The sequence below is a fragment of the Sebastes fasciatus genome, chromosome 13 (assembly GCF_043250625.1).
Source record: "Sebastes fasciatus isolate fSebFas1 chromosome 13, fSebFas1.pri, whole genome shotgun sequence".
NCBI lineage: Eukaryota > Metazoa > Chordata > Actinopteri > Perciformes > Sebastidae > Sebastes > Sebastes fasciatus.
Genome location: NC_133807.1, coordinates 7,548,453 through 7,823,809, shown reverse-complemented (window position 1 = coordinate 7,823,809; position 275,357 = coordinate 7,548,453). Strand labels below are relative to the sequence as shown.

The window sequence follows — 275,357 nt, the reverse complement described above, 5'->3', positions numbered from 1 at the left end:
AATAAATAAATAATAATCAGTCTGGAGCCACAAAAAAATGTGAGCATTGTGATGAAGGTAACACAGTTTATAGTCTAAGTATATAGTATATAAGTCTAATGCAGTGAGGGCCAAAGAGCAAATGTATGACGGAGTATTAGGGCCACATTGAGGGAAAAAAAATCTGAGATTTACATAATAAAGTCGTAATATTACAAGAAAAAATGGCTTAATATTACGAGAATAAAGTCATAACTGTAGGGGGAAAAAAAATAACACGTAAAATTATTACTTTATAATATTAGGACTTTATTCTCGTAATATTACGACTTTATTCTCAAAATCTCAGATTTATTTTTTTCCCCTCAATGTGGCCCTAATACTCCGTTGTACCGTCGTACCATAGACAAACAATGATAAATAAAAAAAAAAATGCATTATTTGATCCAAGTTTTCATAGGAATTATACATGCAACAGGGTGGGCCTTATTTCTGGGAGAGTATAGGCCATGGGTCAGCAACCTTTACTATCAAAAGAGACATTTTAGGCCAAATCAAATAATGATAAAAAAAATCTGTCTTGAGCCACAAAACATTTGAGCATTGTAATGAAGGTATCACAGCCTATTAAGTCTAATGCAGTGAGGGCCCAAGTGCCAACGAGTGGCAGGACATTGAAGAAACATCTCAGGACATTTGGCTGGAAGCTGCTGCTGCTGGCTTTTCAGCAAATCCAGTGTGCTTGTTCTGGAAATGTCTTTTAATGCCTTTTTTGTTGTTGTTGAATCTGTCCACGCACTATTAAATTCTTTATTTTCCTCAGAGACTTTTCTTTTTTGAGATTTAGAATCCATAGCTAGCCTATTGAGCTACTGAGGTTGGGCAAAATTAGGGGATAAGGCACCAGGTCGTAGATGACGCACATTTGGGTTGACTGAAATGATTTTAAAAAATATATATTTTGGTGTATTGGCTACAGATTTTTGCAACTGGAGAATGTAGGAATCACCGTAGACCTACAAGAATGATAAATAAAAATGTTAAAAAAAATAAACGTTATTCATTTCCATTAGTTTTTTTAAAAAATCCAGTGGGAGCCACTGGAGAGGGGCTAAAGCGCCGCAGGTTGCAGACCCCTGGTATAGGCTAAAACATAGGAGTGCTGGTTAACAATGTCTCCTTTAGGATTGCAAATCACAATGACAATCCTCTTTTAAAGATTGTTCCTGTCTTTTTTGTTTTAGTTGTTTGGTGTCTGTCTGAACAGACCTCTCAGGTAAATCAGGATCTGCTCAAGAAACTACTTGTGTCATTTACTTCCTTTTTGATAGATAGGCTCAGTACACAAGCAAGACATTAGTGTGTGTGTGTTTGTGTTACAGGTGTGTCCCTACAAGCCCCAAACATTGCAGGACAGCATTCCATCACTCAGCCTTTTCTTTCCACTGCCTCAATGCAACCGTCTAGTCATTTGAATAGAGGGAGGGACACAGTCCCACATGTTTCAGACACGTATGCACCACACGTTGTCGTTTATTAAAATGAGGTTCTAAGAATAGACATGAAAGCTTCCCTGGAAAGTATAAATTGAGCTATGAATAGACATCTACGTGTGTGTGACGCTTAAAAATAGAGGTCAAAACGTCACAGTTTTACAGCACAGAAAAGTTGCCAACGCCTGAATGACAGTATGTAGATGGCCAACGGGATGTCTGTAAACTTTTATTTTTTGGCTTCCTATTAATATGCTGTATACCTCCTGGCTGGCAGCGCCATTTTATTTTGGTATTTTTTCTTCTTTCATCCTGTCTGTCTTTAAACAGAGTGTTTCACTGGAGCTTCTGCTATGTTCAGTGGATAAGCCAAAGAAAGCCTAAGCCAATTGTGTTTGTCGGTCTCTGCGTGAGAGAGTGAAAGAGAAAGGTAGACTCAGACGTCATGGAGCGAACAGGCCGTTTAAACAATACCTTTCTGTTATCAGCCAAACTAGTTTTATAGCGTGAAACAGAATAGAGCTGACATTTGCAAGCCAGGATGCCAGAAAAACACTGATTACTGATATTAACCAACTCAAGACCTTTACCAAAACAATATTTTCTGGCAGGGATTTTTTAAATATTGATATAACTCAAACCTTTTCACCAATGGATCATCTTTTTTTTTTTTTAAGTGAATTCAGTTGACTTTATTTCTGGGAATCTGAGCTCATGACTCATCACCGTAGATTTAAAAGCATCCACATTAAAGGTGCAATGTGTAGGATTTGCCGGCATCTAATGATGTGGTTGCAGATTGCAACCAACTGATTACCCCTCCACTCACTCCTCCCTAACGTGGGCTACCAAGTGCAAAACCGTGGTAACGCCGTTCATGTCGCTTCAGAGGCATCTTTACCATAATAACACTACTTAAGGAGTGAGGGGTGAATTATTCCGTTTTCTTTCCTGAGAATTAAAGTTAAAATTAGAAGTTAAACTTAAAAATGATGTTGTAGTGTACTTATTATTTTGGTATTTTCATTGTTTTAAAGTCATCAGAATGCAGGAAACAAAGTCTCTGAAACTCAAATTTTCAAGTATGTGGCAGAGCAACATGGCAGACTCCGTGAAGAGGACCTGTTTCCTATAATGAAGGATCATTATAAGCTGACAAAAACACAACAATTATTAGTTTCAGGTGATTATACACTAATGGAAACATATTATATTCCATTTCTGCTAATAGATCCCCCGAAATGCTACACACTGTTCCTTTAAAAGCATAACTCCTGAAACACACTGGAACAGTCAATATTTAGCTCAGATATGATCCTATTATGAAGAGGATTATGTATCAAAGCTGGTTTGTTCGACAACACCAGAGGTGACAGGAGGAGGGCATTATGTCTTTGTGTTATTAAATATAAAATATTTCTTTATAGAATACAGCTGAAAAATACAAAACTAAAACAGCTGGAATTGCTCAAACAAGTGTGTTAAGAGCTTTCCTCCTTCGCAATATGGGATCAAAGATGACCCGAAGTTAAGGAATGGGTAAGATATATATATTTTTTTAAACAAAATCAGCATTCATAAGTTCACCTTGACATATTTAATAAGAGCATTTACCAATTCCTGACATCTCCTTGGTTCATACTGTAGTTAGTGTTCCTAATCATGCATGCCTGAGTGTTATCATATTTTTCTCGTTGCTTTATCGAGCCCGTTCCAGCTTGTGCAAACCTGGACTGTGCTACTCCAATGAAGGCAACATATTTGAAATAGTCAGTGAGTGGAGTGAAGGTCAGGCGTGGGTGCCTCCTGCAGACCAGATCACATCACTCCCCGTGCCTGCAGGTCCAATTTCAGCCACTAGAGGTCAGGAGCGTTCTACTTTTTATTATAAGAGTTGGGATTATTGTGAAGGCAATCTGGGAGGTCCTGCTAACTGTGAACCCCTGCAGCCATGTATGTCCTTTAATATGTGATGATCCTTAATTTAAACATTCATTAAAGCTAATTAACATTAAACTCCTCAGCCTGCCTGCTTTCATGTAATTACCCCCATTCACAACACTCATTAGAGATTCATTGGGCTCTTATAGCTCTCCTATCTGCACCCTTAGGTCTAATGCACTGACTGAGGTCACATGAAATGCAGCCACCAGTACAGGTTTGGTTGAGTAGCATAAAGTATTATTATATATCATTATTATTATTATTTATTACAACTGTTATCTACTGGTAAAACCCTGTCTAGAGATTTGCCATTTTGCATCCACATTGTAAAATTGAGCATTCAAGGCACAGACTGCAGTAAATCACAGTTACAAAGGCAGCGACACATGTGAGTCACTTTCATTTGAATATCGTACAGCAGCATGTGTGAACCACGGTGTGAATGTAGCGGTTCACATACAGTAAGGGAAACAAACGGGCCTGATAGTCGCTACATGAATTACTGGTGCACCACTTTCAAAAACGTAGTTTAAAAATGTGAGAAAAAGACTGTCAGGATTCAGTTTGTGGCCCGCAGTGGGACACGTGGTTCCAGACGGAGCCGAAATCAGCAGAAAAAGACAGAAAGCATGAAACAGGATCACGCATAATACCTGCCACTTCTGCCGGCTTATTAGCTAAATCTTCTCATACGTGCAAAATGGTATTATGCTTGCTGGGGGGCTGGTGTACCTGAAGTAGGTGAGCAAGAAGACAAAGTGCTTTAACAGTTTTAGTTTAACTTGAACCTTTATCAGCATCCGGTTTATAACTCTTCTTATACGTGATGGTGGAAAACAAGACCAAATGACATCTTGAAATCTATAATTGAGTGACTCTCGGGGAATCTGTCCGCCTTTTTGTTTGCACACCACGCTTGTCGTTTTCAGCCCATCACTGCTGTTAACAGACTCTCTAGTGGGCATCCCACTCGCCACAAAACTAATCTGAGCCAACAGTTACAGAGGAAACATTAATAATACACCGTGTTAATCTTACTCAGCTGCAAAGAGCTGCATAAACTTTAGAGGCAAAATGTGATTTTTCTTTTATGTTTAATTCACTATAAATCATTATAGCGTTGCAGGTTTGAACATCACTGCAGACACTTCTATCCTTGTGAAACTGCTGATGCAGATAGAGGTCAATTATGTTTTCCACAAAAAAACACAATAATTACAGACAGGCTGTTAATGTTTTATTTGACACATAAGTTTTCAAGGGTGAGCCTTCTTTACACATTTAAAGCTGCAGTAGGTAGAAATGGAGCAAATATGATTATCACTATATCCTGACAGTAGTGCATGAGACAGGTCATCTGAAAAAAATCATGTGTCTCTGTGTCCTCCGGTGCTCCTAATGGCATCTGCAAGGTTTCACAGACCGGAGGAAAACAACCAATCAGAGCAGAGCTGGAGCCTTGCCGTTTCTGAGCAGCTGTCAATCACTCGCAAACTAGGCAGCGCTGATCAAATATGAATCAATATTCTGTTACTGTAATGCCTATTTCTCGCCACAAATGTTGTCAGAATTATCTTGTAGTGTACTGTTTAGATGTAAAATTAGAAAGTTTGTGACCCGGCAGTCATGTAGAGATCTGTTGAGGAAATACCAAGCACCGCCCACCAGCTGGAGCACAGCCAATAGGAACGCTCTCTCTCTGAAATGACATGTAATTGGCCAAAGTCTCCCGTCACAGGCTAGATTTTTTTAAAGCCTAAAAACAGAGCCATGAGGAGGTGCAGAAGTCTAGTTTTCTCTCAGAACACTTATATAACATTCTGAAAGGTTATTATGGAATTTTTGCCCAATGATGCCAAAACCTTTGTGCCTATACTGAAGCTTTATCATATATTCCGTACATCATTTTTTTTTCAATTTTTAAAATGAACAAACCCTTCTGTTTTACTGCTTATTATGTTGACTCAATGATGAAATATGTCAGTCAGACGTTAACAGAAGAGTGAACATCTGCTCCATCTGCTCAGTGTTACAGGAAATCCATTGAGTTCACGAAAGTCTTTCGAGCCAATTTACAATATGGATGGGGAAATCATTTAAATCCAAATTTCTTGCAAAATCAGTGAAAGAACAGAGATAAAAAAAAAAAGTGTCATGGGGACAATATAAATTGAGGATAAAAGAGAGGGGAAAATATATTTTTCAGAGCGTGGTAACAGAGAAGAAGAAAAGAGGGAACTAATGAGAAACATGGGCCTTCAGACTAAACAGATGGAGGAAGGCAGTGCTGCCGTTGTCTTTGAAGGGAAGTTGAGAGACTTTGTGCCCACCTGCTTTTCCGCCGTTGCCCACTTGCTTCCGCTGACACACACACACACACACACACACACACACACTGTACCCTCTGCATCAGTGCCCATAGCTTGCAAACTAGGTGAGCCTGTGTGTTGCGGGTGACGCATAAGCACCACAGCTGTAGGCTATTTTCACACTGACAATGTAAAACATTTCACTCAATAGTTGTAGTTGAAGATTATGAGGTCAAAATTCCTCAGTATTTTCACAAAATGTGCACTTGATGCGATGCAATGATAAGAAAGCCACTTAATGACAGAGTTAACACTCGCTGTTCAAAACATCCGTCGCGGTCTTCACTGGAAATGGACACAGGAAGTGATGTAAGTGCGTCAGCTGAGTGAGCCGAGCAGAAGAAAAAAGGGTATGAAGAGTGAACGCCACCGTGGCTGAATAGACAAAGAACACAACCACCTACAGAAAACTTGACAAACAAAGAATGAAATCCAAAGCCAAAAAAACAAAAACAAAAGTAGCGCCCACGCTGTTTTGTTTGAGAAGTGAGGCTGGGAAGTGGCACACAGGAATACAACAGCATTGGCCAGTTAGCACACATTTACATTTAGAAATGAAACAAAGTAGCGTCACAAGCTTACAGGTGGAGGTCGTATTGATTTCTAAATAGTGATCTTTCACTTACACATGAAAAACACACAGAAAGAAATGACGCTGTAATCAAATGTTTATTCTCCTTTCAGCATTTATACTGTATATATTATCTGTGGTGGGTTGATTTCTTGTTGTAGGAACTCATGGGAAATCATCACAAACAAGAAGGTAAAGATTGTGCTTTGGACCTTGAGCTGAGAGGCAGTTCCACTTCCTCTTCCTCTTCTATTCTTCCACTAGCACACAGCTCTTCCTCCTGCAGTCCCTCTCCTCATGGCTGAGTCAAGTAACCAGCTGACTGGGGATTTCCTGAACACCTCATGCTATTGAAACCACAGTTCGTGCATGCTTTTTCTGCTGTTTTGCTTTGTCCAGTTCTATTTAGTTCTGTTCACCTTTCTCATCTTGTCTCTTCTAAACATTCATCTCGCAATCTCATCACTTTCTCACACCTTTCTTTGTGTTTTCTCACCGACAGGTTTTAGCTAGTTTTAAATAAATTGAAATGAAAGGGAATTAGTTCTTCAGAGTCTCAAGAATGTTCACGGCTTTTGGTTTTACAAAAGTATTTCATGACACAGAAACACATAACTCAGGATTGTGAACAGCTAGAGAGAGCTGCAACATATTCTGACGAGGCAAAAGGGCAAACGCTCCCTCATTCTGTGACAGCTCGTGGCCTCAATGTGCAGTTTGGAAAAGTCAGACCTCATAAATAAGAGCTGAAGTTTGCATGTTGTATCTTACACCAAAAAGAGAATAACTACCATTGTAAAGTATCATATTTTATGCGATGCACCCATTTGTGCAACATTGTGCAGTTTTCAGAGCAAGCATCAGTGGGTTTTTAGGCTAACATCTGAGTCCGCTGGGTTTCATTACTGAATATGAGACTGTTGTGTGCCGTGGCTGTACATGCATTTATGTTCTTTGGTTCACTGTTTGCCGTGGAAATGGCTAGATGTGAAAAGAGGAAGACGACTGGGCCTTTTTTCAACTGGTTTCATTTAGTTTTGACTCACAACAGTCTCTACTGGCATCAGAGACTTGTAGGAGAAAACACAAGCAAGCCATCCTGACCAATCACGGTGTGTGCAGTCTCCACATGGTGTTAGTGACGCAAGTGTAGACTTTTTAGAGACACACAGAGGACCTCTTAATTAGTAGTATCGTTATCTATCTTTAATGTAGTTTGACAAGGAATACATCAACATGTTTTCTTGACATTAATGGTCAGCATTTGTCCCTCAAATAATGAAGAAAAAAAGAAAAGAAAAAAGTAATTACCATTATTCTCCTCACTGTCTCTCAAACATGCAGACTATCTGTTGAGGTTAAAGCCAGGGTTGGTAATCTTGAGAAACTAGCAAGAGTTACGCTAGATTTTAAAACTAAATCTAAAACACTAAACTGCCAACTCTTTTCCAATGAAAGTAGCTAGTAAGTACTAGCTCCAAAAGTCCCTCAATCTTGTGAGAAAGTCGCCATGTCGCCAACACTGACAGCCCATCGCTTCAGGCCTCCCTCCAAAGTCACTCCCCCAAGATTATCATAATGAACGTTAACAACAAACATGGCTTTTGCTGCTAGCAGAGTCTGCGCAGGCAGGTATGGAGGTAGCCTGTCCAATCATTTCATTCGGGTTGAATAAAATGATTGGACGGGCTTATTAGAGTCCTGCGAAGGCCATAGATGTGTGATTTTTTACTCTTTTTTTGTCAAAGCATTTGATGTAGTCATTGCTGTCGTGGAAGTCGTGAGAATTTCAACTAAAATAACTAAACAGTTTTTGAAGAAGATTACCAAATGTAGCTTTAAATCTTGCAGGTGAAGTGAGGAAAAATGAAGTTGCATTCAGGTTTCGGTTACACCCATAGTGTGTCAGTGTGATTTTCTCTGATCCCGAGTGTGTCCCTCCAGTATTGACATGAAAAGCTCTTCCCTGGCAAACCTTTTTTTTTTTTTACTGCCCACTATTTCCAACTTTACTCCAGGGCACTTTTTGCAACAGTGAATGCAACTCAGTGAATGAATAAAGTTGGGACATATGATCTGCCCACTGTTGGCTATACCTACTCACATCTGTGAGTGAGAGAACCAACAGTATAATGTACAAACTCTCTCAAACCTGGCTATATCCTCCATCCTTTAGTCTTTTCTTAAACTTGCAAAGGTCCATCTAGCTGCCCAGTTCTAACCTCCTTGCCACGTTGGGTGTGTGTGAAAATGAAAGTCTGTGATTGTTAGACGCCTCTTCTCTTTCACTGTTCCACATGAAACCCTGTACGCCTTGCAAATCTTGAATGCAACCAAACCTACTACAAAATCGTGATGCAACATGCACATATGCATAGGAGGATGCGGAAAGAGGAGATGGCAGTTTAACAAAGGAGAAATCAAGCTTTTGTTGTGGCTGCTGGCCAGACAACTACACATTGAAACAGAAATTGAAATCTGTGATCTTGTTGCCTGCGATATGAACTTCACTGGTGTTTTTTTTATGAATGTCAGTGAATGATTCAAATGTTTACATTTTGGGGGGAAATATTCACTTTACTTCTCACCTTCTCCTGACCTTTAATGTAAGTGAGCAACCGTGAGCTGACTTTTCAACTCTAAGGTGGGAAACTAAAGCTGGTTCACACATCGACAGAAGTGTTAACAGCAAACCACACACGCATACAGGAGACTGATTGAAGAAACACACACACACACACACAGAGAATCCACAGAAGCCACACCAACAATGTGAGACAAATATATACACAGGAAGTGCCTCCCACTCCCTTGCCCCTACTAGCTGTCTCTCTCTCTCTCTCTCTCTCTCTCTCTAAACGTTACTCATGGTGGTGCGTTGCCGAGCAGCAGCCAGTCGTGTTTTTCCCCTCGCCGAGCTCACTCTCTCTCATCCTCTGCTCCGACTCTCTCGCGCGCTCTCTGGCTCAGCGGACAGACGAGACCTCTCCTCTCCTGCTCCTCTTCATCTCTCCCTCCTCTTCTTGTCTGTTATTATTTCATTGCCTCCTTTTCCTTTATCTGTTTTTTTTTTTTTTTTTTTTTTTTTACATTTCTCTTTGTCTTTCTGCCCCCCCCGTGCCAGGGGCATCAGTGGGGGTCCCAGAAAGAGAGTGTGTGTGTGAGTGTGTGAGAGTGAGTGTGTGTTGGGAGGTCTCGGCATGGAAGCAGTGGCACTGTATACGTTTCGTGCCACAGAGGCTGATGAACTCAGTTTCAACAAGGGGGACTTGCTCAAGGTAAGGGAAAGATCTATCTATCTATATCTATCTATCTATCTATCTATACACAAACATACAGCACATGTCTCACACACAGTAGCTATACTTGTAGATGAGAACAGAGTCGTGGACCAACAGATTAACCACCTCTCTCTTTCTCTCTCTCTGCCTCCGCTGTGATAATTACAACGATTATAACTTTAGCGTCTACAGCTCTTGACTCTGTATCCAGGTGCTGCTGTTACTGACTAAAGAAAAAGCAGTATAGAGGAACCAGCTTTTTGATTGGCATGAAAAACACTGTACAGGAATATGGTATTTACTGTAAACTTCCACAGTAAAGGAATAGTTTGACATTTTGTGAAATGCACTTATTCTCTTTTTTGCTGATGAGTAGATTGATACCACTAATGTCTGTACGCTGAATATGTAGCCAGCTATCATAGCTTAGCTTACCAATTAACACATTATATCGCATTTGTTTCAAGGGGAATTATTACGCTTTTGTGCTTTTTCCCTTTCCTTTAGTGTGTTATATCGTTTTTTTGTGCATGTAAAAGGTCTGCAAAGTTACAAAGCCCAAAGTCCACGCCAAAGGGAGTTACTCTCCCCCACCAAAACACTGCTCCTGAAATGCCCGAAACGCCTTGAAGTCCCGCCTTTTCCTCCGTAACGTGGTGATGTCATCAAGTAAAACATGTGCATAACGGCTAGTTTGGCACGACCTCAAACAAAACTAGTTAGAGCGGAGAGTCCAAAGAGTTTGGTTGGGGTGAAAAGAGGTGCTGCAGCACAGCCGGTATAAGAAAAGCAAAGCGTTTTTTTTAAACATTAAAGCATGTAAACATGTTGTAGTAGAAACACAAAAAATAAGTATGCACCTGAAAATAAGCATAATAGGTCCTCTTTAATTTGCACAGAATTGTAAGTGTAAACTAGAATTACCGCCTCGCAGTCAAGTTGCATGGCTGTTGCTGGCACGGCGGCATAAAAATGACTTGGTGAGGTATGAAGCGTGCAAGACTGATTCTTGGCTGTGACCAGTGACTTCCTGGAGTTTCCAGTGTGGTGTTTCCAGTCTTTATGGTAAGCTAAGCTGAGCTTAGTGGCTGCTGGCTGTAGCTTCATATTTAGCCAACAGACATGACAGTGGTATCAAACATCTCATATAACTCTCGGAATAAAAAGAAGAAGAAGAAAAAAAGTGCACTTCGCCAAAATGACAAAATGACTTAATTAAAGATTAATAAAAGATCTTTGCTATAGGATGCAAAACAAACATTTAGTTAAAGCTACAGCTGTTGTATTTTTCTGATGGATAACAGGCTGAATGCAGTGCTGAGATAGTTCCTGCACAGCTGGAAATTACTGTGGTAGAAAATTGTCCCTCTAAGACATCAGCAGTAAACCTCAGAATTAAAGAGCAAGAGCTTCTCTCTAGACTTACACTAATATGGCACCAGCTGTTCCACAGTCATATAGTAGCCTATATAGTAGCAAATTCTCCACAGGACTTAGCCTCAGTAGACCAGAGAGCAATGTTGCTGCAGAACAAGTTTCAGGGGCAGCTCTAACTTTTTCATGACTGGGAAAACCCTTACAGTATGTTCTTCTAGCTCTCATTAAGATATTGCTATGGAGCATATCATATATTACTAGATTGTGAAAGGTATTCTGGGAAATGGTTGGAAATTATTCAAGGTAGAAATAGATGAAGCCTCATCACGAAATAACCCATGACATGTATTTGAATACGTCAAACAGGATAATAATGCCTGAGGGAATTTACCGTTACAGTAATTGTATGCAGTAGACTGGTATATTATTCATCCCAGACGATGTTCCAATGATGTTCCAATATTAGACGACACGTGAACAAAGCAGCTTCTCATTCCTGCTGTCTGCAAAGTCATTGTTTTGGAGCTGATGTATGACGCAGACAAGATGAGATGGCATTTCATTTTGCTGCTTTGTGAGTTCATTCTTGCTGTAAATAAATGGGATTCTTTATTTCCTGCAGTATTTATGTGCAGATATTATTTTCTTTTAGACTTATTAACTTACCTGTAAATCATGATGTAATTAGTTGTTGGCTTTGGTCAGCAAACTGTGATTCAATACTGTACTTATCTTGAGGTCAACAGCATCGACGTGAACTCGCGCTTTATGGCAACAGAGATACATTTGCTGCGATTATACAGGGCACCATGTTTCCTTTCTTCCCGCTGGGATAAACTGCTGTCTAGTCTCAGCCAAACAGCTCCGGTTCAGACTTGGGTCACACAGTACTTTTAAATAATTCTTCACATTTGTTCATTCCTGCTCGCGGCACCAGATGGCCGGCGCTTTACACTATCACAACAACTCATATAGCGACATGCAAAATGCCCATCATTTAAAGAGGACCTGTTGTGCTTTTTTTCAGGTTCATTCACTTTTATTTTGGGTTTCTATTAGAACATGTTCACATGCTTTAATGTTAAAAAAAAAGCTTTATTTGTCTCATACTGGCTGCCAGTCTGCTCTGATTGGTCAACCGAACCAAACTCTTCGGACTTTGCTCCAGCTCCGCTCTAACTGGCTTTGTTTGAGGGCCAAACTAGCTCCTAGGCAGGTATTATGCAAATGTGTTACTTGGTGACATCACCAGATTATGGTAGAAAAAGTGGGATTTCAAGCGAGGTGTTTGAGGCAGTTCAGGAGCAGTGTTTCTGCTGGGTAGAGTAACTTCCTTTGGCGTTGACTATGGGCTTTGTAACTTTGCAGACCTTTAACATGCACATACAACTATATAACACCTTAAAGGGAAGGGAAAAAGCAGAAAAGTATAATAGGTCCCCTTTAAAACAATTCTAAATGACTATCAGATACCTTCCTGTCACTACTTATTGGCATTTTTTGTGTATCAACCAATTGGGGTACATTGTTTTCTTCATGTCCTGCTGTGCAGTGGCCATGTGGAAACAGATCAATCAGGCTGATTAGAGTGTAGACTCGAAATGAAATGATAAAAATAGCCTAAAGTAGCGGCTATGACATTCTGTTTAAAGCTGGAAGACAATGCGGCCAAATCTAACACAAGGGACACAAAAGTAGAGTGCAAAAACACACATTTCTTTTGTTCTCCAAACCCCAACACATGAATGTGACAATTTAGGGTTTAAATTAGATTTGGATGGTAGAACAGACTCCTCTGTTACTGGCAGTGGCTAAAATCACAGGGAGCAGCCAGGTGGTACGCTCAAGAAAAGTGCTACTTTTTAATTTGCTCACTACCTAGTGTGACAAAGAAAACCCAAGCTCAGAAACAGGCTGTCTTTCTGAGTGCCTGACTAGGGCCTCCAGGTTCAGTGAATCACCTGACCTGTCTGAAAAGTGAAGCCAATGCGGAAGTGCCTTAAACTTGCATTCTTTCTAATAGCCAGCAGGGGGCGACTCCTCTGGTTGCAAAAAGAAGTCTGATTGTATAGAAGTCTATGAGAAAATGAACCTACTTCTCACTTGATTTATTACCTCAGTAAACATTGTAAACATGAGTTTATGGTCTCAATCGCTAGTTTCAAGTCTTCTTTAATACAGCATGATGTTCATTTAGTAAATTATGGTCCCATTTAGAGTCAAGTAGACCATAAAGCAGGGTATGCTTTAGGGCGTAGCTACCTTGTGATTGACAGGTCGTTACTACGGCGTTGTCCGGTCTGGGAGTTGTCCGTGTTTTCGTCTTACAACTTTAACCCCTTTCAGTTTTCAGTTCATGAAAGTCAATTGTAACATTTTGGTTTCCTAAAAATATCTTATTCAGCGTTCGGTTGTACTTGTTCAGATATTTACAGTCTAGTTCAGATGTTCATGTTGGAAATGTCATTTTTCCTTGATGCATTTGTGGCTTATAGTATGATTGTTATTTTAAGGCTTCATTATGTAATTGTTAAATCCATTGCAATGGAAGGAGCCGAGTCAGTCACAGCTGAAGCAGTGGGGGTGGTCTTGGATAAATATCCTATATATATATATAGGCCTACATATCCTAAACACACATGGAGAGGACAGAAAAAAATGAATAATGGATTAAACTGAGCTCAGAATAACTTACGCTGTGTTCTTTCCCAGAAGCTAAAACATAAAAAGGGTGGTTTGGGATTTTTTTTTTGGCATGATGCAGGACTAAGATTTAGAACTGCTTATTGTTAAACTAATAAACAATGGGGCAGTGATGATGCAGTGTCTGCAGGGGGAAAAAAAGAAGAGAAGATGATTATATTGTGAATTCTAGAGCTGTTGATGTATCTATAATGTAACCTTGGCAAAGCGTAATTACAGCGAGAGGCAGAATCAAAGACGGAGTTGTCACGAGAGGTGGGAAAAGGAGATGAGAGGGAGACGGTACATTTCAATTCAAATTTTGGTTAGAAAAGTTAACGTCTGTGAGTCAGATTGAGGAATTAACGTCGGCTTAAATTGGGAGATGTGAATATGGCAGACTTGAGACAGTCCCAACATGTAGTTTTAAACTGCCTAAAATTGGTATTGTTTAAGAGGCATTTTTTCTTATTTAAATGAAACGTTGTCTGGCCCGACATTGAAACCACCAGCTGAGTAAAAGGCCAATCATTCAGTTCTGTGGTTGAACAATGATTGATGTTATGAGCAGTAAATCACACCACAGACTGTAACACATTTTAAAATGCTCGTACGATTGCACAGTGCAACCATTAAAGTAGGTGGTGCATGAAATGAAGTTCCTAAAGGCAGAGAGGGCACAGGACAACTTTTTTGGCAGATAGGCAACGTTGCCAAAGGAGTTTTACCATCATAGCTGTATTAAAGCTGCAGTGAGTAGAAATGGAGCAAATATGAAAGAAGTTATTTTTTATAAAACGGTCACTATATCCTGACAGTAGTGCATGAGAAAGGTAATCTGTAAAAATGTCATGTGCCTCTGGTGTCCTCCGGTGCTCCTAATGGCATCTGCAGGATTTCACAGACCGGAGGAAAACAACCAATCACTCGCGAACTCCGACGAAACGGTCAAACTAGGCAGCGCTGATCAAATATGAATCAATATTCTGTTACTGTAATACCTATTTCTCACCTCAAATGTTTTCAGAAACATCTTGTAGTGTACTGTTTAGCTGTAAAATAAGAAAGTTAGTGACCCAGCAGCAATGTTGACATCACTTGAAGAAATACCAAACACCGCCCACCGGCCGGTTAAAACATTTGAACAGCCAATAGGAATGCTCTCTCTCTCTGAAATGACCTGTGATTGGCCAAAGTCTCCCATCACGGGCTAGAATTTTTAAAGCCTGAAAACAGAGCCATGAGGAGGTGCAGAAGTCTAGTTTTCTTACAATATGCTGAAAGGTTATTATGGATTTTTTGCCCAGTGATGCCAAAAACATTCTACCTACTGCAGGTTTAAAGGCAGGATACATTTCAGTCGCACATGTTTTAACTGTATGTCACACTCTGCTTGCTATCAGTTTTAATGTCTGACTGATAAGACATAGCAGCACTGTGATAAAAAAGAGCTAAAAAAAAAAAGTGATGAACCTCAGTTCTGTAGGGGAGATAAATAAAATAAGGGGTTTATAAATCACTGCAGAACCAAGCAGAGCAAACAAAACAACAGCTTAAAATATCAAAATGACAAGGAATGTCACAGCAGGATCAGAATACTGAACAACAAAAATGACAACAGAACAGAAAAGAGCAGCGACACGACAAATGAAAAGAGACAGAATAAAACAGGTAAACATTAAAGCAGGTAAACCGGAGCGGATCGGATGACAGCGTGTCTCTCACAATCAAAGGCTGGTCTCGTCACTCCAGTCTAAAAACTGTCCGTCAGAAAAAGTCATTTAACATCACCTGTCCCAGTTTGATTGAACATGAACCCGCTTCTGCTCTGTTATGTGCAGCAACACGGGTTAATGCAGCTCAGATTTGTTTGCTGCCCCTCATGTGTGCAGTCATGGAGGGCCTTATGTGGCATTTTGAACTTGCCAATAAGCATGCGCTTCTGAATTTGAGTGAGTCGGCGGCCTCGCTTCACACGGCGATGGATGAAAAGCCACTGTGCCGGATAATAGAAGGAGAAGAGAGAGGCCTGGTGAGGAGATTGATATACAAGGGGAGAGAGAGAAATGATAGTGGCCTTTCACCCGATAGTAATAGGCTGCGTCATGTCGTTATGGGCAATATTTCATCTGTGTGTGTGTGTGTGTGTTTGCTCCTAGATCACCAACATGGAGGATGATCCTAACTGGTACACAGCTGAGCTCCATAACAGAAAAGGCTTCGTGCCAAAAAACTACATCAACCTGCGGCCACACGCGTAAGTACACACACACACACACACACACACACACACACACACACACACACACACACATACACACACACACACACGTCTTCAACTCATCTGTAAAGCAGATGAATACATTTTTTTACACGTCCAGCGCTGGTCTATCTAAACAGCTCATCAGTGTGGCGCTCGGGGCGTTTTCTGCTCTGCTTTGGACATCTGCACTCCGGCATAAGGCAGCCTACCCAAAGGGACACACTCACTCGCTGCCTTACGTAACCACACATGATACAGCCGTGTGTGTGTGTGTGTTTACAGTGAAGCTGCTGGTACACGCTGTATCTCCATCTCCATCAGATGGTCATACACCAGCTGGCCTCTACTTTTTTCGCTGTGACAAACACACTAAACTGGCAACGCAGCCACTGCAGCGGCTTTAATGAACACTGATGCACGGTCCAGTTTGTGCACAGCGTTAAGGAGATGTGCCCGTCTGCGAGTGCTTTTTCCTCCTCCACATTTCTTCACAGAGCCAGAATTCTGACCTTGCGACTTTAAACCAAGAGACTCCCATAATGCGGCCTCCATATTGGATGTGCTCTCCCCTCATTTTGAGCCATCAATCTCACTGCAGAGCACAGGTTCACGAAGGCAGAACGTCATTTATGCAAACCTTGCATCCAAACAAACTGCTCTGCTAAGCAAGACTAATGAGCAACAAAAAAAATAAATGAAAAATGGCACTATTACTTACGCTCCATGGCTGACAACTGAAATGCAGCATTTTGGGAGTTGTTTGGCGTGCATATTTAGCAGCGTGTTTAAAAATAACTTCACAAATGTGCTAATTTTACTTTCTTTCCCCGTCAACCTCTCTTTTATTTCTATGACAGCATTGATCTGTAGTGATATGAGCTGCTTATCTTTTAAAGTCTCATCATTTCCAGTGAAAATGCAAACATCAAAACTTATGAGATGCCCAAATAAATAATTTAATGTGTGCAAAATTGTATTGTAGCCACACAGACCCCACAACAACACGGGTCATATGCATAAAACAGTGAAATTAATGACTTCTTTCTTGCTGGCTTCCTGTTTTCTTTCTTGCTTCCAGCTGGTTTGCCGGTCGTATATCTCGCGGTGTGGCAGAAAGTCGACTCAGACACAGGGAGTGCGGGGCGTTTCTGGTCCGAGAGAGTGAGAGCGCCCCTGGAGAGTTCTCCATGTCTGTCAGGTAAGAGATAAAGGGTTGTTCAACGGTCCACTTGTGAACCTTTTTCATGTTCATACATTGTATTCTTAATATGTCTGAGAGTTGACATTCTTAGGTTAATTGTACACCACTTTTGTATTCTTTTTAGGGCTGTCAAACGATTAATTGCATGATGCTCCGTGATTAATCTCAAATTAATCTCACATTTTTTATCTGTTCAAAAGTACCTAAAAGGAAGATTTGTCAAGTATTTAATACTTTTATCAGCATTGGAGGTGGGCAAATATGCTGCTTTATGAAAATGTATGTATATATTTATTATTGGAAATCAATTAACAACACAAAACAATGACAAATATTGTCCAGAAACCCTCACAGGTACTGCATTTAGCATAAAAAATATGCTCAAATCATAACATGACAAACTCAAGTCCAACAGGCAATAACAGCCGTCAGTGTGCTGACTTGACTATGACTTGAGAGGGAGACTCGTGGGTACCCATAGAACCCATATTCATTCACATATCTTGAGGTCAGAGGGCAAGGCACCCCTTTGAAAATGGCGATGCCAGTTTCAAAGGGGTGCCTTGACCTCTGACCTCACCAAAATTTAGCGCACGTTTGGAGCGTTATTTAACCTCCTTCATGACAAGCTAGTATGACATGGTTGGTACCAATGGATTCCTTAGGTTTTGTAGTTTCATACGATTGCAATATCTTTATGCTTTAAAGCTGAGCCCGCTACAACCTCAGAAAGATTGATTGCGTTAAAGAAATCAGTGGCGTTAAAACTAATTTGCATTAACGCGTTATCGCGTTAACTTTGACAGTCTAATTCTTCTACATGTTATTCCTATTCTCCATGCTTCCTCTTATTACTGCAACCGCCCTGTTTTTTCCACAGGGAACATTAAAGTTTCAATCCATCTCTCCTAAAGCCATCTAATTCAATTAGCAGATTTATGCACACATATACTGTATGCCCATATCCCTGCTCATGCAGCGTAGTTGTCTCTTGTTTGATCACTAATCACATTTTTCAGTCTGTGCATGTAGCCTTTTTGTCGGTGGCCGGGGATCAGAGGAGCAGGCAGAGGAGGGGGGTTTTAGAGGATAAGGTGTGGGGAGGAGAGTAAGAGGATCTGCAACCCCTCTGGCCTGATGTGAGCTAATCCTGTCTGGCACACCGCGGCATCTGGAGCTGCTGATGGGGCCGATTGGTTGTCGTGTCGGGGGGATGGCGGTCAGGGATGCAGCTGAGGCTTGGTGCTGTGCTCCAGAGGGCTATGAGGATATTGGATGTGTGTGTGTGGGGGGGGATCTGTAGTCTGAATTTTGGCACTTGAGGTCAGACCTGGAGGTAAGGGTTGGCTGTTCTCTGGGCTTTAAGATGAACTGGCTCAAGTCAGAGTCAAGAGTCGGATTTGTGGGTTGTTTTGGGTATGATGTCTCTCTTCCAGTGGATTTAGAACAGGCCTCTGGAAGCATTAAGGAAGACGCCTGCATTAAGGGAATCGAAAGGGAAAAAGAAAGAAGGGAGGTGCTGTGTGTAAAACAGGTTTGCCGAGGGGGGACAGAGAGGATTTTGATGCTACTTGTTTTGGTTTTTTTGGGCTGTTTGTTGATGCCTCTCTGGCTGTTGTTGTTGGATGGTGTAGCAGCTCGAAAAATGGGTCAGGTGTGAGTGTGTTAGAGTGTGTATGTGTGTGTGTGTGTGTGTGTGTGTGTGTGTGTGGTCGTTGTGTGCTGACAGCTCCCCTGTCAGAGGAGACGTCCTGACAGCAGTAACTGTGGATACTTCGGCCCCGGCTCAGCTCAGTCCGGCTTTGACGTCAGTCCGTGAAAATCAGATCCACTTTCACAGCCACAAATGAACGAAGCCAAAAAGGGACTTTGATCCTTTAATTTACTGAAAACCTGCTGGTGAAGTTAGAGATCATTTATGCAACACTGTGAATGTGGTATAACGTTAAAATATAAATATGTGGTGTTTTCATTGAAATGAACATCTTAGGGTCAGTTTCCCCTCCAGTTATTATTACTTATTCCACGGCTTTGTCGAATACTCCCTTCTGATTGGTCAATCACGGTGTCTGTTAGTTCTTTATAGCAGACCGTTGCTATGTATAACAGGCCGTTGCTATAGGCACAGTTCTGGCGGACCGTTTTAGTGTCAAATTAGGAATTTCTTTAGTAAGTAGCTTTGTAATAAACGGGATAATGTACAACTAGGGAGTCATTGTTGTAAAGTAAACCCCTTCAGACCCCTCCATGCGTCGCCCTGTCGGGGTTTGACTGAACAATGACCGGCATCGCTGTATAATATCCCTTACTTGGATAATTTGGTTGTGATGAAAAGTTTTAATTGTCACTTTAAAGTCAAGGAGAGGCCCCGTGATTCATTCTCATCGGCATTAATGCACCTTTAAGTCCATTATGGAAGTATTCCATGGTGTAAGGATGTTTGGATTCGGTGTCACTATGCAGGTTGTTCTCATACAGTGTTCGAAGCAAAACCTACGAAAAGTAATGCACTGTAATTTGTTTGTATCCCACGAAATCAATGAGTATGTAATCCACGTAATGAACTAGGTTGTATAAACACCATGTAGGGAGGAGGTGAAGTCACAGTGTATTATTTGTGATTTAACTTCCATACTTAAGTTACGCCACTTCCGTAGTTATTTTAACCAAAACCGTGATCTTTTTCTAAACCTAACTAAGCAGTTTTGTTGCCTAAACCTAACCAAGTCGATATTTTCCTAAACCTTACTAAGTAGTTTTGTTAGGAAGTTGTTTCCTGTGCAGACAGAAGTTTATTTTGAAAAGACTGCATGCATGTAACAAGCAGAAATTGACACGTGTTGCTGGACATTCGTATGAAAACGCATGAAAAATGAGAAATAACTTTTCGTAAGATATACAAACCACACCATGACATGTCGTTTTGTGGTAATTAGTTCAGGAGTTGCATTTCTCAGGCTTCATTTCCAACTAGAAAAAAAAAGTAATGAAGCATCAGAAAGCTGTTAATGGGTTATGGAACATAGCAGCCTGGTTTATCAATCCAATCCAATCCTATTATGAGAAATGCACACTGGGGATCAGGCCATAGCCAGGGTTTTACAAATACTGAGGTCTGGGTGATGATGCAATTTTCAGATAATCAGGTAATTAACAGGTTTCAAAAGCTTTCTTCAGCCAAAGAGGTAGGATCAGTTTCTCAAGCCATAAAGGAATACTTAATCCTCAACTTTAATCACCAAATTTGAAGATACATGGTTTTCATTGGGCAGTGATTGAATTAAATCAATCTTTTAATTATCTATGTATTTATTTGTAGGCTTACTGATTGTATAAGAATATACTGGAGGGCTGTGTATTGGCAAGAATCTGGCGATACAATACATATCATGAAACAGGGGTTACAATTCAATATATTGCAATATATTGCGATACTCTAAGCAAGGAGATATATTGCAATTTTTTAAATGTAATTTTAGGAAAACTGGTAGTATAAAGAACACGCTGCCATATGCATAAAATCTGAATAAAAAAAAGTTTACTTTAACATCAAAACACAACACAAAATGAACCACTGTCTGATACGAATCTTTGCATGTAAACTATTAATTAAAATCAACACAACATAATAATATCAACATACTATCGCGATACTCAAGTGTATCCATATTTTCTTACATCCCTAGGAAGTAGCCAATAAAATAGCTGACGATGTAGAATGCAAACGTCCCGCAAGTTTCTAAAACCTTTCAAAAAATATAACAAGGACGAATCTTCAACAGCGATTCTGACTGGGGATCTTTAATGTGATCAATCTTCATTGTCATAAAAGCTTTTTGAGAGATTTATCGTCCAAAAACGGACTGGAGGGGATTTTCTTTAAGTACAGTTTCTGTTCACAATACTTTCAGATAAGGTGCTTACGAAAGAATACGTGGCTGGGGACTATAGCTTCAGACTATGCCAGTGAAACTGTCCCAATGGGTTATTTAGTAGCTTATTTTTGGAAAGTGGAGCAAAGTGATGCCAACCTAGACTTTTATAGAGAGAGATGAGGAATCCATTTTGCTTAGCTGGGCTTTCACAGATCTCTTTGACTCAGCAGCAGCAGATTCACCCAAAGGATGTGTTTTTGTCTTTTCTGAGTCTTCCACAGTGCTGTAATATAGATGTAGTTTGAAGAAACGTCTGAAGAAACAGAGCCGAGGTACATCAGCATAGTTAAAAGGCAGCATGTTGCATTTGTGTTTTTTTGTTGGTTGGGTATTTTTCAGACTCTCGCTGACAAGGGACATAACTTTCACTTTTTCTCAAATGGAAAATCTCACTTCCTTGTTCACACTCTGCCACAATCACTATCAATATCAGTCCTTCCACCTACACATAAAACTCACAGCTGAACGCAACAGCCGTCTCTGTGAGTCATCAAAAGACACTCTAGGAAATCTGTAAGCAGACGGTGCACATTGGGGGGGAAAACGGATACAACCGAGAATAATCTAAACAACACAATATTATATAACAATATAGCTGCAACACAATTATTTCAGTTGTGTGGTCATTTTGTTTATCAAGGGCTTGGGCTTCATTTTCTCCTTCAAACAGTACTAAATGTTTATTTTTTTTGTATTTTCTTTCAGTCGAACTGTAAGAGCAGACACCACTTTCTTTTTGATGGCTGGATGTCTCGTCGGGTGATAGAGTTCAAGGCTGCTTCACCCCAGCACAGTCCTACATGTGCTTTTGACACATTGTTATTTGAACTGTATGGTGGTCAGCCCACGCATACACACAAACACACACACACATACACACACAACACTTGATTTTCCTGTGGCCTTTGTTTTATACAAATGTCTGTTAACAACTTAGATAGATACTAGGGCTGTCAATCGATTCATATTTAATTGCAGTTAATAGCATGATTGTCCATAGTTAATCGCGATTAATCGCAAATTAATCACACATTTTTTTTATCTGTTCAAAATGTACCTTAGAGGGAGATTTGTCAAGTATTTAATACTTTTATCAACATGGGAGTGGGCAAATATGCTGCTTTATGAAAATGTATGTATATATTTATTACTGGAAATCAATTAACAACACAAAACAATGACAAATATTGTCCAGAAACCCTCACAGGTACTGCATTTAGCATAAGAAATATGCTCAACTCATAACATGGCAAACTGCAGCCCAACAGGCAACAACAGCTGTCAGTGTGTCAGTGTACTGACTTGACTATGACTTGCCCCAAACTGCATGTGATTATCATAAAGTGGGCATGTATGTAAAGGGGAGACTCGTGGGTACCCATAGAACCCATTTTCATTCACATATCTTGAGGTCAGAGGTCAAGGGACCCCTTTGAAAATGGACATGCCAGTTTTTCTCTGCCAAAATTAAGTGCAAGTTTCCAGCGTTATTTAGCCTCCTTTGCGATGCCAGTATCTTCACTCTAGCTTTAAAACTGAGCCCGCTACAACCTAAAGATCGCAAGTTCCGTTAAAGAAATGAGTGGCATTAAAACAAATTTGCGTTAACCCGTTATTATCGCGTTAACTTTGACAGCCCTAATAGATATATTTGAAACGTCTGTTTTCTTAACCTTATGTCCACTTTACGGCAACATTTTCAGCCACAGTAAAAATCCTCCCGGCCACCCAGCAGCATCTCCTACTGTGAAAAAAAGGGAAAACTGTTGCTTTCATTGCCGTGTGTCTCTATGGTTGTTGTTGCACTTCAGTGTGGAACGGATGCCACCATTTTTGACAGGGCCTCAGATATCACCGACTCATGCTGCCAGTGGCTGATGATGGCTCATACAGCCAAACTGCTGAATCGGGCCATTCATTCAGCTGCTTCCTTGTCATCATTACTCTCTTATCAGGGCCATTACTCCGAAGAGGAAGCATAAAGGGAACTGACCCTTTATAGGCTGTGCTTATTTTACAGCTATACATAATCTTCTTTGAGCATTAAGTAACACGCTGCAGGTTCAGCGTCCCATGAATGTCATCACTTTCTGATGACCCTCAGATAAAAGTGAAATAGTTTAGTTTAGTAATAAATGTATGTGGGGGGGGGGGGAATGTGGAAAAGAATTGCATGACAGAGTGGAGAATTGAGTCAGTAAAGTTATGTAACACCATTTGGGAATAAATATACGATGCAGACAGCAATTAGCTTCAATTTCTTCTTCAGGTGAAATTCGCCTTTCAATTCAAAGTTGATCTATGCACCTCCAAGCCACTGAAGCAATAGTTGACATTTTTGAGAAATACTCTTATTTCTGATGGAGTCAGATGGGAAGATCAACACCTAATTTATTAGCTTAATTTAGCACAAACATTGGAAACAGGTAGAAACAGCTAGCCTGGCTCTGTCAAGAATGGTATCGATCTTCTCATCTTACACTCAGAAAGGGTGCTGGAGGGTTTGGAAATATCCCCAATGACGACATCTGTGCCAACATTTGTAGAAACCATAGAAAAAGTATTATTTCTATTCTATTTTGTTATATTTTAATCACTGCTACTAGTTTTGGAACCAAAAGAAAAGTGCACTGATCTCCTTTTTTTTTATCAATTGTCCTGTTAGGCTCTCACTGCTTTACACCACACCTGAGTGGCACCAATTGAATACCACAGTTCAGTGACCAAAACACAATTGAGAGAGACTTGAGCGAGACAGAGACATAAATACAGAGAGATATAGAGAGAAGAAGGGGGAATATAACGAGAGATGAAGAGAGACAGGGGGCAAGAGCGAGCAGCAGCTGCAGATAAAACAGACAGGAGGAGGAAGAGCTTATGGCGGGTGCATGATTTAACTTTTTCTGTTTTCTCATATTGGCAGTGGAGCTGAAATAAAACCAGCCAGTCCTTTGGGAAATAAACCCTCCAGAGGGCCTCTTCCTTTCTTTTCCTCCGTTTGTTTTTTATTCCATTTTTTCCTCATTTTATTCTATCCTTACTCTGTCCTCTGACTTTTCTCTGTGTCCTTTTCTCTTCTGGATCTAGTGACATAGTGGTTCATAAAAAGTTTTGTAAAAGCACCCAGTAGGCCTATTTTAAAAAAGCAATCACAACATAAAATCATCAGTGCATGATTTTGTTTAGCCTTAAAGGTCTTCATATAACAGACTTTAGTTTGAGTCTAGTTCTTATCGCAGTACATGATACCAACTTAAAGGAAGAGTTTGACATTTTGGGAAAAGACAGACGTAGCTTTAAGAAAATGTTTGATTTGCATCCCCATAGCAAAACATTTGACTAGTTTAAAGGAATAGTTTGCCATTTAAAATAATCTTACTCGCTTTTTGTTGCGGAGTTAGATAAGCCGACTGATAGCCTATCACTCTCGTGTCTGTACGCTAAATACAAAGCTAGCAGCAGGTTAGCTTAGCTTAGCGCAAAGACTGGAAACAGGGACAATTCACAAAGTGTCAAACTATTTCTTTAAGAATTTACCATATACAGCAGCCTAAAAAAATGTGTAAGCTGTTTTCACAGGGTTTGCATGTTGACAAATATAAAATATTAGAATGTCGCATTGCTAACTAGCGTATCCAAATCGCTATAGGCTGGTTTGGCAAGTCTGAACTTGGAAAGTCAGCTTGGCAGGATAAGTAAAGTAGAAAATGTCATTTTGTAATGTTGAACGAGACTGCAAAAGTGCTTCAAGTCAGTAGTACATTTTTGCCTCGCTTAAGTCATTTACCTCTGTAGCTTAAGCCTAGCCTGAGGGTTTGTTAGCCTAATGTTACTAAGCTAGAAAAGCTGTGGCACTGTTGAGATTTAACTAAACCGATTACATTATTTCTTTCCTTGAAGCATCTCTGGCTCTGAGATTATATAACTATAAATCTATATTTATTACAGGAATTCATTTATAGCCAGTTACTGCTATGGGCTCCGCCTGCTGAAATGTATCTCAACCAATGACAACAGCTCTCGTCTGAACCAATCATTTCACCTTATATGAATTTTCAGGCCAAAACAAATGACTACATGGTTTAAATTCATGGTATTAAGCGTGAAAATGATTCAAGTTATATTTTCACAAGCAAAAAACGAATTTGTGCTTTTCTAAGTATAATCCATAGAGATATAAAGATGGATGACATGACAGCTCCCCAAAAGTGAAGCCAAAACAACTCGATTGCCCCCTGGTGGCTGGCTGCAGCATAGCTTATAAGTCCCGCCCCCTCCATGTTAGCTGACGGGACATGGGCCAAACTAAAAATTCAAAGTACACGTCAAATACAGTTTTCAAAAAGATGGTTTCTGTCATTTTAGGTAGTTCCTATCACGCCGATGTATGTACAAGTGTTCATTTTTCGGACAAGTTTGGCTTTAATTAGTTATTTGATGCCATAACAAGGGGGTGAGACGTCATGATCGGCAGCTGTGAGTCTCTCTCGCTGACAAGCTGCGGTTGGTTCGGGCAGGTGACCCTCGATACCGTGGCTCCATCGCCCGATCACCACTGCGCAGACTCTGGCTCCAAATGACGTCAAAATCTAAAAATTTCAGCTCCTGTATCCACGATATTTTGGCTTCACTTCTGCTCAGTGGGAGGAAGTGGAGACGCGTCGTCCATCTTTATATACAGTCTATGGTATAATCAGTGTTTGGTGGTTGTTTTATTTATGAAGATAACTGACTCAGGCCCATATCATCTCCATCTGAAAGGCTCCTTACTGAAACGTCAACACACTTTGGACTAAATTGCCTCCCTCTCCACCAAACGTCTTTTATCATTCTTCCCTTCCATCTTTGCACCTTCACACACACACTACCTCCCTCTATCCTCAACCATCGATCAAAACAGGTGATGGCGAATATTTACTGACGCTGCAGGACGAGCTGAAACCTCTCACTCACTTACACACACTTTTACAAAATCACACCCATGCACACTATATACGCTCAGTTTATGATACATGAGATAACGATATACTCGCACCGACAGACACAGCTGATGTAATCGGTGATTTTGCAGAAAGCACATGGGCTGACACACACTCTGATAACTCCTTGACACGACCATCAGTTACTGACACACACACACACACACACACACACACACAGTCACACAGAGTTAAATTGACAGCTGGAGGTGTCAGAGCGGCTGTGTGAAGTATTCCAGACATCTGCAGCGGTTTAGAAACCGAACAGCAGATTAGAGAAGGGGGGTTGGCAGGATGAGAGAACAGGGAAGTGAGACCAGATTGATGGAGAGAAAGTCGAGCGAAAAGACGGACGGATGACCTTCACGCATCTTAAATTGTGCTGGCAGAGAGTAAAAGTTTATAAATAACCTCTGTCCTCATCTACAGTATATATCTCTCTGTGCATTTCTATCTCTACATCTATTTCATTTTCTCTCATTCTCATTCTCATTCTCTCTTAATCTCTCTCTCACCCGCTTCCTTTTAGTTGGAAAAAGAAAATAATCTCGCTATCGCTGTGGGCCTTAATTACACTGGATCAGGGAGATGAGAGGGCACTTGGAGTGTTGGTGTGTGTGTGTGTGTGTGTGTGTGTGTGTGTGTGATCAAGTTGAGACAGATGCTGTCTGTGTTATGCACGCTGCTTCCCTGATGTCTCTGGGTAATAATTAATAAAAACGTCTACATGACATCACCTAACACTGATATAGCTGCAGCATTACATCTGTTCTCTCTCATCCTCCTTCTCCTTCCTCTTTAAAGTGTTCACTTTTACAACCCACTGCTGGTAGCTGTTCATAAAAATTGGGAGTTTGTGTTTACCACAATGTGTTCGTTGCCCTCTTAGTCATCAGTAATGATGTAAACCGCACACCAATATAAGCAAAAGTCAAATGAAGTTTGTAAAAACACTATCATTAACTTCCCATTGTTCATACGACCTCATAATAGTGTGTAGGAGTTGATAAATGATCTATAAGCTACTGGGAATTTACGTGTTATAATTTATCTCCACCTGAGAAGGTGTTCAGTTGGATGAAGCGGTGGTTTGGATTTCAATATTATGATTGTTTTCTGTAATCGTCCCAAGGTTTGCTCTTAAATTGAACGAAGTGCATTCGTTTACTCCAGCGGTATAGAGGTGGAGTGGTGTTTTGTGCAGCAGGGCAAATTGAGCGTGAAGATGTGATGTTGTAGTTTAAGTGTTGTTCAATAAATATTTGAAGCGATTCTGGTCAGCTGTACGGAGACGCTGCAGGAATATTTAGTTAGATATTTTTCTCTGCTGACACAACATGTAGATTTTGATGTGCACAATTCAAGATGAAATATGTCACATCAGTTTTTGAGAGGGATTTTTGTCTTTTTCATGTCTTGTATAATACAGTCATACATCTAGCTGCCAGTCTGAAATAATGGCAGCTCGTGCAGAGTTTCAATGTAAATCTGTCATATATTAACATTCATTGGTTTGCCAAAGATCTGTCCATTTTCTGGAAAAACTTTCCTTTTAGCACCGTGTGAAAACCAACTTGTAAAACTTGAAAACAGCTAATCCATCCTTCTAACTTTCTATTTCATCTTTATCGCATTGTGCATTGAGTGAGATTAGAGTTCTCATACCAGAGTTTGTGTGTGTGTGGCTGCATGCATTATGTTATCCTCTACTTAAGGTCAATCTGTATACACAACCACCGGAGGAAATGGAAATCTCCAGTTTCCAGCCAATATGGCTAACCCCCTGATAAACATTGCCTTCAAGTAAGGGCTGCACGATTATGGCCAAAATGATAATCACGATTACAATTATTTATCACGATTATTCATTGATTTTAGGGACAAAATATTTGTATTAAAATTTCACATTTAAATAAACAGAACCCAGCTTTCACGTCCATGTTGTGCCACATTCCTGCTAATGTACAAATCTTTGCAAACATTTTTTACCCAAAATTAAATCAACAGAGCGCCGCTTTCACTTTCATGTTGTGCTTGGCTACATTCCTGCTAATTACCAAGACTTCAAATAAGGTTATTCTTCACCTTAATTCAGTGTATTTTTTATACAATCGAGAGCAGACGGCAAAACGAGTAATATACAGTACAGCCACGACAATCAGGAAAGATTTTCATGGGCTGCCACTGCAGGGTGCGCACGGATGCGGCATGACAGCTCCCCAAAAGTGAAGCCCAAACCCCTGGTGGCTGGCTGTTAGTTTAGGAAGCACTTGATTTGATATGCAGCGGAGTTTTCTTTGAGCAGAGCACGAATTTTAAACATCGACCTCGCAAACGATCATGTTCATTTAATTGGGGGAAGCCAAAATTGTGAACTAACTAATATTCGATTAACTGTGCAGCCCTGGTGTCAAGCTGTATACTCATGTTTTTTTTATCTGGAGCAGTTTTGTAAGTCAGTACAACAGATAAATATAAACTGGGTTTGATAGGGAATTTTTTGCACTTTAAAATTGACACAAAACAAACAAAAAACGCATGTTGGACATGGCATTGTTACTATTACATAACAGCTGCAGGAAATATAAACTAGATGTGGTGAACAGGCTACAGCAGAGCTCAAAATGAAGTCTTGTTTCCCGTTTCCTTCCTTCTGTGTACTTGGTGTGTTTCATTCTACATTACATTGTTGTGAATCCCCTAAAGGGAAAGTCCTTGACCTGCCTACATCCTGTCTTTAATCTCCACCTCCACACAATCTAAACTCTCCTTATTCATTCTTTGTCATCCACTCTCCTATCCGGTGAGGGTGCTGACCCAGGTACCAATGTTTTGTCTCGCTGCAGACAAACAGCTGCACAGCTGGCGGCAGTAACAAAGCCCAACCAGTAGGGCGCAGCAGATGGCGTCAGACGACTGGGGACAGTGACGGGGCTGAAAGAGATCATTCACAGAGAAGATCACAGTTTGGTGTGTGTGAGTCAGTGGAGGGATAGAGAGGGCGACGGAGACAGACTGGAGCAGATAACAAGAGGAGCTGCGATAGGGAGGGAAAAGTTAGATAGAAGTCAGATAATAGAGAAGAGGGAGAGCAACACAGAGAGGAATACAGACCCAAAGGCAAAGGAAAAGACAGACAGAATGAGTCACTGTTCAAAGACCACAAAGGCTGGTACAGTGTCAATCCAAAAATAAGTACCAAAAAACTTTACATTTGGCTTGAATTAATGTTTTCATCTCAAAACACTACAATTTCATCATTATTTTTGGGAGACTGACGGAGGGTGAGAAGAGGGAAACGAGGGCACAGAGGGTGAAACGGAGAAGGCAGAGAAAGAAGGGCAGGGTGGAGGTGTAGCTGAATGCCATCCAGTCATCGGGGAGTCAGCCCCGCTTGTTCATGGAGCTCAGCGTCTGAATAGAGAAAGGAATTCTGCCTGAAACAAGCCGACGCTCATTTACTTTCTCCCAGCTTGGAGCGGCGCCAGTCGGACTAGATAGAGGAGGAGTTCGCTGAGTTTAAATCATATATTCTGGAGCGGGGTGTGTCATTCATAGGAAGAATATGCTTTATTTTAATAGAAACCAACGATGTCACAAAAAAAAGAACGCTGTTTCCTCTACGGCGTTATCTTTTTCCCCAAACAAAAGAGATTTAACCATCATTAACATAAGCCCCCCACACACCTACTTGTGTGATGTGTTTAGAAATATGGGGGAGTTGCATTGACTTCCGCTGCGTATTGGATGCAGTTATATAACCGTGTGATCACGGTGAGGTGTCCAGATTTCTAAAGATAAAGCTGGCAAGTTACTTAGCAACCAGCACAGAGCAGGATAGGGGAGCAGGTATGATTGCCAATAAATACTGGCCAAACTCTTTTAATCACAACAACAAGGCAAACACTACAACACTGTGGCTATTTTTGTTTGTGCCATTATGTGGCTTTATTTTGAGCTGCGCTAAATGATTTTACTCTCTTATCAACACTGTATTCATCAAAATAGGATATGATACACGTGTGATATAATACATTATGGTGTTATAAATGATTCACATCTAAATGGGTATTTGGTTTGACATCATCTGCTTTAAACAGAATCCCCCAGACCCACAGAGTAGCCCACATAAATGTCATTGTCTGCTCATTTAATTCCAAAATATTACTCACACACAATAAAAAAAGCCTCTACTAGTAATTGCCTCCATTCTCTACTAATTACATTGATTTAGAATTTGCATCAATGTGGGTTTTCTCTTCATACAGCCCGGTTGCACGAAAAGACGAATGTTGAATTTGTCCACTCTTGTTTTGTGTGTTTTATGTCGTCTCATCTCTCATGGTTAAAAAGAATTTAATTGAAATAAAATAAAATAAGAAATGAGTGGTGACTCCAGTGTGTTTTTTGAGGAGACAAAATGAAGAAGACAGCACTGAATGCACGCCAGCCCCAACAGCTGACAGCTGTGGAGTTAAAGGGGAGGCTTTGAGGACTAAAGGCCAAGACTGTTGGTATCAACCCAAAGCTGGTCCAAATTGATTGTGTGCAAAAAAACACTGATGACCCAGGAAAGATGATTATGTCCCCACTGGTGCTAATCATTGTGAGGTTGCAACAACATGCTCAAGACAGATGCTACTTCACCGCACACACCACTCATGCCATGGCACGGCTACTATATATACTGGACAGTTTCTCCTAAAGTATCCACCCATCTGCTGCTGCAGTGGCATACTTCTATTTCATTTTATATGGTCAAACAGATATTAAAAGTTTTATTATGAGGTTGAAGCAGGACCAGTGAGTTAGGAGTTTGTATTTTAACATCTGTGATTTAGTGATTGGTATTAATTGTCATTCTATAACAACTCACGACAGCTGCTCATTTAAGGTGAGAAATCATGTTAAACTTCTCCTTCTGTGTTTCTTTTGCAGTTATGGGGATCATGTTCAGCATTTCAAGGTGCTGCAGGATCGCTGCTGTCAGTACTACGTGTGGGACGAGGTCTTTTCCTCGCTCAACGAGCTGGTGGAGTTCTACCATAGCAACAGCATTGCTAAGGAGAGGACTGTCTTTCTGAGAGACCCCGAGCACTTCGCCAGGGTGAGCATGTGACTCCTATTTGTTTGTAACTATTTCTTTCTTTCTTTCTTTCATGCATTTAAACTGTCTCAAACACTTTTTTTTACTAAAGCAGACAAAGTAAAAGGTCTGAATATGTTATAAATTGACAATTTAATCAGTAATTAAATTTTCCATCATTGAAGTCTTTCCTGTCATTCACATTCACAAAGAAAAGCTGGAGCGAATGTGTGTATTATTTCAAAAAATAGCAATTTATTGCTGATTATAATTAAGAACATTTTGCTTGAGATCATAGATTTCTTTTTTTCTTGGGAAAAGAAAATAATGATTGTGCTATCTCCCACAGTTATTTTGACATCACTGATTAATTTCCTTAGACTTTCTGTATTCAGCATCAAGTGCTAAAATATTCTGTATGTCATTTTAAATTTGAGGAATCAATTATTACTGTTTTGAATTTAGGCAAATTCGTTTTTCTTACTTCATATTGTTCACACAACAGATCAGCATAAAGCGCAGCTCTGTCTGTCTCTTTTTCCCCCCAATAAATCCACCTAAATCCACAGCCGTTATGTAGCACAATCTATTTTGCAATAATTCAATCTCGTCCCTAACCCATTTAAAAGACATCTGTTCTTGTTGTCATCAGTCTCTGTCTCCTTCGTCTTCCCTTTTTGTACTTAAGCTGCCAGAGATTTATTTAAGCGTCTGACGAGACTTTGCGACACAGTGAAGCAGCACTTCTTCTATCTGTTGTCAAATCTGTGTGATTTTCACAGACGTAACAAGCTACGCAGGTGTTCATATTTCATTTTGCTGTGACTTGGAAGTATAAGCAGGTTTTTTTGACAGCTCTGGGAACACTCCATATGTTGGTGAGATTTCTGGAGCTGTGACTGTGGCTGCAGGGTTTGACGTAGTAGAGGTGCAGCTTGTAATGAAAGATCACAGGGCTGCCGTCGGTTTGGAGCGGAACCAAATCACTCATCTTGGGCACCGAGCCAGAGGGAGTGAGAGCTGCAGCGCTACAGAAAACTGATTTAAAAGGCAATTATTTACATAAGTCATGATTAAGTTGCCATATATCCAGTTTGGACAGGATATTTCTTTAGTTAGATGTGTTTAGTCCACTTTCTCTTTGTACTTCAGACACTAATGACTCTGGTTGAACTTTCTACTATCCTCTGCATCATTTAGAAGTGTTCAAGTCAAGTCAAGTCAAAGCAATCTTATATATTACAAACGTGTCTTTACAATCTGTACAGCGTACACCCTCTATCCTTTTTAATGTACTTTCTTTTTTTTGTAAGGTGAAATAGGCGTAGCCTAATTTTCTGTCAGGTTTAGTGAGAGAAAATCTAAATGGCAGGTAGTTCCCATGATGGTGTCACCATGGGAGAAGCTGTTGTTGTTGTTGCTTATTGTCAAGTCATTATGCAGACAGGATCGCGTTGCATGTTAAGTACTCCTGGGAGTGGCAAGTGAGTCGCACCTGCAGGCGAACACGCTCGCTGCGGAGAGACGTGATCCACAGCGATGCTGACATGACCGCATGTTCGTATGACTGTAACACAAGCAGCCTGCTAATTCTCATCTCATCATGTCCCCCTCTGAAGCCTGGCACCTGAGAAGAGACCGCCAGACTGACTCTTTCTGGATACAGGTTGAGCCACTTGGCAATAGAGGGCTGAATGAACATTCAATCAAGCTGAGGAGTAACTTGCACTGCTTCACTTTAATTTGTCCAGGGAAAGACCTTTAAGTAAGTTCTTTTACAGAGACACTCATTTCGTACATTGTCCCACATGACAGCTGTAACAATGTAAGAGTAACATCAACTTACTGTAAGGGCGGGTTCACACCTAAAGGTCCGGTTCCTCAATCGAACCAATGCTAGGAGAAATACATTGTTTCAATTTTGTAACTGGACCGGTTTGCGTTCACAAAGGCAAAACTCAAATGGTCCAGAAAAAACAAAACTCATGTGATAGAAATGTCATTGGATTATTGTTGGTCATACGATTTGCTCCTTGTACGACTCAACAGTTGTCTTGTCGTGTGTGACATGCTTTCCTTTGCTGTGACGAGTAAGTGGACGAAGCATTAAGTTCTTAAATTTGACTCATATAGCGTCTGGCTAGTTAGATAGCTAGGTTTTCATACTCTTTGTCACGTCCATCGCCGTGTGATACCAACTAGGAACCTTTAGCACCGGTATGAAACGCACTAGGCTTTCAATTAACAACAATGTAACCACCCACGGCAACAGTAAACGCTCAGAGAAAGTGCTGTGGTGACGTAAGGTGTGTTCCAAATCGCATACTTTTTCTTTTTACTTTTAGTACATACTACAGCTGCCCTTACAAAGTATGTACTGTTGCATGTAGTACGCCTACAATTGGGACATACTACTACTTCATCATAACATTGAACCTTGACCTTTGACCCTTTTGCTCATATATCTGCTGCACAGAGGATTGTGGGTCAGAATAGCCAGGAAAGCATGCTGGCTTGCATTATGCAAAATGCAACCAGATGCAGTAGGACATCCTGGTATTTTTGGCATACTGCATTTGACATACTATGTATTGGGACATACTAAATCTTTTTCTGGCATACTAAATAGTATGGTAGTATGGGTACTGGATCGCACAGGTAGTTTAAAGAGCAAAAGAGACACACAGGGCGGGTGGGAATTGAGGTGTATGGGTCCAACAAACGAAAGTTTATTTTCACGTTGCAATCAGCTGTTCGTTTGTGTCCTGTGTTCACAACATCAAGTCACATTTTCACTGTACAAACATAGTCATTTAAAGCCAAACCATGTTGGTTTTTTCTAAACCTAACTAATTGGTTTTGTTAACGTTGAAGTGATGCTGAGGGGTCTGACAAAGCGTCAGTATGTGACAAGTTGGGATGAGAATGTGTTGGCTACACTGGTTACAGAAAATGAGCAGCGGGTTGCCGCTGGGTCTAAACAGTCTGTCAGTCACTCCCCGTTGCTAGGAGACTACGGAGCTGCTGACCGCTCTCCTACTGGCAAACTAGTCTCCAAGCGGCGCGGAGCGAGGCAGAGGGGCTGCAGGTTGCGTTAACAAGCTAATTATTGTCTCAACAGTATATTCATCAAATTCAGTGGTAGCAAAAGTGCAAATAGGCTACTACTTCCCCAGTCACCAAAACCTTTTTTAACCAATAAAATGTCACATAAGTGGTACGCTTCCTGTGAATGGTTCGAATGGTGTTCACACCAGAAAAGAACTGCTCCAGTGTTCACTTGACAGCGGTCCATTAAGACCATCCCTTCGAGGCAGAGAGAGGTTGTTTGGTTCACACCAGAGTTCACACCAACCCAAACGCACGGTTCAACCGGACTAAACAAAGCTGGTGTGAAGGCGCCCTAATTCTCGTGAGCAATTCATTATGAAATAATGTAAGGATGGCGATACATATTATTTATGCTATTGCTCATAAGTAATGTAGTGTTTCCTAGCGTGTTCAAGTCAAAGGATTAACAGGATGTGACAGGTTACATTAAGGTCACATTACTCATTAGAGCTGCATCTCGTGTCTTGTTGCGACTAACCCGTCGCTCTCGTATATATTAGTAAACAAGATTAATAAGGAATGTCAAAATCTCTAATGAAACACGGTGACCAGCTTTTCAGCTCTCCTCCAATTGTATCTGCTTCTTAATCGTTTTGATTATATGTCATGATTTAAACTTTGTGAGCAAGAATAACAGTTTGTCCATTTTCCACATGGGAACTGATTGAAAAAAGAGTCTACTAGCAGAGCTGCATTTTCAAATGCTTGAGGCGTTTTGTCATCTGTTAATAGAAGCAGTTTAATGCCCTCATTCAGAAAGAAACAGCCCCAAGCAACTCTATAACAGATGAGCACACCTTCCAGATTTTGCTACCACCTGTTTTTATACACGATCCTGCAGATTGGGTCTGTGTGTAACCATTTCTTTGACTTCATTTTGCTGGAAAATCAAACCTTGCATTTAACTATCAGCTCGCTGCGCTGCATGCAAGTAAATAAAAAATAGTGAAGAGACATTGGCATCAAAGGTGCTGGCCTGCAGACAGACAGCCACGGCTGTTTTGTGGTATTTCTGAGGTGAGCAGATAGGAAGTTTAGAGACCAAGAGGAACTAAACTGAGGGAGGAAATAACACAGAAAACCACACATGCACATACATCCTCCTGTGTTCATGACATTATCCAGAAGCTATTATTTATTTTGTGTTTATGACATTATCCAGAAGGTATTTTTTATTTTATTGGTATTCTGGCAAGGCATCACGTTGTATTACTTTACCTGGAATACTCGTGCATTTTAAAGAACACACGAAATACAACAATGAATGCTTAGATGAATAGGTTTGTGATTTCAAAGAGAATAAAATATATAGCAAAATATCAATATAGTTCAATATTTTCATGGTCATATCATCAGCGTAAGCTTGAAGAAAATTGATTGGTTGAAATGTGTTGAGCCTGTCTGATTCGTATGTTCTTTAGAAGATGATCCACATTTATCGATCTTTGTGATGTGTGAGCTTCGCTTCAATGAGTCTGGTCCTTCTCACCCCTCTCTTCATTTATTTGCTGTCGTATAAGTGTAATGGAGTAAAGTGTGGCGTTAAAGGCAGTGGGATTTTTTACCGTTTCACCAGCTAATTTTTTCTAAAACTTAAATTTATAACTCAGATGGGGTTATTGCTATAAAACAAAGGAATGTTTTTTCTCATTTATTCAGAGACGGTCTGCTGAGCAGCCAGACTGCTGCAGTATTTCACCTGGTGGAACTTTCAGATGAGGATGGCAGGTTTTGATCCTAAAAATAGATTTTTTTTTTCACAAAGCAGCTTCTCGCAAATTTAGTTCTTTTTTTAGTAGCATCCTGCTTCACACCTAAACAGTTTCATGCATGTTCTGAATCACAGGGGATCTTGCACACTATATCAGTCCTCTGAACATCTGGAGCAGGTGTGAGTTAAGAGTTTAGCTTCAGGGCGTTATGATGGCAGTTAAACGGGAGATAACGACAGGCGTCCCCCAAGGGGGAAGGAAAAACTGTTTGACCTAAATACTGTCGCAATCTAAATCTCTTTAATGTGAGCAACTCATACATGGGAACAAAACCAGCTATTTCTGAGCATTTTGGCTTTCTGGGAATTTTTTTCTTTCTAATATTAGTAGTTTATGTAGGTCCTCTGTTGTCGACTGAGAAGCTGGTGTCATGTGAATACTGGATAAAGGATTCAGACAGATGCTGCACTCTTCTCCTGTTTTATAGGCATTTATTACTGTTATAAAGCAGATTTAAGACCACAACAGAATGTTTATGCTTGTTAATTTCACTGCTATTTTATACCTCATTTAGTCTCTCCATTACATTTTAATGCGATGCCATACCAAGTTAGTCAATTTGCTCTGTATTCTCAGGTATTAGCAGTCATTGGTGTCTCTTCATAACATATTTAAATGGCTGGTGTTCTTCTTTAACGAAGGGGAGAACGGTGTTCACTTGGCTAGCCCACCCACATCCTCACAGCTGCTCTAGAGATGCATCTATTGTGATTGTGTTTTCACAAGTCTGCATCTAATCTTTGGGCTGCTGTTGCTCATCACGGTAATAACACTCAACATTAAATATGCTGGAAAGTATGTTTTAAATGCTTTGTAATTTACCTAAAAGTTGCAAAGTGATATGAAAATGAAAAACAAAACATATACAGTGTCAGTGACAAGTCAGACGTATTAAGAAACCATATTGGACTCCCAAAAAAAATGAATTACACAAAATAATTACAGCATTGCTGTTAAGTGTAAAGGTGCATCATTATAAGGAGATCATTTTATTTGATTTTCTATTCCTATCATATTTTATGATATTTTATGTCCCAGGTCAATCCCATATACAGAACAAAATTACTCTCTTTATATCAGAGCTGCCCAAAGTGGGGCCCGTGAGCCAAAGTTGGCCCACCATCTGGTTTTATTTGGCCAGCCAGATGTTAGCGGCGATCCCAAACGACTTTACTGTCTTTCGGAGGCTGTAGCGGGCTCGGTTTTAGAGTTTGGAGTGAAACTAGAAAACCTTGGTACCAATCACATCATGTTAACTTGTCAGGAAGGAGGCTAAATAATGTTAAAGTTCAGCTAAATTTTGGCGAGGAAAAGCTGGCATGGCCATTTTCAAAGGGGTCCCTTGACCTCTGACCTCAAGATATGTGAATGAAAATGGGTTCTATGGGTACCCACGAGTCTCCCCTTAACAGACATGCCCAGTTTATGATAAACACACACAGTTTGGGGAAAAAAACATGCCGTTTTTTTATTGCAGCATAAATGTGTTATTTTCGCCTTTCGTATTTTAATGTTTCTACATGCTGGGATCCCTAAACAGTCTTGGAAATGCATAAATTGGGTATCATTGGAAATGAGCCCAATTGTATTCAACAGGTGGGTTTTAAGGGGTTACTAAAAGCTAAAATAATATTCAATTAGGGGAACTTTACATCCTAGTACCATTTTGCATCTTAACAATACAATACATAGGTGTTTACTTTTGGCCCGTGGCCCACCATCGAGGTCCAGTTTTGGCCCTCCAAGGGAAAATGTTTGGGCACCCCTGCTTTATATCATGTACTGTGATTTGCCCCAGCTCAGAACTAACGCTGTTATATCAGGAATATGTGTATTTAAGGTCCATTGAGGGCGGTGTACTGTACTTATTCTATGTTATTGTGCCTCAGGTCTGAATGATGTGGTCATCATAGGTCACCTTGCTCTTCCATATTAATATTAAAATGTAATCGTGCCAGGTGGGCCTTGTTCACACACATGACCGTACAGTACTAAAAACTATATCGTGTATCCATTATTGGGCTGCAAATATTGTAATTTGGAGTTAGCCAATCAACACACCCAGGATACTCAGTTACTATTTTTGGCCACATATACATATTTACAGTATTCTTGCATCATTCAAACATTAGCATGTTGTCTGTGACCTTTTGTGTACTGTAGGTCACCATGTTGCTCTGCCATGGCCTCGAGGTAACGTGCATCTGCATCACAACATGCCCCATAGCTGAGGGTGGCGTGCTGAAGGTGCCGTGTTTACCTACATGGCTGTGTAGCCTCAGAAACAATCTGTCATTCCACATCACATCACGGCAGCTTAGTCATACCTTTATATCTGTAGCCTTGTTTACTCTGCAACTGTTTTAACGAGTTTTAAGGGCTAAATTGCACATTTTCTATCGTCTATAGCAGCAAAGTCACATTTGATTATGTCACAACCTATTGGTTTGTAGCTCTAAATCTTCGTCTTGTGCTATTAATTTTGGACTTATCTCAGTTATGAATCATTTCAATACCTAATGTAAGACTAATGTTATTTTTTTAAATGCATCTTATATAATGCATTTTTATAAAATAATGTGTGCTTTTAATTTCACCTGAATGTGTTGCTGCAGCCTTTTTTTTATCTTTGTCTTTAGTCTGGCAGCAGAGTAAAGAGAACAAAGAGACAAGATCATACAAACTCAGATTTGTTAGCTTATCATGGTCATCGGCAATTCAAGTCCGTGGTCTCCGTTCCGCTGATGGTAGGTAGGTCTGCAGATCAAAAACATCACATTTAGCTTGGTTCCAAACAGTCTGTCATTTTATATAAAAATCATGGTCAGCTGGTCTTCATATCTGCGGGGCTTCGTCTTGGCCTTCGGTATCAACAAAGCTCCAACGCCCACTGAATGTCTCTCACTGAGCAAGCAGACCCAACAACACAGTCCTCACTCCATTAAGGTTTCAAGAGAGACAACAAAACAACTTCATTTTCCAGATGCAGACCTTTTCTCATCTCATAGGTTATATACCTAATTTCCCGCCAAGTTATTCCGTAACTCCCTCCTCTGTCTTTGCAACCTTATTGTGTATCTAAAATATTAATAGTATACCCACTTCTTCAGTTACCAGCAGACTGTTTCATCTTCACAAGTTCACACAAGTGTTAGACAGTGACACTAACAGCACAAAAACACCAGGAAAAACTAGTTCTTTCATCGTTCCCCTCAGCGCTTTAGATTATTAAATGAATGCATGAAAACGGGGTTATAGAGAAGTCATGTTCATTTACAACCCACGTGTTGTAAATGTTTTATTAAAATGTTTTAATTCCTCTTCCTCACTGTCTCTAACATGATCACAGTTTCTTTTAGTTTTTGACTATATGTGTCAGTTTCACAGACATAAATTTAGTCTGTTGAGGACCGGCTTAATCTGAGTCCATGCATCTCTTTGCTTTTTGTGTTGTTCCTCTTAATGTGCAGTTCCAACTATCACACATCAGCTCATTACTAGCCCTAGATCCCTTCTTATCTCACCACGGCAGGGTGGGAAATAATTCTCAGTCTATTTTTTTTTATACATATCCCTAATGTCCTCGTGTCCCGAAGCTTTCTCTTCAAACAGAAAGCTTGTTCATGCAAAACGTCGACCTCTTTTTGACACCTTGTCATCTTCCAGTGGAAACAGAGGAATTTTTTCTGCCTTATATACCCTGTGTGTGTGTGTGTGTGTGTGCAGACAGAGACAAATCTAGTATAAAGCTGTAGTCCATTGATGTTACAGAGTAATTTGTTTCAGTGTCAGCGCTCGCTCTGGGCCGGAGCGGCTGCTGAAGAGGACGTTGATCACAAGGCAGCCGAGCGCGGCTGATACGGACGGACCATATTTCTCCTTCCGAACCGCCGCTCTTCACAAGCCGGCGTGGAAAAATGAATGGGTTTTCCCTGTGCTGCACATGCACATACACACCCGAGCAAATAGAGGCCTGCACGCACATGCTCGCTCACACCCAAAGGTGCAAACACACACACACTAACAAGAAGTCTAGACTAGATCAGCGAAACAATAAAGGATAAATCCGTGAGGATTTTATAGATTTGTGTGGGATTGATAGATTGTGTCTGTGTCTCTTGATCCTAATCCTGCTGTCCGGTTAGTGTGTGTTTGTGTGTTGGGCCTTGGTTTAAGTCAAGGCAGTCTACAGCAATAAAGGCCAGAATTGTAACACAGATACCTACACACATAAAAAAAAAATACAATATTGGTATTCTTTCCAGCTCCCTCCCAGTTCATATCACATCCACTTTTTCTCTGTGGGAGCGCAACTGACAGCTAAGAGGTTGGTTAAGTTCAAGACGCTCTCCTCAAAATAGCCGCTTTTATTCTGCTATACTCTTAAACTGCTTTTACTTCACGAGTCAGCAGAGATCAGAGGAGGCCGGCTATCAGGGGAGAAGAAAGACTTTTGTGAACTCAAGGAAAAACATAGTGAGACAGAGAAAGCACAGCACCTGCCGGTTGAAGTGAAAGCAGTTCACCGCGACTTGGATCGCCGTAAAACATCACACGTTTAATAGAGTGCTGTTTTAAGCATAGGTGTCATTCTCGACATATTACTCTCTGTCTACCTGTCTGTCTCAGTACGCTACGTCTCAACCATAACCACAGTGTTGTCATTTATTTTGTTTAAAGCTGCTCTGCCTTGATAAAGTAGCCAAATAATGAACAAAGCTTATGAGGAGAAGAGCTATGTGATTTTTATGAAATAACACGCGCCCTCTTTTCCGACTTAAACCACAAAAAGCAGCTGCAATCTAAAAGATCTTCCTCTATCAAGATGTGGGAGTTTGTCTTCGTAATTTGATCAATCAGAATTTTAGATATTATCATATCAAATGTCCCTGAAGCTACACAACCCAAATAAATATTCTTCTCTTGATATAGAATAGTTTGACATTTTGGGAAATGCTCTTATTCGCTTTCTTGGCAAGAGTTAGATGAGAAGATCTAAAAGCAAATAACAGTATTTCTCAAGATGTCGAACTATTCCTTTAAATGAGTCTGACCTGAGTGAGGCCGGTGACGGGTAATTAAAATATACTTCTCTGCTTTTCCTGTTAAAAATGCTAAAAGAATATTAAAATATAATACATTTAAAAGGGCAATTTCTCTCATCTGCATGAAATCCATCATCTTATATCAGAACTATATATAACTTAGCTGTCAGAAATTACTATTGATCATCACTGAATGTTTATTTTCATGTCTGTATTCCTCTTCTGTCTGTGTGCTGCTGTTTTGGTGAGACATTTCCCATCACATTAATATTTAATATGAATGGACAGACCATGATGTGGCTAAATAAATGTTAAATGAAAAAGATAAATAAAATATAGTTGTACTTTAAAGGAACAAACAGTACATTGTTTATTAAATGGACACAATATCAGATGATCCCTGAACTAAATACAATGACTGCATTTGCAAACGCACTTAATCTGATTTGAACTCAAACATCTGGTACTTCTTATTCCATGTGCAAAAAAAAGGTTTTGTTTTGTTTTAATACAGCCATAGATATAACAAGTGTACTGCTTCAAAGAATCACCACTCACCTTCTGTATCGCGGCTGTTGAATTAAACAATATCTGTCAAACTTTTCAGGAGCTGAGAAAAACAACTATACTGACCACCATAAATTTTTCAGTTCATTCAATGGGGAATTTTTCAAACCAACAGAAGATCATAACATCCTTCAGTAGAGAGAGAGTTTTCAAAGGATGCTTTGAATTCTTATTTAAAATTCATGTTGAAAACCTATCTGTGAAAAATAATGATAATATAAGAAGTAAAAGTATAAAGTATCAGTTTGGTGTTTGGTTAATTATAAGAGATATCTATTTTTCTCTTTGAGAAATATTTCTATAGCCTATTCCCAGGATTTACATACTAAGGGAAGTATGTAAGAAAAATACATTCAGCAAAAAACAAAAAGTTAAGTTAGTCATTAAAAAAATAATTCTAGTCCTGTTATTTCCACTAACTCATCTAAAGAAACTAACGGGGTACTGATGAACTTTCAAAATCTATATCCTGTTGGTGTGGGCGTGACAGAGAGTGTTGAGAAAGATGCAGCAAAGACATGGGCATAATTCGCCATTGGAGAAAATGCACTTTCTTTCTTGCAGAGAGTTAGATGAGCTAAGCTAACTGGCTGCTAACTGTAGCTACATATTCAGTCGGGTTGAGAGCCACTGCCCTAATGTTTTACTTCCTTGGTGTTCTGTTGTGTAAAAAAACTGATTATTTTGAAGTGATTCTCCCCTTTACATTAAGAGTTTGGATCAGTTTTGTTTAAGGCCATTACACACCGGGGACATTTCTGCGTGTGATTAATTTGCACATCAATATATGTTTTCTGAGCTTTCGCACCGCAAATAAGGGTATCATCCAATCACGTTGTGTGCAACGAGTTGAGTTGCACCTTTATTTTTGAAACAACATCAAGTCCGAACCATGAGGGCAAACATACCGTGCGTTCCAATACCCATACTACCATACTGTTTAGTATGCCAGAAAAAGATTTAGTGTGTCCCAAAACATAGTATGTCAAAATGCAGTATGCAAAAAATGTTCTGGTTATTCTGACCCACAATCCTCTGCAGAGTGGACATATGAGCAAGAGGGTCAAAGTTCAAGGTGCAATGTTATGATGAAGTAATATGTCCTAATTGTATGCGTACTGCATGCAACAGTACGTACTTTGTAAGGGCAGCTGCAGTATGTACTAAAAGTAAAAAGAAAAAGTATGCGATTTGGAACGTACCTTACTTACCATACCTTTCATAATAAAAGCCCTATATATAATATTCGCCGGCGAGTATTTCGCATTTTTGTGTTGTTCATCCATCACGCCCCTGGTGTGTAAAGGCCTTTAGACAGGGACTGCATCAAAAGTTGTGAAGTCAATTTTTCATTAACTCTCTCTCTTCTCTTCCTCCATCCCTCTCTCTATCTTTTCTTTCCCCCACAGCGTCCCCATCACGCCCACGCGCTCTTCGACTTCACCCCGCACCACCCGTCCCAGCTACGCTTCCTGCGCGGCGATGTCATCGAACTCATCGACTGCTCCGATTCGCTGCGCTGGAAGGGCCGTTGCCATGGACACGTGGGCTTCTTTCCCCCGGAGTACGTCCAGCCCATTTACCACTGCCAATGACGTGGCGCTTCAATCGAATCCACCGCCATTCCCACAGGTTCACTAACGAGCCGCGTTGACCCCGCTCCTCACACTGCTCCCCTTGCTGTGCACTGGCCCGTTCACTTTAGGAGAACTGAGGAGCTGCAACTGAACTGCTCATTATGTAACTGACTCCTCCCATTCCCCTGTGATGTCACCTGTCAATCACAAGCCTCGCCCAATCAGCTGCTACAGGCCCATCAATCGCTTCCACCTGATCCCACAACTTACTCTTTAATCATGTAAAGAAATGAAGATATGGACCTATACACTGTGGACAAACACACACAGACTGACGAGCCGACACACACATCCCCGGGCATACTCATTAATTCGAGTTTATCAGCACCGGTGCAGGCTAAATAAAAGCAACACACACACCTGATGAAAACAGAAACGGGGCCCATGGGAGGTTGTGGAGGATGGCGAAGTTTTCTCTCCGCCGAAGATGAGTCAGGACTCCCACGTAGAGATCCGGCGAGCTGAGCAGAGAGACACAGAGAGTCATTGTGTTGTGAATATTTGGGCCAGACACTCGGAGGATACTGACACAGCAGATTCCTCCCTCGCTGTGCGGGTGTGTGTGTGCGGAGGGGTTTGTGTGTAAAATGTGGGTCTGAACACCTGTGTGAATGCATGTGTGTGTGTGAGTGGGTGTGTGTGCTCTGTGGACCAGTAAAAGGAGGTCACTGTGTTAAAGTGACCAGTGAGATGAACACTGCCCAGACGACACTTTGTTTTGAAATACACAGCTTAAAATGTAATACGCTCAACTCAATTTATGAATCATTTCTTTGTTTGTTTCCATGTATTTATTCTTATTCATGTGTAATCTTAGAATACATATATTACAAGAAGATAAAACATTGTAAAAAAAGTTTTGTTTCTGTTGCAACGAATAGTTTAAGTAAACCACATTTTATGTGATTAACGGTGAGAGCTCGGACCGGTCTTCCTTAAAGGAATACTCCACCCCCAAAATGAACATTTCTATATCAATTACTCCCCCCACGTTAACTTGAACTCTTGAAGAAAACTTTTGTTTTCTTGCATACCTCCACAGTGAACGAAAAATCTATAAATGGAGAAAAGTGTTGATGAATTGGAAGTAAATGGGAGCTGCATTAACAAAAGCAAAACTATATCAAAGCATTCGTTAACAAACTCTCACACAACTCGTGCAATATAATCCAAGTCTCGTTGATCCTGTTCTATGCTCTCTACTTCCCAAACACATGCATTTTCACCAAAATCTTACTATTAAAAACACATCCGCTATGGGCTGGGTATTGTTTGAAAAATTACGATACCAGTGCCCTTAAAGTGATACCGATACCAGTAGAGTACTTCATTCGATACCCATTACGTGAATGGAAGCTGTGTGTGTGACCCACTGGCTAACTAATCAAAGCCGCTGTGCACAGTGCTCATACAGCAGTTACCGCCGACCCACGGTGGCGGGTCTGCGTTGTCGCGGAAACCCACTATCTGGTTTCTCCTGCGGTAGTGGATCAATCACACGTTGTGGTAATTGATTGCGAGCAAAACCATACAAATAGTCTTTTTTTTCTAGATCTGTGCACAAAAAGGATCGATTGCAGGCAATGTTTGACTGGAGAAGTTTTGATACTACTTGGTACTGGGTTATTTCGTTCAATACCTTAAAATGTATCGAGCAGCAATACCGCAATACAGCCCTAACGCTTGGGCAGACGCACTACTTGTCCAGACTCGCATGAACGAGTAGCGGACTTATTTGAATTCATCAAGACTTTTCTCTGTTTATGGATTTTTCGTTCAGCATGCGAGAAAAATGTTCTTCTAGAATTCAAGGTAACACTGGGTGAGTAATTGATACACAAATGGTCATTTTGGGGGTGAAGTTTTCCTTTAACATGTAATGACAAATCATTTAAATAAAGTGATATATTCACCTCTTTGAACTTGAAGCTTGGACATTATTGTTCAATAATACTTAAATATCTATTAAGAATTTGTCTATTGAAATGTAATCCGAATATACGAGTGTACACAAAATACCAGTATGAGGTTCCACTTGATAGTATGTGTGAGCTCCTCTGTATGCCGTAGCCAACTGGACAGCGTGTCCATCCTATTTCTATAGTATCAAATTATGGCAACTGTTCCTCTTTGTTGATGCAGTTTGTCTTTGTCTGCTAAAAGTTGCTGAGTTGCACTTTGTGACACATTAGTCAATGCAGTCCATTTTGTGCTTTTCTTGCTTTTAATGTCACAGGATGAAATGTCATGCTCAAACAGCCACTTCATTCCATGTGTAAATTGCAATTTTGTGACATTAACCATGATATTTCACACGTTGTGCCACAAAATGCAGGTTAATCACATTGAATGAATTCTGTGCATTTAGGTACGGTCACATGACAGTTCCATCCTACGAAATTAGCTGGAGCTGGAAAAGGAAATGCATGCATGGATTTGTCTGTCGTGCTGGCTTCAAGAAGTGAATGAGAAATGGAAGACAGACGTGACCATACCTTCATTCACTGTATGCACCAGGTGCCCACCTACAGTCATTAAATGCAGGAATGCGGAAACGATTGTCAATTCATCTGCTTGTCAGCTGACAGAAAATGAATCGAAAACTATTTTTTGTGTGTGGTTGCAGATTGCAACCAACTAAGTACCCCTCTGCTCACTCCTCCCTTTCCAAGACTGCGGTTACGTGAGCCACCGAGTGCAAAATCGTGGTAACGCCGCTCGCCTCGCTCAGAGGCCATCCTTACCATTGTAACACTACTTTTAGGAGCAGTGGAAGTCAGACGGCGGCTGGCGGTAACACGGTTTTGCACTCTGCGGCTCACATTACCGTAGTTTCACAAGCGTGTCGGAGAACTACGGTGGCCTTCAGATGACGTAAAAACATGAAAGACTCTCTCTAGAGCCTCCTATAAATATATATATAAACTGCTCATTCTAAGCTAACGAAAACACGATTCTTAGTTTGTAGATGATAATACATTATATTCCATTTCTGCTAATAGATCCCCAAAAATCTTACACACTGGTCCTTTAAAGTCATTTATCAAGCAAAAATGTCAATTCATGCCGGTTCCAGCTTCTCTCTACTCCACATCATGAGAATTGATTAATGTCTTTGCAGTTTGTATGGTTAGTTGGATAACTAACTTGGGAATTTTTGTACTGTTTTCTAATATTTTATAGACTAAAAGAAAAAATATATACAATAGTGATGAAAACTGTTTAATTGATGATGAAAATAATCATTACTTGCAGCCCTACACACACTTCTTTAATACTGTGTTACCACATTAATATGGTAGTAATAATAATAATTAGTGTGTGACTATTTGATTATAAATATGTCATCGTATCTCAGGTACAAGCCAGGAGAGATCTCATTGGCATGCAGTTCTTGTTGACAACAAGAAGTACTACATCTTAAGTGTGTCAATGTGTGTGCAACTGAACAGCACTTGATGACAGACAGACACACACACACGCGCACACAATATAGTTATGTCAATAAGAATGTAAGCACAGTGTGCTCTGACACTTAGACTGTGTGAGGAATGCAGCGCTGCTTCTCTCACCAGGATGTTATGTTTGAAATGAGGCAGGAAAACAGAGTTACAGGTTACATCCTATAATTAGCCTGAACTGAATCACTTCTGTTCGGTTTTCTTTCACTCTTTTGACTCCTCTTGTGTTTTTTTTAACAAACCACTTCTCTCATTCCCGCTGACAGAGTAACCTCTGGCTCGCCAATGACAGTTAGTCAATAAACCACCAGCATCCAGCAGGGGATGAAGAAGAAAGGAGTTAAAAGGTGTACCAGAAATAGTACTGCCTGTTTTCTTTCCACTGCTCTTTTTTTAAAACTGCCGAGTCACTTTGAAGTGTGTGTGTGTGTGTGGTTTATAAATGTGTGTGACACAGACACACATTCATTATGACATATCTGTGTCACACACTAGAAGTGAGACAACGTAAGAATACTAAACGCCACTGACAAGCTGTCACGGAGAAAGCAGTGGAAAGTAACAGATGAGAGAGAGAAAGTGAGATAAACAGGAGGGAAACTGAAGCGGAGGTATGAGACAGCAGCGAAACGAGACAGGACGGAGATTAGAAAATGTTAAAGGGTGAAAAATATGCTACCGTGAGGGACAAAAACAGGCAGGCGGAAGCAGATGACACTAATGAAAGATGGAAGAGCAGGGTGAGGAAGCAGTGAGTCACAATACGAATGAAAGTGACTGTAAAAGAGCAGGCGGCGTCAATGATAGTCACAGACGTTAGACGCAAGTACAAGACGGTTGAACCGGTTTGACTGACTGACAGCCTCGGGTTGTTGAGGCCCTTACTGTGAGAGATGAAGTGACCACAATCAGCCTGCAAACCAGTCCGACACCAGGTGAACCAGTTTATCAGATAATAATCAGTTATATCAGCATGTCAATACATTAGAAGACGAGATGGGTACTTGATGAGTCAGCAAGACACCAGCTAGTGATTCACCCAGTGATTCACTAAACATGTGATCAGCGGTGACAGCCAGGCAGAGAGGAAGTCTGAAATATTTAAGGGTGCCTCAAGTAATGCTGCCCATCAGGAAGACCAACCACGCTCTGTCACTTCCCTCCGTCCTCTAATATGCAGACCTGGACAGGTGCGTCACCGGAGCTGACATGATGTGTGCAAGCAACACGTTCGATCGCTCTGGTGTGCAGCTACTAACTCTGTCTCTGAAAGTGGACATTCAGACCAACAACGGCACTGTGTCAAAAAAAAAATGGGGCTACGTTAGTGCGTTAATACAGGTACCAGTGAGAAGAAAAAACACTGGTAACACTTTATATTAACTATCATTAATACATGATAAATTGATAGTTAATTTAAATTATTTTACTGAAATTAAATAATAATTAATAAAATGTACTTTTTACTTTTTAAAATGTATTAGTAATGCCATAATTTATGTTACTTTAACAGTTGATAGTTGCACACATTATAAACTTTATTATATTGTATTAAGTATTTGTTAATGATTATGAAATGATTTGTAAAGCAAGTAATTGCTTGTAAAACATCTATAAACATTACATAGATATTTGTAACACTTTCTTAATGGTTAATAATTGGTTTGTAGACCATGTATAAACATTATTTGGATGACTATTATAAAGTTGCAACTGATGATTATAATACATTGTAACATTGTTAATAAATACTTTGTAAAGCACCTATAAAGATTATTTAGTTAATAATTTGTAGATGGTCCATCTATCAATGAAATGTTTATAAAGTTTTATAAATGGTTATATTTAATGGTTTATAAATAATTTGATTACCATTAACAAATACTTAATATAATATATAAAATGTTATAATGTGTGCAACAATAAACAGTTAATAAATAGTTTACTAATGTAATCAGAATTTAATTGTTAACGTCTCTTATCATCTATGATACGTATAATTTATAAACTGATTATTTCATATTACACAAAACTAATGATAAAATAATAATGAAATAATAAATTAATCAAATTAGAGAATTACTAATAAGTAGTAAACATTATTAATTATAATTTCATTGTTTGTTAACAGTAAAATAACTATTAACCAAAGGTGAATTAACTAACAATTTCTCATTTATAAATTATTATAAAGTGTCACCTGCAATTTTATGTGTCATTTTACAACTCTGGAAAGTCATCACAGTTACAGTCATTTTATGGTCTGACTCAATGATGACTCAGGTAAATTGTAGAATTACACGTTTACAGCAAACGTAACAACTAGGAGAGTTTGCATCATTCTGTTACTTTGTCAGTGCAACAAACATTTACCACAAGATCTGACCACTTCCCACAGTTTTTCCTTTTTCCTGTTAGCCCAACAACACATCATAGGTAATTACAGTACATGTGCATGCATGTAGACACACTGACTGATGAACATGTCACAGTGAGCGGCAGGTTATAAAACCTCCCTATACTCTAAAGTAATAGACAGCCTTTGTCGTAATCTCTTTATCGCTGTTTTATAGCTAATGACGTGTAATTACACAACACATCAATGCAGGCTGCATCATGTGACTGTGATTTACTGATAATCAAGTGTGGATGTAGCAATTTGAAGTAATTTAAAGTTCATAATAAAATATGGCTTATAACCTTCAGGCTGTGTGTTCTTGAGAAGACTTGTTTCGTTGTCTTTTATTGTGACGGGTTGCGTAAATTTAACTCTAATTAACTTCTTAGTATTATCAAGTCTGGGAATGTAGTTGAAGCTCTTGCATAGTATTACACACACTGAGTGCTCCTCGGTTCTTACAGAACGTCAAAGTAATACAAAAGAGTTCAAAAGTCAGTCATGATGACCCGGGTAGGTGAACGTGTTGTTTTTGGTTTTAAGAAAATTAAAAGTTTTTGCCTTTCTATAAAGTAATTATATGTATGTGCTTCATTTTGATCTCTTTTAAATACGGAAACTGACGCTAGAGGAGTAGCCTACCTAGAGCATCAGTTTAAAGCGTAGGGCCACTGACCAAGCGTTGGTATTTGACGAGAAGGGAGTGAGAATGTGTTGTCTTGGCAGAGCATTAAAGGGATGATTGGGTGTTTTTAAGCGGGGGTTGTATAACGTACTTATTACCTACAGCAGACGACGGTCGGAACGCCCCCAGTTTGCAGAAGCAGATATAGGAGTTACCGCACATACGCAAAGCAATGTACTGCTGTGGACGTATTATAAACGTATTTTAGCCACCTAAAAAGAAAAAAATCAATAACAGTTTAAGTGTACGCTATATTTAGAATATTTTCACTGCTTTACTTTGCTGCCAGACAGTCCTTTCCATCGACAAACTGAAGCCGTTGTATCCATCTCTGCTCTAGCCAAAGCCTACAGACTCCATTGAAAAACCTGTAATTTTACATTGCAGGAAATGGGAGTCGCTGGTCTACCACTGCCTTGATCTGTTTGTTTGTATTATTGTGTTAGGTAAAATTACTGCTTTTCTCAATGGAGTCTGGTTGCTTTGGCAAGAACATAGATAACAACTTCAGTTCCCTGTTGGAAACATAAGACTGTATAGCTGTCTCACTGCAAGGTAAAGCAGTGAAAATATTGTAAATATTGTGTCTGTGATATTGATTATTTTAGGTGGGCCTTTCTTTTAGGTGGCTAAAATATGTTTTTGCTGCCCCGTCCACAGCAGTACATTGCTTTGATTCCGTGCGGTAACTCTGGTTTCTCCAAACTGGGGGCGTACCGACCGTCATCTACTGTAGGGCTGTATTTGAAACCGCATACTATAATAGTAGTACGTACTGATTTGACCGAAATGTAGCATCTAGTATGCAGTATGCGAACAAAAGAAAAATCTACAATATGCCAAAAGTACCCGGATGTCGTACTGATTTGGTAAAAATCTCCAGTATGCATCGGACCAGTCTACCTCGCCTACTGTATCCCACAATGCAAAGCGCTGGAACGGTACAGGCTACGGTTACAACAACAGAGGCAGCCAGTTACATTTTTCGGAGCTATTTCATCACTAAATTTACTTCTGAAACTTTTTGAGGCAAGAAAATCAACTGTGTAGATTTCAAATGTTTACAGTTTTACAATATTAGATGGCAAATCGAACATTTGCTCTGACGTTTTCAGAGTTTAGAAGGGAAATATTGCAATAGTGGTATGAGTTGGGTTTTTTTTGTATCCATTGCTTTAAGAGCTGGTTAAAAGGCTAAAGCCTGGTCTAGCATACTGCATAATACATCGCTTTAACAGTTGCATACTGCATACTCAGGAACACAGTATGTAATACAGTAATACACTAACTAGGGAGAAGCACTTCATACAACCCCACTTCAAAAACACCTGAACTATCCCTTTAAGAAACATGTCAGAACAGGTCAAACAGCCCAGTATCTGCTGATTGTTTTCAGGCAATGGCACTCTAATGATTTAATGATGTTTTGACAGGGGATAAGTTGCCTCATTAATCACTTAATCTCTATTCATCACTCCACACACACACACACACACAGTAGAAAAGCCCTACAGTGACGTGGTAAAGGTGAGCATGTTTCTGTGAGTGGGTGGATGTTTTGCCTATCAGGGTCACACCTGTCGGGCGGAGCCGCAGCGGGTGTCTCTCTCTCTCTCTCTCTGTCTCTCTCTCTCTGTCTCTCTGGTCGGTCAGGTCCTTCATTTGGACCTGGAAGGACAATGGCGCAGTGTTAACGCACCATGGCGGGTCAAAGGAACTACATTAAGGGACTACATGAAGTGATGAGCAACAAGTCTGGAGCTGAACTGCTCACCTGGTTGAACCACAGAGGAGCAACTACAACACCTTTAAGCAGTTTTCTTTCTGCAGGAGTTTAAGAGAGGAGCTGCGTAAAGTTTTTAGTGTTTTTCATTTTGTTTCTGGAGACATCATGGCTCTGTCCCAGATCCAGTGCCTGGACAACAACCACGTGAACCCGCGGACGCACGAGTCCAAACCGGAGTTCTTGTACTGCGAGGACCAGCGGCTCGCGCTCGAGGCTTTCCTCCAGGATGGTCGCGAGGAGTTCGTTAAGTTCCTCGAGGCTCGAGGCGTGCGGGACTTCCTCTCGGACCCGGAGCTCGAGACTCTCGCGGAGCTGGTAGAGCCCTACGACCCGGGCTCCGAGCTCTACCCGGAGGGGTACGAGGCCGAGGAGGATGGAGACGAGCCGCCGCTGCCGCTGTCGCTGCAATACTGGCCCGAGCTGTCGGACACGTCCATCCCGCAGATGGACCTCGGCTGGCCGGACTCCGCTTCTTACCGGGGGGTGACTCGCACCACTGTGTACGCGCAGCCGCCGCTGGAGGGTCAGGTGCACATCAAAGAGGTGGTCCGCAAAATGATTGCGCAGGCGCAGAAGGTATGTTGGGGCCACTAATGGACCGAATAGGTGTTTTTTTTATTTAAGGTTAAAGGAATACATACACATACTTGTAAAAGGATCATACAAACAGCAGCAACAACATATATAAAACAAAAAAAGAAACATAAGAAAAAGAAAAATAATTTTTAAAAAAAGTACTACCCGTTGTAATAGTGCAGTGTCAAGAGATAAGTTCATATTCATATACATACATATTCATATTTATATACATACAACCAACCTCATATATAGATATATATACATACAGTATATACATATGTCTATATCCAAACGCGCATACAAATAGATAGCCATTTAGACACATTCGCTTACACAATTATCCATTCTATTTTACAGACAAAAAAAAGGACATATTTACATCCCTTTAGTTGACCTTTATGGACATTATTTATTTATTAATTTTGTTTAACTCCAATCCTGAATAGGTGTTAATGTAGAAAAAGAATCTGTTTAAACCCTGAATTTCACTTTCCAATTAAATTAAACTACTATACCCTCCGATAGATTAACTCATTCCACGTAAAGCCATAAAATAATCTAAAATTAAACAGTTGAAATACAATACAATCATTTGAAATACTTGTTATGACAATATTAGCCTAATCTCCGTTTTGCTCTGTCTGCTTAGTATAGATAGGTTTATATAGTAGGGCTGGGCGATATGGCCAAAATCTTATATTACAAAAAAGTAATGATATAGGTAATTTCATATCTCGATAACGATTATAGGCTATATCACGATATAGCATGTTTTCCTGTGTGAATACAGGAAATACTTGTGAAATAAATGAGTATTTTCTCATTTTAAGAACTTGAGTGCAAAATTAACAGTTTTAAAATGAAGAAATAAAAAAAAAAATAAAAAAAAAAATAAATGTATAATAATATTACTGGGCCAAGCTTGTATCACAATAACGACAATATAGAATAATATATACAGTAAACATTTTTGTATTGTTTTAATATATGTATATATATATATATATATATATATATATATATAGGGGCTGTCAATCGATTACAATATTTAATAGGGATTCATTGCAAATTAATTGCTTTATGCAAATGTATGTATATATTTATTATTGGAAATCAATTAACAACACAAAACAATGACAAATTTTGTCCAGAAACCCTCACAGGTACTGCATTTAGCATAAAACAATATGCTCAACTCATAACATGGCAAACTGCAGCCCAACAGGCAACAACAGCTGTCAGTGTGTCAGTGTGCTGACTTGACTATGACTTGCCCCAAACTGCATGTGATTATCATAAAGTGAAGTGGGCATGTCTGTAAAGGTGAGACTCGTTGGTACCCATAGAACCCATTTTCATTCACATATCTTGAGGTCAGAGGTCAAGGGACCCCTTTGAAAATGGCGATGCCAGTTTTTTCTTGCCAAAATTGGATGTAAGTTTGCAGGGTTATGTAGCCTCCTTTGCGACAAACTAGTGTGACATAGTTGGTATTAATGGATTCCTTAGGTTTTTCTAGTTTCATATGAGCCCGCTACAACCTAAAAATCACAAGTTGCGTTAATGCGTTAGAGAAATTAGTGGCGTTAAAACAAATTTGCGTTAATGCATTATTATCGCGTTAACTTTGACAGCCTTATTATATATATATATATATATATATATATATATATATATATATATCCCGTGTTGCCTATGCACCAATGAATGTGTGTGATGTTGGTTTCCAATCATGTCTCTGTCCTGTGTACCCACTCAACAGATTAACTGAAGCCTACTGTTGACATAATGTTACCATGAGCAGCCATGGCTCTCACTCAGTATGAGGTCAGAGTACAGACGTATGACCAAATGAGACAGTCAGAGTAAAGTGCAAGTTGATTAAGCTCACTTATCAGAGGCTAAAAGAAGTGCTGCACACTGTTAACACAGGCACATATCTGTTGTGTTGGATATTTGCATGATTATGTGCATAAATATGAGTGTGTGCTTCTGCCTGTTCATGCAGCTGACTCATTCAAAGGCACACGTTTATGTGTTACTTGACTGAAACATTACGGGCATTTTCTTGAAAAGCTTCTGACAGAAAAAAAAAGAAAGATGTGGTCATATAAGAGATCAGAAGTTTCTTTTACACAGGAAAACTTGTGTGATCATATTTTACTCAAACCTGTGGAACAGTTCTTATTTGTTTTGGCAGAAAAGAGCAAATACTGTTTAAACGCCTAAGGCTTGATCCTACTGTAATAAAGTGTGCGCATGTTTACTTACTTACTTGCATACATAAAGATTTTTGGCATGAGTATTTCCTGCATGTGTGTGTGTCTCCAGGTAATAGCAGTGGTGATGGATGTGTTCACCGATGTCGACATCTTCAGGGATTTGCTAGATGCTGGTGTCAAGAGGAAGGTTTCGGTCTACATCCTGTTGGAACGCACAACGCTACCTCATTTCCGGTCCATGTGTCAGAGGGCCAACATGCATGCCGGGCACCTCAAGGTGAGTCAGCGGTCTGACGTTTAGCATCAACGAGCGAGGCTTAGTTGTATTTAAAGTTAAAACAAGTAAAAAATCCACCATTATTCATCTGCTGAGTCAATATGCGCTATATGGCAATATTCTAATTTGATTTTTATGTTTCTTTTGCACAAGTGAAAATGATTAAAGATGGTTAAAAACATTAACATTCACCCTCTGGAGAGCATACCCGAATTTCATGGTAATCTGGTCATATTTTGCTCTAGACCGCACTGTTAGACAGACTGACCAAAGAACAATATGCTGACAGAAAATGAAAGTTCATTATCATGTGTAAGGATAATATGTCGTAGTTCCAGTTGCAGAGAGAGTAAATGTTTCACTAATGGAGAGTGGATCTTTGACCTTTGGATAGCGGAGGGGATATCCAGATGTTCGGAAACCTCATTTTGTCACTGAAAAACATCAGTAAGGCGCCGTAGAACACAGTACAAATTATATTTTGATAGAAAGACAAGCAATTGGAGTCAAGAGGTTTTCGTTATGCAATTAAGTGAAAGCACATGCCATCTCTCCCTTTATCTCTCTCTCTCTCACAAACACACATACCAGAGTGCCAATAACAACAAGCCAACCCTCCCAGCTGGCACTGTACCACAGAGGAATATTTTACCTCGCTGTGTCCTTAACTGTTTTAATCCATAATTGGCCGCTTACCAAGAAAAATACGAGTTAGAAAACACATTTCGGTCAAGTTGGGACACGGAGAACTAAGTTACAAGGAAAATACGACTGTATCTTCAGTGAAGCGTCTTCTTGAGACATAAATCTTTTAATCAAGCTGCCAAGTCAGCCCTATAAGAATTCCTCTGTAGATGACAAGCCCTTAATGGTTAACAGTGCAGTATTTGGTAGGTGGGAGTCAGACTTTTTACTTGCCTGCCTCAGTGCTGCTGCGTTGTTCCTGCTCTCTAAAGGGAGATCATTTAGATAATCCTTCATACAGTAGAAGCGGGGTTGGAAAATTTCCACAAAGGCTCCCAATGTGCTTAGCTAATAATGTTGAAAGTGATATGAGTCAGTTTCGATCAGTGTTTGGCAGGCAGAAGTGAGACACTGAAGATGCAGAGAGCCGTGTTTAGGCGACACACATTCACATGCATGTGTAGACAGACGTATTGACACTCACACAGACGGAACCTGTATGACAGTTTGCGGTTTTTAAACATAAACATATGACAGTTACACATGACAAATGACAAATGAGGAAGTTGTTTTAGCTGCTTTTTGAAATATCTGGCATTTATACGTTGTTTGTACGTACATTCTCAGGGATGTCTCACCCGTTTTTTGGCCCCAAAGCCAAGTTCAGTGTGCAAACCTGCCTGCAGTAACACAGCAGCTGCACAATGCACATTTAACCTCAAGTCCTACATTTTAAATTAGTCAAACGTTTGACCGCAGAATGGCTATGCACTAAGAAAAAACAACCTGTGCCACAAATTTCCTTACCTATTTTATACAATATTCTGTAGTGTAGCACAAGTATAGTACACCTGAGAAATGTTGTAGAAATACACGCAGAGAAATTGTTATTTTAACCCAAACCGACTCTGCTGGCATCACATGTCGACGCTTGTTCTCAGAGGGAATGTCATTAATTGAAACAGATGGCAGATATTTATTATTTTGAGCAACTGTGTGTTTCACTTTCTCACAACGCTGTGTGTTAACAAACAGATCAGGTGTTTAAATGGAGCTCAACGATTTTATGTATCCATATCTCTGTCATATACTGTGTCTGTGCTGGGATCTGCCCTTTAAATGGGCCTGTATCCTTCAACACAAGTCTCTGACAGAGTCTTATCACTCCGGCATCCCAGGAAAGTTGATATCCCAGGATACAGCTGTACAATTGCCATTTTATGACCAGGAACAGTGATGAGCAGCTAACACAAAGTCTCTCAGTCTGTCTGTCGGGGAGCCGAGTCTGGGCTGCTGAACGAGAGGGTGATTGGCAGACAGAGTAGAAGACACATGTGACAGCTTGAGTTTTCACTGTAAGTGACAAGAGGGAGTAGGTGGAGGAGTTGATAGACGGGATGGGAGGAGGAGCAGATGAGTGGTTAGATGAGTAAGTAGGCGAAGAGGTGCCAGATTCTTCTGACTCTTCAGTCGTCTGACGGGGATTCTAGACATGTTACAATATAACAGTGACACTTCACCCTGCCAGATGTGGACTGAGGGTATTTTTGTAAAATGAGCAAATCCACAGTGCCTCAGTTAGTTGGGATGTTGTTCTCTGTAGAGCTCTGTACGCTTTTCATTTAGATTTTTGCTGATTTTATCAGTTGGCCAAAGGAATGTACTAAGGGAAGGAAAGCAGTAAGGGTGTTTCGACTGTGTGAATAGCCACACTCAAGCCATGCCAGGAATAATCTGCTGCATCAAGACAACTGGTTATATAATTTTTTGGCTGCATCCCAGCTCAGATAGACGTGGCTCAAGTTGTGTCTTTGAGGAGCCTAAAGGCCCTCCCCAAATGAGATGGTCTAAATCTAAACTCACAACAACCAAAGTAATGGTATGTTAAGTCAAAATATTCTACTTTATCAGCTTACAAAGAGCTGGACATCTACTAAACAATGTCAGACAGACAACACAGTCACGCTGAGGCTGTGACTTTAGATGCAAATCACATTTCTTTGCATTTCTCATTGTAGCTTTTTGCTATATTTCGGAATGATGCTGCAGTTTTTGTTGGCCCTTTATGATCTCATGTGTCTCTGCTTTTAACGGACAAAATGAACCCCCATATTTATGGCCTAGTTGTTACATCATGGCCCAATCCGGTCAACCACAGACTCACAGACTTTGAGGCACGCTCCGCAAAGTCTGTTAGGCCTTTAGGGCTGTCCCACTGTCAAATCGTCAAGTGATTGAGGGCTCTCTCTCGCAGATGTTTTGAACCCTTTATGCATACTTTCCATGAGTCTGCATTTTTCTGCAGACTTCGCCTAAGGTAATTACCCACAATTTATAGCTTTGTGACATTAAATACGGGGTCACCAGGGGAGGCCAGAAGGCATTAAAAAAAAAAGGTAAATGAACAGGACGTCACATGGGTGTTAAGCCAGGTATATTTAAATTTACACAGAAACATTAACATTAAGGATTAAAGATGGTACATAAAAAACACATGAAATCAGAGCAATGCAGTCATTAGACTATATTACGCACCTGGTTTATTCATCAACCCATTTCTTTTAATTATTATTAATAAAATAAAGTTTGACAAGAATAAGTAAATTATTTTTTTTGACAGTTACCTCTAGTCTCGTACTGTAGCCTGGAAGACATTCAAATATGCAGTAAAAAACTTAAAATTAAATATATTATATATATATTAAATTAAAAATCCACAATTGGTATCATCAAGGTAACACGATATGTCACCGCAAAGTGCTGTCCCATTCGTATTTATACCATTTCAAGCCCTTGCAATCTCTCACACTCAACCATTTACCACTTAAGTCCCTGAGGGTTCAGGATTTAAGGTCTTAGGGGGCACAATGGAATTGGGCCTATAGGAACCATTCACTGATCACCAACATAAACCAAACACTTTGTAAACACATGCATCACATGATATTTCTGACTGTCTCCATGTTTAGAAGGATCAACTGAACACTCCAATAAACGACTGTGGTCAAACAGTAGATGTCCCAAATTCCATCAAAAGAGGGCTGCATATGTCTATGTCCAAAATTAGAATGCAGTTTTTTTCATTAAGTATGGATGTATACACGTCTGTCCTAAAGAAAGAAAAGAAGGGAGGACAGAGGAAACAACGTGAGTCAGAGTTAGAGAACTGAGAGACTTAGATAGGGAAAGTGTTTAGCTCGAGGTACCTTTCATGTGTAATCTCTTATCTGAAACGTTGTTACAGTCTTTTATGACTATACGGCACCATAATATACTGTACCACCCATTTATTATCATGTCAAGTGTTAGCACATTGATTATATTGTTTTACAGCTATACAGTCATACCTGTAGCCCTGTCAGAGTGTTTACATGTGCACAATGCGACAAAAAACACTAAATACACTAAATTCTTAACAAATTGACGACGAAATTGTGTTGCCATCAAGACTTATGGAAACATTTTCAAAAAGCAACCTCGTCTGGCTGGACCAAACAACAACTAAAGTCTTTGCATACATGTGCAGGAAACATCTGAAATGGACAGAAAATTGAGCCTTGCGAGACAGCAGATTTTAATCCGAGGAAAGCCTGGAACAGAAGTATTTTTACAGAATACATGCCGTGTTTTCAGACAGAGATGAGTAAAATAGGCAAGTTCCAACAAAGATAATCGACGTGAATGGTCCACAGTGTCAGATGGAGTGCTCAAATCAAGTAAAGACGAGACAGAGATCCAAGCAGAATCCATGGCAGTTAACATGATGTTGGTTGTGTAAGATTGAATCACAGTATTTATAGTGGATGTGGTATTAACTGTTCAGCAGTTTGAAAAAGTGGAGCTATTTGCTTAAATCAGTGGCGGCAAGTGGTAGATGTACTGCTCCTACTGTCTATGTATGGCTATAGGATTTTTATTTAAAGGGGACATATCATGCTCATTTTCAGGTTCCTACTTGTATTTTGGGTTTCTACTAGAACATTTTTACATGCTTTAATTTAAAAAAACAACTCATTTTTTTCTGATAATTTCTGTCTGAATATACCTGTATTCACCCTCTGTCAGAAATGCTCCATTTTAGCGCCTGTCTCCTTAAGCGCCTCCTCCTGAAAAAGCCCAGTCTGCTCTGATTGGCTTGTAAGAAAAATACTGTGCCTTGAATCACATGTTTTCTGATCACCTTGTAAAGGAAGTTCTCAAACCGTGGGCGCTATATTCTAATGAGCTGCATGTGACATAGGAACGGGAGCCAAACCTGAACGGCTTGTTGAATCACATGTTTTCTGATCCAGGCAGCCCACAAAAAACTGACTAGGTTGTCTTATTTCACAGTTTGTAGGTTGGTAGGCACCCCAGATACCCAAATATATGTGCACAAGCACTGAAAAATTGAGATTTTTTTATATGTCCCCTTTAAAAATACGTGTTTATGTTTAACAAGCAGTTGTGGGTTACACGTAAAGACAACAGTTTGCTTTAACTTGTATTTTATACGGTTAGACATGCACATGAAAAAATTCAACCATAGTTCAAGAAATGTGGCTTAAGGCCCGTGTATGTCCTAGTTGGTATCATACACAGGTCTGTTGAGTATGTCTGCCTGCGCTTTTCATTTTATTTACATATATATCCAGCCATCAATCAGCCAATAAATATTCAAAAAGGTAGATAAGGTCACCTCATAAAATCATGAAAACAACTTGTTCTTTGTATGTTTGACACTAAATGCTATGAATATTTGTTGTGATTGTAATTTTTTCATAACATGAAGTCATCACCGTCATTGTTTTACAATCTTACATCGCGCAGTTATAAAGTTAGCTCTGAATCTGGAGAAGGTATAACATCTATACTCGTTTGTGTGTGTTACAGCAACTTCGTGTACGCTGCACAGACGGAGCAGAGTTCCACACTCGGTCCTGCACCAAGGTCAGAGGGCGAATGGGACACAGATTCATGTTCGTCGATGGAGACAAAGCTGTGTCTGGGTCGTACGGGTCAGTGCACTTCATATGTGTGGGTGTGTTTGTCAGTGAGAGTGTGAGAAGGAGATAAAGAGAGAGCCGATGAAAGAAACAGGTTTGTTCTGTGTCTCTCTTTGTTTCTGTGAGCGTGGCGTCCAGAGAGATGCAAATAAAGAATGCTTGTTAACGTTCAGTAGCGTCCTCTACACATTAGACAAACAGGTTGTAAATATATCCAATGCACAAGACAAATAAATGCATATACAGTCCGGTCCCTAAGTAACTGGACAATGATGCATTGTCTTTTTGCTCTGTGCTTTATGTTACAGTAATTTGAGGCATCCGCATCAGATGAGCTGTGTAGGAATTGTAGCCATAGTTGTGTCTGGTTATTGCTGTTTATTTGCGCCTCTATACTGTATAAGAGCTGTTTGTTTTGTAATGTCTTTGTGTACTTGAACGTTGTGTTTGCTCTATGTTCTTTAGTTTCACTTGGATGTCATCGCGGCTGGACAAAAGTCTCATCACCGTGGTTACAGGCCAGGCAGTGGAGGCCTTCGACCGTCTGTTCCGCATCCTCTACGCGACCTCCAGCTTGGTCGACCTCCGGCAGGTCGCCACGGAGCCTGAACCCGCACTGGAGCCCCTCTCACAGCCGGCCTTGTTGGCCCTCCCTTCTGCTGCTATGGCTAGGAAAATGTACAGCCCCAAATACACCCTGGTTACTTTAGGCAACCCCAGCCCCACCCCTTCTGCCAACTCCAAAGAGACCCAAGAGGACTCCAAGAACCCAGAAAACAAGAAGCGGAGGAGGAAGAGCAAAGAAGCTGTACAGGAGGCTCCTCCCCTCCACCCCGGGCTCACCAATCTAGAGAAAGTTTGTATGATGTCATACCTGCCCACCTGGCCGGAGCCTGACCCCCCCAGCGACGTGATTGGGTACATTAATATTCGCGATGCCAGAAAACCGAATCAGGTCCATCTGCAGAGATCTGAGATGTTTGAAACCAGCCAGGCGATCAGGTTCAGTACTCCGTTCAGCATGCCTAAGGAAACCCTGCCAGAGGTCGCCAAGCCCAGACAGCTTTCTGCTAAAAACGAGGAGATAAATAAACTCCGACAATGGCGAGATAAAGCCAAGGCTGAGGAGTCGGCAAGAGGCAGCGCTCAGCCGACGCAACTCAATGCAGGGCCTGGGGACATCAAAAATAAAGCAGAGGCACCTGGACAGAAAGGACCAAAGTGTGAATCTGACAAAGACACTACTAAGACTCTCAACACTGAGAACAAACAGCATTCAAACACACCCACCAACCACGATGCACACACGCCTCGCCAATCCAGCAGCAAAGAGTCCACTCCTAACGCTGGGAGGCCTTTACACGCCACACCACAAACTGTCGCCACCCTCCCAGGATCAAACACTGAAAAAGAAACTAATTCAAACACACAATGTGCTGCTGGGTACAGGATGCATGCCATAGAGTCGAGCAGCACACAAGAACCGCACCTGCGTCCTCCCACTGACTGGAACTCAAACACAGAACCACACACACAAACAAAGACGGTGCCGCCACATACAGATTCACACACGCGGGCTGTTCACACGCAGCCGCACCACTCCTCTGAAATGACTCCTAACACCCAGACTCCCGCCGTCAACAGCCACACGTCCTCTTCTACTTCTGCCGAGCGCTCTCAGTCTGTCATTTCCACCTCCACCCTTTCTGAAAACAGTCACGTCTCCGTCGCAACAAGCACAACCACCAGTGCCTTTTCTCCTTTGTCCTCCATTAGCTCTTCTTCTTCCACTCCTCCTCTTACTTCTTCTTCTCCAACTCCCAATCCTCTCCTCCCTTCTTCCTCAGCATCCCCACCTTTGACCCCAACCCCTCCCGTCCCTAAACCTCGTACTGTCCAGCTGGTTTTTAAAGGCGGCGTCATCGGAGACGGCCAGAAGCTGCCGGAGGTCAGCGTTGTCAGGAAGCCTGAGACGAGCACGGTGATCCACAATGTAGCAACCGTGACGCAGAAGTTGCCAGAAAAAGTGCCTGAGACTGTCCCAACAGAAGCACAGAAAGATCCTGAGAGCACATTGAATATCGGAGAATCTCCACCGCATAAGCAGAGTGGGACTTCCCAAGAAAGAAAGAATGAGGAAGCAGATGAGAGACAACATCAGATAGCAGGAATGCAGTTGGACGCTGGAAACAAAGCCAAGTCAAATGTTTCAATTACTGATGCGCCAAAGGCAGAGAGAGTGAATATTCAGGAAACGATTCCAAAAGATGCCGAGCCCAAGCTGTTGACGTCAGCAGACTGTGAATTAACCCCACAGATAGACGGTGTAGCAACCGTACAGACGGAGTTAAAGGCCCCAGAAAGAGCCCAAGTGCCAAATGAAAAAAGTGAGAATGTGACAGAACGTAAAACATACCTTGCAAGAGCACATTTACCTCAGAGAATATCATATAGTGAGCTGACTCCACAAGATATAGACGCATTAGAGACTGTAAAAGCTCCAACACACACTCCTGTTTCTGCCACACACACATCCAAAGATACACAAGGCCAGCAAAGTAATCCAAGTTTCACACCGGCACACCGCACAGACAGCACGCCAAATACTGCAAAAAATAACATCACCTTTCAAGTACAAGTTCCTAAAGCATGGGGGAGCACGCCTGAAGGACCCCTGCGCTTACATCTCCCTGACATATACACGCCCGATTTCCTTTCGCCGACGCCTGAGATAGAATCGCGGTTGCTCGCAGCTCTCATGCGCAGTCCGACTGCGGACGGATTTCTTCCACGCACGCCCACCCCAGACTCGCAAATGCACACGCCGGATCCGCGGCCATACACTCCAGATTTTCGGACGCCTACGTCCGACGGGTACACTTCATCGAGGGCGGGCTCCGCTCTCTCCACCACCTCAGATGAATACTACGAATGTTGCGACTCTCCTCTCAACGAGCCTTATTTCGCTTTCCGCAACCACGGGATGACAGAGGATCACGTCAGCTTCACAAATACTCCTAATGCTACATCCGACATCACAAGTCCTGCATACTTAAATTCTAACACTCGTGCTGCTTCATTAGGCACAACAGACAGTAATTCCTCCAGTCTGTCTGGGTCTGCTAGTGTCTCCTCTTTGTCTTCTTTACTTGAGAGGAAAGTGAAAATGGAGGAGGAAACGGAAACCGCAAATGAAGAAAATGGGAGAGACGAGGATGAAGAGGGGAGGAAAGGAGAGAGGAGGACAGAGGGAGGTTACCAGGAGACCGAGAGGAGAGGCAGCGAGGAGGACGCTAAGAGAACAGCAGAGACAGAAGAAAAAAACAAGGAGGCCCAAACCCAAGTCCCTAAAAGAAAGAGGGTGCTAAACCAATCAGCAGCAGAGAAACGGGTCGACGGAAGAGTGACTCCACGAGAATTATCCAATGAGAGGACAGGGCCAAAGCGAAAGTCCACAGGTGACCTTCAACCAAAGAAGACTTCTTCTGAGAGAAAGAGACCAGACAAAGAGAAGGCGGTGGACAAGGCGGCACTAGGACCCAGCAGCGTGGAGAGGAGGGAGAGACCGCAGTCAACTGACATACAGAAGGTATGAGCAGTAAGGCAGCAGATGTTTTCATCTAAATCATTTTCCTCATCACACAGAAATAACTTTTAACCCCACTGTCCATGTTGATCTAACCCAAATCATTTCTACTTTTTAATTTTCTAACACTTTGCAGTTTTCTGTTCAGCGTACACCAGTGTGACATAAAGGGTAAGCACAGTTTACCCACTTTTTGAGATTGTGTCTAGAAGGTAACCCCCAAGTTGCGAAAACTCTCCAAGAGTCGCTGCTTGACGACCTATACAAACCGTAGCCATTCAAGGTCAAACCTTAACCCTTCGGGGGTCAATGTCTAACCTTAACTATTGGAGGTCAATGTCTAACCTTAACTATTGGAGGTCAATGCCTAACCTTAACCATTCAAGGTCAAACTTTAACCATTCAAGGTCAATGTCTGATCTTAACTATTAAAGGTCAATGCCTTACCTTAACCATTTGAGGTCAATGCCTAACCTTAACTATTCAAGGTCAATGCCTAACCTTAACTATTCAAGGTCATTGCCTAACCTTAACCATACGAGGTCAAGGCCTAACCTTAACTATTCAAGGTCATTTCCTAACCTTAACTATTCAAGGTCATTGCCTAACCTTAACCATACGAGGTCAAGGCCTAACCTTAACTATTCAAGGTCATTGCCTAACCTTAACCATACGAGGTCAATGCCTAACCTTAACTATCTCGTTAGAGTTTTACAGCTTGGGGGTTACCTTTTAGACACATCCACTTTTTGAAGAGGCATTCAGTACATTTTTACAACCAGATTTCATTAAAAAAAAGGATGTAGTGAAAGTAGTTTAACTGAGTTAAAGGAAGAAAAGTATTTTATCTCTCCCATTTGTGTATTGTAGATTCATCATTTATCATTTAAAAAAAAAACATAAACCAATACAACAACCAATAACATGCTGCACATTAAAACTAAAGAGAAACTAATACAGTGTAACAAGTGTATTATTTGTGCAGATATTTCAATCTTGTTGTTGGCAGTGAAAGTTAAGATGTGTGAATATTAATGTGTTATTTGATGAGGGGATAAAGTTAGTTCTGACAAACTTTTTAATATTTCTGATGAATAGCAGAAAATGTTCTCCATTCACTTGTAACTCTGATTGCATGTTATTTCTATGGTCTAAGAGAGTCCAAACATTTTTAGAAAACATGAACAACTCGCTCCCAAATCTAAAAACGAGAGTGTTAAAACTCAAACCGTGTCATAGTGTATACAGTGTGGAGCTGCTCCATAGACAATAAATTGGGAAAGATGTTTCTGTTTCAAAACTGGCAACACTACAATAGAATAAATCTCATTTGGGTATAAAAAAGAAAATCAGTCTCTCCAGACTGTATACCCTATGACATCACAAGTTTGAGACTTACTTCTCTGGTTTCTGGCTTTGAGAGAGAGAGAGTAGCTCATGTTCACAGATATTGATTGAACTTTCCTCGGCCATGGTAACAACATATTGGAAATCCAAATTTAGGTGGTGTTCCCCTTTAAATGACCTGTTGCAAAATTGCAGCTGCTGAAGTCATGCCGTTGAGGTGTTCTACAGTCATTAGCTCTGATCTGATGATGCTCACTCAGCTCCAAAGCTGGCTTGAACAGTCTGCTCTTTGAATATGTGTCAAATATTTAATAGTCAGTGTGTGTGTGTGTGTGTGTGTGTGTTTGTAAATGCAACTTAGTGCTATCATCTATCTATCTATCTATCTATCTATCTATCTATCTAACTAACTAACCACTTCTGTTCTTGTGTGTGTGTCTAGGCCTGTTGAGTATGCACCAGTAGAGTATCATTAAGTTGAAACACACGAGACTTGTTCATTATTGAACAAGGAGACCGTGTGTGTGTGCGTGTGTGTGTGTGTGTGTGTGTGTGTGTGTGTGTGTGTGTGTGTGTGTGTGTGCGTGTGTGTGGTGTGTGTGTGTGTGTGTGTGTGTGTGTGTGTGTGTGTGTGTGTGTGTGTGAAATGTGAATTAAAGTGACATACTTTTAATGAAACGCCACACGCGTTCACACTGATGCAATATTGATGAATTCGGTAAAAAATTGATAGGTTCACATTTATTGCTGTAGCTTCACTCGCTCACCGCTGACCACGAGTCTACGCCTTTTATCTAACAATAGTCAGCGAGGTGTTGCTGGCATGTTTTAACTCTGTACTGTCATGTAATATTAACAAGAGTGACAATAAAACAGATCTCGCATTTGCACCCAAGTACCTCTCTTTTCCATTTGCAACAAAGCGTTCATGTCACTCGGCGCTGCATTTGTGAGTGTAAAAATGTTACACTGCATTGTAAATGCATGTAAATGCATGCAAGTTGCCAGCATACAATATGAGAAGTTGGCGTTATAATAAACCCCAGTCACATGTATCGATACCTCACTGTACATTTCTTCTCCTCTCCAATCTCCTTTCTTTCCATAGCTTTTGCATACTCCTCCCAGAACTCCTCCCAGAACTTCACGAGGACTGCAGCAAGACAGCGCACCGGCCTCCCCTTCCCGACCATCCAGACCCCTTCGACCCGTCGCAACCAACCAGGCTTTGGGGTCCCGTCCCTCGGGAAGCCGTCAGCTGAACCACGCAGAAAGCAAAGCAATCCACGGTAGTCTCCAGGCCTTGAATAATGTCTCATCTCCTCGCAGACCGCCTTCCAGACCGCCTCCTCCAGCGACAGCGGGCGCTGTTGGGTCAGCGGCTGGGCGGAAGCAGGCCGAAGTCTCTCAGAGCCACCAGAGCCTCCTCTCTCGCCAGCCTCCTGCAGCGCAGGGCCGGACGAGAGCCGGGCAGTCGCAGAATCAACATCCCTACCCAAAACCCCAGGCCTCCTTTCTCCACACACACTCTAACAGAGAGGAGCAGCTCCAACCTCATTCCCAGAAGCAGACGGTATCACAGCGGGAAGCACATTGGCAGGAGGAAGGAAAGGCTCCATTTAGCTTCTCTTTTAGCAAGCTGTACAGCCTGAAGGGCCTGAAGGATAAGATGAGCAAGCTGCCAGCACAGAGCAAGAGAGGCGGCGCCAGCTCTCCGTGACTGGGGCGCAAGAGCACGAGCTAGTCTGGAACCATCATTCTGACATCAATTTTTATGTTACTCTAACACATCAAGCCAAAGAAAAGGCAGGTTAAAATAAAGAATTAAGATGGTTCTCCTCACCTCCAAGAGAAACGCTTGACTTGACCCAGTTTGTGTGAAAGAAATGCCAAAAATAGCATCTTATTTGGCTCTGCCCCGCCCTTTTCACCCTTGGGTTACTTCTTGCTGACGCTTTTAGTGTATATCTCAAGTTTGACCTTTGACCTATGATTCGTGGAATTGGCCTGCTCCTGTCTCGTCTGATGGAGGACACAGATTAAGTTATTTTCCACATGGCAGTGTTAAACCTCTCCTGTGCATGATGTTGCTCATATACTGGAACTAAACAAAGAGCGATTGGACAGGTGGTTTCCTTTTTCTCTTGGCTTCTCATTTCTAGAGATGATTCGTATTCATGTTGCTGCATGTCAAACTTTTGAAATTGCTTTTCATGTTGAAAATCCAGCTGCCTTTTTCTGGCTGAACACGGAGCTTTGTGCTTTAGGAGGTTGTGACCTCTGATGCTGTCGACGGCCTTGACATCTGGAGTGGAGTTTTGTTGCTTCCTCACCCACCTGGACTTGAACAACTGATCAATGGAGTTGTTTGTAAACTATTTTTATTTGAACATTTGGATATTAAATGTTCAAATTGTTTGTATGACCAAAGAAAATAAACTCCAGGGACATGTGTTAAGCGTGTTTAAACCCAGAAGTTTGCCTTTTACATGCTGCACATCAGATAGGGTGCTTTGACTTCAATCGACTGTACGTATACTAGGGATGCACCGATACCGGATCGGATATCGGGACGATACCGACTCAAATAGCTGGGTCGGGTATTGGTGATAATGGGGCCAATCTATTAAATTTAGTCCTATCTTTATATACTATATACATTATATACTGGAATTTGAATTCCTGTTTAAGTTTTGACCAATTTGTTGCTGCATTAAAAAGGTTTACACTTGAAATGTAATTCCTGTTCATTTTGAAGATTTTTTACAAAGTTGCTGATGTATGATTTTTTTTTTATGATAAATAACAATACGGTAAATGTATATTTATGTTTTTATTTGTTACATTTTGTTTTACAAAGTTAGGAAAGCAATATTTAAGTCAAGCCTGATGCTTCTTTACACAGAAAAGAGTGATCCCAGTCACTTCCACACAGCGACGCATACAGCTTATTAATCAAACATTGGTATCGGATCGGTTCTCCATATCGACCGATACCCAAAGCCCAGGTATCGCTAGGGGGACTGAAAAAATAGGATCGGTGCATCCCTAATATATACTGTGGATCGAGCAAAAACAAAATCAGCTGCTTCCTGGATTCACTGTGATACATTTTTTTGTGAAATATCTTAAAACCACTTCCTCTTTTTTCCTCGCTATTTTTGTCATTTCAAATGTGGGAGATCTTTTTTGCTTACAGCAGTATTGGTATCTCAGGATGGTGCCATGCGAATGTGAATTTGTGCTTCCAATATACAGTCTGAATGACTGGGAGTCATCACAATGCACATTAATAAAGTCTGAAATAGGTACTATGATCACATGTCTGATGAAAGCAAACATGAAAATGTGCTCACATACTGTATTTACAGATGTACTGTATTTTGTGTGATACTGGACAATGCTGAAAACCAGAGATTTACTTTTTTCTACCACCACTTTACAGTCTGTGAGCAGACAAATAAGTAAATGTTCAAATTAGGTCTGTCAACGTTAGAAAATTGTTTTAACGGCACTAATTTCTTTAACGCATTAAGGCAATCGATCTTTCAGAGGTTGCATCGGGCGCATTTTTTAAAGCTAGCGTGAAGATATTGGCATCATACAAAACTAGAAAACCTAAATCCATTGGTACCAATTATAATGGTAAATAACGCTACGACAAAGTTAAGTTAAATTATGGCGAGGAAAAACTGTCATGACCATTTTCAAAGGGGTCCCTTGACCTCTGACCTCAAGATATGTGAATGAAAATGGGTTCTATGGGTACCCACGAGTCTCCCCTTTACAGACATGCCCACTTTATGATAATCACATGCTGTTTTGGGGCAAGTCATAGTCAAGTCAGCAGAATGACACACTGACAGCTGTTGTTGCCTGTTGGGCTGCAGTTTGCCATGTTATGATTTGAGCATATTTTTTATGCTAAATGCAGTACCTGTGAGGGTTTCTGGACAATATTTGACATTGTTTTGTGTTATATACATTTATTTGTATAAAGCAGCATATTTGTCCACTCCCATGTTGATAAAAGTATTAAATACTTGACAAATCTCCCTTTAGAATCAGAATCAGAATCAGAATCAGAATCAGAATGGTGTTTATTGCCAGGTGTAAGAGGTATACACTAGGAATTTTCTTTGGCATTTTTGGTGCGAGACAAACTGTATAATAACAAAAGAATAGATAAAAACAAAAGAATAGATAAAAACGTTAGAATAAAATAATAAAAATGTACAATTTACAAATTACAAGTTTAAGGTACATTTTGAACATTTAAAAAATGTGCAATTAATTTGCGATTAATCGCGATTAAATATTTTAATCGATTGACAGCCCTAGTTCAAATGTCTAACCTCATGACAGTGGTTGTTTGTATTGTGTTAATATGAGTTTGTCATGTTTGTATTATAACAAGCCAAGTTTTTTCCACCTCTGTACATTTACATGTTGACGATTCAAAAATGAATGCTAAAAGTGTTGATGCAGAATCTTATCTTATTGTTTTTTGATGTCTCAGACCTTTAGTTTGGTTATTTTGTATTCTTCCGTTGTGTGTGTGTTGTACATCCAAAGACTAAAGAGGTCACATAATTGATCTATTCTTTGTTTACACCAAATCCCATTTACATTCAAAATGCTTTTTGCCTTGAAGACAAAGTCACAGCGACTGTGCCCAAACAAAGCATAAGTTATCTGCAGAGATGAGCACAGTAAACACCCCACAGGACACGACTTGTTACTTTGAAGACGGATACAGATGTCCTGCAGATTATAACAGCGGTGTACAAGATGGTGCCCTTGAGTTTTGTCTGAAGGAAATGTGCAGAGGTGCTGTTTGCATGACAAATAAACTCATCGACGACATCAATGAAATGGCTGATGTGCACATAATTCATGCGTAGTTAGACGGAAATAAACAACTGTCTGGTCTTGAAATAAGAAAAGCTCCAGTCTGTCATCTTGTTATGGGACACAGACAATGAGTTTGTGCACTTGCTGAGTGTTTGTTTGCGTCTTTACTTCTAAACCAGCTTTATTTGACTGGAGTGAATCCCCACATCACTGTTCGGCTCGTGTTCATTTTGTTTTTGGTTCCCAATCTGTTCCTAAGGGAGCTATTCAGATGACTTTTTTTTTTCTCCCAGTGCAAGCTAGGATTGAATTTTTGTATGAAATATAGATTATGAGTCATGGATGGCTGCCCTTTGGAGCTCAGAAAGGCTGCTCTGCACGCCGACTGTGATGTGCTGAACATCTGATTTATCTCAGTGTATTTCTTCAAGCTTCAGTCCTGTCAAAAAAAAAGTCAGAAAAGAAGCAAGCAGAGGTACTGTACCATGTCCCACGATGCCTCTGTGGCTTTGGAAGCTTCAGTCATCTTTCACAGCACGTTGCAACTCTGCAAATATCAGCTTTAATCCATGTCAGAGACGGTTGTGAGTAGAGACCAAATTTCCAATATTAGAGATGATCCCAAAGGACATTTTTATCAGGTGTTACCTAATATTCAGACATGGAGCACAGAAAGCTGGGTGAGGTTGTTGTGTGAGTTGCATGAAAATCTGCAGCTGAGGTGTGACGATTTATAATTTATTTTCACAGTAGAAGAACTTCAATGTATGAAACATGTTTAAAGTTGTCTATGTGTGCTGTAAAAGCACAATGGCACGCCAGTAGAGACAAGCGGTGCATCCCACGGCTGATTGACTCAACTGAATTTGCATGTTTAGGTAACAAGAGGAAGAGAAACTGAAAGAGAGATCTCTTTATTTCAGGGTAGGATGATATGCAAACTAGGAACAATATTCCCCCCTCCCCCCCCGTTATAGTGAGAGAGTGAAAATATTGCACTACTTGATGAATTCATTTTTTTTAAATGTATTAAATAATTCCTGCAAATGCAGGAGATAAATTCAAGTTCTGAAATTATTTTATTAACCCTCTGAGACCCACAATAGACCCATTTTTGTCTTTTTTTTAAGGGGGTCAGGGAGTCTTTAGGGAGAGATAGCAGGTCAACAGATGTTGTAAGTGGTGTACATCATCTGAAATTGATCATCTTAAGATCAATTTGAGATGTGGCTCAGCACTGTATCAAGTTGTTCTAGTCATAAATCAGAAATAAACATGAATTCATGAATTTATTTATTATTTAAAATAAATCGTGAAAGTGTATAAGGGCTTAGAACATCATGATCGGAGTATATGATTGTCCCTAACTTGCTCTATTATGTCTCATAAGTTGTTGCAGCAATTTTGGGGTTGATACCATTTGTTACACAGATTTGGTGCTAAATTTAACCATTTTTTGACTTCCGAGAATTGATAAAAATGACCAATAATCGCTAAAGAATACCACATTCAGACTCCAAAACCTTGAGGAACACCATAGAAAAAAGCCATGCTGTGATTTGGAATCAAAAACTTTTGATACATTGAGATTTTTGCAAGAATTGCAATTTTCAGGAAACTGCTCATAAACCCACTTATTGTCAATCTAGCTATAGGAAAGCCATCCATCCTCTGAATGCTCTAGGTCTATAGTTTGTGGTTGTAAAGTCTCATGAGACTGATTATCCTAGAGGTCACCACAAGTCATTTTATACCATTCTAGTTTCATATGACATCTGTGTCTTCACTCTAGCCCTAAAACTGAACCTAGAGCCTCTGAAAGACAGTAAAGTCAGTCGGGTTTAAAGTTCACAATTATTCTATAAATGTTACTTTAACAGCTGTGTGAAATAGCCCAATAGGCTTTAGTCTATATAGGCCCACTGTGTTTCGTGATTTATTTTCATGAATAAAAATGTTTTAAACCCCCATTTGTGATTTTTTCACAAAACGCCGTGGTTACAAATGCTGCTACAAAGGTTAATCATATGAGTTAAACAACATCACTCTCATGTCTGTACAGTAAATATGAAGCCACAGCCAGCTGCAGATCAGCATAGTTTAGCACAAAGACTGGAAAAAAGGCTCCATAATTAACATGTTATATCTTGTTTGTTTAATCCAGGAACAGCTGCCATGCAGGCAAACAGTCGAGACTCCCGGAAGTTACTGGTCTCAGCAACACTTCGGTGTACAAATGATTACTTACCGTTTTACGGGATGGGTTTGGGCCGTAGCCACGGATCAATCTTCTCATCTGACTCTTGGCAAGAACGCGAATAAGTGTGTTGAAAAAAATGTCAAACTCTTCCTTTAAATACCAATTAGCAGCATTTATCAGCCATAAAAGAGGTCTGACAATCAACATTTTGATATTAAAAGATTTCAAAATAATATGAATCAGTGCTCCAAAGAGAACAAAAAGCTGCAAAAGTTTTGATTATATATTATGCATATGTCAATAATTAAAATATGCTATATGAAAATTGTATCACCAAAGACGTAAAGTGTTGATGTGGTTTCATCTACCTCCCCCTGTAAGACACAAGAGTGACAGATGGTGGAACAAAACTAAATTCATATAGTCATAAGAGATGAAATATGCTTTATGAATAGTTTTCTGGGTCACACATCCAGATTTAGAATGAGTCAGACACTGTCAACCACACACACACACACACACACACACACACACACACACTCATATCAAACGAGGAGGATACGGGGGGGGAAGAGAAGAGCAGTGATTGAGATGCAGAAAGCAGAGAGATAGAGGAGAGAGAGAGAGAAACAGAAAATCCCTACTTCTTATCTGAATAGACTCAGATGCAAAAGGAATAAAAAGAAACTGCGAATAAAGCATGAGGCGGGGAAAGATGGAGAGACGGAGATATACAGCGAGAGACACAGGAACATGAAATCTGCAAAATAGACTGTTGACTTCAGCATCCACGGACAGGCGTCTTCACAAGTTTACCTTTCAGCTTTGCTATTTAACTGTGCTGAGCAACGATCTATTATTACATCTCACAATACTTACCTTCCCTGCTTGTGGCTGTCATTCCCAACAGTGGTGGACTCTGAGAGGTAGGGGCGAAAAAAATAAAAGGGGCACCAGCTGCACCCGGTGAGGCACCCCAGAGGGTACTTTATCAGGTTTTCTCCACTGAAAATGCATCCTATAGGGAACTTTATCATGTTTTCTCCACTGGAAAGGCAATCAGAGGGCACTTTATCAGGTTTTCTCCACTGGAAAGGCACCCTATAGGGAACTTTATCGTGTTTTATCAACTATAGGGACATTCAAGAGGGTACTTTATCATGTTTTCTCCACTGGAAAGGCACCCTAGAAGTCACTTTATCACATTTTCTCCACTGGAAAGGCACCCTAGAAGTCACTTTATCATATTTTCTCCACTAGAAGGGCACCCTAGAAGTCACTTTATCACATTTTCTCCACTGGAAGGGCACCCTAGAAGTCACTTTATCATATTTTCTCCACTAGAAGGGCACCCTAGAAGTCACTTTATCACATTTTCTCCACTAGAAGGGCACCCTAGAAGTCACTTTATCATATTTTCTCCACTAGGGGGGCACCCTAGAGGGCACTTCATCATGTTTTCTCCACTGGAAAGGGACCTTATAGGGAACTTTATCAGGTTTTTTATCAACCATAGGGGTATTCAAGAGGGTACTTCATCACATTTTCTCCACTAGAAGGACACCCTAGAGGGCACTTTATCATGTTTTATCAACCATAGGGGCATTCAAGAAGGCACTTCAACACATTGTCTCCACTAGAAGGACACCCTAGAGGGCACTTTATTATGTTTTCTCCACTGAAATGGCACCCTAGAGGGCCCTTTATTATGTTTTCTCTACTGGAAGGACATCCGAAAGGCTCAGTAATTTCCTAAAAGAGCTGGGCACTGTAGTTTTCAGTGAAAGTTTCTCAAATATGGAAGCAACATAACATTTTATGGGGACTATTTTCAGCCGAGGATTAATACACACTTGGTGCTGTAGTGAGTATGTGCAGCAGCAGGACTGGCTCAGAATAAACTACAGTGTAGTTCAGTGTTTATGGTAATGAAAAAACATGTTGCAATTCATTACTGGCTGGTACTGGAGGAATATGGAACATCGCCAACCTTATAATGCTCTGTACAGTTTTAAAAAGCTTGACATGGTTGTGAATACAAAACACTGACTTGAAGCATGGCTGACTTAATTAACAGTGGCAGCTACAAAGAACAATTCATAAACAACATTTTTTCCGACTGTTAAAAAGACGCACGTAACATCCGTCACATCACCTACTTGTGAAGCTATGACTTATTGCCCGTATGGAATTTGTGTGGACAGCTTGCTGCTGCCTGTTATCTTATCATATTATTATCTGGGGTGGAGCCTGGATGGTATTTAGGTGAGACAGACAGGCAGCAACCCGAAAGAAGAAGAACAAAAAAAAGAAAAGAAAGAGCCATCTGTAGTGTGAATATGTGCCAGATGCAGGTAACCTGTTCAGTCAGCAAACGGTGCCACGTTAACCGGAACTCAGCAGCAACACACCGCGTGGCTTCATTACCTCACCATCTCAAACATCATGCAAATCTCTTTACCAGTGGCACAAACACACACACACACACACACACACACACACACACACACACACACACACACACACACACATCATGGAAGTCTTGTGATAATTTATTTTTGTGGATGATTGGACTGCATGATAGTGGTGGCTCAGTCCCAGAATAGCACACCACACACATACAAACACTCACATTTAAATAGAAACCATCCCCTCTCCCTCAGGCCATTTATATGGAGATGAGCAACTTGGTTACCAGGCGGACACACACACACACACACACACACATACACACACACGCAAAAAGTGGTTCGTAGGGCTCATCGTAACATCATCCATTCAGCTGAGCCCTCCAAGCTCATCATAAATGATAATGCCAGACTTCCACTCAGCCTCAGGGGTCGCAATACAGATAAGGATGACACAATGGGCTCTCAAACACACACACACACACACACACACACACACACACACACACACACACACACACACACACACACAAAGCGGTGACTCAGCCCTCTTTTGGGTCTCTCTGTTTGGTCGATAGCCCTTTGGGTCCTTCACCTGCCAAGACACACATATGCAGACACACGCACGTAAATATAGACACTGGTTGCCTTACACAGATATGTCTGTTTGTGTGTGTGTGTGCGTGTGTGTGTGTGCGTGTGTGTAGGAAAGTGGAGGTGGACGGGGGTTTTAGTCAAGACATCCTGTGATGTCAACAATTCCCGACACAGGACCTGAGTCATTCTTTAATTAGCGCATTTTCACGCTCACTTGGTCCTCTAGGTAATGAAGTGTCCCATTAGCTTGTTTGGACTTGATTAAAGATACATGCCCGGTCACATTTTTCTATGTGACACTGGGCGTTGATGGAAAAATGAAGACGTTAAGTGTCAGTCATGTTCACTTCTTCCTTCCTGGTCTCTGTGCTTTATTACTGAAGCATCATTCGTGTGACCGGAGAGGAATAAAAAGCCGTGGTCCTTTAAACAGCTGGGGAACAGTTACTCGGATGAAGTCTGAGAATAAAGTCAAGTATAACTTTTTCTATTTTTTTCCCATGGAGTCATTACAAGTAGAGTTAGCTGCTGGGTTTGCTCTTGGTTTGGTTTGGTTCGGTTCTGTTGCCTGACAGAATTACAGGTTTCAGTGGAAGTCACATCCTTGTCTTATCATTCACCCGATTCATCCCTAATCGTCATATTTTTCCGCTTGGGCAGAAGCCCCCGGCGTTTTTGCGTGGATGGTTTGGCTTAAAATAAGTACGCTTGTAATGTAACTTAAGCTACGGATGTAATGTCTCAGTGATGTAGCAACACGTGACATAACGTTGTCAGTAAAATCCCTCAGTACCTCCAAGTCTGAGGCGGATTGCACCCTTTGGGTAGGGAGTGAGTCTTTGCCCCAAGCGAGGGAGTTCAAATATCTCGGGGTCTTGTTCACGAGGGAGGGTAAAATGGAGCGGGAGAAGGACAGGTGGTTCGTTGCGGCGTCTGCAGTTATGCGGGCGCTGTACCGTACCATTGTGGTGAAGAGGGAGCTGAGCCGGAAGGCAAAGCTCTCGATTTACCGGTCCATCTACGTTCCAACCCTCACCTATGGTCATGAGCTTTGGGTAGTGACCGAAAGAATGAGATCATGGATACAAGCGGCCGAAATGAGTTTCCTTCGTCGGGTGGCTGGGCTCAGCCTTAGCGATAGGGTGAGGAGCTCAGACATGTGGAGGGAGCCGCTGCTCCGTCGCGTTGAAAGGGGCCAGCTGAGGTGGTCCGGGCATCTGATCAGGATGACTCCTGGACGCCTCCCTTTGGAGGTTTTCCGGCCACGTCCAATTGGTAAGAGGCCCCGGGGTAGACCCAGAACACGCTGGAGAGATTAGATATCTCGTCTGGCCTGGTAACGCCTCGGGGTCCCCCAGGAAGAGCTGGAAAACGTTGCTGAGGAGAATGACTTCTGGAATTCCCTGCTAAGCCTGTTGCCCCTGCGACCCGGCCCCAGATAAGCGGAAGTAAATGGATGGATGAAATCCCTCAACTTTTGGTTTCATATGGGACACAAATGCCTGTCCCCTGAGTAAAAGTCCTGTGTTTGTTTGACCCATTCACCACTCCTCCCACCCGCCTTTAGCAGACTTTCGCACTCTTAATATTACATCTGTTGATCTGAGCATCTAATATCCACACAGATGGGTTTACATTCTGGTTTACATTCATCACTAAATGATGGCTTGTGCGTCGGTATCAAGACGCAGAGGGCCGCTGCCCAAGTGTCGGTGTTTTTGACGCCCTGGGAGTGAGACCAGGTTGAGCGGCATGGCTCACCCTGTTTCACAATTGTATTGCTGTACAATAGTTTCCTCACCTGGCTGTAGGTGCAGCCTCCTCTGGGAGCAACAAGCACAAAGCAACGTGGATTTTAGATGCTGACTGCACAGACTTTGTGCACGAGAAACAAACAACTCTCTCACGGTGTCAGGTACTCTGGAGGCCCTACAGTTTATAATACAAGCTGACAGGGTGTCCAGTAGACTTAGAGACAGAATATGTGTGGCACGGAATCAGACGTCCTATTTGGGTTAAAAAACAAAAAAACAGACCATAGTCCCTGCTGCAAAAATAAATGGATTTTTAAGCAGTGTGACCAAGCTGCACCTCACCCAGGTGAATCTTATGTCTGGATCCGCAGGGAGGAAGAGCGTGAGAGACAGGTTACATATTTCACAGGTCATACAGGTGCATGGACTTGTTGAGAGCCTTCTAAAGATCAGTTTGGTGCCAACTTTGGTTGTTTGACTTTTAAATGTCATATATAATCGTAGACTGTAGCTATAGGCAAGGCAAGGCAATGCAGCTTTATTTGTATAGCACATTTCTCAAAGTGCTTTACAGAAACATTCAAGAACATTGCGACAAAATGCAAAAGAACATTAAGAAATAATTAAAACAGTTATAAAAACATAAAAACATTAAAACATTAAAAATTAGAAAATAAAAACAAGCTAAAAATAAAAGCTAGGATAGAAACTAAAATTGCATAAAACTCAAAAGAGTAGAAGTTATAGTGCAGTGTCAGAATAAAAGGCACCCGCAAACAGGAAAGTTTTAAGCTTTGTTTTAAAAGAAGTGAGAGTTGGAGCGGTCCTGCAGGTTTCTGGGAGCTTGTTCCAGATATTTGGTGCATAAAAACTGAATGCTGCTTCTGCATGTTTAGTTCTGACTCTGGGGACACTAAGCAGACCTGATCCAGATGACCTGAGAGGTCTGGATGGTTCATAACACAGCAGAAGATCAGAAATGTATTTTGGCCCTTAACCATTTAGTGCTTTGTAAACCAGCAGCAGTATTTTGAAATCAATTCTCTGAGAGACAGGCAGCCAGTGTAGAGACTTCAGAACTGGACTGATGTGATCCACTTTCTTGGTCTTAGTGAGGACTCTAGCAGCAGCGTTCTGAATCAGCTGCAGCTGTCTGATCGATTTTTTAGGAAGACCGGTAAAGACGCCGTTACAGTAGTCAAGTCGGCTGAAGATAAATGCATGTTCATCAGTTCTCTAATTCTTCTTATATTCTTCAGGTGATAGAAGGCTGTATAGGCTATAAGAGGCGAACGTATAGTCACCGTGAAGACTCCCATTGGTTTGTGAACTGCCGTTTTGAAGGCTTGAGTTTGGCATTTGGGTCGTCGCCATCTTGGTCTTTTGGAGCCAGAAGTGACCTTATTACAGACGGTCTGTTAATACAATGAATTACAAAGCAAGCCATATTATTATTTGTCTGATATTAGCATGAAAAATTCTCCAAACGGCATCAACACCACAAACACGCCTGAGATAGCGGCTAGCCACCTGTGACGGCACCCACCTGTCCCTCAAAGCAGCCACGACCTTGTGTAAATTTAAGCCTTATAATATAATTTAAACAGGTGACTTATATAAAAATTGTCATTTCTCATGAACAGGGAAATTAGCTATAGAGACCAAAACCGTTTTTTTTGTACCATGCTGTAAACATGTCTGCTGTAAAGTCTGGCATTTTAACATGGGGGTCTATGGAGATTAACTCGTTTTTGGAGCCATCAGCCTCAAGTGGCTATTTGAGGAACTGTAGTTTTTGGCAGTTCTGCGTTGGCTTCATTTTTCAGCCCCACGAGTTGCAGCTTGTATCTGATCAGTATTGTTATTTCATGGCAGGAGGAAAATTTAATTTAACAATCGAAACCACAAGCTCTAGTCACTGAGTTCAGAGGAAATAAATCTCAACAGAAAACAGGAGGGACTCATGAGACACATTCCAGTCCAGATGGTGACATCCTGTTTTTAACTAACAATAATCTCAGTTTATTGATAACTTGAGCGATTCAGTTCATTTTTGATGAGAGAAAAAACAGATTAAATGATCGTCATGAAATGAGTCTGAAGAACTCTGTTGAAAGAATAAGATGACAATAAATAAAACTCATTGACCTGAGTCCGTCCCACCATACTTCTTCCATTCACCTGGCAAAAAAACATCAATCTTTAAAGTTAAAGCAACTGCTTCTTAGATGCCGACCTCTGAACGCACTTGATTTTGGGTGTACAATGAATGATTGCAAAAGTATTAAATGTCATGCAACAAAACGTATTATTGAAACATGATTTATTGCACCTCAAACATAATTGTTGAAGCCAATGCTTTGAGTTTTACAATGGAACCGCTGGGTGACTAACGCGCCAGCCCTCGGCCGTGTAAGACACACCTGGTTTTAGAGGATGGAGAGCGGGCCGGCTCTGACATCTGGAAACTAGCTCAGGGCTAACTGGCACATTTTGAAAGACGCCAGAGATTATCTTTATTGTTGTTTTATCAAAGGTGTGACGTTGTAAGCTGATAATTCAGACGCACAGCAGATGGGACATCCGAGCTCTACAGCAACCAATCAGGGAGACACACAGACAGACACATAGATAGATGATTTTGGATCTGTTGAGGCAAAGCAGCAGGCAGGGTCCTTGAAATGAAAAAAAAGAGCTTAAGGTCACACACACACACACACACACACACACACACACACACACACACACACACACACCATCATCCGGCCCGCTCCCTCCTCTGGCATGCAGCTGATTGTTGGAGTGGCATTTAATTAATCCTGTCAGAAAAGGTTAAGGAAAAGAAGTAAGGAAGGGAGGGAACAAAATTAAAGACATTGACAGATGGAGAGACTCTGTAAGGCGCTCCATTTCCCAACTAAAAAACACAATTTCACTAAAGCAATTTAGTTCGGCTTCACTCTGCAGACAGCTGAATTTGGCATACCTGAACAGTTAATTTGCTTCATTTAAACTGTGTTTGCGAGCCAAAGATGAAGGTCAGTGTAAGTGACAGAGGTGTCAGATATGCTACACATCTGCAGCATGTCATTAAAAAAGTCGCTCTGGATCTCTGATAACAGGTCAAATCCAAATCCAGATGGTGAACGTACGCGTGAATCCCCTCCCTTTGCAACTATGATCAAGCCCTTGAGCAAGGTATTCAACCCCTGCACAGAGGCGCAGGAGGAGACTTGTTGTAGGTGTGAACATCATGTCACAAGGTGCTCCATGGAAGAAAAAGGTTCCTGCTGCAGTGAATGAATGAGGCTCAATGAAACATCCGGACATCCAACACAGAGGGAGGTTATAAGAGAAGAGTTTTTTTTACTGCTCCGTAAAATCACAATAACACTGTATCTGCAGGGGCCGATAAGGTCGTTGATTTACTCATCAGGACCTGAGCTTTCTGTCTTTTAAAAGTCATTTTCCAGACCCATTGGAGTTTAATGATTCAGGCGATGCATCTGAGGACATTTGAGCCTGGGCGTCAATACAAAACATGAATGATAAAGCAGTATAGCTATATGGCAGACCGTAGTTTGCATTGTGATAGCCTATATTACCACTTCTGGCGGATATGTGCTCTAATTATCCAGCTGCTCTATATTGTGACAATGCAACTTCACTGTTTGAGTCAATTACAGGCCGCTGTCATCAAGTGGGAATTATAAAGGCAATAGATTACTTAGAGCCACTTAAACTTGTGCAAAATAAAGTTATACTAATTTTGTTAATGTATTTACATGGTTGAGACACAAGCAGCTTAGAGTTGACCTTCATTGTGACTCATGTTTGCGGCCGTCACAGGAGTCAGTGACAGCGAGCGGCACAAAGACAGGACACGCCACAAAGACCTGTGGCTTCCTGTGGAACAATACTTCTGCAGCCTTTCTAACAACTGCTCAGGGTCGCTAAATTAAATACACACTCACTTACAACTCCCCTGTTCTCCCCTGCCGCTCACATCCAAAACTATTACTACTTAGACTATATTGCCATCTGCAGGCCATCAAGTTTCATGGATTATTAGACCAGAAATGCATATTTGGTTGTCGGTTTATGAGAGTTAGCTACAATAATTTAGTCTAATACAACAGTCCTGATGCGATAAATCTGACATGAATATTGGAAGGTTCAGTTTTCTTTGAAACTGTTGCAGAGAGAAGTTGATTCAACTTCATGGTTCATTTGATGGCTGTAGTTTCAACAGCAACACAAAACAGCATCCAAAATTGTGAACTTTTAAGTGACAGAATTTTACATTCAGACACTTAAATATGAAGTCAGGAAGTAAACATAGCAATGAAGAACGTAGAAGAAGATCTGCACACTGTAGCTCCCTTTAAGTGCAATTTAGTGGCACATCTTAGTTAGTGACGTTTCAAGCCCATGCTCTTCTTCAGACAGTCTGAACGGAGCTACAGTGTGCCGACCTTCTTCTACGTTTTTCATTGCTGTCTTCTACTGGTCCAGCACCGGCCTACTACGGTTTCAGATGTTCGTTTCATTGTTTGAAGGAAGTACATATAGTGCACAAGATGGGAAATTAGAAGTTCAGACAGTCTCTGTCTCCCTCTGATGGAGGACCTTTGAATTAGTTGAACCAGATTCCTTCGCTCCACCTGTCAGTTATTTACCTGATCAGGATTTAAAATATTTGAAATAATATGAAATAGAATGTCTTTATTGTGATGGAATTTTCCATCGATTCCTCTCTTATTGGTAGAAAGGTCAGAGTGTTTGTCAGAGTGTCCCTCTGTTGACATTCTTGGGTTGGAGTCCTGTCTAGAGGAGCCACCGTTATCTGTACAGCTGTGCCTGTAGTGGAGACCGTAGAGCCAGTCGCTAAGGCAACCAGGGTCAGAGATGCCAGAGGAACGAAGTAAGTCATAACATGATAAGGGGTAAGACACTGAGCACCGGGGAGGAAGGGCAGAGTTGTGAGGCCTTCACGCAGAGAGCATCTATTGTGGAGACCTGTCAATTCTCCTTGGCCAAGCTTCAATAAACCTTCTTTTGTAAGACATCATCAGCTCCGGACCTCTTCCTTCCAAAGATAACTTGTATATCAATTATTCCATCACATTTATTAATAGGAGTTTTGATGCAGTCTCTTCCGGATGACCTCTGTGTTGGATATTATGTGGATTATATGGTTATAGATTTGTGCTGGAATGACTTATAGGCATTAGAAGTGTCAAAGCCTCATGTCTCTGAGCAGGTTTGTGTTTTTATGTAGCAGTTCTCAACTGGATTTATCAACTACTGTACTTATGGTGTGCTATGATACTAGATACAGTATATAATCCAAGTATACAAAGTCACCTAAATAGCCATTAGGCACTTACCCTTAAAAGGATCCTTTCAATATAATAGCACCGTCATCATTTTTGTTTCCGAAAGCTATACAGATGTTGTTCCATCACCATCAGATGTTTTATTTTCAAGAGGTTAAAGTCTGATGCCAAAGCTCAGATATATCTCCAGATATATTTGGATTATATTATATCAAAGTTTGTCTCCCTGTCCCTCCTCTCCAGAAGCATTTCTAGTTCTCCAAATAAAACCGTTGCCATTTTCCATCCGTCCACCAAATGCCCTCTGAGTTTCCCTCCTTTCCCGATGAATGAAGTGGAGCAGGATTGCTCTGATGTGATGAATCTGGAGGTGATCGGGTGGTGGAGGGACGCATCAGTTTGTGGTGATACTAACACTGAAAGCAGCATAGAGGAGAACAGTTTTAAACTTTTGACAGCAATGATGTGATTGGTTTAGGGAGATATGGCAAGAGAAAAGAGAGACGCCCATAATCAGCTGACGTATTAATAGCCCATAAGAGAGAGAGACCCAGAATAAATGAGAATGAATGAGATTGCACCCCTAGTCTTCCTGACTGAATTTACGCATAAGCTTCATTTGTGTTTAATATGTGGAGAGTGGCAGAGCTGATTAGGGAAATGGGAACCAAGGCCTGTTGAAAGATGCTGGGACACAGTTTTGAATTATGGGGTATAACACATGCGCAGTGTGACTGAAGATGCGGTCATGCGTTGCTATTGGCTCATTTTCGGCGAGTGCAGACCAGGTTTTACTGCGCATGTGTCGTACCCCAAAGATATGATGAGTTGATGACGCGTAACATCTCCTCTTTTCACCCTCCTTGGTGGGAACAGGTGTGTGGATGGGTGTGGCAGTCAGGTGACGGTGAAAGGAAGGAAAGTCTGAGGGCATCTGGTGGACGGATGGAAAATGGCAATGTTTTTTTTTTGGAGACTATAGAAATGTGTCTGGAGAGGAGGGACAGAGAGAGTTTGACATCCATCATCTGTAACCACTTATCCTATTCAGGGTCGCATGGGGAGGGAGCCGATCCCAGCTGACATTGGGCAAAGGCGGGGTACACCCTGGACAGGTCGTCATACTATCACAGGGCTGACACATAGAGACAGACAACCATTCACACTCACATTCACACCTACGGACAATTTAGAGTCAACAATTAACCTGCATGTCTTTGGACTGTGGGAGGAAGCCGGAGAACTCAAAGAAAACCCACACTAACACGGGGACAGTTTGACATATTAATAATAATCAGCACAAAAAAAATAAACCATTTTTCTATATGAATATGTTTATTGGTCTTTAAAAAAAGAGGTCTATAAACAAAGAATTACAGCCAGTTCAATGAATGTCATAACAACCTTATGTGGATGTTAAAACCCAGGCAACCCCTCTTCCAGAAAGCTTCACAGATCATACAAAATACTGCCTATAATAGAGAATCAGTGTATATACTGTCCGTCACAATGCTAAAATGTGAGAATTTCATGTGGTAAAGAATTTGTTTCTCTGTTTTCTTTTTTTTTCTGTGCACCTCCTATATCTGCTGTCTTGGGTAATGGCTAAGGCACTCTCTGGGGAAACATTATTCCCTATTTGCACTTACTTCAAAGTGAAAAGCTGCAAAATACAGTACTTGGCACACAATTTACATTTGTTTTTCTAAACTAATATGGACAGAATAACACATTCAACTATATCTCGTGGATCCCCTGATCTACCGCACTAAAAGCCAGTTTATATATCACCACATTAAACAACAAAAAAAATTAATGAAACATTCATCACCTATCTGTAAATCATTTTCAGGCTTTTGATGAGTGTGGATACAACAGCAACTCAAGAGATTTCGAGCTGAACATAGTGTACACGGTACAGAAAGCATAATATATTCAGATTCCGAGAGGATCATAAACACATCATCGGGTCTCATTTCAGTTCGGTGACACAACTTTCTTAACTCATTTATAAAATGCCATGACAGTATTGACAAAGACGAGTATTAAAGCAGCCAGTGGAATAAACAATTTAACAGTATCGTACCATAAGTTAACAGTATAGTGTAACGACGCCCTACACCAAGACATTGATTAGTATTTGCAGCTGTGTTTCTATGCTAATATCAAGTACATTTCTCTGATGATGAATTACAATAAGCTGGATGTTGACTTCCATTATTGAAGATTTGCATGAATGAAATGTCTCCTGCAGCTGAGCTTAATGCTGTAACACTAATCCGTTCATATAAGAAGCAGAAAAGAGGTGAAGAGATTGCATCCTATATGACATGAGGATATATTTCAATGAGTGTATATGAGCGGTCCAGCAGAGGGCCCCCTCACTCCAGATATCTGCAGCCATGACGAGGCATTTGCATAGCTTATCTCTACCCTTATGAGATGCACTTTATACATTTAGTAATGAACCGTGCACATGTGGGCAGCTGCTGAGCTCACGAGTGCAGCCTGCAGAACATGATAATGCATTCAAAGCACCTGGGTGACTTCGCTGAGGAGGATACAGTAATGGTAGAAGGTAGTAGAGTATGTTGTACATGAGTTATGACTATCACACAGTATATGCAAATGTCTCAGAATGTAAAAATCAAGTTATAGGCAAAAAATCGGCACTGCAGTGAAGATGGAGGATGGAAGAGGTCAACTTCAAGTATGTTATGGTTCATTAAGGGAGTGTACAAAAATGATTGTCAAATAGTTACATTAAAAGTCATAATGGTGCATTTTGCCGTATGTGGAGGAAAAAAATGATATTTTTTTATCGGGGCTTTATTTTCCTCAACATAATAAAACTACTAGCTAACAGGGTTGGTATGTAGTATTTATATATAGTTATTAGTGATGTGTTGAAGGGCTCGGCGATATATATTAATTATGGCGTAGTTATAAAAAAGTCACGAAAGAAGATGATCTATTTATAGAAGATATGCATGTTATATTGTTTTGAAAAAATTAGGTCTTCAGCTTTCAGAACCCGTAAACCAACTGTATGTTGTCCAGGATCATTTTCTCATCAGTCTACAACAACATACTTGGTATCGCTGGAAACTAGAAATTCCAAGCTTTCTAATGTACCTAAAACACACCTAGACTCAATCATTATTGATAGGATCTTTGTTATAATGTGTTATTGCCTTTCAAATTAAGATTGTATAGTTGGCGAGGATAAAAATCTACTATTTTCTGTTATTGTATCTCTATTTTCTCGGGAATGGTATTAGAGTTACAATGGATTCATATCCCTTAGCTTCTTACCTTTCAAAAGAGATCAGATATATGCATATAAGCCTTATGGTTGAGGAGCTATTCCTGATTCATTTTGGGTATGTTATTTTAGGTGTTTTTCTTGAGGGCTAGGGCTTAACAGGTTAAATTAATTCGATTAATTTGAATTTTTGGTTTTGCACGACGTGTAAAATGTATAAATTGTGAAAATTGAATTTAATAGTTTTGTAAATGTGCACAAAAAGTGTATTTTTAAAGGAGTTGAGTGATCAGTGTGAAGATTTTACTTTATTTTTAGTGTCTTTACCAGCTGGGTAGCTAACGCCAGCTTGTACCTGCCAGCAGATATCAGGCCGAAACACTTATCAGGAGATGATCTGGTGTGCAGACTTTTCTGCTCTATCTCTGCAGTAGTAGTAGTAGTAGTTGCGGTAGTGATAATTAAAGTGGATGTCTGCTTAGTCCATACTGTAGCTGTATGAGAGAACCTGTATTTTTTCAATATATTAAAATATATTTCAGTCATGTTTTAATCTTTTAGTTGCATTTTGTAAATCAAAATCGTGAATGGGCCCCCATATTTGAAAAAAGTTGAGATTTGGACGATATTTTGGTGTGTGTTGTATACATTTTGCCTTTAAAGGAAGTTCTGTCATTTTTCTTAGTGAAAGAGAGCGTCCAAATAAACTATTGTACTGGGCAGACAGTGAAACATATGGTTCAGCCCCCCCTCCACACCCCAATAATTTTCATACAGTCCCTTAAGAGACCGTCCTTCTGTTTGCATTATGTGAAGAAATTTCCACATTTACGCTTCTTCCAGCGGAAGCCAAACACTTTCCTTCTTTCACAAGCTCCAGAAGAAAAGCAGCAGGAAAGTAATGTGCGCTATCAGCTCATTACATTGACTGTATTGCTCTCAGGATGACAGCGATGTACTCATCAAAACCTGGAAAAGCTTATAATCAGCAATTTCTTTGAACCCCATTAGCCTGTCATCATTTTACTTTTCACTTTTAGCATGAGAGGTGATTTTGTTGTTAGCAGAAGCAGCTGCATTCATACAGTAATGTCTCTTTTACCCGTGTTGACATTCTGATGTTTTTTTTTTATATATCTGAAGAACATGATTTGTTGTTAAGGTCAGGAAAGACAGCTCACTCTCTAAAAGTGATGATATTCAGCTGCTGCATACCTGTGGGTGTAGAAAGTTCTGGTGCGGTCATCGTGACCTGAAATAAACTGGTGTGTGTGTGTGTGAGAGTGTGTGTGTGAGTGTGTGTAAAGGGGTGGTGGGGGCACTGATGATGATGTTAACATTTGCACTCTCCTCTGCTCCGGTGCACTAATGCTCACCGCCGCAGCGCTGGGAACCAGCGAAAAGGCCACACAGCGAGAGCAGAGCAGAGCACTTGACTCCGTCCAGCTCACATTGATCGCATGCAGCCTCTCAATATGCATCGCCGACTGACCCGGTGGTGAAACCCCGCTCTCTCTTCACTTCTTTAGTGAGCTTCAACCAGTCTAATAAGCGCTGAAACTCACTCAAAAGCTTTCGTGTTGATTCAAAAAACTCGATTTTGCACGCTCTTGCAGATGTAAAGCTTCATATTAAGGACACATTAGGTGCTGATGGCTCATTAACCAAAGGAGGGAGGCGGGAGGGTACAATCTTAAGATGAGGCAAGAGGAGAGGGGATCATATGCACAGTAGCAGACCAAACCCCTCCCCCTCACTAAGTGCTGCAGAGATGCAAGGGAATATGTGTATATGTGCATAGGAGGTGGAGGGGGGGGGGGGGATGGGGAAAAGAAAGTGTGTGAGTGGAGGCGGTTCCTACAGTTTGATGATGGTTGCAGATGAAGCAGGGTGAGAGAACGGACAGGACAGGAAGTGGAGGTGTAACCTCAGCTGGCCAGGTTTCTGTCTCTGCTTCACGCGTCGTGTCGAATTCACTGGATATTGTTCGAGTTTATATAAGCTATGCAAAGATTAAAGATTTTTCAACATCAAAATCCCCGGGGGGATTTAATATCTCCTCAGTAAGAAAGCTCCTCTTTACCAGGCCGAGTGGTGCTGTCAGAGCGGTCGCCCAGGGCGGGAGATTGTCGGCCTGGGGGGGTAGCACAGTAGGACAAGGGGGCGCGGTTTCTCCACCAGCCTCCCAGGAATGGGATAATGTGCTTCTCTTCACGTGCGTCATGCTTATGAGGTCTGACAGCAGAGTGCACAATGCACTCCTCAGCCACCGCGCCGCTGTGTGCCAAAGCTCCTCATACACACACACATGAGTGCACACAAACATACATAAAGATCTCTCTAGGTTATGCACACACACACACGATCTTGATCCATTTCTCTAAGCTGGGACCAGCCAGCAGCAAGAACAACCATCCATGGCTTTGACCCTGAATCATACATTAGGAGAAAGAGGGGACGGGGACGGGAGGGGTCCATAAAAATAGGACAAGTTGTTTCTGTAGAAAAATAGAGGAATTTCCAGAGGCTGATAAAACGTCTTTGGCACTTCTGAAAACACAGCATACAGAAAGAAGTCGACACTGAGTATAAAAGGCCAAACTAGAAAGCTCTACAGCCAGAAAAAAAGATTAAGATAATCCAAGTTTCATCCACAAATGAGTCTGGCCAGCCCCGGGTGGATTTGAGCCTGAACAGGCCCGTACTCCACCATCTCCCCATCCACCGTGATCATGCCCTCTGGGGAGACAGGCTCCAGCCGCAGGGCCTTCACCTTCTCATACACCAGGTGGGGGCAGCCGCACGCCAGGTGGCCGCCCTTCTCCATGGCGAGGAAAAGGCGCAGGAGGGCCGGACGGGAGATTCCCGCCGTCACGTAGAACAGATGAATCACCCCGTCGTCTGCCATCGCGCCGGGGACTGTCCACAGATCCTCAGCTAGATGGGACTGGTAAATAGCCAGCACCAGGACAAAGTCCTCCTCCTTGACTACCGTCCAGCTCTCTGGGACTGGCTGGTCCAAGCCAGGAAGCAGGGAGTCCTCTGGCGCTCCGATCTTGCCATCGCTCTTCTGGGTCTCTGGTCTCTTTGTGGTGATAGCGTTGTTGGAGGAGTTGGTGATGGTGTTGCGGTTGTGATTGTGGCGAGAGTTCTGTTTCGGGGAGGCATTTGGGATAAGCCGACAGGGCAGGGAGGAGCACAGCGAGGGGTGCTGAGGCGTGGAGGGAGGGGGGTTAGCCTTGATGCTCCCTTTGGGAAGTTTTGGCGCCTCCGTAACGGGCAGATACGCCAACCTCCCCTGGTAGACTCTGAGGGAGGCCAGACGCACCAGGGTGCCCATCAGGAAGCGGATTGCTCCAACGTGGCGGTACTTCTCGCTCTCGATGTCGACGTCGGCCACGAAGCCCCAAGCGAGGGAGAGGAAGGAGAAGAGGCGCTGCCGAGAGGCCAGGTGGATCGACACCAGGTCCATGGAGCCAACCAGACCTTTACACAGCATGAAGCCACAGCTCAGTAGCAGCTCTTCGTTCCACGCTGGAGGCGACCTAAGAGATGGTTATGCACATCAAGCGTTAGAAACAATCATGGCAATCCTGTCCACATCTGCAGCTAGTAGGAGAGCACAAGGTGACAAATATATTTTTTCTTTGATGCTGTGCCCACGGCCAACCAGCAGATGGAGATGACACCCCGGACACGTGTGCTACCTTGACTGGTTCCACAGCTGCATTCTGGCCCATAATCACTCATAATGTTGAAGTTTCTAAACCCATTACATCATTCCTCTGAGAGTTATCAGCAGCCTGAAATGACCTCTGGTGCACAGCGAAGCAGTTCCAGTCTGCTCCGCTGTCTCTCTCCTTCCTCCTGAGGAATGATGGTGCCCAGTCAGCCTTTGGCATAATTACACCGAAAGGAGATAAATCGTTCTTTTTTTTTTTGTTAGGCTGAGGAAGGTTCCTTTTTCTGTACTGTTGGTCCATGCATTTAAATGACTCATTAATGGACGGACTCACTGTGAGTAGTGGTGGACAGAGGCAGCCAGGGCGTTGCCTGAGCCACCTGGTAGAATACCCAGAGGGGTCTGGATGGCCTCCTGCCAGTCCTCTCGCTCCATTAGACCGTTTATCACCTGAGTGAACAAGAACAAATACAGAAACAGAATCAGATCACGGTCTTAAATAGAAAGTGGTGTCTGTGTATGAATAAAAGTTTAGATAGAATGTGTTAGCTACAGCTGTTCTGTGTCAAATACCAGGTTAGTAGAACACTGAGCAGGAAAGCACCCACACAATGGCCTACATATATATCTTTAAATATTGTCCATCATCATAATTTTGTACAACTGAAAAAACAGTGAAGCATCTACAGAACAAAAATAAGACTAATAATCAATGACTGCAGAGATTGTAGGTGCCAGAATCACAGGCACTGGGCTTTTTTTGCCATATAAGATTTAATACAAATTATTTTTTTTATTTTTCCTATTCTGAAAAATGTTAAAAATAGAAACAGGGATGAGAGAGTTTATATTATTTCCATCGGTGAAATGCTCAAATAAAAACAAATCAAACAAGGAAATAAAGTGAAAAACTATATAATCATTATATGTATTTCCTTTTAATGTATGTATTGACTGTATCAATAAAACAATAAATTAATCAAATAATAGAAACATATGTTAAAGGGACAGTGTGTAGGATTTGGCGATATCTAGTGGTGGTGTAGTTGCAGATTGCAACTAACTGAGTACCCCTCCGCTCACTCCACCCTTTCCAAGACTGTGGTAACGTGAGCCTCTGAGTGCAAAATCGTGGTAACGCCGTTTGCCTCGCTCAGAGGCCATCCTTACCTTAACAACACTACTTTCGACTTCAGATGGCAGCTGGCGGTACCACGGTTTTACACACCGCGGCTCACTTTACCGCAGTTTCACAAGCATGTCAGAGAATTACGGTGGCCTTCAGGTAACATAAAAATGCAAAAGGCTCTCTCTAGAGCCAGTGTTTGGTTTGTCCGTTCTGGGCTACTGTAGAAACATAGCGGACTCCGTGAAGAGGACACGCTCCCTATGTAGATATGAAGGGCTCATTCTAAGATAATAATAAATAAAACATAGTTATGAATATTATATTCCATTTCTGCTAAAAGATCCCCCGAAATATTACACACTGTTCCTTTAAATGACAATTATTAAGGAAATACATAAAAAATATGTTTATTGTATTTTACTATATTTTATATTTGCTTTTATCCAGGCATACTAAATCTTGATTAATATGATTGATTATTGCATTACAATAGGCTGGGTTAAAAGTCAGAGCACCTCAGACAGCAGCCCATCTCCAGACATGATAACCAGGGCGTCCCACTTCGACAGGTCCGCCTTCCTCACCAGCTCCCGTGCATGGTTCTGATGCTCTGAAGGAAACACGAGTGGTAAAGAGAGAGAAAAAGAAAAGAGACAAAAACAGAGAATTTGTAGGACAAACTGACAAAACAAAAACAAGGGCAAGGGAAGAGAAAGAGATGTGCTGCCTTCATCGCCAGCCTCTGGGGGAAAAGGATCAGGGAGATTAGGCGGAAAAGAGATTCAATTTCCCCTTATCAGGCCAAACATATCACATTAGCCCGTCAAGCGGCCACTCAACAGCTCCAAGGCAGCTTAGCCATCCTACAAACATCTGTGACTGACAAATATCTGCATCTGTGTGTGTGTGTGTGTGCATGTGAGTGTTGGTTAATGCGCCGGCGGAGGACTGAGCTATTTGTTCAGCCTAGTTTTATTGGCAGCGTCCTTGAGTGGGTCCCTCTGCAGGGGCTCTCTGTGGGCTCATCCCGCCAGCATTAGAGTCTACAGTCCTACCAGCCGAGACTCCCCTGAGTAGTGGTGTGTGTGTGTGTGTGTGTGTAGAGAGAGAGGAAGGCAGACAGCAAAGAAGTTAGCAAGTATTGATGCGCTGCCATCACGGAAGGAAATATTTTTCTGCTCCAGCTCCAGTATTGATCGAGGACAGAACAGAAATAAAAACAAACTGCCCTCTCCTTCCCGTACACTTTGCTCAACCTCTACCTGTCCCCCCCACACACACTCTCCTGGGTCTCTCTCTCTCTCCCCACGGTGCTCCCCATATAGCTGCTGTTTGTTTGCTGTGTGCTGGGGAGGCTGGAGGCTGGAGGCAGGAGGCGGTGATGCAGTGCTGTGTTGACAGGCAGTTAGAGAGTAACTGCACTGTGCACAGCTGACTCAGCACTCAGAACCTGCCGGGGCCTCGGGTTGATGCTTTACCTCCCAGCCACTTCCTTATTCAAGGGGTCACCAGCCAAATACACACATCAACACATAAACCTGATGACAGGGGACGGCTCGTGGTTATCATGCAAGCCAGTTGCCACGTCCACTGTTGATTCTACTTTGAACTGCACTTATTATGGGTTGATAATAATAATTACACTTTGTTAAAGAAGACCTATTGTGCTTTTCCCCTTTTCCTTTAGTGTGTTATATAGTTTGTTGTGCATGTAAAAGGTCTGCAAAGTTACAAGTCCACGCCAAAAGGGAGTTACTCTCCCCCACAGAAACACTGCTCCTGAACCGCCTAAAACGCCTCGCTTGAAGTCTCGCCTTTTCTTCCGTAGCGTGGTGATGTCACCAAGTGACACGTTTGCCTGGTGGCTAGTTTGGCACGCCCTCAAAAAAGTAAGGGATCATGTACAGCCAGCCGGTCATTCTTGTGAAGAGGTTTATTTCATAACTATATTATCCTGCTTATTACACAGCTACTTACTTAAGAAATCAATAATTTGACACAAAAACGGTCCTCCAGAGTCCGACATCAGAACTGCATCCATAGCAACGGTCTGTTATACATATCAACGGTCTGCTATAAAGAAATAGCAGACAGTAGAATGCCGTAATTGAACCAATCAGAATCGAGTATTCAACAAAGCCGTGTAATAGAGTGCAACAGGGATGATGTATTTTTGTGTGGGATTTTTCCATTGGCTTTTGGATTATTGCAGAAAATAAGCTCTTTGGCTACCAAACATTTATGATACTTACAGGTTTTGTTCAGCAAGATAATCTTCATGAATGAACACCACTTTATGATTTTTTAAGTGTAAATGCAATTGCTAGAAGTAAAAAGTTAACGTTAGGCTATAAACCAACTACACCACGGTCACATGAGTGCAAGTATACACAACGAGGCTGTAAAGGCGGACAAGTCAGCGTGATGACGTTTAGTAGTCTCATTTATCCTCTTGTAAGCAACCGTCTTTTTAAAGACATATAAAGGCTTCAAATTTCACGAGTGGGGAATTTATTGATGTGTTTTATGTCGTAAAACTAAATGTTAAAATCTCTAAAGCTTGTGTTAACCACAGACCTTATTTCAGAAATCTAACACCTAAACATCTAAAAACCCATTGACTTCCAGACGAGGGAACCGGAAGTGCTAAACTGCTAACTCAATAACAGGTTTAAGGACTCATTCCTGTAGCTTTCTATAAAGGTAGTTAGAGTGGAGCTGGACCAGAATTTGAAGAGTTTGGTTTGGTTGACCAATCAAAACAGAGTGGGACAGCTGACCAATCAGAGCAGAGCGTTTCAGACAGGGGGGGTGAAAAGAGATACTCAAAATACAAGTATGCCCCTGAAAATAAGCACAATAGGTCCTCCATTCCAGTTGTTTCACTTTAAATGCATCATTTCCCTCTCCGTGTCGCACTCTGCCGCCTTCCTCTGAGGTTAACCAGGGTAAAGATAAAGCTTGGGATGCTTCATACAGTATGTAAAAGGTACATGCTGACACAAGAGGCGCCTCCACTGGTACGTGTCCTTCCTCAGGCAAAGGCTGCGTGATACATTCATCAAGGAGTTGCGTGCTGGGTAAAAGGGGTTGTGCCAGTTAATCCACTCATATAGTCACTTCTGAGGGCCACCGTGTCCGACCACTGAAGGCCCTCAGCGACCCATATTCTCCCTCCCTCCTTCCTGTTCTGCCCGGCCTGGGTCAACGTCAGTAATTACTCTGTCTTTTTTCATCACCATCCAGCTGCTGACCTTCCTTTAAGTCCCAGGAGTCGGCACAAAGAGGCTGCACGCGCATCAGCGCTCGTTCTCAAATAAACAAACGCAGTTTCTTCCTCCTTTTCCTCTTGTCATATTCGATCGCACTTTTGAGCTGTATCAGGTATTCAGCTGACGCACCGCCAAGCTGACGCTGGGAGAGACTGATAATTTGTACCTGTCAACTCCTGCCAAACAGGGTTGGTGTTGGAGTGGAGGGTGGATGAGAGTGAAAGGCTAAATGATGCACTGTGTATGATTTTTTTCTTTTTCTTTTGGCATTAAAGCCTTTCCCTGTTTCCCAGAAGCTCCTTGGTATTCAGAGAGAGGTCACTTGAAGTTCAGAGTATCTGATGACAGTATAGCAACACATGGCACTGCTTTAAGGTCAGAAAAAGCCACCAGCAACTCATTCTGAATGTGGAGCAGCTGGGGTGACTGGAACGGGAATTGAATGTGTATCAGTGCCCCAGTGCCTGCAGATGTGGCTTGTGAATTTGTAACTGTACACAAATAATGCATCATCAGAGAGTGGAATGTGCTGCCGAAAATAAGTTTGTTTACACTGTGGTTATGTGCGTGAGCTCTTAGCGTAATTGTCCCATGCTGGGGTTGAAGGATTAATCCCTATTTCATGTCAGTGTAACCTTGAGAAAAGAGTGCCAGCTACGTGCACGGACAATAAAGCTCTGCATGTGTGTGTGTGTGAACGCGACTGACCTGTGATGATGAGTGTATAGGGAACGGCGGCCTCAGTGAGCATGCCCTGCACGTGGCCAGTAAAGAGCTGGAGGGCCTGGCCGCGGCCGCTGTGAGGGTTCACCAGGATCATGACTCTGCAAGGTCGATGCACCTCCGTGTACACTACACCTGAGACACAGGACAAAGAGAGAGAGAGGGGGATGTGAGCGAAGGCGAGGATGGAGATAAATCAAGAAGACAAGAGGAGGTCTTATTATGCGTGATCATCAGTGTATTTACAAGAATGTATAAGGACAGGCTCGTCCCTGAGGGGGAAAAGAAGAGCATGAAACAGTGAAGTCAGAGGCTGTGACAGCATTCAGTTAGACGATGCTTAATGTTAATGCGACGTGCTGCTTTCTTCAAGGAGAGAGGGCTTACGGGTGCTTCTCATACCGATTATTAATAGCAATTCTGTGACATTTTATCAATCCCGTGAGGAAATCCTCCTGTTGCTCATGTCAAAAGATGTAAAGATATTAAGAGAGAAAAAGGGGAGGGCGGAAGTCACTTCGCTATGTGTCTGTTAAAGGAATAGTTCCACATTTTGGGAAATATTTGCTGTTTTGTAGAGAGTTGGTATATACATACAAATATGTAGCTAAAGTGAGCAGCTGACAGGCCAACAGTGAAGACTCCAGGAAGTTACTGGTCCAGGCCACAGGAAGTAGCCCAGTACATAACCCCCATAAAACAGCAAATTGTTGTTTTTACACGTTTTTGCATGGATAAAACAAATGTCTTAAATGACCTGTGATTGGCTAAAGTCTCTTGTCACGGGCTAGATTTTCTAAAGCCTGAAAACAGAGCCATGATGAGGTGCAGAAGTCTAGTTTACTCTCAGAACACTTGAATTACAATATGCTGAAAGGTTATTATGGATATTTTTGCCCAATGATGCCAAAATATACTGACTACTGCAGCCTTAAAGCAAAAAGATTTTGTTAACTTTGGACAGAGCTAGGCTAGGAGTTAAGTTTGGTTTAATTTAGTTTGGTTTAGTTTATTTAGATCCCCATTAGCTACTGTATTGCAAAAAGCTACCCTTCCTGGGGTCCTCTTTCATATTTTTTAACAATACTTCAATAAAAAAACATATAAATACATCAATACACATCCGTAACATTCATACTCACAATAAAACTCAAAACATAACACAACCACTAAGACACACAACACCAACACCTACTCAAAGCATATATAATACATATGATAGCTCTACATCTCTTACATAACTGTTCCACTAAATCACAAATAAAGTGGGATGGATAGCTCTCTACATCCATATCACATTTTTGAGAACAGAAAATACAAAAAATAAAAACAAAAACTTGTGTAAACAAATATAATCTTAACTTTTTGTTCAAATACGTTGTATTACTTCCTGAAATCAAAAAACTTGGTAATAAATACTCTACACCTACCTCTACACAGAGGCGACAGAAAACGACCCTCTGATTACTGCCAAGTAGAATAATGATGTCTGTCTGAGAAAAATTAGAGGTTACTATAAAGTATTTCTTGGGTTTGAGTTATGATGATATTTCTCATAAAGCAGACTAGAGAATAATACAACCGTCTTTTTCTGCTCTTTATGCTAAACTAACATAACTGGCTGCTAGCTGTAGCTACATACAAACAAGAGTGGTATTGATCTTCTCATCTAGCTATCAGCAAGAAAGCAAATAAGTGTATATCCCAAAATGTCGAGCCATAGGCCTATAGCGTTAATAAAAAAATGTCTGTGAGGTTAAAATGTAGATGATGTAATATGGAGGGTGGCTGCTCAAGTGCTTGAGTAGTGGTTGGATAACATCTGCTAAATGGTTGAAATGAAATGTATTGAAGATCAAATTAACTCAATGCATTAATAGCTATTATATATTTAAGGAGTAAGGAGTTATTTGTTCCACCTCATAAAGCTCCCATTCTTTATGAATTCATATTTATATGGGAGGATCAGGTTTAACAGCTAAATTGTAACACTGACTGCCACTAAAATGGTTTGTAGCTTTAAAAAGTGAATTCAGAGAGAAGCTTAGGTGGATTTTTCGGCCGCTGCCCTTGACCTCTAAAGCAGACACAGACCTAACGGAGTCCATATCAGATGAATCAGAGAGGACAAAAAATTATATCCATTTTGGGGTTTTGAGGACAGAAACATATCAGTTTCAATTCCCTCCATAACCATTTGGCTGCAGGTGATGCTGATGTTGTGACTCACTAACATCTGTCTACCTTGTCTGAGCCTCAATTTCCAATACTGTGACCGGTGCTGCACTGATGCTGTCACAGCCACCCTCTACCTCATTTGGCCCATGATGATAGGACTCGGCGGAGGTACAAAAATATCTCATCGAGAGAGAGAGAGGTGTGAAACCGCCAGGAAGAGTGAGGAGAGAGTGTGAAAACACACAGGCACATGCCAAACTCTGCCTCCATTCACCCACACAGGGTTACCATTGTGGTTTTTATCAGAGCACAATGCGGCTGTCAGACACAAAAGGTGGTCTCTACACTTCCAGAATATAGTAGAAACTGACTGTTCACGGTGAAAGAGCTTTAGAGTCACGTTTTACACTCAAGTGTGTTGAGCTGAATAGCAAACCCTTAATAAAGGTGAACCCTAAACAAATACAGATCAGCATCTTCCTCTGGAAACTTTCACACTGGAACTCGTGACTCCCAATGATGAAGGTGGAAAAAAAAATGTTTCATGTCCTGTCCAGCATCTTCAGTAGCCTGCATGGCTCCAGGTCTCTGAATCACTGAATCACACATCTCTGACGATTTCAAACTGAATAATGAATGATGAAGGGAAGAAAATGGTAATTCAGTGTGATTATCAAGCTACACCTTCAGACCCATGCTGCTTTATTTTGAAGGGCTGCTCTACAATCACTTATCATGCAAGGGAATCTACTTATTAAATAACTTATAGAAGGTGGAATATTCTTATAGATCCTAGTTTAGTTTAGTTTAAAACTCAAATATACATAAAATTACATGAATGAGTCATTACTTTTGAAAGAGTGACAAACCAAAAGTTTAGTTTTTGTATTGTAATGAAGAAACATAATCACAATTTATGACACTGTCCGCATTTAGATATTGTAAGGTAGAGCTGAAACAACTAGTCCATTAATTTAGTAGTCAATTGACAGAAAAATAATCTGCAACTATTTTGATGATTAATTATCAGCAGTTTTCAAGCATAAAAAAAGTTGATTGTCTTATGTGGTAGCTCATTAAACAGTATATCTTTAGATTTTGGACAACAGAAGCTATTTCGAAGGTGCAACAGTAATTCCGTCACTATTTCCTGATATTTTATGGACCAAGAGATTAATTTGAGAATATAATCAGCAGATTAAGTACCCTAAGGGATCATGTGCAGCGAGCCGGTCATTGTTGTGAAATAAACCCCGACAGGGCGATGCGGCACCCCAAGCACCACCCTGTCGCGGTTTATTTCACAACAATGACCCGCTAGCTGTACACTATCTGGCTTATTACACAGCTACTTACTTAAGAAATCAATAATTTGACACAAAAAGGGTCCGCCAGAGTCCGACATCTGAACTGCGCCCATAGCAACGGTCGGTTATATATAGCAACAGTCTGCTATAAAGAACAGACCGAACACCGTGATTAACTAATCAGAATCGAGTATTCAACAAAGCCGTGTAATAACTGATGATAAAAAATAATAATTAGTTACCCTCATGTATTGTAACCTAATATAACAGCAAAAACAATCAGGATGAGGGAGTTTCGAATGCATTTATACAAGCAGTATGTCACACATACCTGAGTAGTAACAGTGTGCACAAAGGTAGCAAATTTGATTTCATGGAAAAGTTCTGACCCATTTATCTGTCAGCAGATGGATGATTGTGAAATACTGATTATGTGCAATCAGTTGTTTATTAGGTACAAAACAACCCTACAATAAATCCAGCCTTCATGAAGTGACTAAGATGTGTTTGTAATATTAAGTATACCCATTGATAAATGAGCATAAATATTACATACTAATTTCATCTCACAAAGTGTAAAGCATAAAGGCAATCAAAATCGATCTGGAGATTATTTATGATTATTTATTTTGCACAGGACTTTTATCAGGAGATGACCCGGTTTCAACCTCACCGACATGTTTGATTTACTGTCATAATACTTTACTTGCAGGTTATGAACTGAATATAGACTGTTAAACAGTACATACAGTTTATCACATGATAAATCTGAGGGATCACGAGATTATATATAACATGAAAACATGTTTCTGCAACACCAAATCATATATTTTCCTCTAATCTTTGCTCTTTTTTTCAAGTTAATTATTGAATAATTTTCATCTCCAGCCCTTTAAAAATAACATAAAGGAAAAAAAATCACTCTTTGGTTGAGCTAGTTAAAATCAGTAGACATATGCAACCAACAACAAGGGATCACAACCCTCTGGTTGAAATGATTCAAAGCCTTTTTGGCAGCTCAATATTACACTGATTACCTCATGATTCCTTGTCCATTATCTTCTAATGTGCTGCCCCCCCATTTCTGTCTCTGAAACTGTCTTTTCCCCAGACGTTCCTCCTGGGCTTTGCCTGTGTGTGTGTGTGTGTGTGTGTGACAGGAAGATAGATGCCAGGTATGAGGGTGAAAGCGAAATCTGTCTGTGATGTGAAGTGAGATACCTGCGGGCGGATCCTGCCCGTCACACTGGCAAGCAAACTTTCAGCTGCAGTGTGTGTATTTCACAGGTACAAGTGGGTAAACAACACTCACACTGCAGGCAGCCAGGAGACAGGCAGACTGGATGTGACAGCGGTGCTGATGACTGCTGAGCTGATAGAGAAGAATCATCTCGTTGCCACCATGCTGTTACAAAGTGCTAAATAAAGATGCACCTTCAGTGTATCATACTGCAGCACAGGTGGGATTTGTTAAACTGTGACGCCATTCAGGAAAACTCTTGGAGCATAAACAAATATTTGGGCTCTTCAGTGAAAGCCGTCTTGTTCGGGAGCAGCGCTATATCCAGACATGTCTGCAAACAAGCTGCATTCAAGGGTTGGCTGAGTGTTTGTCTAAAGGGTGCAAACACACACTGAGGCATCACCAGGCAGGCATGGTGGGTTGGGGAGGGGAGGAGGTGTTGACAGGCCATCACAGCTGTGCGTCACGGAGCGGGAGACGAAGGCTCCGCAGGGACCGAGATGTCGGTCGAGGTCAGAGGTTGTCCGGTGACGCATTTTTAGCTCCTTCACTGAGGAGGAGGCCGCGGCGGCTTCAGAAGAGCCCCATGGGGAGGAGAGATCACACACTGACAGACACACACCTGACCCTGCGGCTGCTGGGAAACAGACCGCAGCCCTTTCATCCCTTCCTTCTCTTTCATCCCTTCCTTCTCTTTCATCCCTTCCTTCTCTTTTGCATAACCCCAACAGATGCAAATGGTAGCATTTGCACCAGAACAGCTCATGGGAATTTTTCCAATTTTTAAGGGTGCACTCGGGTCAGACTAGGGTGACCGGGTGTCCCACTTTACGAGGGACTGCACAGCATTCTTATCCCTTGTCCCACGTTCCACATGTTGAGACGATATCCCACATTTTCACTGGCTCTAGTTTTCAAAAGTCAAACCACTGCAGGACAGACGCTTTTTTAAAATCTGGCTTTTATCCAATGGCTGTGAAGAAAGCAGGGAAGGTTGTCATCACGGGGGGGTGTGTTTGCTGTCATACTGCGCACAGGTGGGTCAAGTGCAGGTTAACATTTCATCGTCTTTGCTACGCAATGCCCAACTGGGATAATTGCGAGTCACCACAAAGTCACAAGCTATGCACATTTAGGCGGAATATGATGGAAACTACCACAAAGAAAAGGAAAAGCAGCTACAACAAAGACTGTGAAACTACTTCTAAGTATTTATAAGCTAGTGGAGGTCGATTCTCAGAGTTTTTTGAGAAATTTGCCCGTTATTTTTCAATTTCACACGGGGAGAATATGACATGAACAGTTCATGTGAGTCTCACAAGAAATTGCAGCTCAAAAAGAGATGTGCCGATCTATGGATGAGAGATGTTACAAGATAAGGGGCAGAATAGAAATGTTTATTATTTAAGTTAGATAGACATTATATAAAAATTGTAGACTACCTCTCAGCCTTGGTAACGTGTCCCACATTGTCCCACACAAACATACTCTTTTTCCCACATTTGGTTTGTTGGGATCTGGTCCCCCTAGGTCAGACACAGAAGTTTGTGATGAATAAATGTTAAATCTGTAACTGTCCTCCTACAAGCTGTTTGACAAGCAGAGAAGGATACAGCCCGTAGCAATGAAGGCAGCCACTAGTTGAAAAAAGTCAAAGCGAGTAACCATCATCTCATCCTCTTTGCATGCAATCTCACTGTGGCTCCTTGAAGCAGGACTGTAGTAGACCATTAGCGTGTGCAGAACTGTATCATACTGTACGCACTTCATTATTTACGCCTCATTCATTCCAATGAACCTGCAGAGAGAGTAAAAACCCTGAGAGAGTACTGGTGCCATCCCCCCAACTAAACTAGTAGAGTTACAACCTCATTGTAAACGTCACATGTTAAAGCTGCAGTGGTAAGAATTGGAGCAAATATGATTAAAAAAAGTTATTTTTATAAAACGGTCACTATATCCTAACAGTAGTGCATGAGACAGGTAACCTGAAAAAAATCATGTGCCTCTGTGTCCTCCGGTGCTCCTAATGGCATCTGCAAGATTTCACAGACCGGAGGAAAACAACCAATCAGAGCCGAGCAGGAGCCTTGCCTTCTCTGAGCAGCTGTCAATCACTCGCAAACTCCGATCAAACGGTCAAACTGGGCAATGCTGATCAAATATGAATCAATATTCTGTTACTGTAATGTTTTCAGAAACATCTTGTAGTGTACAGCCATGTTGAGATCAGTTGAGGAAATACCAAGCACCGCCCACCAGCCGGAGCACAGCCAATAGAAACACTCTCTCTGAATGACCTATGATTGGCCAAAGTCTCCCGGCTAGATTTTTTAAAGCCTGAAAACAGAACCATGAGGAGGTGCAGAAGTCTAGTTATCTCCCAATGATGCCAAAAACGTTCCGCCTACTGAAGCTTTAAATTTATCCACTTTATATTTCAATGGAAGTGCGTCACTCTGACTAAACACCAATCTTGCGCTGCAGTTGCACTTTTAATCCAACCTATCCATCTGCAATACCAGCATTTGCAATTAACTTTGGGGGTAAATACACTATGAGGGATTAGCGAATCACACTGACCTTCACGCACCCTCTGAAGCAGCAACTCTATTACCACAACATTACTCATTTAGATCACATATCATATTCTGTTAAATACTGTATTATTGGTTGGCCCCGGATCTGGAATGCTAAAACAAGCTTATAAATTAATGATACGATCACATCATCACTGAGGCGCTGTGTTCAAAAGAGGCAAATCTGGGATGAGAGACCATGTTGGAAAAACTGTTAGATGTGTGGTTCATTAGTATGTGTGATTTGAAAAAACCCTGCCGACCTGGAGCTCTTTGATGAGTCCGGCGAGAGGACAGTCTCAGGTTACCATCTGCCTGCCTGCCTGGCGTATACACAGGGCTGAAACCCAAACTCCTGCTGGCCGCAGACCAGAGGGAGGTGATGTTCCTCATCACACAGAAGCCCAGTCTGTCTATGTTTGCAGTGTACACCTGGAGGCTTATTCCTCAACCCGCTATATGCCAACCTCCACCTTCAGGCAACCAACATTCCAAATTAGTCACTGTCAAGTCAAATATCCTTTTCCTCTTTGAACTGCCCAGGAGAGCATGCCTGCATTATATTTTAAACTGTTAAATATGTCTATATGAGTAGAAGGATATGACCTGACTTAGCAGATTCTGACTTTGTTCCCAAATAAATTATGAAAACCATTTTGGGACCCAAACAGCTTTGTCTCATCATCAGCCTCCCAAATGTGTGATAGGGGTAATTAGCTGCATAAACACTTCTCATATAGTATTCATGTTAATGACTGCCTCCTTGTATACCACAGAGGCTTAATGAGTTTGGAAGACAGAGGAACCTGAGGACATTTGAAACAGAGCAGAGACATGACGAGACCTAATTAGACTGCAAAAGCAGGATGAAAAACAGGCTTTTGTTTTGATGTGATTTTTTTAATTTTTACACCCGTCAACAATAAACTCTCAGTGGGAATTTACTGAGCGGGAATAATGAAGCCTATAAGCAGCGGCTACACACTATCTGCTGACAGAGGATCAGTAGGAAATCTAACTACTTAAGTGATTTTGTGTGAGTGTAAGTGTGAGTGTGTTTATATCAGCCTCCACATCCAGAATCATCCCTTTCTCTCTCTCTCTCTCTCTCTATGGGCTGTTTGAATGAATGAGGCAGCTGTAATTGCTGCTGGCAGGTGGATCACCTTTCACAGCAGGTAGAACAGGTTACTGAGAGCAGAATCAAAGTGTGCATCCTCTCTGGTGAACCTGTTTTTGGCAGAAAGGTGTACTATGGTGGAGGTTTCATGTGGGGCTTTTGGGTCAGCCTGTTTAATTGGTCCCTCAAAGGCTCAATTTATTAAGATTTTTGTCATATTCATCACTTGATGGTGTTTTTGTCATCTTCACATCAAAAAATAATATTGTATAGCCTTCTTCTTTTGCTCTACTATTTGTAATATAAAGTTGATTTTTCAAACTATTGTGGAGGTTTCATGTGGGGCTTTTTTGGTGCCAGGTCAGCCTCCTTAATTGGTCCCTCAAAGGCTCAATTTATTACATTTTTTTAATACATATTCATCACTTGATGGTGTTTTTATCATCTTCACATCAAAAATAACATTGTATAGCCTTCTCCTTTTGCTCTATTATTCGTAATATAAAGTAGATTTTTCAAGCTTCAAACTATTGTGGAGGTTTCATGTGGGGCTTTTGGGTCAGCCTTCTTAATTGGTCCCTCAAAGGCTCAATTTATTAAGATTTTTTGTCATATTCATCACTTGATAGTGTTTTTATCATCTTCACATCCCAAATAATACTGTATAGCGTTCTCCTTTTGTTACATTATGTGACTAATATAAAGTTGCATGTGGATTTTTCCATCTTCAACCTGACCCAGATGTTGCCCAGATGAGGAGGCTCTACTCACCGTCCCTCCTGGGCGCCTGCAGCACCGAGGCATCCCTGATGGCTGCAGCCCACCTCTCAGCCTCCTGAAGGTTGGCCAGCGGGTCCTGGACCAGCGCGACCCTAAAGCCCTGCTCCACCCTCTGTCTGGCCAGCCCGGCGCTCATCCAGCGCCTCCTGAGCGGGTAGAACCAGGCGGTGAAGTAGGCACCGACCTGGTCCTCCGCTCCGTCCGGCCGTCGGTGCGCCCGGCAGCCCACACAGTCCGTCAGGTTAAACACCACCTTAGTCCGGCCGGGTGACGAGCAGATCCTCTGGACGCTCAGGCTGCTCTCCGTCAGGCTCACGGAGTACCGGACCCGGTCGTTGAGCGGGTCGGTGAACTCTCCGTACAGCACGCCCACCACCCCGTTCCGCTGGTCCGGTTCATCAGAGGCGTCTGTCTCCATCCCGGGAGAGGAGCCGGATCCGGAGAGAGAGACGCGTCCCGCAGGCCGGTGTGGCGGATGGTGGTGCGGTGCAGACTCTGCTCCTCTCGGGCTGCTGTGGGACCCTGTGAGTAGTGAGGAGGATGAGAGGAGAACAGAACAGCAGCTTTACTAGTTCACAGGCTCTCCCTAGTGACTGGAAGAGGAATGGCAGTGATGGAGCTGGAGAGCTGGAGGAGCGCACTGACCTGTCTCCAAGCTCCTGCATGAGGAAACTATAATAATAATAATAATAATAATAATAATAATAATAAACTTTATTGTATAGCACCTTTCCAAACATAGTTACAAAGTGCTTTACATAAGTTAAAATAGTGCAAACATTAAGATAAAAAAACAATACAGAATAAAAACATAAAAACATAGGCCAAAATAAAAAGATAAACATAAGACTTTTGTACAAAAACATTTTTTGCATTCCAGATTTTTTGAATATATTGTGATATGAAGCCATTACATTAAATCCATCCACACCCAGTACCACTCTGAAATCCCCAGGAAGTGATCTAATAAAAAAAAAGAAAATGCAGATATCACACTCATACAAGAAATGGTAGACATATCAGTACTCTAATGCTAAGTTTTTTTGTCAGACAAATCTTGATTTTCTAATGTGGGACAGTCATGTCTGAAATGTGGAACGCTGAAAAGTCTGTTAAAAGACTTAAATCCCCTTAATTAATGTAGGAAACACTCAAGGCCAAATGTGCAAACCCAAGCTGTTACAAAACCTAGGCTTATGTGTGGATGTAATAGTATTATTAAATGTCTATAATAGTTTTGAAGCATTTAGGCATATTAGAAAGACATTAAATATCAATAGTATTATTGAATTTTATTTGTTTAAGGAGTACCCACTGGAGCTTAGGTATCCCACATTAGGCAGTGTCCCACTTTACGTCAACTCACCCTAACTCCCTTCCTTCTTCTCATCTGGATAAGTGGCAGAGAATATTTAAGGTATTTAAAAATAACAATGATGAATATCTAATTTCTGATAACTAGATACAAATAGTCTTGGCCTACGTTATGGGCATGAAAGATCATCCATGACCAAAAAAACTTAAAGGGGAACTATGCCCATTTTCAAAACTCATACATGTTATTCCTATGGTCTTAGACAGTCCAAAAATATCAATAAACATGAACAACTCTCTCCTAAATCCAAAAACTAGAGTGCTAAAACTCAAATTTGTGATGTCATAGGGTATAAAGTGTGGAGCCGCTCCATGAATGAGGAGAGATATTGACACTGAGAGCACCCAGGGGGATCTTCTGAGTATATATGTTCTGTTTCACAACAGAGAACACAATAGAATAAAGCTCATTTGGATATAAAAACGAAAACAAAATCAGTCTCCCATTCATTGTCTATGGAGCAGCTCCACACTTTATACCCTATGACATCACAAGTTTGAGACTTGCTTCTCTGGTTTCTGGCTTTGAGAGAGAGCAGCTCATGTTCACAGATATTTATTGAACTTTCCTCGGCCATGGAAATAACATTCTTAATTTAGGTGTATGGTGTTCTCCTTTATCTCCATGGATTGCCTAATCTGGGTAGGAAATGAGTCCTTACCCCAAGTGAAGGAGTTCAAGTACCTCAGGGTCTTGTTCGCGAGTGAGGGGACTATGGAACGTGAGATTGGCCGGAGAATCGGAGCAGTGGGGGCGGTATTGCATTCGCTTTACCGCACCGTTGTGACGAAAAGAGAGCTGAGCCGGAAGGCAAAGCTCTCGATCTACCGGTCAGTCTTCGTTCCTACTCTCACCTATGGTCATGAGGGTTGGGTCATGACCGAAAGAACTAGATCGCGGGTACAAGCGGCCGAAATGGGTTTCCTCAGGAGGGTGGCTGGCGTCTCCCTTAGAGATAGGGTGAGAAGCTCACTCATCCGTGAGGGACTCGGAGTAGAGCTGCTGCTTCTTTGCGTCGAAAGGAGCCAGTTGAGGTGGTTTGGGCATCTAGTACGGATGCCCCCTGGACGCCTCCCTTGGGAGATGTTCCAGGCACGACCAGCTGGGAGGAGACCACGGGGAAGACCCAGGACTAGGTGGAGAGATTATATCTCCACACTGGCCTGGGAACGCCTCGGGATCCCCCAGTCAGAGCTGGTTAATGTGGCCCGGAAGTTTGGGGTCCCCTGCTGGAGCTGTTGCCCCCGCGAGCCGACCCCGGATGAGCGGTTGAAGATGGATGGATGGATGGATGGTGTTCTCCTTTAACTCAAAGTCCACTTACTAACTTTTTCAGTTGCTTTCCGCATTCGAATCGCCGATGAAGATAAAAGTTGTAATTGAAAGCTCCGGAAGTGTTTAAGTGGAAAACTATATTAGCCTTTAATTTATCTAGAGTTGCTTCCCTGTTTATGTAGCCTAATAAACAAAATAGTGCAACTGAAGAGGTATGTCCACAAATGCTTTTGACTTGGCATCTCTCAGCCTATTTGTGAATTCCACTCTACCAGCCTATTAATTGCCCATCAGGCTATGCGAATCTCTATCAATCCATCTCATTATTCGTCTATTAAATATTTAGATACACTGACAGTCTATGCCCCCTAAATGTCCTCCGGAAGAGATTGTCAAATCATTTGTTGAATGTGATCCCAATTATCAGCCACATTTTCTTGTGAACCAGTTTAGAGGCGGATGGTGGATTTGCACGTCTCTCTTTTCATTTTGACTTATAGTTTACATGTCTCATCCTGAAGCACTGAAATAAACATGCACTCCAAATTTGCCTCATCGATTTATATTAGCTATAGGAGCGATATTTTTCTTTTTGATACACACATCTGACATCATATTCATGACATATCACATTAGTTGAGATTAAGGTGGAACAATAATATAATGTTTGTGACTAAACTGTTGAAAAGTTTGAGGGGTTCATGACCTGCACAATAGGCTGTGATTTATTTCAGGTGTTTTTCATAAGGGGTTTGATTGTATGACATCTTTGAGGCAAATAGTTTGTTGAATACTGAGCCTAACACTAGCAAACGCATCATTAAAGCTTCAGTAGGCAGAACGTTTTGGCGTCATTGGGCAAAACTTTCATAATAACCTTTCAGTATATTGTAATTCAAGTGTTCTGAGAGATAACTAGACTTCTGCACCTCCTCATGGCTCTGTTTTCAGGCTTTAAAAAATCTAGCCCGTGACGAGAAACTTTGGCCAATCACAGGTCATTTCAGAGAGAGAGAGCGTTCCTATTGGCTGTGCTCCGGCTGGTGTGCGGTGCCTTTTATTCCCTCAACTGATCTCAACATGGCTGCCGGTCGGATCACAAACTTTTTCATTTTACAGCTAAACAGTACACTACAAGATGTTTCTGAAAACATTTGAGGCGAGAAATAGGCATTACAGTAACAGAATATTGATTCATATTTCATCAGCGCTGCCTAGTTTGACCGTTTGATCGGAGTTTGCGATTGATTGACAGCTGCTCAGAGACGGCAAGGCTCCAGCTCGGCTCTGATTGGTTGTTTTCCTCCGGTCTGTGAAATCTCTTAGATGCCATTAGGAGGACACTGGAGGATACCAGAGGACACAGAGGCACATGATGTTTTTTCAGATTACCTGTCTCATGCTCTACTGTCAGGATATAGTGACCGTTTTATAATAATAATTTTCTTTCATCATATTTGCTCCAATTCTACGTATACTGCGCTTTAACACCATAAATGTTATATCAATGATTAACACACTGTTCAGCGTTCTGCCATCTTTCTAACGAAATAATACAAAAGCTTGATGGTTGAAGGCCACATAGTGACTTTACTGTACTTTATTGTATTTCTTCTCACATTATTAGTCCAATTTATGTTGTATTTTTGCTGCATCTGCATATGAGTCGTATTCTTATGATAAGTACACTTTATACCATCCTTTCATATCATATATATATATACTGGAAAAACAAAGTTTTGAAACTTGTGTTTGGTGGATTATTTCTCTGTTGTTACAATGCTAATTGGCATTGTATTTTACATCGTTGGAAAGCCTGTTTATTTACCTTTGCAATGATGTCCCACTTGTAAGGATCATGCATTTGTGGGATGAGCAGCACAGCTGATTATGTGGGTAGCGCCCAAGAAAAATTTGCCAAAATGCTCCGTCAATGGTAAACAGTGTATTCTCCTGTTGGTACTGACTCTTGTTTTGAGTTGTTTGGTGGATTGGATGATTTAACTCTCTATCAGTAACAAGGAACAGACAAGACATATTGGCTATTTTACACTTTAATCATTTAATACACCGTCAGGAGCCTCAGTAGTGGTGGAAGATCCATACGCAGCCACAACAGCCTGGCACCTCCTCCTCATGCTGGTCACCAACCTGGTCACACGTTGCTGTGGGATGGCGTTCCATTCCTCAACCAGGATTCGTTGCAGGTCAGCCAACGAGGTTGTGTTGGTCACTCTAACACGTAGAGGGTTAGAGTGACCCAAGCTGATCCCACAAGTGTTGAATTGGGTTGAGGTGTGGACTCTTGGCAGGCCGTTCCATTCTCTCTACTCCCACAATGTGGAGGTAGTCTGTGATAACCCTGGCTCTGTGGGGGTGAGCGTTGTTTCTTGGAGGATGAAGTTAGGTGCCAGATTGTGGAGATATGGGATCGCCACTCGCTGCAGAATCTCATCCCGATATCTCCCTGCATTGAGATGGCTTTCAATGATGACAAGCCTTGTTTTGCCAGTGAGGAAGATGCCGCCCCACACCATGACACAGCCCCCACCAAAAGCTGTTACTCCATCGGTGCAACAATCAGCATAGCGTTCTCCGCGTCGTCTCCATACTTTGACCCTGCCGTCCGACTTTCGCAGACAGAACCTGGACTCATCACTGAACATGACATTCCCCCACATGTTCAGGTTCCATTGTCTGTGTTGTCGACACCAGCGCAAACGGGCCTGACGGTGAAGGGCAGTCATTGCAGGCTTCCTGGTAGCCTTATGAGAATACACTGTTTAGAGCATTTTGGCAAATTTTTCTTGGGCGCTACCCACATAATCAGCTGTGCTGCTCATCCCACAAATGCATGATCCGTACAAGTTGGACATCATTGCGAAGGTAAATAAACAGGCTTTCCAACGATGTAAAATACAATGACCATTAGCATTGTAACAACAGAGAAATAATCCACCAAACACAGGTTTCCGAACTTTGTTTTTCCAGTTTATATATATATATATATAGATAGATAGATAGATAGATAGATAGATAGATAGATAGATAGATAGATAGATAGATAGATAGATAGATAGATAGAAAGCTTTATTGTCATTGTATTAAATACAATGAGATTCACAGTTGCCACTTCTGGTCAGTGCTTTAAAACAGTAACTTGACAAGACTAAACGAGGCAGATAAAACATATAACAGGTAAAACACACACAGTTATAAAGCAAATAAAACAGGTAAAGTAGATGTAATAAATAAATATAAACAAGTGTTACACTAGAGGTATAAAATATAAAAATAGATGTAATGTAAACAGAGGTAATTGCACTTGTAAAATAGGTAGGGTAGATGTAATAAATAAAATGTAAACAAAGGTAGTTGCACTTGAGGTGTATATTGCATCACTGATATATTGCATGATATATATATATATATATATATATATATATATATCATTCAAGATTCATATTCAAGAGTTTTATTTGCCATTTGCACCTAAGTGCATTGGAATTCTGAGCAGTTTACACCAAGTCAGCTTTAAGAAAAGAAACAAGGTAGAAAAGGCACAAGGTAATTACAGTACAAAATAAGTAGCACATTCAACTCAACACAATAAATAAATAAATTATTAAAATATAAAACGCCCTCAGTGTAGTCAATAAATAAACTAAACTACCCTCTGCATAGGAACAATACCCCAAAAATACAAATATACAGTATATATGCTCCATGACCATGTCAAAAAGAACTTGTAACAACTCAAAAATATTTAAAAAAAGAAATAATTAATATATTTCAGACAATTACACAGTGGAAGGCAGCATATTACACATATATATATATATATGTATAGTTAAATACAGCTCAATTATTATTGAGTCCATATATGGATAAATTATCTTTTACCACGCCCAGTCAGTAATCACGTGGGATGTGACGTGGACAACGTATAAAACCGTCACCACGCGAGACTTCCGTCCTTGTTCTCTCTCTCTGGTGGTGTGGTCGGTGTTGGTAGCAGGAAGACTCCAGCTCTCCAGCATGCCTTTCTCACATGTTACGATGCATTTATGTCTAAATATGGACTTTACTGCATTTGAGCCGCCGTGAACAGGTAATATTTGATGAGTAGTTAGTGAGACTTGATTGTGTGGAAGTCTGGAGGCGGTTTTAACTGAGCTGTGCTAGCTGTTAGCTGCTAGCTATCCTTGAGTTAGGCTAACACGTGCCAGAAGACCATGTGGGGCAAAAGTTTAAAACAGGGTTTTAATGTAGAACAGAATATGCATTAAATCCACTGGCACGTAGAGTAACGTGGATATAGATCCACATGTTAATTAGCATTGTTTAACTTAAGTTAAGAGCGGATCAGACAGGAACGTGGCCTTCCTCTGGTCACCAGCTCATGTCTGGATGTCTTTGCTCATCTAATGTCTGATTTTGTATATTTCTACTTTACAGGAAGCTTTGGCTGATGTGGAATGAGGATCATCTTCCTGCCAACAAAGGCGAAGTCTTTCATCGTAATGAAAGAAGGTAAAAACTAACTATAAGTGGTTTGATTTTTAATCCTGTCTCTCTGCAGTACATGTGATGAGTTTGTTATCCCTGTCTGAAAAAGTGTTGAAACTAATGGTATCTGATTAGCTGCAGACTGATGTGTGGGAGTCACATGCTGCTGATGAACGATCACTAATGAAATGTCTCTTTACAGGTTTTATCAGTCCTGCTTGACATTAACTGCAAATGAGGAGGCCCGATGGAAAAGGTGTGTACCACCACCACCCTGCTGCGGCCTGATGAAAAGGTGTGTACTACCACCCTGCTGCATGTGATCCACGCTGCCACAGATTCAGTGATGATAACTGCTGCATAGGAAGTGCCGTCTGATGCGATAACTGACGTTGAAATAGCTGTTCTGACAAAATCTGTCAAAGCTTTTGCTTTAGGTTTGCATAATCTGAACACTTGATGATTGTAAAATTTCTCCCTACAGGTCTTGACGATCTGCAACGCATGGCTATAAGACGACACATGGGTGTTGAGAAAAAATTAACAGGTAAATGCTCATAAGACTGACACCTGATGGATTAAAGTCAAGCCAGTGATGAAACAAGTTATCCCTGTCTGAACTAAGTGTTGATTCAATGGTAACCTGAGGCTTGACTGCAGATCCAGGACCTGAAATTTTGTCTGACTGTAGTAGGTTGTATTACATTTGTGTAAAATGTTAATCTCCTTTTTATTTTCTAACTTGCAGAAATCAATGTGGAAGCAGATGGGGATTGATGGAGAAGTCAGATGCCACAGTATTATAAATGCAGTAGATGTGTTGGTATGCAAATTAAAAACCATGTGTGAGCTAAAATTTCTTTTAATGAAAAGAGATGTATAAAAATTCAAGCATAATGGCACATTTTAAATACATGAAAAGTAACAAATCTTACTGGGAGCACCCAGCATGTGTTGGTCAATCTTTGTTGAATGAAAATCTATAAGATTTTTTCTTCAAGTTCTCCAAGTAGATCTGCTCCTCTTGGAGGTATTCACTGTCCTGTGGGGAGGAGAAAGTAATTAGGAGCTGAGACAAACTTTGAAATGTTTCTAAAATGTTTGGCATCTTCTGATGGAAGCGGTCATTGTAGTTAACTAAATGTGTGATTGTGGGAGAGCTACACATGTTGTAACTGGCCTGTTACTGTTTCATATTGACATTAAAAAAAAAACACAGTAACAACCTACTTGTGTTTATTTGAATTATGTACGTGTTAAGGAAACTGAAGTTATAAATGGTGAAGAACAAGAACCATCTCTTGTGGACATAACTCTAGAGCTACACAGCTGCAAGAGAATTAAAAAAATTCTGACTAGTGACTATTTCAGTTTCTTTATTCTGACCGTAAACTGAATATATATATATATATTCTGAGTTGTGGATGTGACATTTGAGGATGTTATCTTAGACTTTGAGAAATACTGATCCACATTTTATTTACCAAATATTTGTTAGTTGCAGCCCTAGTTGACTCTCTTCCCTGTGAAGTAGTTGCAGTGGTCTCATTTGGTTTTTAAAAGGTGTGTTTAGGACTCAAGCAAACGTCTCAATCTGGTCTCGCAAAAGAGATTTTGATCTTAATGGGACTTTGTGGTAAAATAAAGGTAAATGCAAATTATTGCTAAACATAACTCTTGCACTACTCTGTATTACTTGCAATCTTTCGGCAAACTGCTTTTTGAAGGTTTGCCGCCTTCAGTGTGAGGTCATACGCCACTCAAAATCATCGTGATTATTTTCTACACCAAAAGGGAAAACTGAAGTTATGAGTTACAATGTGACCTTAAAGCCTCTGAACACCCACAGAAGTGTTTTCAGTTAATCTGTCTGATTAGACCTCTGCACAGGATTGTGTGGGTGTGTATAGATTGTAATCAATTGACATCTTCCTGAGTCTCCTGTAAGGGCGGGAGATATTACACCTTTATCAGTCCTGTTGGTAGATGAAGATTTGTGACCTAATAAATTCCATCAAAGCTCCAGCCCACCTTCAACCTGAGCAGAGGTCTAATTCACTCGGAATAATTGAACACACAGAAGACACTGTGTGGGGGTTCAGAGGCGTTAAGCTTTCCTATACCGTCATCTCTCCACTGGTTACCTTTTCTGCAGTGTACTTCCACAGAGCCAGACTAGCCTGAAGAGCCATGGACTGAGAGTTGGCAAATGAAGTAGGAGGAGGAATATTTAGGGTTGATGTCAGCTCAGGGTTTGGCAGCATTGAACCTGCATCTACAGGTTAAGAGAACCATGTTATACACTTGGATTTATTTTCGGCTTGTATGAGTAAGTACTTTACGACGGAGTATTAGGGCCACCATTGAGGGAAACAAAATCTGAGATTTTGAGAATAAAGTCATAAGTTTACGAGAAAAAAAGTTAGTATTATGAGAATAAAGTAATAAAAATATAAAGTAGTAATTTTACATGTTATTTTAGAGGGGAAATAGAGCAGCGTGCCGTCTGTGTGAAAATGAGGAACGTGGAGCATCTTGTGAAGTTATACTTTAGTATAGGTTTCACAAATAAGGAAATCATCAGTATCAGGACCTTGAAAAGATTGTGCATGAAACTGCATTTATTCCATAGAAAGAACCACACGAACCTGGGGGAAATTGCCTCTTTTGTGGAGGAGGAAATTATTTTGTTTTCTCGTAAAGTTATGACTTTATTCTCGTAATATTACGACTTTTTTTCTTGAAATAGTATGAATTTATTCTAATTAAATTATGACTTTTCTTTCTCGTAATATGACTATTCTCAAAATTTCCGATTCCCCCCCCCCCTAAATGTGGCCCTAATACTCCTTTGTACTACTTTTTGTTTAATGATGTTAAATAACCAGAATTGACCTCACCTGGTAAAATGGGTGGAATCATTTGTGGTAAAGAGGTAATTGGAGCGTTAACTCTCAGCCTGTCTGTGTCCTTCTGCAGATGATTTATCCGCATTTGCTCCTGTAACAAGAAGTGTTTCAGTACCGTTTATGTGCGGTTCATATTTGCTTGTAAAACAGAAGCCCAATCTGAAGAATATCACATAGAGAGCGGTCTAAGTGACACAAATATACCTGAACAATTCGTCGTTCTTGCTGCCTCAGCCGCTCTGTCTGGGTGTGGATATTTCTGAGCCTTGCCTCGTGCTCAACCTCCACACGTTTCGCCTCCTGCAACTCTCGCTCTCCTTCCTCGTACTTATCTGCAGCGAGCTGCAGAGAGCATAGCGTGGTCAAAACTCAAATATTAACACAATATACTGCGCTTACATGTAGGGGTCTGCCTGAGTGGTGTGCATTTACCTTGCTGAAGGCCTCCACCTCCTGGGCTCGTGTCTTGAGTCTCAAGGCTGTGCTGCTTATTCTCTCTTTCTCTCTGTCCAGTTCTTCTCTTAGTCTTTCCAGAGTCTCTCTCTCCTGTGCCACAGCCATCTCCTTCTGTTTGAGCTCTGCAGTGTGAAGCTTTAAGTCCGCTTGTTCCTACAACAGAAACAGAGAGATCATTACATTTATTTTGTCCTTTGGGGTCCCATGTGTCCTGGAGAGCGAAATAAATTTACTTTTTTGAATATATCCCATTATATTTAGTGATGTAAACATAGTCGCAACATAACTTTTACTTTTTCTTTTCTCCGTCGTGAAGCTCACCTGTGCCAGACTGATGATAGAGCCCTCTCTCTTATCCAAGAGACTGCTGACCTCCCGTTCAGCCCTCTCACGCCTCTGCTTCTCCATGTTGTGGAAGTGGGCCCAGTCAGCTGCCAGCTTCCTCCTCTCCTCTGCACACTGCTGCATCACTGACTTCTGCTCCTCCAGTAGTGCACTCTTGATGGAAACAGAGAGACAGGAGTGAGAGGTAAGGAGGGGAGGACACGCATGGAATCGAGATAAGACGTGGATGTTCACCAGGCTCACCTTCGCTCTCTCCAGCTCCTCTCTCTCCATGTTGATCTGCATACTAAGGGCATGTCGCTCTCCCTCCAGGCCTCTCTGGGTAGACTCTGCCTTGACCTGCTCCGCTGACATCTTCCAGCGCTCCTGAGGCATATACGAAAAAAAGGTATCTTCAGTCTTTGTATGTACAAAGCAAATGCAGGAATCCTAAAAAATAGTCTGATTTATCCCCTGACCTTCTCCAGCTGTCTCTGCTGCTCATTGAGCTGAGTGTCCATCCTGGAAATGATTTCCTTGAGGTACACTCTCTCCTCCGCCATGGCTTTCTGCTGCTGCGCCAGACGATCCTGCATCACTGAAACGTGCATTTAGAAGAATGACCTTAACCCACTTGCAACGTAATACCAACTACAGTATGCTATTAGACAGATTGTATCTCGACCTATTTGTACAAAGTGCGCTCATTTATGTGTGTGTGTGTGTGTGTGTGTGTGTTTGAAGTACTTCGAAGCTGCTCGTCTCTGTGCCGTGCCCCCTGCTCCAGGCCGTGAGCCGTGTGTTCATGTGTGCTCTCCACCCGAGAAGAAAGATCCCCCAGCCGAGAGGAGACCTGCTCCATCTGCTCGATCACCACCGTAAGAGACCTGGGTGAAAAAGAATATGAAATAAAATATGTTTGGGTACAGAAAATTCATTAAAAAGGGATAATTCCAGACTTACTGTTAACGTAAAATAAATTCTGCAGTTGTTTGCTCTTATTACATACTGTATATCATAGAAGTATCAGCACTGAAACTGGTATTTCACACAAAATCCCAGACAGAACATACAACCAAACTCCTATTTACAGGAGTGTTATTGCAAATGGGGGACTGGTATCCTTCGATAACATCTCACCTGGTCTGAGATGTTGCGCTGGTAACCGCATCGATCTCCTCCTCCTTTAGTTTCTTCAGTCTCCGGACCTGGTCCTCGTGGTCTTTCTTCATCTCCGAGATAGATTTCCTTGATGGCGAAGGTGAGGACAAATGCAACAAATATGTGATCAACTTTAAGATCGTTTATTCATCATAAAATATAATATGTTCATTCTGGACTTACAGAGTTATTTTACTGAGTTATATGAACAATTTAGTTGAGTAAAAACCCAGAGCAGGCCTTTTGACATCAGTCCAGATGTGAGGGGACTCTGGGTATTACTCAGCTAGTTATATCCAGATAACTCAGTAAACGGGCCTCTTGAATCAGACCCCGGATGTTTGGAAAAGATTAAACGGCATTATATAGTCCAAAAAAACGAACTAATTTCTTCTCTCTCTTAATTTTGATATACTGATTGCTGTTTTCTGTGTCTTGTGGTTCCAATTGAACTGTTATTTTATCCAGTTTTTTACTCTTTTGTATGTATATTTCTGTAATGATGACTTTTCAGTCAGCATGTGTTGATAAATGCCACAACACAGTACTTGCTATTGTTATAGAATCAACCCGTTACTATAGAAAAGGCTTCCCTAGTGTTGTACCTCTGCAGCTCTCTGAGTCTCTCCACCTCGCGGTCTCTGTCTTGCTGGGCCTGGCCCAGTTTGCGCTGGTACTGAGCCTGCAGCTCTGAGCGTTCTTGCTCGGCCGATCGCGTCACCGCCGCCAGGCGTTCCATCAGGTCTTCGGACTCCTGCCGCGCTTGCGCCTCCCTCTGGGCTGCCGATTCCTCGAGCAGCTTTACACGAGTCCTGGACGTGCACGGAAATACACATAGAGACGCACATAAGCTGCTTGAAGTGCAGGGAATTATGAATAATGTATGTTAAACATGCGCCTTGCACATTTGCGCTGTGTGGTCGAGGGATAATTTACTTGTGTGTGCTCTCCATGAGTTCCATGTCCTGTTTATGCCGCTGCTGGACGCTCTCTAGCAACATCTGGCTTTGCTCTCGCTCCAGCTGCAGAGTCTTCACCTGCACAATAACACACGGGCGTTTCAGGTAGGTACATGGAGGTAACATAGGAACTACAACATCCCTTACATCACTACAACAGCATTAACATACCTGTCCCTCCAGTTGGATGATGCGAGCCTGTAAAGCCTGATAATCTCCAGGTTGCTGCTCTCTCTCTTTGAGTCTGTGCAGGACCCCCGCATCCACAACACCCCCGAGACCCAGCAACTGAGACTGCATCATCTTTCAGGAGGAGAGGAAGCGAGTCAACAACAAACCAGGTGATACATGTGTTTTTGAATAACCTATAATACAGACTTTTATGTTCCTAACCTGCTGTTGTAGAAGCAGCTGCTGCAAACTGTCTGCTGAAAGTGTCACCTTTACAAAAAGATATGGAAAGGATTAAAAAAAAAAACATATTATATGATCCCCTAAATCATGACAACCTTATTACAGAAAAGCATGAATACCTGTTGTTGGACAGCAGCCGATGTATTTTGCATTTGCTGTGGAACAGCTGGAAAGAAAACAACCATAAGTAATGTTCATATTGACTTGCTCACATTAGACATTAAAAAAATGGTGAATGCTGTATCTAAAACTACTTCCCTAAGAGTACCTACACCACAGAAAGCCAGGCGGTATGGTAGAGATAGGGTTGAGTAACGGCAGCTGTTGCGGTGTTCCATCCGAAGCCTGAGCGGGCACCCTGGATCCCTGTTGGGATGGTAGGTGGTGGGGTTGGGACTGAGGCTGGGGTTGGGTGTGGCTAATGCTAGCAGCAGAGACTGGCAAAGGACCAGGAGGGCAATCTGAGGGATGAGACAAATTCAGAGTTTGTCCGAGGTCTACTTCAGCATGGAGAGCAGTTGCTGAGGAGGATGTTATGGTGGAGGGGAGGTGAGGCCGGCTAGCGGGTGTATGCTCTGTAACGAAAGAAGGGGATTGTGGTGGAGGTGACGGGCGAGCGAGAATGGTATCTGTGCGAGAGGAGGAGCATAGCGTGAGTTTGTGATTCACTAAGATTATAAGCATGACATGATTCAAGGTAGAATGAGGTATGATGTGTTTAGTTTGTCAGAATCTGTGAGAATGACTCTATGACTGACGGGGTAAAAGAGAGGAAGGCTTCTACTGTAAGTGTGCAGAGTTGCCAGGGAGGGACTATTTTATTATGACATGTAACTGAAGAGCAGTTATTTGGATAAATACCTTGCTTTGTCCTCGTCTCTCTGACAGGAGTGGAGTGAGCGGTGGGGCTCGGCTCTCCAAGAAAAGTGCTGCTGCACGAAACAAAAGGAGAATGACAAAAATAGCAACAACAAAAAAAGTCACTTACAGTTCATGGGTAACAAATATAACAAATATCTTACCTGGTTTCCTTGAAGGATGTGAGAGTGTCCTCTCTGCCCCTGGGAGCTTGTGAAGTGACTTGTTTACTGAAAACAAGAGCAGGTTATAACATTCAGCACTGAGAACTTTTTCTGTCATTGTTTGTGTCATTGTATTTCCTTTGTTGTGTACCTAATAGTCGACTCCAGATCTTCTCCCAGGCTGAAAGATTCTCCCTGCTTGGATGTTTTTGACACTGACAGAGCCTTCTTCCTGCTCAGTGCTCCTGCTAACCAGTCATCCTCCTCCTCCTCCTCCTCCTCTTCTCTCTGCTGGCTTTTAGAGACCTCTGGTTTGGTTTGTTTGGGGATATTAGCAGTTGAGGCAGCGGTGTCTCCTGCTGCCTTTGCTGCAGATGTGCCATGACTACTAGTCAAGGAGGGTCTTCTCTCTAATGAAGGAGAGGAAGGAGCTTTTGGAGACTCTGTTGAAGTCTTGGTCTCTTTGGCATCGCCCTCTAAGACGGTGTGGTCGTCGTTCACCTTGAGGCCTAGCCAGTCAGCTGAAGCGCGTTGTCGTGTGGGGGTGGTGGGTTTTGGTTTCTTTTCCGGTGTGGAAGGACTGACATCCTCGGTAGAAAATCTGATGAACACAAAAAAAGTGTTCAGTTTACCATGACAGGCAAAAAGCCTACCATAAAAAGATTGGACTTGACACACACCTGACAGACTGTCTGCGGGACTGGCGCCCTTCAGGCGTGGATCCCAGAGTGGGCTGATAGGCGCCAAACGTGAGGTGATCTTCTAGAAGTGGTTCTGATAAATGGGAGCAAAATGTATTTATTTTTTTAAATATCTTGTTCTTTTAAAACCGTACTTGCATGAGAGCAGAAGACCGTGGGGCTCTATTACCTTTCACACTGGAGGTCTTCTCGTGTTGCGGCTTCTCTTGAGACTGAGGCTGGTCCTTCCTCTCGCCCGTCGGAGGTCGCTCCAGAAGACGAGGTGAACTCAAATTCTCCAGAATCTCATGTAGTTTGGTACGAGGTCTCTGAGGGGTCTCACTCCTGAGGAATGGAACAGAGGAAAAGGCAAAAGAGACCATGTTAAGAGGCAGGGAAAGTTTGCACCACATTATTGCACAACACAGTAAAGGCAAAACAAAGTAGAAAACGCCTGATGCTGAAAGATGCTGCTTTGTAAATCACTGTCAATGTTTGACTTCGTTTTTTTTCTGCACCCCAAAGCACTAAAGCAAGTAATTATTTATCGTTTGAGCACTATAAATAAGGACAACAATAAGAGTGAGAACAGAGCGCTTACCTTTCCTTGTTGGACCAAAGCAAAGTGTCTTTTTTCTTGCCATTGTTTTTATCGCTGTCAAATCCGAGCGCATCCATTAGGTCATCCTTATCATCATCAAACGTGAGATCACTTTGCTTTTTTACTGCTTTAGCTGATGAACAAAGAAAATACAAACACATACAGTACTTTAGTATTTGTCTGTTTGAAAATTAAAAGAATTGTGGATCATTTAAGACTCACGAGTTTCAGTCTTCAGGATAGGAGATGCTGAGGGAGCCGGAGTAGATTTTTCAGGTTTGGCCGGCTGTGTGCTGGATTTAGGTTCAGGCTCGGTTTCATCAGGAAGCAAGTCATCGAGATCAGCCAGGGGGTCGTCTAGATCTGCAGTGGAAATAAGATTCTTTACCTTTTATACTTTTTTTTTGGACCCCAGCCTGTAAAGCAGTAAATGATAAAGAGGCATCATATATGTATAGACTTACTTATGATACTTTTTTTTTTTAAACATCACATATAACAATGTACAATATATTTAAATTATGAGTTTTAACTGAGCATATACTGTGTATAGACTGAGTTATTAGTTTATTAGGTACACCTGTTTGCACCAATGTAACAATATTTTTTAATATACTGTAGCCCTCATGTATGTAAACAGGGGTGGATAAAATATTAGAAACTCCTTTTAACATAAGGGAGGTGAGCTCAACAAATATATGATTTATTGGAGGGCTGTTGCATTCAATTGTACAGGTGTACCAAAGAAACTGTAACTCATGTGAGTAACTCACTATATGGTAATACATTGACTGGACAGTTATCTGCTTCCAGATTTGTACATCTGTGTGGAATATCCAACTATCGTCACTTTTTATTGTGTGTACCTAGGGCTGGGCGATATGGAGAAAATCAAATAACACACTATTTTTGACCAAATCCCTTGATATCGATATTGTAGGGTGGACTATTGGTGCTTTTACAAACATATTTACACAATGAGATTTTTGATAAATCATCAGTAATGTGGATATAATGACTAAGTGGATAAAGGCAAAAATAATAGAACCCCTAGAAGGGTCTGGTAAGTTCAGAAAATGTCATCACATTACCGTAACGCAGCCATTAAAACCAGATCTATCCAAACTCTAAGACGATATCTTGTCACATATCATGATATCGATTCAATATTGATATATTGCCCAGCCCTGTGTGTACCTCTCCTGTTCAAACTGCCCACAAACTACCCACTGATATTATTCAACTACAAGTAAAAGACCAAACACATGTGTACTAATCAACCTTTAGTGTAAGGTGTCTGACCAACACCTTCATCATCATCACCACCACCACTGTCTAAATGAATGCAGCAGTTTGAGAAAAACAAAGCCACACTAAACAACCGCTGAGTGATGTAAAGCTCAGTGTCCGATGAACAGAGAGGCTCACCCACCAGAGAAGGTGAACTTCTTCTTGTAGTTCTGTGCCGTAGACGAAGGTGCAGAGTTTGGCTTCCTCCCTCCTCCTGCGGTGGTGGGTTCATCTGAGAGGAGAGATGGAGACACACACAGCTCTCTCTCTGATTTGCTGCTATTAATGCAAACTTCAAAGCCGGTAATAATGTGAAGCTAATAATGAGAAAATAATTTATGCGAGAACACTCTGCACTGAATTTACCTGCTCCCTCTGGTTTCACTTTACTTTCTAAAGTGGAAGAGTCTTTCTTTGTTGGTGCAGGAGCTGAACTGGGCTTTTTCTTTGATGCAAAAAGGTCAGCATCCATATCATCCATGTCCTGTAAAGCATACAACAGCAAAAAACAAAAATGAGACCATGTACAGGCAACTACAGAACTTTGTCTCTGCATTTCCACAGTTTCTAATGACCTACCTTCATGTTCTTCAGTATGTCATTGGGATCTGCTGCTGAGACATCAGAATCCTTGGACAGAAAATAAGATGTTATCAAAAAGACACTAAAATAATGCGTAAAAATATAACGTCTCTGTCTACATACCTCAGCGTCCACACCGTCCCTCTTTACCTCCTCTGCTAGCATACTGAAGATGTTATCAGTGGCAGAAGTGCTGGAAAAGAAAACAAATCAACTCACAAACAGTTGTGATTTATAATTGGTTGGTATGTAACTCTTGAATTCCTACAACTTACCGATTCAGTTGTCCAATGCGAGTTGCTTTCCCTCTTACTGGGAGCTCTGGTGAGGAAAATATTATAACACAGTGATAATACGATAATAATAATAATAATAATGATAATACTGTTTGATTTAAAACAGCTCACTTACTTTTATCATCAAATAAGCTGTCAAGCAAATCATCATCTCCAAATAAACCTTGGGAAAAGGGTGGGGGGGGGGGGGGGGGAAACACTTTTACTTTGTATTTCTGTTATTCTGTATGTATTTTGTAGCATTACTACTTTGAAGTTCTAGGTTGTAAAAGTATTACTGTTTCTCTGCTACCACAATGACACATTAAACTAGAGGGGCAAGTTACAGCATTCCTGAGCAGTTCCTAGACCAGACCTATTTTAAAACAAATTCTCAGGTCCATTCTTACTCAATCCGTCAATCTCTAGATCTTCATCCTCCTAAATTCCTCACTAGTAGAGGTCAATTTTCAATAAGATTTAGGGGAACCAAATTATGGAGTAGCTTTTCACCTATCTATCAATAAACTGTTCATCTGTCAAATGTTTTAAAAGTCACTTAAAGCCTTTAATTGCTTTTTTGTAACTGCTTTTCCCCATGTTGTCCATGTATCTGTTTTTATGTTTTTTATTTTTTTCCCACTCACAATGTTGTTTGGTTCCGATTACCCAGAAGTCTTTATAGATATTTAAATCAATATCCTCCTCACAAACACTAACCATACACTTCCACGCAACCCACACACACTTATCTTTTTTGATATATTTACTGTATTGTTATTGTTGTTATTACATATATCTTGTCCTAATTGTTTGTTATCACTATTATGTAGTCATATTATTTCTTTATATTAATCTTGTCTCTAGGTGGAGGCTTCAGATAAGCCCAGTGGGTTTTTTTGCCTCTTCCTGCACTTTTTTGTTATGTTATGTTGTATAGTCTTAAATTGTGCAAAACAAATAAACAATTAACAAAAAATCCTTGGCTGCGTGTAGGGACTTCTGAAGCAGCATTCATTTTGAGAAATAAAAATGTAAAAACATTTTAAAAAGAACGATTAACTGAGTAAATAAAACGTTTAAAAATCTAAAATAGATGTTTAGGGCTTTATTTTAGATGTCTGCTAACATGTTTCTGTGGTAGAGGGGACTTACATGACCTCTCTACTTTTTTATATATTTACTGTATTGTTATTGTTATTATATATATATATATATATATATATATATATATCTTGTCCTAATTGTTTGTTATCACTATTATGTAGTCATATTATTTCTTTATATTAAACTTGTCTCTAGGTGGAGGCTTCAGATAAACACAGTGGGTTTTTTGCCTCTTCCTGCCCTGTATGTTATTCATTTAGTTTTTTTTGTTATGTTGTATAGTCTTAAATTGTGCAAAACAAATAAACAAATTCAGATAACACTTACCTTTGGATGGTTTGCCCTTCAGCTTTGCAGCCTGTAAATAACAGTATAATAATAATAATGAGTGATTTTACAGCTGGGGTAGATTTACCTAGTGGAACTACCTGAAAATATGCGTTTAACTTTTTCCAGGAATCCAGTGAACACAGATAAGTCATGAACATGTTGATACAGCTTGACTCACCATGCTGAATCTCTAGTCAGAGTCCCGTTAGCTGGCTAATCTCAGTCTGATGAGGCGTCTCTTGTCTCCATGGGTAACCACTCTGTTACATCGATGGTCGTTCATGTTAAGGACACAATACGCGACTGTAGTTAGTTATGGTTACATATCGCATTGTTTCAAGCTTTAATATAGTCGCGTTTAGTCGTTTAGCATTTAAAAACAGCCCAGTTTAACGTTAACGTTGATTTAACACTGAAACGAATCACACCGCCGCTTCACACTGCAGCAGGCAGAGACAGACACTTCCTGTTTACAGTTCGCAGTGCACTGTGGGTAGCGTAGTTTTTAAGCATACACTTTAAACCTCCAGTAGGCAGGATATTTTTTGGCATCATTGGGGAACAAAAATGACATAATACCTTTCAGCATATTGTAATTCAAGTGTTCTGAGAGATAACTAGACTTCTGTACCTCCTCATGGCTCTGTTTTCAGGATTTAGAAAATCTAGCCCGTGACGGGAGACTTTGACCAATCACAGGTCATTTCAGAGAGAGAGCGTTCCTATTGGCTGTTCATTCAACGGAAGCAGCTCTCAATCCCTCACAAACTTAGATCAAACGGTCAAACTAGGCTCATCAAATATGAATCAATATTCTGTTACTGTAATGCCTATTTCTCTCCTCAAATGTTTTCAGAAACATCTTGTAGTGTACTGTTTAGCTGTAAAATGAGAAAGTTTGCTGCGACTGGTGGGCGGTGCTTGATATTTCCTCAACTGATCTCAACATGGCTGCAGGGTCACAAACTTTCTCATTTTACAGTTAAACAGTACACTACAAGATGTTTCTGAAAACATTTGAGGCAAGAAATAGGCATTACAGTAACAGAATATTGATTCATATTTGATCAGCGCTGCCTCGTTTGGCTGTTTGATCAGAGTTCGTGAGTGATTGACAGCTGCTCAGAGACGGCAGACTCCAGATCAGCTCTGATTGGTTGTTTTCCTGCGGTCTGTGTAATCTTGCAGATGCCTTCAGGAGCACCGGAGGACACAGAGGCACATGTTTTTTTTCCGATTACCCGTCCCATGCACTACTGTCAGGATATAGTGACCGTTTTATAATAACATCTTTTGAAAATCATATTTTCTCCATTTCTACCTACTGCAGCTTTAAGGAAACACTTTTCAGAAAGGGTGTTTGTTTGGGCTGCGTTTAAATTATGAAGTTGTTTTGGACTTTTCTTTGACATCTTTACCTGCTTGCTTATTTGGTGAAATCTACCACCAAACGGTTTGACCACCAGGTGGCGTCAGAGCTTAGAAAATTAGTCAAAGCAAATCAGGTACAACAAAACTAAAGAGCTGAATAATTTATATCTTCTGAAGCCTATGTTTAATTCAGTGAGGTCTAGGCCTGATGTTACACTCTCAATCAGCACAGTGATAACCAGTAGGCTACGCACGTTGCTCAAAGTTTATAACACTAATCCTCATGAGACCTTTTGCAGGTGTCCAGAGTTTGGGATTAGACATGCACGCCAACATAACATGATTAACCTTTCATCATTCTTTCAAAAGACTTTGTTCCAAGAACAAATCAGTTTCAAATCAAGCAGATGACATCTGTTTAAAATGTATGGCCCATGCCTGCAGGAATATTATTGATGATTTGTATGTAAATGTGATGACGGAGTTGTTTCATCCTCCATCCATCTATCAATATTTAGGGCTTTTTTTCCAGAGTGCACTGAAGACCTTAGAGCAGGAAATTCATCCTTTCACTCGATCAAGGCAGAAATAGCTGAATAATATAACTTTTTTATGTTTTTACTGATCATAATTGATTGTGAAGCAACAGTGCAGGCAGAATTGATGCATACTTTGAAGGACAACATCATTTACTGAAATGTCAGCCTACGTTTCATATGCAATTTGAAAGATTAATTTTACTTTTTGGAGGCAAAAAGACATTGCTAACTGTATGCAACCAAATGGGAATTGTCAAGAAACAAAACCGACCAGTTTAAACGGCGGAAGCCTGCATTGAAGAGGAAAATAAATGCTGCAATGATGTTATTATAAAAAAAATGCACACCTTTTTAATAAATCATCAGCAAATCAAACACAGGTATTTTCAGTGAATGTGAGAGACAATCTTTGTTGATATTCAGAAGCACACAAATGCATTTCATTGTTTTATTTAATCAGTGAGAACAAAATAAACCTTTTAAAGGATTCACAGAATGGACACAGCCTAAATTGAATTAGGTCACTTGATGAGATATGAGAGAAACTACTCTTTAAGATACTTCCAGTCAAAGCTCATCCTGTCCTCATACATACATTTAACACAACATTACAGTTTTAAAATCAAGAAAAACAGAAGAATCAACAAAATAATTTCTGCTTGTTTTTATGCAGAGGCACATACCATGTTTTATCCATTTATACCCTGATCAAATAACCAACTTTGAAGTGACAATATTGTAAATTCACTTTTCATGACGAATACGAAGCATTTGTCAGGCTTCATCTTCCAAGCTGGAATTCACACATCTGCAGGACACATAGGGGAAGCCAGGATCAAAACAGGCCTCATTGTTTTTTTAGCCCAGTCTTAGAGTCTTAGCGTGAGCTGTCAAGTGCACACAAATCAGAACCTGATCAACGAGAGAGAGCAGTTGAGGTCACTGAGAAAAGAAAAGAAAACAAGTCAGGGTTTGTAGCTTCCAACGTTGTGACGTAAATACACATCTTCTATTTGTTTTCCGGTCTATTCTAGGTAAAATATAGGAATTCGACTCACCTGATATTCACCCGACTTGACTCTGGTCATGCCTGCAGGGAAGGGAGAGCACTTGGAAAGTAAAAACCGACATGCAAAGTCATGAATGATGTAGGGAAGTAATCATTCATAAAAGAATAAATCACCCTGACTCAGCTGAATACACTTGTCACCGTAAAAAAAAGACTCAGATAGCAAATGAGAGATAACACATCAAAGTCCTGTGACCTGCAGGAAACCCCCATACAGTGAACAATTGTCAGTTAGTTTATTACTTTAAGATCTTTCAGTTGCATTAAGTGGCGGTGTGGTTGTAGGGATGTAATGCACTTATAATAATAACTCATCCAAACAGATGATGGATAGTTGTTCTGCCTCTGAATCATTTAGTATTAGCAGTGTAGCAGCGAATACTTAAAAGCTTAATGTGGGGCAGGCATCTTAGCTCTTTATGCATCTGTGCCTCTGTAACATGCTCCACTGCTCCACTTTCTACCCCCCCGTCTGGAGCCCCTTCTGTAAACCTCCCCTAACACACACACACACACACACACACACACACACACACACACACACACACACACACACACACACACACACACACGCACACTATTTAAAAACTGGTTTAGCATTATCCCGGATGCTAAAATACTGCCAAAGATACAAACACTGCTAGCCTCAAATATGTTTTGTTCAAGGTGCAAAGAGTGCAAAGTTTAAATTCTCAAAGGGGTTCGCCACTGATTTTACACATCAATATCAGTTTCATCAGGAGGATCACTCGCTGAAAACATCTGTATGATCTGAGTCTGAGATAACGACACTGATGATGTCATCAGGGCGTAGGAATTACTTACATTTTGGACACCTCACAATTTAAATCCAAAGCCAATGTTCAGTGCTCATGCAAGAAGTAGCATGCTACAGCTTCATAACATAGACCAGTAACACTTTATTTTACAGATCCACCATTTCCTATTAATACCAGAGGAAAAGAACTCGATAAATTGGTAGTAAATAGTCACAAAGTTCTGAAATTTGCTGTTTGAGTTGAATTTGTTTTCTTGAGTTAAAAAGCAGTCAATTTCCAGAGGACTTTCTTTAAAGAAAGTGCTCCATTCAAAACCAAATCGATAAAAACAGATTATTAATTTCAACTTTATTCTTCATATTATTTAATTGTGCATGCTCAGCTTGACCATCTTTGCACTGATTAAATATCCTATAGGTTTCTAGCAATTAATTGGAGTTAACTGAAAGTTGAACACTGTGTCAGTTCTTTTTAAGAAATGATGGGAAACTATTGGACCCTCTTAAACAAAAAGCATCACTAAAAAGCCTCTTTTACAAACTGTGAGTTTGGTTGTTTTCCAGACAGGGAACTCTAATGAAACATGCAGAGGTGGGACCAAGTCATTGTTTTGTAAGTCCCAGGTAAGTCTCAAGTCTTAACATTGAAGTCCAGAGTCAAGTCTCAAGTCCTAAACTTTTAATTTTGTGTCCTAAATAAGTAATAATGCTCTTCATCAAATGTAATGCCATTTGCGTCTCCGTCTATAATATTTGACGCGCACATTTTTGCATACTGCAATTTGTTTTTTGTTCACCACCGCATAGTTTATGTACGTGAAAAAAACAATATTTTGGTCTAATTTTTTCCAACTGCCGTTCAGTAATGTAATCTTCATGCTTGTCTCCTGCAACTTGAATGGATGCTGTTGGGTCAAACAAAGTGCATCAGAGGAATTAGGTGCCGACTTGCTGGGAATGAATACCGTTAACGTTAGTTAATTCAGGAAATGAAGGGAAATTAATTGATTCATAGTACACTTTTTAAATAACGTTCTTTTTAATCATTGGGCTTGGGGGAAGGTATCAAGTATTTTCAAGTCAAAAGGCTCAAGTCCAAGTCATGTCACCTCTGGAAACATGCTATCCAGTTACATCAATGGAACTGTGAGTGCCACAGTTTTGGAACCAACACAATGCACTTAAAGTCAGGATATCTTGGCCTTTTTGCTGCTTGGAAGTGCAATACTAAAATCCCGGGAGTGCCCCTTTAAGGCGCCTGTGGCTGTATCGTACATTTCCTCAGTCTGTTTTCATTGACTTGATTGTTAGTGTGTCCTCACCCTGTGATGCTCACTGTTGTCATTTTTGGGTTTCTGCTGCTCCATTGCTCTTCATGTATGGCACGTCTCTCTCAATGGCCTCTTGCTGCCTGTGATACAGAACATAGTATACTCAATATCAAATGCTCCGTATTAAAAACCACAATGCCTTCTTGAACACACATCTGGAAACAGTTTGGTAAAGGAGCTCATGAGAAAAGGGAGGTTTTGCTGTTTATTAGCTCATCATAATTGTGTAAGATGTAGCTGTTGCCATGCTCCGTGGTGCTGCTGGAGCCTCCTGGTATTTGTTTGCCATTGCTGTGTGAGTGGCTGAGCAGGGCCGGAGGGCCGACGAGAAGATTGCACTTTGAGTCAATTAGCAGCCATGAGCTCGAGAGCTCTGATGCTTTCCCCTCCATTCATCGCTCCATTAAAAGAAAACTGGAATACACTGTTGTTATGTATCGAGCCACTTAATCTGCACACTGTTGCTCAAGGCGAGCCCTAAAATAATCACTGGAGTGATTTCAAATCAATGATGCAGATAACTCTCCCTCACTCCCCCACACATGAAACATACATGCACTTTCTCTGTGTTCATATTTGTTGTATGGGTGGAAGCATTTTATGTGTATTTAGTTAATGCTTTTCTCACAAACCTCAAGCTGTTGAATTTGAATTTTTTTTGTCAAGCACTGGAAAGCATAGCCTGCATCTAAAGTAGTCTCTTATTTCTGCTTCATAATTGAAAACACAGACAGATTTTCGAAAGACCTGCTAAAAGTCAGTACTCACGGTTTGATTTTGCTTTTCTTGAATCTCTGGTGCAGGAGGAGAGCGATGGCGGTGAGGACCGTCAGGGTGGTACACATGGTTCTACCCCTCCAAGGGTCTCGGGCCTTGGGACCGAGTGGTGATTCAGAGCACCGGGGCTTCTCCTCCCATCAAAAGGTTTGAATGGCAAAAGGCAAGAGAGTTTGTCGTGTAACAATCTGACTATTCCCGTCTTTCCTCTTGGCCCTCACTCATGATTGGGGAGATTAGCTCAAGGGATTAGCTCGGATCAAGGCAGGACTAAGAGGTAAACAGAGCATGCTGTGTGTTTCTATTCTGAAAACAACCCACCGCGTCACCCTGTCGTCAGCACAATCAACCTCAATATTGTCTTTTTATTTGTTAAGAAAGGGCAGCATTTTGTAAGAGGGCCTGTTGAAATTGGCTTTGAGTGGCACTTCACAACATGAGTTTACAGTGAGGATTAAAGGGGACCTATTATGCTTTTGTGCTTTTTCCCTTTCCTTTAGTGTGTTATATAGTTTTTGTGCATGTAAAAGTTCTGCAAAGTTACAAAGCCCAAAGTCCACGCCAAAGGGAGTTTAGCCTGGTTTATGGTCGCCGTAGTGAAGCTGGCGCGAGGTGCGTGCGCCAGAAAATTATGTCATCACGGCTTTCACGTGTTGCGCAAAGGCTCTGCAAGTTGTCGCGGCGCTTGGTCATGCACCTCTGAATTTTTTGTTACTGCGAACCCACTGTGCACGCTGCGCCTGGAGACGATCCCAGCTGACATTGGGCAAAGGCGGGGTACACCCTGGACAGTTTGTCAGACTATCACAGGGCTGACACATAGAGACAGACAACCATTCACACTCACAATCACCCCTACGGGCGAGATCGTTTTGTAAAAGATAAAAAAAGGTCCCGTGAAAAGAGTGGCGACCCGAGGGAAAGCACAAAGGGACGGAAAAGAAATTTGACTTTGAGGTAAGCGACAGTAATTATTACAGTACACAAATGCAAAGTTTGGCAGTACGTACGTCGGTGTTCAGTCTTTACTACTGTTGCCAGGCAGCCTACTTTCCTTTCCCGGTAACACCCGTTGACTTCTTGCTTATCAACAGAATATTTTGTTAGTACGTCTCCTGGCGTTTTGGAGCATATTGCAACAAACAATGCGTTGAGCATAAACGCCTCTGTACATGCTCATGCATCTACGGAGGCTCACACCACAGTGTCTCGCGTGAGTTTAAACAAAGTTTAACTCTCCCCCACAGAAACACTGCTCCTGAACTGCCTGAAAGTCCTTGATTTAATTCCCGACTATCCTTGCGTAACGTGGTGATATCACCAAGTAACACTTTTGCACAATACCTGCAACCACAAAGCTAGTTAGAGCGGCGCTGGAGCGAAGTCCGAAGAGCTTGGTTCGGTTGACCAATCACAACAGTGGGCCAGCTGAAGCTGACCAATCAGAGCAGACTGGGCTTTTTGGGGATGGGGGCAGAGCGTTTCAGTCAGAGGTTGAAAAGAGGTGCTGCAGCATATCCGGTATGAGAAAAATAAAACATTTTTTTCAACATTAAAACATGTAAAACATATTCTAGTCGAAATCCAAATTACAAGTATGCACCTTAAAATTAGCATAATAGTTCCTCTTTAACTGATACCAATCAAATTACCGTATATCTGGATAAAACTAATTCACCGTTGGCCAAGTTCCTACAATAATGAAGAGAGAGAGAGAGTGTTGTGGGATAAACAGGGGTATAAATAGGCTCTTCCAGCAGCTTATACTTAGCACTACTGACTCAAGCAGAGAATAAGGGAGCAGTAGGCCAAGCGAGAGAAAGCAAAGGTCTAATTATGTCAACACGTTTGTGAGTAGAAATGCAGGGGAATCAGATTAGAGCAGATATAAGTTGAAAAGGATTCGACATCGTGGCAGCAAGGTCAAAGGGTTTTGTTTGTATTTTTATTTGAAAATTGTGTTAAATACAGATACAAAGGTGAGTCATAATGAAAAAAATTTACAATCATCACAATTCACTGCTATAAATGTAAAAATGTCTTCTTAATATCTGATAAAGTGAGCACAAGTGGACATGGGCTGATAAAAGGAAACATCACATGATATTTAGAAGTATTTACATGGCAGTTTGTTTTAGATATACACATTCGGTAGAAGGCACATCCAAGTCAAATGTGACCTCTTGTCCACTGTTAACGGTTGCATTTTCATTCTCTTCTTCTTTGCTCTCTCCTTAAAATAGTTTGGTCCTTTACAAGAGTATAAAAAAACAAGGAGATTTTTTTTACTTTCTCTCTCTCTCACACACACACGCACACGCACACACACACACACACACACACACACACACACACACACACACACACACACACACACACAGTCAGCCATGAAAAGGGCACAATACCTGTTCTTATTTAGAGCGTATATGTCCCATCAGCCCACGACTATCTTAGATTACATTAAACTGTATTCCCCAGTTTTGTCCCCAGATACATTGCTTCCCGTCAAAGGTCAGTACAGTCAACTCATCCCTCTCTTATGAGGCCGTGGCCCAAACAGTAGAAGTCTCTGGGAGTTCATGGTCCAAAAAACCCAGACTAAAAGCTTCACTCGGTTGAGGTTGGCTTAGTCCAGCCCACTTCCTCATAGACGGCTATGAGGCTGCAGCAGACTGTAGCCAAGAGTTTGGTCCATGCCGCCGCCACCTCGGATGTCACGACCTCTGAAAACTCTTCTCCCAGGACCTCCAGTATCACACCACTCAGGATCTGGCCAAGACACAACAAAACACAGTAGGCTACTTGAGACACATTGAGGTTCCATTAAAGGAATAGTTTGACATTTTTGGAAATATGCTGCAGAGAGTTAGATGACTCATGTCTGTACAATAATTATGAAGTTACAGCCAGCAGAGGGAAACTGTTAGCCTGTCTCTGTCGAAACATAACAACAAATCTGCCTACCAGCAACTCTAAAGCTCACTAATTAACACGTAATATCTCATTGGTCAACCTGGTCTCACGGGAAGGCGTATAAATAGCACGACATTACAAGTACATTCTGCGTGTCATGAGAATGCACTTTTGGTGTGTTATTTGTACGCCACGCAACAAAACTACGGTAACATCCGCAGTGAGGTTTAGGCAATAAAACCAGTTAGGTTTAGAAAAAACATAATGGTTAGGCTTGAAATAAGTATGTAAATTAAGTTAAATATGTACGGAAACAACATAACATAAGTGCAGAAAACACGTCACAAATGTCACTAAAAAACATATGACAAACGTCACTAACGGAACTTACAAAACCGGTCTCGAACACCGGTCTCGAACACCGGTCTCCTGGTTTGAAAGTCCTGTTTGTTGGACTCATCCACCTCCTCTCCAGCACACCATAATCGGTCTTTCTCACTTTTTATTCTACGTTATGTAATGGCAATTTTCATATCTGCAGTTTAACACTGTACCTTTAGATAATCTCAGGGCCTCACATGTTCAACTTCGTCACCATAGGACAGTGACCTGACATTTTAGTTCTCTGTAACTGCAAACAACAGATTGCTGAAATACTTGTTATGTCTTGTGATGCTCTGTTGTCTGCTGTGTGCTGACGCATTGATACACTTTCTATCCTTCTCTTCCTTTCTTCTTTGCACTTATCTTCATGTTATGCTTTAAATGCATAAATACTGACTACTCTTTGTATTCGGGGCTCACTTGCCACAGTCCACAACAGGTGGCTGTGCTCGTGAGTCCATCTGCAGTCCATCTGCAGATGTTTTAGTTATTAATGTATCCCTTTTTATTAAATTCACTGAAAGACAAGTTGTTACGTTGGTTTGTGTCTTGTTTTAACAGAAACTGCCACCACAGTTACTAGCGCTGAGCGAAGTATATTTACGCAGATGTGTTTACATTGCTGTCAGTACTGACTACTAGCATACAAATGACAAGCCAAAAGCAAGAAAGGCGTTCTTATTGCACACTAAATGCCTTTCGCATTATCGCGTCATTCATATGCATTTTTGTGCAAACAGGCTGCATTGCTTGGCAGTTTTGAGAGTCATTATGTTTAGTGACATAGCCAGTTTGTTTTCTGATGTGTTTCCCTCTTTCTCTCTCACCTCAAATCCAAATTCTTTTTGCATTTACCTTAAAGTACACAGGCTCCACTTTGTGTCGCAGTGCGTGGGCCTTGCCCAGCACCTTCAGCACTGATGCCACCTTGTCTGAGTTGTCAAGACTCTCCACCAGTGTATTGAGGGCAGTCATGACTCTGCGAGCATGCTTCCTAAGCTGGGCGCTCCTCTCCAGCTCCTCCGACTCCTCGATGTGCTTGAACTGGCTGAAGTACTGCTTGGACGATGGGAAGTTCACAAACAGCCTGCGAAGGAAGGAGAGCCAGAGTAAATGAGAGATATGAGTGTGAGCAGCTGCTGTGAAGCTCCGCTAATCTCATCGCCCTTCAACCTGAACCAGCTCCATCCTGCAAACCCACGTTCATTTTTTTCCCAGCTGGCAAGATACCATGAGTAAATATCAGCACTGACATGAGAGCGCTGCATATTTTCCCTTTAAATATTTGCTTTAAACTATTATTTAGGAGGTACTTGCGTGGTATGTATTCCACATATTTGAAAAAGTGAAATAAAAACATCCAGCTGCGGGGAAACCATGACCCTGAATACCAATGCCTGGAAGACATAAAAGTCATTAACCACAATAGCTGTTAAACTCATGAATGTATAGCTGTCTAAACATGTACATCACTTTGATTGTCTATTCTTCTGCATACTACACGGCTCGTAAAGTGATCATTAAATAGCAAGAGCAAGCATGTTAACTACTCTGCTGATATGCCGATCTCTTAGATTTACATTCATCATTACTTTTAAGTGCATAGGGCAAACATAAAGTGACATTTGTTCCTTTAATTACTCCTATAAATCATTTAAAAGTTCAAATTGTAGAAATAAATCTTGCAGCATCAGATAAAATGTGCAGATGTTCATCCTTAGGGTGGATCTAACTGATAGTATCTGGGAGGAATTCTGTTTCGAAATTGTTTCAGTTTTCGCTTTTTCAATGTAATCTCAGTGTTTGTATGTTGGTAGAAGGTGGTTGAATCCTTTAGCAAAATAAAGCATATTCTGTATTATCAGTGGTGTAGTGGAGGGTATACGCAGGTATAGGGGGTATACCCACCCCTTTTTATGCCGGTTTACAGTACACCCATAGCCCAGTCGCACAGCAGTTTTTAAAATAGTAACGAAATTTAAAAATAAATGTTTTTTTCGTGATGGTCAGCACAAAATTAATTCGTATGTAATACACGTAATTTTGAACCAGGAAGTATAAAGAGCGAAAGCAAACGAAGCAACAAAGTCAAAGTTGATTTATTTGTCGTAACGTATCGTATCGCAACTTCCGTACTTAAGTTACGGCACTTCCGATGATATTTTATCCCAAACCACGATCTTTTCCTAAACCCAACAAAGTAATTTTATGTTGAAAAGACTGGAGCGGAAATTGGCACATGCGTCATGTGTTGCTGGACATTTGTAGGAATAAACACAAAAAATATGATAAAAGTTCGTGACTATTTCACAAACTGCTGTGAGACTGTGTTGACACCCACCTTTCAGCCAAAAAGCCATTGGAATTTCAGGAAGTTTCAGTTTCAGTTGGTTGCAATCTGCAACCTCACAGCTAGATGGCGGCAAATCCTACACACTGCACCTTTAATTGTTAATAACGTATCCAGTTATCTATGCCTGTTTGTTATGTTAATTATCCCCCCCCCCCCGAGTTGAAAACTCATGGCATAAAGCATATCTTGTACTAGGAATTTGGCCTCTGGATCCACATGTAGCCCCCCTTGTTAACCCAGTGGTTCCCAAACTGGAGGGCGAGACCCTTAGGGGGGGGCCCAGAGTTATAATATGGGGGGCGCGGTGAGGCTAAATATTAGTGATGTATAGTTATGTACTGGCCTCAGGGGGGGGCTTGAAAATATTTTTTCTCTGCAAAAGGGGGGCCCTACAGAAAAGGCTTGGGAACCACTGTGTTAACCTGTTAGGTGTCTGACTGGTTCTGTACTGTGGTTCCTGTCATGCCTCCCTGCATGATTTCACAATTTCTACCGAAGGGTGAAATGTAATTAGAGACGACTGAAGAGATGAAGATGACTACTCAGGCTACCTGATGCTGCCTTCCTGTATGGTTGAGAATTATTATCACTGCAAAGACAGCTGACATTTCATATTTCATTTGGCATAATGTTTATTTTTGTTCAAGTCTACATTTTGACATTTCTTCGCACATCCTGCCCTTTCTGAGAACAAGTAGTCAGTTGAAAGACATTATCGTTGGTTTATATCCGTGTTTGACCCTCAGAGGTATCACAGAGAATTAGAAAAGAGGAGCCTAAAAACTCCCCCCTCCCACAGTCTGGGAAGAGGGCCAATGCATCTGGTTGCTGACCTGATGTCCCATCTCCCACCGTCTCTGCACCAACCAACACAAAAAGGAACCATGCATTTCTCTGTTAGCTTTGAAGCATATGGCTGGATATTTGTCTCACATGTGAATTTAAATGTTTGAGGAGGGAAGAAACAGAATCCCTCAGTTCTGTGTGGAGGGCCTTGGCAAAGTATTCCTAGTTTCACAGCAAACTAATGAGGAACCGTGGTGTTTAATCTTTCTCCCTTGTAATTGCATGACCTGTGGTTGCATATAAATAGCCTCATTAGTATTTTATAATGGTCATTGGACTTTTAATCCTTTCTTATCTATTCCTCAAGAATAACTGAGGAGCTGAATCCAGAGAAAGTTTCTAATTTCAGAGACATAATTTGGATCTTTTACCCTAAAGACATTTCGTTTAAAGGATTCAAGTTGACGCTGAGGTTCAGGAGAGTGACAGTGATCCGCTCTTACTGCTAAAAGGGAAATTTACCACGGTCATGCTTATCGATCAAATCTTCATTCCTCAAATTCCTGCAGGTCGTAGGATGTTTGTGAAGGAATGTGGCGGTAGAAAATGAGGGGCTTAAATTAATGTAGTTTCAAAATGTTTATCATAGAGAGAAGAGGAGCGGGATGCTGATTTGAGTGCTGCAGCTACATCCTAATCAAAGAAATTAAAAAAAATAATACATTATCTTACTGATGGTTACTATACAAGTATATTTCATCCTGCAGTTTTTGCTAACCTCCTGCTCAACTTTCACCTCCTGCAATCATAAAGGATAACAAAGGCACGGTGTGTCACTGCATGTGGCAGTGAAGCTCGTCACACGTGAAAGACCGTCAATGCTCTCACGCCAACATTTGCCGATTCCCGGCAGATTGCTGCTTGTTTGGAGCAGTTTCAGTGTAAACATTAAAGAGTGATAACAGGAACAGGATTGCATCATGAAGTGTTCACTGATGACTGATGAAACATATTTAGCAACACCTATAGTGATAGATGTTGTGATGAAAACTCTCTCCTCCCTTGTCTGCAGATAAAACAGGGCTGTTTTGAAGGTCGGACTGCCTAGTGATGGAGCCATGCTGCTGCAGGTTGCCCGGCCCTCTTTACAGGCATTCAAAATATGACCCGCTCTGAGGGAGGGAGCCCTTTGAGTGCCACAGATGTCTGACTGATGGATTACAATGTTTATCCTTTGCCTCTACTAGATAAACAGGATTAAGAAAAAGGAGGAGAGGTGAGAATATCACATGGAAAAAATATGATTGAGTTCCTTTGGACTGACTGGAAACTTGTAAAGTCAATGAGATGAGCGCAACTGCATTCTGAGGGAGGATAATCGGGACTGAAGTTGATTTAGATAGATATCTTTGCAGTTTTCTGTGGCAGAAAAGCATCACCTTGTGTCTCTAGCAGGTGCATTTATATCAGTGAGGGGGAAAAAGACAAAATGCAAATTTGACCTTCTCAGTGGTGAACTAATTAAAGTTGAAGGAATGAGAAGAAAATTGATGAAAATAGGAATTAGATGTACTTTAAAGTAAACTTGGAAATTTTATCGTTGACATCACCTTTATGAGAATGTTATATTTTTGCTTTATTGAATCTGTTTTAACCATATACACTGTATAGATGGACGACGCGTCTCTACTTCCTCTCACTGTACAGAAGTTAAGCCAAAATATCCCGGATACGAGAGCTGCCATCTTGAGATTTTGCCGTAATTTGGAGCCAGAGTCTGCGCAGTAGTGATCGGACGATGGAGCCGCGTTATCGAGGTCACCCGCCAGAACCAATCGCGAGCCGAGCACGGCCGCAGCTTGTCAGCGAGAGAGACTCACAGCTGCCAATCATCGCGTCTCATCCCCTTTTTATAACATCAAATAACAAATTAAAACCAAACTTATCAGAAAAAGTAACACTTGAACATAATTCAGCATGATAAGAACTACGTAAAATAACAGAACCATCTTTGGGAAAAAAAATTATTTGACATGTACTTTGACTTTTTAGTTTGGCCCATGTCCCATCTGCTAACATGGAGGGGACGGGATTTATGTCCTATACTGCAGCCGGCCACCAGGGGGCGATCAAGATGTTTTGGCTTCACTTTTGGGGAGCTGTTATGTCGTCCATCTTTAAATATATGGTTTTAACCTTCTCTTTTATCTGTTGGTTTGGGTCACTTACCTTGAAAAACAGGACCAAGATGTAGGACCAATAAGAATTCATTGGTCCCTGTTGAATAACTGTTATGTAAATTCTGTGAATTTGTATGTGCTGATTAGTTTGTTGACTGCATTACTGCTGTTCAACAAATTGCCCTCAGGGATGATACATATTACCTTCTATGACATGCACCTGCTGATTAGCCTTCTAATTATACTCAGCATTTATTATAACCTTTGCTACCATTATTTTCTTCCTGTCAGAATAATATAAATATCTTCCTAACTCTGTTAAAGATTTCAAACATAAAACAGTAAAAAACTAAGAAAAAAGAAAAATACCTGACTAGGATGGCCACCCCGACGTCGTCACAGTTCTGGTAGACTTTTGCCCAGGAGTCCTGGATCATCAGCCTCTCCTTGTCAGTCAGCGGGCCCGGTCGCTCCAGGTGGTCCCCCTCTCCCTCTCCCTCTCCCTGCATCCTCTCCATCTGGGAACACAGTTGTGCAGCAGAGCTGAGCATGTGCAGAAGGCAGGGTTGATGAGAGTAACCACCCCTCCCTCAAAATTAACACTCTACCTTTTTTCTTCTTTATATCTCTTTCTTGGTGACAGAGGAGGAAAATCTGGTACCCTTCCCCCCTTTTTTTCTCCCAGAGAGAATCTTTGCTCTCCACCTCTGAATCTCAGCTGAGCGAGAGTGTGAGTGAAGAACAGGCTGCAAAAATACAAGAAACACACGCAGCGGACGAGGAGGAGCTTCTGTACTCTCTCTTCTTCACTCTCACTCTCTCTCTCTCTCCCTTTCTCCCTCTACCCACCTCACCTTTGTAGGTGGTGTTTGATGAAAACATGATGAGATAGGAGACAAATCCTTAATAAGAGAGTCAGATATGTAATACATGACATTATGAAATAAGATAAAAGGAGCACACCGTGACCTCTTACCTCCGTCGTCATCATTCCAGACTATCCAGGAGATTAACCTGTGATATTGAATTTCTCGCAAAGCCCTGCCGACGTAAATGTAGAAACAGATAATTAAACAGTGTGACGTCCATCAGAAATAGGGCATGCGTCTATTCATTTTAATTTGTTCTGTGCTTCTGACAAGATACAGATTATACGAGCGTGTTTTCAGTCCATTTTTCATTACTTTACCCCTTTTTCATTTTGTGCACACACACACACACACACCCTCGAGAGAGAGAGCCACACAGCTCTCACTGCACTTTTTCAATACATTTTCCAGCTTTGTTGTGGCAGGGGTTATCAGTGGGAATTCATATCTCGCTTGTCACGGCTGAAAACTTGAGAATGTTCAAGTTTCACGCTCCATGGGCCGGGGCAAACGGGGGCCAATTAGCCAGGAATCTGTGGCAAAGGAGAGCAAACACAGGAGCAGTGAAAAGACATCAGATATTGTAACAAAAGATCAGATTGAGGTGATATTTACAGCCTGACGGTGGAGGTCCAAGGTGCCAACAACGTTCGCACCCATGTTAAACATTCACAGAGTCCCTGAAAGCATACCATTAACAATCAAGTTAGTGGAAAAAAATGTGCTTAAGGTAGACACATCTCATATTTCCGGCTGTGCCCCAAATACCTCAGGCACTCCCAATTTTAACAATAAGATCAGTGTTCGTTCATATTAGTTTCTCACTGCTCAAGTTTATGACTACCAAACTGGCTGGTCTACGATCAGATAGTTAAGGTCAGATTAGGGTTGACTTGGTCAATGATTGTAGATCAACATGCTCCTGCTCGTACTGGTTTATGTTTCTACAGAGGAACTCAGATACATTTTTTTTGTAATGCTTTATAATTATTTCCACTGTCTGCACCCACACTAAACTAGTTCTTCATATGAATGTGACACCTTTAACCCACTCTCCACAGAAAAACAAAGATCTCATCTTTATCTCATTATGTTACATCCAAAGACATAACTCTACTCAGTAGATTTAGGGCTGATGAGTGATGACATCTAGTGGATAGTTGGAGTAATACTGCTTTTTCATGTGCTGTCAGAAATGCAATATTTGAGATGAGTTTATGTCAATTATTTATAGAAAAGGGCAATAATTAATGCTGCAGTAGGTAGAAATGGAGCAATTGTGATTAAAAAAAGTAACTTTTATAAAATGGTCACTATATCCTGACAGTAGTGCATGAGATAGGTAATCTGAAAAAAATCATGTGCCTCTGTGTCCTCCGGTGTTCCTAATGGCATCTGCAAGATTTCACAGACCGGAGGAAAACAACCAATCAGAGCCGAGCTGGAGCCTGCCGTCTCTGAGCAGCTGTCAATCATTTGCAAACTCTGATCAAACAGTCAAACTAGTCAGCGCTGATCAAATATGAATCAATATTCTGTTACTGTAATGACTATTTCTCTCCTCAAATGTTTTCAGAAACATCTTGTAGTGTACTGTTTACCTGTAAAATGAGAAAGTTTGTGACCCTGCAGCCGTGTTGAGATCTATTGAGGAAATACCAAGCACAGCCAATAGGAACGCTCTCTCGCTGAAATGACTTGTGATTGGCCAAAGTCTTCCGTCACGGGCTAGATGTTTTAAAGCCTGAAAACAGAGCCATGAGGAGGTGCAGAAGTCTAGTTTTCTCTCAGAACACTTGAATTACAATATGCTGAAAGGTTTTTATGGACTTTTTGCCCAATGATGCCAAAAATAATGTAAACAACAGGTTTTGATTTGATCACATCTATTCACTGACACATTTATCTGCCTAATTACAGTTTTTCTCATTCGCTTTGGATCAATTCTTGAATGAGAATTTTTTATTTTTTTCCAAAACATTAAGTTCAGATCTCTTACCAAGTAGTTTGTTGTTCACAACAGATTAGAATTTCTCATTTATTCAAGCACATTGTATGTATTTTGGTGCATGTGCAAAAGAGTAAGTACAATAATGATCAAAACTGATGAGTTGATTCTCAGTGAAATTGTCATCCTCTTCACAACTTCTACACATTCTTTCATCGTTTGAGCCATCACATGCAAAATGATCCGTTCAATTATCAAAATCTGTCAGACATACATGTATATTCCATAAATATCTATGCTGAGGTGGTACAATTTATTGTTTTTGAACTAATGCAGGTTTTTTCATTGTTGCAGGGTTGTTGTTGTTTTTTGGCATACTGTAGATGTAATTTTGTGGCAAAATTTCTGTTCACTGTATATGACTTTACATGAAAGATCAAAACTGACATTTCCTTTGACTACACATTGCTACAAAAATACATTTACTGTATACATGTAAATGTGCATATCCTTTTTCTGTGTAGCTACAACAGTATTGAACTTTGACCTACTGTTGAAATGGGAATCTTACTGTAAAAGCTCAGTGTGATACACAACAGCAATTCAGCTTGACTAAACTGACATTCTGGTATAGTATAGTAAGCAGTCAACAAAAAGTAGAACAAAACAGAGATTTGTTTATAAGAAACATTTCCAGGGTTGACTGCCATGGTGGAAAAACAGGTTTTGAAGCATGAAAGACATTTTTACTACCTTTTGCAAACATGCAATAGAGTTGTGACAATTACACTTGCAGTTTAGAGAATGTTAAGACTGTTTCGAAAAATGAGCCAAAGCGATTGAGATAAACGGTAAGATCAGCCTAATTATAGGGTGTAAAAAAAATATTATATTATATCACATAAACACCATTTATCGAGTCAATGCACGTTTTATTAAAATAATAATAATAATAATACATTTTAAAATACATTTTACCCCTCTGTGTCTCCAATTTGTGATGAATGTAGATCAAATGATGGTACATTGCTGCATTTAATTTGGGACTGTCCATTCATTTATCAGTTCTAGTCACATTTTTTTTTTTTTCTGGGGTTTATCAAAGGACTCTCTCCTGACAGAGACCTGGCTCTTTTTGGATCCTCAGAGGACTCCTCAATTCTCCCTTCACACATTCAAACAGCTCTATTGATGGGCATGGTATTAGCAAATATAAACTTATTCTCAAAGACTGGAAGACACAAACTCCACCGTGCTTAAAAAACTGGTTGCATGAACTGGTTTCAGTTATCCACATGGAGAAATTGTGAACTAATAATTTAAAATGTCAACATACATGGGAAGAATCTTGGGGTCCCTTTCTGCAACATTTAGATTCAGTTTGACATCATTTGTATTCATATATTTATTGTTATTTTCCTTTTCTCTGTGAATACTCCTATTATGGACGGCTTGCATTTAACAATCACATGTGGATGATACTGTATGTAATGATATGCTTTTTTTGTCCTTGACACGCGGTTTAGATTAGAATTTTTGCTTAGTTATTTGTACCACTCCTCTCTGGGTGTAAGTGTGTGTGGGTGTGTGTGTGAGTGTCTTTTGATTGTTTTTATTATCCTTTTAATTTTTTTCTTTTAACTTATACTTTTATATTCTTTTATTCCTTTTTATCTTATGCACTTTATGCTCTTTAATATTGCTTTTATATATGTAAAGCACTTTGAATTGCCTTTGTGTATGAAATGTGCTATATAAATAAACTTGCCTTGCCTTGCCTTGTGCCAGTGCAGTTGTGTGAATTTTTAGAGTGGGTAATGGGTTTTAATTTTTGTTTGGTTTATATGTTATCATCAAAATTTTACAATAAAAATAATATACTAAAAAAGTGTGCTCCTCAAATGTAAGTCTTTTAAGGACTAGTTACACTCACATCTTTCAGTCACACTGGCACAACTTTTTGAATTAACCAGTTATCAGTTTGGATTTAAAAAGATATCAAGCACAGGATGTGTAATCAAGATAACTTTTGTTAATTTAGTATAATATCTTAAGCCTAACTTTTCTAAAATGCCAAGAAATCATTAAACCTTACTGCAAAAGGACAGGGAAATCATATAGGTCTAGGGCAGGTGGCAGCAACCTGCGGCTCCGGAGCCACATGCAGCTCTTTAGCTCCTCTCCAGTGGCTTTTTTGTTTATATTTTAATTTGTATGTATCATTGTTGTAGATCTATGGTACAACGGTACGACGGAATATTAGGGCCACATTGAGGAAAAATGAATAAATCTGAGATTTCGAGAATAAAGTCATAATATCACGAAAATAAAGTAATAGGTTTACAAGAAAAAAGTCGTAATATTATAAGAATAAAGTCAGAAGTTTAAGAGAAAAAAAGTCGTAGTATTATGAAAATAAAGTCATAATATTATAAAGTAGTAATTTTACGTGTTATTTTCTTTTTTCTCGTGAAGTTCTGACTTTATTCTCAAAATGTTGCTACTTTTTCTTGTAATATTATGACTTTAATCTGGAAATCTCAGATTTTTTCTTTCCCTCAACGTGGCCCTAATACTCCATAGTACATTTACACTTTGGCCCTCACTGCATTCGATTTACAGTATTTACTATATACGTAGACTATAAACTGTGTGTAAGCTGTATAAACTGTATAATGTTTGCGGCTCCAGTCAGACTTATTATTTTTTTTGTTGCGAAAAATGGCTCTTTTGATAGTAAAGGTTGTTGACCCCTGACCCCTGACCTAGGAGACTGCCACTCTCAACCCACACGTGTATTGCGCAAAGCGAAGCTGCTGCTATTTGTCCCTCAGGGCGTTCCGTAGTCCCAGACAGAAGACAGTTGTTAGCCTCCAGTGCTACCACAGTGACAGCTATCAGCCGCGTTTAGTCTGCAGACAGTCGGACAAATTAGTAGAATAAAGACAGTAATTCATATTTATTTTGTAGCTGTGCTGTAGCTGCGTTTAATGTAGCACACTGAAGGTCATCTCGTGTAATTAGCTTCACTTAGCAGGCTAGTGTTCGGTAGCTAGTTAGCCAGTTAGCTAACGTCGACGTCACAAGAAGAGAATCGGAAACGAAACGTGCTGGTCGGTTGATAAACGGAGCTGCTGCTGTCTGTCTGTCTGTGTCTGTCCGTGTCTGTGATATAAACCACCAGCAGTGACAATGAATGTCGCTAAAAGTGGTTATCGCGTCTTCTCCGCTAACTCCTCCGTAGCATGCACAGAGTTGGCCAAGAAGATAACAGAGTGAGTTATAAACACAAAGGAGCGTTCATCACATCTCTCCTCTGACGTTAAGCTAACGTGATAGAACGGCTGTTGTCATGGCATCAGTCTGTCTGGGCATGAATGAATGAATGATGTGCTTACTGTGTCATGTTAACGTTACATGCAAGCTGTTGTTGAATGAGTTGCTCTTGTTGTTTCACAGGCGGCTGGGAGTTGAACTGGGGAAGTCTGTGGTCTTCCAGGAGTCTAACAGAGGTGAGGACAATATGATGGCTTTAAAGGAACACATATTAATGTTAGACTGATAATTACTGCTTTGCTTTACTTTATTGTCCACCTTAGTGGAAATCTGTCTTTGGCTTCTCTAGTACATAAAAGATAAATTCAAACATGACATAATATTCAAACATTAAAAACACACAGTCAGCAAAACACTCTGCCCTGTTACTAAACATACAACTACAAACGTACAATTGTGCAAATGGGCAGGAAACAGCAGCAACAGATGGGGATAAGTTACACCTTTCAAAATACGTAAGGTCTTCCCTAGTGCAGTCGTTTTGCATTCAGTACCTGTATGGCCTGGGGAATAAAAGACCTCTTATATATGATCCGGCTCGCCCTCGGGACCTTAAATCGACGGCCAGACGGGAGCAGCTCAAACTCAGAGTTTAGAGGGTGTGAAGCGTCTACAGATATCTGTCTGGCCCTCCTGAGTACCGCTCTATCAAATATGTCACAGAGCTGTCTTTGTGGCTTGCCAACCACCTTCCCTGCAATCTTAACAATTTTGGAAAGCTTGCTTTTGTTCTTCCCACTCAAGTTGCCAAACCAAGCAGTTATATTAAACTGGAAAGTCAGGAGTTATATTCTCAATGAACATGTCAGGTAGTTATCTGGCTACCCTTGAAAACAATACACTTAACTTTGAGTTAACTGTGTGCCTTAGTTGCATCTCTATTTACAAGAGCGTAGTATAACCAGAGGTGGGTTTGGGAAGCATCACTTATCATCATCGTTTACAGCAAAATGAAATGTAAAGATACGATACGATACAACTTTATTGTCAGTTTGCACTGAAATTCATTTTGCATCCATAGGCAGCTCAGTTTGAGAAAAAAGTACACATACACATACAATAGACATACTGTTACCATAGACAGACAGACAAGTAAGACCCATCAGACAAAAAACAGACCACATCACAATTATTCATACATAACCCATTACAAAATTACCATCTGTCCTCTGGATGTGCATTTCTTTAACAGCTCATTAGTTATTATTTAGAAACAAGATGGACTGATGGATAAAAGCGTTCTTTAGCCTGATGCGGTTAAATGTAAATGTAAATCGCCTCTTGGAGGGCAGAAGTTGATATTCCCCATTTAAAACATGTACGGGATCAGAAGAGATGTTGTTGGCCAGTCTGAACATACTCTTGTTGTGAGCTGCTTGAAAGGAGGCTGTCACAGGTTGGCCAATGATCTTCGCGCAGATTTTGATTTGGCTATGAAGTTTAGTTTTAAGTTTTACAGATATGCTACTGAGCCAGGCTGTACTGCAGTACAACGGGACACTCTGAATCATTAAACTGAAAAATAAAGAGCTTTGATAAAGCACTGAACTAAACAGTTGAACACCCAGCTGCCACCAAGCTCAACATAAAATGCAAATCCCCCCAAGCATCCCTTCTACAGACAAACACACACCTGCACTAGTCACTTCGTAGCCTACCTCACTTTACTGGTTACCATAACCTGTCTGACTGCCCGCATCTAACTACATACATATCTTGTTTGCATAAATATCCTCAGCAACCCACAAAATGCTACTGCTGCTACTTTTGCACAAATTTACACTTATTTATAGTTATTCCTTTCTGTTTTTATAACTCTTGTATAGTTGTCGTGAGCATTGTACGACATGTTTGCACATTATTTTGTATCTTGTTTTGTTTGCACCTTATGTGTAGTCTGGTTGTTGCATCATTCCTTCTTTTTCTTTGGCACCCTTTTCAGAGCAGCCATTTAGATATGTAATTGCAGGGTAAACACAGGTGTAAATGATGAAATTAATTATGGCCCCATTCTATTTAGTGTGTCACAGCCATTACAGTGAGCCAGCATGCACTATACCAGGGCCCCGGCCCACCTAAATGGAACCGGACCATAATTAATGTTATTAATTACACCTGTGTTTACCCTGCAATGACATGTCAAAATGTCTGCTGTGAAAAGGGCCTATTTCATTCTTCTATGACTTTATTGTCATCCATCTGTATACAGTGCAGTACAGTAGAGTCTATGATGCAGCTTTGATAGATTGACTGATGGCATCTTCATTTTTTCCCTCACGATAGAAACTAGAGTGGATGTGAAAGAATCAGTTCGTGGACAAACTATCTTCATCATCCAGACTATACCGCGGTGAGTTTAATGTCTGCACAAATCACAGTTTTTATGATTATCACTAGCTAAAGTTTACATGTCCTTTTTTTGTTCTTTTTGTTTATGAAACCAGAGATGTCAACACGGCCATCATGGAGCTGCTGGTTATGGCCTACGCCCTCAAGACGTCTTGCGCAAAGAACATCATCGGAGTCATCCCTTACTTTCCCTACAGCAAACAGTGCAAGATGAGGAAGAGGGGTTCGATAGTGAGCAAGTTGTTAGCTTCGATGTTAGCGAAAGCAGGTAAAGAGAACAAAATCAATATCAACCTGTGATTTGTGTGTCTAGTCTCTTTGTCCCTCGCCATCAGTGGTGTTGTGTTTGCAGGGATTTCATTTCATGTTCACACAGAAAAATCTAATTGTTGATGGGGAAGAAGACCATGTCATTAATCTGTCTTTTACCCCAAAGGAATAACACACATCATCACCATGGACTTGCATCAGAAGGAGATCCAGGGCTTCTTCAGCTTCCCAGTGGACAACTTGCGTGCCTCCCCTTTCTTGATTCAGTACATCCAGGAAGAGGTGATGATCCCATTCAATTGTCTACTGTGTGTGTTTAAGTATAGGCGTTGGTAATCTCTAACCTATTAACCAAATCAATGTGCTATAAACATTAACATCTGTTTACCTTCCGCCTGTCAGATTCCTGATTACAGAAATGCCATCATTGTGGCAAAGTCCCCATCAGCAGCTAAGAGGTAACTGATGGACAAAAACACATTTCATCTCCGCTACACATTATTGTTGCCAGAATTATTCAATCATTCTAATGTTTTTTCATATAAGTAATTTGCAATGTATGTCACTAAATATGTGTACATGAACATGTCATCTCTATTTTCTCTAGGGCTCAGTCCTATGCAGAACGCCTGCGTTTGGGACTGGCTGTGATTCACGGCGAGGCTCAGTGTTCAGAGTCCGACATGGCTGACGGAAGGCACTCCCCACCGTCTGTACGCAACACCACAGGACACACAGGACTGGAGCTTCCTTGTAAGAACACCCATTTTTGTAGACCGCTGTTGATATTTCTTTGCAGGTTTTCTTTGCAGATTAGTAGGGTCCAACCCTGGATAGATTTAACATATCCCTGTTTATTGTTTCTCACAGTTAAAATCCTTTTTATTTTGTCACACCATGGTCAAATTCACAAGGAATCTCTTACAAGTTTAACTCCTCAGTGCTACAACACTTCACTGCATTCATATTATACATCCTGCCGACAACCCGACACAGCTCCTATTTGTGCTAACCTGTTTTGATGATTCTGCTGTTTCTCACTCATGCCATCAACCATACTCCAAGAAATTGATTTTCTGTGTCACTGCATGTTTAATTCCACAGATACACTACATCTACTCATGCTGCATCCTCCGCAAGCTGCAACTCCTAACTTACAAAGAGTGACATGCTTAATAATCATAGAACCATAGTCGCTGCCTATTTCTTGGCGCATACTTTGATTTTAAAATACTTCTATTTGGTGACTCTGGCATATAGTTTTCAACATATTTGCAGTGTTAATTCCTGGTAAGGCCATCTTAGTGGTTCAGTCTGAGAAAATATCAAATGATTGTGTCATTGGCAAATGACTCCGACGTATTTGCGTCAACTTTATTATTTAGTAAAAATATTTCTATTCTTACTTGTGTTTCTATTCTCACCCTTGACTTAAAAAATCCTCCTTTGGAACAATACGTTGCTTAGAAATTGCTTCAACCATAAGAAGACTTTTTCACTTTTAACAGTCTGATTGTTGCTGTGAAATACTAAAATTTCTGTCCAGCTACCGAGAGGATTTTCCAAGTCTTGGCATCATGTGTTTGTCATGTCAAATATTTGTGCATTTGTGTTAACGTGGTGTTTATTTGTTGGTAATAGCAGGCAAACAACAAGCTCCGTTCCCTGGCATAGAGCTCCCAAGTACGACCGTAAACATATAACTTACATCTGACTATGAAATGATTCCTCTTCAAATGGTTCCTCAATTGGTGCATGTGTAGACAAAAGGGTTTGCGTTGCATCTTGTGAAAATACAGTCTGGATTCTGGAGGGGGAGTTTGTGAAAAAAAAATGCAACTGATTGATAATGCACAGTTGACAAAACCTTTTCAATCAGCTACTGTACAGTGCGCTCTGTACTATATGCTATTTGCATGGCATGTTTGACTTGAGACTGCACCTTTTCTAAGATTCCAGACCGTTGTTCTACAAGATGGCCAAACTCCTCTTTGTTTTGTTGTGTTCTGATTTTATTTTGAAATCCATAAATCAAACCAGAACCATGCTAAACATTTGTTTTAGTTTTATTTGAATATCAGGACTCATCTTGCCAATCAACACATGGTGCACCCATATTAAACCCGCTCTTAAAAACCTGATTAACATTTGGTCATAACTGCATGTGATGATAACAACAAAGCATGCTGTTTTGAAACCTAACATCTAATGGTGGGAAGAAGAAACATTACGAATGAGATTGTTGGAATATTTAAGCATTAAATTAAAGCCGAATTTAAGTTTTAGTTAGCTACCTCAGTCATAATACCAGAACGTATTTTATCTAGTTGTAGTGTAGTCTTTCACTTTTATCTCTGTGGTAGACGTTTCTGGAATGCAATGTCAACCTGATGAAATAATTTAAGCTTTTCAGATTCGTATCTATCAGGATAATGTTGATGAATATTATTTTCCCTTAAATTAATTTCAAGATTTTTGACCAAACATTTCTCAGGTAGCTTGTTGCAGTATCTCAGCAAGCTGTAAAAACATATTTTTGAGAAGTGTGTGTACTGCTAACAACATGGCTTTTTTGCTGTTTTTTGGTTAATGGTGATAAAAGTCTGAATGTGACACTGCCAGGTTTTCTGATGCTGTGGGACTCACGGTATTCAGCAAAAGTGTTCTGCAAGGCATGCTCCTTCTGTCTCTGCTTCTTTATACTTTTTCCTTCACAATCTGCTTGGCTGGCTGATTGTTCACCGGTTGATTGTTTCCTGATACCCTGTGAAGAACTACATTTACATGCACAACAATACTTGAAAGGAAGCTGCTTTAAAAAAAAATTATAATATGCATCCAAAATTATGTTTAAGGGGTAGTCATCTAAATGTGCTACATTGAATCTAATCCCAGTCTAATTTCAATTCAAAACATGGTGTGTAGATCAATTTATTTTAGTTGTAGGTTACACACATATAGGATATTATTGAAAGGGTAGTTTGGGTGTTTTGAAGTGGGGTCGTATGAGGTACTTATCCACAGTCTGTATTACCTACAGTAGGTGATGGTCGGCACGCCCTCAGCTTTGAGAAGCAGACAGGAGTTACCGCACGGAACCAAATCAATGTACTGCTGTGGACGGGGCCGGCAGTTAAATGTATTTTAGACACCTAAAAGAAAGGCCAACCTAAAAAATCCATATCAGTTTAAGTGTATGCTATATTTAGAATATATTATATATTATTTTAATATATACTATATAATAATATTGTATTACTATTTGTTTTTTTAAATATATATGTTATATTTATATTTTCAATTCTTTACCTTGCCGTCAGACAGCCCTTTGTGACAGGGAACTAAAGCCGTTGTATCCATCAATGCTCTCGCCAAAGCCACCAGACTCTATTGAAAAACCCCTCAATTATACCTCACAGAACAACGGAGTTGCTGGTATACTGCTGCCTTGATTAGTTAGTTAGTTTGTGCTATTGTGTGACTTTGGTGAATCCGAACTAACATAAGTTAAACAATAACACAAACTGATCGAGGCAGCGGTAGACCAGCAACTCTTGTGTTCTGCAAGGTAAAATTACTGTTTTTTAATGGAGTGTGGTTGCTTTGGCGAGAGCATAGACGGCTTCAGTTTCCCGTCGGAAAACATAGACTGTAAAGCTGTCTGCCGGCAAGGTTAACCAACAAAAATATTCTAAATAGAACGTACACATAAACTGATATTGATTTTTTTAGTTGACCCCTTCTTTTAGGTGGCTAAAATACGTTTTGCTGCCGGCCCTGTCCACAGCAGTACATTGCTTTTCTTCTGTGCATTAACTCTTGTCTGCTTCTCCAAAACTGTGGGCGTGCCGACCGTCATCTACTGTAGGTAATACACTGACTATGGAAAAGTACCTCATGCAATCCCACTTCAAAACACCTGAACTATCCCTTTAAATCTGTCACAAGGGAGAGCATATTCATGTTGTCTCCAACATGTTATGTTGTAATGCTTCTATTTAACTTTGTTGTGACAGTGTATATACCTCTAGCAAATTAAAAAGTTGCATGGTATTATTTTAGCAACTGAAATTACATGACACTAGAATGTTTACAGCTTGTCAAAAGCAAAGTCATCTTGGGGGTGCATACTTAGAGTAGGATTGCATTAATCGATGTATCAACCCCGTATTGTGATGGTGGACAGCAACCTGGCTCAGAAGTACTCGTAATGACAAATGAAGCTGTGCAGATATGAACAATTAAGTAATACTGTATATTGTTTGTCGCGTGATATTGGTTCAGCAGCTGCTTCATCTCCTGTGATTGGCATGTGAGATGCAGTCAGATTATTGTGTGCATGTAAAAGTAGTCGCTGGCAGCTGTGATGTTCGACTGAGGACTGACCCCCTGAACATTGGCACAAGTGTGTATGAAGAAACCCTCATCAGTGCTTGTCAGCCACTGTTGTCCTGTGTGAAATAAGACTGTCTGGTTGCATATTGGTTCATATGCAGACTGCTGCCATATGCCTGCCACAGCCTAGGCCTGAGGTTGTGTGTGTCCAGGCAGTCGTATGTTGCCTTCTGATTGGGTATCCTGGGCAGAAAACCCTGTCATTTGATTTTGCATGGCATGTGCTGTACTAAGTTTGGCATTTCAGTTTTAATCTCTTAGGTGGGGTACAATGGGGGGAAACATTTAAACTTTTGATTGCCATTTTAAATTTATTACAGCATTGGATTACTCAACAAATCATTCCCATCATCCAATAACGACCCCATAATTCGGGGTGCAGATTTGCCGAAATTGCAAAACATTTTCTCAACCCATTTTACCCAATCTACTGAGATTTATTTTCCATTTGATGAAATACAGTACACATAACCTCTCATAACCTCTAAGTGCTCTCGCAGGTAACAAGTTCTGCTTTCCTTTTCAGTGATGATGGCCAAGGAGAAACCCCCCATAACTGTAGTCGGAGATGTGGGAGGGAGAATTGCCATCATTGTGGTAAGATGCTGTGTGAATTCACTTTCTGTCATTGTCAGTTTCTCTGTCTTTTGAAGCATCTCTAGTGGTTTGCACCACTAGTAGTAAATTAATTAATTTACTGCCACTATAAATGCCTGTTATCACCTTCGGTATGGTTTTACAAATACATTTATAACTCGGGACAAATGTGAAATTAAAGGGATAGTTTGGGTGTTTTGAAGTGAGGTTGTATGAGGTACTTATTCATAGTCAATGTATTACCTACAGTAGATGACGGTCGGCACGCCCCCAGTTTGGAGAAGCAGACAGGAGCTACTGCACGGAAGCAAAGCAATGTACTGCTGTGTTGACGGGGCCGGCAGCAAAACTTATTTTAGCCACCTAAAAGAAAGGCTCAACTAAAAAAATCAATATCCGTTTGTTTAAGCGACATTTAGAATATTTTCACCGCTTTATCTTGCTGTCAGACAGCCCTTTCCGACAGACGAAGCTGTGCTCTCTCTGCTCTCGCTAAAGCCACCAGACTCCATTGGAAAAAACCTGTAATTTTACCTTGCAGAACACTGGTTGCTGGCTGGTAAAATTACAGGCTTTTTCAATGGAGTCTGGTTGCTTTGGCAAGAGCATAGATAACGGCTTCAGTTCCTCGTTACAAACAGACTGTATAGCTGTCTCACAGCAAGGTTAAACCAGCGTAAATATTCTAAATACACACTACACTTAAACTGATATTGATTTTATTAGGTAGCTAAAAATATGTTTTGCTGCCAAACCCCCCGTCCACAGCAGTACATTGCTTTGGTTTTGTGCAGAAAGGGTGTGCCGCCGGTCATCTACTGTAGGTAAACACTGACTATGGATGAGTACCTCATACTCATCTCAAAACACCCAAACTATCCCTTTAACTATTCATGCCTTTTGAGTTACATTTACACACCTGAAAGTGAGAATTTGTAATTGTTTAAAGAAGTAATAACACTTTCTTCTTCTTACATATAAAACTTTAATTCATAAGCAATAAAACATACAGATGCTCAATTCAGTGAACACAGGGGTTATGCTGCTATAGCCTAATGTGGTCTGGTATGACCAGTAGATTAAGGTGGCTAATGTTAGCCTGTATAACGGACACTATTGAGTCAATTCACTGACTTGATGTTTTGGCATTTCTTGTTATCCCACAATAGCATTGTTCATATGTTCCTGCCATTATGCTAAGCTGCTCTATGATACTGTAAGAGCAACCAACCGATCAGAGACACCATGACAAAGAAATTACCAAAGAGAAAGAGACGGGGATGTAATTGTTGAGTCTTGGTTACAGGTAGTATTTTTCTTTTCTCTTTCTTCTTCCAGGATGACATTATAGATGATGTCGGAGACTTTGTTGCAGCTGCTGAGATCCTGAAAGAGAGAGGAGCCTATAAGATTTATATCATGGCCACACACGGCTTACTGTCTGCTGATGCTCCACGCCTCATCGAGGAATCCGCCATCGATGAGGTGAGGACACCTAAAAGTGTTGTTTTCAGTAATATGCATTTAAGTTTTAAAAGTAGGTATACCTGTTGCATCTGTAGAATATCAACAAGGACGGAAGCTAAAGACTTACCAAGGGGAGAAGAAAATGCCAAATGGAAGGAGTTATTTGAAATCAGCAGAAAATGTGCTCCTGTAGCTCATCTATTCTTTATAAACACAATGTAAAAGACGATACTTCCTCCTAATGGGAGGAATTTCAGCTGAATTGTTGTGGCATGAGATGAGCTCTAACTAGAACAAGGAAATGAGCATTATATTGCAGTTGTATTTCTATTTCTGTAGACGATCATGTTTCAATTTTCAGTTCCTCCTAACTATCCAGGGTTCAGAAAACAATAGATGCACTCAACTTTTTGAGTCAGATGGGTACATTGGAACTCGCTGGATTGAAAAGGTGTAAAATTTCACCTCCCATCAGTTTTTAAGCCGTCTCAGATTTCAATTTTGAAAGCCATGAGCAGCAGTAGCCACTTGGAGCTCACAGGTGAGCCAAAACAAATGAGTACACAGGTGTAGTTTAAAGTGTGACTGTCATCAGTGACACGTAAGCTTTTTATTATCAGCCTGACAAGAAACTGCATTGGTAAACTGCTTTTTAATTTAAATTGAAACTGTCTCATCTTTTCCAGTCCTTGAGGGTACCGGCGCCCTCGGCCGACATTTTTTTTTTTTACTGAGGCTGTAGCAGGCTCAGTTTTAGAGCTTGTCGGGAAGAATGCTAAATAATGCTACGAAGTTCGGCTAAATTTTGGCAAAGAATTTTAAAGGGGTCCCTTGACCTCAAGATATGTGAATGAAAATGGGTTCTATTGGTACCCACAAGTCTCCCCTTTACAGACATGCCCACTTTATGATAATCACATGCAGTTTGGGGCAAAAAACATGTTGTTTTTTGAATGCAGTATAAATGTTATTTTCGCCAATACTAAAATGGTGTGTTTGAATATTTCTGCATACTGGGGTCCCTAAACAGTCTTGGAATTACATAAATCGGGTATCACTGTAAAGCTGAGACTCTTGTGGATCCAATGAGCATAATTGTATTCATGTGTGAAGATGTTAGTCCCCAAAGTATCCATTTCTTTGTAGTGAGACCATTTTTTATATTTGACCCCACTGTATAAAACGACCTGTGGTGACCTCTAGGATAATCACAGCCTCATGAAACTTTACAGTCACAAACTAGAGACATTCAGAGGATGGCTGGCTTTCCTAGTTAGATTGACAATAAGGGGGTTTCTGAGCAGTTTCTAGAACAGAAGTGATCGCCATTCAATCGTCAAAAAAATGCAATTCTTGCAGAAATCTCCAAATGTCAAAGTTTTTGATCCCAAATCACAACATGGCTATTTCTATGGTGTTCCTAAGGGACTTGGTGTCTTAATGTGGTATTTTGGAGGGATTATTTATAATCTTTATCAATTCAGGAGCGGTAAAAATGGTTAAATTTAGCACCAAATCTCTGTAACAAATGGTATCAACTCAAAAAATTGCTGCAACAATTTATGAGACACAATAGAACATGGGAATGGCCATCATATATTTCTATCATAATGTTGGAAACCCTTATACACTTTTACAATTATTTTAATTAATTAATTATTCTTTTTTTAATTTGTGATTTATGACTAGTAGAGCTTGACACACAGTGCTGAGCTGCAACTCAAATTAATCTTCAGGTTCCCAGATTTCAGATGATGTACACCACTTCTATGTGACATCTACTGTCTCCCCCTAAAAACCCTCTGCACCTCTCTAAAAAAGACAAAAAACAGGTCTACGAAAAAGAGGGGGGGAAGTGGAAAAGTCTAAGCACCATCTGTGTGATTATTTGACCCTCAGGTGGTGGTGACCAACACAGTCCCCCATGAAGTGCAGAAGCTACAGTGTCCCAAAATCAAGACTGTGGATGTCAGCATGATCTTGGCCGAGGCCATTCGCCGCATCCACAACGGAGAGTCCATGGCCTACTTGTTCCGCAACATCACCACGGACGACTAAAGAGTGTCAGAGAGGGTGAGGTGGGTGTGATAGTGACTTGAAGGCAGGTGCACTTCTTCCCAGTGCTTTAAAAAAAAGACATGCTAATGCCATGTTCCATGTGTTGTTTATGTCAGGATTACATGTGTCCTAATTCATTGAAAGAAGTTTAGATGATAAGAATTACCCAATGTTATTTAACTTTTTATCAAAAGGTGTAAAAAATATTTCTTTTGTTAAGTTGAGAAATGTTGTTGAGAAAAGATAGTAAACAAGTGACTTTCACCTCATTCAGTCATATTTTCAAGCCACTCCTCGTCTTGCTGCTGTTTCCAACTTGAAAAAAAAGATGCTTTGTATTTAAAAAAAAGTTATTTTGTCATACACTGTGGTACCTCATATCTAATGACTGAGCGTCAACTGCAAAAAGAGAAGAGAAAAACGTCTCCAGTAACAGTACTTTATGCTTTACCAACTGTTTTCCAGTCGCTCTTGCTGGCCCTCATGATCAGGGCTGCTCAGCACTTAATGGGGTGTGTTGTTTCCAACCACATAGACAACAACACAAACTCCTGCTTATTGGTGCCCAAACGATATTTTTATGCAGCTTTTTTTGCACCATTACGGGAATGTTTGATAAAATGTCCTATGTGATACGCGATGTTTCTGTAGAATGAATGGATCTTCATTTTTATATAGTATATATTAGGGGCTCAGTTCAACTAAATTATAACAAAATACATTTTCCTATTTACTTTTAGTTGTATGTAAGAGGATAGTGCTGCTGTTTTGAGAAATCTGCTTCTGTGGTTCCTGCTGTTACCCCGGTAGAATGGAGGTTAATGTAATTAAATTTATGGTGCTCAAAGTACCAATATACTATGAAACAGTGAAATGTTAGGCTCAAAGAATTGAAAATTAATATTCAAAAAAACTGTACAATGTTCACAACAAGGTCTGCAGATTCTCCTGAGTAACTTAACTTTCATTATTTCTGGAAAGGCGCGTATTTAAAAGATTTGAATTCCATTCACTTCCATTGTATCACACCTGTAGTGCATGGTTAACGTATATTGTAGTAATTGGGATTTTTTTCTGTCATTATTACTATTATTATTTTGTTGTTATTTGGATGGACTGACCCTTTAATATACTCTATCTCTCTAGCAGTAGACTGAACATACCTACTCTAATATGATGCTTATTTTGAATGGTGATGAAGGAAAGATGTAAACTGACATCACATTGCAAATAAAAAAGACCGCCATTGTTGTAGCCAATTAACTACGAACCATGGATATTAAACATTACTGCCGACTGTTTTTCAAAGCAGAGTAAAGATTTACTTCATGTGTTTTGTTTTCTAAGCAGTTGGTGGTTTTCCTTAGTTTTACTTTTCTATGAAAATCAACTTCATCAAATGTTCCTCACTTTCTGACTGTAACAAATTAAATATGCAACATGACAATACAACTATATACAACTGACATTTTAAATTCAACTTTGCGTTTTCCCTATACAAACAGAACATAGTTTGCAGTAGGGATGTTAATGATTAACCATTTAAATATTAAAAATTAAAAAAACTCAGAGGAGTGGCTTGTCATTTAAAGGAGAATAACTGGTCCACCTTAAAGGTCAGCCCACCTTAAGTGTGCCTGAGCCAGAGTTGTTGGTAGTTTCGGGGCTAACATTACAGCAGGCTTGCAATACTGGCGGAAATCCTGACTGATTCTGTTTCAACTTTTGCGCTACATCTTTTTTTTTGGCACCCCTTGCGACCCCCACCGCCGTAGCCCAAACGCACCACCCACATTCAAAATGAATGGGATGATTGCTGTTTTCGCCGCACCATCAGATCTGGTGTGAATGCAGACTTAGGCACTTCAACTCCTGCATGCAAGTCACTAATCTTGTCGGTTAACATCACGTTGCCGCAAAGTTGTATCAGGTGCCGTTGTATTGGAGTAGTTTTACGAGTACTATCGGACCTGAGTCTAGTATCGGTGCATCCCTAGCTTAGAAGATAGGACATGGGCACTAAAAAAAAGAAAAATTGCCAGCAGTAATGTAAAATATGTGCATATTTAGTAAATTGGCAAAAACACCAGTATGGTCTTGATGTTTGTTTATAAATTACGGTGGTATTTCCACGTAAAAACTTGTGATTTGAACACACGCACCTTTTTGTGCTCTCTGAGTAAATTTCAAAGTGATGCTTAAGAGAAAATGAGTGTATTTCTATACCGATTGAGCCTTTTGCTCAGGTGAAATATACTTAATAAGCCAATGCACAATTGTTTGTTTCTATGTTTTTGATGGTTTGTTCCGATTTCACGTCTTGAAGAAAGTATTGTCTTCCATACAACGCTACTGTACACCTTTGCTTTTTACCATTTTTGTTTGTTATAGAGAATGGCTTTCTCCATATGTGCTCATGGATGGCTATTTGAGAGCTAGATGCTCACGCTGGTGTTGTGTTGGCACAGAGTTGGAGGTTGTCGGTATCAAATGCTGTTGCTCCTAATGTCTCCTCTGTATTCACTGTTCTCCTGACTTGTCTGTGATGTTGAGGACGTATGATTTAGACCATAGATATAAAACAGCTTTATAAAACTGTTATATCCATGATTTAGACACTAACACCCTCCTGTACGACGTCTGTCAATGTGTATGAAAATAAAACCGTTGCCTCTTGCTGTGCCTTCTCTCTACAAATAGGGAACCATATTACAAATACTAGTATATACAAGACTTAAAGGAACAGTGTGTAGCATTTAAGGGGATCTATTGGCAGAAATGGAATATTATATTAATAAGTATGTTTTCTTCAGTGTATAATCACCTGAAAATAAGAATCGTGTTTTCGTTACCTTAGAATGAGCCGTTTATATCTACATAGGGAGCAGGTCCTCTTTCTACAGTAGCCCAGAACGGACAAACCAAACACTGGCTCTAGAGAGAGCCATTCGAGTTTTCACGTCACTGTAGTTCTCCTACACCCTGGGCACACAGGAGAAGTTTCAGTTGGTTGCAATCTACAACCTCACCACTAGATGCCACCAGATCCAACACACTGCACCTTTAAGACAGTTTATGTTCCTTTATCATAATAAAGACAAATTGTAATAGGCATTAGTTGGAATAGGGATCTTCTCTTCTCTCTGTGAAGACTATATTAAATTGTAGATATTTTGTAAATGTAAATCTGTACACATGCTGCACTGAACTATATGATCATATTTCTTTCAAAGAATTAATATTGATTTTGATCAGAAGTTAAGATTTCGGAAAGATTCATTGTCAAAATGTTCCATTTCAGTGCAGAAAAGTTAGCTTCTTCTTTCTTACAATACCGGTGTCTGTTAAGAAACTGTAATGCAGCTTGGAGTCCAGTCATTTTTGGATCTCTTCCTCCATGTTGGCTGCTCTGAATCAAATTTCCATTGGCTAACCTTGCTGTTTTAAGCAAACTTTATGTAGACTGATATCTGCAGGTATTTGATGAACATGGCTGAAATGGTAATTAGCAGAGTAAAAGGTAACACAAATATGTAAATACTGTATTGGTGTATGAGAAGGCCTACCTTTAACGTTGCCGTGCAGTACTACAGTAGAGTACAGTCTTAAGCCAGTCTTTTACACCTGATGTAGTGACCGTCAGAGATCCTATACTTGTTCAAAACTTCTCAGGTACAGTATCTATACACCACTGAGGAGCTTTGACCAAGTCTAGGAGCAGAGACAAACCCAGAAAGACTTCAGTGTTCAGTGAAACCTATCTACAACAGAGCCTCATACCTGTGTTCACCACAACCTGAGTGGAAAGTTTAGTTCGCACCTGAGCTTTAAACAGGACGATCTGCCTCTCCGCGTCCGTCCGTGTGCCGAAAAGACGAGTTTGCGTGCCGTTGTGGACCGGCTGATGACAGCAGTGAGTTTAAACGGGACACAAAGAGGAACCAGAGATCTGATAATCACAGGTCACTTCCTTGTCTGATTCTGGGGAAACAATGCACCTTGTCTCTGAATGTTTTGTGAAAGAGGAAGCATACCTTTTTCTCTCCCTCTCTGGGCCTGTGGCCTTTTTAACAGGAAATCTGTTAACATCAAAATGTCAACTGATTAACTGATCCATTTAACCAGACATCATGTTTCATAGCAGGTTAAAAGTATGTTTTTTTCATAAACTCAGAGTACTAAATACTGTTTTAATTGTGTATCTGCAGTACCCACTGCTGTATAGAGTTACATAGACTGTGTTGACTTAATCTCATGTATTGTATCAGTCGCTTGATACAGAAGTTGATAAGGCATGTACAGGGTTTATGGTTCCCTTATAATCTTATTTAACATTGTTTGAAATGCTTCCTCATATCCACCTACAGAGAGTAACTCGCTGTATTTTTTTTTTGTAAATAATGACCACCAGGGGGTGGTACAACACAGAACAGAGGGATCATGGGGTGATTTTGTGTGCGTATGTCAGACCAATGCAATAAATCCATAATTAATTTTATTTCACCTTCATTATGAATACCACTTTCCAGGGATTTTTACATTTTAAACAACAGTCACTTTAGATAAAGACAGGTTGGTGAAGTGATGAAGCAATTCTTGTTTATCTTTCTTTTTTTTTTTTTTTTTTACTTACATTTCTGGTCAGACCAGCACTGTTCTCGAGAAAAAGAAGTTGAGTCAACACAATGCAATTGTGTCCACCAATTTAATACACCATTTAACAAACAAATATCTCCATATGCTATGACAGAATTACTACATTTATACAATTGACCGTACAAAACAATTTTAAGTCCTTAGATTCAAACTTAGCTGTATTTTATTTTCATTGTATTTCAGTTTGGACTGTAATAACTAACTAATATGTACCTTAATAATTTTCAAATGTGAATATGACCCCTCCCCTACACACATATTTAATTTCTGTCTGCTCTGTCACGTCAAGAAAAGTCCTATATCAGAAAAAATGACAAAATAACCTGCACAAATGTGACTGGAGGTAAAGTAAATATGCTTTATTTATCATGAAGTAATCACTGATAAGATCATCAAATATCGCCTTGTTCTTCGTGCTGTTATGGTGAAAAGAAAAACCCTTTAAATTCTCAAAAACAAGTCAAACTCCCATTTAAAAAAAATAAGTATTTATTAGTCAAACAAAAAGAGAGAAAAAAACACCAGAAGTATGTATTTCAAAACGTCAGAGTTACAGGACAGGCTTCACAATAATTCACAACATAATGTGTTGATGTGCTGCTATTAAAAATATAAACCGTTGTCCTTCTGTTGTTCTCTGTCTTCTTATGTAAACACATTTTTGCATAAACACCCATCACTTCACATTTATTGCACAAAAGCCTAAAAAATGAAACATCACATGTACACTTGATTGAAAACTGAGCTTATGATACATAATGCTGCTTTTACACTGTCACGTTTTATTACGCCATCATTGTTGACATTCACAGTAAGCAGTGTCCATGCACATTGTTTTCAGCAAGCAGTTGTTAAACCACATTCTTTCACGTCTTAAAAAGTGGTGTCTGTTTTCATGGTTATGTGTCCGTCCTCGCTGCAGCATCTCTGTGCCTGATGAGGACACATAATTTACTGTCTCATTAGAGTCTGTTAACATTTAACACTGTCTCTTGGTGTGCAGCTCCCCACCAACAAAGCCCTTTCACTCTCTTGGGCAGTTTTCTCTCTGCCTCTTTAGGCTGAACATCATTATGAGATGAGGCAGCTGTTGGTCTTGTTCATCGGGGGTCGTTTGCTGCTCTTCTTGGGGAAGGTTTCCCGTCTCCGGCACAGCGCCGGGCTGAACCGACTGGGCAGGTTGGCCTGCTGGAGCAGCTCCCTGAAAGCCTCCAGCACGTTGACATTGTCTTTGGCGGAGGACTCCACGAAGCTGTGGTTCCAGTCCAGCTCCACCGTGGACAGCACGTCCTTGCTGGACACCTGGCGCTCGTTGTGACGGTCTATCTTGTTGCCTATCACCACGATGGGCGTGTACTTGTCCTTCTTGACCTCCAGGATCTCGTCTCGCAGGCTCTTGACCGCGACCAGGGATTCGGGGTCGTCCACGGCGTAGACCAGGGCGAAGGCGTCGCTGTTCTGGATGGAGAGCTTGCGCATGGCGGGAAAGGAGTAGCTGCCACTGGTGTCCATGATGTTGATGGTGACTTTAACGCCCGCCACCTCGTACTCCTTCCTGTGGAGCTCCTCCACCGTGCGCCGGTGCTTGGGCTCAAAGGTGTCTTTGAGGAAGCGTTGGATGAGGGCCGTCTTTCCCACTCCAGCTGCTCCCAGAAACACCAGACGTACCTCTGTCTTCTCCTTTACTTCAAAAGACATGATGACTTCCTGTTGCTCTTTTTCTCCTGCTTGAGAGAATCTTTTCTCCTTGACCTGTGGATCCTCGCCTGAAGACTGAGTTGATGTCAGTGATGGAGCTGGATGTAGTTCTGTTGAAGAGGATGATGATAGCAGATGCATGCAAGTGTGCCTGTCAAGGCTGTATTTATGTTCACACACAGCACCTGCCCCCTTCTGCTCCCTGCCAATCAGGAGAGGGCAGTATCTCCTTCTCTGTGAGCTTGCAACAGCCAATCACAGACACTCATGCAAATCAAGAAGAGTAAGAGAAAAAAATGTGTGACAGTTATTTCCTTTGTGTGTATGTAATGCTGCAGAAAACATTTCCAGCAGAGTGTCGCGGTTCGTTTCTGACTGCTGCTGCAAACAGGATCAGAGATGGTGTTTAACACTGACTGTCATAAATCAATCATCCATGAATCAATCATGTCACTCTTTTTTATCAATGATGCACGCTGCTTGTAAATCACAGCCGAGAGTTACAGTAGTTAATTAAATACGCAGATGTTTTAACACATGCTTGAATATTGATTTTCAGAACATTAAAGGAACCTCCGTGAAGCTTTAATCGTTAAAAAAAGCAACAAACATCATAACGCCAGGCTTTTTTTTAAAGGTGCTCTATACCATATCCAGAGCATTAATATAGCAGCAAGCAGCTATTGTCTATGTAAAGATATAGAGGAGTAATGTCTACCTGAGCAGAGAATGAAGTCACTCTCCCTCTGTGTGTGTTGTAATCAGAGCTTTTCTGTGCTTTGTTGACATAGCCGGGCTTGAAGTGCATGCTCTGTCAGCCGTGTTGCCTTGCTTGCACTGTTAGCGCTTAGCCGTCGCCATGTTGAGAGCCAAACAGAGGCAATAGATATACTTAGAATTTTTCGTATTGAGCACCTTTAACGCTAAGTCTGCATTTCAGCTCTGACTGCGACCAGAAATGTCTTTGTGTACTGAAGAAAAATAAATTGATCTGAATTGAACCACAAAAACAGCAAGACGATGGTGTTTACCGCGTTATGTTGATTTATAATCTTTTTATAAAGTATTTGTTTGGCTTAATTCAGTGATTGTTTAAATTTAAAATTCAGTTGTTGCTGTAGCACCATGATCAGGAACATTTATGTCAAAAGTTTATGTCAAAAGAAAACAAAAATAATTCATTATTTATATTAAAAAAAGAGGATTAGAGACACAAAAATCACACTTATAATTAAAAGTGTTGAAAATATTTCATTATAATGCATAATGCATCACTCATAAATCATCATAAAATACAAAATTCCACATTTTGCCAAAATTCCACATTGATGAGGTAAATATTACCTTTACATGGAGACAGCAGTAGCTGTTCTGATGATGATCTTCATCCACCTGCTGATGCACATCTGGTGGTTTGATTGAAAGCTCCAGAAGAATGACTTGCATTTTTTTTAGCTCAAATTTAGGGAAAGTATACAAACTAAATAGAACAATTACTTGACCGTGTCTAAAGCTTAGCTTCGATAATCGTTGCTTTTTAAAGCACTGACAAAGGAGTTCAGTCATTTAGCTTAAAGGACAAAAATGCTCTTGCAGTCATTATGGTAGTCATCATTGAAAGGTCACATATGTAGAGCCGTTCTCAGCAGACTGCCCAGGCTATAAAAATATGCATATCATTTACTGTTGATGTCCAAAATTAAATGTCAATTTCTGTGAGACTGTTTTGTTGAATATAAATGATCTCAATTTCCACAAGGGCAGTGTAGTCACTTTAAAGCATGTTTAGTACTGGACTCTGCATGAGGGAAAATGCTCATAAAAAAAACGTTTTGATATATTTGTCATTTTATTTCATATACAAACATGTTACTTGCAGCCTGATCTCAGCTCTTTTCTTTATTTCAGATTAGATGTAGTGTCAGTGGACATTTCTGTAACACTCGCTGGTTTTATTTGCATTCATGATAAATGGACACAAAGGGAGGCGTTTCATTGTCATCGTCTGACACTCCGCTCACATGTCAAGAGACTGAGGAGGCTGCAGGGAAACATGTTCTGCTCCTCTGTATATCTCTAAAAAAGGAGTGCGTTCAACAATATCATTGTCTCCATGGCTTGCTTTCAATTCAGACAAAGTAGAAAAGTCATATAATATTGCGGTTATCATTATCATACTGATATCTCTCACATGCTCTCCGTTCCCAGACTCTGTCACTTGTTGCTATGATACCACTGAAGCCATTACCCGAGCTGAAAGGGATTTATGGGTAGAAATGTGCACCGTATTAGTGCTGTCATTCATTACTGAGTCCAACTGTTCTCCCTGGCACATGCTAATGGCCAGTAATGGGGTACATTGGCTAATTAGGCTAATTAAAAGCACATTTCATGTCACCATATTTTAACACAGTATGTGATTTATTTTCTTAATTTTATTGCCACATTTTAATGTAGCTATCTCAAAAGTTGTTCTTGTACTTTGGGTAAATTATTTGAAGATTGAACTGCAGATCGGGTTGATTTCTACAATATAAGTGGGCTTGTTCAGGTTAGATTGGACCATGTCTGCGCCAAGATTGTATATTTAAACTGGTTACATACCTGTGTTTGTGTGTGTGTACTTGTTCGTTATTCTATTACAGATGTGTGTAAATCTAATTTTCTGCTGAGAAAACAAATATTTTGCAGTAAGAAACAGTTGCTCTTTGAAAATAAATGTCAGCTTAAATCACAATTCAAGCACATCTCCTGATGTTACTGTTGCGTGCTGCATTTCATAAACTCCCAGCAAGGGACTGTGGGATGTTAACTCTGACCTTCCTGACCTCTGCTTTCTCTCCTCCCTGGAGACTACACTGGTCTGAAACTAAAGCTCAAGGCCCCCGAGCAATTTGGCTCCATCTCTCAGGTTCTTCAGTTCATTAAACACAGCAGGACATGGCCCGCATAGGAGCCTATATATTTCAGCCTATATTTCATCACCCTCAAAACTTTGAAGGTCGGACTTGGTGTAAAAGAAAGTGAATTTAACTTAACACCTCGGGTTAGCAGAAAAATCTGTGATCATAACACTGGCTGTGTGCCATTTGGTGCTGGGCAGCTATAGAATACAGTCGTTTTTTTAGAGCTTTCCTTTCAGAAAACATCTGCCTGCTGTGGCTGAAACAAGGTTGATGAGAGCTGTGAGACTCAACCAAAACATTAAAGTTCCAGGGTCGTAAAACCAAAACACTGGGCTGAAAGACACTGAAATATGGAAGGAAACTACAGTCGGATGATAATTATCTATGGATTCTTCACTACAGGTAACCCCTTTAATATTACACATAGTCATTTCATCCATTATTAATGTAAAAATATTGATTAGTGCAGCTTTAAATTCAACTAAATGTGACAAATTAATCATCCACTTTTGCTCAGTTACGCCCGGGCCACACTACCTGTGTGAGCAGCAAGTGACGGCTACCTCGTGGAACTGCTGCGGCTCGCACGCGTGTTGCGGCGCCGGTACCGTCAGTCCCGCCAGTCCCGCCAGTCCCCCTTTCCGTATTTCCACAATTAAAAGCCGGTACTCTATTAATTTATAGAGCCGCGCAAGTCACTGCATTTTCTACAACACTGTCCTACTATCATTTCAGAATAAAAGCCTTGTGTTAATAAATGAAGGGATTCTGTCCACAGAAAAAATGCTAGAGGGCTTTTATTTTGAAACGTATTGAGTTAAAAATAAATATTTATTTTTTTCATGTCCGTGACATATTGCACAGCTGTAGTAATGTTGCTGGTGTGATGTCAATGGGCGCCGGAATAAAAAAGCAACAGGTTCCGCGACACACACGCGTTGCTCATACAGGCAGTGTGGCCTGGGCATTACATTTATTTAAGCCACATTAAGCATGCTCCCGTTCATTTTCAATAATTTTTATCAGACAACATTAACCCATTGTTTATATATTTATTTGTTGAGTAAAAATGTTAGTTGTGGTGTGACTCTAAAGATGGCAACGTTATTGGTCAGTCCACCACTCTGGTCCACATCTATTGGATGGACTGTCATTACATTTGGTGCAGACATTCATATTCTCTTTCTTACTATAATGAAGTCTCGTTGAGAGATTTTCATGAACGTTAAGCTAACCTTTTCCCCACTTTATTTATAGAAATGCGTGTATAATTCTAGCCGTTGAGAGTCTTTCCAGCAGCAGGTGTTATCCTGGGCTGTGCTGAAGTATTAAGCTGCTGCTCACCCTCACTGGCTCAGAGGTGTTAGTCTGCTATGATGACTGGGAGGAACAAGCTGTTCTCAGAGCACAAGGCTTTTCATTTGGGCACAGAGGAGGAAAACACTCTCTCAGGACCTGGCGCTCTGTTGATCAAGTATCAATTCACCAGTTAAAGACGGATTTCGACAGAAGAGAGGGATGTTTATTCTGTAGATAGTTTGTTCAGGAAACAGCGTCCTAAGAAAAGTTCCTAAGAAAAAGGAAGAAGGTCCCTGATGACATTTACTTAAGTTCCAGGGTTTGATAAGCCAATAGAGCTGATAATACAATATAATAGTGTATGGTTTATCTGAGTGTGCTTTGTTTGTGTGTGTGTTCAGCAGGGTGTGTTGGTGCGAGCGGCAACCCAGCCCGTCAGTCAAACAGTCGTGTTTCATAATGTGTGACGAGGTGGGGAGGCGAACGTTTAGCCTTGTCACACTTTATTGGTCCAGTGCCACCGATATGTAGGCCTCCTCCGGCTCCTAATAATTGCTAATGTGGGCGTGCATGTCCCACATACAGTATAATTCACTACTTCATGTATGGCATAAATAAATACAGATGTCCTATAAACTGTTATGGAGGCTGACCCAGAAACCTGGCACCATGCTGTAAAGTCATTTGGTCTTTACAGCTGAGCTAAGTGGGCAATTTAAGGACTCCGCACTCTAGTGGAGGATGTGATGAAGTGTGAACAGGCACCGGATATGCACACTTTGTTTGCCAATGGAGTAAAGGTGAGGTCGATAACTTCAGTTGGCTATTAATGCCATTAAATTGGTTTGTATAGAGCAGAATGGGAGTGAACGGTTTGTTCTTGTTTTAATTTACAGAATTGTATTGGCCGATCAGCACGCCATATGTCCTGTTGGCTTCTAAACTACAGGAGGGTTTCAGGCTTGACTTTGATATACTATCTCATTATTTTGGGGGGATGTCACCTGACATAGATGTAACACCGAGGTCTGATTCTGCAGACTGCTCCATCATCCGTCTCGCACGAGAAACAGCGTGACGCATACATAATATAATGGCCGTGGGCAAGGGAGCGATCTGACAGCACATTTTTGGATGGATTCCTCCCCCGTGGAGGCTGAAGCCATTTGAACTGCTTTTTAAATGAAAGGCCACAACTTACAACTGCTGCTTTACCAGTGATTGACTTTTGTAGGTTTAAGCCAAGCATGGTTACAAATTGGGTTTGTGTTGGATCAGGATTTTGGCCTAAAGCACAAAAAGAGGAACAGCTTGATATGGCTTTGTCTGCTTTTGTCAGTGTCCTTCCAAAAAGAGGTATATGATATTAAATCAAGAACTTTTCTGTTTATGTCTTGTTCTCAGACACCTCTTTATATGCAACACAGTCTCACAGCAGTTTGTGAAATAGTCACGAAATGTAATCTTTTCCTTTATTTTCGTGATGCTCAGCATGACTTTCAACAACACGTGACGCACATGTCAATTTCCACTCCAGTCTTTTCAAAATAAAACTACTTAGTTAGGTTTAGGAAAGTAACAACTTGGTTAGGCTTAGGCAACAAAACGACTTAGTTAGATTTAGGAAAATATCAACTTGGTTAGGTTTAGGCAACAAAAGTACTTTGTTAGGTTTAGGAAAATATCAACTTGGTTAGGATTAGGCAACAAAACTACTTAGGTTTAGGAAAATATCCACTGGGTTAGGTTTAGGCAACAAAACTACTTAGTTAGGTTTAGTAACATATTGACTTGGTTAGGTTTAGGCAACAAAACTACTTAGTTAGATTTAGGAAAAGATCGACTTGGTTAGGATTAGGCAACAAAACTACTTAGTTAGATTTAGGAAAAGATCGACTTGGTTAGGATTAGGCAACAAAACTACTTAGTTAGGTTTAGTAATATATCGACTTGGTTAGGATTAGGCAACAAAACTACTTAGTTAGGTTTAGGAAAAGTTTGTGGTTTGGCTTAAAATAACTCTGGAAGTTCTGTAACTTAAGTACGGAAGTTACGTGGCAAATAAATCAACTTTGACTTGTGGTTTCACACGGGACACAAACAGCAGTCTCCTGGGTGAAAGTCCTGTGATTTTTTACCCACCAATACGCCCTGACCTCCTCCCTACAAGGCGTTCGCCGCTCTTTATACTCACATCACAATAACGTGGATTACAAACAAATTGATTTCGTGCTGACCATCACGAATTTTTTTTTTAAATTTGTGTATGTACACGAATCAATACATTCAATTTCGTCAGTATGTCGCAAACTTCTGTGCGACTTGGCTGTTATATGTATGTCAACAACAAGTACAGACCACAAAAGACCACTCACAGCATCCCACTAATTTCTCTTAATCCGTCCTTTTCATCCTGTGGTTTTTGAGAGCACAGAGGTGCTGCTCTAACGAGCGTGTGTTCAAACCTCCTCCCTCCTAAGTTTGGCAGACAAGTCCTTTGACATTGTCCTTTGGCTCTGGAACATCATGTCCTGGATAAGAGAGAGGTGTGGTGGGTTGTGGTGGTGGGGGCAGGAACAACAGCAGCTAACTGTTGTCATTACACCTCGCTGCAGGAGAAGGTGTTCTCTCCGTTTGACGAAGCATTAGGTGTTTGGAGTTAAAAGGCTGTGTGGGTGTGAAGTTCATTATTCTAAATGGAGATATTAACCTGCCATTTAACACATTTATCTAATGTGTTTGGCATGAATCATCATATACATCATACATTGAATCAGCAACAATCAAAAGAGCCCTATTTCTTTTTCAGGGTCGACAAATATGTGACAAGACATCTGTGTTTAATGATGATTGGAGAGTGTGCATCAGAGGTCTGCAGCGCTGATCGACCATTAGAGAAGCCCAGGGAGGTGGGAGAGACACACGTACAAACACATATCTAATCAGAGCATCCCATGGTGACGCTAAAAATCATTTTGGACTGGATGTTCGAGGACTTTGTTATTCAACCGTAAAGGAGGGGAGGGCAGCTGGGGTGAGAGAGGCGTCATAAAGCAGCAGGTATTTATTTTAGGGTTTGAGTGAAATGTCAGGTAGGTATGATGTACAGCATCCTTTTTCAGCTGTACTCTGTTTTTTTCCAATCACTGTACCTGTGATACCTCTAATTAAAGCTTCATTTGGAGCTGAATGTTTGGTTTTTGATACATTTACACGCTTAAAATTACCAAAAGTGTGTTTGGCACGCCACCAACACACTTGACTGCAATCTGCGCCACGGGGGCCAGATTCACAAAAATAGAGCCCTCGGAGAATCTCCCCACATCCTCAAACACCAGTGCAGACGTTACATGCCCCGTTGTGCTCATTACTTCGAGGTTAAGAGTTCCCAAACCTGCTCTCAGTTGTCGTCCAAAGCATCAGGGAGCAGTCTGCAGCAAACATCTTTTTAATTTGAACAGTGGTTTGCTGGTTTCTATCCGCAGGCTCTGTGCTTGGTTTTTAGTTTCCTTGGTGAAAGGTGTATTAAACTTATAAAACAAGACAAGGTCGGCCTCTCTTCACCTCGCTGAACACCTCCGGCGTCATTATCTTTATAAATAAATGTTAAGCGGAGCACTGCTATCTCTCCCCCAATGATTGGACATTATTATGTTTGCTATTAAGTGTTAGAGATGCAGACCCACAGGCAGCAAATATAACTGAATATCATATCAGAGTGACTCCAAGGTGAAAATGTGCAATTATATTCATAGAGTTTTTTTTTCCTCTGGATAAATTCCTTGGAGCGTGAAATCAGAGTTGCTGCTACTTATATGTATTACTTGACCCAGTTTAATATTTCAAACTGTTACACAACATAGAAGTTTACACAGAAACTTTTTGCCCTCTGGTTTTTCATATTGCTTACCAGTATGTACAGTATACAGTATGTGCTCACTGCAGAGACTGATCGTGGGGTTGTGTCAGGTGAAGTGTGCTACTGGTGGAGCTGTCACTGCCTTCTTGTTTCTAAGTAACACTTTTACAGATGACAAAACGTCAAACTACACCTGTCCAGCATTCTCACACCGCACATGATCATGATGACAGATTTACCTCTCTAAATTTGCAGTAGTTTTTGTAACAACGGGTCAAACGGGCTTCTCATTTCTAGCCGACAGCCGTGGATTTTGTTGGCTGAAATTACGACTGTCGCTGGCAGATTTTGCTGTACTGTCGCTAAGTTAATGCGGATGCTAAAAGTCCATAAATTGGTTGAAAACTGTCACCAGCTGACTTTTGAATGCTTCCAGGATGATTTGTTTTAAAACAAGAACCCTGTTAAAGGAACTTGAAATATGCACATGATGGCTACATACAAACAAGATGAAGGTCGGCGGTTCGACCCGCCGTTTCTCCAGTCCACATGTCGAAAGTGTCCTGATAACCTCAAATTGCTCCTGAAGGCTGTGCCATCGGTGTGTGAATGACTATTTGGATTAGATTAGATTAGTTTTACCATTTAATGTTCGTACTTTTAAACAAAACGTTTCACTTTTACAACAGAAAAGGATTAGAGGATGAAGACTAATCAATGGCTATGGCGAACTTAATATGATTTAAGAAAAAGTTGCTAGTATGTAAACTTTCGCCAACCAAATAGAAAGCAGAACAAACTGGAATATATTAGTCTAGCCACGTGGCTCATTAACAGAGGATGCGATAACTAAGGGAGCCCTAAGCTGCGTGGCATACCAAGCAGTTCTTTCTCTGCCTTTTCATTTGCCCCACCATTCAAACAATAATGTCAAATTTAATTAGTATGATAAAGTTTAATAGAATTAAAAACCTAATTTTCATTGTACACCAGACTGAAATTAAATTACGTCCAGAGGTCCAGAAGCTAGTTAAATTGCATTTAGTCTTGCATGTAGTTTATAATGAGAGTAATTCTGTTGAATCCATATATTTAACCTTTCCTTTTCCCTTTCATCCCCGTTAGAGGACACGCATGAAACAGCGTGAACAGCAAATGAAATCAGCATTGAATTAGCATAAAATAAGCTGCTGGGAAGAAAGCTGGAGGAGATAAACGTCTGCTGCTGTGACATATAGATGACCTACTCCTGCCTGTTTGTGCTCAGAGCTTATCAGTTCCCTCACAAATGCTTCACATCCACACAGAGAGAGAGAGTTTTGTAAGTATTGCGCTAAATTTTGGCGAAGAAAAACTGTCATGGCCATTTTCAAAGGGGTCCCTTGACCTCTGACCTCCAGATATGTGAATGAAAATGGGTTCTATGAGTACCCACGAGGTTCCCCTTTACAGACATGCCCACTTTATGATAATCACATGCAGTTTGGGGCAAGTCATAGTCATTTGGCTGCAGTTTGTTATGATTTGAGCATATTTTTAATGCTAAATGCAGTACCTGTGAGGGTTTCTGGACAATATGTGTCATTGTTTTGTGTTGTTAATTGATTTACAATAATAAATATATACATACAATTGTATAAATCAAGCATATTTGTCCACTCCAATGTTGATAAGAGTATTAAATACTTGACAAATCTCCCTTTAAGGTACATTTTAAACAGATAGTAATTAATTAAGTAGCGATTAGTTCCGATTAAATATTTGAATCAATTGACAGCCCTAATTTAAATTCAAAAGGTTGTCTGGACACTAGCACTACTTTGTATATGTTTTAGGGGGATATGTGCAGGTATGTGTGTCCCAGCGCATCCATAGGTTTGTTGAAAATGAAAAAAAAGGACAGATGTGCATTGTGTAGGCAAACTTTATATTTGTGATTGTCATAGTTCTGTAGTGTCTGTACTGAGAGATGCACCTGTCCTCCTCTCTGAGCTTCTTTATCTAAAACACTGAACAGGAAAAACGTGGTGATGAACACAGCCAATCTATTATTTCAAGCATAAAGGTATGCTTGAAAATACAGGTTTGTCTACCAAAAATGTTGGACAGTGAGAAGGAAAAGATTTCTACTTTCTTACACGTTATAATGTATAAAGTCCCTGTACCAGTCAAAAGATCCTTCAGTCTGTGGTGATTCCCTTTCAGAAAGGGAGCTCAAACATTATTGTGCACCTGCTCTCCGATATTCATGAATTATTTTTAGAGGTGATGTCAAAACATCAGTCATACATTCAGATGCTCACTGTGTATAGTAGCCTATGGGTATAGGTAGGCTATTTGATATGCGTGGTCTGAAGCATGCATCGAATATAGTCTCATAGGGAAGAACATCCCTGTAGGGCTGGTTTAATGCACATTCTTCTTGTCACGAATCCAGCTTCAGCCGTATGGATTCGTGAAGATTCTGACGGCGTTCCACAAGAAGACACACAAAGAACCACCTGCTCTGTTAGGAAAATCATTATAAGGGAAGATAATTGGGTTGGTAGTGTATTTAGGTCACCCTTTGTTAAAGACTGCATTGATCAGTTGGCTGCAACTCTTGAGGATGTAAAAAGCTGTATTAATGAGGCAAGGCCAGCTCTCTCAAAGTGACTCTCGCTATTTGTGTCATTTTCTCATAAATGGGTTGTTTACGTTGAGCGTACGCAAATAGATTTTCGAGTGAGAGGTGAACAAGTAACCTTTCTTTTCTTGTGAGCGCAGACTAATACAAAGACTGTATTGTATGACCGACATGTTTTTTTCTTTACACCGGGGTCTAAACAGGCTTGGTTTGGTGCATCATGCTGCAGACCAACCAATGTCATTCAATCACCACAAACATTTTGTTGGACAAATTTACTGTGGTCACACAGAAGTTGTCGTGCTGACAGCTTGACAGTCCAAGGAGACGGTTGAGAATATGCACTTTTTGTAGCAATGTTTCAAATGGTATCACCAAACTGACTGAAATCTTGAAATATTGCAATTTGTTTTTTATTTCATTTTTTTTTATTTCTGTTTGGCTAAGGTGGAAAATGGAAAAATGTGACGAAGTGCAATGCAAACAGATTTAGCAAATAAATGATGACGTACAGGATGACCACATTTCTGGCACATGGACAAGATAGACAACAATCGAGTGTGAGTGCTGAATGTGAATCAAGTTTTATTTGTTTAACGTTTAAAAATGTGAGGGTTGGAAGTAACAAAAATGAATTGATAAAAATGGAGGTGATGAAAATGCATGTGAATTGAAACCATAAAAATGGATGAATGTACGATGGGGAAAATGATGAATCATGGCTCTGTCTCACAACACAACACTATCAAAAACCGAGTCTAAATAAAGTAAACATCTACAATAATAAATCAAACAATACCTCTTATTATTAGAAAAACAACAACTAAACACTAACAACAAATAAATAGCTCACACACAGCTCATTCTAAGGTAACGAAAACACAACGATTCTTATTTTCAGGTGATGATCACTAAAGAAAACATGCTTAGACATGTGTCATCTTTAATAGTCACTTATTATGTAACATTGCAGTAAAATACAACATACACGTTACTGCAGCAGTAACATTAATCCAAAAACATCACAGGCTTATGTAATAGTAAAACAATGCACAATGAGTACTTTTAGTTTTCATACTTTAAGTAAATATTGCTGATAAATTAAAAAAGAGAGAGAGACTCACACTCTGCCTTTTATTTACTCCTCTACTTCATGTTTTCATTTTTTATATATATATATATATCTATATATATATATATAGATATATATATATATATATTAGACATTTGATATTGCAATATATTGTTGTTAATTGTATTTTATTTGTTTGTTTGCTTTATTGACACAACAAACATAAATGATTTCTCTATTGTTTTCTACCATTTCCGTTTTCTTTTTAAATATCTATATATTGTAATTTGCTTAATTAATTGTATATATGTGTATATACATGTTTTTGTTTTTATTTTGTTCTTTTTTATTATTATTATTATTATTATTATTATTATTGAATTGACGCTTTGGTAATATTGTTCACCTAACAGTCATGCCAATAAAGCATATTGAATTGAATTGAATTGAATTGAGAGAGAGAGAGAGAGAGAGAGAGAGAGAGAGAGAGAGAGAGAGAGAGAGAGAGAGAGAGAGAGAGAGAGAGAGAGAGAGAGAGAGAGAGACAGAGAGCGAGCAGGTTAAAAACAGCAGTGACGTGTTTCCGCCTGTGGGAGGCAGCAGTGAACTAAACTGTATCGAGTCTACCGGAAACAGGAAGAAGAAGAAGAAGAAGAAGTCGAAGTCCAAGAGGAATCACAACCAGACAGTGGTTATACACAGTCTGAGCTCACATTCAAACAAACCTGCTGGATAACGTGGTATTTTCAGGTAAGACGAGTTAATATGAGAGCATTTAAACTGTGATTATTTAGCCAATAAGCGGAAACAATACAGGAAGTAGTTTAAAGGTGAGCTGATGTATCCTCTGTCTGCTGAGACGAGTGTTGACATCATGGTTGACATGAGATGAACCGGTTTACAACTGCACAATGTGATGCTGTTATTGACCTGTTTGTTGTGAGGTTTTCAGTGTTGTTAGGTTAATGTTATAGCAAACATACTAGCTAATTGGTAAACTAGTAATAACTACTAGTTAAGTAATATAACCATTAATTGCACCCTGAGTTTCCCTTTAAATTTCCCCATTAGCTTCAAAGTTAGCCTGTAAACATTAGCCTGCTTCTTCCACACTGACTGTAAGACAATAATATATTGTGTATCTGCTCTGTGGAGCTGTGTGAAGTCCCCTCCTGCTTCAAAAGCTCCACTATCATCCAGGTCCCCAAGAAACCCTCAGAAACCCTCAGAGAGACTGGTGTTGACCCACCTGGAGGACATCACTGGACCCCTTGTAGTAAACAGGTTGTTTAATACATCTCAGTCTAATGAGGAACCATATAATAGGGTAGAAGAAGTTTAATCTGGCTGCTCCTCTACTAGCACACCTGTCACACCTGTGAGTGTAAGCTAGACCTATACAATGACATTTACAGTAATGCAAAACACTGCCAAAGGTAAAGAAATTCCTTAGCTTGTTTAAGAAGAAGAAGAAGAAATTACATTTTTTTCACTCTGTTATTTACACAGTACACACAGGCCCGAAATACACACACATGCAGCAACAGGACCTATATACATGCATTAATGGAGAGATGTCAGAGGGAGGGGTCTGCCTCTGACAGGCGCCCCGAGCAGTTGGGGGTTTGGTGCCTTGCTCAAGGGCACCTCGGCAGTGCCCAAGAGGCAAACTGGCATCTCTCCAGCTACCAGTTCACACTCAGTACTTGGTCCATGCGGGGACTTGAGCTGGCGACCCTCCGGTTCCCAAGTCAAGTCCCTATGGACTGAGCTACTGCCGTCCATCTTCCATCATCCAATCTTACCTATATGATATCAGGACTGTGGTGGCTCTAAGTATTTAATACTCTTATCAACATTGGAGTGGACAAATATGCTTGATTTATGCAATTGTATGTATATATTTATTATTAGAAATCAATTAACAACGCAAAACAATGATACATTTTGTGCAGAAACCCTCACAGGTACAGCATTTAGTATAAAAAATATGCTCAACTCATAACATGGCAAACTGCAGCCCAACAGGCATCAACAGCTGTCAGTGTGTCAGTGTGCTGACTTGACTATGACTTGCCCCAAACTGCATGTGATCATCATAAAGTGGGCATGTCTGTAAAGGGGAGACTCGTGGGTACCCATAGAACACATTTTCATTTATATATCTTGAGGTCAGAAGTCAAGGGACCCTTTGAAAATGGCCATGCCAGACAATCTAGTATGACATGGTTGGTACCAATGGATTCCTTAGGTTTAACATTTTTATATGATGTCATGTTTATGATGTCAAGTTTTATATGATGTCATTATCTTGACTCTAGCTACTCTAGCTAGAACTTCACTCTACATCTCAACCTCTGAAAGATTGATTGCGTTAAATAAATTAGTGGAGTTAAAACAAATTTGCATTAACACGTCATTATCGCGTTAACTTTGACAGCCCTGATAGAAATACCTTAGCTTGTTTACCTATATGATATCAGGGCTGTGGTGGCTCTGTTGTATTTTTGTAAGTGAGCAATGACGTAGGCTAACATACATATTCATTGTGGTCCTCAACCTTGAACTTGAGGTCTGTCTATCTTCGTTTTATCTCTTTACCTGACTTTTTTTTTTCTCTCTTTACAGCTCCACTCCTCGGTTGTGTCCCAGTCAGTCCCAGGACTTCTGTGGTAAGTTTGTTTTTATTACTTACCATGCTCTATGTCTATGTTGAACAATTCAAAATTAGGTTTTAGACCAAGAGCGAGTGGGCCCTTTCTCATACATGTCTTGTTCAAGTTTCTCTCTGTTTATGTTTCAGGTTGAAGATGGCACAGAAAGGTAAGCCTTACTGTTGTCAATCTAGAAGCATTAGGCCAGTGTGTATGAGAAAGATGGCACTGTTTTTGTTTATCACAGATTTATTCCTAACTAGCGTTTTCTTTGTCTGTTGTAGAGAGAAGAACAGAGATTGGTGAGGAGCAGCGGGAAATTTTGAAATCCTTTTTTAGGGAGGGAATGATGCGTGTTGGTTCACCTTTAATACCAAGTGCTGCATCAGCTACTGGTTTGGAAACATGCGTCATAGAGGTGAGGTTTACTTTAGTGCTGCACTATGAATGTGAAATAAAGACATCCTGCTGTACTGCTGGTACAAATTGGTGAAAAACCGTATCATTATTTTCTCTCTTTCAGAACTGGATTGGAAACTACAAAAGGTCCTTTAAAGCTTCTTGTGAGCCTCGGCGCTCAAAACTGAAACTTCACACACGAGAGCTGACGCCATACAATCTTTTTTGTAGAGACCTGCTCAGAAACAAAGGTGAGAGACAATATTTAATGGAAGCTTTTAATTGTTATACTTGTTGTTGTATAGTGACCCTGTTTACATTAGGAGTTCACAGGGGTCGTGGAACTGATTTTCAGGATAGTATTTGACATGTACTCCACACACTGAAGTTGCATTTATCAATGTAAAGTGTTAAGTTTTCTGTGCATCTATGTGTTTTTTTCTCAGGCACAATGAACGATATTAAGGGCAGGTGGTCCACTTTAGGGGACGACGAGAAGCAGGAATACTATGAAGAGGCAGCAGCACTGAGGGCACAAGGGCAGGCAGAGGACCTTAGCCCTGAGATGAGGGAGCTCAAAATTAAAAGGCATCTGAAGCAGCTGAAGTTAGAGGTTTGGAAAGAAGCTTAATTTGCTAGTCATGTGTGGTGTTATCATTATTAGGGATGTCACGAGTACTGATACTTGGCTGCCAAGTCAATGCCAAAATTCGGAAAATGTGACAGTACTTGTTTTTTTCTGCAGTAACGCCGGTACCGTAGGTATTCTGTCAGGGCTCCAGACTTAACAGCGTCCCGTCGTCTCGGGAACCATAGACAACTTCTCTGATAATGCTACATTGTGAACAACAAATCCGTGTTGAAATCAACAGCAGGAGAGCTAGTTAACGTTAGCTGTTGCAAAGTCACGCTTGGCTAAATCACGGAGCTAACGGCTGAGGTGCAGTGGTTGCATTGAGTGACAGTATGATGCATTCAAGCTCTATTTCGTAAAAAAAAAAAAAAGTATTTGGCGAAGGTAAATTCTAATAAATTCTATACATGTAATCCTGTAAAATGTATAGGGATTGATAAAAAATTTAAAAAAGTAAAAAAGGAGTGTATGTTGCAGTGAATGTGATTTATTGTTGTGTTTTTGTTTTTTACCGTGATACCAAATTGGGTATCAAGAATCGTGGAATCTCACTGCTATTGGTATCGACTACTACATTTCTGGTATCGTGACATCCCTAATCATTATAGTATCAGATGTAAGCATGATTGACAGCAATTATGACGTTGGCCGAACATCGTGATAGACAGTCGGAGAGTTTATATTTAGATTCTTTCAGAATTTGAAATGAATTCATCCCAAGATAAATATTCCAGCTGTTTTGTTAACACGTAGGGTATACTAAATTAAGCACGTAATCCAAATGTCTGTAATGAGCAGTTATTAAGCTTGTGAAGGCAAGCACAAGAGGTGTTTAATCACAACAATATCTACTCTACATGAAAGAATGTGCACAGTAAGACCACGTGTAGTCTGTAGTAGATGGGTCCAGTGTTTACAAGGCTATCAGCATTAAATATTCTCCCATTGAAGAGATCGTCAAAGACTTAGAGCACCCCTCTCAAACTAAATTCCTACTGATTGGGCCAGTCTGTTCAGATCAAATGATGCATTAGTAGTCAGATTTGGCTATGAGTCCAATTATTAGTGGAGTATTAGACCCCACAGCTAACTATTTGCTATTTTTGTGCTCCTCTAAATATTGTGCAGGTGTCCAAGCTTGAGGCTTTGGGTGTGGAAACGGCCATTTTCTCGTTCGACCGCCAAAAGCACTGCTCGAAGGCGTACAAACTGAGCAGCAAAGGAGCCGCCGACTTCCTTGACACATCGGACGCAGCGAACAACTTTGCACTACATTTCAGAGGTGATTACTGGTGTTATGAAAAAATCCACACAAATGGACCATAATATTACAAGCATATATATATATATATATATATATATATATATATATATATATATATATAAATAATACAGTTTTATGAAGTGAATTGTTGTTTTCTGTTTGTTACATTTGCAGCAGGCTCCTCAGCCTCAACAGCCAGTCCCAAAGATCAAGTCGATGTACTGGTTAAAAAAGTGCAGGAACTATTCAACCAAAAATATAGTAAGCATATTTTCTAACTTTTTTTTTAGGACGATGTTAAAAAATGACATATCTTGATAACTTAATATGCCTCCATGGATCAGTGGCATTATTTTTTTAATTAATAAATGATTTATCTAATGTCCCCATCAACCATAACATGATGTCATGTTTACAGACTGAACACTGGCTGTTGACAGGAGGGGGAAGAATTGTTAAACAGTGTCAAATGGTGTAACGTGTGCATGCATGTGTGTACCTCTGTGTTTCAGGGGAGGCTGGAGGTACTGGAAGGCTCCCCTACCAGTCCCTGTTGAATCAAAGCATGATCATAAACGCTGCTGGACTGCCCAATGGCCTTACCCTCAGGAAACCATCCTTTTATGGAAGGAAACAATTAGAAGCCATTTTAGAAGACGCAGAGCACATTTCATTTGAAATAAGTAAGTGACATCCATGGACGTGGGAAGCATCGCAAATGTGGGTGGGACAGTCTAACGGGGGTCTAGGGGTCGTCCTCCGAAGTATATTTAACAGAGTAGATGTCATTTCCTGTACTCTGGTGCCTTTTAACAGGTGGTTTGATTTCTTTATCTGGCTATACTAGCATGAGAAAAATGATGGGTACATTTTGTCATTTCCTCCAGAGGAAGTGGTTGGCCCCAGATCACATATTTGAAGGTATTAAAAAAAGCTAAAAGTAGCCTACAGAAATTGATTTAATAACTAATTCAGAGCCAACTCATTGTTTATTTAAACTTGAGGATGTCAATTGCAATTTCTGAATTTCTTTAATGGTGTCAAATCAATGAGTAAAGTAAAGAGGACAACGGTAGTCAAAGTATCCCTATGTAACACTATACAGAGCCGAATGAGGTATAAACAAACTTTATTTATTTAATAGAATATTTTCTATAAAATCCCAATCTAAGTGAATATTAACAATAACATAAATAGGAAATTGTAGAAAATATAAAATGAAGAAAATAATAAAATATAACCCTGAGCCTTAACTCTGCTGCCAGTCTAGTCCTCACAATATTATACAATTAGCTTTGGCTATACAATATGAATATAGGCCTATTAGGGCTGTCAAAGTTAACACGATAATAACGCAAATTCGTCTTAACGCTGCTAATTCCTGTAACGATTTTTAAGGTTGTAGCAGGTAGCTCAGTTTATAGTTTATAGTAGATAGATAGAAAGATACTGGTATCATATGGAACTAGAAAAACCTAAGGAACACATTGGTACCAACCACACACCCAAACTTGCGCTAAATTTTGGTGAAGAAAAACTGTCATGGCCATTTTCAAACGGGTCGCTTGACCTCTGACCTCAAGATATGTGAATGCAAATGGGTTCTATGGATACCCACGAGTCTCCCCTTTACAGACATGCCCACTTTATGATAATCACATGTAGTTTGGGGCAAGTCATAGTCAAGTCAGCACACTGACACACTGACAGCTGTTGTTGCCTGTTGGGCTGCAGTTTGCCATGTTATGATTTGAACATATTTTATATGCTAAATGCAGTACCTGTGAGGGTTTCTGGACAATATATGTCATTGTTTTGTGTTCTTAATTGATTTCCTATAATAAATATATATATACATTTGCATTAAGCAAGCATATTTGCCCACTCCCATTTTGATAAGAGTATTAAATACATGACAAATCGATCGACAGCCCTAAAGCCTGTAGGCTATGGCTGCAGCTTTATGTCTCAAAATAGTCAAATAAAACCTATACACGGTACACATTATCGTATGATGCAAATGATATGACCAAATCTTCACGTTTGTGTCATAATGTCCTCAAATCAACAGACACAGCAGTTGGCATCCAGACGGAGTCGGAGGAAGAGATGTTTGAGGCCATGTGCGGAGATGGTACAGTATTTCTTCTTGTCATTGTAATACATTTTGAACGCCAATCGCTACAACTCAGTTTTTGGTATTGCTTAAGTAAAACTTCTGTTCTGCCATTGACATTTAACACCAAGAGAAAAGCTCATGTGTTTGAAAATTACAAATGATATTAAAGTGACATTTAACAGCTTTTATAAGCTTGGTATTCTGATCATTTTACACTTTGAATTGTCTGTTGAGATTTTAGATGCCAATAATGTGTCTATTTCTGATCATTTACTATAACCATATACATGCTGACACATATTACACATATTATGTATTACAAATTTGTAGTTAAGAATTTAAATTTGTGTTAATAAAGGTGTTATTGTGTTTTGTTTGATGTAATTTAGATGCACAGCAAATGAAAGAAGAGTCCTCAGAAACAGACAGTGATGTAGCCGTGGTGTGGCATGTGGTCCCGTCATCTAGCTGTGAGGAAACATCTACCAATCTTCTTTATCGGAAGTGGTGACGCCTAAACTGGAATATGGATTCTCCCACCAGGGCACTGCAGAGGGTGTTAACCTACGGTATAAGCAGCTGTCACTGAAAAACATTACTGTTTCATATAGATCTGCCACTTAAAAGCCAAGATGATACTTGAAATGGTTCACTAAGACAATATTTTGCACACAACTGTCTAATCCTAGATGGTTCCATGAAGGTTTGCTTTCATCTGTGATCATGAATGATGTGGTACGATGTTTCCTCTAGGTTTGACTGCTTCGGCCTGCCGGATAGGCTGAATTACATGGAAATGTCGGTGTATAAAATCATGCTCAAGACATCTGGACTTTTCCATTCGATGTAGCCTAATGCTCCCAGTGCAGCCATAAAAACGGCATCTTGGGTTTGAACATTTCACTCAATATGAGTGTTGTTATGATATAGCTTCAATGAAGCGTTGGAGAGCAGATGCAGAATATATTCTGTAACATTGTCTTACAGTGTGAAAAAAAGAGTAATTTTTACCGGCTAATTTTGAAGCTAATGGGGAAATTTAAGGAGAAATGCGATTAATTGTTTTATTACTTAACTAGAAATGACTTAGTTAATCAATTAGCCACAACAAAAGCTAATATGACATCAATGAAAACCTCAAAGCAGACACTTAAAAACATGCTAATTAGTAATGCTAACTGCTTAGCTACAATATAAGCAAACGTTTTTGCAAGCTAGCACAAGATCAGCACAGAAAGCATGTAATAATATCTAGCAATTCTATATCTTTTTTGTTTTGTTTTCACTTCTTGACTGAATAATCACAGTTTAAATGCTCTCATTTTAAATTGTCTTCCCTGAAAATACCATAAAAATGGAGGCCACCAGCTGCAAATAAACATGGAGATGAGAGATATCACTTTTGCGATCCAAATTATTGAGTCAGTGACAGCTTATGCAACACGCTACCTTAGTGAATGTTGAGTAATATATCACATGGGGACGTATACTGAGAATTACTTGAGGTGTTTTCCATCTTGAAGCACATTCTGCCTCGTGCAAGATAAACGTATCCTCTCATGTATTGTTCTGAAGGCCGTTGGTTTGTGCCTCTCAAGACCTGCTTTCAAGGTTAACTCATTAGCCAAGCACCGTAGATATAACTTGAGGCATGCAACAACCTTGGTGAAATTTACAACACTGACATTTTTTTTTCCTATCTTATATCTTTTTTTATTGTATTTTTAAATAAAAAAAAAAGAATAATTAACTTCCATCATCACTATATTGGTGATTCATCTTTGAATACTGTCATTGTTGTTCATGTGTGAAATATATAAATGAAACAATAATTTGTTAAATTATTTAACAAATTATTTAAAACAACATGTTATGAAAGGTATGATGTGTAGGATTTGGCGGCATCTAGTGGTGTGGTTGCAGATTGCAACCAACTGAAAAAAGAGTGCCTCACTCAGAGGCCATCCTTACTATAATACTACTTCAGAAGCAATGGAAGTCAGACGGCAGCTGGCGGTACCACGGTTTTGCACTCTGCGGCTCATGTTACTGCAGTTTCATAAGCTTGTTAGAGAATTACAGTGGCCTTCAGGTAACATAAAAATGTGAAAAGCCCTCACTTGAGCCAGTGGGTCACGTCTAGAAGGTAATTCCTAAGCTGCGAAACTCTTGTGAGATGGTTAAGGTTATGCATTGACCTCGAATAGTTAAGGTTAGGGTAGGTCGTCTTGAGAGAGTTTTCGCACGTTTTCGTAACTTGGGGGGGGGGGGGGGGGTTACCTTCTAGACATGACCGAGCCAGTGTTTGGCTGTTGCTACTGTAGAAACATGGCGGATTCCACGAAGAAGATCTGCTCCCTATGTAGATATGAAGGGCTCATTCTAATAACGAAAACACAATGATTCTTATTTTCAGGTGATAACACACTGATGAAAACATTAGACCAACATTACACATTGGTCGTTTAAACCTGCAGTAGAGGTTTTTTTCAAGTTTTTTCGGACTTCCTCTTCACCAGTCAATGAGTTCAAGCTGAACTCTCGCCTGATTTCCCAGTGTAGGTCCTAATGTTAGTGGGCTGCCAGCTGTAGACTGCAAATATACACAGGGAAGCACACACACTCCATCTTAACTTTACACACACACACACACACACACACACACACACTGCACTCTGTCCCTGAGGCGGAAGTGTGAAAACTCTTGAGTGTCATGAACCTCATCAAGAAGGCGCAGTTGGCGGGTTTCTGTGTTTGGGTCAAACAAAGCGAGGCTTTGTTTGACTGTGTAATGCAGCGAGATAATGGATAGTAATGTGATCAGCCATGTCTGTCTACCAATAGGACGACTGTGGACTCCAGCGGACTCAGCACACCTGGTTTTTCTCGGATAGTGTTGCTCTGGCTGAAGCAGCAGTTTCCTCTTTATTTATAGAAATATTAAGTGCATTACGGCAGTTGCTGATATTTTAATTATATGCATCGTTTTAAGGAAAACAAAAGTGTTGTTGAAATAATCATATGCAGGTCTATTATAGTCCTACTCAACAAGAAGACAGGTGTTGTGAAATGCAATAACCTTCTTGTCAATCATTTTTTTATTGCACCAGCCATGACGTGCCCATGAAGCTGTTTTATTATTAATTAATTAATTAATTAATTAATTAATTATTATTATTATTTTATTTTATTTTTTTAAATGTATTATTATTATTAAACATTGTGAACAAACAGACAGTCATCAGGTTGTGGATATTTTAACACAGTTCCAGTGTTCATTCATTCATTCTAAGCCTATCGCTCCTTTTTGTGGAGCATAGGCCGTTTACCACAGTCCGCCAGAGTCTTTTGTCCTGGGCTTTCCTCTCCAGTTGTTTCCATGTCAGCCTGCTCTGTTTGATGTTTGTGTCAAGGTCCCTTCGCCAGGTGTTCTTTGGCCGGCCTCTCCTTCTTTTGCCTTGTGGGTTCCATCTAAGGGCCTGCCTGGTGATGCTGGTACCGGGTTTCCGGAGTGTATGGCCAATCCATCCCCTTCCCGATCTCCTTCTCCTGATCTCTTCTTCAACAGGCTTTTGACCTGTTCTCTGCCAAAGATCATTGTTGCTGATGGTATCTGGCCAGTGGATGTTTAAGATCCGCCTCAGGCAGTTGTTTATGAATGTTTATACTTTTGTTATTATGGTCTTGGTTGTCCTCCACGTCTCTGAACCATAGAGGAGTATTGGTTTGATGTTGGAGTTGAAGAGTCTTAGCTTTGTCCGCCAGCTGATTTCTTTGGAGCTCCAGATGTTCTTAAGTTGTATGAATGAAGCCCTTGCCTTGCCGATTCTGGCTCTGACATCTGCATCCGTTCCGCCCTGCTTATCGATGACACTACCGAGGTATGTAAAGGCTTCTACTTCTTCAAGTGCTGTTCCCTCCAAGGTCACTGAGTCTTCACTGGTTGTGTTGACCTTGAGGACTTTACTTTTCCCTTTATGGATGTTGAGGCCTATTTGTGATGATGTCTGCCAGTATTCTTGTCTTTTCTTTAGCATCTGTTGTTGACTGTGAGACAGCAAAGCCAGGTCATCAGCAAAGTCTAAGTCGTCTAGCTGTGTTGTAAGTGTCCACTGGATCCCGTTTCTCCTCTGTGCTGTTGCGGTCTTCATTATCCAATCGATAACCATGAGGAAGAGGAAAGGGGACAGTTCCAGTGTGTAAAACGGTAAATGTCAATCAAATGAATATGAAAAGTAAAAGTAAATTAAATTAAATATTAGAAATAAGCTACGTAAAAATGATAAACAATCAAACATGTCAATATAGCTTAATAAGGGGCTACAGAAAATAATTCTTTAATATACAAGATTTTACGTTAACTTTTTTTGTTGTCAGTAGGGTTAATGTATCTTTGTACAAATTTAATTCAACTAAAAAAATATTAAAGTTTGTGAAGGTTTTAGAAAATCTTGCCTTATGTTTGTGAAATTTGACAAGAGGATTTGTCTTGTAACTCAAAGACTTATTATTATTATTATTACATTCAAATTTAGTGATAATGTCTTTAAGCGTAATTTTGATAGAACGTCCAGTCTTGTTATAAACAAACTTCTCTATATCCCTCCAAAACACAAATGAGATTTTGCCCATAAAGCCGTTTGATCAAAGTTTACACTTACATAGTTTGATCCCTGATATGTTTAATAATTATTATTTTGTTCTTATTTGTCTTCTGTATCCTTGAATATGAAGTTTCTTCTCAGTAAACCTTGAGATGAAATAAAGATTACAATTAATTTCATGGATGTAGAATTCTCTGTTTAGGTCGTCGTCATTAGTTGTTACCATGGCAACATAGCCTATACGCCTCAGTGGGTCTGTACCACAAATATAGACAATCAACATATGTTTACACTACGCTACATTCAGTTAGAAATACTGTACTGTACAATCACCATTCCACCCAACTTAATAAAAATACATCCAAACCAAACGTGAAAGAGAACAACTGCCAGTAAAACATGAAAAAATGAACACCCAAACTGCAAAGAACACCTAAAACAGCAGTATTTAGAAAGAATATCATAATTATACAATGGAAATATATTGCTTTACACATACTTTTTCAACTCTCCAATTATGCCTTATTATGGAAATACAATGTAAATGTTGCAAAGTAATAGAGTGATGTGCTTCAAGACAAACAGACGCTTCTTAGACTTGCAAAACCGAACACAGTACTGTCAAATAAACTAACAGATTACTCTTTATTGTTCAGTATCATCACTGCATGAGATGTAGACATTTATCCTAATTTAGTGTTTAACTATTAGAAGTCGTCTTCTTTATTACGTTTGCCGGTATTGCTACATCTTCCACATTGCTGCAGACCTTGTACAGTAGGTTAAGTGTTGTGGATGTATGTACTGTACTGTATGCGGCGACGGTGCTCAGTATCCATAGATAGAATAATGCCGGGGGATCAGAGCGACGAGGAGGAGCCTGAACAACCACAGTTACATAAAATAATTGGAAGGTTGTATAACTGTTCGATGTTTGATGTTACATGTTTTTGATGGTGCTCCTGCGGCAGAGCTCCACTCTCTCTGTCAATTAAAAACATTTAGTGATTGGAGGTCACATTTCGTCTTCCCACGTACACGTCTGTCACTGTGACTCGCATAAAACAGTGCTTATAATGGTTGTTAAATTTATTCAGGTAGGAGCTGAGGTGAAATGATGGATTTCTTTTGTTGAAATGGGGATACATTAAAAGAGGCAGGTGCATTAACAAGCGCAACAGGGTTTTAAAAAAAGTTTTGCCGTGCCAAACATTGACATTATTGAAACAGGCGGTTTTCACTGCAGACATTTTGACCCCTTTAGAGTGAAGGCTAAAAGACGTACTATAGAATACAGTCGACATATCTGACCAGAAACTTATTAAAGCAGCAGTGGGTAGAAATGGAGCAAATATGATTAAAAGTTATTAGTAAAGTTATTTCACGGTCACTATATCCTGACTGTAGTACATGAGACAGGTAATCTGAAAAAAAATCATGTGCCTCTGTGTCCTCCGATGCTCCATCAGACAACGCAAAGCCAATTTTAGACATGACGCAATTACATACAAAGTCAATGGAAAGACGGGGGTGGATGCAAATTTTCCCATGTGATGTGAATTGCAAAAATAAAAAGGAAAATATTTGAACTTCAGCTAAAAAATTGTGCGTATACCAGGGCTTTATGAAGCTGTTTCATAAATAGGCTATACAGAGACAGGGGGAAATGACAGAAAGAGCTGTAATCTCACACTCCACCACACACGGACAGTGCATCCTTTGCTACCTTGCTTACCACTAATGCACAGTATTGTGTATCGGCAAGAATCTGGCGATATGATAAGTATCATGATACAGAGGTTACGATTCAAAGTATTGCGATACTGTAAGTAAACGGATATATTGCAATTTTTTAATCTAAATTTAGGAAAACTGTCATAGTATAAAGAACACACCGCCATATGCATAAAATCTGAGTAAAAAAAGTTCTTTATCCTATCCCATTAATACAGTGGGATCTGCATTTATCACAATCCCTGTAACATCCAACATCATAGCACTACTTTGAGAGTGCACATACACTGAGAGGGCACATATCTTTGCAAATGTAATAGTATAGAATGAGTTCATCTTTGCATGTAAACTACTGATAAAAAATTCATACAGTGTTTGTGAGAATCGATGCAGTATCACAATACATAATATCGCGATACTCGATATTTTCGATATTTTCTTACCCCCATAGCTGGTACATTGGCTATTTCAAATAAACACAAATGGTCCAATTAATAATAAAATTAATGTGAATAATGTGAGGCAAAAAAAAAATGCTGCTTTCTGTCTGAACAACATTTCATGAGTGGCACTTTGTGTCGAATTCAGTGCCAAGGCAATCAGAATTATTCATTATGTTCAGTATTAGCAACAAATGTATTCCACCATTATGTACTATTATTTTGGAGCCCGTGTTTCTTCACCCTGGCTAAATTTTACCGCAAATGTCAAGAGGAGGGTTTTGAAAATGTACATTTCAGAAATAGGACAGTATTACATACAGCTGATAAAGTAAAGCGGACATCTGCAGCAAAGATACAGAACAGAACAGAAGTCACGTAAACCTGTCTGCCTTTTTCTCTCCACTTCACGTTGCATGGCTTAACCGGTCTGTTAAAGGTTAGAAGAAGAAGAAGAAAAAGAAGATCCAACTTTCCTAGAACATTATATTTACACATAGGTGACAGCTCCACTTAAGGACATGGAGAAGTGTGTTATTCTGAGAATCCATTTCCACTCAAGTGACAATAAGGGTATGAGGAGGAGGAGCTGTGAACTCATGTCTTGGTCTATCTAGTCCTGTGACCATTATCATATCATCAAATCTTTCCATTAGCAACACGTGCACCACTGATCAAACCTGTATTGTACATGTAGAGAATATGTGGCCAACAGTACAAAGGATGTAATAACAGCTGAACAATTTGTTGCACATAAGTACAAATAGCAGCTTCTGAGGATCTGAGAGGTTTGTGATCATGGGTCCTCTCACCATTTGCACTGTAGAAAGACTCTCACAACTAAATATATCCTATGTACGTTTTACTGTAGAAAACTGATATTCTTTCTTATTCTTTTTTCCCCTCCTCATTAGGACATGATCTGACACGAGTCTACTTGTTATCCAGGATTTGCGTCATTGTGTTTGTCAAGCTCTGCATGGATGCCTATAAACAGGAGGAGTTTCACATGGCTGACTTGTCAGTCACATACAGAAGGAAACTGGCCAGGTGTTTGAGTGTGCGTGGGAGTGTTCTTGTATCTTTAAAAGTTTGAGTTGTTCAGCTGCACTCTGTTTCCTGAATGAAAGTTAGCAGACAGATGACACATGTCTTGTTCAACGTGTCCTCATACAATGGTTCATATGATTTCTTACGAAAAAGTTGTTCCTCATTTTTTATGCGTTTTCCTACGAATGTCCAGCAACACATGTTGTTTCCACTCATTGCATGCATTCTGTCTTTTCAAAATAAACTTCCGTGTTCACAGGAAACAACTTGGTTAGGTTTAGGTAATAAAAAACGACTTTGTTAGGTTTAGATAAAGATCAACTTGGTCAGGTTTAGGCAACAAAACTACTTGGTTAGGTTTAAAAAAAAGATCAACTTGGTTGGGTTTAGAAAAAGATTGACTTCGTTAGGTTTAGGTAACAAAACTACTTAGTTAGGTTTAGAGAAAGATCGTGGTTTGGTTTAGAATAACTCCGGAAGTGGCGTTACTTATGTACGCAAGTTACGTGACAAATAAATCAAAGTTGACTTGAGACACAAACGTCAGTCTCCTGGGCGAAAGTCCAGTGTTTTTTTAAACACCCACCCACCCTGACCTCGTCCTGATGCGATGTTTGTTGCTTTTCTGAATTGATTTTGTGGGATATATATGAATTACAGTGCATTACTTTTTGCAGGTATAACTACAAACGCTGTATGAGAACAGCCTGCGCAGTTTGTTTCTTTGTCCCTCCTCTTCTGCTACATTCTCCTATCCCCAGGCCCCTGTATTGCCGTTTTCCTTCCATCCAGCAGATGTCCTCTGACTTTCCCTCCTTTCCTTTTCATCACCTGACGGCCACACCCATCTACACACCTACACGTTCAGCCCCAACAAAACGTAGCAACACTTTTAAGGTACACTGGCTCTTCTCAATTATCGTTTATCATCTCCTCGCTCCTCGCTCCTCCGGCTTGTGACCCAGAAGTCAATCTCAGCGCTCCATCGTGAAGGATTTCCCAATCCATAAAATGCATCTTGAGGAGCGAGACACAAGTGTATCCTTTTGCAGAAGTCTTTTTGGCAGCCGTGACGTATAAGAGGCGTGACAATGGACAGATGATACAGCTGTGCCCATGGCGTCTCTGAGGCAAGGATGTCTCATTTTGTTAAATCTCTGTTGCCTCGCCTCCTCTCACCTTGTGTCTGTTCTATATGAGCTAATTATTTTATTATGAGTATTAGGCCTTTCTAATATGGTGGGGTTTATATACACGTCGCTGCTGACACACCCACTGAACGAGAGAAAACGTATACCTCAAAGCCCGTTGCACAACGTTACACATGTTGTCCAGGCCGGTGTTACACCGAAATCTGTGACCATCCAAATCTGTGACTGCAGAGAAGCCAGCGACATATGAGGTCACTGTTTCTGATGGCTGTCGTCAGGAAATGTGACCCCACTGTTACCTGTGTGTCATAAATACGTGACAAAAACCCCACAAAAATAATTAATTTCTTAAAATGATTTCAATATTTTTTACTTTAAAGATATATTCACAAATCTCTAAAAGAAAAGCGAAAGAGGAGCCCGGTGGGGTCACATTTTGTAAGAAACGGTGACCTCATGTTGCTGGCTCCTCTGCGGTCACAGATTTCGGCGTGACACCGGAAACCGTAGCGAAACGGCTGCACACTGTTTTCAGATTGAACGTATCCCTGCTTCCACCTCACTCATCTGCTCTGCCTGGCCTTCCCCGCCCTCCTCCTCCTCACCTGCATCACCCACCTGCTTCCCATTCCCTCTTGTTAGATCTTTGTTCTGTGCCAGTTTGTCATGTTTCAGCGCGGTTACCTGTCTGCCTGTTTCCTTGCCTGCCGGACCCTTATTGAACTGCACCAGTCTGCCTGTTTTCCTTCCTCTCCTAACCATGACATGTCTACTCTTAAGATCAAGGTAATGAAATAAGAATCAAATAAAAGACATTATCTTGTCATTAGTTGACAGAATTGCTATTAATAATACTTCCCTAGTTCCACAAAGTGCTCCGTATGAAACCCCAAACCCTTTATGTTTTCCAGAAACTCAGTGCAGCCTGACCACTGAACTATGAAACACACGACAAAGCAAATGCAACAGCTAAATAATACCCAGACATATACGTGTTTGACTTCCCTGTTGGGCGAGGTTAGGGATTGCTCCTCGAACCGGAGTGCCTTTCGAAGCCAAGCATATCTAATTGCTGGTCTTTCACCTCAATTTCCTGCACCGACAGAAGAAAATCAACAAATTAGAGAAAAGCCAATATATTGTCTTTACGTAAGGCAGCTTCATTTCACCATGGCAACAGTGTTTTAATCTAGACGGGAGAACATCAGCTCAATCCTGTTGTCTCTGCAGACCCAAAGGTTGAGGTGCAGCGAAGCCTGGAAACAGCTTGAGGATGTTATGGAGAGATAATATATTTAGATAATAGATGCATTGTTATGCTTCAGTTTGTGGATGAAAGTGTTTTGCAAACACACACACCTACACATGGCTCTTGTAATTAACATTATTTCTGACACACCAGGAGATGAACAAATTTCTCCACTTGAAAAAAAGACAAACTGTAATTTGCATATAAACTTCACTGATTAGATATATATATATTTTTTTATTATTTTACATAACAGTGGGTGAATGTTAACTGTTGCAATTAAGATATAGCCACAATTTTCTATACAAAAATTATGCTCACAACAACATATGACTATTGTTGCTGTTATGAAAGGCAAAGTACATACACATATATACACATATTTGGTTTCTCAACAAGAACGTGAATAAGCATATTTCCCAAAATGTCAAAGTATTCCTTTATGTGTTAATAATGGTACTCTTATATTAATTCATAAACTGTATGTGCATTTCCACATGTAGACATATATAGTATGTATTGTATGAGTCCCCTATTTACATACTAGGCCTGAATGATTTCAGGTTATGGATTTTGTGAGATTACTGGCTCAAGCACTATTGATCTGACATAAATCCAATCTTGTTGTCGCTCTACTGGAGCACATAATTCAGTCTCTCCTCTGTGTTCTGTCCTTAGTAACTAATCTGCAGTGTGTATCTGCTCTCCACAGGGTCTCCTGAGGTCAGCTTATCTTTACTCGTGCTCCGGCAGCTTGCCTTACCAAATCAAAGCCCCACATGGTGATGGATGTCTTTTGTCTTTCTGACTCTGAGGAGCAGCAGCAGCAGCAGGTTAGAGAAGAGCATTCACCTCTACTGCACTGATGCATTCGGCTTTTACTTTCTTCAGTTTGAGCCTCGAAGTTAATCTGAAGTTTCTCTTAATGGCTTTGCTCGTGTTTGTGTAAGCGTCTCTACTGCAATGAATAGCACACGTGACAGGAAGTAATTGCGCAACACAATACCTGGGCATGTCCTCGCCTGCTCTCTCGGCTCACTTACTGTGGCAATCTTATCTCTGAGGTCTCTTTCTTCCTGCTGAATAATGTTTTGACACTTATGCAATGAGTGAATTTATGGTAGGCTGATATCAGTTTTACAAAAGAAGAAATTTATACCAATACATGCACAGAAAACACAGTTTGCTTTTCACCATCCACCTGAACAAAAACCCGGGTGTAGTTTGAAACGTGCATCACTGAGCAGAGATATTATCAACAAACACTGAGGCTGAAATACAGAAGCACATTCAACGGGCTGTGAAACCTGTGTTCCCTTTTACTAGACCTTTGTTAAAAACCCAAACTACAACAAACACCAAACTTAAACAGAACCAAATTCTGTGGTGCAGAGCACATAATTTACATCGATCAGCCGTAACATTAAGACCACTGACAGGGGAAGTGAATAACATTGATTATCTTGTTACAATGGCAGCTGGCAGTGGATGGGATATATTAGGCAGTAAGTGAACATTTTGAACTTTGACCTTTGTGTTGGAAGCAGAAAAAAAATGGGCAAGCGTAAGGATGTGAGCGATTTTAACAAGGGCCAAATTGTGATGGCTAGACGACTGGGTCAGAGCATTTGCAAAACTGCAGCTCTATACGTCTAAACTCACATAACCAAACAACCTTTTCCACAGACAGTCACACCACAGATGAGCAAACACATTTGGTTGGAGCAGCAGGCGTTCACCCATTTACAACCGAAGAAATTTAGCTTTGAGGAACACCCTGTACAAATCCTACAAAGAGTGGATGTACAATTTGAATAAGATGTAAAGGAAGAAAAGTTCACTTTACATGGTATATTATCACAAAGTTGACCTAGATGAAATTCATTACATTTCACACTTTTATGTCGCATATCTACAAAGCAGTTTTTAAAAAAAGATAAAATCCTCAGTACACAATATGTTTCAGATTAGTGTCTACACATCTTAAAATCATCACAATGAAAGGCATAGTTACCAGAATAAAGCAGTTGTAAAAAAAAAAGAAGGAATTTCATAGCATATTTGGCCTTATGTGTCCCTAATCTATTCTTTGTAATTTTATTTTATTTTATTTTTATTGCCCTTCAGGTAACTGCGTCATTCACATGTATCATGTCTGCTTTACGGATCTTTTTAGACACATCGTGGACACATTTCCTCTCCTTTAGTGTTCGTCATCAGCATTTACAATATACAAGAGGTGTGTAAAAGCAGAAAATCAGCAGTCATTATTCTTACATGGAAAGACTGCCCCCTTCTGGCCATTAGGATGAAGTGAAGGTTTTAAAAAAGTAATTTCCTTACAACTACCAGTAAAACAAGACTGAGCAGGATATTTGCAAAAATGTGCACAACAGCAGTTTTCTCAAGAACTGTACATTGTTTACTCAGGCAGTCCTCCTCTCCAGTTAAAGCAACACATTCTCATCCCAACTCGTCACATACTGACGCTTTGTCAGACCCCTCGGCATCACTTTTCGGTTGCACTTAACACGTGCTTAATGTTGGGAATTAAATATAAACACTTGATTAGGTTTAGACAACAAAATCACTATAGCTAGGTTTAGGAAAAACAACATGGTTGGGCTCAAAATTACGACATTTTTACAGTGCAAATGTGACTTAAAGCTTCAGTAGGTAGAAATGGAGCAAATATGATTAAAAAAGTTATTTTTATAAAACTGTCACTATATCCCTGACAGTAATGCATGAGACAGGTCATCTGAAAAAATAATCATGATCATAAATAATCATGTTCCTCTGTGTCCTCCGGTGCTCCTAATGGCATCTGCAAGATTTCACAGGCCAGAGGAAAACAACCAATTAGAGCTGAGCTGGAGCCTTGGCGTCTCTGAGCAGCTGTCAATCACTCGCAAACTCCAATCAAACGGTCAAACTAGGCAGCGCTGATCAAATATGAATCAATATTCTGTCACTGTAATGCCTATTTCTCACCTCAAATGTTTTCAGAAACGTCTTGTAGTGTACTGTTTAGCTGTAAAATGAGAAAGTTTGTGACCCGGCAGCCATGTTGAGATCAGTTGAGGAAATACCAAGCACCGCCCACCAGCCGAAGCACAGCCAATAGGAACGCTCAATAGGAACACTCTCACTGAAATGACCTGTGATTGGCCAAAGTCTGCCGTCACAAGCTAGATTTTTTAAAGCCTGAAAACAGAGCCATGAGGAGGTGCAGAAGTCAAGATATCTCTCAGAACACCTGAATTACAATATGCTGAAAGGTTATTATGACATTTTTGCCCAATGATGCCAAAAATGTTCTGCCTACTGCAGGTTTTAACGTTGTGAACGCGGGACACGAACGAACAGCTGATTGTAACGTGAAATTGCAACTTAACGAACGAGACATGAACAGCGGTCTCCTAGAGTAAAGCCTTGTGTTGTTGGACCCATCCACCTCCCCTCCCACCTTGTGTGTCTCTTTTGCTCTTTAAACTACGTCACCACAGCACTTTCCCTGAACATTTACTGGGTTTACATTGTAGTTAATTGAAAGCCTGGTGCGTCGGTATAGAACGCCGACGGCTATGAGAAAGCGTTGGTATTTGACGCCCTGGGGATGAGAATGGTTTTGGAGCAAAAAAAACAACCAACTCTTGTCTTTCCAAAGAAGAAAGTTGCCCGTAGGCTCTCAAATGCAAGAAATTAGATGTTGAAATCATCTCCTATTCATTTCTCCTTTTTTATCAACTTTTCTTTCAACACCTGAATTCTACCTTTTTGTTTCCTTTATATCATAAGTTTCACCATCATGATTTCCACCATGATACAGATCCACTGCAGTTTGACCATGCTTCCTGATGAGTCGTTCGCAGTGAGCTTTTGCCCAATGATAGGCAGTGGCAGGCCTATACCGGTGAGCTCCTTCCCGGCAGAAGGTATCCACAATGAGCATGTGTACGGCGTGCTCAGGTTTCCTCTCTGTACATCTATTGTACTCGAGACATTGTACCGTCCATGATGGTCTTCCTCCTCCTGTGTGCTGGCAGTGTCGGTTAAGTTAACACTTCCCCGGAACCAGCGGACGGTGGCTCTGGGGTAAACTCCACTGAACCAGCACTCAGCACGAGACTCATTGATGAAGGAGTCAGAGCTTTCAAAGCAGTCTGTAAAGATCAATGAGTTTTAGACAGATAATAGAAGACAGCAAGAATTATTATTTTTTTTTTTTTAAATAAATGAATTATAACTCACCTTGTACTGTAACAACAGTTTTGTTAAACTTTGCTCCTTGGGGGGAGCGTAGTTTGCAGAGGTACTCTCCCTGGTCGACGGGCATCACGTTGGGGAGAGTCAGAGTGAGTCTGTGGTGGGGAGGCTGGGCCGTGATTTCACACAGAACCTTAGAGTCAGGTTGGCCCTCTCTATGTTGACACACATTTTTATTACTAGCCACCCAGAATAATGAATTATTGTCCAACTGGCCTGATGAGCTGGCATCACAAGTCAGCGTCACGTTGTCTCCACACCGTGCAGCCACCTGGGGATCGGTCTGGAGCTTCACACCTTGACTGACTGAATTATCAGAGAGAGGGATGACGGAGTTAAAGAACATAACACAATCTGAAGAATGATTCCTGCAAATCTCTTTTAGTCACTATTATCATTTGTCATTCCAATGTTAATTCTAACTGTTTTTTACAAGTAACTATATGGGGATCAGTAGAGAATCTAGGTTCAATTATTATAATTATTTTATTAAAGTAGGGGAGACCAGGTGCAATTGTAACAAGGGGCAACTGTAATATCTCAAATTGCACCAATCAGAAACAAGACAGAATGTGCACCATGCATAATAATGAAACTCATTATGCACATGGTCTGTGTTGATCCCTGTCTGCCCGTCAATGGACAAACATATACTTGACAAAGTTTTCTGCCAAGACTTTTTCTTGAGGTAGGAAAGAAGTCAAATGTTCAATTCAATATTAATTTGTTTTAACTATATTTATATTCTTGGTAGTTTATTTTGGGTCTATTTGTATGATGGTATTAACATGTCATCCCGGCACGTTGGGGTAAATGTAACATTTGACCTCTTCCTAACAGCGACCAACCAAACTCTGGCAAGATAGAGCGAGAAAAAGTCCAGATATACAGTATTACAAGCAATGCCACTCTCTGTTACACAGAGAGAGTGATATGATTAATTGTCGGTTATTGTCAGTGTCAATTTTGACCGATTAAAATAGGTTTGGAGGCGCACGAAAACTTGGCATAAATAGAGCCTGGGCGAGCAGTTTTCCAACAAGTGACACATCACTTAGCCTGTTCGCTGACGCACGGAGCAGGTTAGGACATCTTCATTGGGAAAAACTGAAAAAATGCGATGTCAGGAAGAGGTGTTTTAGTGTTTCAATCAATATTGTGACTCTAACATATAACACTGATGACTGTAAGCAAGTAGAACACAAATACACGTTACCTACGTAAAAAATGTTTCCAAATAGCTCAAGAGGTTTTTGAGTAATGACATCAAAACCAAGAATTAGTCTCCCCTAGTCTGTAGATATTCAGTATCGTTGATTTAGATTTGGGGCAGCTGTTAGACTACGGTCGGGTAAAATAGATTGAGGATCAGGATATCTTAAAGGAAGAAGACATTTTGGGAAACTCACTTAATCACCTTATGGCCAAAAGCTAGATAAGAAGATTGATACCACTCTCATGTATGTGTGCTAAATATGAAGCTAGAGCCAGCAGCCAATCAGCTGGCTGGAAAAGACTGGAAATTTCCAGAAACACAGTTTACCAGAAACACAAGAGAAACTGACTGAAAAATCAATGTTAGACTGTTATAACTGGATGTCTCCTGTTTGCATTTTTCTCTTACAACTTGCTACAACTTGTCTTTTTCCTTAAATCCTAAAAAACATTGCACAATGATGAGCACATATTCTGACTGTAAAACGCCCTGCATAAACTGTAAAGCTTTCAATCAGTTTACAGAAACCTGTTCAGATAATCGTGTGTTTTCATGCACAAAACAAAGCCTCACCAGCAACGCTGACAGCTGTAGCGAACCAGATGATGGAAACCCAGCCAGAAACATGCTGTGTCACCACATCAGAGGAGAAACTCATCACTCCCATCTGTATTGAAATCAATATTTAGCACATTAGATCAAGCAGATAAAAGACAAACACAGACAGCTAACTGCTCGAAACAAGTTTGTGTATACTCACCATGCGTACACATACAGCTGAGAATTGTCTTTCATCCAGTGTAAACTGATATGCTGCTAAAGTTTAGGTCCACTTTATTTCATGTGTTGGAGCTCCTGTGGAAGAACGTTCACTGACTCAACCTCAGTATTTGAAGGGAAACATCAAGTCACGGGGTGTTGGGGGTTTTTACTTGGGCAGGAGTAGGCATGCCCTGGAATGAAGAGTACTGCAGAGTAAGAGTGAAACTGTAGTTCACTGTCTGCGTCACTAGATCCCTCATTACTTATTTTGATATTCACAGGACACCATCTTGGTTCTACTTTCCATTTGGCTGAGCATTTTATTTTATTATGTATAGCCCTAAAAGCTTGTAGAACATTTATTTGCACAAATATATATGTATTATTATTAGGGCAGTCAATCGATTCAAATATTTAATCGTGATTAATCATATGATTGTCTATAATTAATCACGATTAATTGCAAATTAATCACACAGTTTTTATCTGTTCAAAATGTGCCTTAAAGGGAGATTTGTCAAGTATTTAATACTCTTATCAACATGGAAGTGGGCAAATATGCTTGCTTTATGCAAATGAATGTATATTTATTGGAAATATATTAACAACACAAAACAATGACAAATATTGTCCAGAAACCCTCACAGGTACTGCATTTAGCATAAAACATCAATCGTCAAATCACAACATGGCAAACTGCAGCCCAACAGGCAGCAACAGCTGTCAGTGTGTCAGTGTGCTGACTTGACTATGACTTGCCCCAAACTGCATGTGATTATCATAAAGTGGGCATGTCTGTAAAGGGGAGACTCGTGGGTACCCATAGAACCCATTTTCATTCACATATCTTGAGGTCAGAGGTCAAGGGACCCCTTTGAAAATGTCCATGACAGTTTTTCCTCAGCAAAATTTAGCTTTGGAGCGTTATTTATGCTCCTTCATGGTTGGTACCAAATAATTCCTTAGGTTTTCTAGTTTCATATGATACCAGTATCTTCACTCTAGCTTTAAAAACTGAGCCCGCTACAACCTCCGGAAGATCAATTGCGTTAATGAGTTAAAGAAATTAGTGCCATTAAAACAATTTAGCTTTGTTTAATTCTTAGTTAGTAACTTAGATTTAACACGTTTTATTCCCTTTTACTCTTCACACATATTTATTCACCATGTAAACAAGTCTGCGTTCTTTTATATACAAAGCCCAGAGGCTATACTGTATGTGAATATATTTCAAAGGTTTTCCAGTGTCAGTGTTGCCGTTTTCCATCATAAATTGACCTTTGCCCCTGACAATGTGCCGTGTTGCACCATGATATAGTAGGAGTTTAATTTGGCAGTTTCCACTGGTGAAAATAAGAACATGAAGGGTGATTTTTAAGGCTCTTTGAGCCATGGTCGATGATTCATATTTGTCAACAAACACCAGAAAAAAATGTATTACATTTTTGTAGATTTCTCCCTGAAGCTGTTTTTACAACTCTCCTACTTATTGACTTGACTTTGAATGTGCAGATGCTTAATTTGGGACTTTTGGACTACTATATTAGACATGCTTTTTAATCAATTAGAGCCTCTCTGACTCACACTAGAACACACGTCAAAGAAAGAGATATACTCTGGGCATCTGTTACAGACTACATGCAAAACTGAAGCAACATTTAGCGTGGCCAGCTGTATAAGACAAGTACTGTTAAAGGGACTATTTGTAAGATTCAGAAATGCTGCTTAACAGCGACACCTGTGGCCTTGAAATCAACGAAAGTCAGCGTCAAGCTCGCGCTTGCTCGCTCTACATAGACATGAACGAGCATCGCTCAAAACAGTGAGGCGACAGACGTCAGCTAAAACCACAATATCACTCTATATTTTAGCTGCTTGGCAGTAATGTTAGCTGACCAGACGAAGGTCTCTCCATGAATCAATGCTGATCCTAGTGTTGGCTTTTCCTGCTCAGCGCAGGCTTCAGCAGCGGGGCTCCTCAACGAGTTACGTTGTTGCCTCCCGACCGCAGCCGGCAGCCGAAGACACCGGCACCCGGTCGGTAACGAGATGATAACGTAACTCGTTGAGGAGCCCCGTCACTTCACCAGACACGGAAAACCTCTGTTGGTCTGGAGGAGCTGCAGCATTTATTTCTGCACAAACGTCCACTCTACATTCACTAGATATTCTCAGAGCTAAACTAACTCTTCTGCAGTGTGTAGTGAGCGTGCGTTCACGTCTAGAGGTGGAGCGAGACAGCGAGGACACGCGCGAGCGCGCATATGCGAACGCGCATGTGTGCCGACCCGCTACATTTATACACTTAAAAAGTTACAAACAGTCCCTTTAATTTAAGCATGAGATACATCTCTCTTAGTCACATTGTAAGCAGCCTTTTGCACACCTGTTTATTTGTGTATGGTGGTTTGTGTAACGCTTGTTCTCACACTGACTCACTCAAACCACTTATCTCTGGGAGGAAATGCCAAAAACGTGTGACTCACCTTGGGACTGGAAAAAGTGCTGGAAAAACCCCAGTTTGACTTTTGGTGACCTTTGAGTTTGTTATAGATAAATACTTTACAACATCAAAAGTTCACCATTATCTAGGAATCTGCTATTGTTTGTTTTGCTGGGGACTGACTTTTTCTTCAGTAGCTGCATTTTGTTGAACTGTCGCAGCTTGGCCTGGCATGTGGCTGTAATGCCAAAAGCGCAAACAGTTTAGGCTGCAATTAAATACATAAAGGACAAAAATAACGGGCTGATGTCCAAAATCCTGCTGTTACACTAGCTACCCGTTTTTGTGTGTCCTGCTGACAGCAAATCAGTATTTGTGCCGTAAATATTTGATGTGTCTCTCTATACATCACAGCAACGCTTGCACTCAAGATGTATTGGATTTCACATTACATTCACCCTCTTATAAATACATTTCTAAACAACAGAGAGCTCCCACACACATTTTCCAGTGTTACAAGAAATGGTGAAAAAGAGCTGTACTGTGTGTGGACTTGTTATAAAGATAAAAGCAAGCAATCTGCTTGTATCAGCTTGAAACCGGTGGCAAAAACAATAGAAAAGATATCTGTCCAGACATCTCCAAATACCTCAGTGATGTTGTAAAAACAAGGCAAGCATGAAATGACAAGTTACTCTTCCTCACTATGACATTTTCAACTTCTATTAGTGAGGAACCTTTTTTAAATCTAGTTTATATTAATAGAACTAATGCCCCGTTTACACCTGGTATTAAAATGTGATCTTTACCTGACATTATCTGGATGATCACAAGCTGGATAATAACATGTGATCCATGGGTCTTTGGATTCACACCTGGTATTAAAATGCATTTTCATAATCTCAATTATGCCCACATTGCAATTTAAGACCAGGTCTAATTGGGGTCTATATGCATAAGGATAAATATCAAACAGCATTGCATAAATCACATTAATATTAGAAAAAAAATTTAACCATAGATCAATAACATAACCCCAATTTCCAACATGTCTACATGTGGATGATTAATACAGTTTCACATACAGTAAATGCATTTGGCAATTCAATTGAAATTAATTTAAACTGATTTAGTTGTTCAGATGTTGCCTTTATTCTGCAGATCCCCTGTTAATGTAAATGACTACATCGATTCTGATATTGTGTGGTATGATTGCAATATCTTTTTGGCAGCTGATTACCTGAAAATACAGTATATTTCCATACACAAGTATTCAGACGTTTGCAGTTAGAGGTAAGCACATATTCTGTCACATATCTTTATTAATACCCTGAGGGGAAAACATTTTTGGTAGGAGGAAAATTTGGCAAGAATAGGCAGATGAAATGTCAACAGGTTGGCTGCAGGTGGTAACATGATATAATCTTGAACCACACTGGCAAACAACAGCGAATAAGTTTTGTCTTTACATGCAGCAGGAATTGGAGATGAGGAGCAGCAGGTGAGCACCGTGACACAGAGGACGCCTGGTGGACAGGTGAGGGATGACCGAAAAAGAACAGCTGGAGTCACAATAAAGACAGACAGAGATGAAAACAGGTAATGTGAAACACTTTTTTATTCTCAAGAAACTAAAACATATTTACCAGACTATATTTTTCAGAAATGTGTGAGTGTTGAAAGGTCAGGTTTGTTAGTGTTCAGTCAATCTGTTCCTCTCGGTGAAAGACAAGCAAAAGGAGGAGAACACAAATAGTCTGTAGTGGAGGGAGACGAGCGAGAAGACTGATCAGCTCTGAACCTCCTGGAAAAGTTTTCCTTGATGTGTCAGGATCCTGTCAGCACAAAAGAACTGATGAGCACTATTTCAGTCTGCAAAATGATCGCATTTCCTGTACAGCACAGCAGGAAGGCTGAACAAACACAGCTGCAGTCTTACAAACCTTCTATTTTTCAAAGCGCTTTTCATTTATTTGACTTCTTTTAAAAAAGCCCAGAGCTTCTGTATAGTTTTTTTACTTCACAAGATGCCTTTAAACTTGATTATGATATTGTATAAGACACCGTTTGCAGCACATTTCCTCATCTTATCTGTGAGTTTGAAGAGTTCAGGTGAGTGCAGTGACTTTGAAGGTTTATCTTCCTCACTCTTAACACTTTGGGACAGATGCTGCACACCCTAAGGCCTAATCTGATTGGATACGGCTCCAGCTTCTCTCATTACTTGCCACTTTGCTTCTGGTGACAATAACCTGCAAACAGAGATGTACTGCAGGGATGTACTGCGATGGCTGCCAATGCTGGAAAAGCATATATCCTCGATTAAGAATGTATTTACTTCTCCTCTAAATACTTTAAAGCGCTCCTTTTGATTAAAATCCTCAATTGCAATGTAGCTTACTAGTACAGCTACCAGATAAATATAGTACAAAGTGCAGTATTTCTGTCTGAATGTAAAGAGAGAAACTACAGGCTGTGAGTGTGACACCTGGCCAACAGTCAGACAAATCTCCCCTGAAACTCCAACTCGACTGGGATTTTCCAAAAGTCCCCAAAAAGAAATGTATCCAGATTTTCTGGGAAGTTTGCCTTTCACTCAACTGTCACACAACCATCTGTTTATATGCACAAAAAGTGAGCTCATACCTGTAGCCTATATCTATACGTCCCACTTTTTGACAGATGCACATCTTTTCATGCAGTGTGGTGTGAAGATGACAAAGAAAATCTCTGAAAGCTACTTGTGAGGTGCAGCGGAGCGGGTATAGTCCCTCACACAGGATACACAGACATCTATATAAGCTACACATAGATTATATTATAATCGATCTAAGTATAGCAGTATATATTTTATTGAATGGTTATGTAAGTGTGAAGGCCTCTGCAGAGGGAGAAGATATGGAGGAAGACTCCATTTAGACTTTAATGCATCTGAATCTTGATGGAGCTGTATAAATGAACATTTCAATACCAATATTAGAGCATCACAAGTGCTGTGCCATCACTCCCAGTTACATTAATGGCTGTTTCGGACATTTATGGAAGTGTAAAGCAGGTGATCTATCTATGAGCTGTCGGATATCTGCTAAGAGCTCCTATGTGAGAAATAACTCGTTATGTATAGCTGGTGAATGCATCAGGCTGGAGAGAGGGAAATTATATATTTAAATATGCTACTCCCTCACTGTAAGCGGACCAGGCTACCACTCAACAAAGTCACAGAGTTTGCAGCCCTGGTTTCACAATGGTGGAGCAAACTCCCTACCAGGGCCGGCTCTAGCCCTTTTAGTGCCCTTGGCGAAATTTGGATTCCGACCCCTAAAAAGCACAACACACATCAGACATCACAATGGCTTTAAGATTAATTAAGATTTTTATTTTCATAAATAGCTGTATGTTTTATAATATAAATAAACAATTGGTCCCTGATATTGTTGACTTAAAAGTGTTCAGTCAGTTTCACTACAATTTACGCTTTTATTAACAAATAAGTGTGGCCGGGCAGATTAAAAAGTGTGAGGGAGTTACAGGGGTGACTTTTTTTATTTGTCCACCGGCATTTAAAAAAAAATAGTATATATTATTATTATTTTGGTAACACTTCATTTTACAGGTCTGCAAATTTCACGGTAATTAGGTGATAATAAGCAAGTAACCTCTTTGGAATTACTGCCAAATTACCCCAATATTTACCTCAAAATTTATCGAAAATGGCCAATAAAATACAATAAATTCAAAATAATTTAAAATAAAAATGCACTCCCATGATTCCTGCACTTCTGTTGTAAAGGCATGGTTGAATGCACTTATCGTAAGTCACTTTGGATAAAAGGGTCAGCTAAATAAATGTAATGTAGGCTAAATAAAATCCTTTTCAAGTGTCCATGATGGTTGGAGTCAGTCAGTGTCAAAAGTCAGTGTGGCTCAGTGTGGGACTGACAGTCAGTAGCAGGTTTAAAATAATGGCACAAGCTGGTTTCTCTACCTGAAACATGTTGAATGATGTGTTTCGACAGCTGCTTAGAGGAGTGAAAGACTACTGTAAGTCCAAGCACTGTGTGCCCATATAAGCAGTCAGTTCGTTCACTTCTAGTCAGTTTAGCTTTCATTGTGTAATGTGTGGATGTATACTCATTTGCTCATCATTCAAAAATTCATCTCTGCTTAATGTAGACATTTTTGAAATGTAACATTGAACCACCTTGCTGCAGGGTTATGTTTCTAGAAATTAAACTAATACCAACCATCTGATTTTTTTGAGTGCATTTACTAAAATAAGATTAATTTCGCTCATGTTGCTGAGGGTACTAAATAAACAGGTAACCATACTGTAACATTTTATATGAACTAGCAGGTAAAGGTTAGAGTAGCCTACAAATACAATCTTTACCAAACCAATCTAATTAGCTAAAGAGTCACAGTTCAGTTGCTTTAAAAAATATCAACAACAAACATTATAACCTACAGTTTTATATAATCAACACTATCCAGTTCAATAAAATGAACACAGAACAACAGAATATCAACTCTGGCATAATATTGTTAGTAATGTTATGCCAAGGCATAACTGTTTTACTGTTTTCATTGTGGAGGTCCCCTATCCAGCCAAACAATATTGATATTTCCACCTGCTCTCTCTTTTAGTGCCATTTTCAGGTTTTTACACATATCCAGTTTTTTTCTGAAGCAAACTGAAAGTTTTTTTTTTCATTGACTCTGTCAGTCGAGTCCAGAGAAGGGCACTGGAGACAGGAAGATGTTTACTTCTTATTAAAATACTTCATATTTGTCCATCAGCTGCTTTGAGTGAAACTCAGTAAAGAAATAAATGTGGTGAACTGTCCTGCTTAGGATTCAGTCCATGATTTTCAACCCACATTCCTGGCGGACAAACAATAGTGAAAGATGCACTAAAGATACAGTATGACTGGGTTTATTACCTCCGCCAAAGAGGTTATTTTTTAGGGTTTGTTATCAGCAGGATTACAGAAAAACTACTGGCCCGATTTTTATGAAACTCGCCTCGGGTGTAGCATGGGCCAAGGAAGAAACCATTAAGTATTGGAGCAATTTGGCTTTGGTGTAGGTCTGTGCTCTCAGAGTGCCCTTCTAGTTTCTACTGTGATCAAAGCTACGATACTGCTCAGTGCACTTGATTTTCCTCCCTTTTTGTAACACATAAGCCTGGATTTTCCACTTGCATTTCCCAGATGTATATTTCCATGTTAAATGCAAATACGGTGTATAGTATAAAGGGAATGCTTTTAAAAGTTCTTTGTCCTTGGGCGTCTGCTTCTGTGAATCCTCAGTAAAGCAGAGGGAGTCCAAACCAAACAGTGGGAGGGAGAGAGAAACTGCAATGGAAGGAGATACTCGAGAGAGAAGTAGACAGACTGAGACAAAGATAGAGAGACTCAGACAGAGAGTGTCAGTAAGATAACAAATATTGTGGATAATGCAGTGGTGAAGAGGTCAACATGAAGCAGGAGAAGTAGAAGAGTAAGAATAAGAACATAATAGACAAGCAGGATTACTCAGGACTGCAGGAATTCAAGAAAGGCAGAGGAAAGGAAATGAAAAAGAAGACATTAAAGAGAAAAGATAAAGTAAGAGACATATCCAGACAGGATGCTGCTGGTGGTAGTGTCCTTGGTTCAACGCTCCCCAGGTGGCATTATGATTAATCTTTTCATCGAAAGGGTGTGAGAGCTTATCTCAGATTCAATGAACACTGGCTTATCTCTGAGTGTTTTGCTCATTTGTGAAGCCAAAGCTAAATATTAATATAAGGGGAAAAAATGAGGAAAAGGATTGTCTGTCAGTTTGTATAGCACACACACACACATACTCTTACTGACGTTTTTCTGTCACCCAGTCCAGTAATGAAACACTGCAGCCAGTCATTGTTTTGTGTCATTTTGCAGGAGGTGAATGTGATCTGACCAGTGGTGCATTTTAAATCTCAGCCCGGGCCTGTGATGTCAGAGGAGCCAGTCTCTCTCTGGGCTGCGGGCCAAGAGGCAATAGCGGCAACAGGCAGAGCCCAACATACTAAGAGTGAAAACAGTTTCCACAGCAACAGTGGATGCTGCCGCTTGCTGTCCATTAGGCCAACACTGGATGTGGCCTTGGACGACTTGTTGATGGTCACTCTTTCCTTGATGACTTTAAGATGGTACACAGGGTAGACTGAGGTCAAGTCACAATTTGTTTTTGTTATTTTTCATCCGTATTTCTGTCGCGATACCGATAGCGATACCTGGGCCGATACCGAGTACCAATCCGATACCAGTGTTTAATTAATAAGCTGTGTGCCTCGCTGTGTGGAAGTGACTGGGATCATTCTGTTATATGTAAGGCAAAATCGGGCTTGACTTAAACATTGATTTCCTTTCCTTTGTAAAACAAAATGTAACAAATAAATACATAGATATACATTTAGTGAATTGTTATTTATTATTCGAATAATAATAATATTGTACACCAACAACATCGCAAAAAAATCTTCAAAATTACAATTCAAGTGTAAACCTTTTTAATGCAGCAACCAATTGGTCAAAACTGAAACAGGAATTCAAATTCCAGTCAATAATGTACAGTATATAATATATAAACTAGGGATGCACCGATACCGAATCGGATATCGGGTCGATACTGACTCAAATAGCTGGATCGGGTATCGTGACAATGGGGCCGATCTATTACATTTATTCTATGTTTATACATTATATACTGGAATTTGAATTCCTGTTTCAGTTTTGACAAATTGGTTGCTGCATTAAAAAGGTTTACACTTTAAATATAATTCCTGTTAATTATTAAGATTTATTTTTTTTGCCATGTTGTTAGTGAACGATTTATTATTTTAATAATAAATAACAATTCACTGAATTCATTTCTATTTATTTATTTGTTACTTTTGATTTACAAAGTTAGTAAAGCAATGTTTAAGTCAAGCCTGATGTTGCCTTAACACATAAAAGAACGGTCCCAGTAAATGAAGTTGAAAAACCAACGTTTTTATATTAGGAGGAAGGTCATTTTCTCCATGGCAGAATTCTCAAATATATCATAATACCTTCCACTCTAAAGACATCTATCTTGAAATAAATCTGCCAGTATTCGTCTGTACGTTTTACAATGTCATAAAAGCCATAACTAAAGATTAAAGAGGCGTTTCTGGTACTATATTACCTTTGAGATCAGCACAGAGCTGTGGGTGTATTCTGTGTTCAGGCCGCTGGGTGTCGCTGCTGAGCTGCAGTCGGAGCTGTCCATGGTGCTGAAATGTGTCCTGAAACCTTCAATGAAAACAATTTCTTTACAATATTACGTTTAAAAAATAGTGCTAAATATACTTTAGAGACTATTGCATGTTATTGATATAGATAAGGGGCTATATAATGATGTTTTTTCCCTGATTAATCTGCCATTGGATCAAATCAGTTCATGTCATGATGAGTTCACTGCCTGTTAGTATTATGTAGCATCATACACCCCTAACATTGATATCAATCCGACTTGTTTCCAATAGAATCATATTTTTACTTCCTTATACTTGACTAAGAAGCTTTTATTACTACACCTATTCCATCCATGGTGTGTTTTCTTTAAAGGTCCCATATTATAAGAAGTGAGATTTTCATGTTTTTTTTATTATAAAGCAGGCTTAAGTCCTATATAAATACTGTGAAAGTATCGAAACACTCAATCCACAGGGAAATACACACAGCCCGTATTCAGAAACAAGCTGTCAGGATTTCTGCCCATTCGTGATGTCACGAATATACAATATTTAGACCCTTGACACAATTTTAAACATAAACATTTTAAATGTGTCCCAGTTTATTTCCTGGTTGCAGTGTTTGTGAATGTCATCAGCTGACAGGAAGTACACATGGACCCAAGCTGTTGCCTAGCAACGCAATTCTGTTGCAATTCCGTCAAAATGTGCTAAAACGGAGCGTTTCAGACAGAGGGTAAATACAAGCATACTCAGGCTGACAGTATGAGGAAAATAAAAGTTTTTTTGAACATTACAGCATGTAGACATGTTCTAGTAGAAAAACACAAAATACAGGTATGAACCTGAAAATGAGCATGATATGGGACCTTTAAATAAACAGTAAATAAATATATCGTTTTCCAGTATGAGTCGTTAGGTGGCGCAGCGGCTGAGAGCCACTCGCACAAAGAGGAGAGAGTCAGTCAGTCAGTGCTCCATCCACCAACTCAACAGTCATGTGTTGTTGCACCCGGCGCCGCTTTATCTCCAACAGTGTTATGGATACCATCATAACTGATTAAAGGACAGTTCTTATTCATAATTATTCCTCTGCAGAGCCGGAAAGGAGGACTATATATCGACCCAGCAGCTGCTGCAGGATGCACCGGCGGAATCACTGCTGCTGAAGTTGTTCACACACGCACACTGGACGGACAGGTGCTGCTTGGGAAGTTGTCTGCTTCGTCACGCACAACCCGTCAATCCTCCGGACTGTGGTTGAAAGTTATGGTTTTGACGTTGGTTGTCACGCAGGAGACTCGCACGATGCTGAGGAGAGCCGGCGCTTTCTACGTGTGTGGGAAATGATTGCAACCAGCAGCGACCTTTTCATTATGGTGAGGAGATGTCTTCTCACTTTCAAACCGTTCAGGTGAGCACATTTTCCTCTTCAATCTATTCACAGCTTGAACCCCTTTTTCTTTATTTACTGACATGTTAAATAATAACAGGCTGAGTTTATACATTGTGATGGTTGTTTTCTTTTTTATTATGCATCATAAAAAAAACGTATATGATGCAATTGAAAGGAATACCGAAAATCTGCAAAATGCATTTTATGTCTACTTGTTTTCTGCAGTATATATCAAGTTTTGCAAGTTCAGACCGTTCTCATTATTTATTTTTTGTCAACAATATTGTTATTGGAACCACTGGCATTAATTGGAACAACTTGATGCCCTGCTGTGCTGTAATTAACGTTTACTTACACAGCTAAAACTCCCACCACCAGCAGCAGCTGGAGAGGAGTGCAAGTGAAAGTGAAAGCAACTCAAGCAGATATAAACTCATTAAAACTTCCACGTTTGACCAAAGATAGTTTGTACACAAGCTCCAGGGCTCATTAGCATTAAGAAATTAGGAATCACCGTCCCATGGCAGTGTGTGAGGAGTCACACTCTCTCAGGCGTGAAGTTCCCTGATGTTTTACAGCTTTCTGAGTGAATACAGGGGTGTTACACATTATGCTGTCTGCACTGCCCGTGGCTCCAGACCTGATTTAACATGCAACTCCCATGCTGTACGGTTCAGTGGCTGGTCTTCACTGTAGAATCATACACTTGTGTTTCCCCACACAGCATGTAACGCTTCCCTGAACATCAAGTCCCAGTTTTTCATCATTACCTCCCATATTGGATAGTAATATGGCACTATCACTCACTCGGGCTCCAGCTGAGCGACTGCAGACTCTCTGTTGTCAGTTTTTCTTCCCTATAAACATTTTAAAAAAGCAAGCTGTGGTGTACAGAATGGAAGTGCGACAATCTGTCCTGCAGTTCTCCCCACTCTATAAAAAGGATTGTTTCCGAGCATTTTTCTCAGCACGACTCCTGGAGCAGTCTCGAGCTAATCGGCCCAAAAGCATTTGTTTTCAAAGCTTGAGAACTTGAGACGTGTTTGCTGTGCAGCCATTGGCCTGTAATTTAATGCTTTTATTTTGGGTGTTAGCTCACTGAGCACAGTGTGAGGCAGAAAACCCATCCGTGTAATGGTTCATTTGAGATGACACAGTCAAGCGAGTACACAATGCTTTTCTCTGGGTTGATATGAACTTTACAAAAATGTGTCCACGCTCCATGAAGCCTCAGAGTCTCAAAGAGGTCATGCTGACGTTGACCTCTTGTAGACATACATTCCTTGTTTCTAATTTTTCTTTTCATACTTGTACCTCTTTTTCTCATGAGCTCTAACCTTGTCATGCTCTCGTGTCACTTAATCACCCCCTTGACTCTGTCTATCTCCTGCAGGATCTTTGTGGTGGGGATCGGCTTCTTCAGCCTGTGCTTTCTAATGACCTCTCTCGGGGGCCAGTTCTCGGCCAAGAGGCCCGGAGATTCCCCCTTCACGGTGCGAGCCGAAGGTAAGCCCGCAGTTACATGTCAGTGCTGCTCGGTCGCCCCTGACTACAACGGCCTGCCTGCGCTGGTAATGAACAGGCTGGGAGCACGCTGAGAGTTTCGCGGGGCTTCCTTGATTGCTGCCAGGGGGGCTGACAGACCTGCTCACTTTGCTCATCATGAATGCGTCGGGGGGGTGCATGTCGCCCGGTGAGGCTCCATCTTTCTTTTTTTACACCTGCTTTCATCTCTGCTCAGTGCCCACATGACCTTGTCCTGACCCACAATAACTCATTTTTAGTAGTAGTACGAGTAGCTGGAAATTTGTAGAGGCTGAGGTGGAAGTTCTGTTGACCTTGTATGTATTCATGTAGTGCAGATACACTAAATCTTTCATGGAGAGGAAGTAGTTCACCAGTTGAATTACTCTTGTAAAGGCGCACTGAAGCAAAAATAAGATGTTGCAAACATGACTTACTCTGGCAGTGAAGATTTAAAGGTGAAATTTATAATACTAATAGTATTAACGGTATGTTTATAAGACAGTAGACAGTATTAGAGCTGTGGAATGGGATGTAATCATGGGACAGTGGTCATGTTTTGGTTATAAAAAAAAAGGTCTCCTTGACAACCAGCTGATTTACAACTTCCTTTAGACAAATATATTCCTTAAAAAGTCCAAATTGACACTCAAATGTTGCCAGCAACATTGGCCGTGCCTTTCGCAGAGATCAAACAAAACAAAGCCACGGCAGAAAAAAAAAAATCCAAACCATTTCCGAGACACCATCCCTGAGAGAAAGTTTTTATCTTTCCCAGCACGTTGCCTCTGTTTGCGCTATGTGCCTCTGCATATAAACCACTACAGCGCTAGCCATTTGGGAGAGTCAGTGTTAGCTTTTGGACTTTTGTCTCTCACCTTTTTATCGCCGCCTGGCACAATGTTGACACTGCGTGTCATCCTCTGTGGCGGCTACCAGCTGGCACTGGAAGAGGCAATGCAAATGAGGCGAGAGTAATCATTTCATCCTTCTTGAATAATGCAGTCCATGTTCGGGGCCAATCAGTGAATGGCATGGCGCCCTGTGGTTTGCTTGTTGTGCAAGACGTAAAGTGTTGAAATCAATTTTGACTGACTTAAATGATGGTTTTTCTGTTATTAAAACATTGGCTCGTAGTTGGAGCACTTCCTCGGGGAAAATCAGTATAATTCTGAAAGAGTAGTAACGCAGGGGATGTGGTAGCGAGGTGCATCAGGTGTCATCATGGGAAACGACTCACCCATTTATGAAATAGTATATGCAGAGCTGGTTTGGGGAGAGAAAGAGAGAGTGGGGGGTGAGAGGGGTGGAAGACAGAAGAGCTGTCTGATTAATTAACCACTCTAAGGCTGTAGTCAATGGAAGGCATTCGGCCTCTAGCTCATTAAACACTGCCTCGCCGCTAACCACGGATAGTCGAGCTATGTAAATTCTCCCCCTCTCTCTCTGTGTGTGTGAACGTGTGTTTGTGTACATGTGCATGTTTCGGGAATGAGGATTAGCGGCACGGAGTGTTAGCGCAATGAATGAGCTGGGATGAATTGTTCAGTGGAGCAGCAAACTTGATAATACTTACAGTCTCTGCTGCTGGACGCTGTGAAGAGCTACAGGACATTTATGTACACGGCCATGTCGTCAGTCAACATAGAAAATGTGAAAATCTTATAAAAAGCAGTGGTGTGTTTTGAATCTGAGAGTGTAAACAAAATGGCCAGGCTGTGCCGAGAGAAGAGAACCCACCACCACCCTGTTTATTGCTCGTCTTGTGAATGGCAACGATTGCCTGAAGAGCAAAAGGTGTGAAGAAAAATATGTAATTATTGTCTTGCAACCTTCTGTTTCTCTCTCCTCTCCCTGCCCTCCCGCCTCCCTCTACCTCTTTCCTTTTATGTTTCTCTCCAGCTCAGTCTCTCTCACCTGTTTTTGTATTATTTTTGTAAAAAATCTTACCTAAGGTGTTCCAAGACTCTTATACCTGCTTTTCAGCTTTGCACACTCAAAAAAAAGCTCTATTTTACTTACAGATTTCTATGTATAAAATTGAGTTGCACTCCCGAGCCAGAGACACAGAATACCACTGAGTTGCATTTGGATACCAAGTTATATTTCCAGTTTTAAAATGCATGCACTTCCCTCATCACTTCCTTTTGAAGGTACAGGAATCTAATGATGTGGAGTAGAAATATGAGGGGGGACAGAGGGAAGGGATTTTTACCAGAGTGGGAAGCAGGAAAGTGGGAAGCGTTTGATCCTAGATATCTTAAAGGCTCCAGAGGTCTACTGTAGCTTTCTAATAAGCTCTTTGAAGACCACCTTCACAGTGTGTCCTTTTACCACAGGGGTCTTATTGCAGCTTTGCCACAAAGGGAGGAATAGGCCAAGGATGCTTTCAGGTTTTACCCCAGTCAGAGCAGGACTAAGTGGTTCAGATGTTAATGCGTTCTTTATTCCTACCTGCAAGCTCCATTACCTGAACTGTTTTTAGCTGCTGTCCTCGAAGTGAAAAATATGTTTTGCTGCAGGCAAAGAGAGTGTGACATCTCTCAATGAAAGCAGATGTTTTCATCTGTCTTTACCCACCCCCCCTGTATTTAAACCCTTGCATTTTCCCCCTTAAAGGGTGGGTCCATCTGCGGTATTTTCCATTTTTTTTCAAATGTAAACGTCCACTCAGCCGTTAGCAAAAAGCAGTGAGGTTACCAAAGTAAGCAAATCGAAGCGAATCAATAAGGTTATGAATAATGTGAACGCTAGCAGTAGGTGAGTCAAAGTTAGCTGTGCTAAGTTTGGAAATAACTGAAAGGGTTAGTTTGACATTTTTGAACTGGGGTTGTATGTACAGTATATTCCCACTTTCTGTGAGGTCAAATTATTATTTTTGTGAATGTAGTCTGGTGGCTTTGAAGAGAACGGCTTCAGTTCCACGTTGGAAAGGGCTGTCTGACGACGAGGTAACGTGGCTGTGGATGGATGCAGCAGAAAAACATGTTTTAACCACCTTAAAAAGGCCAATCTAAAAAAATCAATATCAGTTTAAATGTACGCTATATTTAGAATATTTTCACAGCTTTATCTTGCCGTCAGATAGCCCTTTCCGACGGGGGGCTGAAGCCTTTATATCGCTGTCTTCAAAGCCACCAGACTCCATTCACAAAAACAGAGACTTTCAGATCCAAACTAACATGGTGTCCACACAGCAGTACATTGCTTAGCTTCCGTCCCGTTGCTTCTTCAAACTGGGAGCATGCCGACCGCCATCAATGTAACGTTAATACACTGACTATAAGTATGTATATACACTGTAAATGTAGCAGCATCATCATGCGGAAACCTACGTCAGGTCATGGAAAAAGTTTTTAGAAGGGCTTGGGAAAATAGCATTGATGCTAAAACATGTACCTCGACCTAATTTTGGATGTTCGGATTTGAATACATAAGGAACACCACTGTGAAGCTACAGAATGAAATAAAAACCTAAACAAAAAAACAATGGACCCGCCCTTGAATTATGCATATCGCCCCAAAAATATGTTGAAATGGCTCTGGAAAGAATAATGAAGCTACATATTTGTGGCTGGACTATACTGAAACTCTGCCTTTTTCCACAAAGTTATAATCCATCACTGAGTCACGTAGCCGAGCATCAGGTGTGGAAGGAGCGTCGTGTTCAGTATCCTGTTCGCCGCGATCCCTTCACAGACTCTGACAGAACTTTTTTTTTTATTTCATGGCTCAGCAATCCTCACTACGTGATGCATGAAAATGAGTCTCTCCAGACATTGCTCCTTGTAAGGGTGTGGCATTTTGCAGGTCTATCAAAGCTGTGAACGTCGGTGCTTCATTTGAATGAAAAATGGGATAAGTAACCTCCCTGAAATAGGAGCCCTTCCCTGCAGCGTGTGTAGATGTTATGAATAAAACAAACTGATCTTTTTTCTACTGATGCTAGTAGTTAAGAACTGGCAATGAATGTGCAGCCGACTGCCCACTCTGTGTTTGACAAAAAGAGAGGTGCGAATTAAAGATGACTGCTCATTGTTCACTCTTTCACAAGCTCCTGTCACCTGCTGGAAAGACCAGTGATTTTCTCTGGGATTGGGAGGCAGGTACGACAACAACAAGGGTTCTACTGATTGTTTCTGCCGAGATGGGCAGTTACTAAATTCAACTGCAAACATGTTTTCTGTGTCTCAGATGACTTTATTGTTTTCCAGCTTCGTGGCATCCTGCATCTTTCGTCATTTGATCTACAACATGGTACCTTTTTTTTGCTCTTGGTGTTACAATAGACACATTTAGACAGAGATTATTCACACCACTGCTGCTTATTAGTCTTCTGTAGGATTGACTGTTGAGAAAAACAGTCGGTGTTGATTTAAATTTGCGCAGAAGTGTTGGTGTAGACCTCGTTTGATTAAATTGTCTCCTGGGGGAAGCAGTGGGAAATTAAGCACTACAGTTTTGATTGTTTCTGTAAATTAGCTGCTGCAGCGTTATTACCTTTATCTGAGTGTGGCCATGAAGTGTGTGCACGCACGTGGACATGCAGTACACACATTTGAAAAGGGATTAATACACGTACAGAGCCTAATTTAAAAAGTGACAGCACCCTGTGCTCTATCATTGTATAATATTAGCTGAGGTATGCAGGTTGATTTCAGCTTCGTTTGGAGCGCATGTACTGTATTGTTGATCAGGCATTCAGTCGGCTATGCAGGGTGAGCCGCAAACTGGGTCAGGAAGTTCACTTCCAGAAGTTGGTTTAGGTAGCGTTTTCTATTCTTGTTGTTTCTTTTGCATTCATGCAAGAATTGTCTTCGTCAAAACAGGAAATATGTTTATGCAAATGCTCATCATATTTTTATGGTTCTGCACAATCGCAGCATAAAAGAGAATAAAACCAAACTCCCGTCCTGGGAAATGATTGTATGCTGTGACATGCTGTGTGTTTCTGGGGTGAATTGAGGAGTGTGTGTTTTTGATAGGGTATATTAGACACTGAGCTCTGTGTGTGAGTCAGCCTCTCACCTTCTAAGTTGCCAGGTGTGTTTGTAGGGCTGCAATGTTTCGGCGTGAAGTTTAATAAAACAACACCACGCTTCTAACTAAACTCATTGGTCTATGTGTGCATACTGTGGGGACCGGGAGGGTCAAAGGAGATAACTAAGGAAAGATTCAGGTTTTAATTGAAGCTACAGAGAAGCATGATTTAAAAAAAAATTGTCACGGTGGTTTCCTCTTTTCCAGGCTGTCAGGTGCAATAAGAGGCCGGAGCTGCATAGAGCATAAGTGACGCAGGTTTTCTGCTCTAATGGTGTCTGGATATCAGTCGCCCCCTTGCCAAAAAGAGTAAAGAAACTCAATCTCAATCAGCCTTTTTTCTGTAATGGATATTTGAATTGGGAGTGAGAGGACATCCGTGCATGTATGTGTGTGTGTGTGTGTGTAAGAGTGCAGATCAGGAGGGAATACATGAATTTATTCTGGTGACAGGTGAGATGATGGAGAGGTCTGACCCAGAGGCCCCTCACTGAGAAAACTAGCCAGCCAGCATGCATATCAGCAGGGATGACAGCACTTATTTATTTGGCTCTCAGTTATGCCAATGGGGAGGAGAAATCAAACATGACACACAGCTGCAATCAATTGTTGATGAATAAATTATTAAATGTAGAGACACGGTCCATTTTATTGAGCTCATGTTAATGTTATATGAGATCTTATAAAGCTATATATATTTTACTGGATTCTGTTGATGATGCCTCGGACAAAATGTCTCCAGTACTCCAACAGTAAAAAACAAAAATGCCCCCCTAACATTGTCTACAATTTTAGTTCAACGGTTCGTATGATATCTTACGAAAAGTTATTTATCATTTTTTATGCATTTTCCTACAAATATCCAGCAACACGTGTCAATTTCAGCTTGTTACATGTTTACAGTCTTGTCAAAATAGAACTCATAATTAATTAAAAACAGGAAACAACTTGGCTATGTTTAGGCAAAAAAAATACTTGGTTAGGAGTAGGAAAAGATCGTGGCGTAACTTAAGTCCGTAAGTACGGAAGTGACAAACATATTAACTTTGACTTTTGGTTTCACACGGGACGCGATCATCGGTCTCTTGGGCGAAAGTCAGGTGTTTTTTGACCCACCCATCCACCCCGACCTCCTCTCTATGCGGCGTTTGTTGCTCTTTACACTTCCTGGTTCACGATCACTTGGATTAAATATGCATTGATTCTGTGGGATATATACAGATTACAGTGCATTACTGTTGGTAGGTATAGCTATGAATGGTGTGTGAGAACAGCCTGTACTTTTGGTGTGGGAGCTTGTTGTTCCGGCAAAGTTAGTAATTTTCAGCAACTTTATTGCTTCTTTCATGCATCCATTATTTTTTTGTACGTTTGGCAGTTTTGCATACATGTGTGTGTGTGTGTGTGTGTGTGCCTAGGTGTATGACTTGTGTGTGGTTGCCAGGCAAGTGCTGCCGCATTGTCCTCATTTAAAGAAAAGTTACTCATACTCAGCAGGCAGTCAGGTATTTTAACTTAAAAGAGAATAAATCATTTTCTGCACCTTCCATTTAAGTGATGAGACACACTTTGTGCAGAGATCATCTGAATATCGGAGTCGCTGGTGGCAGAATTAGCCCAGTGTTGTGAGACGGTGTGTTCAGAGCCTCCCTCTGAGAACATGTCAAGCAGCGTCTTAAATCCTCACGCTGCATGAGGCCCGAGGTGGTGACATGCACTCACTGCCGCTCTCTCTTGTGAATATGATTTTGTTTGTGGCTCTCTATAAATCAATTGAATGTCACTATTGAAACATCTCCTCCAATGACAGACATGCTGATTCTGACTGTGTTTGGGGGATTTTAATGAAATCTACAGAATCTGTGATGACTAAGAAAGATATTCAGTCTGTCATGTTGTTTTTATAGTGTTCTGTGAATTCAGTTTTGAAAGGCCATATCTAAATGAACCATAGATGGATTGATCAATAAAAGCTCAGGCCCTTCTCACTGTTTGACTTGGACCTGTAACACTTCTATGCAAGCTCTCTGGGGAACTTTTGAACAAAATACTAATCTGTCAGTCATGTAAAATGCTTTAGCTGCAGAGGCTCAGTAAAACAGGTTGGGGACTTAAAAGCGTGATTCGCAGACAGAACAGATAAGGTCGTTGATCAGAGCAGAATTCATACACAAAAAGGCTCGGATCGTCAGCCTCTCTGTCCTCCCTCCCTCCAGCCACATTCCCACGTCCCCAAACCTGTTCATTGCCATTCTCTACCTGTCCACCAGATGCCCTCTGACTTTCCCTCCAGTCCCAGTCACCTGAACCTTCCCCGCCCACCTGTTCACCTGTTTCCACTTTCCCTCGTCAGCCCTGCAGCATTCAGCCCTTTTCCACTCATTTCCTGCCAGTTTGCTCTTGCCTTCCAGCCATCTTAACCTGAACTGTTAAAAAGAGGAATTGTCACTGCGCCATATCATGTCATCTGCATCATGTCATTAACACATGCACAGTAAAATCTGCCGAAACGCTCACTAGCTGGCGCACGATCACAGGACATGAAGATGATTGATTCGTTTCACTGATGCGTCCGCAGGGAGGATGTCAACAGAATCCTTTATGGGTGAGAATTACAATTCTGCAATTATTGAAAAGATCTTTAATAAAAGACCATAAACAAATGCTTTCTATTTGAAAAGGTTCAATTGTATATCGGCCGCTATCCAATCGAGCGTACCCAAAAACTCCTGAGCACCAACCCTTTATCTCTAGCGCCGCCTGCTCTAACCCTCCAACATCACAGCTCCAGTTACACTGCACGTGTCACACCCCACAGCTCAAGACACTGTCCTAGCCTTTATTTAATAGCCTTGATTTCCCCTTGTTCCTGTACTTTGACCTATTGCCTGTTCCTGACCTGCTCACCAGCCTTGCTCTCAGGATTCGTTTGCCTGTTCGGACCGTTCAGACGCTCTCTCTGAAATGACCTGTGATTGGCCAAAGTCTCCCATCACAGGCTAGATTTTTTAAAGCCTGAAAACAGAGCCATGAGGAGGTGCAGAAGTCTAGTTTCCCCTCAGAACACTTGAATTACAATATGCTGAAAGGTTATTAGGTAATTTTTGCCCAATGACGCGAAAATGTTCTGCCTACTGAAGCTTTAAAATAGTGTGTAAGGAACATTAGATCCTGCTTGTAACCGTATTCAACATGAATTCACATTCTTCAGTCTTGTCAGCGGTCTTCTGTTGTGATTCTAGCAGCCTGTTAAAGTAGAAAAAAAATTGTGTGTGTCACTGCATGTAGCCAGTGAGTCTCTCCAAGGGCAGCTGTTTATAGCTGGTTGGCCAGTGTTTTCGCAGTGCACACAGAAGGCTACAGTACAAATGGCGATCTAATTGGAATTTGTTCATAATATCGATTGGGCTGTGGCACTTCCGAAATTGAGTCGTTAAAGGAGATTAGCTAGCTGCTAAATCGGCCCTTTATTAACCAGCAGATGAGGAATGACACAGAGGAGGCTCTACATTAGCACACAGATACCATCAGCTCCCGCTTACACCACTGTCAGCGCGCCAGACTGTGCATTGGAGAAAAGAAAAAAAAACACATTAGCTGATGTTTCCCAAGAGGCAGCAGGAAGCAAGCGGAAAAAAGCAGCGTGATGAACAGTTGATTGCAAACATATATAAGGCTCAGTTCTAAAAAAGTAGTGTGTAGGAAGGGTGTTGGGTCTGGGTAATGGTGATTTACGAGCACAATGTGTGCGAGGAGCATTGCTGTGAAGAAATGTGAGTTCTTCCCACACTTTAGCCCAGAGGCTTTGTTTAGATTTAGTGCTGCGAGGACACTGGAGCTGATAGAGGATCCTTCTGAACTTAGCAAATAGTCTGAGTCCACAAAAATAAATGTACAGTAGAGTGGTGCAATAATTGTTTTAGTGATTGTGGTACTCAAGGTTTTGTCTTGTAGTTGCATGCAACAGGTGTCAGAGAGTTGACAGAGTGTGTTTACATGGAAGATACAGTAATATATTACCCTGCAGTGCTTTACTGCTTCATAAATCTCATCCCCTTTTCGTATCCTGTGTCATTCTTCTTTTAAAATGTTTTGTTAAATTGCTGCAAATCTGAACGGGAATTCATTTAGTTTGTCTGTGGAAGGAAAAATTGTTGTCTAACTGCTGAATTATTCAAAGCGAGACGTGTTTAGACCAGTTTGAGTGAAGATATTCTAGAAAGAGAAAATATGTGCAGGCAATAAAGGGAAGAGATTTAGGAGGATATGTGGGCTCTGGACTGCAGCTTTTATTCGTAATTCTTGTTTCTGATGCCGAGTGCTTCTCTTCCTTTTTGAAAGCTTAACAACACACATACACACAGAGACCAATAGAAGTGGTTGGTTTCTCCTCTTGGTCCTTATTTTATTTACTGGTGATGTAATACAATTTCTCCTCGGAGAAAGGTGACTTTCGCTTGGGCAGTGATAAATGAACTCTGACAGGAGAAGTGAGTCTGCACACATTGCAGTTTCTAAAGCCTAATGGGATTGATGAGGGAACGCTGAGAGGTGAGGCTTTATTTTCACCCAACAGCCTCCGAGAACAATATGAGGCTGTTGTTGGCGTTCAAACCGCAAAATAATTCACTCCCCATGTCCCGAGAGTGGCATTATTCATCTTGATTCTCTGGATTTTCTTCATCAAAAGCAACTTTTTTGCTGCTTAGAACTCTGCTTTTCTTGAGCCCTTTGGTGAATTTGAAGTGTGTTAATAATTAGGCTCTGCATTGAGCGCGGAGCTTAAATGTGTTCAAAGAGAACGGTGCAGGATCAGGACCCATGACTCACAAGCGATGCAATGTGGAGACCTGCTTTGACCTTATTGTCTGTAGCTGCAGGCTCATTAATTGACTAGGTGTTTGCTAACGGCATCATCCCGGTTTACCACCTGTCAGGTCGTTAATAATTTGAGCCGAGCAGGAAGACAAAAACCAATACTGTCGGACTAATTTGCCTGTTCCTGTGTTTTTGCTGGAAAGCTGGCTCCTGGCGAGCTGCTGCTTTAGTAGCAACGAAGGACAAAACAAAGTAGAAACTAGACTGAAGTGATATTTTAAAATAAATGGATGGGTTTAAAAATGTGACCATGAGTGCACTAAATCATTTCACAGAAGAAACATGTATTTATTTTAAAAATTGAACAGCAAGCAGTTTGTTTTGTTCCCGTGACCTTGTTTTCTACATTACAGAAAGCCAAATGTGCTTATATAAAATATGACTTTACATAGAGACACACTGTAGCATGCCATAAAATTGAATCTTTCTTTTTTCTTATCACTTGCTTACGACTTTCTCCTTCCTTTTATTCTTTATCCTAACTCTCTCCTATCTCTATGATTTACTCGAGTAATATTTGTCTCACACTATCTATCCGTCTCTGTGTTTTTTCAGTGCTCGGTGGACACGAATCTCGTGGGGTGCTGAGGAAAATCAGTGACATGCTGGAGGTCATCATGAAGAGGATGGATGCTCTGTCTAAACTGGGTAACACCACAGACACCCACAGGCTGGATGAGCTCAGCTCGGCCCTGGACAGGTACACCATCTTGTTTTCTAATGTGTTTCACGTTAGATACAGTTGATATAAAATGCTATCATGAAGGGGTAGGATTGACCCCAGTTCCCTGAAAGTTTCTGAGAAAGGAAGCACATTACCTGCACAATTATTAGGAAATTGCAGTAAACTGAAAGTACTGTGTTCTTCTCATTCGTTCGAGTAATGGCACTCACTATTTCAGCTCATCTCTGAAATAAGGATCATTTTTAAAAAACTAGAGGAATGGAGTGAGGGTGGTGTGTATTTGAATGAAATGTCCTTCATGTCAGTGTGTACCTCAGGCCCCACTCGAGGGGGTCACTGAGTAAAATTCCTTCACCAAAATCATTGTCCGTGTTGCAAGTTCATTCTTGACCTTGAAAACCACCACGAGGTTCCTTTTTGTAGCTGTTCAGGAGCTTTCGATCAAATCACATATTACTTTGCCTGGTTGTATTATACTTAAAATGCTTAGAAAAATAAAAGTTTTAACAATTCCATGACAAACTCCATCTGCAGACGAGGATTGTGTGATATGATCGAAAGCTCGAGGACAGCTACTGAATTGAAGTTTTAGTGAGGTTAATTGGTATACATTGTGTGTAGCTGTAAAATGACAAAGTTTGTGACCTGGCTGCCATGTTAAGAACAGTTGAGGAAATACCAAGCCCCGCCCACCAGCCGGAGCAAACTTTCTCAATTTACAGCTAAACAGTACACTACAAGATGATTCTGAAAACATTTGAGGTGAGAAATAAACATTACAGTAACAGAGTACTGATTCGTATTTGATCAGCGCTGCCTAGTTTGACTGTTTGATCGGAGTTTGCGAGTGATTAACAGCTGCCTATGTTGAATGAACAGCCAATAGGAACGCTCTCTCTCTCTCTGAAATGGCCTGTGATTGGCCAACGTTTTCCGTCACGGGCTAGATTTTTTAAAGCCTGAAAACAGAGCCATGAGGAGGTGTAGATGTATAGTTATCTCTCAGAACACTTGAAATACAATATGCTGAAAGGTTATTATGGAATTTTTGCCACATGATGCCAAAAACATTCTGCCTACTGCAGGTTTAAGCATTCAGTATGCTGTACATGCTGAATAGTATGTATGTAGTCGATGAATTTCCAGGTGCTATGGCTTGTACAGATTTGATCCAATTATTGTGACAGCCTGCCAAAAAGGACTCTCTATTAACTGCCCTAGGACATATCAGTTTTGCTGAAGTTAAAAACACATCATTTCCAGTTTTGGAGGTGGTCACTGCAGTGTTGTCAGCGGTGAAAGTGAGATGCTGTAATAGGAAAGAACAGCGGCTCAAAGCTGTCGAGGTTAAACTTGAGGTGGTCCGCAGAACATTCTGTCTAGCTCTCCAGCTCAACCTGTGTGCAAAAGGTGAATTTCATCGGCAAAGTTATGTTAAGATAAAAACACGAAGGCTGAAGAAGGCCAAGTATGAGCCCTTGGGCACCCCAGTAGAGCAGGTCCACGCTGAGAAAAGAGCCTCGCGCTACGGAAACCCAGTGTTGAAGAAGAAGATATGTGTATGAACAAACCCCACTGCCAAAGAAACTGCCATATACTGTATATATAGGGAAGAGCAGGGGTCTTGCTGGACAAGTTTTGTGTGTGTGTGTGTGTGTGTGTGTGTGCCTTCTGCGGTTGCCGTGGCAACAGACCTTTCCTCATGCCCGCACCTGCTCAGGAGTTTGAGGAGAGGAAGCACCCTCCTGTTTTCTGCCTTTGCTGTTCGTTTCCCTCCTGGACATCACATCCCTCTTCCTCGCAGCCGGGTAAATATCGCTTCTGAAGTCAACTTCAATAGAGCCTGCACTGCCTCTCACACAATAATGTAACCACCAATGTGATAATATATTAAAAGGTATTGAAATACTATTTAAAAATGTACAATATGTCTGGCCACTGTATAATTAATGCTGACCATAAATGATGAGCAATGACAGGAGAGATGCGACGCCTCACCTGGCCTGCTTTTCAAAAAGCCTGGGGGGAATATTTATTGTATTATGGCCAAAACGCTGCATACATTTATATGTGTCTGCAGTTTTAGTTTACTCAGAATTTAATTTTCTCTACAAAAATGCCGCGTGGTTTAACTCTCAGTCATATAGTTTTTACAATCATTTAATTGGCCTCTCAGGGATTAACTGGAAAATGTTACAGTGACAAAGGCCGAATAGTTTTAAAACTGTTCTGGTGGTAACGGCGTATCTCATACTAATACTTCTTGGCTACCCATTTACCTCATTCAGGTGATTAAAAAACTCTGCATGGCTCAAGGTCAGGGGTTGACCCTGGAGATTAGTGTGAGATCTTCAGGCAGGAGAAACTTTGCCCAGCTGATATATCGTTAAAAAAGTAATTAGGTTGTCCTCTTACTCTTCACCAGCTGATAGCCCCTCCTGGGTCAGAGTCCCTGCAGTGTATACGGGATGGTTCTGATCACAGATGTCTGTCTGCACAAGCGAAAGCTTCTGTGCCACTGCATAATAATCATAACTCTGTGTGTGTGTGTGTGTGTGTGTGTGTGTGTGTGTTACTGTAATGTATGTCGGTGTGTCTGTGTAATTGGCAATTAATTTATGCTGACCTGCTAGTTTAAAGTATAGACGAGAGGGTTTGGCTACCACTTGCCTCCTGGGCACCACATGTAAAAAAAAAAATTAAATTGAGGTTTAGGATTATGTTAAGTTATGCATATAAGCACAGTTAGATCGCTGTCCCCTGGCACACTCGCAGAAATACACGCTGCCTCAATGAAATCACAGTTTTACTGCTTGATCTCAGAACCACCGTTCCATTAGTTCTCGTGAGTTTCCACGTTCACAGCTCTTTAATGAGCAATGTAAATTCCAGAAATACTACTACGTAACAAGAGGGCTCATTAAAATATTTAATTTGTGTGTTTGTTGTCATGTAAAACAGGGCAATGATGCAGTAGTTCCATCTATGAATGTTGGTCAATCATAACGCAGGCAGCACACATCATTAAGGTCACAGTTGGTAACTTTGAGCAAATATGATAAAAAACGTATTGTTTATAAAACGGGCACTGACAGTAGTGCATGTGACCGATAATCTGTGAAAAACTAAATCATGTTCCTCTGCCTCCTCCTGTGCTCCTAATAGAGAGGCGAAGTCCCTCAATTTCCGGTGGACCCCATGGGACCTTACTTTGGAAAAAATATGTATAGTAGTCAATGAGGAGAGACAAATATTTTTTTTTGATCCCATTGGAATTGCTCCATGAATCACACATAGGATGTTTGTCAATTTAAAAGATAATTTTGCAAGTCAAGAAAGTCTCAGTACGCCGTGGGTTTGTCGTAGTATCATTTAGTTTTGTGTGAAACCGCTCAGTGAACTACATCTCTCGTCTCGCACAATATATGTCACCAACACTTAGCTATGTTCCACGCACAGATGAAACGTTATCTTACCTGATGTGTTTTATCCAGCGACTCCTGGTCTTTTTAACGGCCGTAAGAGAAAGAACGAGCGAGACCCGTTGCTGGTGTTAGTACATCCCAGTACGAAACACACAGGCATCATAACTTCAGCAAGAAAGACACCACTTACGCTACTTTTGGGTGTGTCACCTTTCTAATGACGTATTTTCACAGACTGATACTTAAACAGTTTTACATCAAACTGACTTTCCTGACCTGCAAAATTATGTTTTAAATTGACAAACATCATACAGACGTAGGCAAAGTTGTTGGTAACGTTCCGTTAAAGAGAGAAAAACCCACAATGGTCACTGAAATAACTTGAAACTGACAAAAGTAATAATAAATAAAAATTCACTGAAAATGAACTAATGAAAATCAGATATTGTTTTTGAATTGTGGATCAACAGAATCATTTTAAAAAACAAACTAATGAAACTGGCCTAGACAAAAATGATGGTAGCCCTAGAAAAGATTGAAAATAATTTGACCATAGGGACATATTAAACTAAGGTGTGTCCTGTAATTAGCATCACAGGTGTCTTCAAACTTGTAATCAGTCAGTCTGCCTATTTAAAGGGTGAAAAGTAGTCACTGTGCTGTTTGGTATCATGGTGTGTACCACACTGAACATGGACCACAGAAAGCTAAGGAGAGAGTTGTCTCAGGAGATCAGAAAGAACATTATAGACCTTCATGTTAAAGGTAAAGGCTATAAGACCATCTCCAAGCAGCTTGACGTTCCTGTGACTACAGCTGCACATATTATTCAGAAGTTTAAGGTCCATGGGACTGTAGCCAACCTCCCTGGACGTGGCCGCAAGAGGAAAATTGATGACATATTGAAGAGACGGATAACACGAATGGTAACCAAAGAGCCTAGAACAACTTCCAAAGAGATTAGAGGTGAACTCCAAGGTCAAGGTACATCAGTGTCAGATCACACCATCCGTCACTGTTTGAGCCAAAGTGGACTTAATGGAAGACAACCGAGGAGGACGCCAAATCATAAAAAAGCGAGACTGGAATTTTCCAAAATGCATATTGACAAGCCACAAAGCTTCTGGGAGAATGTCCTTTGGACAGATGAGACAAAACTGGAGCTTTTTGGCAAGTCACATCAGCTCTATGTTCACAGACGAAGAGATGAAGCATCCAAAGAAAAGAACACTGTACCTAATGTGAAACATGGAGGAGGCTCGGTTATGTTATGGGGCTGCTTTGTTGCATCTGGCACAGGGTGTCTTGAATCTGTGCAGGGTGCAATGAAATCTCAAGACTATCAAGGCATTCTGGAGCGAAATGTGCTGCCCAGTGTCAGAAAGCTTGGTCTCAGTTGCAGGTCATGGGTCCTCAAACAGGATAATGACCCAAAACACAGCTAAAAACACCCAAGAATGGCTAAGAACAAAACATTGGACTATTCTGAAGTGGCCTTCTATGAGCCCTGATCTAAATCCTATTGAACATCTGTGGAAGGAGCTGAAACATGCTGTCTGGAGAAGGCACCCTTCAAACCTGAGACAGCTGGAGCAGTTTGCTCACGAGGAGTGGGCCAACATACCTGTCGACAGGTGCAGAAGTCTCATTGAGAGTTACAGAAATCGCTTGTTTGCAGTGATTGCCTCAAAAGGTTGTGCAACAAAATATTAAGTTAATGTTACCATCATTTTTGTCTAGGCCAGTTTCATTAGTTTGTTTTTTTAAATGATTCTGTTGAACCACAATTCAAAAACAATATCTGATTTTCATTAGTTCATTTTCAGTGAATTTTTATTTATTATTACTTTTGTCAGTTTCAAGTTATTTCAGTGACCATTGTGGGTTTTTCTCTCTTTAACGGAACGTTACCAACAACTTTGCCTACGTCTGTATGTGTACATCATGGCGCAATTCAAACGGGATCAAAAAAATTAATTGTCTCTTGCCATTGACTGCCGTACATACTTTTTCCAAAATAAGGTCCCATGGTGGTCCAGCAGAAGGAGCAGAACTTCACCTCTCTATGGCATTTGCGATATTTTATTGCGCCTGAACAAAAACAACCAATCAGAGCTGAGTAGTCTCTAACGCATCTGTCAATCACTGCTCACAAACTCTGATCAAACTGTCAAACTAGGCAGCGCTGATCAAATATGTATCAAGATTCTGTTACTGTAATGGCTATTTCTCTCCTCAAATATTTTCAGAATTGGTATTTTACTGTGCTGTTAAACGAGAACGTTTGTGACCCCGGCCACCATGTTGAAAACAGTCGAGCCAAAAACCAAGCACCGCTCACCGGCCGCAGCAAACTTTTCTAATTTTTTTCAATAGGAATCGGATTTTATTCCTCAGAGGTCTTTCTCAGGAATATTTAATAATGCATTGCATAAATCCATTAACCATTAATGGAGGTCGTTGCAGTGCATTCCTAAGGTGTTGCGGCAAATGCTAAAACATTTACCCACTTTTCTTTTGAAGTTCATTGTTACACAGAAGGATAACATTTGGTAAGATGATGTCTCTTCTCCTTTGGTGTTTGCAGCTTGTAGAGCAGATGGAGCAGATACTATACATCATGTATGGTATATGCATTCATATATATAACTCAGGCTCTGGGGTGAGATGAAACTTTAAGACTGAGCTCCTGGTCTGAACAAAGTTTCAGATAATTGGCTGTTCTCTGTTTCCTCATAGACACGTTACAGATTTCCCAAATCTCTTAGAACTATAACACTGTCTTGTCTTTATTCTCTCCGCGTTTCATCCCCTATATCTCCTCATCCATTGTAAATATTGCTTCCTGATTGTTTTGCCAACAGCTTTCAGGCCACAGAGGTCAAGTGCAGTGAAACACATTTGCTAACAACCTAATTGTCTTCTGTTTTCATGTCCCCCCGGGGACTCGCTTTAATATGCCAAGCTACTTTTTTTTTTTTATCTTAACAAATAAATTATCTGTCAGTGTTTTTAAAAGCCTTTTTTCGATTTCACGCCTCAAGTTCTAGACAATTAGCATTTCTTCCACTACTTCACGCTCACTGTGAAGGCTGGAAAAACAACAAATACAGCTGGATGGAAGGGAGCAATAAAATAAATATAGTGTGTCCTCTTTCTTTTGAAGGTGCCCTGATTGCAGTTTTGAAGAGAATTAAAAGTCATTACAAGTGTTGTCGCTGGAATAACTTGAGATATTCTCTTTGTCTTTGTGATGTGCGTGATCAGGATTCAGCCTATCGGGCTGGTGGAGCGGATTCAGGCCATAGCCCAGAACATGTCTGACATGGCGGTGAGGGTGGAGCAGATCCTACAGCGCAGCATGGCCAGCAACAGAGGTACGATTTAAAAAAACAAAACACACACACACATCCTGCCCACTCACACACCTGGAGAATACCAAATATAGCCATAACCCCTCAGATGAATCGCCCCCGTCCATTTCAAATCCATCCAATCTCGAGACACTTTTCCCCTCTGCCCACATAAGCCCGGCTGTCAAGCCTGGATCCAGCCCAACACTTGAATGCACAATTTATGTCCGACGATGCTGGTTGATCATATAGAACATGACAGACATTATTCACGGCACATTACCCGTTCAAATAGCAAGCCACTGTTTGTGTCAGGGGTGTACTTCACAGTACGGTGCTCCATTGTTGCTGCCATATCACAACCACACGACTACAGGATGTTTAAAACATGATGATGAATCACTGCCCAGTTAATGGGATCCAGGCATGTCAGCTTTCTTTATTAGCCTTCACTCCCAATTTCTTTATTGGGCACAGAATAGAAATCGGACGGCCAACTTAATTCGCAATTCAATTCCACCCGTCTATTCGCTACGTTGCACTTTATGACTGAAAGCTATTCACCTCACTGTCTCATTAAAATGTATCAGATAATGTGCCTGTTGTCACACTGTCTGATATAATTTAAATAAAGCTGATGTGAACCTGGCTAAGTTTTGACAGCAGCAGGCAGCAGCACTTTTCATCGTGAGAGGTCTGCCGTTATCATGATAATCAGACAGAATGGCTGGCAATTATTTGTCTGTGATTGTGCTCTCCGACGCTTGGCAGGATGCTGGCGGAGGAGCTGCAACCGCTCCTTTAATTAGGCTCACTAGTGCCGGGCTTCGAGGAGAAGAAAGGAGGGGAAAAGGAAGGAGAGGATAGGAGAGGCAGGGAGAAAGAGGAACGAGTGAAAGCGGCGGAAAGAGACAGGAAAGATGGGATGGAAAAGGGGGAAAAAAAGAGGATTTGTGATTTTTATGAATCACACTAATGCAGTCTATCTATAGAAAATCCAGCAAGTGGGATGGAACAGAGACTTGGCCATTCAGCAGGGGAGGCCAAGCTTTTACAGGAGCTTGTTAGCTGGCTCTACTCTCTAATTTATCTCTGTTCATCCCAAAGGCTGCAGGGTATACGCTGTGATGCAAAAGACAAACAGACTTAATGCTCAGGGGAAGCGCTGTAAAGACCTGTTTGATCAATATAAGCCCTGTTCAGTCTTGGGAAGTCCAACGCTAATGATAAGTCTGTCTATATAAATGGTATGAAGCTGGGTGTTGAATTGCAAAATTAAACCTTACATACAATCTGACAGATTCTAGATAATTGATCACAACAGATGCTTTGATTTGATCAACCAAAGATGTAAAAACACAGTAGATATGTTGGATGTGCTTTGCAAGTTTTATAACCGTCCTCTATGTGTTTGACTTTTGTGTCTGTGTGGGGGGTAAAATAAACAACAATGCAGCTTTTGTCCTGATTTGTGTCGATGTCTAATGGGTGTTGTCTTTTTGTTGGCGCGCGTGTGTATAGGCTTTGATAAATACCCTACATTTTTCTTTTCTCCAGTCAGGGACGGAACATTAGGACAATGTGAGGTTCCCAAAGATCCCCGTTATCCCGACTGCCCCAGCAAGATGGATGTAAGTCTTCACATTGAATCTCACTTAAGTCCAAACAATTTCACACAGAGAGCGAATTCCCCCCCACTGTCCTTCCTTGGGGACTCACCTTGGTGGTGGTGCAACATAAATTTTGTATAATAAGATAAGAGGTTGTATAAAGGCGCCTTTGTGGAGAACTGGGTTGTCTGAGTGACAAAGAAAAACAGGAAAAGAAAACAAAAGGTGGTTTTATAAACACGCTGCATACAGTATATCATTTACATCATACTTGCCAACACTCTGGATTTTCCCGGGAGACTCCCGTTCTTTATTCTCCTCTCCCGGGTTCTTCCCAGGGTCACAATTCTCCTGTTTTTTCTCTTGATTTTCACACCCTTTTTCCCCATTTCGTTATATCAACTTGTTTCTGGCACTGCACAGTGTATATAAGCCCTACTGTTTCCGCCTGGACGTCAATAGAGCTACACCAAATGTCGTATCCCGGCGGAAGAGAGCTGTTCGCGACCCAACATGATTTGATCTGTGCTCACCGCACATCACAGCGTGCAGTGCCCAAAGTTGGGCTTTGCTTGACACAGTGAAAGGCGTCGTGGTGCAACGCAAATCGTTAGAAATATTGGGTTTTAAAGCGCGATGGTGCCGTTGTTGCGTTGTCTCTGAATGGGTTTTCAGTGAGTAAGAGACGGAGAGATAAATCAAGAGTACTAAGAGATAGTAATAGTCAAGCAGGGGCAAAAAAAATTATAAAAACTGATGAATATTACCTAGTTTATGTCAGAGATTCACACAAGTGCACGCCAGAGGGGTGAAGTTTCAGTTTTCTTTCCTGAGAATTATATTATTATTATTCAAAGTAGGCCTATTTAACATAAAAATGCTGCTGCAGTGTACTTCAATTCTCTAAAAGTCACCAGAATGCAGGAAACAAAGTCTCTGAAACTAATTTTTTCTGTGGAGGACCTCCAAGTTTTGAAATCCTCCCTATTTTTGAAGTCTCAGGTTTGGCAAGTTTGATATATATATATATATATATACATTGTAAGAATTACAGCCTATATCAGCAGTAGCCACAGCAGAAAACTGCAGTGTGTACAATACAAGCATAAATGATACAGCATGTCCAAAGTGTGCTTCTTTCTGTTAACACGCGTGGAAATCGGTGAAGAAAGAAAAGCTCAGGATTTGAAGTGAAATATGCACCTTCTGTTCAATATATAACCGTAGCTAAGACGTAGTATAGAAAAACAAACAAGGTGCACTGTTGTTTATTCTTAGTATCACAATTATTATGTTTATGCATGAAGTAGGTCTCCATAAATATATGCCAGTCAGTCCCACACCATATGAATGCACTATACACATACAATATGTACAAATTAGAGATAGTTCTGGTTTGTGTGGGCGGTACAAGTCACCTGCTTTAGTATAACCTCACAGTTTCAGGCGTCGTTGAACAGAAAACAACTTAAGTTACGTCAGCAAAACACAGAGGACGCTGTACCCTGGAGGGGGAGTAAGATGGATGCTCCATTAGCTCCCTACCACCTCATGAAAGCCATCCAGACTAATAACAAAACCAGACGTTTTTAAGTACCCTGTCTGCTTCCTCTCCTTGGACACTCTTTGCAGCCTACGGTGCGTGTCGGAAAATTAGTTGACCTGAACGCCGCAAACAAAATCTGCCCTCTCTCTCTCTAACGTCTTCATCCCGTTAGTTACCCTGCTGGACGACCTCGTCGCGCCGTTTTGCTGACTCCACCTGTGAGCGGGAAGCCATGAAAGCTCTGTCGATTATCTGGGGTACTTGACCACAGAGCATCAAAGGTTCATGTAGTCCCCTTAACCTACATAACGTCATATTAATAAAGTTTTTTTTCTGTGCATGTACCTCACATTAAAAGACCAGAGGCATCAAATTGAAGTTAAAATGTAAGAGTGAAGAATGACAGCAGAGAGTTACAAAATGATGAGAGGACACAAGGGATGCGTTTTTAACCAGCCTTTAGTCAAATGTAAGGATTTGCTATTACCTAAGTAGTGCCCTAAGAGTGTTTTTGAGAGACAACTGTTTGGGTTTTTGTCTTCCAGTGGATGCGAGCCCGTTGGACCTCGGACCCTTGCTATGCCTTCTATGGCGTGGACGGCTCCGATTGCTCCTTCCTCGTCTACCTGAGCGAGGTGGAGTGGTTCTGCCCCCCGCTGGCCTGGAGGAACCAGACTGCTACACCCACCCTGAAGCCTCCGCCCAAGAAACAGGTAACACAACATTTCCATATCATAAGTGTTTTAATTTCACAACACTGTTGGCTCAAGAAGGGAAAAAATAGGAACAGAGCAGAGACTTTAATCCAAGTTCTTTGAAAGCAGAAGCAGCCAGGAACACGATAGCCTGTTTCTCAAGTGGGAGGCCAACAAGGGAGCGTGTCCTCGTTTCTGTACGAGAGACTGCTGGTTTGTTTCACACCTGTTCAGAGTGAAGAGAAGATCCTGGGGAAAAGTATAAAACTCTCTTAAATGTTAGCTGGGAGTGAAAAGACCCAGCTGACGACGCATGTTAGTGTGCACTCTTCACGTGCCAAGTTAGTCATAGTCAATAGAGAATTGAGAATGACAAAGAAAAATATAAACAGCACAGTGCAAAAAGGCTCTCAAAAACAAGAAAAAGCAATACAATGGGGGGAAATATCACTTTAAATAAGCAAAATTATCAGCCAACAGATGAGGAAAATTTCACTTGCCAAGATTTTGTAAGACGAGTAAAAATATCTAGTCTCAAAGAATCCACAGACATCTTAAAACCAGTACAGCTACACTAAAAAAAAGTACCGTTTTCTAGATGCAAAGAAAGATTTAAGATTGTTTTCCTCAGTATGTACGGAAATGTGCTCGGATTTAGCAAAAGCTAGTGCTGTTGTCTTGAAATACGGCTATATATTTAGGAATTACATCTCAAAACCAGTGCAGCTACACTAAAAACAAGTACATTTGTCTAGATAGAAATAAAAGATTTAATATATTTTTCCCAAACCTATTAATATCCACATTGAGGTCTCTTTTAGACAAGCCAGCCAAATCACAATTTTCTGTCCCCACAGGATGCTAAACACCAAGGTGCTGTCGAAATCCTGCTATTGTAGATTTGGTAGCCTCACACTGACACCACAGAGTGCTTTTTTACTTATTCCCCCAAGTTCAAGGAGAGCAGTTATTGCTTCATCTTTTGATCAATAGCTCCTGGGAGAATCTGAATAAGTGCACACTGTCACTCCCAGTTTTCATTGCTGTTTGCCTTTCTGCATCGTTTGGTTCTTATTTTCAGCATCAATAGATGATGCATTGTGCTGCTTTCCAATCACTCCTCCCGGTCTATCCCACCGTTCGCCCCTCCTCTCTCTTTCTCCCCAGAGTAATGTACAGCCGGCACGACGGGCCCTGATGTGAATTCATTCTGCAGTTCTACCTTCTGCTCTAATTGCCAGCCTGTATTCACTGAGACTAATCCCAAGGCTTCCCTTGGGTACGCTGCATTTTTTTGCTGTGCCGCACACAAAGTTGCTCTTGAGAGCAATAATTCACCTGCATTGTGAGAGTACAGTACGGCTCTGCATATTGATTTTGTCTTTGAGAGAGTGCGTGCGTTTTTGAGAGAGGCAGACAGTCTGCGTTTGTGCGCATCAGATTCCTCTTCAGTGTATCTCTAAGCCCTCTGTGCTCCCCCATGCAGTTACTCCATTGATTAATACTCGCATGCTGGTATTGCACTGTGATGCAGTGATTATAGTGGGCAGAGGAGGAGATGTAAAATGAGAGCAGACTATTTATGAGGATGATCCAGGAATCCCTCAGGCAACCTGTCTGAGAAGCCTAGCCACAGGGCTCTGGCAGATAACAGGATATGACAGGCTCTGTGTGCTACATACAGTCTCCTCTAATAAAAAGAAAACGGCCTTATAACGACGTTTCTGGTATTCACATTTATAAATCTGAGCCTGTTCTTTTAGTATTTTCTGGAGTAGAACATCTGTACAAGGTCTTCATAAAAAAAAGGAAGCACTGGCTTATGAAAAGAAGTTCTCTACACTTCTGATCCTCTCCAGCTATTTTTATTGTTCCTGTCTTCCAGGCTGCTTTCCAGTCTGACATCGGGGCTCTGCTGGAGAAGGTGGGCACCGGGAAGGAGTCACTGAGCTTCATGAAGAGACGCATACGCAGGATGGCAGCACAGTGGGCCTCCGCCGCTCGACGGCTGGATGACAAGCTCCGCAACCACTGGAGGGAGCAGAAAAGGGTGAATATACGAGGCGCGCACACACAAACACACACATGCGCTTCTGCACACACTGGAGGATGAAAGTGTGGGATGAGAGAACAAGTCAGTGTTGTGGTTTCATCTTTTCAAAGCGTTGTGGTCGCAAACAGACTGCAGATGACGAGCCAGTAAAAACAAAAAAGTGCTTTTCTCACTTTCAACTGATTTTTTTTTCTGTAAGTCTGGAAACATATTCCTCAACTCCAAATTTAGGCATGAAAGAGAGAAAAAAAACTCTTAGTACAGGATGTTTTGGATCAAACATCAGAAAGCCAGACAGCCTTTTAATGGCCACATGCCAGGCTGCTAAGTTACCAGAACAGCAGCGAGTTTGTTGCACTAACATGCTCGTTTATCTTCAGCTACACGGTGTGAATGTTGAGTTACAGACATACAGTAAGTAGATAATGATGCATCGATTGGCTATAGTGCTCTTTCACCACTGACATTTATTACAAGGACATTTCCACAAAGTGTCCAAGAGCGCTGCCTGCTGGAACAGACGTCTGATGAAATGACATTAGACCCCCTCCTGGCATATATATTAAAACCTACAACCTACAAGACACTATAACTTGTAAGGAATTAACCCCCAGAAAAGTGTTGGAAATATCCAGTAAATGTTTCAGAACTTCCCACACTCGGTGATTCAAACTGCTACACTTTCATCCCTCAATTGCCGAGTTATTTTTGCGTTTTGGCGGCTCTTTGATATGTTGATGACACATGATGATTTGTCTGGTTTTGAAATGAAATGCTGCCAGTGGGGTGCCGGCAGTCTTCGTTTGCTTTGAGCTTCTCAGTGTTTTTCTGGTCCAGAATATACTGGTAAAAATAACCCCGCTGTTAAACTCTCAACCAATCAATCAGTCCACTTTGTTTCAGACCCACAGAGATTATAAGAAATGAAATAACTCTAACATAATGTGTGCAGCTTTTAGTCTACCTTATCCACTCTACACTCACATTTATATACAACATAAGGTTCCTCATCACTGCCTGACATGTGGGAGCATTTACGCTGACGGACATATGACTAACACCGTAAAATAGTGTATAGTGTGGGTATAGAAATAGTGTTGCACACACCACAACATCCTCATTGCAACACTATTTTTACACCCACGTTATAGGTGAGCAGTGAATGAGAGCATACAGTAATTTGAAAGATAGAGACCTTCACATCTGTTGAACACATGTGGAAAGTACTGTATGTATTAACTAGAGAATATACAGTAACCCTGTTCATGATATATACAGTATCTTATCTTATCGCCCTGTATGTTTCTGTGTACTGGCTGTGGAAACAAATATCCCTCTGGGGACAAATAAATCTAAATCAAAACATTAAAGGGACACTCCACCCGTTTTACACATTAAGTTCAGTTCAAGGAGCACTAACCAACCTATGAAAACACTTGTATAATATCTTCTGTGGCTGTGGAGGAGCTTTCTAAAGTCTGTAAGAATTACCCCAATGATGTCACAGTGATGTCATCAGGGTTATCTCGGCATGTGCTTGAGACTTCGCATTTTAACAGTTTGCCTGCTTTACTAACTGGAGATGTGGGGTTTGAAAGAAGTGGGCCATTACAAGGCAGGGAAAGTCTAAAGGAAGACTATCCAGTTGCATCGTGGGAAGTGTAGGATCCAGTGTTTTCGGAGCTTGACCCATACTAGGGACTAAAAGTCAGGATATCTCAGCCTCTTTTGGTTCGATTCAGACTTGGGCTGTCAGAGTTAAAATGGGTTCTATGGGTACCCACAAGTCTCCCCTTTACAGACATGCCCACTTTTTGATAATCACATGCAGTTCGGGGCAAGTCATAGTCAAGTCAGCACACTGACACACTGACAGCTGTTGTTGCCTGTTGGGCTGCAGTTTGCCATGTTATGATTTGAGTATATTTTTAATACTAAATGCAGTACCTGTGAGGGTTTCTGGACAATATTTGTCATTGTTTTGTGTTGTTAATGGATTTCCAATAATGAATATGTACATACATTTGCATAAAGCAGCATATTTGCCCACCTCCATGGTGATATTAAATACTTGATAAATCTCCCTTTAGGGTACATTTGGAACAGATAAAACATGTGCGATTAATTTGCGATTAATCGGATTAACTATGGACAATCATGCGATTAATCGCCATTAAATATTTTAATCGATAGCCCTAATTTTGACTATTCTTTTTTTTTTTAATTGTCGCTTGTGAGTGTCCTAATATTAGTTAAATTATGACCAAGCTATTTGACCGCATAAAGTTAATTTTCTCCCCTCTTTACATCTTACATCATATTGTCATTGTTTCGTTCTTTTTACCATTAAATCTGATGTCAAAGTCAGCACCCGAGTAGGAACACACTGTATACTCAACTCCTGCTAACAAACAGCACTGCATGTAGGAAATATAGACTAACCTGATAATTTGTATAAAATGATTCATTACATAAACATTCTAAAATAGGCCCCTGTGTATTTCCTGTTGTAATGTTTGTTAATGCAGTAGCTGACAGGAAGTAAACTTGGACCAAAGCTGTTGCCTTAGCAATAGAATGGCAATGAATAGGTCTATAAAAACAAAACGTAACGTTACCTGGGGCGTTTCATGTCTCTTTTGCCTGAAGCACTGTTCATCTGAGACATCTGTGACTCGTTTACGGAGTATCATATTAATAAAGCACAGTGTTTTATTATGTGTAGGTTTGCTTCTCATAGTGAAGAGACTGAGGACTGTATAGTAGATCTCAGTTTCACCAAAGCGTTTCACTCAGAACATATAGACAGCTCTCCACAAAAAAAACCTCTGTAGCTGAAAAGCGGCTTGATACTCCAAAAGCTTAAATGAAACACGAGGAATGAAAGACTTTAATTTGTAGTGTTTTGCTTTTTGTAAACCAGTTGATGGTTTCCTGGCGTTCTGCCGTGTGTGTGCGTGTGTGAGGTTTTCATCAGTTCCTTTCATCGGCCAATTTTCAGTTGGATAAATCAAAGCCAGTTCTGTTAATAACTCTTCCAAAATGCCTGCTTTGGTGTGTTTGACAGTAATAGTTGCTGTCCATTAACCAGACGCTGAAGGCTTGGCTTCCATCGCTGAAACAGAATTAGAAAGATTTGAGGAGAAGAGAGATGTTATATGGAACGTGTTAGCCAGACTAACATGTTTTTTTCTGCTTCCTGATCTGTCTTGCTGTCCTTAGTGTGCACTGAGTCTTTAAGCGTTAACAACCAGCTCCTTACCCTCTAATACTCTTGGTATCCATTTGATGATTGAGTCGTGAATCATCAGTGGCGTGTTGGTTAATTTGATCAGGTTGGAAGCACAATGATTTGAACGTGATGATGAGTGACCAAACAAACAGTTTGCAGGCTAGGTGGCTGCTCACTTCATTAAACAGCATTTACAGTAAACATACCTGCAAATGTCACTACGGTCCATTTAGATGCTGGTGCCGTCCTCACTCTTCAGCACCACTCCTAACAACAAACTATCTGCCAGTAAAGTTTGTTTACTTTGTCTCCGGTTCTCCTGCCGGTATGGGAGAATAATTTTAACAGGAGTGAGACTCTGTTCGAGGGGAAAACAGACTTTGACACAAGACTTTCTCTCAGCCTGCCAGCTGCTGTCAATCAAACCACTAACACTTTTGTCACTGAGAGCAAAGGGGGCATTTCTATCTTTCTCCAAAGACCTTTTTTTTTTCTTCCTTCCAATAATAAAAACCATTTGCCAATAATAATTAAAAAAAACTTTATTTTGACTGCAAAAAAATAACTAAATGTGATTTCATTTGGACTTCAAACCATCAAGACTCTTTTCACAGTATTCAACAGTAAAATATTTGAGCCCTGTTTATTTTCTATTTATTCCCTTCCTGTCCTCCACCAAACGGGATATTTCTGCCCGACCACATTTGGCATGGTTGTTCGGGCGGTGAGTTTTACATCTGACATGTGTCATACATGTGTACAGCGCTGCAGACTAAACAGCTTTGCGGCTCACACGGGGGAAATCCTTTGTGTCAGCAGTGTAGGAGATGAAATATTGGATTGGATTGGAATTGGTAGCAGAACTGAATAAAAATGGTATTGAACCATATCTAGTTATAAGATTTAAGTCTGAAAAGCACCCATTTGAAAACCAATTTATCCCAGTCAGATACGTACTGGACCACCAGTGAAATCCAGCTGCTAATTTAACTTGACCTCACTAAACCTCATTAACATCTTTTTAAACCAGGCCTTGTTGATATGAAATGAATCTGCAGCTCTATTAAGAAATTGATTTTGGGGGATGGTTCAGATGTCTTTTCTGTTTGCCAATTGGAAGACTAAGGACAGCGTGACGACTGGTATGTCTGTCCAAACAGGTGTTGGAGGGGTTAATGTTGATATCTACAGTAAATGGTGTGTGAGTGAATTCACTCTCACACCACTAAACAAATAGCTGAATAAATGTGCGGTCTAGTGGATGAATAAAATGTTTTTTTTCAAAAAAATTAATTGAGAAAAAAAAAAAAAAATTCTGCCATCTGTTGAAAAAAACTAATTTCATTACATAATTAACAGCCTGGAAATTCCATCCTTCCACATCGGCAATTAAACCGCTCGTGTATCGTTTTGCATATCAATTAGCCCTCAGCGGGCTACGTGCACAGTTCATTGCATGTCTTAGGAGTTGCATTGGTGTGACTATGCTGTCACTCTGCTTTCATTGGATACTCAATTATATTTAAAATTTGCCACCACAGATCCATGCCAAATATCTGAATTTATTCCTCTGAAGCGTTTGTGAAAATTGCTCTCACAAAAATCTCAATTATTCACCACGCAGGAATGGAGATTGTCTGAATATAAAAATAAAAAAATGATCTAAATAATGGCTTGTTCTCTACAATAACAGCGCTGAAATGGTTTAACACATTGCATGAGCACAACACTATGCCGTAGTGCTCTGCACTCTTCTCTTGCCTTGACTTTTCTCCTTTTCATTCTACATTCAGATTCTAGTTCATGTGGGCTTTCTGACGGAGGAGTCTGGGGATGTCTTCAGTCCCAAAGTGCTGAAGGGGGGTCCTCTGGGCGAGATGGTGCAATGGGCCGACATCCTCACAGCCCTCCACGTGTTGGGACACGACCTCAAGGTCTCGGTTTCTCTCAAGGAGCTGCACGGGTACGTTTAGATTTATTCCTCTCTGATCATGTTGTTTTCTCATGTTTTTTCCAAGCTGTAGGCTTCAGTCGATGTGCAATATTCAGCTTTGTGTGGTCATGTTTCTCCCATCCATATTTAATGTGATATTCTGTGGGGCACCAGCGCAGGAATCATCTGTTGTTTTAATGTTTTATTCTCATTATTCTTATTCGTTGAATGGAAACGCTTTTGATTTGTCCGTTCTGCACGCTCTGCGAGGGATCATCAAGCCCCGACCGCCGCACCGTTGTTGCCCACACACTGTTTTTCCGATCACCTTTGGCCACACACGGATAAGCTATCTCTCCTTCCTGCAGAGTGCCGATTCAGCCTGAGGGCTTGACAGCATCTCTACAGTTTGTGCACCTCCTTCCTGCCGCAGCTCACCAGAGCTACAGAGCGATAACAGGCTTGTCGCTTGCCATCACAAACACAAAGTGCTTATACCAGTGGACACACACACATACATATTTACGCAACGTGCCTTCCAGTCAGACAGACGAGGTGGTTTCATCTAAAAATATAAGGCTATTGATTTGGAACTGGCGAGGTGCAATAAGAGGCAGCCGGGTTCCAGTCCTGTCTCGGACATTTTCCGGTGATCTTTCAGAACTGCTTCACGCTGGCTGGTCAGGAAAATGACTGTGTACAAGACGGGATTTGCTGTCAATTCTTCTCTGCCAGTGGGTGATGTGAAGCTGAAGCAGACAGGCTGATGATAATGTGCTCTTGTTATTGAGCACTGTATCCATTGCTGTAGGGAAGAGGTGAGGGCATTGATGAGTTAGAGCTGCCCTTTGATCGCAAACGTGTGAAGAAAAGCTGCCTTGATAAGAATAGACTAGGGAGATCAGTGAGGTGGGGAGGATGCCGCAGTGGGAATGCTTCTGCCGGCCGTGCTATTATTTACCCCACTAATTGGTGTCGTGGTGAATCACTGCAGTCTGTCTCTACCGGGAATACCATCAGAAATGTTTAAAAAAAATTGCAGAAGACTCACAAAGAAGCATCGGTCAAGGTCAGGGCTAATACTTTCCGACAGATGAATATAGTCTATAGCGTGTGCGTGCAGAGAGAGAGACTTTATTGAGTGATTTTACTGGTATGTGTATATTTATATAAGTATGCAGTGGCGTTCCATTAGGGCTGATATTGGTCTCTATTCATCAGGAAATTAAATGTTCAGCCTTAGAGAAAAATATAATGGAAAACTGAAATTGAAGGCAAGTGGATTTATTATCAGGCTCAGACCGCATTCCCTCTCCCCACCGAACGCAACCCAGTGTACGTATCCCACTCTGTTTTTTATGGCCATCTTGAATCGGCCAGTTAATGGCAGATGCTGAACATCCACAAATCCCCTCGCTGTGACTATTAATGAATAGAAAAAGGGGGGAACATTTTCTCTCCATCCCTTACTCTCCCACACGCTATCAAATTGACAGATCGTTATGTGGGTTGTGCTCCCACAGATTCCCTCAGGCTTTTATCTATTTACATTTCCTGCTCTTCACTTTCCCACCCAGGCCTTTCGGAGAGGAGCTTAATACCACTGAACGGCCTGCTGTGGTTCTGAACGCGGACGGGGTTGTTGATATGTTTAGCGTTTTTCGCCGACAGACAGATTAGCCACAACGGGAGCTCGGTTACTGTGGGAGTCAAGCTGTTGGCTTGCATCACATAATTGAGTCTAATTGGCAACCTTCATGCTCTCTGGTGGCTTCACTGAGTAGTCACTTTGGCTCGGCGTCTTTCCTTTGCTGTCCTGCTCAGACAAATCAGTTTTGCTCACGCATCCCTCCTTCAGCCAGAGTCTTTCCTCTACAAGATCCTGCTGAGGCTCTACTGAGCTGCCGTCTCTAAACAAAGACGTTTGAGTCTTTCTCACACACTGCAAAATGTTCTCAAGGGATGAACTGATCACATCCTTCTGGGAGTAGTTGGGATTGTTCAGTTAATGTAATTATTATGAGCCTGATTTTTTTTTTTTACATCAGCCTGTTGCTACTTAAATTATGGCTACGTTCACACTGCACGCATGCAGTGGCCCAAATCTTTTGCACATATCTGACTCAGATCAGTTTTTTTCATAATCGTGTGAACAGCACAAATCACACAGCCCGGTCGCACAAAAAGATGTTTGAATGACACGATAATGTGCAAGGCAAAAGCGTGTAATAAGAACGCCTTTCTTGCTTTAGGTGTGTCATTTTCACGCCATATAGTCTGTATTGACTGCGATGTCATGTAGAATAATAAAGGGGAGAAAGACCACAAATAGCTTAAAGCTGAAGGAGGCGAGGTTGGAGCAAATATGATTAAAAAAAGTTATCTTTTATAAAATGGTCGCTATATTCTGACAGTAGGTAACCTGAAAAAAATCATGTGCCTCTGTGACCTCTGGTGCTCCTAACGGCATCTGCAAGATTTCACATACCGGAGGAAAACATGCGGTAAGAGTAGATCTGAGGTCTGCTGTCCATCTGTCGTCTATGAGAGCCGGCTGTCAAACACTCGCGAACTCCGACCAAACGGTCAAACTAGGCCGCGCTGATCAAATATGAATCAATATTATGTTACGTTAATGCCTATTTACAGATCTAATGTTTTGCAGTGTGACCTTAGTCTGAACAGTCATGTCGACATTCATACAACTTTTACGTCAGTCTAGATCAACATTTGTCACAATTCTGCACTGTGAAACCATTCATGTCATGATCCCACCACTTCTGAGTCATCCACACGCACCTCCACACAGAAGTAGCAGCCATTGCCCTCTTTCTCCTTATCCCCGTCCTTGTTATCATGCAATGTTATTGCTCATCATCTTATAAATGAAACCATGAAAAAGCTGGCTTCAGTGGCCTCCATGTTTACTTCCATACAACAGTGTGCTACGTGTGACGTCTTTGTTATTGTATTTTGCGCATGCGGGTCAGTTCATAATTGTGACCAGTTCACACTGGAATCTGATATTGGCCACATTTAAAAAATAATGCGAACAGCCAAACAAAAAAATCGGATCTGAACAATAAATCAGAATTGAGCTGAGGCTTGCAGTGTGAGCGTAGCAGATGACAATTATAAACCTATTTTATATTACTTTTCTCAAACGTGTGTTTTACAAAGAAGACAGGTAAATTCAAACATAGCAGATGGCATAGCTGTCCAGAAACAGTGATAGGTGTCTTCTTGCTGAATGATGACCTAACTCCCCCGTTGATGCTGGTAATGCAACTCTGTTTTGGTGGCAATGATGGTCACTCTCTCCACACTGAAGTATGTCAACAACTTTTTGATGGACAGGTGTTTTGGTTTAACCAGTGACCGTGTTAATTGATGACTTTCAGCCCAATGCGAATAAGTATGTATTTAAAATTGATTGCAGGCTTTTATGAGCACACCTATACAGTATGTTCTGTTAGTGTTTTCAACAACTGCCGTCACTACGAGCAACCACGATGCATTTGGCTGAAAGTCACCTGTTAAAGCTGAAGTAGGCGAGATTGAAGCAAATATGATTAAAAAAGTTATTTTTGTAAAAAAAAAAATATATTGTGACAGTAGTGCATGAAACAGGTAACCTGAAAAGAATCATGTGCGTCTGTGTCCTCCGGTGCTCCTAACGGCATCTGCAGGATTTCACAGACTGGAGGAAAACAAGCAGTAAGAGCTGATCTGAGGTCTGCTGTCTATGAGAGCCGGCTGATAATATGCTGAAAGGTTATTATGGAATTTTTGCCCAATGATGCCAAAAATATACTGCCTACTGCAGCTTTAACACGGTCTCTCATTAAACCAAAACACCGGCGATATCTATGCCTGCAAGCTATTAAACGTGTTGATTACCACTGGACCGTGGTCTCAATCAGAAATGCTCATGCTTGTAGCGCCCATTTTAAAACTCAATAAACTCTAATCTCTGAGTCTGTCATGGTATCTGACGTTGTGTACATGACCAAACATAACGTAGTGTAAGCATCTAGTGACTTGTATTCTTGTAATTTCTCACCGGTGTAACGTTACACGCTAGGTTTCTCCACTAAATACATGTATCTGGCAACTAAATATTGGGCCACTTGCTAATGTCTTCTACCCACTCACTAATAGCACACAAATCTGGAAAGTCATTTTGTTAAATGGTAAATGGACTTGTATTTATATAGCTCCTTTCTAGTCTTCCGACCATTCGAAGAGCTTTACACTTCATGTCAGCATTCATCCATTCACACACACATTCGTATACTGAGGGCAGAGGCTGCCATGCAAGGTGACAACCTGCCCATCAGGATCTAATTTAACACATTTACACACCGATGGTACAGCCTTCAGTAGCAATTTGAGTACATATATATATCTGTATCTTGCCCAAGGCCACTTGGACATGTGGACTGGAGGAGCCGGGATAGAACCACTGACCTTCCGATTGGTGGACAACCTCTGAGCCACAGCCGCCCCACAAGTGTTTAGGTTGCTTTCGCGATCTTTGGTGTTTAATGCCCTTGCATAGCTTGACAAGCTATTGCTATCGCTGTACTTTTGTTGCCAAACTGCGTGCGCACACTTCATCATTGTTTGCAAGCTGTAAAAGGGTCTACAGTATATGTTGAAACATACACATTTCAAGATGCAACCACTTTCCATAAATATCATTTTGATATTATTGTATTGCATCATTCGTCCTCTGTGTAAGTCTTAGACAAAAGCGTCATCTATAAAAAAGAGAAATGGTAGCAGTGCAGACATTGAGATGTGAGTTTGAAACTTGTTGACAGGAAGTTCAGTCACGAAGAGAAGAAGAAAGATCGGTGTAAACGGAGAGCGGTAGTAATTGAAGAAGAGAAGAAGTACAGTCCTGGGTTCACTGTAATTGAGGTGGCGATTGAAGCGGCCGTGACATCACTTCTGTCAGTAACACCGGCACTTGTCGCACCCTGAGGGGAGGGCCCTACGGCAGTTTGCAACGCGGCAAAGACAGCTGTCACTTCCGCCTGGGGGGATCTCATCTGCTACCAGAGCGACACGGGTAATTAGCCGGCGACAGAGCATGGTGCCTCAACACCTGAGGAGCCGTGGATGAGGGGGTGAGGACGGAGTGAGAAAACAGAGGGAGAGAATAAGGAGGGCAGAGGTAGCTGCAGCTTGTCAGCTTTAGCAAGTTCTGTCAGCAGAGTGGAGAAGTAATGTAACGCACACACGCTGCCACCAAGTAGTGTTGTGATCCAGAGACAGATCCACAACAAGAGATGGTTTAACATGCAGGATGTGAGTGCTGTTGTGTGAGATATTTTGCAGATGGCGGTGTTAAATCAATTATGTCTAGTAGGCTTCACTTGACAGAGCACATTAACAGTCACCAGGTAATTTCACCTTGTTTCTCCCTGCAAACATTGTGTGATCAGTAACCCGAAATAATTCAGCAAATGTCATATCGGGGGTCAATTGTGTCTGTAATCCAGCAGCCTGAACAGTGGGAGTAATGACAGGTCTGTGCAGGGCTTTGTGAAGTGTAAAAAAAAAAATCAAAGCTGTCTTTTTTTCCTCGAAGCTCCAACAAAGAGCCTTATGATGCTGCCAGTCTCAGGTTGAGCCTTTCCATAAGTGCTGATGCTCTCTCACCCTGCAGCTTTCTGATTGATGTGCCTTTGTTTCTATGCTTTAAGATAAAACGCAAAAACAGCAACATTGATAAAAAAAAATAGCCAGCGTAGGCCATAAGTGAGATAACATCATAAGGATACAGCACAGTGTATGGTGACTAATTGAGGTTAACCGTACAGTGCCTGTGTGATATTGCTTAATTTAGATTACTAATTTAAGTGCCTAGATTACAACTGTCTGTGTTTCTAGATATATGTTCCTTTAGGCTCAGTGTTTTTGTTTTTTTTGCAGATTCTCACAGAAAAATAAAGGATTTTTGTTTTAATGACCAGAAAGGTTTAAAGCAATTTTCCCACAGATTCCCTACGCACCCAAAATTGTTATATTTTCTGCAGCATAAGGACTTTGTTTACCGCAGTTTAAGAGAATTAGGTCCTCTTGTGATGTTGACAGCTCAGAAAGTGCTTGCAAAATAAAAACTGAAGAGAAAAATGGGGAGAAAACACAAATGAGCTGCCGATTTTGCACTAGTAAGTAAAAAAACAACACAAAAGCAGTTTGAAAATCTGAATTCACCACAGATGTTTTGTATTATTGATGTTCTTTTCCTCATCAATGCAGATATTTATAGTTTTCCCTTTTCAACCTCTTAACCATCCGACTGACGCTATTCGGTCTTTCAGAGGTTGTTGTTGGCTCAGTTTTAAGGCCAGAGTGAAGATACTGATACTGGTATCATATGAAACTAGAAAACCTAAGGAATCTATTGATACCAACCAGGTCATGCTAGCTTATCGCGAAGTAGGCTAAATAAGGTCCCTTGACCTCTGACCTCAAGATATGTGAATGTAAATGGGCTCTATGGGTACCCACGAGTCTCCTCTTTACAGACATGCCAACTTTATGATAATCACAAGCAGTTTGGGCAAAAACTATGCAGTGTTTTGCATGTAGTACAAATGTATGTTTTTCGCCTATTCTAAAAATGGTGTGTTTGACTATTTCTGCATACTGGGGTTCCTAAACAGTCTTGGAATTACATAAATTGGGTATCACTGTAAAGCTGAGACTCCTGTGGATCCAATGATCCAATTATTGTAGAGACAATTTTTTGAAACGTGACCGACCTCACTGTATAAAATGACCTGTGGTGACTTCTAGGATAATCACAGCCTCATGAAACTTTACAGCCACAAACTAGATACCTAGAGCATTCAGAGGATGGATGGCTTTCCTAGCTAGATTGACAATAAGGGGGTTTCTGAGAACAGAACAGAACAGAACAGAAGTGCGCGCAATCCATCGCCAAACAATGCAATTCTTGCGGAAATCTCCAAATGTTAAAAGTTTTTGATACCAAATCACATCATGACTTTTTCTATGGTGTTCCTCAAGGTCTTGGTGTCTTAATGTGGTATTTTGGAGGGATTTTTGATCATTTTTATCAAATTCTCAAGTAGGAAAAATGGTTAAATTTAGCACCAAATCTATGTAACAAATGGCATCAACCCAAAAATTGCTGCAACACTTCTATAATGTTCTAAGCCCACATACAGAATGAACTAATACATGTTTACTTCTGATTTATGAATAGAACAACTTGTCACATAGTGCTGAGCTGCTTCTCAAATTAATCTTCAGGTTCCCAGCTTTCAAATGATGTACACCACTTCTATGTGACATCTACTGTTGATCTAACCCTCTTGAAAAAGTGGGCGGAACGGTAAGGAGTTAATAAAAGCTGAAAATAATGAGCCGTAATTATACATTAACACAGCTGTTCGACATAAAGTGTTGCTTGTGCGCTGTCATAGCGACCATTTTCGCGAGCTGAATTTGAGCCAGATACTGCACATCAAAGTGGTACATCAGCTGTATCTGATCACAACAGCGTCAACATCTGAGCTTTTCCTCTCCTCCTGTTATCCTGCAGTCTCAAGTGGTCGATTAGCATGCCAGACTCTGTTCCCTCTGGCAGGCCGGCTTCACACACACACACAGTGGCACATCAGCTCCGCTCTCTGCCCACGTCATTCCCGTCAAACTGCGAGCCCTCCCTCCAGCCGGCCCTCGGTAAACCCCTTACCCCCAGCCTCAACCCTTCACATGTACCTGTAAATCTGCCTTAGCCAATTCCCCTCACTGTTGGACGTGTGCACCCTGCAATGCAGTGCAACTATGGAGTCTCCAACACTGTCTCTATCCCTTTTCCCCCAAACTGGTGAGTTGCCATGGTGCCAGTGGCCAGCTGTGAAACAGAGAAATTGTGCCCGGTGGTGGTTGTCAAGTGGTGTCAGGAAATGTATGCAAGTCTCGCACCTTTGTTCTCCTTTTTTGCAGCCTTTCTCTTTTGCAATCCTTCTCTCATAACTTATTTCTCCTCTTTGAAGTCTGAGTAGGTCACTAAAACACAACAAAGATCTTTTTTTATCTAGATAGATCTTTATCCGTTGCCAACTCCAGTGTCGTTCAAAACCTGTTAAAAACACATTTAGAAAAAACATATTCCTTCATCACGATGGACACGGGCCAGTGTGATTAATTCGGAAACAACACTCTGTGATCGCATTTTTAATATTTGAAGAGCAGCTCTAGTCTCATTGGCATCACTGAGTATGCTCATGGACGCGTTTATGCTGCTGAGAGCAATAAACTATATTTGTCATGTTCATCACAGTAAAGCAAAATGTCACCATTATGCAACGGTGTGGCTCTTTTATGTGTTTTTAATAGTTTTTCGATGACAATGGTGCTGTAAATCATGGAGGCATAAGCTGTGTCAGGTTTTGGCTACGCAGACGGAGCTTGTTAGAGGGACACATTCATTGTTGGTTGTGGTCTTTTCATGGGATTTGTTGATAATGATAAAAAGATTAAATAACGCCAGCCCTTATCCTTTAATCTTGTGTGTGCGCGCATCTGTGAAGGAGATAAAGAGAGAACGAGAGATAGAGTCGCTGTTGCCTGCTTGTGTATGCGTACTGTATATGTGTGTGTGCTTATGTGTGTGTTACAGTATGTGTGTACTCCCATTTCCACACTCCTGGCTCCTTAATGCACTTTAATCCCTTTACTCTTCCTTTAAAGTTTGCCCGGATTTGCATATATCCAATTAAACCTCTGAACAGCAGCAGCTTCAGTGGATCTGTGAGGAGCAGAGTCACGTACAGTCACTGTAATACATCTGCTCTCGCATTAAACTATGAGAGGCCATATACAGGGCATAATTTAAACTTAAACTCACACACACACACAGACCATTGAAACGCACATATTTGATACTGCATAGACAAACTACTGGCAAGTGAAACCGCACGTGTGACGGAAAAAATACACAATCACACATACATTTGAATGTATCACAAAATCTTTAAATCTTCAGTATGATGTGTGAAAGTCAATTTCAGTGTCTTAAGCCATGCCAGCGGCGTGACTTTGTGGATGGCAATGTCAGTCAGTCGATCCACCACTTTGGTCCGGACTGAAATGTCTCAACAAACATTGGATGGATCGCTATGTCATTTGGTACCAGGCAGCTACCTCCGGGTCTGAAAAGTGAAGCCAATGAGGAAGTGCCTTAAACTTGCATTCTGTCTAACAGCCAGCAGGGGGCGACTCCTCTGGTTGCAGAAAGAAGTCTGATTGTATAGAAGTCTATGAGAAAATGAGCCTACTTCTCACTTGATTTATTACCTCAGTAAACATTATAAACATGAATTTATAGTCTCAATCTCTAGTTTCAAGTCTTCTTCAATACAGCATGATGTTCATTTAGTAAATTATGGTCCCATTTAGAGTCAAATAGACCATAAAGCAGGGTTTCAGACGTGGCTACCTTGTGATTGACAGGTCGCTACCACGGCGTTGTCCGCTCTAGGTTTTTGTCTTAGAACTTTAACCCTTTCACAGTGTGTTTTTTTTTTGTTCATGAAAGTGAATTACATTTTTGGTCACCTAAAAATGTTGCGTACATTTGTACTTAGCTCCACCCTCTCGTGTCACTTCTGGTTGCAAAAAATCAACATGGCGATGGCCAAAATGCCGAACTCGAACTACGTCCACTTGTTATATACAGTCTATATTTGGTACAGACATTCATGTCTCCCTCATAGTGAATTGTAAACACTTTGTTGATCCCTTAACTTTTGGTTTAGTCTCTTCATCATTTTAAAATTTCAATTTGCCTAATGCTTTGGTTTATGACAAAATACCTGCAAAACTGGTGACAATCCATCATCCTCGGCTGTACTTTGTGTTTAATGCTAGCAATTGTCAGCATGCTAACACACCAAAGTAAGATGGTGAACATGGTAAACCTGCTTAACATCAACATGTTAGCATTCTCATTGTAAGAAAGTGTCAAAAGTAAAGTACAAAATGGAATTTGACTTTAAATTGTCTTGATCCTTTCTCCCTTCTGTAAAGCAAAGTAATCTATATTTTATGGACGTACTGAGGTGAGACCCTGGCAGCTGGACTGCATTATATCCACCTGGCTGCATACTGCACACAATATAGACGACAGAAATACAGCTCCACTGAAGAGCACTTTTGTTTGTGTAAGCACTGAATTGCCTGGGTGTATACCTTTGACGGATGAAACCGCAGCCTAAAGCACCGTCGGCTGACACGCTCTTGCTCATTATCCCGTCTGCTGTAGGGGAACCGGCCGCCATGCCATGTTTCCACAAGGCTGCAGTGCTGACTGAATATGTTCACTGTCCAAAGAAGGATCGATAGACTCTTATTTTGCAGGTATTTGTGTCTGTGGACGCTGAGTTGTGCAGGATGTGTTTTTGAGGCAGGTAGCAAGAGAAAGAGGGAGTATAAGGTCATAGGTCTACGACTACCACTGCAAAAACTTTCATGAAGTGGATGCAGTTTGGCAAAACTAAAAGCTTTCGTATTTTCCAGCAAACTGGTGACTGAAGACGGTCTTTATCACTGCTTCCTGTGCAAGTTTGATCATCTCTGTCCTTCACAGAGATGCTTTCATTGCTATTGGTTTGCTTCTCTTTGAAATATGAAGCTTAAACAGAAGCCTTGACAGTGCTCTTTTTTATATAAACTCCTTTGATCATAGCAAGTTTACATTTTGTAATTCTTAGATATTTAAAGGTGCTGTATACAATATCCAGAGCATTAATATAGCAGCAAACAACTATTTGCTATGTAAAGATATAGTGGAGTAATGTCTACCTGAGCAGAGAATGAAGTCTCTCTCCCTCTGTGTGTGTTGTAATCAAAGCTTCTCCTCGCTTTGTTGACATCGCTGGGCCGCCCACACATGCCTTTTAGTGCATGTTTGTGCCCCAATGGCTAGCTCACGGCCGCTGATCTGCACTGCGCTCACACGGTGGTTACAGCTGATAACGCTGTTCCGTCCAACGGCGCCGTTGCAGAAGCGTAGCCCCCACCCTCCAGTCCACCCACCCCCAGGTTAAAACTGTTAGCTGTATGTATGTGCATATTGCGAGGGTGGAAACCATGAGATGGCAGCGTCATCACGGTAAACAGCAACAGTGGCGATATGAATGGAGTATAGAATTTCAACATTTGCAATATAAATAAGCATGCTGTCAACTTCTGAATCTATTTTATGTTAACAATAAACACTTATAAGACAGGGAAACTATGACATACCTTTCTATTTATAGTTTATGCAAGAGCTGTCCACTGGAACGGAGCAATCCACTAGAACGGAGAGATCCATGACAGGATTTGGACAGCAGCTAGTTTGTAGTTTCCACAGTGAGGCACAGCCCACCAGTAAGGCATCTAAGCCTATTCCCATCCGCACTCTACTTGGTCAACAAAAGTCTAGTACTGTATTTATGGAATTAGCTATAGCTTAACTAGCTAGCTACCAAATTATAATATCCGTACCTGTTTTTGCTGAAATTCTTGACTCGGTCACTTGCAGTTACTGTGTACTGTGATGACGCTGCCACTTCGTGGTTTTTCGGCGTGCCCTTGTAATATGCGTGTACATGGGCAGGTCACAGTATTGTTTATGCCTCCACGCCGGCGATAGCCATGGCCAGAGGCATTATGTTTTCGTGTTGTCCGTCCGGCCCGGTCTCTCCATCCGTCCTATTCTCGTGAACGTGATATCTCAGGAACGCCTTCAGGGAATTTCTTCAAATTTGGCACAAACGTCCACCCAGACTAAAGGATGAACTGATTAGATTTTGAATGGTCAAAGGTCACTGTGACCTCAAAAAACACCTTTTTGGCCATAATTCAAGAATTCATATGCTAATTATGACAATTTCACACAAATGTCTAATAGGATTAAATGATGTAGTGATGACATTCTGGACAGACTTGGATGTAAACTGCAACTGGTTGGCGGAGGCATAAAAACGTGATGTGTTTTAAAAATGGCTGTTGTTCCCCTTTAATAGCTCCTCTATTAACTTGTAAAAAGTAGAAATGTCAACACCTCCTCAGTGCTGCATATGGTGTCCTCACAAGTATAGTATTACAAGTATGTGTTTTTTGTATGTAGTGGTCTCACAGAACTGTTTTTACATGTCTTATTTATATATTATTATTTATATCATAAATATTTATATAATATTATATTTATGTCTTATTTATAAAAAATGTTTTACAAACTGCATCATGTCACATTGAATTCACATCCAGTAAACTGCATCTAGTACAGCAGAGTATTTTACAGATCTGCACACTTACTCTTCTTCTGCTGTACAGTTTTTGTACTGTGGCGTGGCTCCTAAGAACCGCTGAAGTTTGACAAAGCAACACTTTCTCTTGTAATGAAAACAGGCACACTTGATTGCGTTTTTCTCAAACAAAGCACTACCTTGATCCCAACTGAAAGCAGAGTGCTCTGAAGCTGCGCTGTACTTTGTCATAGCAGACAACAAATTTATATCTCCTGTCGTTCCTGGTTTTTGTAACTGCTCTCGACTGGTTTTTATGTATGCCTTATTTCTTCAGGCAGCAGATGCTTTATCGAGACTGATCAAGCCCGTCTGGCTCACTGCACGGAACAGGAAAGAAACAAGGGCAAATTATATCTGAGTGAACGCGGGGGTGATTTCAGACTTCAGATTTCAGCCAAAGCTCTCTATCCTATCACTCACATGCTTACAGTGATAATGCTAGCATGATGATGTTAAGCAGGTGTAATGTTTACCATGTACACCGTGTTAGTTTAGTGTCTGCTAACATTTGCTAATTGGCACTAAATACAAAGTAAAGCTGAGGCTGATGGGAATGCCATTAGTTTAGCAGGTATTTGGTTATAAACCAAAGTATTGGACAAACTGAAATTTTGACATGATGGTGGAGCAAGATGAAGAGTCCAAGGATGAAAGTTATTAAAGTTCATTCTCTGGGGGAACATGAATGTGTGCACCAAATTTAACAGCAATCCGTCCAATAGTTGTTGAGATATTTCAATGAATATAGAAGTTTTTATTGGACTTTATTAGTTGTTATCCACAGTAGACAATCCACAAATGTGTACCATGATCCACAAATATTTCACTATCCACAAACGTGTATTTTTGAATTTGTGTTGTATTAAGTCACATCCACAGAAATATAGAGTGTAACAACTTACTCTGTAAACACACATATTAATTACATATAAAAATTGTATAGGTTTACATGTAAATTGATATATATGCATTTGTACTGGTGGAATTTTTTTTTTCTTAACTTTGCTTTATTTATGACATGCTTTATTTTTAAAACTATAACATTTTTATGTGGATTCAAAATAGGTGTTTACAGGGTAAAATATGCGTATTTGCAAATCGCCCTGTATTTTTGTGGATGTGACTTTACACAACACAAATAAAAAAATACATGTTTGTGGATAGTGAAATATTTGGGGATTGTCTTCTGTGTATTACAACAATACAAGTCCAATAAAAACTTACATCAATAAAAAGCAAAAATGTCAACCTCATGTTGGAGGGAAAAGTCAGAGGATTACCAAAGTCAGCAGGATTCATCCTCTAGTGACCATGAATGCCCGTACAGAATTTCATGGCAATCAAACATTTGCTGAGATAGTTCAGTCTGCACCGGAGTGTTGAATCGGCTAACCATGAAAGAGAGAAGAAAAGCAAAGAAAAGGCTCTATTGTGGCCCTCTTGAAGCCAGCATTTATGCAGTAAGTGCTTGGATGGCATCGTGACAAAGGCGGAATTCAGCACAAATAATGCTTGAAAGCAACCATCCCTCTGTATCTGTCAAAGACGTGTGGTTAAACGAACGTGCTGCATGTCTCAGATAATACGTGTTTCCGCGCGTGAGTCGTAACAAGTACAAGTGTGCAGACAAATTGGGGCGACTCCCCGTTGCGAGACGTCGCTGCCTGGTAGCGTTGAATTCTGTATTGTTCGGTTGAATGGCTCAGCCGTCTCGCTGAGAACACCGATATGCTCCACGACGCAACTGGGCTCTTTCATTATCCCTGTCTTCAGCTATGTTTCTCTTCTGACCAAACTCAAGTCATACAAGCACCCATATATCTTCAGAGAGATGGGAGAAATTACACAGTACAGCTGTAAAATGTCAATCATCTGATCGGTGGTATTTTAGTTGATTTGTACTTTTTTTTATAGTCCTTTTATGGGGAATGATCCGTCATTACTGTTTCAATGGTTATTCAATTTCTCTCAGGGAGCGACAGTTGCCTTTTCTCTTTCTTTCTTATTTTCCCTTTAGTTTTGTGTGTTTCTTTCATCTCTTCTGTGGGATCACAGTGTTTGTTGTTGTATGCCACTGTGCACACTGTTTGGCTCAGTTTGACGCTAAAATCACATCTGCCCTGTCCGCAGGTTTTTGGGGGTCCCTCCAGGAAGAGGAAGCTGCCCTCTGACGGGACCTCTGCCCTTTGACCTCATCTACACCGACTACCACGGCTTGCAGCAGATGAAGCAGCACATGGGTCTGTCGCTGAGGAAGCACAAGTCAGTCTCTCTCTCTCTCTCTCTCTGTTCATATTTCTGTCTTGCCATTTCCGTTTGTTTCCCGAGCTCTAAGTACAGTGTTTGTTTGTTGCATCCGTTTTTTGTTGCCAGTAATTGCCTTTTCTGATGAAATACTTAACTATTGGCTTATTGACTGGCTGGTGTTACAGGCTGGTAGCCACTGGGTGGGTTACTTCACTGTGCATCAGCAAAATTCTCCCTTTGGTTCGTTGCGGGGGGGGATCCAATTTGGCCTCTTTACACAGTGATCAATCAACCAGGTGCAGGCTTCTATCCTCTTCTTTATATGCATCGCATGGGAAAGTTGGAGTAAGTCGTCTGCAGCTCATGTATTTGTAAAATGCGAAAGCAAACACAATTCAGAGTTGTTCCAGGCTCTTTTCTTTTTCTGTAAATTCAGTTTTTTGTTCTTTTCTTCCAGCTGGACAGCACTGGAGCAGTCAGTGTGAAAGCAAATCCTCTTGTTTTATCCAAACAAACAAACCCAAACAACTTTTAATGCAACTCTGGGGAAAAAAAAAAAATATTGACGAAAAAGGAAAAAGAGTAAAAGAGTAAAAGAAAAGAAGTTATAGCAGTGTGAAAATAATGATAATCATGTTGGGTCTAATGTTGTTTTGTTTTTATTCCACATTTTACTGTGAATGCGTAAGAGGAGAAGGGCGCTGCATTCATTAAACAACACATTTCATAATAATTCTTTTGATTTCTCTAAGACGAGGTCCTGGCAGGGCAGCGGTGAAAAACCTCCCTTGATTCCAATCAGCGTCAGTCCAAGGTCAGCTGATCGACCAACGCTCCTCAGCTGTCACAGAGTGAAAGACCAATACTTTAATTTCCTCCTCTGCCCTGACACTGATTAGAGAAGCAAGGCATTGATAAATCTCCGATTGGATTACATCAATTGATTTTTGACTTCCCAGTGTGAATATTCACTGCCGATGAAGTGCTGATGTGATTTTCTTCTTCTCTTGTTGTAAACTAAACACATAATGTCTCCTCTGTTCCACCCTGTTAGAGTTTGATGTGGGAGGACATTAACACAACATCTTCTAAGATGTTAGTCGAAGGAGTGTAATTTATTCCCTGTTGAAGAGTTGCTTTCATATTATCAGAGAGAATTTTAAGCATTTTCCAGTTTATCCAAAGAGACTCACTCACAGGAAGAGAGTTTAGCATCTCCTTAAAATGCACTTAAGAGAACAACACTGGTCCAAGTTGTTTGACTCAAATTCATCTCAGACTTGTCCAGGTTGTGTCATGATGTGTTCCAGCAGAGGGCCCTGTGGTGGCTGTGAAACAAGGCTGTGATTTAAGCTTCCGATGTCTCGTCTTGAGGCCCGTGTAAGCTCTGCTCAGTGAGGGGGGGGACTGGCAGGAGACATGGATATCCATCACCGCTGACAGCTTTACAAACCGGGACTCTGACAACAAGACAGCTATAGTGCTGAGATTAGCTCTCATGGCTCAAAATGAGAAAGTGATTTTACATGGCTGTCATGTTGTTGACAGATTCTGCATACTGTATATGTAGCCGGACATCACCAGACCAAATCGCAAATACGACTTGGAACCTTGCAGTTCATTTTCGATTTCCACGGAGCGTTATCAACACGTGACGTTACACTGATTGACCAGTGACCAGGTCTGCCTGGTGTAAGATGGCCAATCAGAGCACATTATTACGAGCCAATCACAACTCGGGACTTGGCGCAAAGCGGGTGGGAAAAAATAATGCCTTAGCAGACTATAGCGTGCAAAGATGAGTTGGTATATTAAACTTTTGCCAAATCTTGTTGGAAGTACAGCAAACACATCTTTCTTCTCAAGAAAAGCTTTAAAGGACCAGTATGTAACATTTTGGGGGATCTATTAGGATCTATTAGTTCTTCTACATGCTTGACACATGGGAGAAGATCCAGTTGGTTGCAATCTGCAACCTCACTGCTAGATGCCGCCAAATCCTACACACTGCAGCTTTAAATGCAGTTGATTGTTCATTTAGTAAAAATATACCATCCAGTTCTTTCAATGCTGACACGATAGCAGCTTCAACATAAAGTTCCATAATCAGCTGCAGCCATCTTGGTTGTTTTCGAAAATGCCTCAGCAATGCTCCTCTTTACGGTCTTAGTCACAAACACGCCCCGTATTAGATAAACGGTTGTGATTGGCCTGGCAAGGCTCAGGCTGCTGGAAATCTGTCCAAAACGGAGGAGGACCAGACCTGTAGGCTACCTCCAGGTCTGAGATGTGAAGCCAATGCTGAAGTGCCTTAAACTTGTATTCTTTCTAATAGACCAGCAGGGGGCGACTCCTCTGGTTGCAAAAAGAAGTCTGATTGTATAGAAGTCTATGAGAAAATGAGCCTACTTCTCACTTGATTTATTACCTCAGTAAACATTATAAACATGAATTTATGGTCTCAATCTCTAGTTTCAAGTCTTCTTCAATACAGCATGATGTTCATTTAGTAAATTATGGTCCCATTTAGAGTCAAATAGACCATAAAGCAGGGGATGCTTTAGGGCGTGGCTACCTTGTGATTGACAGGTCGCTACCACAGTATTGTCCGGTCTGGCAGTTGTCTGCGTTTTCATCTTAGAACTTTGTAGCACTTTGGTCGCCTAAAAATGTCTTACTCAGCGTTTAGTTGTACTTTGCTCCCCCCTTTCGTGTCACTTCTGGTTGCAAAAACCAAGATGGTGACAGCCAACTCGAGGCTTCAAAACGTCAGTCCACAAATCAATGGGTGACGTCACTGTGACTATGTCCACTTCTTATATGCAGTCTATGGACCAGACGCATCTGCCAGAGCAAATAAAACATGAGCTCGCAGATTCGTCTGGCTCTCAGGGAAGCATATATAATGTGCTACATTAGGTGAAATAAACCAAACTAGGTGGAATTATTTTTCCCTTTTGTTGCTCAATCAGGTGGAGACTGTATTATTTGAAAGCAACAGATAACTTTGATCTAATTTTAGTGCTGTCTATTTTTTATACTTTGTCCCAGGTGCCACATCAGAGTGATTGACACCTTCGGCACTGAGCCTGCGTACAACCACGAGGAGTACGCCACTCTGCATGGCTACAGGACCAACTGGGGCTACTGGAACCTTCACGGCCAGCAGTACATGACCATGTTCCGTATGTGGGCTTTAATTTCTTTAACACAGATTTTCTCTTTGGTTATACTGAGGTTGTACATCTGCTTATGGGAAATGGTCTGCATGAGTTCTCACAGATCATATCAAAGACATGAAGTGTTTTGATTTGTGTTTATGTTATTGAGAGTGCGAGTAGATTGTGCGGGTTTATACAATCCTCAGACCGTAACAGACGAGGCTTTGGTCCACAAACGGGTCAGAGAAATTGTTCAGAACAGCTGTGCCCAAACAGATGCCTAAAGCCACCTGCTGTGAGACCAAACAGCACCAGTCAAACACACAGAGAAATGTACAAAAAAACGAGCTTTCACGGCGCATTTGGTGAAATTGGTGACAGAAGAAACTTCAGCTGTTTGTGTAGTCTCCGATTAATTCAGCAACAATCAGCAGCCCCTGCTGTTTCCACAATACTGGCTGTTATCACAAAGCCAGGCACTGTGAAAGTTGTCAGCTTTTCATCTCGGGTTTGAAAATTGACTGAAAATACGGTTTCTTTCTCCTTCCCACTTGACATCTCCCTGCTGGAGTAGATTTCCTTTGTGTGCGCCACCATTCATAGCGTTGTTTTGTGCCCTGAAAGTTGTAAGCCGTGGCACATTAAAGCTGCAATCCAAAAGTCTTTGAAGGTAAAAACTATAGAAAAGATGATGGAGAAGAGTGTCGCTTTTGGAAAGTTGTTTCACCTCATTGTTGGTATGCAATGAAAGTCAGCCAGACAATTGATGTGAATGCAAATACACTTTATTGTTTAACTGGTGAAGTTAGCAGTGGCATCGTTTTACCACACTGATTCATTCTCATAATAAAACCGTATGAATTTCGGCTTTACAGAATCCCCTCCGCTCTCCTTTTGTTCTGTATTCTCTACATACGCAGCAGTGAGTGTGGATCTCCACAGCAGGTCCTTTAGTTCAATCACTTTTTTTTGTGAGACATGAAATTGGACTTGTAACGTTGTGTTGCCAATTGCTTTGTTTGTCCTTGGCAGCCCACACTCCAGATAACTCTTTTATGGGTTTTGTGGCGGAGGAGCTGAATGAAACGGAGAGACTGAACATTCAGCGGAACAAGGTTAACAATATGGCTGTTGTGTACGGTAAAGAAGCCAGCATGTGGAAGGTCAGTATTGCAAAAATAACCCCTGCAAAAAAATAAATTTAGCACGTTTTTTATTGCTTGTTTCTAATTTGTGAGAGGAGACAGTTCAGTTTCAAAGCTACCGACTGAATCTACCATATAATGCTTTTGTGTTATTTGGTAACTTTAAAACGAATTCAAATTGATACTTTTGGTTTGTTTTCTTTTTAGTTTGGTTCGGTTTCACAGTGCACAAATCAATGCAGACCAAATTTTAAAAAAAATATTTGCTGAGGGACGCATACGAAGGAGCGATTTTATCTTTTTCATCTCTAGAGCTGCCACTTTTATACAAGGACTGACTGATAGTTTTAACACGTTGACTCGGCACTGATCTACTGTACACATGAATCCCTTCTCCTCCAGTTTATCTCGAGTGACTTTATAAAGGTCACTATTTTGGTGGACCTTATTTAGCATATTCTGTATGTTCTCTTCAGCCCAGATGTCAAGCAAACATCGGACTTCATGTTAACCTGTCGTTTACCTGTGTCCATCTCAACAAATGCCCGCACTGGCAGCCTGCGTTTTGGTTCGCTTGGAAACGGTTGTTTTGGACCGCACTAGAGTATGATTACTGCGTTCAAAACTGCCCAAACGAACCGCACCATAGTTTGATTAGAACGGTTGGCTTGTGAAAGCACCCTAAGAGACACAAAGAACGCTACATGATTCTGTTACGTGTGATGCCGTTAGGGCTGGGTATCATTTAAAACTATTATATTACCATTAGCAATACCAGAACACTTAAAGTGATACCGATACCAGTAGAGTACTTGATTTGATACCTTTTTTTTGCTCTCTACCTCATTCAATACCTTTTTGTTCTACTTCCTTTGATACCGTGTCGTACTTTCGAACATTTTGGTGGTATCTCGGCACGCTGAGCTGCCAACTCTGTCAAATAACCCACGCTCGACTTCACCACACCACAGACTGTATGGGTTGTAGCTGTGTCACACGTCGCGTTTAATGGAAAAACGCTTGCGGTGATTCGCTGCGAGCAAAACCATGTTTTTGTTTTTTTATCTGGGTCAAAATGGATAGAATGCAGGTATCGTTTGACTGGAGAAGTTTCAATACTACTTGGTACTGGGTTATTTTGATCGATACCCAACCCTAGATGCCATCTTGTGTAACTACGGGTTCAGACAGGCAAATAAGTATGGATCTGTTATAGAGGAGCAACAGGACATTTCACAGCTCTTATGAGAGGCTTCATACTACCTCTTGGATCGTTTCACGTGACTCTAATGAGTCTCGTTAAGATGTCCTCTTACCACCTTTTAGTAGAACAGACTAAACCTCTAAAAGAGGTGATTTTCAGGAGAGAGCGTGTCCCATTTCTCTTGCAAAATGTCATGTGCATGTTGTCACGATACTGGAATTTCCTGAAATACCTTGAAAAGTATCGATATTAGATAACCATTTTCAATACCACGGTGGAAAATTGACCCAATATTAAGGGCATACAATTTTAGATTTTTATTTAAGGATAAATAGCAGTGTGTGTGTGTGTGTGTGTCAACTCGCTGTCGGAGAGAAGAGAGAGCAGAAAGCTCAGCTGGTACCCATGTATCAATTTTGGTGAAAATGAGTATTGAAACCGTTTCAAATATTCAGTATTGATATGTATCAATACTTTGATATTTTGGACAACACTAACATATATCATATTGTAAAATGTCTTACAAGGCAAAGGTGCATGAGGTGAATTTGAGTCAAAAATGGTGCTCCCTCTTGGAGTCATAACTTGGACAAATCTGAACACACACACTTTATACACATATTTTTAGATTTAGTGTGAATACACCTCCAGAGGATGCCATTATTCGATTTCCATCATGAATACACATCTACTGTATAAATCCACTTATAAATCATAGAAAAAAAGACGCTCCGTAAAACTCCAGAACTTACCCGTGAAGTAGTCCAGTGATAGTTGTCTCTACATCTATGGGTATATTGCAAACAGGAACTGCTAATAGCTTATTCGCCCCCCATCCCCCCCAAAACCACTGTTTCATGGAAGTCATTATACCCCTACGCATGACATTTGACTCAAACATAGACAGATTTAATGCATATGCTATAATTGTTGCATTCACGAGGTTCTTTAAAACTGATAAAATCCTGATAAATATAAAGTTTGGAAAACATCACTTTCCTTAGCAAACCTTCACGATGTGCACTGTGAAACACCCACTACATGTTCCATTTCCTCCAAACAAGTTTCTCCACCAGGAATCTGGCCTGAAGTGCGATGGTAGAGGAACAATCGTTTTTGTTTAGAGTAAATTTTCCCTTCGAGCTACTGGCAAGGTTTTTTCGTTCTTACTGTAACTTTGAAGTGTGCTGCAGCCTCCCACAAGGTTTGGTTCACTTCACTGACTGCAGCTTTGTTCTTACACCGACATAACATTCACTGTTTCTCAGAACAACTCGAGCTGCAGTGTAACATTTGTGCAACCGACAGATGTGCGATGTAAAAGCCGGTAGTGTCGGGGTCTCTCCAGACAATGAATCCCCCCTCGTTGGGAGCAGTCGCTTCCTCCAACCTTTTGAGGTCCACATGAGAGATTTGGGACCTGTAAAGGTCCTGTGAGAGGAAAAATGACTAATACTTCATGTCGTATTCTCTCTTTTCCTCTACACCTGCCCCTCTCTCTACTCCACTTCCCTCCTCTTCATACTTCTGTTCTCACACTGTTCTATTCTGTATTCATCATCCCATGATGCATCATTGATGGATCCACGCAGCTGCAAGTAAGTCCACCTGCTTTTCACTGGCATTATCGATTCTATGAATACCAAAAAAAAAGACTTCTGCTTCACTTTTCGTTGCCTAAAAAATCTATTCCACTCCAGTTGTGTTGGTATGGATTTCTAACTTTTGAATGTCAGCTCAGTAAACAGATATTTTAAAATATCAGACTTGTTTAGTGACTTCAAATATGTGAAATATCTCCCAACATCTAGATCTATTACTAAAATGTGAACAGCTTCTGTAATGTAACACAGAGGAGCACCATAAAATACAAAAATAATAATTTAGATAACTTAATGAATGAAGTTGAGAAGGTTTGTCCTACTTTGTTTTTCACGAAAGAAATGGATCACAGTTGTAATTCATTGTAACTCACATAAATCCAAAATTTAGATTTTCAAGAAATTTTGGGAGGAATATCACTTTAAGTAGAAGAAAGTGTGATTTCACCTCCATGATGCTCGAAGACATTAAAACGGCCCAAGATGAAAAACGAGGAATAACACTCAGATGACATTTATAAATGATTTATGCCTTGAAGACATAGCATTAGTGAATAATTCATAACAATCCCCCAGAAACACTTTTTTTTAGGTAAACTAATTCAGTTTTACGTCAGTGAAATGATTCAAGCAAATTGTCTCCGCAGGGCAACACAGAAGATATACATTGATTTAAGTCTTTCATAACTTCAGAGCTACTGGATAGTTACCAGATAGTTACCAAAATGATGATGTCAGTGCTAACAAGAGCAGACTCAGCTCATTAGATCTGCTTTCCTCATTTCCATTAGCCAATATGTTTGCTCAGGCTGGGATGATACTCTTGCCCTCCCCAACACCTCTGGGTTTTTCTCCTCTGCCCTTTCAGGAGTGGATGTGTGTAATACTGATGAATCTATTCAATTCATTTAACTGTTCATGGCGATGTCAGTGCTGCAGAGGAAACTTCAGTATGTAAAGTAACTATAGTAAAAAACAATAAAAAGCATACAAGCATAACTTGCATCAAATATTCTGTCTGTGCAGTCCAACTAGACGGTTAGCTTAATGCAATGCAATGCTTTAACTTTGAACTAAATCACCATGGCAAATGCTACTTCAAAGATGGCTCACACATTATATATGTCTGCTCTTTGATATGTCAGTTTTCAAAGCAACATAAGACCAATAACATCTCTCTCAAAGTTGCCAAATAATCTTTCGAAACTGCAGGTCAAATTATCATGAGGCTACTTCTCACTTGATTTATTACCTCAGTAAACATTGTAAACATGAGTTTATGGTCTCAATCTCTAGTTTCAAGTCTTCTTCAATACAACATGATGTTCATTTAGTAAATTATGGTCCAATTTAGAGTCAAACAGACCATAAAGCAGGGCATGCTTTTCGGTGTGGCTACCTTGTGATTGACAGGTCGCTACCACGGCATTGTCTGGTCTGGGAGTTGTCCGTGTTTTCGTCTTACAACTTTAACTCTTTCACAGTGGGTTTTCAGTTCATTAAAGTTAATCGTAACCTTTTTGGTCGCCTAAAAATGTCTTGTTCAGCTTCAGCAGTGTCACTTCTGGTTGCAAAAAAACAAGGTGGCGACGGCCAAAAACCAAGATATCTTCGGAAAAAAAGCCAAACTCGAGCCTTCGAAACGGCAGTCCACAAACCAATGGGTGGCGTCACGGTGACTACGTCAACTTCTTATATACAGTCTATGAGGACAACAACTATATGCCACACAAAGTGAGCAGTCAAAGGCTAAAACTAACCAATAGGGTTCTGGTGCACTGAAAAAAATCGTCCCACATTGTGTAGCAGTGTTTACAATGATAAAGCAGTCACTTTACAGTGTCCCTTTTTAAGTGTTTAACTCACCTTGTGCCTGTTATGTCTCAAAGGGAAAGGAGAAGTTCCTGGCCATTCTGCACCGCTACATGGAGATCCACGGGACGGTGTACTATGAGACGCAGCGTCCCCCGGAGGTGCCCGCCTTCGTCAAGAACCACGGTCTGCTGCCTCAGCAGGAGCTGCAGCAGCTCCTCAGAAAGGCCAAGGTGGGAACATCACTGAGGCTTTCCAGAGCTTAGAAAATGTTCAGCGTACACAAATTCTGGCTCATAATGAAATGCTTAGTTGAAGTTTTTATGCTGAGTGTTGACCTGGATATGAGCAGCTCAGTGTATAGACTCACGATCTTCTCCTCCTTTCTATTTTCCTGTCAAGCTGTTCATCGGGTTTGGCTTCCCCTATGAAGGTCCCGCACCTTTGGAGGCCATAGCCAATGGCTGCATCTTCCTACAGCCCAAGTTTAATCCGCCTCACAGCTCTCTCAATCATGACTTCTTCAGAGGGAAGCCCACCTCCAGGAAGGTAGATTCACCCGTCTTTATCTTGGCCATCTCTGCACCTATAATAGTAAATAAATATGCATAGAGTATACAGACTTCAATTGTTGTTTTATTGTGAATATATCCCATTTATTCCTCCTCAGGTGTCCTCTCAGCATCCGTATGCAGAGCAGTATATTGGCAGGCCGCATGTCATCACTATCGACTACAATAACTCTGAAGAGTTCGATGCGACCATCCGTGAGATCATGAGGATCAATGTATGTTAAGTTATTGGTGCTTGCCATCCAAACTCAGCTCTTCTCATTCAACAACATAATGGCCTTCTAATATTGTAGTACCACAGCACACTTTACACTGCTGCATGATGATAATAATCATAGTAGTGTGCTCTTGCACGTTTTATAGTCTGCTTTGACCCACTTTAAAGCCCTCAGCCTTTAATGGAGCTCTTAATCATGGCCTCCTGCATTACAGCAAAATGCTTAGCTGGCTCCCTCTCCGCTCTCCGCGCTGCTAATTGCTTGAGATATTGAGCGGCTCAGTAGGTAAACTGCGCCCCCCACACCTGGGTTTAAATGGCAACCTTCCAGAGGCCAGCCCCACAGGCCGTAAGTATTGTCCGCAGCAGATCATATTAATCAATCACGCTGCGCTCAATCTGTCGCCAGAACAACACCGAGTCGCAGCCAAAGCCCCTCGCGGTGCCAAGATGCATGTGTGCCTCTACCTGCCAGGTGTGTTAAATAGACCTTGTGTTTCCTGCTGATAGAGGCAAAATTAAGTACCAGTTGTTGCGCTTGGTAAGTGCTTAAAAAGTGGATCCTGGGGGAAGGAAAAACAAGGCTAATCACAAAGGCTGACTGGGCAAGTTTAATCTAAGATTTAAAAGATTAAATGAAAGTAAGGGCAGCTTCATTTCCCATGATCTTCACTCACATACCTGATATGTACATATGTATTTGATCTAGACACAGTTGAAAAAAAGTGCACATCATTTGTCATTGTGGTTGATTGATAAATTATCACTAGTAAAGATAAAATACTACTAAATACTAGAGCATAAAAAAGTGTGACATTTTGGGAGAGACCCTTGTTTGCTTTTTTTTACTGAGGGTAAGATGAGAAGATTGATTGATACACCTCATACGTACGCAACCGCTAGCCTGGCTCTGTGCATCCGCCTACAGGGCTGAAAACACCGAGACACATGGCTAGAAATGCATCACCCGCAAAACCATTGTTTTCCTATTGTAGGGAGCGCCTGGCCTGCGCTCTTCTCTTCGCTGCATGTCTTGTTTTTTTTTGTGTTTTTTAGACGTGCATAAAACTTTATCCTCAACTTTTCAGCACCAGGCGCGGAGTCGCACCGCTCGTCAACGTCCCAGCGCTCATCAATGTCCCACTTGGCTACTGTGTAGGCTACTGTCTTTGAGAGAGAGAGAGACCACATTTTCCCGTTAATCACATTTGATCACCCGGTTGCAAGCACACAGCCCCGCTCCACAGGCGCACCGCTGTTTCGCACGACGCGCTTTGCCAAGGCGTTTTTGAAACAACCGCACCTGTAGCGACGTGTCTCAGTGTGATCAGCCCCCTACCAGCACCTCTAAAGCTCACTAATTAACACGTTGTACAGTATGTTGGACAGTATGGTAACTTCCTGCCTCCGCTGGTTGCCTGGCAACTGGTCACTTGGGTTACACTTTGGTGTTTGTACTAATTAAACAAAGAAGATATAACGTGTTAATTAGTGAGCTTTAGAGGTGCTGGTAGGTGGATTTTATTACCTTCAGACAGAGCCAGGCTAGCTGTTTCCAGTCTTTGTGCTAAGCTAAGCTAACGGACTGCTGGCTGTAGCTTCATATTTACTGCACAAACATGAGAAAGGTGTCGATTTCCTCATCTAACTCTTGGTAAAACAGCAAATAAGTACATTTCCCAAAATGATGAACCATTCCTTTAACTTATTTAGCATTTGGATAATAGGAGTTCAGCATATGTAATGCAATATTTAAGTTTAATGAGATACGTTGTTACAGTATATATATTCAAAGCTCAGCTTCTTAACTTAACACATTTTTAAGATACGGTTTGTTCGTAGTTGCTGCTGCTCATGTTGTTGATATTAGATATAGCTTCTTCTATCAGCGAGCTCAAGAGCTGCCTGCTGGTCTGACACACTGTTGCCTCAGATTTTAATGGCACCATGGCAACAGTGCATGATGGAAATGAGGAAACAGGCAGCGGATAAAGAAGCACTAAAAAAATGTTTGAGACACCTGCTCGGTCTTACCCACCAGCTGAGTTTGTGTCCCTTTTTTCTGGACATGGCTGCACCCAGCATAACTCACCTCACGAGCGTAGAAGACGTTTCATTTTATCGTCACTGATGATGGCATGAAATAATGAATGTTGCTCACGTATTTTTGTGGCCAAGCAATGCAATCAGTTTAGGTATACGAATTGCACAGTCATTTTACAAATGTTTTCCGTTGCTGAATTCAAATCACCCTCTATGAAGCATTTTTCTCCCTCTCCCTCTCAGATTCTATTATATAAAGATGCCCGAAAGGCAAATTGCATTGCGGAATATCTGATGAAGTGCCAGATACATTTCATTAAACTCAGATGAAATAAAGTAATAAGAGAGTGCTAAAAGCAACACAACACTAAAAGGAACCATTTATCAATTTGAAAAGCCTGAGTGCTTTAGTGGCCTGATAGTAAACAATAAGATCTCACTTTAGCTGCATTCATTGTGCATTTCACATTCTGCACCGAGGATCCTGACAGAATGTGTCCTGGTATATTTAAAAATTATTGATGTCATCAAAATAGAGTAGGTTTCAAAATGCAGCTATTACAGTAATATAAACCTCCTTGTAGTCTTTTTTCTACACCACCGTCAAAAGTGTGTCCTCCCGTTGGCGTGTTCTCTACGACACTGTGAGCATAAAGCACTAGAAAGAAAAGGAAAAGCTATTGATCAGTGTTTCTGTGATTTTGAATCCACTTCCTGTCGTCAAAGAGTCACACAATGAGTGACAGGCCTTAACAGCGACACTGATAACTGCACCCAAAGGACCCCAAAATGCACAGAAACATCAGCCCCCTCACCACTGGATGACCTGTGGTCCGCTGTCACTTTAATCCGTTGTTTGACGTATTGATGTAGTCGTCACTAAAAATAATGAAATCAATTTTCAAAGCTGTCACCTGTGATGTATTAGGTCATTGATTTTAATGTGTGGCTTGTGGCATGATATAAGCCTCTCACAATTACGCTAATGAATATGTCAGCTTTGATTAACTATCAGATGCTCTGTTCCTGTAATTACAGTGGCTCGGTTCTGTGGACGCACACACACATACACACACACACACATGCACAGACACACTCTTCCCCCACTGTTTCTTCATCTGTGTGCACACCTGTGTTTGCAGGTGGAGCCCTTCCTGCCCTACGAGTACACCTGTGAGGGGATGCTTGAAAGAGTTCACGCCTACGTCCAGAATCAGGTGGGTCTCAGATCTCAGCCGAATCAGCAGGCATGCTGGGTAAGGTCAAAATCATGTAATATAAGTTATTTGTAGGTGCATGTGTTGCCTCCCAACAGATCAGGTTGGTTGCAGTTTATTGGTGTGAACAGATCATAGAAATAGAAACGAGATGAATTGTTCAGCTACTTGTGTCTGACTCAACTACTGTAGCTGTTGCATGTGGTAACACCCTCGAGTAACCTGTGTTTATAATAGACTAGTGCAGTGCAGTAAATGTCACTGAAACTATTTCAGCTTAGTTAATAAATAATTAGGGCTGTCTAACTTACTGTAACACGTTAACGCAAACTCGTTTTAACGTTAAACTCTGTTTTTTTTAACGCATTAACGCAACTTGCGATTTTTAGGGTTGTAGCGGGCTCCGTTTTAAAGCTAGAGTGAAGATACTGGCATCATATGAAACTAAAAAAACTGATGAATCAATTGGTATCAACCATGTCATACTAGCTTGTATAGGAGGACACTAAATAACGCTCCAAACTTTGGCTACATTTTGGTGAGGAAAAACTGGCATGGCCATTTTCAAAGGGGTCCCTTGACTTCAGACCTCAAGATATGTGAATGAAAATAGGTTCTATGGGTACCCACGAGTCTCCCCTTTACAGACATGCCCACTTTATGATAATCACATGCAGTTTGAGGAAAGTCATAGTCAAGTCAGCACACTGACACACTGACAGCTGTTGTTGCCTGTTGGGCTGCAGTTTGCTATGTTATGAGTTGAGCATCTTTTTTATGCTAAATGCAGTACCTGAGAGGGTTTCTGGACAATATCTGTCATTGTTTTGTGTTGTTAATTAATTTCCAATAATAAATATATACATACATTTGCATAAAGCAATTATATTTACTCACTCCCATGTTGATAAGAGTACATGACAAATCACCCTTTTTGAACAGATAAAAAATGCGTGATTAATTTGCAATTAATCATGATTAACTATGGACAATCGTGTGATTAATCATTATTAAATATTTGAATCGATTGACAGCCCTATAAATAATAATAATATTTTACTGTAGTTGAAATTATAATTACGCTATAGCTTAATACAGTATAGTGCAGTTTACAAGCACAGTCACGTCAGTAGTGCAGATAAGTTACTTAGCCACAGCTTTGCAGTGGTTTCAGTGCATTTCTAAAATTTGAACGGGCCTGAAAATAAACTGTAGGCTATCAATGCCTAATGTAACAATAAATATTAACAATAACAAATAACAATATTAAATCCCCTTTACGGTACCATGTGGAGTTTTCCGCTAAACAAACAAAAGTTTCTATTTACATTCAGCGTTTCTCACCACGACGCATTGTGTGTTTCCCTTGAGGTCTGGCAGACGTGTTGAATGCCTTTTTACATCCTTTGTGCCCTGCAGTTAGTTTTTTTTTTCTTGCACCTGAGTATCTTTGCCTGGATGTGCTCTTTCTTCCTCATTAAACATTTGCAAAGCCTGGTTCGTCTTAAAAGTTTGAAACCTGCATTGCTTTCATCCATGTTTACTAGTCAGTGGAATGGCTGGAACACATATCGCCTCACATAAGAACAAACAAAACAGGGACCCACACATAGAAACATTGCTCCATACTGTAGGCTTAATAGTGGCCAGAAACTCCACAGGGACCCTTTAAAGTATATGTTGCATTTGTTACAACAAATATAAGCAAACACATGAAACAAATGTAGATAGCTGACCACAATAGCTACAAATGGAAGCTGTGATTTAGACGCTGTCATATTCTGTCATATACAGTACATACATATCTGTCATATTTTAGCAAAAATACAGGTGTTTGTAATGTACTGTGCTGAGCATATGTACGCATGTGGAGACACACATTAAACCAGGCTGTTCTCATACACCGTTCGTAGCTATACCTACGAAAAGTAATGCACTGTAATTTGTATATAACCTACATAATAATAATAATACGTAACTTCCGTAGTTATTTTAACCCAAACCACAATCTTTTCCTAAACCTAACTAAGTAGTTTGGTTGCCTAAACCTAATCAAGTTGTTTCCTGTGAAGACGGAAGTTTATTTTGAAAAGAGTGTATGTACATAATGAGCGGAAATTGACACATGTTGCTAAACATTCGTGGGAAAAGGCACGAAAAATGAGGAATAACTTTTCATAAGATATCATACAAACCATTGTATGAGGAGACGTAGATTATATATAGGAGTGGCATGAGGAGATTCTTTGGCTTGCGTACTTTTCTTCAGCTGACACAGGGTCACTCAAACTTAACGTTGAGTATTCATTTATATAATTTGTGACTGATTGATCTGCAGTTTTAGCACAGATTATTTAACCCTTAGAAAAAACAATTAATTGTCTCAAATTACTGAAACAGCTGTTCTAGCCCAGATGTACTGGCTTTGCTTCCTTAGACTCTTTCTAGTGTGGACCAGACACTTCATGTGGAACCGGGTGAACACATGTGTCACTCCTGACTCTCCTGGCCTTCTCCTCAAATCAATTTTCAGTTTCTCCATTTCAATAACATGTTTTGATGGTAGTCAACACAATACAAGGGTAGAATATGAATGGGGGAAGGAAGTAATGACATTTAAGCACCATGGACCTGTGCTCATGAGGTCAGTCTTGATTGTGAGTCTCCTCAGCTTCTTTGTTGACAGGAGAGGGGAATTAATTGGCTGTGGCATGTCGGATCCTTGTTCTTGAGCCAATCCATTTATTTTCTCAAGTGTTTGTGATTCATTTTTAGTCGTTTATCATTTGTCATCTCTTGGAACAGATGCACACACCGCACCTGCTTAAATGTGCGGTGGTGTCTGATTTGATTTCAGCCTGTGTTGGGAGGAATTCAAACAAAGGTTTTCACAAGTTCCAAGAAATGTTGGATTAAATGACTGATGATAATAGCTTTAAGAACTGAAACGGCAACTGTATTTTTACAACTGCACAAGGTCTCCTCTCATTAAAGCATTCATATGTCCATTATATTAAACTATTTTATTTAAGAAGTTCCCTTTCTGGGATTTCTTCGCCACAGTATTTATTCCCCCGGCTACACTTCCTGGGTCAGATATTAAATTCTTTGCAGGCGGCAGCTCCAAGCGTAATAGACTAACGCGGTGACTAATATTTCTTAATGATGGTCCTCGAGGAAGGTGATGAAAGACAAAAGTAATGCTCATACATAAATATGGACTTATTATCCAACCTTTTACGCACATCAAAATGAGAATTCATCAATAATTAAGATATGATGATATTGTTCATTTTACTGAAATCCAGGGTGAGTACTCAGACAGTAGTACAACCAAAAATAAAATACACACACACACACGTATACACGCACACACACACACACACACACACACACACACACACACACACACACACACACACACACACACACACACAGACACACAGACACACATTTCTGTACGGTCTATTTACAGATGTTGTCCTCTGGTTCATCCATCATGTTGTGATAGTTGGTATAGTGTCTGACAGTGACAGGTTAAAGAAATGTGTTAGCCTCTGCTCTGACACCATCTCTTCCCAGGCTCTCACACACACGCATACGCATACTCAATGTGCTGTGACTGACTGAGACTGTGACCGTCCTCCTGGCATGTACATTGTCAGCCTCCCAACAGACTCTCCTCCCTCTCTTTTCTTCCACTCTTCTTAACCTTCTCTTCCACCATTTCCAACTTTTCCAATTTGATTTCTAACTTCTCAAGACACATACAACTCCTCGTTTTTTTTCTACCGTCTGGCTGACTGTCGCCCTCGTTATCTCCCACAATGACTTCCTCTCACCTCCAGCCACTGGCAGAGCTCCAGTCCCACTCTAACCCTTATACAACCCACTCTTATGGCAGCTCAGTCTCTTCCCCGGTAAACATTTCACACTTCTACCTGTCCTATTAGCATTTGTTTTTGTTGTGTCCTTATAACTGGGGAGAGAGCATTCAACTGAAAAATCACTTGATGGACATTTCTCGTTTGGTGGAGGTCAAACACACATTTAGAGAGGAAAGAGACAGAGATGTTTGTGGAAAACAATTAGCGAGGACGATTTGTCGTGACGGGCTGTGGGTGTGTCATCCATTGGCATGTAGTGGTACAGAATGACAATGACCAGCTGTCCCTCACAGCAGGAGATTGATCCAACTAGACAAACATAAATCTGAGATACGTGATTGGATGAACATGAAACCTGCCGATGATGTCACCATTCCCCAGTATATGACAGATCGACATTAAATGGTGGCTCCAGTGAAATGGGATAAATGCTAATAGCCGATGTAAAAGCTTGATTTATTATTATAGTGGGTGTAGCAGGGTCCTACTGACCCATATCTATGAGGATGATAACCACTGATAAGGCACATTTAATAATCTGATAGCAGTCTAGTCGGCTGGACTCATAGTGTTATCAAAAAGACATCATTATAAAGTTGCTATAATCACATACAGTATAGATGTATATGCCTGGGTTAATGATTACCAGAGAAAATAAAACTAAGAATTCTGGGAATTTTCTCACAAGCTCCAAATACAAAACCAAATACATGCACACATAGAAATAAACTGGATGAATAAAAAAAAACAGTATAATTACAAATAGTAGCATCTCCACACACCCCTGCTATCCATATCTGCCTCTTAACCTTGCCCCTTTCCATGCCTCGTTACATTCTTGATGAGCTGTACTGTATGAATGTGTGTTAGTGTGTGTGTGTGTCACAGATGTTGTCTGTGTTTAGGAGTGGAAATGCAGCAGAGATGGAGAGATTGGAAGCATAGTTATTGCCTGCGGGCGCTGGGAGCCTGTTTTAATAAAGGGGTCTGGAGGCCAGTGGGACATGTCAGAGAAATGTTATTACCTAGGTCTTATGAATAGTCCCAGCTGGAGGGGGAATCTAATCAGGGCTCTCACCAGAGTCTAATTCTGCCTCCAAACCATCATTTGTTATTGGGTGGCATAACTGTATTCATATCATTTCCTGGAAGATTGACGAGGACTTGTCAGCTCTGATAATCACCTTTTGTATCGTAACGGTTCTTTTATTATTTCCTCCATCAGCTGTCCAGACGCATGTGTTGCAGAGCTGAATGTGTAATTTGTCGCTGCTCTGTAGTGGAGTGTCGAGTTTATTTTAGCTGACGGGTCAAAGTGTTAACAATATAACACTGAACATATTACTGATCTGGGTCACTTTATCTTTGCACCTGCAGGACTTTTGTTCCCCTGAAGCTCCGTTTCCTCCGGTAAACTCGTCTTGGCTGAGCGGCCCCGCCAGTCCTTTCATCCTCCTGGCCAACTCCAGCATCCTAACATGGGCCTCCAACGCCAGCTCCTACACATCCTGGCCACCGCTCAGCGCGCTGCGCCTTCTGGCTTCGCTGGAGGGCCAGTCGTGTGTGACGGCGTGCCAGAGTGCAGGACTCATCTGCGAACCTGCCTTGTATCGCTTCATCAACATTAAGGAGGCCTTCAGCGCGTAAGATGACGGATGATTTGTTAATTCACTACGCACAATTTGGCACAGTTTTTTCATTTGCTCCTATCTATGCATATAGAAAAATAACACTGCACTGAATTTTAATTAATCAGAATGTATCGGAGTAAAAAATATCTTTTTAGACAAAATAGTTGAGATTTTGAAATGCTTTAAATGATCTTTGGATGTACATTTGCATTTTAACTTCATACACATGATTTTGATATACATTGACCCTTTTCCAATACAAAATGAAACTCGCTGTTGCGACGCACAAGCGTTCTCAGGCGCCTATTTTTCAGGGCGCAACAGCTGCGCCCCGAGAAGAACACAGTTCAACATTTGGAACGCTGCAGCGTGCACCACATGTCATGTGATGAGGAGCAACCAATCACAGCCGGCAGATAACTTTTCTTTCTCCCGTAAATCTCAGTCTATGGTAAATATGGAGGAGAAGTTAATAATTTTAGGGTACGGTTACCCAGATCTTTATGATCTGTCCCACGGACTATTTTACCTAAGGGATTTATGGTGCTGGAAATCCATTTATCTTTGTTTTGACTTTGTTTAGTTTAATCAGTGAGGCTTTTACTGCTATATTACCGCAACTTCATTATCGTCATCGCAGCACGAAGGTTTTGGTTGCTTAGTAACTACTGCATCAGTAGTGCAGCCACCGAAGCACCTTGGCACGGCTGGCGTTTTCCACGCATTTTTAGATGCAACATGTGTAGCGGCTCCTAAAGGTGCTGTATGTGAGATTGGGAGCATTTCTATTGCCTCCGCATGGCTCTCAACATGGTGACAACTGAGCCGGCGGCTCGTAACTAACGGTGCTAAGAGCGCTAACAGTGAAAACAACAGCAGCAGTGCTGACAGAGCTAAGTGTGTTAACCCTTGGGGGGAACCGCAGGGTGGGCGCTACGCTCCCGCAATGTCGGGACGGCGTTATCAACTGTTACCGCCGTATGAGAGCAGTGGAGAGTGGCGGCCATGAGCTAGTCAGTTGGGCACGCTCACATGCACAAACATGCACTTAAAGCATGTGCGGTCGGCCCGGCGATGTCAACAAAATGTGGAGAAGCTCAGATTACAACACATAGAGGGAGAGCGACTTCATTCTCTGCTCAGGTAGACATTAGTCCTCTATATCTTTACATAACAAATAGTTGTTTGCTGCTATAATAATGCTCTGGATATCGTATAGAGAACTTTTAAACTGTGTTCTTGCCCAATGCACCATCCATACTATTGACTACGTCTTGATTAATTTGAACTTCTTGAAATGCTCATTCTGCAAAACAATAAATTGGACTAACTAAGTTTCCCTCTCCACAGAGTCACGGCTCATTTGCACTTCAAAATGATGCAGCAGCACAAACTACAGAAGAAGACACTAGCTCACCCTTTCCCTGTCATATCTCCCTTCATTCCTTGAGGCTCGAGATGCAGCCCTGTCACATTAATATGAATTATATTAGTGTGATTTATTAGTGGAATAATAATGTATAACCTTTAAGTTGCATCCTAATCTGTGCCCTCCTCCTTACCTCCCCTGTGTCTGTTTCCAGGCTGGACCTCCAGTGTGACGGGGTGGAGTCCGAGACGAACCACCTCTTCCCTGCCTTCTCAGCAGAGCACGCCGAATGTGGCCTGCAGCAGGATCCGCTGCTGTTCAGCTGTGCCGGCTCCAGTGCCAAATACCAGCGCCTTTGCCCCTGCAGAGACTATCGTAACGGGCAGGTGGCGCTGTGCAGAGACTGCCTATGACCAGAGGAGGATCTGTGGATGGAGACTTTTTTCTAACCGAAGAAAGGAGAGTCTACGGTGAAATGCTGTATTACATAAACTCTACTCCTTTACCTCTGAACAAGGACTGGCTGCCAAAATTGTAAGATGGTTTTACCTCTCAGGGAACTGCATGATTGTACTTTGAATGTGGTGGGTTTGAAGCCTCAGTTTAAAGGTTTACATGGCTGCATTAGGACCACAGTCTTTACAAAGGTCACAATGAAACGTGTCATTTGATGGATCAGTTAGATTAGTAAAGAAATCATGAGCAATCAAAAGGAAAGCTTTGATAAAAAAAAGAAAAAATATTGCAAATGCTTGAACTTCACAAGTGTGTTTACTCCGTGTTGTGTGAATACCTACAGTATCATAGTGGAGTTTGGATATTTGTACTAGATGCACCCAAAGCCATTTACACCATGTTGAGATGTACTATTTTACATGTCCTGTAATGAATATATTTGTACATAAGTGTTGTTTTAATAAAATACAGGGAGAAAAAACAGTTTGGGCATGGGTGGGAATTATTATAATGAATAATTAATTTGCTTTTAGATTGTAAAATTCTTTCTAAGTTATAAGATATCATCAATCTTTTATGGACAATTTCACAAAGCAAAGTGTGGGTAAATATCCTAATTACTTCCTTCAGATTGTGATTTATGTGCAGAGCTGGCTCAGACTCATTTGTTTATAAAGCAGTCTTCGGATACAAGGTGACAATTCTTCAGCATCGTTTTTACTCCAGCCCTTATAGAAATTAATATTGTGTTGTCTTTTGTACATAAACATATACTTTCTTTAACAGCAGAAGCAACTGTGAGAATTACAGAGGCAGACACCAACCTTCTATACAGAGATGAGCTGCAGCATCACTGAGTGACTGATGTCTGGTAGCAGCTGATAAAATTACTACATTACTGTTGGAAGGCAGATAGGGGCACAAGGTTTAAAGTATAGGTTCACATTTGATCAAATATATCTGAAAGGATGGTGAAAGGTGTTTTCGTCTTCTGGGCCTTTTACACAGAACGCGATTTGCGCTGCGTTCGCTTGGTGGGTTCAGTGCACATCACATCCGTTGATGCGCAGCGAAAAGCCATTGGAAATAATGAACACAGTGGTACCATTTCACAGTGTGCTTTAACTTCATGAAAGTTATATGTAACATTTTGGTCACCTAAAAATGTCTTATGTAGAGCTACAGGAATGAGTACTAAAACTGGAAATGAGTTAGCATGCCGGTTCCCTCATCTGGAAGTCAATGGGGTTTTTTAATGGATTTTTAGTTTGATGCCTGAAATAAGGTCTGCGGTTAACACAAGCTGAAGAGATTTTAACGTTTTGTTCTCAGATAAAAAATAAATCAATAAATATCCCACTTGTGATCTTTAAAGGGACTATTTGTAACTTTCAGAAATGCTTGTTAGCAGCGACACCTGTGGCCGTAAATTCAACGAAAGTCAGCGCCGGGCTCGCGCTTGCTCGCTCTAAATATACCTGAACGAGCATCGCTCAAAACAGTGAGGCGACACACGTCAGCTAAAAGCACAATATCACTCTATATTTCAGCTGCTTGGCAGTAATGTTAGCTGACCAGACAAAGGTCTCTCCATGAATCACTGCTGATCCTAGTGTTGGCTTTTCCTGCTTCAGTGCAGGCTGAGTGCAGGCTTCAGCAGCGGGGCTTTGCAGCGAATCTCCCTGCTCTCTCCGCCCGCAGCCGGAGTGAACAGGGAGACACCGGCACCCGGTTGGTAACGAGACGATAAAGTTTTTCGTTGCAGAGCTCCGTCACTTCACAAGACACGGAAACCTCTGTTGGTCTGGAGGAGCTGCAGCACAAACGTCCACTGTACATTCACTAGATATTCTCAGAGCTAAACTAACTCTTCTGCAGTGTGGAGTGAGCGCGCATTCACGTCTAGAGGTGGAGCGAGACAGCGAGGACGCGCGCGCTGTCTGAGTGAAGGCAAGCAGGCAAGAGGAGACGAGGCTCCGGCCACACGCGAACCCGCATATGCGAGCGCGCATGTGTCCCGACCCGGTACATTTATACGCTTAAAAAGTTACAAACAAGCCCTTTAAAGCTTTTATATGTCTTTAAAAAGGCGGTTGCTAGCAAGTGGCTAAATGAGACTACTAAACGTCATCACGCCGACAAGTCAGTCTTTACAGCCTCGTTGTCTATACTAGTGCTGATGCGAGCGCGGTGTAGTTTGTTTATAGCATAACGTTAGCTTTTTACTTCTGGCGATTGCATTCACACTTCAAAAATCATAAAAGTGGTGTTCATTTGTGAAGATTATCTTGCTGAACAAAACGTGTAAGTATCATAAATGTTTGTTTACCACAGAGCTTATTTTCTGCAATAATCCAAAAGCCAATGGAAAAATCCCATTGGCCTTTTGTAGAGAGAACCAGGGTGATGCTAACTTCCTGGTTGGCTACTTGGCTCCACCCTCTCAAGGTCACTTCAGCTTCCAAAAAACCAAGATGGCAACGGCCAAAAACGAAGAAGACAACGGACAAAATCTCAAACTCAAGACTTCAAAACGGCAGTCCACAGACCAATGGGTGACATCACAGTGACTACGTCCACTTCTTATATACAGTCTATGATTGAAACAGTTTTTGGTTGCTGTTATTGTTCCTCTTCGTACTGAATATGAAGAGATTCCTTCCTACTGTAACACAATTCAGCTGTAATTGATGCCCAACATGACCTCATTCTGTGCAAATGAATTCTAAACTTGAGCTGAAGCTAATATGAGACTTTAGCAGTTGAAGTCAAACAAATGAGAGAGACATCTTCCAGTTCTCATCTTTTCAGTACATTTCCCCAGACTGTGTTTTCTCGCTGAGCTGCTGCTGCAGAGGAACAGTAACAAATACCTGTGTGATTTATCTACCTCAGACTGCTGAAGCCTCATATCAGCCTTTAGAATTCATTTCGGCACCGTGTGGGACTGTGGATTTTGTTCC

General features: G+C 40.8%; 10 protein-coding genes, 4 long non-coding RNA genes and 2 other non-coding genes across 22 annotated transcripts; 9 read left to right on the top strand and 7 right to left on the bottom strand.

Moving 5' to 3' along the window:
- Positions 1-9,253: 9,253 nt before the first annotated feature.
- grapa (GRB2 related adaptor protein a) lies at positions 9,254-45,216 on the top strand. The gene is made up of 5 exons (XM_074655225.1): positions 9,254-9,634; positions 15,856-15,953; positions 17,038-17,157; positions 31,013-31,181; positions 43,065-45,216. Exons 1-5 carry the CDS (start codon positions 9,557-9,559, stop codon positions 43,248-43,250), a joined length of 651 nt encoding a protein of 216 aa, XP_074511326.1. The 5' UTR covers positions 9,254-9,556; the 3' UTR covers positions 43,251-45,216.
- Positions 45,217-47,978: 2,762 nt separating this feature from the next.
- LOC141780135 (uncharacterized) lies at positions 47,979-51,749 on the bottom strand. Its single transcript, XR_012596562.1, has 3 exons — positions 51,611-51,749; positions 51,414-51,504; positions 47,979-48,050 (listed from the first exon to the last, which is right to left on the bottom strand). It is a non-coding gene; the product is annotated as an uncharacterized LOC141780135 (long non-coding RNA).
- LOC141780132 (uncharacterized) lies at positions 51,458-69,134 on the top strand. The gene is made up of 5 exons (XM_074655224.1): positions 51,458-52,198; positions 54,533-54,700; positions 60,257-60,381; positions 60,835-63,958; positions 66,411-69,134. The coding sequence occupies exons 1-5, from the start codon at positions 51,728-51,730 to the stop codon at positions 67,020-67,022; spliced, it is 4,500 nt and encodes a 1,499-aa protein (XP_074511325.1). The 5' UTR covers positions 51,458-51,727; the 3' UTR covers positions 67,023-69,134.
- Positions 69,135-83,835: 14,701 nt separating this feature from the next.
- On the bottom strand, positions 83,836-104,278 carry sphk1 (sphingosine kinase 1). Its single transcript, XM_074655223.1, has 5 exons — positions 103,724-104,278; positions 94,511-94,660; positions 91,046-91,140; positions 89,736-89,851; positions 83,836-89,264 (listed from the first exon to the last, which is right to left on the bottom strand). Exons 1-5 carry the CDS (start codon positions 104,148-104,150, stop codon positions 88,367-88,369), a joined length of 1,686 nt encoding a protein of 561 aa, XP_074511324.1. The 5' UTR covers positions 104,151-104,278; the 3' UTR covers positions 83,836-88,366.
- A 6,795-nt stretch (positions 104,279-111,073) lies between these two features.
- Positions 111,074-111,816, top strand: LOC141780130 (uncharacterized). Its single transcript, XR_012596560.1, has 3 exons — positions 111,074-111,186; positions 111,376-111,438; positions 111,640-111,816. It is a non-coding gene; the product is annotated as an uncharacterized LOC141780130 (long non-coding RNA).
- LOC141781656 (small nucleolar RNA SNORD49) lies at positions 111,231-111,303 on the top strand. The gene has a single exon (XR_012596917.1). It is a non-coding gene; the product is annotated as a small nucleolar RNA SNORD49 (small nucleolar RNA).
- On the top strand, positions 111,476-111,545 carry LOC141781655 (small nucleolar RNA R38). The gene has a single exon (XR_012596916.1). It is a non-coding gene; the product is annotated as a small nucleolar RNA R38 (small nucleolar RNA).
- Positions 111,619-123,445, bottom strand: fbf1 (Fas binding factor 1). 2 transcript variants are annotated; one of them, XM_074655221.1, is made up of 31 exons: positions 123,180-123,445; positions 122,999-123,029; positions 121,701-121,748; positions 121,565-121,610; positions 121,413-121,482; positions 121,287-121,337; positions 121,074-121,191; positions 120,850-120,939; positions 119,640-119,780; positions 119,418-119,550; positions 119,007-119,161; positions 118,817-118,910; positions 118,288-118,737; positions 118,137-118,202; positions 117,976-118,043; positions 117,387-117,575; positions 117,234-117,280; positions 117,094-117,141; positions 116,872-117,003; positions 116,678-116,778; positions 116,347-116,553; positions 115,721-115,828; positions 115,328-115,467; positions 115,060-115,178; positions 114,845-114,967; positions 114,578-114,754; positions 114,233-114,409; positions 114,005-114,142; positions 113,792-113,891; positions 113,036-113,166; positions 111,619-111,933 (listed from the first exon to the last, which is right to left on the bottom strand). In XM_074655221.1, exons 1-31 carry the CDS (start codon positions 123,180-123,182, stop codon positions 111,850-111,852), a joined length of 3,585 nt encoding a protein of 1,194 aa, XP_074511322.1. In that variant the 5' UTR covers positions 123,183-123,445; the 3' UTR covers positions 111,619-111,849. The 2 variants fall into 2 exon arrangements, with proteins under 2 accessions (XP_074511322.1, XP_074511323.1); XM_074655222.1 differs by lacking the exon at positions 117,387-117,575.
- A 1,880-nt stretch (positions 123,446-125,325) lies between these two features.
- Positions 125,326-129,087, bottom strand: LOC141781612 (uncharacterized). Its single transcript, XR_012596901.1, has 4 exons — positions 128,858-129,087; positions 128,081-128,169; positions 125,970-126,001; positions 125,326-125,853 (listed from the first exon to the last, which is right to left on the bottom strand). It is a non-coding gene; the product is annotated as an uncharacterized LOC141781612 (long non-coding RNA).
- A 2,264-nt stretch (positions 129,088-131,351) lies between these two features.
- Positions 131,352-138,248, bottom strand: LOC141780127 (cytoglobin-1-like). 3 transcript variants are annotated; one of them, XM_074655219.1, is made up of 4 exons: positions 138,091-138,248; positions 137,852-138,000; positions 133,019-133,250; positions 131,352-131,635 (listed from the first exon to the last, which is right to left on the bottom strand). In XM_074655219.1, exons 2-4 carry the CDS (start codon positions 137,998-138,000, stop codon positions 131,474-131,476), a joined length of 543 nt encoding a protein of 180 aa, XP_074511320.1. In that variant the 5' UTR covers positions 138,091-138,248; the 3' UTR covers positions 131,352-131,473. The 3 variants fall into 3 exon arrangements, with proteins under 3 accessions (XP_074511320.1, XP_074511321.1, XP_074511319.1); XM_074655220.1 differs by having other exon boundaries at positions 137,852-137,981; positions 138,084-138,224; XM_074655218.1 differs by having other exon boundaries at positions 137,852-138,233.
- A 4,899-nt stretch (positions 138,249-143,147) lies between these two features.
- On the top strand, positions 143,148-156,089 carry LOC141780125 (phosphoribosyl pyrophosphate synthase-associated protein 1). Of its 2 annotated transcripts, XM_074655215.1 has the most exons (11): positions 143,150-143,574; positions 143,759-143,811; positions 145,919-145,985; positions 146,080-146,252; positions 146,421-146,536; positions 146,657-146,712; positions 146,862-147,007; positions 147,896-147,937; positions 151,176-151,246; positions 152,585-152,731; positions 154,613-155,472. In XM_074655215.1, the coding sequence occupies exons 1-11, from the start codon at positions 143,492-143,494 to the stop codon at positions 154,769-154,771; spliced, it is 1,113 nt and encodes a 370-aa protein (XP_074511316.1). In that variant the 5' UTR covers positions 143,150-143,491; the 3' UTR covers positions 154,772-155,472. The 2 variants fall into 2 exon arrangements, with proteins under 2 accessions (XP_074511317.1, XP_074511316.1); XM_074655216.1 differs by lacking the exon at positions 147,896-147,937 and having other exon boundaries at positions 143,148-143,574; positions 154,613-156,089.
- Positions 156,090-160,357: 4,268 nt separating this feature from the next.
- On the bottom strand, positions 160,358-161,325 carry LOC141780126 (ras-related protein Rap-2a-like). The gene has a single exon (XM_074655217.1). It carries the CDS (start codon positions 161,264-161,266, stop codon positions 160,499-160,501), a length of 768 nt encoding a protein of 255 aa, XP_074511318.1. The 5' UTR covers positions 161,267-161,325; the 3' UTR covers positions 160,358-160,498.
- A 12,187-nt stretch (positions 161,326-173,512) lies between these two features.
- Positions 173,513-181,713, top strand: LOC141780123 (uncharacterized). 2 transcript variants are annotated; one of them, XM_074655214.1, is made up of 11 exons: positions 173,518-173,637; positions 175,516-175,559; positions 175,691-175,710; positions 175,826-175,959; positions 176,065-176,191; positions 176,387-176,553; positions 177,703-177,856; positions 178,013-178,099; positions 178,351-178,521; positions 179,910-179,972; positions 180,347-181,713. In XM_074655214.1, exons 3-11 carry the CDS (start codon positions 175,698-175,700, stop codon positions 180,466-180,468), a joined length of 1,038 nt encoding a protein of 345 aa, XP_074511315.1. In that variant the 5' UTR covers positions 173,518-173,637; positions 175,516-175,559; positions 175,691-175,697; the 3' UTR covers positions 180,469-181,713. The 2 variants fall into 2 exon arrangements, with proteins under 2 accessions (XP_074511314.1, XP_074511315.1); XM_074655213.1 differs by lacking the exon at positions 175,691-175,710 and having other exon boundaries at positions 173,513-173,637; positions 175,516-175,556; positions 175,805-175,959.
- A 9,058-nt stretch (positions 181,714-190,771) lies between these two features.
- LOC141780122 (uncharacterized) lies at positions 190,772-205,689 on the top strand. Its single transcript, XR_012596558.1, has 3 exons — positions 190,772-191,018; positions 200,351-200,474; positions 204,800-205,689. It is a non-coding gene; the product is annotated as an uncharacterized LOC141780122 (long non-coding RNA).
- Positions 191,317-196,558, bottom strand: LOC141780121 (cell adhesion molecule 2-like). Of its 2 annotated transcripts, XR_012596557.1 has the most exons (5): positions 196,431-196,558; positions 196,244-196,337; positions 194,440-194,760; positions 192,366-194,351; positions 191,317-192,316 (listed from the first exon to the last, which is right to left on the bottom strand). XR_012596557.1 is itself a non-coding variant. In XM_074655212.1 (4 exons), exons 1-4 carry the CDS (start codon positions 196,431-196,433, stop codon positions 193,975-193,977), a joined length of 795 nt encoding a protein of 264 aa, XP_074511313.1. In that variant the 5' UTR covers positions 196,434-196,558; the 3' UTR covers positions 191,317-193,974. The 2 variants fall into 2 exon arrangements, 1 of the variants encoding a protein (XP_074511313.1); XM_074655212.1 differs by having other exon boundaries at positions 191,317-194,351.
- Positions 205,690-207,045: 1,356 nt separating the features above from the next.
- On the top strand, positions 207,046-273,486 carry mgat5b (alpha-1,6-mannosylglycoprotein 6-beta-N-acetylglucosaminyltransferase B). The gene is made up of 18 exons (XM_074655226.1): positions 207,046-207,532; positions 208,908-209,020; positions 219,512-219,656; positions 226,334-226,443; positions 227,977-228,050; positions 230,121-230,288; positions 232,156-232,320; positions 237,349-237,518; positions 251,963-252,094; positions 255,131-255,264; positions 256,273-256,403; positions 259,182-259,187; positions 261,080-261,235; positions 261,405-261,551; positions 261,673-261,789; positions 264,977-265,051; positions 270,316-270,581; positions 272,153-273,486. The coding sequence occupies exons 1-18, from the start codon at positions 207,465-207,467 to the stop codon at positions 272,349-272,351; spliced, it is 2,376 nt and encodes a 791-aa protein (XP_074511327.1). The 5' UTR covers positions 207,046-207,464; the 3' UTR covers positions 272,352-273,486.
- The last annotated feature ends 1,871 nt before the right edge of the window (positions 273,487-275,357 follow it).

Excerpts from the sequence above, each read along its gene's own strand:
- grapa (XM_074655225.1), top strand. The coding sequence starts at position 9,557 with ATGGAAGCAGTGGCACTGTATACGTTTCGTGCCACAGAGGCTGATGAA. Across the intron at positions 15,954-17,037 it reads ATCAACCTGCGGCCACACGC|CTGGTTTGCCGGTCGTATAT; the intron begins GTAAGTACACAC and ends TCTTGCTTCCAG. Across the intron at positions 17,158-31,012 it reads GAGTTCTCCATGTCTGTCAG|TTATGGGGATCATGTTCAGC; the intron begins GTAAGAGATAAA and ends TTTCTTTTGCAG.
- LOC141780132 (XM_074655224.1), top strand. The coding sequence starts at position 51,728 with ATGGCTCTGTCCCAGATCCAGTGCCTGGACAACAACCACGTGAACCCG. Across the intron at positions 54,701-60,256 it reads TGCATGCCGGGCACCTCAAG|CAACTTCGTGTACGCTGCAC; the intron begins GTGAGTCAGCGG and ends TGTGTGTTACAG. Across the intron at positions 63,959-66,410 it reads AGTCAACTGACATACAGAAG|CTTTTGCATACTCCTCCCAG; the intron begins GTATGAGCAGTA and ends TTCTTTCCATAG.
- sphk1 (XM_074655223.1), bottom strand. The coding sequence starts at position 104,150 with ATGGAGACAGACGCCTCTGATGAACCGGACCAGCGGAACGGGGTGGTG. Across the intron at positions 91,141-94,510 it reads CTATACACTCATCATCACAG|AGCATCAGAACCATGCACGG; the intron begins GTCAGTCGCGTT and ends TGTTTCCTTCAG. Across the intron at positions 89,265-89,735 it reads TCTGTCCACCACTACTCACA|GTCGCCTCCAGCGTGGAACG; the intron begins GTGAGTCCGTCC and ends ACCATCTCTTAG.
- fbf1 (XM_074655221.1), bottom strand. Across the intron at positions 117,576-117,975 it reads AGAGACGAGGACAAAGCAAG|ATTGCCCTCCTGGTCCTTTG; the intron begins GTATTTATCCAA and ends CTCATCCCTCAG. Across the intron at positions 117,142-117,233 it reads CGGCTGCTGTCCAACAACAG|GTGACACTTTCAGCAGACAG; the intron begins GTATTCATGCTT and ends CTTTTTGTAAAG.
- LOC141780127 (XM_074655218.1), bottom strand. The coding sequence starts at position 138,033 with ATGCTCAGCTCTGCTGCACAACTGTGTTCCCAGATGGAGAGGATGCAG. Across the intron at positions 133,251-137,851 it reads GGGGTGGCCATCCTAGTCAG|GCTGTTTGTGAACTTCCCAT; the intron begins GTATTTTTCTTT and ends CTTCCTTCGCAG. Across the intron at positions 131,636-133,018 it reads TGGAGCCTGTGTACTTTAAG|ATCCTGAGTGGTGTGATACT; the intron begins GTAAATGCAAAA and ends TGTCTTGGCCAG.
- LOC141780125 (XM_074655215.1), top strand. The coding sequence starts at position 143,492 with ATGAATGTCGCTAAAAGTGGTTATCGCGTCTTCTCCGCTAACTCCTCC. Across the intron at positions 143,812-145,918 it reads CTTCCAGGAGTCTAACAGAG|AAACTAGAGTGGATGTGAAA; the intron begins GTGAGGACAATA and ends CCCTCACGATAG. Across the intron at positions 145,986-146,079 it reads ATCATCCAGACTATACCGCG|AGATGTCAACACGGCCATCA; the intron begins GTGAGTTTAATG and ends TTATGAAACCAG.
- LOC141780126 (XM_074655217.1), bottom strand. The coding sequence starts at position 161,266 with ATGCATCTGCTATCATCATCCTCTTCAACAGAACTACATCCAGCTCCA.
- LOC141780123 (XM_074655214.1), top strand. Across the intron at positions 177,857-178,012 it reads CTTTGCACTACATTTCAGAG|CAGGCTCCTCAGCCTCAACA; the intron begins GTGATTACTGGT and ends TTACATTTGCAG. Across the intron at positions 179,973-180,346 it reads TGAGGCCATGTGCGGAGATG|ATGCACAGCAAATGAAAGAA; the intron begins GTACAGTATTTC and ends GATGTAATTTAG.
- LOC141780121 (XM_074655212.1), bottom strand. Across the intron at positions 194,761-196,243 it reads TACAGCTGTCAGCGTTGCTG|TCAGTCAAGGTGTGAAGCTC; the intron begins GTGAGGCTTTGT and ends CTGATAATTCAG. Across the intron at positions 194,352-194,439 it reads AACTGTTGTTACAGTACAAG|ACTGCTTTGAAAGCTCTGAC; the intron begins GTGAGTTATAAT and ends TGATCTTTACAG.
- mgat5b (XM_074655226.1), top strand. The coding sequence starts at position 207,465 with ATGATTGCAACCAGCAGCGACCTTTTCATTATGGTGAGGAGATGTCTT. Across the intron at positions 219,657-226,333 it reads CTCAGCTCGGCCCTGGACAG|GATTCAGCCTATCGGGCTGG; the intron begins GTACACCATCTT and ends GTGCGTGATCAG. Across the intron at positions 261,552-261,672 it reads GGAAGCCCACCTCCAGGAAG|GTGTCCTCTCAGCATCCGTA; the intron begins GTAGATTCACCC and ends ATTCCTCCTCAG.